This window comes from Peromyscus eremicus, chromosome 18 (genome assembly GCF_949786415.1).
Source record: "Peromyscus eremicus chromosome 18, PerEre_H2_v1, whole genome shotgun sequence".
In the NCBI taxonomy this organism is placed as follows: domain Eukaryota; kingdom Metazoa; phylum Chordata; class Mammalia; order Rodentia; family Cricetidae; genus Peromyscus; species Peromyscus eremicus.
In genome coordinates, this window is record NC_081434.1 from 24,742,759 (window position 1) to 25,031,116 (window position 288,358).

The 288,358-nt window shown below is 35.9% G+C and overlaps 2 protein-coding genes across 2 annotated transcripts; both read left to right on the forward strand.

Moving 5' to 3' along the window:
• Nucleotides 1-10,662: 10,662 nt before the first annotated feature.
• Nucleotides 10,663-175,141, forward strand: Lrriq1 (leucine rich repeats and IQ motif containing 1). Its single transcript, XM_059245811.1, is given in 26 exon segments — nucleotides 10,663-10,797; nucleotides 16,444-16,555; nucleotides 18,662-18,753; nucleotides 19,817-19,934; nucleotides 21,752-21,975; nucleotides 29,103-29,177; nucleotides 30,339-30,986; nucleotides 31,686-32,693; nucleotides 38,238-38,390; nucleotides 39,565-39,715; nucleotides 55,716-55,909; nucleotides 58,099-58,226; nucleotides 63,950-64,023; nucleotides 64,463-64,556; nucleotides 71,666-71,845; nucleotides 73,954-74,370; nucleotides 77,489-77,690; nucleotides 80,631-80,750; nucleotides 94,075-94,164; nucleotides 94,816-94,937; nucleotides 95,464-95,559; nucleotides 95,810-95,892; nucleotides 103,851-103,957; nucleotides 163,100-163,260; nucleotides 165,220-165,280; nucleotides 174,825-175,141. Coding segments are annotated over 26 exon segments (4,998 nt in total). The 3' UTR covers nucleotides 174,978-175,141.
• Nucleotides 175,142-209,496: 34,355 nt separating this feature from the next.
• Alx1 (ALX homeobox 1) lies at nucleotides 209,497-231,092 on the forward strand. Its single transcript, XM_059245611.1, has 4 exons — nucleotides 209,497-209,722; nucleotides 212,630-212,934; nucleotides 215,914-216,042; nucleotides 230,560-231,092. The coding sequence occupies exons 1-4, from the start codon at nucleotides 209,497-209,499 to the stop codon at nucleotides 230,878-230,880; spliced, it is 981 nt and encodes a 326-aa protein (XP_059101594.1). The 3' UTR covers nucleotides 230,881-231,092.
• Nucleotides 231,093-288,358: the final 57,266 nt, after the last annotated feature.

Below are 288,358 nucleotides of genomic sequence, written 5' to 3' on the forward strand. Positions count from 1 at the left end.
CTCACATGTAAAATAATTAAATTAGGCCCATATCTATCACCTTGTGCAAAGATCAATTACAAATGGATCAATGCACTAAATGAGAAACTGAAACCACTAGAAGAAAAACAGGAAATAACTTGCATGACACAGATGTAGGAAAGGGTGTCATGAACAGGACTTCAATGAAATTAGACCAATAATTGACAAGCATGACCTCATAAAACTAAAAAGCTTCCTTATAGATAATGAAAGAATCAACTGAGTGAAAAAGATGCCCCAGAGTAGAAGAACATGTTTGCTTGCTGTACATATGACAGAGGAACAAAGTAAAGCAAAACAAAACAAAATCATCCAAAAAGTAAGTGATGAATATACACAAAGAGCTCTCAAAAGAAGAAATAAAAATAGACAAGAAATATACCTCAGGAATGTTCATCATCCTTAGTCATTATGGAAAGGCAAATCAAACAACCTTGCCATTTCATCTTACCCTAGTCGGATGTCTAAGAACAACAGATCAACTGACAACAAAGACTGGAGAGGATGTGGGGAAAGGGACCACTGCCTCACTGTGGATGAGATTTCAAAATCTCGCAACCACTATGGGAATTAGTGTAGAGAATCTTCCAAAAGGTAAAACTAAATCTACTATATAAATCATCTATCCCATTCATTGGTATATGCCCAAAGTACTCTACATCTTTCTCCACAGATACTCTCACAGCTGTGTTCACTGTCATTATAGTAACAATAGATAGGAAATAGAAACAAAGTACATGACCTTCAATTGACAAATAGATAATGAAAATGTGGTACATATACATAATGGAATACTATTCATCTGTAAAGAAACATAAAATAATGAGGCCAGACTCAGAAAGATAAATGCCACAAATTCTCTCTCATCTGTGGTTCTTAGCTACAATTCTTCAGATGTAAGTATATGACGCATACATCCTAGAATAACTACAGAAACCAGAAGAGTAGAAATGTATCACAGCAATGGGAGGGGATAGAGAGAGGAATAGCAAGGTACACAGGGTATGGGAGGGAAATGAAAGGAACATGAGACCTTTAATTGGGGAGAGAAGAAGGAGGTCCATAAGAGCCTGAGGACCAGGAAGTCTCCTAGAAATAACAGAGAGCCATGAGACCTCAATAACATGGCTGCCTAAACAAGACGTGAACAATGGTAACACCAATAGGAATGCTAACATGGACAGTGCTAACATGGAGTCTCAAAGCCTCATCCCTAGACAAAGAACTACTAAGGAACGCAGAGAGTGGGATAATTACCTTTCCCCAGGGATGAGTTGAGCCCTTTAGTTGGTTTTTCTTTACCAAACTGTCAGCCGTGAAATCATACACATTCAAGCAACACTAAATGGACTTAGTCAGGCTGTATTTATAGATTTATGCATATGTGTATGTAACAATAACAGTTAAAGAAAAAGAGGCCCTGAATTTGAGAGGGAATGAGGAGTGGAGAACTGGGAAGTAGGAGATAGAAAAGGGAAGAACATAGTCTGTGTAATTACATTTTAATTGAACAACAACAAAACAAAAAAGTCGCAAAAGTTAAAAACAAAGCGAAAGGCATAAACTACTGTTGATGAAGTTTCTAAGCTTTGGTGCCATTATCTGTAGAGGAGGACTGAAATAGTGTTCCTCTTGAAAGGATGTTTCAAAAATTAAATGAGATTATGTGTACAAAGAACTCAGTCCAATGCCAACAAAGAGGTTTTTGTTTGTTTGTTTTTGTTTTTCGAGATAGGGTTTCTCTGTGTAGCTTTGTGCCTTTCCTGGAACTCACTCTGTAACCCAGGCGGGCCTAGAACTCACAGAGATCCTCCTGCCTCTGCCTCCCTAGTGCTGGGGTTAAAGACGTGCACCACCACCGCCCGGCTGGTTACCTCTTATCTTATCACACCACATTCTAAAATGGCAAATGGTGGGTATCCAGTGAAAGTTTGCATAGTGGTTGGTTAGAGCAATGGGAATTGAGGATAATCGATGAGCCATTCTATTCATGGCAAGTATGTGATCATGGTAGCTGCAAGAAAAGTCAGAAAAAGACCTTTAATATGAAGCCATATTTCAGGGGAAGAGAACACATGGGTTTAAGAGCCCAATGATATAGTGGGTAGCCATTCCAGCTTTGATCTGGAAGTTCCAACCCCCATTGAGGCTTTGGTAACTGTCATGCCTACAAGACGGGGCCGACAGAAGATGCTGAATACCCGAGATCCTGATGGACCAGCTCTCTTGGTTCCTGGACCCAGGACGCTGAAGGTAGACCAAGCAGAGTTCTCCAGAGAACACTGCCGGACTGCGTTACACCTTTCCCAGACCCTGCAACCTATTCCTTCACTTGTAAGTTACCCCACAAAATAAACCTCCCTTTTAACTACGTGGAGTGGCCTTAATAATTTCACCAATACAACACTATAGAGGATATGTTGAAACTCCAATCACTCCAGCCTGTGAGATAACTCAGTGGGTAGAGGCTCTTGCATACAGGTCTCATGACCCAAGTTGGATCTCTGGGTCCCATGAACTACAGGAAAAGAAGATACTCCTAAGAGTTGTCCATTGATCCCCTCACACATGTGGTGGCATGAGCGTATCTTCCTGCATCCATGCAGATGCACACACAAACAATATATTTTTAAAAAAATGAACACAGAAATGTCTTCTTATGAAAATATTTTAGTGCAGGAATGTGTTACAACTAATTGAATTGTTGGCCAAAGGGGCACCATGGAAACCCCCAAACAACTCAGCCTATTGCCTTGGCTATTGGTTGCTCTCTTTAAATTGATGGGAAGGCCCTATTACTGAAAGACAACACTTCCATATCTCATCAAACACAGAGAAGTCGAGCTGGTGCCCAATTAGAGCCTTTGATACTCATGACTATTGTTTATGGTACTGGAAGGGTCTCTGCATGCTGCCAGATGAGAAAGGTAAACACCAACCCTACTACAAACCTTTTGATCTACAAAGGTAATCTGACCTCACAATATACTGGTGCAATGGCAGCACAAAATTGGTGGGAGTTATCAACCAATGACTGACTGGACTTAAGGCCCACTCTGTGAGACAGAACCCATGCCTAACCCTGCTTGAGGGCCAAGAACTGAGACTAGGTAGACAACAGACCTAAGGAAAAACCAGATACTGTTATTTTGCTAAAAGAACATAGCCATAAAATGACTCCTAATGTCAATCTGCTATACCCATATATCTTTTTCTGGCTTAGCCATCATCAGATAATCTTCCCTTTGTAGGAGATGGGAACTAAAACAGATACCCAGGACTGGACAATGTGCAGAGAGTGAGAGACATTGGAATAGTCAGTCCTAAGCCTTCATCAAACCCCTCCACTCTGGGCTCAGGGATCTACGCAGAAGAGGAGGCAGAAAGAGTTTAAGAGCCAGAGAGGATGGAAGACACTAAGGAAACAAGACCTTACAGGCACAACAGGACTGATGTGCATATGAATTCATGTTGTCTGCGGCAGCATGCGTAGGATCTGCATAGGTCCAAACCAGAAAGGGTCCTAATGCTGAGAGGGCAAAGCACATCATCTCCCATCACTAGCCAAAAAAATCTATCTCCAACTGACAACCATTTGTAAAAGAAAAACTGGTTTTCTCCAATGGAGTCTCACTGAGTATTCAAACCACACTTAAGGCTAGGCACCATGTCTAGCAGTAGAGAGCCAACATAACAAAAACTTGATGATATTCCTGTAGATTTTCCATCTCACATCACTTTGGACATTTTTTTTTATCTTACTTGTCTTTTGCTTGTATGTTATGGCTTCTGATTTTGTGTTTCTATGGGTTTAATGTGTGTGTCTGTGTCTCTAGTGTGTTTTCACTGCTTTATGTAATACTTTTTAAAAATACTGATTTGTTTGTCATTTTTATTTGCCTACTTGTTTTCTTAAAAGAGAATGGAAGAAAGCATGGAGTTTGAAGAGTGAGGATGCGGGGAGGATCTGGGATGAGATGAGGGAGGTGAAATTGTGACGAGAATATATTGTAAAAGAAAAAAAATGTTTTCAATAAAAAAGTGAATTTACCCCCCAAAATATATTACTCATAGGTACTCTACAAAAAAATCAAACCAGTGTGATTTCTGGGCAGCTATTTTAGCACTAAATTGCTCTTTATATCAATTGCATATACAGGGATTATAGCTATCCCAAATACTATTAAGTAAAAATAGTTTCGTTCTTCAATTAACCATTTTAAGGAAATATTATTCCTATTGGTTACCAAGCAGTTATTTCTCATCTTTTCATTCTCTTAATAAATAAATGTCTATTACATGTTCTCTAAAGGAAATATGCTGTAGTGGGCTGTTAGCATTTCCATCAGTCACACTTGGGAATGATTCTTAACATTTACACGAAGTAGTGTTTTCTATTCAACTTAAAAAAAATACCCATTCAAGGTAAAATGGTTATGGATAAGCTAAACCAGCTGTTACCAACATTCCTAATGCTGTGACCCCTTAATACAGCTCTTTATGTTGTGGTGAACTGAATCATTTAATTGCTAGGTCATAACTGTAATTTTTCTATTGTTATGAATTGTAATGTAAATATTTTTGGAGATAGAGGTTTGCCAAAGGGGTTGCAAACCCCAGGTTGAGAACCACTGAGCTAAACTAACATACTCAAACTGAGGCTATGTTTCCTAGGAAGATTTTTCAGCTAATTGTGTTTCTACAAAAAGCAACAAAATATACTGCTTCTAACCTGTAACTATCTTAGATATTTGTTGCAGTTTGTATCTATTTGGTTGATAATGTTCTAGTTTAATTACCATTAATACTTAGAGTTAACAATTTTCTTCTAAAGTAATCCTAAGAAAAATATGACTGTAAAAATCTCAATACTTTATCAGATGTCAGACAAAGGATAACCAGACTACAATCCATAGTCTCAGAGAAGCTAGGTAACAAGAGAGATACATATGCATCGCCCAAGAAAGGAGAAATAGATAAGACATCCTGGGTAAACTGGGGGAGGGAGGCGGTAGGGAGGGGATGGGAGATGAGAACATAAAGGAACAAGATGGTGGAGTTGGGGGAGCGAAGGCGAGGGAGATCTATGAAAGAGATATCTTGATAGAGGGAAACATTATGGGGCTAGGGAGAAACCAGGGGCTAGGGAAATTCTCAAGAATCCACAAGGACGACCCCAGCTAAGACTCCTAGCAGTAGTGGAGAGGGGACCTTAACTGGCCATCTCCTGTAATCAGATTGGTAACTACCCTAATGGTCATCACAGAACCTTCATCCAGTAACTGATGGGAGCAGATGCAGAAGTCCACAGCCAAGCACTGGGCTGAGCTCCTGGAGTACAGTTGAAGAGAGGGAGGAGGGATTATAGGAACAAGGGGGGGTCAAGATCATGATGGGGAAACTCACAGACACCTGACCCTAGCTAGTGGGAGCTCAGGACTCTGGACTGACACTAGGGAGCCTGCATGGGACCAAACTAGGCCCTCTGAATGTGGGTGACAGTTGGGTGGCTTGATCTGTTTGAGGAGCCCCTGGCAGTGGGACTAGAATTTATCCCGGGTACATGAACTGGCTTTTGGAGACCATTCTCCATGGTGGCATACCTTGCTCATCCTTGATGCAAAGGGGAGTGGCTTGGTCCTGCCTCAACTTGATAAGCCAGAAGTTGTTTACTCCCCATGGGAGGCCTTTCCCTCCAGAGAATTGGATGGGGGGTGGGGAGGGGGAGGTGGAGGGAGCAGCGGGAGGAAGGGAGGGATGGGAACTGTGGTTAGTATGTAAAATGAAAAAAAAAAACAAAACAAAAAAAACCTCAGTCCTTGGGGTGGGGAGATGGTTCAGTGAATAAAAGCATTTGTTTCACAAACAACCCAGGTTCAGTTCCCAGTACCACATGGAGGTTCATACCTGTAACTCTAGTTCCAGGGAATTGGATGCCCTCTTCTCTCCTCCTCAGACATCAAGCATGTACAGAGTTCAAAGACATACACGCAGACAAAACATCCATATGCATAAAGTGATAACACATCCTTAAAATTCCAATCATCATGGATTATCTTCAGAAAGGCTTTCTATGTATCTTATATGAATGTTCTTGACAAATTCATTTGGACATTTTCAAAATCAGCACTTTCTAAGATTAGCTATTTAAAAGTAAGCTTCAATTAGAGTGAATATTTTTATGAAAAAGTCACTGGTTTGATAATTAGAAACAAAATTAATCTTAAAATGTTTTTAACATATGAAGCCCAATATGCTAACCCAAGCATTTAAAATAAATAGTTATAATAGTTTATAAATTAGTAATTAAACTGAAATAAATGGATGCTGAGCATGGCCTTTGATAAAGAAAATACTTTAAAGTTTATTATATCTTTTTTTCTTTTCTTTTCTTTTTTTTTTTTTTTTTGTTTTTTTTGAGAAAGGGTTTCTCTGTGTAGCTTTGCACCTTTCCTGGAACTCGCTTTGGAGACCAGGCTGGCCTCGAACTCACAGAGATCCTCCTGCTTCTGCCTCCCGAGTGCTGGGATTAAAGGCGTGCGCCGTTTATTATATCTTAAGCCAGATATTGTCAAGTTATTTTCTTTCTCGTAAAGTACAAATGTGGTTTTTCAGTACAGAATAGCTGCCACTTTCTCAGCGTATTTTGTTGGTTTAATTAAATATCATTGTTACTAGACTTACTCTCTGTTTGTTTTCTTTCAAAGGCTTCATAACATGTTTGTTTGTGTTTAATCATGACTTCTTAGAATATAATAGCTTGTTTGTAAACTTTAAAAAATTAAACCACTAATTATTAAAATAATAAATTTTTATAAATGCTTATAGTTGCTCTGCAAAAGACACTAAGATATTATTTTAAAGAATACATTGGGCTTTGGGGTTTGTATCCAATGGTTTCTGTCAGTATTTTACAGTAAATTTTTTATGATAAAATAACTTCAAATTTGCTACCCCACACATACTTAGGATTAAAGACTTGATAAAGCATTAATTGACAACTGAGAATTCTTTCATTCTTCAAAAAAACTATTGTGGCATCAAACTATTTATTGGTTTCTTCTCCACACCTCAGCCTCACAAGTCACTTTTTAAAAGAGTGTTGTAAGAGCCAGGCGGATCTCTGTGAGTTTGAGGCCAGCCTGGTCTACAGAGTGAGTTCCAGGAAAGGCGCAAAGCTACACAGAGAAACCCTGTCTTGAAAAACCAAAAAAAAAAAAAAAAAAAAAAGAGTGTTGTAGAAGAAATAGTATTTACATAGATATCTAGTAGTTGATTGCTGTTTCCTCTACTTGAATAATTATAACAAAATGCCATATCGTCGTTGAGTCATTTCCCAAATTATATAAATATCAATAATTACCTCGAAAGAAAAATGATTTCCTCTTCCTAACGCAGTGACTATTCTAATTTAGAATCAAAGTTGTTTGTCCTGTCGGGGCACCTGTAAAGAAAGGCTGCCCCGCCGTCCCTGGATTGGCTGTTGCCATGGTTACGATTTGTTGAGCGGCTGTGGGCGCTGGCTCCCAGGAAGCCCAGATCGCTCTGGTGAGTGAGAAGGGTGAGTGTGAGCCGGTCAGGTCCGCAGTGGTCACAGAGGTGCGTCCAATCTGGTGGGCAGGGCACCAAACGGCCCTATCTGCAGGCCAAACTCCAGGACGGGGTGCCCGGGAACTGCACGGTACGCAGGACTCCAGCCCCTTCCTTTCAGGATTTTCCTAGCTCTCTCAAAACTTGCAATTCCTTCGGGCCAGCTTGAGAGCTTGCCATACTCCTCTCGACCCCACCCGACCTCAACTGTCAGTTCTTTACTTCCCATCGACCCTCCCCTTTGCACAGGACCCATAGGTAATGATTTTGTTGTTGTTACTTTCTGCAGAACGTTTGGCTGTTCTGTGCCATGGCTGACGAGGAGAGCTCCTTAATCCTTTTCCACTTTAGACAGTTAGAGAGCCCAGGTGATTCATTGTCAACTGGAGATAGTCTTAGGGCGGCTTACTGACACTAGGATCCTATATATATATATATATATATATATATATATATATATATATATATATATATATATATATATACACAGATGTCTTGGTGTAAATTTAAGTTCTCATTTCTCAGTGAACACAGAAAATGGTCATGAAATCCCTAGTGGGGAGGAAAGCTACGTGATGTCCATAGTTACAGGAGAGGCAAGCACAGGCAAATTTTATTTTCCCTCTCTTAGCTTTGGAGATCCGATACGAGTCCATGTTTATGTGGAGAGCCATCCAGAGAAGTAACATGTACGATGAGGCCGTATGGAAAAGGATTACTGAGTGGGACACAATTCTGTAGGTGACAAAGTCTGATTTAGGGTATTGGAAGAATGTTTATAGTAAGAAGAGCCACTCCCTTTAGTGACCCTATTCCTGGGGAGAGCTGAGCAAATGCCTACTCGCCCCACACGGGAAACCTATGACAAACCAAAGTTAAGGGTACCGCCAAAATCCAACTCGGTGAACAGGCGAGTTTTATTGGGATTATTTACAGGGATATGTTTGAGGAGGTATTTCAGAAATGACTGAATCACCATAAAGCTGGGTCACCAAAAGCCCACTCCAGCAGGGCTGGGAGCTCACAGATGCTGGAAACGTGAAAGACACTGTAGAGTCTGAAGGAAGCCCAAGCTGACTCCTAGGCTGCTGAGCTGTTTGTCTCTGTTTCTTCCAGGTGGCCGGTCTGAGCCTCTTCTAGGCAGTCCCTAGTGCTGGTAAGTAAGATGCGTGAGGAGGGAGCGGCCTAGTGAATATGCTGGGGTACAGGACTTTTGGGAAGCCTTCTAATAGTTTGCCTACTGAGTTTAATGAGCTTCCCTGCAGGGTGGAATGTTTCCCTTCCCCTTTAGAACATTCTGTGTCTTAAGAAGTTTCCTATCAGGGTGGAATGTTTTACCTTCCTTTATATTCTGTGTCATGAGGAACTTCCCCACAAGATGGACAGTTTTATGTTGGAGGAAAATTGCTTCATAGCAGGTCCTCTCCCAACAGGATGCATTAAAAAAAGTGACCTAAAAAGCCCTAAACAAGTGTTTCATTTCATTTTCTGTGATAATTAGACTTTAAAGACTAAGAACACATTGGATGGTGGTGGTGCAAGCCTTTAATCCCAGCACTTGGGAGGCAGAGCCAGGTGGATCTCTGTGAGTTCGAGGCCAGCCTGGTCTACAGAGTGAGATCCAGGACAGGCACCGAAATTACATAGAGAAACTCTGTCTCAGAAAAAAAAAAGAGAGAGAGAGAGAGAGACTAAGAACACTGAGTTATTCTGTTCAGTCAATAGTAAATGAAGCACATGGCATGGCTTTGATTAAATGTTGATCCAAGTTAAATGAGAAAAAGAAGGAAAGGGAAGAAAAAACAAGAACATCTAAGGACTTGAGGAATAGGAAATGTTTGGGGAAATGCTGTAGGGGAAAAGGTGAGATCTGACCAGTTCGTTTTCAAACCCTCCTCCGCCCCAGGACTTACAATAAAGCGAAAATAGTATGCAAACATGCAATGTGTTACAACTCATGCACATGTGCATGAACATGTAAATACGTAGAGCAAAACCAAAAATTGTTACAGATTTTTTTTATCTTTAGTATATATGGTGCAGCCATATTTTGATTTCTGCATCATCCTAACTTTTCCTATTCTATCTTGTTGTTAAAACATGTTGATCCAATGCAACAGATTAACTTTTTGATAGTTTATTTATGACATACAGTTTTCAACACTATCAGGAAAGGTGTTATACAGAGGGTTTCCTGGGGAGATGAGCTTGTCTGGAAGGCTCTTTAGTAGTAAGATGACTGACTTTGGACTCAGTATCTCTGAATCACCATCTTATCTCTTTTTTATTAGCATAATGGCTTGAAATGGTTAATTAGCCTCTTCAGACATTAGTGTTCTTATGTAAACAATTATGATATAATCTTTTGTCTGTTAATTTCTTGTGAAGATCATCAATTATCTATTTAACCTCTAGCACTTGGCCTACCACAGTCCTGAGTATCTGGGACACCATTATGGTGGTGGTGATGATGAGGATGTAAAGACTTAGTACTATGTGATCAGTATCCATTTCAAGCATTAATGATTTAAACACAAATTTTATATTAATATTCTGTACATGATCTGTCACTGGGTGCCACATTAGCAAGAACATGTGGCTGTGTAAGGCAGAATTACTAGACTTTGGACTCAATGCATACAAAGTAGCCATAGATTTCTTCCAGAAATAGATTTGAGTTTTTCTAGGTGTGTCTTAATCTCTAGATAGTCAAACTGTTCATCTTTTTAAACAAACTGTGTTTGCAAAGACAAGATTACCTTGGAATTTCTTAATTGTGGGAGATAGGCCAGTTAATTCAATTTTTTTTCTTGAAATGAAAGAATAGTAATAGTTTTGGCCATCTTGTGGTCAAATACTTTAAAACCTGAGTGAATCAATAGGCAAAGCCATGTTCCTTATCATATAGAGCTAGTCTAATATGGTGCCATAGAAGTTTCTTTAAATTAGATGTCTATGTGCATATTGGATTGTGTGACAAATTACAGAACCCATCACTTTTTAGAGACATTAGATTCTTTTTGAAGTTCTATTTTTTGATCGTTAAGAATTATGGAGGACAATGATGACAGTGATGCAGAGCTCAGAGAAGAAATAGAAGCTGAATTGGAGAAAATCAGCATTTCTTCCTTGGAGAACGATGAGGTTGAAAAGGAGTCAGAAACTCAGAGTGACAGTAGTGACACTGTAAGTGTTCCACATTTGTTCATTTGTCATTAGTTCATTGAGAATTTCATATAGTGTATTTTGTTTTTCATTTACTTCTTATATTTTTATTTAAGCTTACATTTACAAATTCTTATTTAAACTTACATTTACAACTAGCATCTTTACTTCTTTTCTTTTTTTAATTTTATAATTAATTTAACTTTACATATCAGCACAGATTCCCCTATCCTCCCTCCTCCCGTGCCCCCACCCCAATCCATCCCCCATTCCCATCTCCTCCAAGGCAAGGACTCCCCTGGGGATTCAGCTCAGCCTGGTACATTCAGTTGAGGCAGGTCCAGTCCCCTCTTCCCTGCACCTAGGCTGAGCAAAGTGTCCCAGCATAGGCCCTAGGTTCCAAAAAGCCAGCTCATGCACTAAGGACAGGTCCCAGTCCCACTGCCTGGGTTCATATTCGTACTATTCCCCAAATCTTCCTCCAAAACCTACCTCATCTTCCCTTCCCACTCACCTATATGTCCTTTTGTTTTAAACTCAAAATGAAAAATCGGTGCTGCCCATAAACTCTTGGATGTGTTGCCTTCTGCTGGATGGAATGTGGTCCACCTAAGAAGGGTCATGCTCTTAAAGACAGTCATCTCTTATATTTTTGGTTATGTGTAGCCCGGGCTGGCTCAAACTCGTGATCCTCCTGCCTCCGCCTCCTTCAGCAAATCCTACCGGCACATGCCTTTAATCCCAGCACTCGGGAGGCAGAGCCAGGCAGATCTCTGTGAGTTCGAGGCCAGCCTGGGCTACCGAGTGAGTTCCAGGAAAGGTGCAAAGCTACATAGAGAGACCCTGTATCGAAAAACAAAAACAAAAACAAAAAAAAGAAAGAAAGAAAGAAAGAAAGAAAGAAAGAAAGAAAGAAAGAAAGAAAGAAAGTCATCTCTCCCTTTCCCAGTAGCTCTTAGTTCCTAGTAGCTCCTTAGCTAGGGGAGAGACTTCATGACCACTTCTCTTCATGCTGGCATATGGTTTGGATTGTGCTTGCACAGAACTTGTGCATACTGTCACAACTACTGTGAGCTCATATGAAACTTCCTGATGTGTCTGAATTAATACACGGCTTAATTGTCGTCGTCCTGTACCTCTGGCTCTTAAATTTGGTTTTCTCTGCAATGATCCCTGAGCCTTTACTTTAAGCCTTTTTTTTTTCATGATTTAAGATACGTTTTTTGATACAATGCATTCTGATTATGATTTCCTTTCACCTAATTTCTCCAAGATCCTCCCCATTTGGGCTCCTAGATAAATTCACTCCCAGTCTGTCTCTCCTTTGAAAATAAAGATACATCTAAATAATAATAAAATTAAAAAAAAACAAGCAGAAGAAAATATGCCAAAGAAAAAGCACATGAAACGTGTACACACACACATTTGCATACACAATAAAAGCAAAAGACCTGTGAGGAGATATATATATATATATATATATTTTTTTTTTTTTTCCGATAAATCATTATGAGACAAAGAACTTCCAAAGATGCTATTTGAGTATCTTTTTTACTGGCCATCTACCCCAGGGCATGGAGCCTGCCCTTAAGAGTAATTTGTATCCCCCAGTGAGATTACATTAGAGAGAACTCATTTTTCATTTGAGAGTGGTTATTAATTATAGTTTCTGGGTTAGGGATCGGCTTTTATCCACTTCTCTCTCAGTGCTGGGACCCCATCAGGTACAGACCCCTGCAGGCCCTGTGCATGCTGCCAGTCCCTGTGAGTTCATATGTGCATGATCCTGCTGTGTCTAGGTCTTGTTTCCTTGGTGTTATCCATCCCTCTGGCTTTTACAGTCTTTCCAAATTCTCCTCTATAGTGTTCCCTGATCCCTGAGTGGAGTGCTTTAATGGAGACATCCCATTTAGAACTGAGTGTTCCAAGATCTCTGACTCTCTGCATAATTTTTGGCTGTCACTTTCTGTACTCATTCACATCGACTGCAACATCTCTGATGGAGGCTAGGAAAGGCACTGATCTATAAGTATAGCAGAATATCTGAGGAGTAATTTAGCAGAAAGGTAGTATTAGTTTTCCCCCTAGTTATCTAGTCTCAGGTTCTTGGCTACCCAGTGTTGGGAACGGATTGAACATTAAATCTATCAGACACAGGTTGGTTACTCCCATAATCTTTGTGCCACTACAGCACTAACATATCTTGTAAGCAGGTCATCATTATATATCAGACAGTTTGGTGTTTGTCTTTCTCCTTTGGTAATATGTAGAGTACATTTTAGTACTGTGAATATTAGTTCATAGAAGTGAGAGCTATAGGCAGGCACCAGCTTGAGTTCTCCATATTCAGTGAGTTATGTAGGTTTCTTTCTTCAGCCTCGCCATCAGTTTGTGGAGAACCACCAAAAGCCTCTGTGGAGGTCTTTGATCCATCTGGAGTTGAGTTTTGTGCTGGGTAATAAGTATGGATCTAGTTGCATTCTTTTGCATGCGGCCATTCAGTTTGACCAGCATCAGTTGTGGAAGACGCTGTCCTTTTCCAGTGTCTATTTCTGCCTCCTTTTTTAAAAACTAAAAATCATGTGTCCATAATTGTGTACTTTTATGTCTGAGTCTTCAATTTGATTCCATTAATTAGTGTGTCTGTTTTGTACCATTACTATGCTGTTTTTTTTAAATTACTGTTTATAGTACAACTTGAAATTGGGGATAGTGACACCTACAACATTTCTTTTATCATTCAGAATTGTTTTAGCTATCCTGATTTTGTATGTTTCTATATGATGCTAAAGTTGGCCTTTCAAGATCTATGAACAATTGTATTGAAATATTGATTGGGATTGCATTGAATCTGTAAATTCCTTTTGTCATGATGGTCATTTTAACTCTGTTAATCCTACTGATCCATAATCATAGGAGCTCTTTCTATCTTGTGATATTGTCTTTTTCTTTCTTCGATGTCTTAGAGTTTTATCATTCAAGTCTTTCACTGATTGGTTAGAGTTACCCCAAGATATTTTATACTTAAGACTATTGTGAAAGGTGTTATTTCCCTGTTATCTTTCTTAGTTCACTTGTTATTTGTATAGAGGAAGGGTACTTATTGTTTTTATGTGTGTATATTAATTTTGTATCCACTTACTTTGCTGAAACTATAGGAGTTTCCTGATGGAACTTTTACAGTCACTTATATATAGTATTGTATCATCTTCGAATAATGATAATTTGATTTCTTTCCTTCCTGTTTGTATCTACAAGTAGATACAATAAAAACAGTTCTAAGAGGGTAGTTCATAGCACTGAGTGTCTACATAAAAAATGGAAAGACCTGATTTTAGGAACTTAATGGCATACCTGAAACCTCTAGAACAAAATAGAAGAAATAACATTCCAAAGGAATAGATGGCAAGAAATACTCAAACTTGGAGCTTAAGCCAATAAAATAGCAACAAATAAAAATTTCAAAGCATCAATCAAACTTTTAAGTCTTTATTGAAAGGTTTTTTTTTTTTTAAAGAATTTTACTTCTGTGTGTTTTTCTTTTTTTTTTCTGGAGCTGGGGATCAAATCCAGGGCCTTGCTCTTGCTAGACAAGCACTCTACCACTGAGCTAAATCCCCAAACCCCTGTGTGTTTTTCATGTGCATCTCTATGGCTTTAGATAAGTTATAAGTAATGTCCCTTGGTAGATACTTATATGCAAAAAACATTTTAAGTAAAGAGTAGCTGTGATTCCTTTTTTGCTTCACGCTTTATGTTAACAGAAGACTTTGTGAAGTTCAAGTATAGTTCTGCCTCCCTACTCCATGCCCGTACTTGGTCTTGAACTCATGGCTTTCCTTATAATAGGCCACTGTGCTACCAGTATGCTTCTTCTCACTATTTATAATTATTCTTCACTTATGTATTATTTTAAACATCAATTTTACAATATCTTGTTGCTTTTGCAATTATTAAATGAGAGAAAATGCTAGAATATTAAATACAAAAAAGGATAGGTTTTATATTTTTATTGCTTCATACATAAAGAAATAATAGATCTTTCAGACTCTGGCTTAAGATACCATCAAATTATTTGTAGAAATCAAATATCTCTTATTATAAGGAAAATAAATTGTAGTATTAACTCAAGATGAAAGATTCAAGGATTGGAGATTGTCTTTTACAGAATGTATAACAATCACTACTGTTTATTTGTGTTCAAAACTCTTAACCAGGAAGTAGCAATCTCAATAAAGGACAGAGAACAAAAAAGGAGAGTGTGTACTTCTGTCAAGACAAGTTTAATACGATGTCATAGATTTTTGTTTGGTTTTCTGTAGTGGTAAGGGGGAAAGTTAACTGCATAAACTGGTTGTTGTTAATTGTTAAAACTAACAATGTATTTCATTAGGTATAATAAAGGCAAAGTGCTGTTTTCTTAACTCATGGAAACCCGATATGACAGAAAGCTTTGTTTGGTTCTTGATATTAAGCCTGTGATGTTCTTCTGTATCAAGAATATATGTATAGATTCAGTCACTCAGTCACACGGTGGTTTATCTTCCTCAAGGAAAGTTTCTACTCATGTAGATATTTATTGATAGCTTTGGGACTGTTATTAAAATATATTTAAATGTTTGAAATATTTCATAAATAGTATGTTTTGCATTATACTTTCTAATAATAATTGATATTTACATAGGAATAAACTTCATTTGTACAAGTAGTATAAAAATACCAATCTATTTAGGTATTTAGCAAATTTGAAAATTTATTTACATAGGTTTTGGTGATAGACATTCTGTAATGTTACATAAATTCAATAGTATTTGATAATTACATATTAAGTAATTACATAAGGTATTTAGGTAATATTGTATTTTGGAAAATATTTCCAAGGTTAATTTCTATTTCATAATAAATATTCATAATATATCAACAAAATATCAAGAAATTATGAAGGCATTGGAAACATAATACCTATAATAAAAATGAAAATGATAACTAGATAACCTTCTTTTGTAAGTGGAGTTTCTCTCGCTTGCCCCGTCTGGCAGCTGTTTCTAAATAATCACTCAGAGGCTTATATTAATTATAAATGTGTGGCTGATGGCTCAGGCTTATTATTAAACTAGTTCTTACATTTAAATTAACCTAGTTCCATTAATCTATTTATTGCCACATGGTTCTTGGCTTATTGGTTCTCTGGCATTTTGTTTCTTTGGTGGCTCCTTGTATCTACTGACTCTGCCCCTCTTCCTCTGAGTCCTAGTTTGATTATTACTCCTGACCTTGTCCTGTCTTGCCATAGGCCAAAACAACTTTATTAACACCCAATGAGAGAAACATATTCATAGCATACAGAAGGTTCATTCATAGCATTTCCCCATTTCTGTCTCCTGTCAGGAGTGGACTATTACCTGTTAAGAAATACTGACTTAATCTTACACTTCACTCCCTCATTATTCTTTACTTGCTGTCCTAGAATTTTCTAGGAAGACATAACTGCCTGAAAATAGAATGAAAAATCAAAGCAAATATGATTGTCTGAAATAGGCCCATTATATGGAGGCACTTTTATCTATTTACATAGTTTGTTCAAAATTTTGGTGGGAAATGAGTAATGCAATATTTGACATGTAATTTATGGTAGCCCTTCTCATACTTTTGTTATTCAAATTTTAGGATCTAATTGAATTGCCAGAGTCAGTTCTTCACTGTATCAACGTCATAAAGAACAAGAGTAAAACCGCTGAAGAACTCTTTCTTCAGGACGTAGAAGACACTGATGTCTTCAGTGAGTACACAGAATGTATTGTTAGAGGGAGTTGTTGTTTTGAAGAACCCTCTTTGAGGGCCAGCTACCACAATCAGTAGCATAATTCTTGATAAGACTGAGAAGACAGACTGTAGGATGAAAACCCAAGGTTAACTTCGCCCCTTGCAGAACTGCACTGCTGTGGAACTGTTGTCTGCTATAATTAGGAAGTGCAGAGTCAATGCCAGCACACACACACACACACACACACACACACACACACACACACACACTACAGAAACACTCATCTTCTCTTGTAGAGGCTTATTTCTATGCCATAGCTCTTTTAATACAACCTGTGTCAATAAATGGAAACATCACCTGCTTCTTATACATAACAGTTTTATGAAAACAAAATTTGACTTAAATCACTCACAGAAAGTCAATGGTAAAAGAATTTGGTTGATGATATTATTTTCTTTCAACTTCTTACATTTTAATGCAGGCCAGAAAGATAGTGAATAAACATTGAAGAAGAAAAAGATCACATCTGATAAAGTGAATGGGAAGAGTTTATCTTTGGAGTAGTCCTCTGTAAAGGTGGTTTTCTATTAGAAAACACAGACAAAATATAACACACTAATTGAATAATGAAAAGGGATGTAATTACATTTGAACGAACAATGAGAAGAAAATAAAATTCAATTAAATCTCATAATATAAAATTAATACCATTCATCAGGATAATTTTAATCTTTAAATTAATATGTGTAGTAAAATATTTTCATTATATTGGGCAAGATTCTAGCTAATAGAATATTAGCTTTGATATACTTCTGGTCAAGGTGTCATTGTATGTTATGTTTGTATGAAATTTCCTTTGAAATAAAACAGTTCATTTTAGAGGTAAGCTCCTCAAGACTCACTGTGTTCTAAAGTGAGGTAAAAATTCCATCTTTCAGGAAGTTCAGTGAGGCTCAGGATATCTAAAAGTAGGCTCTTAAGACTCAGGAAGTAACCAGCCCCTAAACCTTAGAAATTCATGAAACTGACCAGACACACTAGATTCCTCACTCCTCAGGCTTATACTAAAGACTGCTGAGAGACATTCTGTGGCAAACCTACCTGCCTAGAAGAGTCTCAGACCAGGATAACTACCCAGAAAATACTTAGGCTATCATAGCTGCCTGGGAGAGGGAGAGACCAGCTGTGTGCTGTTTTAAAGAGGTTGAGACCAACTGAGTTGCTTTCAGAGATAGTCTCCAACCATTTGAGCCCTTTGCAAATTGTAGAGTGAGATTCAGGATTCCAGCTCTCTTAACCTATTAGTGATGCTGGTGTGAACTGTGTTGGTGGTCAGTGATGGTGGTGTGAACTGTGTTGGTGGTCAGTGATGGTGGTGTGAACTGTGTTGGTGGTCAGTGATTGTCTTGTGAACTGTGTTGGTGGTCAGTGATGGTGGTGTGAGCTGTGTTGGTGGTCAGTGATGGTGGTGTGAACTCTGTTGGTGGTCAGTGATGGTGGTGTGAACTGTGTTGGTGGTCAGTGATGGTGGTGTGAACTTTGTTGGTGGTTAGTGATGGTGGTGTGAACTGTGTTGGTGGTCAGTGATGCTGGTGTGAACTGTGTTGGTGGTCAGTGATGGGGTGTGAACTATGTTGATGGAGCTGTCTTTGCATCGATCTTCTTCCTGTATGAAACCCCTTACTCATATTCATACAAGTAAACCCAATTATCTTTTACCAAGTTTAACAAGCTTACCAAGTTCAACTTTGGTAGATTCTTTTTGGTGTATGGTCAGTTCCCTATCTGGGGTGAGTAGAAATTTGCTCATTCTTATCTCTTCAGGAATTGAGTCACACAGTATTGTATTACCAAGCAAAAATTATTCTATATGCATAAAAAATTAAACTCATTCTAGGATATGAAAATTGATAACTAGATAGCGTGCTTTAGAAGTTTACTTTTATTTTATAAATAATGATAATTTTCTTGCAACATTTTAATACTTATTTTCTGTTCTATAAAGTTACTGTTACTGATCGAGTATGTTGGTAGAAATTAAGATAAAATGGTAATGAAAAGGGTTGAGGTTTTGACATATACTCTAATATTTGAAATTACAGTTACTTTCCCTTTTTCTAGGTTGTAGTTATGGTACAGTTTCTAACAATCATATGCATTTGAGGACTGGATCAGCAGCCGAATCAAAAGCAAATTCTGAGCAGTTAATGAAGGTATACATTGAACATCTGAATGAAAGTACTCACATTGCAGTTAGGGAATTTGTTCTTTTTTTGTACATAGGAAGTTAGCTTATCAACTTCAGTTTGATGATTTTAAGCAAATTGTATTTGGTTTCCTGGTATCTTCTGGCATATTATATAAAACTACACAAATTTCAGTCATTAAAATAGTGATTTGAACCATAAGTATTTGGGAATTAAATGTTCATGTACACAGAACAGTAAAATAATTTTGCATTTTGTATTTCTTGGAGCAAAAATGAATATATTACAGTGCTTATTGTTTTTCTTATGAAAGAAGTGCTTTCACAGGAGTACTCTAAATACTTTAGAGAATCTTCAAGAGTAGAAGATTTTGTATTACTTTTGGAAAATAACACAGGAGAAAATTCCTGGAAAAAAATCACAGTAAAGTCTAGCATTTTAGAGGCTGAAACCTCCTGTGTATTTTGAAGAATGTCTTTGAAAGATTTCTTAGGTTCAGTTACAATAATGATCTATTTTATCTAGTTCTGTTCCTACTTTGTAAGAGTCAGAGCATAGCTTTAAAAATATTTTGTTTCGTTTTTATCCTTTTTTATTAACATTCAGATTTGAAATACTAATTTTGAATTTTGGTACTTTATTGAAGATGTCATGTATATTTTAAACTACATTGAATATATAGTTATGTAATACTTTGTCAAAGCTATGTGCGTAATTCAGGTTTAAGAAGATAATAGTTAGCTTTGTATTATACTGACTATATTAATGACCTATGTACATGAACAATCACTATAAATAATATAGAAATTCATCAGGAAGCAAGGTAGACATATTTTGAAGTGATTATTAAGCATATATCTTACTATTATAGATTAATATTGATGACTTAGTTTGTAAAACTTTAAGAGAACAGAATACATTTATAAAGAAAATAATTAATGTATTTGAAAGGGTTTACAGTAAATCAAATTCTCAGTATGTTTATTTAGACATTATTAAAACCATAGTTTTATCCTATTTGGGGTTTCTTTAATAATGAAATACTGAAGATACTATTTTGACCTCCAAGATATTATCTGTAATAGAAAAGGAAGAATTTATGAGAAGTCTAACTCATTCTGCCAGATCTGATTCTGTTCCTGAGCCTGTTATTTCTGACACACCCATGGATGAATGTATTTTATCAGGTGGGCGATATTCCCAGTTATATGTTTGAAAATTTTTATATTACATCATAGTGCATTTTATATTATATCAAAATGCATTGAAAATTTTTCTTTGTGGCACTTGTAAATACGCAATTACAAAAATTTTAAAAACTTAAAGTCATTATTCCTCAATAACATTCTTGTACACTGAATTCAGGAACACACCAAAAAGACATGAAGTGAGATGGGAGGGGATGGAAGTGATATACAATTTTTAGTTAGTTTTTAAGACATTCACCAACATGTTGGCTTTATTCCGGGGAGGCAGCAATGGTTCAACACATGTAAATCAATATACATAATTCAGTATAAAGTGAAAAGGACAGAAATCCCATCATCTTTTCCATCGATGCTGAAAGGATCTTTGAAAAACTCCAACATCCCTTCATAATAAATACTCTATTGAGACTAGGGATAGAAGGAATTTGTCTGAATATAATAAAGGCTGCTATGACAAAGTGATAGCCATCATCATGTTAAGTGGAGACAAATTTGAGACATTCCCATTAAGATCATAACAAGTCAAAGTATCACTGGTCATTACCCATTTTCAATGGAGTTCTCAAAGTCCTAGCTAGATCAATAAAACAAATGAAGAAAATAAAAGGAACATAAGTGAGAAAGGAATAAGTCAATATATCTCTTCTTGCAGAATACATGATTCTATACATGAGAGGCCCCAAAGACTACACCAGAAATCTTCTAGAGATGACAAACATATTCAGCAAAGTGTCAGGTTATGAATTAACATACTCAAGTCAACATCCTTCCCAGATACTAAGACAGATAGACTAAGCAAGAAATGAGGGAAGCAATCCCATTCACCATATGTCTTAGTTAAGGTTCCTATTGTTATGATAAAACACCATGACCACAAACAAGTTGGGCAGGAAAGGGTTTATTTGGCTCATGCTTCCTAATTACTGTTCATCACTAAAAGAAGTCAAGACAGGAACTCGGACCGGGCAGGAGGCTGGAGCTGAAGCAGAGGCTACAGAGCTATGCTGCTTACTGGCTTACTTTTCCATGCCTTCCTCAGCATGCTTTCTTAAGAACCCAGAACTACCAGCTAAAAGGGTGGCCTCACTCAAAATGGGATGGACCCCCCATATCCATCACTAATCTAAAAATGCCCTACAGCCTTGCCCACAGCCTGATCTTATGGGGGTATTTTCTCAATATTTCCTCCTCTCAGATGACTTTAGCCAGCATATCATACAAAGACAAGTTTAAATACATGTATTAAATCCTAAAAATAAAATAAAATAAAACACTGAAGAAAGAAATTGAAGAAGACACCAAAAAAATAGAAAGATCTCGCATGTATATAGTAGGTAATATTAATATTATGAAAATGGCCATAATCAATCAACAGATTCATTGTAATCCCCATCAAAATTTCAATATTTTTCTCCAAAGAAACTTAAAAAAAATCTTAACATTCATATGGAAACACGAAAGACCAGTAAACAAAACAACACTGAACAATATCTCTTAACTGTGTCACTTACCTCCAAATGCACAGATGCACGTCCATGCAGTATTATTTTAAATTTTAGGGAATATTTTGAGGAAAGTTATTTGAGTTCCTTATTGACAGTAATGGGATTTCCATGTATAATGACTCGAGATTGCGCATGTCCAAAGGTGTGTGGCTGATGACATCCATTTACATTTGAAAATGTATATCCTTTTGCTTCGGTAATATGCTTTTGTAGTATGTTTATGTAGTAAAATAGATCAGTATGATAGATTTATCTCAAGCATAATACTTTTGTTCCTCTGAATGAATACAGATGATGCGGATTTGAGTTTTGGATACTTTGAAGTAGAAGAAAGATGTAGAAAGTCTTTTGAAGCTTGGCAGGACAAGCAAAAAGAACTGGAAGATGAAGATAAAGAAACTCTGGAAGCTCAGAGTGATCTAGAAAAACAGAAATTTCAAGAAGATGACGAGAAGAGACATTGCTGGATAAAACAGTTTGAAGCTGAGAAGGAAAAATTAGAAAACCTTCAGAAGGTATGGAATTTTTCTACTCTTCCTAAGAGTGTAGCTATATCTGAAAGGTGCTGATGTCTGGACTGGGATATAAATGGAGGAACTTACTCTGTGGCTTTTAATCACTTTTGATGAGAAAATGCCTGATCTTAGGATGAGTGTTTAATGCACTGATTAGCTTGCATGAATTCCATTAAAATTTCAGATGTGAACTTTTGATCTTGGAGGCCTCTGGGGTTTATAGAATTTCAAGGAATATCCCACATAATCTGAAATTTGCATCATAATATGACTTTTTCATGCCTTTTGAATCATAGGAAAAGACTGTTCCTTTGATTATATAATGTATTCTTTGTAATGTCTGACATATGACACATTATATAAGATATATTAACTTAAAGTAGTTCAGAAATGTAGATGGCATTCTCTGTTCTGCCCCTAATTTAAGGTAAGTTTATTCACTGTGGATTATTCAGGTTGCTTTTTAATTGTTGGGTGTGTTGAGATCTGTACAGTCAAAACATAGTAACAGCTTATCGGTAAATTTACAGACTTTGGGATTTGGATTGCATGCCTGTAAAGAGGCAAGATCAAATTTTATCTTTCACTAAGTATGGTTTCTGTATTATCCAGAATTCAGGGGTTTTGAATGCTCTACATAGAGCTAATTGGAGAAATGTTTACTGGCTTATGCTGAATAACTTCATTAACTTGAGTAGTGGTGTTTTCATTTTTAAGGGATACTTGATTATCAAATCCTATTAAGCTTTTTGTTCTTTTTCTTACCACTGGAAGATCAAATAGTCAGGTACATGTTTAAGTGATACTAGTCTCTGTTGTCCATGATTGTAATTAATTTTTAAAACTGAGACTTATTTTTTCACAAAATTTCAAGAAAATAAGTCATTCGTAGAGCTAATGAATTCCTAAATGTGCACTTTACTATTCGTTGGAGATTGGAAGCTTTTGGGCTGGACTTTTCAACATTATTATAATGGATTCGAAATACAGAATTTACTGTTTTCCCAGTAGTACTTTGTTGCATCCTTTGTTAGATTTCTTTTTCTAATTTTTAAAAATGCTTTTTTTCATTTTACATACCAATCTCAGTTCGTCCTCCCTCCACTTCTCCTACCACTTCACCTCCTGCAATTTCACCCCTAATCCACTCCTCAGAGAGGATAAGGCCTCCCTTGGGGAGTCAACAAAGTCTGGCATACTAAATTGAGGCAGGACCAAGCCCCTCCCCTCTGTGTCAAGGCTGAGCAAGGTATCCCACTCAAGGGAATGTGTTCCAAAAATCCATTTTGTGCATCCAAGGTAAGTCCTGGTTCCACTGCCAGGGGCTCCCCAAACAGATCTAGCCACATAACTGTCATCCACATTCATAGGGCCTAGTTCAGTCCCATGCATGTTCCCCAGCTGACAGGCCAGAGTCCATGAGCTCCCACCAGCTTAGGTCAGATGTCTCTGTGGTTTTCCCCATCATGATCTTGACCTCACTTGCTCCTGTGATTCCTCCTCCATCTCTTCAACTATGAAGGAGCTATCTTGGTAGAGGGAATCATTGGGGGTTAGAGAGAAATCTGGTGCTAGGGAAATCCCCAGGAATCCACAAGTGTGACACCAGCTAAGACTCCTAGAAATAACGGAGAGGGCATCTGAACTAACCTTTCCATATAATCAAATTAGTGACTACTCTGTCATCATAGAACCTACATCCAGTAACTGATTGAAGCAGATGCAATGATCCACAACCAAGCACTGGGCTGAACTTTGTTAGATATCTTGTCCTTCGCTAGACACATCTGTCATTGATCTTTCAGGGACTCTGCTCAGCACCTGCAACCTCATTATTAGCAACTGTTCCCATTGTTTTACATCAATTACAAATTTTATCTGTTTTCTCATACCATATCCCCCAGTGTCTGCACTTATCCTTTTTTGCCTTACCTCTCCTCTTTGCAGTAGGAAAGACTTTCCATTCTGCCAGATGTTCACTCCCCATTTCGCTTTGTTCTTAGTTACTTTGCCCAGGTTTTTTTCTAAACGCTGAAATACACTGATTATTTGCTTTTGTCATAGTTACAATGAAATACTTGATGAAAGCAACTTAGAGAAGGAAGGGGGGTTATTCTGGATACAGTTTGTTGAGTATAGTCCAGCATGGTCAGAAACCCGTGGCTTTAGGAACAGAAGACAGCTAGTCTCATTGAGTCCTCTTTCACCAGAGAGATGAATGCTACTGTGTAGATTAATATTTTTGTACACTGTGAACATGTTTCTCTGCTTAACCTCCCTCACTTAAGGCACCTTCTGATTGGTTTATTATGTATATAGTGTTTTGCCTGCGTGTACACCTTTATACCAGAAGAGGGCATCAATCCTACTATAGATGGTTGTGAGCCACCATGTGGTTGCTGGGAGTTGAACTCAGGACCTCTGCAAGAACAGCCAGTGCTCTTAATCTCTGAGCCACCTCTCAGTCTGATTGATTTAATAAATAATTGAATGGCTAATAGTGAGGCAGGAGAAGATAGGCAGGACATCTTGGGAGAGAGAGGAAATCAGGGAAAGAATTTGAGACAGGAGATTTTCCACAGGACCTCAGGGGAAGAATCTAGAGGCAGGGGATTCACCAGAGAGATGCAGAGAAAGTCAGACATATTGTACTGAGAAGAAGTAACAAGCCAGATGGTAGGACATAATATAATATAATAATATAAATGGGTTGATTTAAGTTTTAAGAGCTAGTTGGGAACAAGCCTAAACTAAGGCCAAGCTTTCATAATTAATAAAAAGTCTATGTGTCATTATTTGGGAGCTGGTGGTCCAAAAAAAAAAGATTAGTTACATGCTGCTGCTAGGCTGGCTTTGTACCTTTTACTCAATCTAGGACCCAATTCTGTGGAATGGCACTGCTCACATTTAGCATATGAGTCCACCTCAGTTAACCCAATCTTGAAATTCTCTCACTAACGTAATAACTCAGACGTTTGTCTCCTACAGGACTCTAGATCTTGTCAGGCTAACAATATCAACCAGCATGCCCCATTAAATTTCCTTTTATAATTTTTATCATTATGTTCACTTTTCTCTAATCCTAAAAACAAAACAAAAGCTATGTACTTACCTTCATTGTGTCATACGTTTTTACATTTTGAACTCTGCATAAAGTAGATGAGGTTCACAAAGAATTAGTTTTTAGCATCTCTACTTCCTCATCTCTCATATGGCCCTTACCCTGGCATGTTTCCTTCATGATGATCCCTTCAAGTAAAACTATCTTGAAAGAGATAATCCGTGATCTCTAAATATTAAATTCATACTTTCATTTTTGCTTCTTATTGGGCCTCTGAGCCATTTTATACCAGTAGAATGCTGAGTTGTCTTTGGATTGTGTGCTTTTTCTTACTTTTGCATCACACTGTTTTAATTCTCTTCCCACAGGTTTAGCAACTCTTCATTCATGGCTACTTAGATTTATGTCTGCCGTTACAGGGCACTCTGCCAAACTTCTGTTCTTTCCTCCTTTATCACATCTTATACTTTATTATTTGACATCACCCATAGCTACCACTGATCAGTAACAGACTGTATAAGAACATAAAGCTGAGTTTATAACTCTCCTATTGATACCCCATACTACACAAATGCATCAAAAGCTGTATGCATTGTGTTTTTCCTGCATTGGGGTCCTCCAGTATTCCCAATTAAATGAACTAAAAGCTGATGTGAAACAGATTTTACTCTTTCCTCTTTTTCTGCTTACCATCTTTTTATAATTATATTGTCCACCTTTGTGTTCATATTTCTTATTGCCACTTTGAAATAATCAAGCTTTGCTAGTGATTGAGAATATTTGCTATTATTTCTAATTGATCTTTTACCTTCTCTCTACTTAGTCTTCCAATTCATCTACCCAGTTGCCTCAAGTTTACATCCTGTGGAAAGAACTAATGGCTAATATAATGTTCAAAAACATTCTCAGTTTTATTTATTTTATTGAAAATAGATTTTTTTTTCTGTACAATGTCTTCTGATTATGATTGCCTCTTCTCCAACTCCTCCAAGTTCCTCTCCACCTGTCTTCCTATCTGGCTCCATCCCTTTCTGATTTTCATTAGAAAATAAGAAGATATATAAAACGAATAATAAAGTAAAATTAGATAAAACAAAATCAAACAAATTATAGTAAGAAAACAAACAAGCAATAAAAAGAGACAAGGAAAAGGCACAAGAAACACATAGTGACTCACACATGATCACATACACACAGGAATCCCCAAAACTGGAAGCCATAATACATATACAAAGGAAGATTATTATTAGTAGTAGTATTAGTAGTAGTATCTTTGTACAGTTATTAAATATATGATAAAAGCCCTGACTTAAGGCCAAGAACCTCCAAAGATGCATTTGTGTTCATATTGTGCTGGCCATCTACTACTTGGGATGGGACCTGCCCTTAAGAGTTATTTGTTTCCTCCATGAGACTCCCTTGGAGAAAACTGATTTTTATTTGCAAGTAGCTATTAACTAGAGATAGCTCCTGGGTTAGCAATGGGGGCTTGTGTCCACCTCTTTGGCCCGGGACCCTGTACTGATATATTATGTACCCTAATAAAGTTATCTGGGAATCAGAGGACAGAGCCAGCCACTAGATTATACAGAGGCCAGACACTGGTGACACACACCCTTAATTCTGTCATTTGGGAGGCAGAGATCTGTCTGGATCTCTGTGAGTTCAAGGCCACACTGGGAACAGTCAGGCAGTGGTGGCACATGCCTTTAATGCCTTTAATCCCAGGAAGTGACATGGCTGGGTAGAGAATGATATATAAGGCATGAGGAGCCAGGAACTAAGCAGTTCAACTGAGACCCTCAGGGGTGAGGACTCATAGTTTTTCAGTCTGAGGATTCATGGAAACAGGAACTCTTTCTCTTTAGACTGAGGATTTTGTAGAGGTAAGAAGTAGTGGCTGGCTGTTCTGTTTCTCTGATCTTTCAGCCTTCACCTCAATATCTGGTTCTGGGTTTTTTATTATAAGACCTTTTAAGATTCATGTTACAGGACCCCCATGTGTGCAGACCCTCTGTATGCTGCCACAGTTCCTGTGAGTTCATACGTTCTTAGAGGGCCTTAATTTCTTGGTGTTCTTCATTCCCTCTTTCTCTTATAATCATTCTTCCTTTTTTGCAGAGCTTTTTGGCCCTGGGTGGGGAGGTGGGGTGGGCATATGTGATGAAGATATCCATTGTAGTATTCCAAAGTCCCTCACTCTGAATTTGATAAGACTGCCCATATTCTTCAGGAGTAGGCTTTTCTGGTGATGGATGAGCAAGGCACAGATCAATTGAGCATAGCAGAATGTGGTTAGGAGTCATCTTATTACTAAGTTCCTTTAGCATAACAGTATTGTTTGGTTTCTTTTAGGTCACTGGCATATCTAGATTCAGATTTTTGTCCTCCCAAGCAGCATCAGGTATGGGTTCTATCTAATTACCATACCACCTCTCAAATGGCCCAAATTTTATACATCTCTCTTCATATTTCCTCTCTCATCTCTTCCTCCTCCTGTTAGATCCTCCATTAAAGTCTCCAGCCTTGTCCATCAGTAATTATCTATTCTATTTCCCCTTCTTAGAGAGATCCATCCCTGCCCCCAAGCCCCTTTCTATGTTCCTAATCTATGTGGTTCTGCAGTCTGTAGGCTGATTTTTGAACATTTGACAACTAACATCCACACAGAAGCAAACACATAGCATATGTCTTTCTGGGTCTAGGGTATCATCTCACTCATGATGATTTTATCTAGCTCCATCTATTTACCTGTGAATTTCATGATTTAATTTTCATAACAGGTGATTAATACTCCATTGTGTAAATGAATCACATTTTTTAATCTATTCAACCATTTACATATATCTAAGCTGTTTTCAATTTCTGACTCTTATGTATGGGGAAGCAATGAACATGGTTGAGCAATTGAGCAAGTGTGTCTCTGTAGTATGATGAAGTGTCCTTGAGGTATGTGCCCAAAAGTGGTATAACTGGATATTGAGGTAGTTCAACTCCTAGCTTCCCAAGAAATCACCACACTGATTTTCATAGTGGCTGTACAAGTTTGCACTCTGAAAAGTGATGAATGAGTGTTCCTCTAACTCCACATTCTTCCAGCATGGGCTGTCATTTCTTTTATTGATATGGCCATTCTGACTGTTCTTAAGATGAAATCTCAAAGTAGTTTTGATTCACATTTTCCTGATGACTATGAATGTTGAACATTTCTTTAAATGCTTCTCAGCCATTTTAATTTCCTCTTTTGGGCATTTTCTCTTTAGATATGTTCCCAATTTTTTAACTGGGTTATTTTCTTGATGTAGTTTTTGAGATCTTTTACATATTTTAGACATTAGCTCTCTACCAGATGAATAGTTGTTAAAAATCTTTTCCCACCTGTATCCTGCTTCTTCATCTGAATGACAACATACATTGCCTTACAGAATCTTTACAGTTTCATGAGGTCCCATTTATTAACTGTTGTTCTTAGTTCCTGTGCTGTCTTCTGTTCAGAAAGTCTTTTCCTGTGCCAATGACTTCAAGACCTTCCTCACTTTCTCTTCTGTTATATTCAATATATTTGACATTATGTTGAGGTCTTTCATCCATTTGGAGTGGAGTTTTGTACAGGGTGGTAAGTATGGATTTATTTACATTCTTCCACATGCAGCCATCCAGTTTCAATGAAATGTTGAAAATGCTGTCTTTTTTTCCAGTATGTATTTCTGGCTTTTTTTTTTAAATCAAAAATCAAGTATCTATAGGTGTGTACATTTGTGTTCTGGTCTTCAATTTGATTCCATTGGTCAACATGCTGGATTTTGTGCCATTACCATTCTGTTTTTATTACTATAGCTCTGTAGTCTGTAGTACAATTATGATCATGATTAGTGATACCTTCACCAGTTCTTTTTATCATTTAGGGGTATTTTAGCTATCTTGGGTTTTCATTACTAATAACTGAGCATGCATGGAGATTTTCATATTTAATCATTGTTTATAAATGTGTTGACAGAATCTGACATAATGAATATGTCTTTTGATATTTGAATATAATAATATTATGATGTTATTCTACATCCAGCAAGACCAGGACAAAATGAATGATGAACTTCATAAAGAAGAGAAAATATGGAAAGAGAAATATAGAGAGCATGAGGTATATGTTTGTTGTTTTGTATTCATACATTTTTTCTCCATTTGAACTAAATTATTTATTATGCTTTTTAAAATGATGAGCATAATAATGTTGCATATATGGTATGGAATTTAACTCATTTCAACCTTAGAAATTTGTTAACCTTAGAAACGCTCACTGAAAGAGAATATCCTAAAAATAAAAAGTTAATTAACTTTGCTGTTTTTCCTATGGCTGTTTTTGTATTAGTATATAAAAATTTGTATATTTGTATTTGTATACAAAAAATAATTTATATTAATTTTGGCCCTTTAGTTTTTCTCAGATCTTTATTCTTGGATGCCAACTGGTCATATATAAGCATTTTTGTGTTTACCAATCTTATTCTTGATATATATTTCATATCTTTTTTTTTTTTTTTTTCAAGACAGGGTTTCTCTGTGTAGCTTTGCACCTTTCCTGGAACTCGCTTTGGAGACCAGGCTGGCCTGGAACTCACAGAGATCTGCCTGGCTCTGCCTCCCAAGTGCTGGGATTAAAGGCATGCGCCACCACCACCCAACTCATATCTTTTTTTGAAAAAAAAAAAAAAAAAAACTTAAAAAAAAATTTTCCTTAGGCCATCATCCACCCAACCATTCCTTTTTCCCCCTGATTTTTTTAATGGAAAATCATTCTAATATATATTTATATATATTTTTTTCATAAAAGTTATCTCCATGTTGAAGATTTAACCCAGTTTGTAAATATTTATTCTTCCTACTTGTTTATTTGCCCTACTTACAAAATTTTCTTTTAAAATTTGATGAATTATTTTGTCTGTTTACTTACGTTTTGGTCTCCAATATTACAGCATCCATGTCAGGAATTTGAGACCCGTATATTTTGGCCTCTCTTTTTTCCCTTTGTGTTTCTGGTGTCATTTTGATTTCAAATGCTTTCTACCTGCAGATAATTCCTTAATTGTTAAGTTATTGGCTTATAACTTAAAAGAGTATTATCAACTTCCAATTATGACCCAAATCTATGTATTTTAAAAAATAATTTCTATGAAATAAGTGACCCGTTTTTCTCAGTGAGCCTTATAGCAATTTGACTCTATATTTAGGTTTTGTGTTACTTTTAATCTACTTATAAAATCATCCATTTTAGTTGATTACTACTTATTTCACTTTATTTTAGGAACGTATCAGAAACTTGCATTTACAAATGGAAGAGGAAAGAACAAGATTAAGAGAGCTGCAGGAGAAAGAAAAAACACGTTTGCTAAATTTGCAGCATAATGCAGCTGTCAAAATTCAAGCTATATATAGAGGATTTATAACTTACAGAAAATATAGCCCGATCATAAGAGAGCAAATAGAAAATAAGAAAAGGAAAGCGCAGGAGCGGAAAGAGAAGGAAGCTAAGATCCGACAAAAGGAGGAAGAACGAAGAAGAAGAATTGAAGAGGAGCAGAGGATTCAGGAGGAGAGAAAGAAGAAGATGCTGGAGGAGAGGAGGAGGCGGGAAAGGGAATACGAGGAGAAGAAGAGCATCCTGAGACAAGAAAGAGAAGAACAACGAAACAGGGAAAAAATGAGACCCAGAGAAGATGCCTGCCAACCGCTGATCATCAGCTGCGCTTTAAGGACGGGGGAAGGTCACGCCAAGCAGCTATCTGTGACAAACATGTCGAAGAATAAGGTTGCTAAAGCTGAAGAATTAGAGGACACCAAATCAAAGAAGCAAGAAGCTGTTTGTCTAGTTCAGCAATCAAACAAGAGAGAAAATGTGCGTAAACAGCTTGCATCGACGGAACCAGTAGGAGTAAAATTAAAACCAAGCCAGGCAATGTTGGTAGAATCAAAAATGAATGCAAAAAATGAAAACTTACCAAAATTAAAAATGAATGAAAATGTACCAAAACTGAAAATGAATGAAAAAAGTGAGAATTTACCAAATAAACAATATTCACAAAAATTGGTTAACCAAGAAATTAACTTGGAAAATATAGACCAAAAATATGAATTGAAAAACTCAGACCTAAAGGAAAATGTCGATACTCAGTGCCAGGGGCAAGAACGGAAGTCCCAAACTCAAAAGGAGGAAAATGTGGATCACGGCACAAAGGCGAAAGTGGGACAAGAAACCCAAATAATGTTTGGGTTTGCAGCGACAGAATCGATAGGAGTAGAATTAAAAACAAGTCAGGCGATTTTGACGGCAATAAAAATGAATGTGAAAAATGAAAACTTACCAAAATTAAAAATGAATGAAAAAAGTGAGAACTTACCCAAGAAACAGTGTTCAGAAAAAGTGGTTAACCAAGATATTAACTTTGAAAGTATAGACCAAAAATATGAATTCAAAAACTCAGACCTAAATGAAAATGTCGATACACAGTGCCAGGGGCAAGAAAGAAAGACCCAAACTCAAAAGGAGAAAAACGTAGAGCAAGCCACAAAGGAGAATGTGGGACAAGAAACCCAAATAATGTTTGGGTTTGCAGCGACAGAATCAATAGGAGTAGAATTAAAACCATGCCAGGGGATTTTGGCAGAATTAAAAATGAATGAGAAAAATGAAAACTTACCAAAATTAAAAATGAATGAAAAAAGTGAGAACTTACCAAAGAAACAATGTTCACAAAAATTAGTTAACCAAGAACTTAACTTAGAAAATATAGACCAAACAAATGAATCGAAAAACTCAGACCTAAAGGAAAATGTTCATACCCAGTGCCAGGGGCAAGAAAGAAAGACCCAAACTCAAAAGGAGGAAAATGTAGAGCAAGCCACAAAGGAGAATGTGGGACAAGAAACCCAAATAATGTTTGGACACAAACAAGAAATGAGTGAAGAGGACAATACTGGAGCACAAGAAATCATCAATAATAATCAAGAGAGATTGACTGAAAAGGCAGAAAAAAGAGACCTAACAGAGCAAAATAGATCATTGTATGAAGAGAATTATTCCTCAACTATTTCCATGCAAAAAGACCCACTGTCACTAATATTTGAAAATCCTGCACCTGTAGAAAGAAACGTAATGCTGGAAGACAAAGAGATTGATTTAAAATCAAAAAGAATTGAGGAAATCCCGAAGGACAATGTGCTGACCTGCGATGCTGTGATCATGAACTCATATGCCTTGGTGCCTACAGAAGGCAACACAAATCAGCAGGGGTCTGTCTCAGGCAAACTGACTCCCAGTGAAGAGGCTGGCAGGCACAGTGCTAATAGCCCCTTGGTCACTGAAGAAGGGGACTCTCCTAAATCGGAGATTAAAGACATTCCAGAACAATGGAAGCAAACTAAGGCTGAAATGAACAGTGGCCTGGCCTGCTCTCTTTCACAGGTAACAGTTTTATCTTCAGTTGAGGAAAGGAGAGTGGCTTGGATAAAATCATTTAAACCTTGGCCTGAAATCTTTGAGCAAAATCAACTCAAGAAAATCATTAAAAAAAAGAGACTTGTGAAGTGTCCAGCAAATACAATGCCTCCTTTGGATACATCAGCCATCCTCCGGCACGGCCCTTGGAATACGTTACAGCAGGTATTTATAATTTGGCAATACTATTTTTATATTGAATGAAAAATTAATGTTCTGTAATGTAATTTTGACTTTCAATGGTCTTATGTGTAAGATTTCTACCTCTTAGTAGATGAAGTCACTAATGATATACTGTCTTGTTTCAGGGAGCTTATATTTTTAAGATCTCAAGTAAAAATTTTCAGGACTTTACCCATGAAAGTCTAAAGAGCTTTGATTTACACTTTTCAGTGTCTTGAGCCCTGATTCAAGGCCCTGTGGTGGTATTGTGTTCCCCGAAATATTGTGCACCCTAATAAACTTATCTGGGGTCAGAGACAGAACAGCCACAATATTAAACATAGAGGTTAGGCAGTGGTAGGACACGCCTTTAATCCTAGCATTCCAGAGGCAGAAATCCATGTGTTCAAGGACGGTGACTCACGCCTTTAATCCCAGAAAGCGAGCCTTTAATCCCAGGGAGTGGTGGTAGAAAGCAGAAAGATATATAAGGCATGAGGACCAGAAACTAGAAGCTTTTAGCTGGTTAAGCTTCAGGCTTTCAAGCAGCAGTTCAGCTGAGAGCCATTGGGATGAGGAGGACACAGAAGCTTCCAGTCTGAGGAAACAGGATCAGCTGAGGTATTGGCCAGGTGAGGTGGCTGTGGCTTGTTCTGTCTCTCTGATCATCCAGCATTCAACCCAATAACTGACCTCAGGTTTGATTTTATTAATAAGACCTCTTAGATTCATGCTACAAGGCACTGTAGGAACATCTGGAAATTATGGTTGGAATTATATAAGGACACTTAGTTCTCTTGGGGCAAACACTCTGCCTCCATTCCCATGAAAACGCCTGCTGCAGTGAAAGCCGCACTGACAGGATGGAAGAGCCTAGAATTCCTGTATGCAAATGTTATTTAGCCTGTATGCAAATGTTATGTATGCCATGCAGTTGCAGTATACAAATACTGGAAACACAGCATAGTTTTCATTAAGTGCGACTAATTTTGTGTTATAAAGAGTATAACATCAAATAAACTTGACATAGAAACCTGTGTATAAGGAACTTTGATTGTATAATGCTTCAAACAAGTTACAATTTTTATTTACCCATGGTTTGTAAGTCAATTATATTAGTATAATGTATTCCCGAGGCATGAAAATAACATTTTAAAATATCTCAGTTTTAAGCAGTATAGTCTTGAGCTGACATGGCTGCCCTCTATCGCTTGATTAAATGATCATTAAGGTAGATTGTACATGGTGATACCCAGCCATCATTGAAGCTAAAAAAAACTTTAGGTAACTAATATTAGATAGAACCAGGATAGATATTTAAGATCATAAGAACCCTGGTTTTCCAGAGGCCTTCGGAATTTTATTTTTGTGCTACAGAATGTCTAAGGACACTGGGTCATAAGATAACTTATCACACATGCAAACTGTGATATGTGACTATTTGGCAGAAGAGAGATAACAGTCCCATCTGTCAATGTGGAGGCAAGCTCCAACACATGTCAGGATCAGGCTCCAAATCAAAGTCCTTTTGAGGCTCAGTTGGAGTAGGAGACCGGCTTCTGGCACCATGTCCTCAAGATGGAATGGAAGGAAAAAAAAACTACCCATGATCTGTTGTGTGTCACCAGCTCCTCACCCTGAGACAGGAGGAAATGTCGATACACAGTGCCAGGGGCACTTAATCTCTATGGGCGACCAGGACTCTGAGGATTAACTTCATTAGGGGACACTGGTTCCTCCATCATGAGGGTGGGTGAAGAGTGCCCTCTTACATGGCAGAACAGGACTCCAGACAGTGAGCTATTCACAAGTGACCCCCAGATCTTCTACAGGTCTTTTTCATTAAAATATTTTTATGACTTCTTAACATTTTATGTCTTCATATTTTGTTGCCCCTATTTAAAAAGAAAATTGATAGGGTCTTGCCATGGGGCACACACTGGCCTTAAACTCATGATACTCCTACCTCGTATCCCATGTGCTGGGATGACAGGCATATACTACCATAGGGGCTAGTCCTTTTTATTGCTTTAGGTCAGGGCCTTGTGTATGCCACTCAAGTGTTCTCCCACCAAGTTACCCCCTAGACTATATTCCATTTATTATATGGACAGGTGCCTAGACAAATCAAAATACTAATAAATAATACAGTATTTTATTCACTTGGAAGTTTTTCATTAGTCTAATATATTTGACTGATAATTATTGGTGAGCTGAACAGAAAATGCAGCCTTTGTCCCTATGGAACATAAGCAAAGAAATGCTCCATAAATTTTGACTTCTGTAAATAGGATTCCTGTGTATTCTGTGAAAGGAAAATAAATTAATTGGGTTTGTTGATTTACTTCCTTTGTGTATTCAGGATAGAACTATGCTAGCAAGAGCCCTACAACTTAACTATATCCCTTGCCCTTTGGTAAGAAAAAATATTTTGAGACAGGGTCTCATGGAATTTCCCAGGCTAGCTTCAAGTTCACTATACAGCCTTGGTGGGCTGAAATCTTCATGCTCCTACTTCAACCCTCTGATTACTTGGAGTTGCCAGTCTGTACCACCATTTCTGGATGGTGATGGGGTTTAGAAGAGACATCTTGGTTGGAGAAAAACAATATAAGGAACAAGAGCTAGAACTTACGCAGTAAAATGTCATCCATTTCCTAGTCAGTGTTTGGCCATGGCTGCCAGCTCTCTGCAGCTATATATAAATCCTTTCTGTGGGTCTTCACTGGTTTTTACTTGGATGATGCTGTTTCTTGGGCCATTCCTTCTGTAGTCTCCTTTCCCTTAAGTTTTTTTCAGGCTTTTCAATATGATAGCAATAGCCATTACTTGCAAAAACTACCCTCATGTACGTATCTTAAAGCTAGTTCAGGTGACAGTTCTAGGCCTACAGTGTAGCCTACTTGGAAAGTAAAACTTATTGTTCCTTGTTACTAGTTGATCTCTGCCCTATCAGTGAGGAGAGTACGAACCTTTCTCCTGATGTTTCTTCTATTCATGCCCTCTTCTTTCTTGAGAACTCCTGTCATTTTTTACAAAACGGGAATTAGCTGTTGTTTGTTTATGCTTTTTCTGGGGAGCCCACCACCCAGCTACCAAATCCATCCCACACAGAGGAGTATTCTTAATTATAAATGTTCAGCCTTAGCTTGGCTTGTTTATTGTCAGCTCTTATTAACTTTAACCCATCTGTCTTTTGCCTCTGGGCTTTTAGCTTTCTCTATTTCTTTACACTTTTCTTTCTTACTCCGTTGCTGGTTGTGTAGCTGGGTGACTAGCCTCTGATGTCTTCCTCACCTTGTTCTTGCTCTTAGCTCTCTCCTCTCCCAGATTTCTCCTTCTATTAATTCTTTCTGCTAGTCAACCCTGCCTAACCTTTCTTCTGCCTCGCTATTGGCCGTTCAGCTCTTTATTAGACCATTAGGTGTTTCAGACAGGCACAGTAACACAGCTTCACAGAGTTAAACAAATGCAACATAGACAGAGTGACACATCTTAAAATAATATTCCCCAATAAAATAGCTCTCTTTACTTCTTTTAGAGTAATGCTTAATCATCCGAGGGTCTCCTAAAATGCCAACCAGGTCTTGTGGTTAATGTGTTGAACAAACATTGCCTATTATTCAAGTCTCTGGAGTGATGCGGTTAGCAATGGCTGGTTTGATACTTTCAATGTCACTAAAGCAACTGACGCAAGCTACATTTTTCTTGGAAGTTTCAAATATTTTTTATAAAAGTGAAAAATATGTCTTAATATGTCAAGAAAATACTGAAATACTATAAATTTTTTTTGTTGTTTCCAGAAAGTTCCTGTAATTTTTCTGTTTGACAGGTAGTTTACCATAGTGTTTTATTCAACCACTGTAACTTTCCTACTTTCTCTTGTCATTTAGCTTCACATCTCTGGGTTTATCTTGACTGCTAGCACCATCTTTGGAAGATTTTTTTAAAGGTGGTGGTGGTGGGGGGAGTATACTTCTCCTTAGGTTAAACTTAAGAATAATTCATAAATCTCTGAAAGATTATAGCAATATATATATATATATATGTGTGTGTGTGTGTGTGTGTGTGTGTGTGTATGTGTGTGTGTGTGTATTTGAGTATTTGAGAAAACCTGTATGAGTAAATGAAAAATAGTAATAATTATGAAGATAATCAATTAATCATAGGTTCCATAGATGGAACAGTTCATTCTCAAACCGCAAGAGCTTGAGATACAAATTTTCAAATATGTTTTTATATTGTCCTTAACAGGAAAATAAAGTATGACTACTGTAAACATATTTGAGTTTTGCTACAAGTTGAAACAATTCATTTTTTTTTTACAATTTATTGTTTTTTAATTTTGGAAACATTTAGTCAAACTCCTTTATGCCCCAACTGATATTTTTCAAGCTGAACAAAGTGTTGGACACATATGATTACTAATTTTATATTTACCCGAATTTAAGTGATATAAAGCAATTTAAAACATGTGATTGCTATAATACAGGTGTCAAACAATGAATATGAACACTTATTTTGATGTCATGTGTTTAGAAAACTTTAGGATAGGGTATAGGATGCATTCCTATATCACAGGAATTTGTAAATGTTCAAACAAATGGAAGGAATACTGTGAAACTCCTCATATGCAGTTGAAGGAAGATGCCTCTAATAAGGTGCTAACACGACCCTCATTCATGAATTGTAATAAAATGAAATGACAGAAATTATAGAGATTGCTCCCTAATAAGTAACTAAAATTAGATTGTGAATGTATAGTTGGCTGAAAAAGGCATGCTGTTAAATAAGGCCGGATAATGCATTTCACTGCCAGTCTACCTTTATTATTACACTTGCTGTAATTGTCAAATGTTGAACTATGCAATTCTTAGTCTAAATGTTTTCATTTTCTAGTGTATGGCCACCTTTCTAATTACAGAATTTATCTGTTTGCATTCAAACTCAATAAGAAGTGCATTGACATTGTCATTTAAGTGGATGATACATTTTCATTCCTAAAAAATTGAAAGATAATTTGTTGCATGGATTGCTTTAGGTAGTGAATACTTGAAACACTCTGAGATGATTATGAAAGTAGAACCTTTATTTACCTAATGTTTAAGAAATACTACTTTTGTTGGTTAAGCAAGAAATGGGCCAAATGTTGTCTGTCTATCTCCATCAACGTGTGTCCCTGTCAGAGATCCAGGAATCTCAATGCTACTGTTAGACACATAGCTTTATGCTATGTTATATACAGAAAAGTATTTCAAACCTGAAAACAACAAAAATTTGTTAAAACTGAGGGAGAAACTTAATAAGGGATTGTTATATTGCTTCCATGTACTTTACCTTTGATCTTGAATTGATTATGAAAGATTGCATTGACTTTCCTTGCTATATTGCAAGAAAAAGAGATGAGATAGACTGAGTTCTTAATAAAGATAGGCTTCCACATATACAATTACTTAATTGAATTTCTTAACTCCTTTGCAAGTCTAATATCATCTATATTGTGCTGTTCAATAGTGTTATTCATCACAGTCTCCTTGAAATTTCTAGGTTACAGCCATTACATTTCAGGACTTGCCTGGCTGTAGTCTTTCTACACTAGCAGAGTGCACAAATCTTCAGCTTCTGTCCCTCCGACGCTGTGGGTTAACTTCTTTGCATGGCCTGAACCACTGCAAAAAACTTAAGTACATCGATGCACAAGTAAGTTGTTTGCTTTTATTATTTACCATACAATAAATATGAAATGAATGCATGTTTAGATTTCAGACATGATCATTTTGAAGAAGCAGTAAAATAACTTCATCCATGAGGTTCAAAGCAATCGTTGCAGTCCTAAATTCCTAGGGACTGAGTGGGTATGCTGTGGATATTCAGAGCCAGAAATTAATGATTTTGTTTCATAAATGGTGTGGTCACTGTAACAAATAACAACATTCTTTAAAATAGTATTATAAAAACAATCATGTGATTTCTCGTGATTCTGCAGCCAGACTGGACTGTACATTTTATACCGTGTTGACTTGGTCTCTTTTTTAATTGTGACATATTGGTTGGATTGAGATTTTCCAAAATTTTTTTCGGTTGCCTATATAGGGATGTCTCAAAGGTTAGACTGTTAGGGATTCTTTGTTTCCGAGACTGGGAGTTTGTCCAAACATGTGCCAGTATGCAAGTGCATATCAAACATCTGTCTGCGTCATGTCACCCAGTGTTTCATTGGCTGAGCTCTGAGTTCATGTGGGAGGGAACCAGATATGTGCCAATATTGGGTTTTCAAGTTTCTAACAGACCACCAAACTAATGTTCCTTCACAATCTACCACCCAGTGTCTTTTTAATGATCCACATGTAGAAAATAGGCTCATGTCCCAAAGACCACAAAATCTCATCAGTTTGAGCCATCAGTTCATGAACTTTGCATCTACAACAGATCCTGGTGGAGGAGCAGCTTCTCAGTGCCCTTTCTCAGCTACACTTGTGAAAGCATGGTCCTTACAAGTCAGAGAGATGCACAGTAAAATGGAAAGTTATCCCTCCTCATCCTCTTAGGAATAATGTTGAGAACGGACTCAGTTAACCACCACACCCTTTCCCACCTGAAAGCACAAACAATACAACCAACACATATTCCACTGTGCTCTTTTGGGTTGTTCAAGACACTTTGTTATATTATTCTCTATATTTTTTAAAGAATATTAAGCAAATATAAAAATAGCCAACTCTTTGTGGATTAATTTCTCTTCTCCATAGTATAGCTATTTGCATGATTATTCTAGAAATTAGAAACTTATGTGTTGATTTAGACATCATATCTCAACTTTGATACTTTTGAAAGGATTAATAAAATGGTTGTACTTGTTCTTTCTTTGCTTTAGGAAAACCACATTGAGACTATCAATTGTGAAAATTTGGAAAATCTCTGTGTTGTTCTTCTTAATAAAAACCTGCTGACTTCTATTCATGGCTTGGATGGATGCACTAATATCCAGAACCTTGAACTTTCACATAACAAAATTACTCGAATAAGTAAGGTCAATTTTACTATTTAAACATTTATTTTACATAATTGTATTTTGTTTCATTCACTCATTTTAGAAGTAGTCTTTCCGAGTGCTAGGGAGATATCTCGGTAAAGTACTGACTTGTAAGCGTGAACACCTTAGTCTGGTGTAAGAAACCCTGGGGAGATATGAGGGAGATGCTCAGTGGTTAATATTCTTGCAGTTCAAGCTTGAGGACATGAGTTTGGATCAGAGAATCCGTGTCAATGCTGCTTGGGTTTGGGACCTACCTATAATCCCAGTCACTGAAGGAGGGGACAAGGGATCCTCAGTACAAGCTGGCTTGTGAAATTAGATTTATCAATGACCTCTGGCTTTATTGAGAGATTCTCTATCAATGAATGAGGTGGGAGAGCAATGCAGGATGATTCCTTCAACGTCAATCTTAGGCTTTCACAAGCACATGGATCCACAGTGTGCCATACATGTATTTGAACATGCATACAACATGCATACTACATACACATATGTGCATACACATATATACACATGAGAAATGAGAAACAGGTCAGGCTTGAGAGCATGTATTTGTAATCTCAGTGGTAAAGAGGGGAAGACACTCAGATTCTTGAGCTAACCTAGCCTCAGTAGTGAGATAGTGAATTCCAATTTAATGAAGATGCATTTCATAATCACACACACCACACAACACACACACACACACACACACACACACACACACACACACACACACACACACACAGTATGCCCCTATTCCTGATTTACGTATTTTACCATTTTAATACCTACTTAATCTGTATTGGAAACATATCATTATTTTAATGTATATTAAAACAATACAACCATGAGTACTAATGAGTAGCTGTTAGTCATCATTGAAGTTTGCACATTCCTTTCTTTGTTCTGTTTCCTACAGAGGTGAATTAAACTCCACTGGGGAATTTAAAACTCAGTTCTCTGGCCTATTTTATTGATCCTATACTTGCTACACTTTTTGGCATTTGTAGTAATATTTTCCTATTTACTTGCTGTTTGTTACTAAATAGATCACTTGAACGACCCCTCCCTCTTTCACTGAGGCTCCTAACATCGGATAGTGTATTGGTGTGAATTTCTCTTTGTCCTCCCAGTACCTCATAATTAAATGTGCAGAGCTGTGTAGCTGCAACTATGGATTTTATACTTCTAAAAAATTAACATCAGATACTCAAGGACTCTGGTAGGGACTGAACACTTAATAAACAATCAAGGGTTGCTAAAAGGTTGGGAACTTGAAAAAGGATTGACTCTGGTAGCTCTACAAATAGCTTGCACTTTTGCTTCACCCCCCCCCATGGGTATCATCTTCCCTTCCTCTTCTACCCTAGTCACGAGTAAATCTGACTGCCATAGAAATATCTGGTGGGCGTGGAGTATGTCGACGAGAGAAGTCAGCCCTCTGTCCATGTAGGTCAGGTTTTATTTAGATTCCTTGACATTCCTTCTATGTGTTTGCTTATATTTGCTTTTTCTTTCTTTGATGTGGGAAAACTTAAAACATTTGTGAAAATAGACTAATACAACAGAAAATCCATACACCCCTTATATATGTTCAGTGTTTACTTGAGCTTTACTTCTTTTTTAATTTTTAAAAGAAACCTTAAATGTAATTCTATCTCTTCATGTTTGAAGAAACAGTTTCTGAGAATGCGATGCCTCTTTTTTTTTTGTTTTGTTTTTTTTTAGCTAACCGCAGGATATTATTACACCTAGAAAGCGTAGTAATGATTCCTTGCATGAACCAATAATACATAATCCTATATTCTTATCTCTATTTCAAAAACATCACGTTTGTTTGAATAATAGCATGAATAATAAACACTTTTCATTTATCAAGATCTTGAAGTCCTATATCTGTAGCAACTCTAGTACTTGTTACACTCATGTGTTTGTTTGTGGCAAAACCTGTGTATGGCATAATTCTTCTGGCTTGGGCATGTACTTCCTTTCAGTGTCATTAAAATTGTTTCCCTAAGTGTGATATAACAGTTTGATCAAATTTGATTTCATCTGCATTGGCAAGACTTCATTATAAATACTGTTCTGTGTTCTACCTAGTCCTGGAGCAATGTCTTCTCTTGCTATGATGTCAACCTACCAGGAGTTACATTTTCAATAAACATTGAGTCTGCCTTCCACAGTAGCTATCCAATGTCAGTGACTCCTCAGCTAGTTCTGGAATTTCACGCCCACCTTCCCACATCTATGTGTGATTTTTGTCTTGTTTGACCTTGTGCAGGTCTGGTGCATACTGTTGCAATCACTAGGAGTTTGTAAGTGCAGCTAGCTGCCCTGTTGTTTTTGGAAAATACTGTTTCCTCAACGTTATTTCAAACCCATGGCTCTTACGGTCTTTCCGCCTCTTTCTCAATGATCTCTGAGCTTCTGAGGAAGAAGTATGATACGTATGTCCTACTTAGGGCTGAGAATTCTACAGCCTCCTATTCTCTATGAGTCTTGTTCAGTTGTTAATCAGTTTTAGCCACCACATTCTCTCTCTCTCTCTCTCTCTCTCTCTCTCTCTCTGTATATATATGTGTGTGTGTGTGTGTGTGTGTGTGTGTGTTCGCTAAATACAGCACATTTTAAGTGATTTTTTTTAATTCTTTAAAATTTTCACTTGTTATGGAGTTTATAACAGTCCTTTTCCATGACTGCATATTGTCTTTTCATTGTGAATTATTGACCGATGTAAGGTCAGTTAATTTGCTGTGATTTATATTGCAGGCCAAGGAGTACCTGTAATTTAGAAAAGTCAGTGTTGTACACCTTTAATATGTATAGAGTTATTTTGCATGTCTGATATTGAATATCAGTTTCTTTTTTGTCTATTATACCGGTCATTTGTATTCTCAAACATTTCATTCAAATATTGTGTATGTATTGCCATAAATACTTAAATCTTCACACATTCCTTTCTGCGGGTTCTGATATGTATTTTAATTGGCTCTGTAGTTATTGGTTACCCTTTTTCTAAAGATTTAAATTTCTTTGTAAGAATGTTTCTTATTATTCTTTCTCATTTCTCTTTTCCTTCTCATTTTCTCATAGCCACAGAAAAAACCTTGCATTTCTACTATTTAGAATATTACATGACTTTCTTGTTAGTCCTATATGATGTTAATTTTAATATATGTTTTATATGCCTTGAAAAGGAAGCTAACTTATGTTTTTCATTGGGAGACAATTTTCTTCTATAAGACGTATCTCAGTTATTTCATTTAAACTTTCTATCTATTTGATTGGTTTTAGACTGGTAGTGTTGTGTTATTTTAAATGTCAGTTAATAATAATAATGTTAATAATAATATTATTAGAAATATATTGCTTCATATAGCCTTGGATTTGTGCTCTGAGACTGAATTTCTACTGTTTCAAAGAAGCCTCTATTTAATTGTTTATTTATTTATTTATTTATTTGTTTGATTTTTTTGTTTTTTGAGACACGGTTTCTCAGTGTAGTTTTGGTGCCTATCCTGGATCTCGCTTTGTAGACCAGGCTGGCCTGGAACTCACAGAGATTTGCCTGGCTCTGCCTCCCGAGTGCTGGGATTAAAGGCGTGCACCACCACCACCTGGATGACTTATTTATTTTTATTGTGAATTTTAGCTTTAAATATTATTCTTCCGTATTTTTATCTCTAATGTCCTTGAAACTAAATCCCATTTTTCTTGCATGGCTCTTTTGTTTGCTTGATCTTGCCTATTAACCATCTTCTACTTTAAAACATTTTAAGTATCAGTGATTTAAATATTTATGTTCATAATGCACAGATTTGGAGTTACCTTTTTGATCCATGTTTAAAGTTTTCTGTCACACAGGCCATTGTCATCTGTAGTGACCAAACAACTTTTTGTTATGTTTGAGCTCTATCATCTTACTTCACAGGGTGTTCTCTCTTGCCAGAGGAAGCCTTGAAAAGTCACAGGTTGTCCACCAAGCAATTGCCTCCTCTTAGTTCCCACAAGATTGCCTTCAAATGTTGGTTCAGACTGGATTATGTCAAAATTGTAACTCATTCCCTCTTGTATTAAAGTATCAGGTTTGGAACTTTTTCGTGTGTTTCTTTTCAATAGTTTTCTGCATGCAAGGGGACAGTTGTGTTTAGGTAGCATCCATCAGCCAATCCGCTTCTGTTTTGTGTTGGGAAAGACAAATGTCTTTGTTTTTCAAAGCCATCTTTTTTTTTTTTTTCAATCATCTTAAAGGGTATACTTTAAAAATATGATTCCCTCATATTCTGTTCTAATGTTCATCTACCACATACTCTGAGACCACCTATGATTATTTCCCAAATAGAAAAATACTAAAATTGTTGATACATTTTTTGGTTTTGTTTTGAAATTCTAGTGTAAATACATATAGGAATAATGACTTTTTTTCAATGAAGGCAAGAGCCATGGTAATGTATTATTATGTGGGCACACACTAGAGTACTAGAGCAAAGCTAAAAACAAAAACAAAAAACAAGAATGAAAACAAAAACAACAAAAATACCCAGACGCCCTTTTTAAGAAGAATTGGTAGAGTCGCCATTTTTATTGGCAGTAGTGAGGTAGTAATGCTATGTGGGAATTTGTGTAAGCAATGGATTTCCTGAGACAGGGTATCTATAAGATTTATGTGAAAACTGCCACAGCTTTAATTGATGTGCCTGAGGTATCTCTGTAGTACAGAGAAAACAAGGCTAAGATGTCTTTGCTGTCTGTTGGGTGTAGCGAGACTGCTGTATTTATTGAGTGCGAGAAGAGTGTACATTTGCAAGTGCTTTCCTGAAGACCAGTGGAGTCTGTTTTTCATCTTTAGGAACAGCTTAGAAACTCCGGTCAAGCTAAGTGAAAAGATAGATTTTGTCATTTGGATGATAGATTGTTCTTAAGAACTCTCACGAACGAGCACAAAGATGGATTAGTATTTATAAGTCAGCAAGTTAGAGTTCCATTGTATAATATTTCTTAAGTAGGTGAAGTAAAATTGGCAGGGATACAACTTTGTATTTTTAGTTTCAAATTTAACTGGTTGCCAATGCTTTGCTAAACCCCCTGTCTTTGATGTAGCAATAAGCAATGCTCACTCTAACTAATGTTTATATTTTCTAATATTAGAAAATATTATAATTTTTATCTGACTGTGTTTCTTTAGATTTAAGTGGACAAGAATAGTGATTTTACCATTGATCTCTTTAAAGCAATTCACTTGAAATTAAAATCAATCACCACAAATTAAACAATGCATTATTGTAAATAGAGATAATATGAAATAATTTCAAAATAAGCTGTACTGTTAACAAAAGTAATGGTAAGTATAAGTTACGAAACTGAATTTTTATTATAAAATTTGATATTGAAATATATTGACGTGCAGTATCTATGGGTACATACAATTTTCACTATTACTCTTGAGATATACATTCAAATATAAATTGAATGACAGTACTAAGATTTCAACTTAACAAAGTACGTCTTATTTTAGTCAGTGAAGTTAAGTGATAATAAGCAGCTTTTTGGGTGAATGCATTTTTGTACAAATTGTGTAGTAATATAAAGTGCACTGTTTATGTTTTTAATTTATTGATTGATTCTTTGGGAGTTTCACATCATGTACTGCAACTCCACTCACCTCCATATCCTCCCCTCACCCCTGCAGGACCCCTCCACCCCAAAGAAAACAATAGGAAGCAAGTAAACAAGCAAATAAAAACAAGAACAAACCAAACCAAAAACAAGTTTTGAAATTGCCATGAACTCTTGGCACTGTTTGGAAAGACATTTCCATTGAAGAAGAATTTAACATGATCTGGAGTCCTTTCTGAGTGAGCACACAAATGCTTACTGCTCAAGTCATCTTTAGTGAATTCACTTTTATCAGACTAGACATTATGTTTTCTTTTTCTTGAATTTTCCATTCATAGTTTAGTTTGGTTGGACTGCAGTTAAATGGGGTGTTTGGGTCTGATTTCTATCATTGGTGTCTTCTCCTGCTTAAAATTGGGAAGACATTTGTTTTCAATTTGTGAGATGGAGAAACAATTTTGGAACGGGAGTTGGACATTGATGGTTAATGTTTCTAAAAGTGACTTACAGAGGATCTTAAGATTTTACATTTTCTTGAAGTGGGTTTCTTTTAAAAATAGGAGATGCAATAAAAAACAGGTAATTTATAATCAGGTGTCTAATCAAATATTCTTTAGTTCTTTCATTTTCATGTTCTTAATAAGTTCAACAAAACATTAAATTTATATGGTTTTTTGAAAATAACTCCATGTTCTATGAAAATAAAGCTTTGTAAGTATCATTTGCAGAAAAAATATATTTTAATGTAACAGAAATAAGCAACCTTCCTCTAAATAATTTAGTCATGTACTTCACTTTTCACATAGATACTATGTGGTAGGCACAGATGAATCTTCTTTTCCTCCACATACTTAAGAAAACCAATACCCATATACTGAGGTAATTCAGTTGAAGTTACACTGCTAGTAAATGATGTAGACAGGATTTCAGGTTTAGAATTCACTCTATTGCCTTATTATTTTTAAATGTTGGTTTAGTTTTTAAGATTACAATATAATTACATCATACATCTGCAAGACAACTCTTGAACTTAAGACTCACAGTCATTGTGCAAGACATGTCAGAAATACACCAAGATTAGCTCTTCTCCAAAATTTGTGTTTGAGTCATTGAGGGATAAGTAAAGTAAAAATTCTAGACATTTTGCTTGTAGAAATGTTTTCAGTATTGTACCATAAACTTTTGTGTCCACTAGATGGCACTAGATCACCTTTTGAAATGTGCAATGCCTTAGTGTACTGTAAAAAGTTATTGCTCAGGATTGCAAATAGAGAAAAAGCTGACCATGGGTTTTCATCTAACTCGTGACAAAATGATGGTGAGAATCTATAGTTTGGACAAGTGCCCTCACTCCTGCTTCAGTGTTCTTGTTTCTCTACATCATTTATAAGCCTTGGGAATTTTCACTGAAATTAAAACTTTGAAGCTCAGCTGAGCCTATGTGTGGGTATTCATTCATGAAAAAATTTTGCGCAGAAACACTTTTGAGGAGCTGAGAGAGCTCAGACTTCAGCGTTGTATTTACTGAAAGCTGTGTGGTTGCTTTCACATCTTTAGCTTTGCTATTTATTTCCAGTGACTGGACTGTGTTATTGGACATTGGCTCATTTATGTAAGAATGCTTTGCATTAGATATTTAAAACAGGTAGGAACACACATCAGTTATACTGTGGACTGTGGACCCTTGAGCAATAGACACACTTGGCTTAAGTTCAAGCATATTTTCCAGGACTTGGGGGCTTTAAAGAGCCTTTTAAAGAATTTCCTTATGCAATAAAGTTAGGTCTGTTTTAGGAACCCTGTATATTTATTATTGTTTCGGTCTTTTGAAAGGGATTTTTGAGTACTTTTGTGGCTGTTTGTTTTGGTTTTGATAGGGAAGAAGATCTGTCTGCTATATTGACTAGGAAAGAATACTTTTGTTAGGAGTGTGGAGCTGTTGTCTTAGCTCCATTTTTCTTTTCCTGTCTATGGGAAATCAACAACACTTTGACAAAAGCACATTTTAAGGTAAAAGGCTTATTTGGCTCATCCTTTCACCATTGCAAGGCAGTGAAGGCAGCAAGAACTTGAAGCAGCTGCTGCTCACGTTATATCTGCAGCCAAGAGGTAGAGAACACTGAGTACGTTAGGCCTGTTAAATGTGCTTTCTCTACACTTACACACTGCACAAGTCCCTGCCTAGAGCATCGTACCACCCACGATAGACAGGTCTTCTCATACAAATTACTATAATCTGGGCAATACCTGCAGATTTTCCCACAGGCCAACTTGATTGGACAATATCTCACTGAGGCTTTTCTGAGATAAATCTAGATTGTATTAACAATTAAAAGCAATCTTCGTATATGTTTTTGTTTTAGTCTCATCCATGGTTTTTTAATCAAAATTGTATGAGATAAAAGAAGAAAGGTACAAATGAACTCTAACCTCCTTCCCATCTCTATGTATCCCTTATTTGATCTGAGTATATTTACTGAATCAAGTTACTGTGTAATCAGTTATAGAAACCATTTTTTAATTTTATTAATATACTTTTCCTTAAAAATATGATCTTCCTGAAGATAACATTCAATTTCTACAGATTTATAGTTATTTAATTTCTTGTTTTATTGCATATATTTCATTAATGTCATACTTATCCTTTGGAAGTTCTCTTCTGCATACTTTAAAATACTATTTTTAATAACCTTAAAAATACAAATAATACTCCTCAATAAATAAAAGAAGCAAGCACCAGTGAAACAAAACTCTTGTCTACAGGGACTGTAGAACTCAGATGGTTCTTTTCTTGTGCTATGCTGCCGATCCATGGGATGTGGTGCTGAAAATTTTAGCATAGTAGTGCATAGAAAATTAAGGCAGTAATTCATGATAATCTCTCTCTGTCTCTGTGTGTTTGTGTGTGTGTGTGTGTGTGTGTGTGTGTATGTGTGTGTGTGCATGTGTGTGTTCATATGGAAACATATATGTCACTACTCAGGTGCTTTCAAGCATTGTTTGCTTGTTTGGTTGGTAGGTTTTTGAGAAATGGATTCTTATTTTCCTGAGACTCTCCGACAAGCTTGATTAGGCTACCCATGTAGCCGCAGTAAACGTGGGCATCTTCAGTCCTGGTATGACAAGTGTGTACGACCACAACTGACTTTCACTATATGGGATTAAACTAAATTATATATATATATATGAATTAAACTCAGGTCCTCAGGCTTACAAAGCAAGCATTTTATGAAATAAGTGATCTCCCCAGCCCTACATCAAATCTCTCAAGTTTTTTATTTTATTTTTGAGATTATAATATAATTACTAATTACTCTCTTCCCTTTTCTCCTTACAGACATCCTCATGTATCCCCTCCTTGCTCTCTTTCAAATTCATATTCATAGCCTCTTTTTAAAAATTGTTGCCACATGCATATATATTCCTAAATATAGCCTGCTCAGTCTCAATAATGTTACTTGTATGTATGTTTTCAGGACTTACCATTTGGTATTGGAAAAACAATTGGTGTGTTCTTCCTGAATACTGTTTCTCCCACTTTCAGCATTGCTTAGTTGCCTGTAGATCTTTGAACAGATGGTTGAGGCCTCATAGACTTTCCTCTGTCTGCTTTGGCATGTCTATTGTTGTCCTTGTTCAGCTCATGTCTAGGTGGTCATACGACTGAAATGTCTAGATGATCATATGAGTGAGACTGTGGATGTAGCATTTGACATTAGTAGGAGACACAGTCTCCCAGCAAACTCCCCAATCCTCTGGCTCTTGCAGTATGTCTTCCTTCTCTTCTGCCATGTTCCCCAAGCATTAAGTGTGTGATTGTTTTGTAGATGTATCTATTGGGCCTGGGCTCTACAAATCTGCATTTTGATTGCTTCTAGTTTTTTTTTTTAATAGTGCACATCTGTTGTAAGAAGTTTTGTTCATGAGAAGTGAAACTACACTTATCTGTATATACAAGGACAAGTGTTTAGAATGTAGTTAGGGGTTTTGCTGGTTTAAAATAGAGGTGGTTGTATATTCTCCTCCAAGACCCATGACTTCACTTGCCCTGCAATTTGGCTAGGTTTCTAACCAGGCATGGTTTCCCTCTTGTTGATCAAGTCTTAGGGCCAATTAGAGCACTGTTGGTTAGCACCAAGGTTTCTCTGTCACTATTACACCCTTAGTATTATTGTCCCATGCTGGTCCTGGTTGTGACTCACAGGCATTATACCTGGGTAGGACAGCTGGTTGCTTACCTCCTTTGGAAGATTGCATTGCACCTCCAGGTACCATGAAAGCTAGTCTTCAAGGAGAAGCCATTTAGGTCAGCTCTAGTCAGGGACTTCTGAGCCCTGTGTCTGAAATCCATGGTGTCTTCAGCAATAGGGACTTACTTACCTCTTGTTGGCAACCTCTTGTAGGCAACCAAGGGCAATAGCAATTGACTGTTTTCGGGAGTCTGTTAGATACCCCCTAATCAACAACTCTATAAAGAAAGCTTTTCATGCCTGGTATTGGGATGTTCTTTGGTGGTTATTGGATCTAGAAGGGAGCATTGTCAGCACAAATAGGAAAAATTTCTTTCATATATGTGTATATGTGTGTGTATGAAATTATATATATATATAATTTACATGTTATGTAGAGTTTTTAATAAATAATTAATAGAATGATTCATTTTGATTTTCAAAAATTCTTACTGTTATTTTACTATCATCCATCCTTCAGCATTTATCTACCTCCCCCTTCCCTAAAGACCCCCTTTTCCCATTTTCTTGATCAGATCCCTTGTACCCATCTATTCCCTTCTCTATTCTTTTGATGCCTATTATCTTTTATTCGACTTTAAATAGTTTTGACAACATATTTTATTCATATAAATTTATAAATAACTTTTGTTAATTAGACAAAGTTTATCACTTTTAAATATTCCTTTTCATCTCTAGTTTTCTATCTTAGTCATTGCCTCTGGCATATTCAAATCAGCTTTCTTTTGGATAGAGGGGACCATTGTACACTCTGAAACAAATACTGAATACTTGTCACAAATAGTTTTATTTTGCTGGTTATATATTAATATTGAGAGTGTGAAAAAAGAAGACATTTCATTTACTTACCTAAAATGTTAGTAAGAAAGATTTGGAAGTTATAAAATTTCTATGTGTTAGCTGTGTTTTCTAAACAAATGATATGGTGAAATGAGAGCCATTGTTTGCATATTTTTAGCTCCTAATTTCTGAGTTAACTGAAGGCACCTTTATTATTTTCCTAAGATATCAGACCTCTGAAGGTGCTCAACAATGATGGAAATTTAATCATGTACATAGTGTGCAGTGATCACTCATAATGTTTGATACTCTGTCTTCTTAAGCATTTATCATTTACCTCAGTTTGGAGCCTTTGAGCTCCTTGGTTATTACCAAAATACCCAATTAGATATTTATGGATTAATATATTTTAATGAGCATTATTTTCCTATATAACATAACCAAAATTTACCAAAAAGCATGAAATTCACAGGAAATAAAATATATAAGTAAAAATGAGTTAACATTTTAGTTTTGTGGTCTACATTTGAATGTTGCTTTTCCCACTTCATCAGAATTCCCGTCAGATGGGAACAACTTATCAGGGACTTGTTTTTATTTTGTGCTGTGAGGTATTTGCTGTGTTGCCTTCTCTTTGTTCCTCCAAACCCTCTCTTTTTATGGCAACCATGATACCAGCATCTCCTAAATCTCTGCCCTGCTTCACTATAAATGGACAGGAATTTATTTCTTTATTGAAGGAGAAGAAAATGTTTTGAAACTAATTTATGGGGATTATGGAGAAAAATATGCTCAGCATACAATATGTACTGAAAATGTCCTCATCATATAATCACCATGTGAAATGATTAATAAAAAGAAGACTTTAAAATAGTATAAAAACCAATTTATCATGATGGATTTACCCAACCATGTTTTAAACACTAATGTCTTACTATTGTGCTTTAGCACTGTATGATTACATGCATATTGGTACCCATTAGTCATCCAGCCTTTATACTGATTCCTTTGACTTCTGGCAATCACTACCCTGATTTTTCTTCTATGAAAGCAACATGTTTAGTGTCCACATATGAGTGTTAACATGGTATGTGTCATGCTATGTCTGCTTACTTCACCTTATCTAACCTCCTCCAATTGCATCAAATTTTGAATTTTATAGTTTTTGTGGATGAATAATAATCCTGTTGTTTATTGTGATGGCACCCTTTGCTTCCTTTGTCCTTTCATCCACCCACCAACATCTTGATTGATTCTCTTGCCTAACTAAGTAAACACAATAGTATAGGTATGTCTTACAAATATTTTTTTCATGTGTTGGCCTCATTTCCAGCACATATACATCTAGAAATGGATTAGTTGAGTCATGTGATTGTACTACATATAATCTTTTGAGAGCTTTCTGTATTATCCTCCATATGACTGTACTAATTTACATTCCTAACAACACTGTATCTGAGTTTCTTTTCTCCTTATGCTCACCTGCCCTTTAATATTTTTTAACTTTTTAGCGGTGATTTTATCTTGGATTAAATGCTACCTTACTGTGATTTTTGGTGTGTCTTTCCCTAATGCCTAGTGATACCGAGGATTTCTTTTTCACATAGATGTTCACTAATTGGATATTTTCTTTTGATAAATTATTATTTATAACATGCAAACCTTTTCCTCTGCTTTCTTTCCCTTTTAGTTTATCTGATTTACTCATTACATAGTTTTGGTCCAAACTTTTCATTTCATTTTATAAATTCTCTTTTAGACTTTATCCTTTATATCTGAATTATTGTCTAATTTGATTGATTGAACTTTCTGTGTACAATACATCCTTTCACATTGAGTTTTCATAGAATCATTGTGTTTTAATTTTCTGGGGGGAATTTTATTAATTTTGGGGGGCTCCGTTGATAGACAGTTATTCTTCTCCTTTGGTGGTATCATACTGTCTTCCCCCTTCATGCTTCTCAGTTTTGTGTGTTGATAGTTTGCTTCTTGTAGATGCATTGTCTTCACCTTTATTTTTTTGTAACAATTTTACCTGCCTGCAGGTATATCTTAGGGTACTGGTCTGTTAGGTTTGCGTTGCCTTGGTTCCAGATGGGCACATGGTGTCATTTCTATTAAGTTCCAGTGATACTCATGGCTTTATGCTGGGTACATGCAGCAGGGCTGTGGGGAAGGTCATACATAATGACAGGTGAGTTTAGTCTCACATGGGGATTATTATGAAAAGACCTTTCTGGGTTCAAATTAAATTGGACTGTGATGCTGAGTTGGTTTCTTCTCTTCAGAAGGCTATCCGGAACAGTCTATTCCACATCTGTTTCAATGGCACTGTCCCTCAGTAGTCGTCCCCAAATCGTCTCTGAACAGCAGCTATTTAGTCTAGTTGTTTTTAAAGATTTATTTTTAGTTGTGTGTTGGTGGGGGTGCAATTGCATGCACATGTGTGCACACACGCACCAGTGGCAGCCGAAAGAAGGTGTCAGTTCCCATGGAGCTGGACATCAGGTTGTGAGCCACCAGATTAGTTGATGCTGGAACAGAATTCTGATCTTCCTCAGGAGATGTAAATGCTCTTAACTGCTGGCCTTTGTCCATTGTGTCTCCAGTCCCTATTAATCTTTAGTTTTGATCTTTTTTGTTCTTGTAGGGAAGCATGACTGTTCTAGTTCTAGTTCTAGTGAGCGATTGTATTAGAAGTCTTCATCTGTGTCTACCGTTACTTAGTTATGATCATGGGAACTGAAAATCACGTGATATATCAATCACCATGTGCAACCTAAGCACAGGGATCTTGACTCATATTGATTCTGAAAACATGGGGTTACACTGAGGTACACCCTGGTTTCTTTGTCTATCCTACTAAATACAGTTTAAGTCACATTTTGAGATTTCTGTCACCTCTTCTGAAACTTTGTTACTTTTGCTCTTCCCCCCCACCCATATGTTAGGTTAGCTAAAAAATTTAGATTTAAAGGTTCATTCCTAATAATTAAGTATCATTAATAATTATAGTCCTATACATTTGAGTTTAAAACTACTGTTATATTCGATTTGACATACCTGTTCTTCTTTGCTCCATTCTTTTGCTTTTGCTTGGATTGATGTCTTAAGTTTATTTTCTTCTTTGTTACACATTGTGTATTATTTCACACTCCATTTACTTACTATAGATGCCACATCTAGAGTAAGATAGGCCCAGTGGACTTTTACTATTATGATTTAGTAGTATTAGTATTTAGTAATATCTTACACATGCACAACTCCTGTTACTTTATTTTTTCTCATTGTTCTTTCTACCTAAAAAATATGAATTAGTATTTCATTTAATGTAGGAATGTTTATGATCAATTGTTTGGTTTAATGTATCTAACACATATATGCATTCATAGATATCTATATATTTTAAGTATAGACATACCAGTTAGCATGTAATCCCCAGTACCACATATAACCTGACATGGATATGTATTCTCATCATTACAGCACCTGAGTGGAAGCAAGAGAATTAAGTAATTCATTTCACCCTCAGCTGTATACAGAGTTCAAGGTCAGCCTGGGCATTATGATACCTGCTCTTTCAAACATACACACACACACACATGCACATGCAGACACACACTAGATTTAGATTTGTTCAATGACTAAAACATTGTGTAGATTTACATACATTAATATATCATTGTTGTCCTTCTGTATAGCACTACTATATGAAGACAATTATGCATATTCATTTTACAGTGTCCTATGACACTTAACTGTTCACTATCCATTTAACTTACCTTCATTTTTCTACTTAAAATATCAGTGACCATTTGTATTTATACGCTTATCATTGTAAGTATAGAATGGGTTCTTAGAAATAGGAAATTGCCTTAGTTACTTTCACATTGCTGCTACAAGACACAGTGACTAGGGCAACTTAAAGAAGACAGCATTTATTGCAGATTACAGTTTCAGAACGTGAGTCCATCGTGGCAGGGAGAATGGCAGCAGCAGGCAGGCAGGCATGCACTGGAGCAGTAGCTGAGAACTACATCTGATTCACAATCACAAGGCAAAAAAAATGAACTGGGAATAAATAGTGTGGACTTCTGAAACCTCAAAATCTCAACATAGGGACACACTTCCACCAGGTCACACCATTCCAAATCAGTTCTACCAGCTGGGGACCAAGTATTCAAATGCATAAGCCTGTGGAGGCTGTTCTCATTTGAACCACCACAAAAGCTAGGTCAAAGACATTTCAGTCTTGTGAGGCTTGAAATGATCTTGCTTCCACTAAATTGAAATCTTTTGACAGTTTTTAAAGCATATTAAAAATACTTGTTTGATGGGGGTTATGATTAGGGTATGTTTTAAAATTTGATATTTGCTGGTGAACCTAACTGCTCTTACACTGACAGGATGTGAATCATGGGTCACACATCTGAGACAGAGCTTGTTGGCTAGCTTTGGATATGTTGAGAGAAGGGGACACCATGAGACAGTGTGTTCAGAAAGATAATGAAAGTCTAATTGCATAGAGTCGTCTGGAGAAACTTTTCTCCATTGCTAAAAATCCACAAGTAGTTATTCCTGTTTTCTACCTTCTGCTTTTATCTTGATAATGCTGTTAACATCTCTATAATGCAAGTTTCCAGTGATTTCTTTGCTGCCAAAGAAATGACCTTTTCTCACATTTTTTTGGTAACTATGCCTGGCATTATGCATGGCATGCAATTTATTATAAATAAAAATACCCTTTATAATTTAAAGACATATGCCATTATTATTTTTCTGTGTTTGTTGCACATTTCTAATTACCTTTTCCTCTTTGCTTCTCCCAACTCTTTGATTGTCTTGTCTACTGTTTCATTTCAGCTTCTTTTGTCAAAAGAAGCTTATTCCTGCAACTTTATGTTTCATTCCTTTACCTGTCTTGAATGATGCTTAAAAAAAGTTTTTAAAAAATGTTATTTGCCACTGAGAGTTCAAATACAATTCTTGTTGAGACTGGCAATTTTCCTTGTTTTATTGTTTGAAAATTCTCATTTCCCAACCTATGCTTTAATTATTTCCTTCAGTTTTTAATTAATATATAACTACACAATTAGCCACTATATTTTCAAGACTAGGCACAGTGTTGCCTGTCTGTAGTCCTAGCAATTGGGAGGGTAAAAATGGGACATTCAAGAGATCAATGCTAACATGAACTATGTCACAAATTTCAGGCCAGCCTGGCTTTACAAGAAAACACTGTATTAAAAAATACAAGTATGGATGTACATGTGAATTTATCCCCAAATACCAGTTTGCATGATATTATGTCTCAGGAAGAGTGTATAATACAAGTGTGATATTAGCAAACTTATCTTTCAGGTGGTTTAGAATCTTTGAAATACCTTCAACAACTAACTGTGGACCACAATCAGTTAATTAGTACTAAAGGTCTTTGTGAAGCACCCACCATCATATACCTGGATTGTTCACATAATCATCTTACTGATATTGAAGGCATTGGAAATTGTGGATTGCTCCAAATAGTAAAGTTGCAGGGAAATTACCTAAGAGAGGTAAATTGTTAAAAGTAACTGATGTCTGTAACTAATGCAGTATCTTTCTTCTAATTGAAATATCTACCATACATTTTGAAAGCTGTTTGAATGTTATCTCTTTATTTTAATTAATCAACTGTATGTTATTTCTAAGTTACCCTTTTTATTATTTAGTTTTTGGTGCCTGTATTAATTATACATAATAATGGGTTTCATTATGATATTTCCATACATGTGCACAATATATTTTGCACCAGTTATTTCTTTTTGGAACTGGATGCCCTCTTGTATCATTTTTTTTGTATGTGTTGGGGGGATAGGGACGGAGAGAGAGGGAGAGAAAAGGAAGAGAGGAAAAGAGAGGAGAGAGAGAAAACTCCCTGAGTTTCATTTAGGGCTGTGAACAGGAGTATGACTAGGGAATATTGTTTTTCCTGGAGCGTATAAACACCACTATTTACTGCATAGAAATTTTCAGAGAAGGGTAGGGCTCCATGGGACATTTCCCGTTCCATGACTAGGTATTGACAAGCCTAACTTTCAGATCTTTTGCATGTTATCAGAGCTGCTATTCATTCAAGAATGTAATAGCCATGTCATGCCCAGAAGATAGTGTTCCAAATGCTTGACCTCATTCCCTCCAGTCCCAACATTCTTTTGTTCATTTTGAGATGTTTTGTGAGCTTTGGAAGGGATATCATAGCTATCCCATTTATGGATCAGCATTCTTCTTATATTGATCAGTTATGAGTCCCTACAGGCACCACTGTAAAACCACGTTTCTCTGAAACTGATGGCAGTAATAGTCTATGATAATAAGCTTAGTTATTGAGAAGACATTTTTGAAAGGCACCTCATGCTTAGTTGACAAAGTAACAGCATCATCTTCCCCATTAGAACTGAGGAACTTGTCGTTCATGGGGTTTATACCAGGTTTACCATACCATGCAGGAATTTCTCCTGTAGAGGAGATTTCAAATACAACCAGAAAGCAGTTGTTTACTCCCACAACAGAGTTGCCACTGTTGCACTACTGGGTTCAAACCACTTGTGAGTGTTGTTGAACACAGGTGCACACTGAGTACAAGGGCTGATGACAGTTCTCTCCAGGATGTCTGTAGAGTATTTTGCTACAGTCTGGAGGCTAGATAGACAGCAAAGAAGGTTCCAGCCCAGTTCCAGTTTTATTTCTTTATGTCATGCAACCAAGGCAGATGGAGTCTTCATCAATAGGTCCTTAACCAGATAGTTCTGGTGGGCAATCAAGAACAGTGGCAATTGCCCATATTGTTTAGGGGCTAAAAACATGTAGAAGAGAGCCTCCTGGAAACAGGATTTTCATTTAATAACATTTAGCTTCTGGGAACAACTTTATCTACCTACATAGGTATCATCAATAAAAACTCATTTCTGGTTTTTATTATATTTCCTTATGATTTTTCCATGCATTTTTACTTTTATCTGACCCTCTACTTGATGCAGTCCCCTAGCCCATTCCCTTGCCTCTGTCCTGCTTCTGGTTTAAACCTTTCTAACCCCAGCATCTCACCTTTCATGCTTGTATCCTTACATTCTATTATCCTCTCTTAAATATTTTCTCTGCTCATTGGCCCCTTTGCATTATTTTGTGTTTTTATACATTTAGGAAAAAACCCAAATGCTTATATTGTCTAGTGAATATAGTTTAAGATAAGACTGGAAAGATGGCTCAGAGATTAAGAGCACTGACTGTTCTTCCAAGGGGTCCTGAATTCAGTTCTGAGCAACCACATGGTGGCCCACAAACATCTATAATGAGATCTGGTGCCCTCTTCTGTATGCATAATAAATAAATAAATCTTTAAAAAAAACTACTGCTCATGGATTTTTGAAAAAAAAAAGAGTTTTTAAGAATACTAAACTATAGCATAGCATAATATTTCTGTTTCACTTAGGTACAAAAGTTGGACCACATTTATCTATCATTGAGATTAAACTGCACTTTGTCATGAAACTTCTTTTATAAAAACTATCAAAAATAGTAAAGTTAATTAGTAGGCATTTTATGCATTTTATCCATAGTGAAAGACTCACAATATTATACTTTGAATTATGGTTTGTTGCTTATCAGAATGTATTTCTTACAAGCTTTGGTAGAATCTGTACTTTTCAATTTGGTTACAGAATATTTTGCCTGTTATCAAGTAACGAAATACATTTCATTGTAGCCTCCATCCTTAAAGAACCATGTTCTGCTTAGAGAACTGCATCTGGACGACAACAGCATCTTGAACGTGGAAGGACTTTCTTCTTGTTGGCTGCCTTTATTGCAAGATCTGAGTATCTCTCAAAACAGGTGAAAATACATTTTATTTTAGGAATAGTTCTTTAAAATTGCTGTGTGATGTACATAACCTTGAACAATTGGAATTCCTGCAATTAAATTGGGGTGCATCAAAATCAATCAGCACACAAGATACAAATATAACTATCTAGACTTTTAAAATAAAGTGGCTGACTTACCTGAGGCTGTCACTAAAATTTTATAAGTTTATTCTTCTCATTTTGTTTTCTCTCAAAAATATACTTGTAGAAACATCTCAGGGCAGATTTGTTTATGTTTATAGAGAATGAGTCTTTGGAAAATACACAATGTAGGAAATTCAATTCAGAGGGATGCCTCACTCTCTCAAATGGTATTTATTAAGTCAGAAAACAATGGTTTTTAGTCTTCGCTCAATTTGCTTGTCATTTGTACTTGTTAAAATGGGCTTCCTTTTGAATTCCAAAAGTATATAAAATAGTAACACTTAAAATATCTTGACATTAAATAAAAGTACCTGCACCCAAGGACACATTAGAGACAATTAAACATCTGGATCATTGAACAGAATTATTGTGTAAAGTCAAAATATAACTACAATATGTGTTATTCCATCTTTCTATACTTAATATTTCACTGAAACTTGTTCACTCTAATATTATTACTTTATTAATCAAAGATATATGGAGTAAGGTGGTTGGACCACCAATATCAAGAAATTACCTCTTTGAGTTACAAGATGTTTACAAGACATGGGAGAAAGGACAAATGAATGCATGTTTATAAACAATACAAAACTAATCTCTCAGTCTTTGCCAAGTAGTGCTCATATTTTGAGCATGTTTGTATCAAATGATTTAACACAGAGGTTTTAATCTTTGAAAATTAAAAATTGAATACACATCTTAAAGTCCCATTAGAGTGTTGTTATCATATCTAAATTATGAAGGCTGATTTGCATTTAACTGGACATTATTTGTATTTGAAATAAATTCCTTCACGTGAAACAACATATATACTTTGGACCTACATGAATGCATAGGATCATTATGACAAATCCAATCTCAAAGTGAAGTGATCAGTTGTGCCTTGGACACATGGAGTAAACCATATATGAGTGGACACAACACACACACAGTAGTACTTCTCCAACTGTATTTCTAATACTAGAAAACATTTAAATTAAGAAATCATAAAAGAACATCCTTAGTTCTTTGACTACTTTAAGCCACAATAAAATATTCTTTTCTCCCAAAGTTAAAATGATCACAGGTAATAAGCTTTGGCTTTGCCATTCTCAGATGAGAGTTACATATCAATCTGTTGACAGAGAATTATTCAACTCGACCAATTCGGTTCTTGGAATTGATAATGATCATTGGAATAATTACTCCCAATGATTATTATTTGTAATTCTGTCTATGTAGATATCACATTTGATTACTGAAGTTGGGCTTGTTATTTTGAGAGCTTTAACATATGTTATAACCTTTAAAAACTTCTTAGAGATAGAAAAATTTAACCTTTGTAGCTTGTCTGTACAAAATATCATTCAGACTAAAAAAGCCAAATAACATTTGTGACTCCTCGATCTTATAAAAAACAAACAAACACTATGCATATATTTATAGCATAGGGGTAGAGAAAAAACTGTTTAGGGATGAAGGGGGCAGGTAGGTATGTGGGTGTGGAGGTAGGTGAGGAACACAGTCAATGTACATTGTATATTGTTATGAAAATGTTCTTATGAAACAGAATTATTTACAATGAATATACAGCGATTATATATTATGTAGAATTATTATTACATGCACCAGATTGAATTTTTATAATACCATCACGTATTTAAATATATTTTTATACTATCAAATCCTTTGCATATGTCAGCACATGCTGTTACTAAAGCAGAAGATATGAAGGCACCCAAAGAAAGGAAATTATTTCCTAATGGAATAATATATAAATAATCTCAAGGCTTAGTTTTTTATCCACAGCAGATTTATTTCTTTAGCTATGATCCATGTTACAGTGTTCTGTCTGTGCACTGTGTGCAGAGCCACATAGCGGATGTTAAAATTCAGATAGGCCAGTTCAGGTTTGTGGTTTGAATCTGTGAAAAAACAGTCATTTGGCCTTAAGCAGGTCTTTTCATTGACTGAGACTTAGCTTCTTCTCAAGTGCCAAAAAGCAGCTATTGCCTCCCTTCCGATACAAAATTCTAGCTGTCATCCACATAGGAAATGCATGTGAGTCCATTTCAGAAATCTCTGAATTTAAAATGCGTACGTTAAAATGCACTTATACAGACATCATTGGGATTTGTAATTAGGATACTTTTACAACGTATATATTTTCTTTGATTTTTTTTTTGGTAACTTTCCATCACAAGGAAGAGATTATACACCCACATATTTTCTTTCCGAGCAAATGGAATACATATAAAGAGTGGTACTTACTGAATATTGTTTGGAATACTTGTTTCATCCAGTCTTCTGTTTTAAATTTTCATTAGGACATGTGACTGGTTTAAGTTTGACTCAGAAGAGTTCTAACTAGAAGACTCTCTGCCTATATAAACTGTTCTCCTTCCAGAGAGACCCTAAGTGGGGGCAGAGTGGAAACTTACCCATTGGGTGCTCAATGTACAAATCTTTGCATTTTTGTCGTCTTTGAAATTTATATCTTTTAATGCCCAGGGCTAATGTGACAAGGTCAAGTCGTATTAGGTTTTCACTAATGTCCCTTTGTCTTTCTGGTTTGAATTTTCTTGGAAAAAAATATTCATGAAATGTCAGTAAAGGGAAAAACTATAAACGTTTGGGAAAAAGGAACCTATGATCAAATTTCTACCATCACAATGAATAGTCATGAAGATTCATGAATAGCCAGTTTTCTTGATTAAAATTTAAAAAAAGGACAATTTACAAATCATGATTTTAAAAGAATGGCTATATGAAGAGATAAAAATATTATATTACAGAGATATTTGACCATAGCAGATATTTATTTAAATAGATTTTTTTAAAGAAAGTCATATTGTTTTTAAATGTCATTGATTGTTTGCTCTTGATGTTTTCAAATATATGTCGCCATGTAGCATTGAGAAGTACACAAAATATTCTGAAGAAAAGAAAGTACCGTATCATGAAGAGTGAATTAATTCATTAGCTATTGAAAAATTTTATTAGAAATACAAAGATTTAATATTAAGATGTAGCAAAGTTACAAACATAATTTTTGTTAAGTGTTTTCGTGCTATAACTTGAAGAATCAACATTTCATATCTTCAAAATTCTCAAGTACACATTCAGGATGGAAACACAATAAGATGAAGACTTAAATCCAATAATTACCTACCCACGATGTTTCAATTCTGCCTGTCTCCCTCCTCCTTTCCTCCAACCACCCCCCTTCTTCTCTGTCTCTCATTTGTTTATCCTGTCTTCTTCCTTTGCTTTCTGTCACATCCATGGGACATTTAAGTCAATTTTATTCTTATGTGGTACAGAGAAGGGTTTGTAGTTCCCGTGTTTTTTTTCTTATTTTCTTTTAGTATTTTTTATTCTACATTCTGTCACCTTTGAGACTCTCTTAGAGAACTGGTAGTGTACAGGATCAGAATGAATGGATATATTGTGCTTAGGAGCGAGGACAGTGAGAGGCATTTTCTTGTAGCCTCATTATTTCGTGGGGGTTTCATCAGCAGTATCTTCTTTCCCTCTACTAATGCAGAACAGGGTAGAACAAGGGAGGAGTCAAGGTGCACACAAGGGTGAGTCTGTGCCAGAACCATGAGGCTTTCAGCCACAGTGCTGCTGTGTGGCCTCTGACCTTAGAATAATAGTCATAATAGTTTTAAACACATACGCACACGAGAGAGAGAGAAATAGAAATAGAGAAATGACAGAGAGTTAATAGTATTAGACTCAACTCTTCTTTAGCTGAATGTTATGATGAACAATTATAGAATTCCCATATTAATAGGGAGAATTAATTACAAAGGTGTTTCAGGTTTCCTAATATGAGTTCATGCAAATAAGTTTTTGCATTACTTAAAGATTCAGGCAAACTGGTGTGATTTTAATTTGCAAAAAGCTATGTTTGTGCATTATTATGCAACAAATATTTGACTTATCTCCATTAGAAATGTCAATCAAGATAAAATTAGTTTGCCTTTCACAGCTTTTACATTATATATATATATATACACATATATGTTAAGTATCATTTATTTCTTGCTTGAAAGTGAGTTCTTAATGACCATTATAATATGGAAAATGAATAAAAGAAACTTTGTAAGCATCAATAATTTCACTATTACATTTTAATATAAATTAATTATGAAAATATGTATTTTAAATATTTTATTTCCGGCAAGCTTAAATCCATTCTATTAATATAAAATTTTATAGTATTATTCCTGTTGGATATTGTACTTGTGTGTTAAGCATATTTCCAAATCTGAACTAAGCACAATACAATGTTGGGTATTTATATTGGTGATAACTTAATCTAGTCTAAAATATTTTTTATTAAAACAATAATGAGTCTAATTAGTTATTCTATTAAAAGTGATTTTTAAAAAGGTTTTTATGTGTACACACACACACACACACATATATACATACATATATATATATATATATATATATATATATATATATATATATACACAACTTGTTGAGTTTGGTTTTGTTGTTTTGTGTAGTATATAGTTTCAAGGTTGACAGTCTGTGTTGGACAATGAATAAGGGGACTATACTCTGGGAGAAGCTAATTCTCCTCCCAGCAGTCATTAATTTTGTTTAGGAGTGGAACCCTGAAAGGGTTTCCATTTCCATGTTAAAATGGCCATTGAGTTTACCATGTTCCAATCTTGTTTGTGTGACTATTAATAGGAGAAACTGTTTCATAGCCTATTCTAGTTATTATAATATTTCTGAAGCCTTTTTAGGATGTTCCCTGAGCCATAGATTCTATAGAGGTGATGTAGATATATCCTTTGGAGCTGGACTCCTCATGGCTTATTTATCTCTGCACTGTGACCAGTTGTGATTTACACACACACACACACACACACACACACACACACACACACTTCTGCATATGTGTGTGTAGGTAACAACAATAATAAAAGAAAAATAGGCCGTCAACTTGCAAGGGGACATTGGAGATGTTTGAGCTAGGGTAGCAGGGAGGGCCTAGAGTAATAAAATGAGGGGTGATGTCATTTTATTTACATTAAAACATTTAAAATATCAGAGCAACCCCTGAAGAAAGATTGTACCTTAAAGATGTAGGCTATGTGTTTACATTAAGGAAGGAAAAACAGATAATGTAATTTCTGTATAACTAGCTTTATAAATATATAAAAAAATAATAAGCAGATAGCTACCCATTTTAAACTGAACAGCAAATATACATCAAAGCCCATGGTATTTGTGACTGAAATTAGCAATTCCATGGTAATTTCTGTTTTAAATGAATCAAAATCTTCCATTATTGTAATGTTCCACGGTAAATTCTTTTTAAAATGAACTTTGATTTTCCATAATAGGATTACTTACATTCTTAGGCTTATTACATTTTTAATAAATATTGTTACTCAATGTTTTAATTGTTCTGCATTGTATTGTACAATTATAGATAATTGTATATAATTATATAATTGCATTAGGTAAATGAGTTGTACTTCAAAGAATATAACAAGAATATGCTTGTTAATTTTCTCAGTAGTTTTTATATTTTGTTTTCAGTTTAACAACAATTGTACCACTTTTTCATTTTGTGTCTTTGGAAAAACTAGATGTCAGCAACAATTGTCTTTCTGGTAAGTTTGGAATTCTATTATTTCTTTCTTTTAAATAATAGACTTTTAATTTCTGTTTCAAATAAAGTGAAGAGTTGTTCTGAATACATATGCATTTGTATATATGAAGACGAGCAAAAAGATCACTGCTAGCTTTTCTATTCCTGCCTTTCACCCATTAAAAGTTCATTATGGCATTACGAATTGAACAAATCCTCCTAAAATGTTTTCCTCATTTACTCTCCCAGTCAGTTCCCTCCAAGTAGCAGCCACAATGTCATGTTTCCACTATAAGCTATAAAAACAATATATATTCTCCTGGAATTTAGTTGGATCTCTGAGATGATTGACCAGGTCTCATGATGTTGGGTTTGATATCCTCATGTCATTCATAAAACTGTTGTGTAAGTTTTAACATTAGGTTAGCAAATTCTTTTCTTTACTTTTTTTTTATTTTTAGATCTGACAAGTGTCATGTGTTGGTTCAATGCATGCTACTCTCTCCGTGAGCTTTGTCTCACTGGAAACCCAGTACTTCAGGAAATAAACTGGAGGTAAGGAAGTAGTTTTTAATCCATGAGTATCCTATTTATCATTTCTAGTGACAAAATATGATACCAATTTTCCTACAAAAATTATTAAAGTTACTTGAATAGTTTAACTTATCTTTGTATGTTCTAAAAGTAGCCCTAAATATCATTAGCCTATAATATTTTCTCACATATAGATGAGTTAATGAAAATTTAATAATATGATTATGATGTAAGCAGCGATGAAAAGTCAACTTATTGTGATATTAACTTGGATTTTGCTTTGATAGAAGAAACATTTTCTGTCAACTTCTTGTGAGCCCATTTAATTATTTAACTTACTGCTTCAATGTTTTCCTTATGAAAGTTGGACCAATAAAATAAAACTGGACCGGCATATTCCTTACTTGACAATTGAGCCTGTCAAATTTCGGTTAGCTCAATTGTTCTAACATACATTCCATTATCTATAAGAAGAGATTCATTTATCCAGAGGGCTTAAAATCAAGCAGTCTATAAAATATGGATTTGTTAATGAAAGGACTAAGGCAACTTTGATACAGTTTGTTTCAGTGAACTTTACATAACCCCATGGTACCACAAAGGGATTAGTTATAGATTTTCCCAATTGGTTTCTTACTTTCATGTCAAGCCAGTGATAACATGCAAAAACTGATGTACTGAAAAAAAAACCTCTCTTTTAAGACATAATCCACAGGCAACATTTGAAATCTCCTTTGAGAATTTGTTTCATTGACTGATGATTAATGGAGCTTGTTAAGTGGCAGAATATGCACCAGGAAGTTTTCACTGGATGAAATATTGATTTGGCTCTTGAGTAGGAGGAGCCCAGCTGGAAAAACTAATCTTGAAATCTCACTGTGTTCTTATACTTCATTCCCTACATTAATCAGCTTTCCCATATATTCCTCTTCAGCTCACATGGCTGACTGGTGAACTTAAGGACAATCCACACACTGTTGTCTTTTGCTGTTCCCTTCAAAAGTTAAGGAAAACACTATATTTAAAAAAAATAAATTCAATTTGAATCTTGATTATATGTCTCTCAGATTTTAAAATATTGTTACTATCTTGAATAGCCATACAAATTTTTACATCGAGTAGAATTTCAAAAAATTCTGATTAAAGTGAACTGCTTGGGAACTTTTGTGTGTCGAAATGAGGAAGACAACACCAAAATAAGGCTACAACAAAAATCCAAGCCCAGCTCAGTCTTACTTAAATTATACTCCCTAGCTAAAATAATTTATATAATGATATTTATATCATTAGCCACATGGAAAGTTTCTGGTGATAGAAATACTCTTTTGTCCCTTTCTTATCTGGGACTGCCAAATAGTGCCAACTGCAATATTTGGAACACATCTGACATCCAGTGCTGTCCTTAAACTTACTTGATCTTACTTTCTAAAAGAAGAAAAAATATGTTTTTATTCTTTGATAATTTCATACAAAGTATTTTGATTATATTTTCCCTCAGTGCCTCCCATATTGCACCCTCACCTTCCTACCCACCTGTCTTTTAGTCTCTACCTCCTGCTCCTCCTCTTCCTTCTCCTCAGTGTGTGTGTGTGTGTGTGTGTGTGTGTGTGTGTGTGTGTCTGTGTTTTGACCATAATATTTTTGTTTGTTTGTTTGTTTGTTTTTTCGAGACAGGGTTTCTTTGTGTAGTTTTGGTCCTTGTCCTGGATCTCTCTCTATAGACCAGCCTGGCCTCAAATTCATAGAGATCCACCTGGCTCTCCCTCCCGAGTGCTGGGATTAAAGACTTGCACCATCACCGCCCTGCCCAACTATTTTTTGTTTGTTTGTTTGTTTAGAAGGATTTTTATTACAACGAAATTTCTCTGTTTAATACAATAGTGCCAGATATGCATCGCTATATAGTTGCTGGATCACACAAAACCAAGGGTGAACTCATAGACTTGGCTGATAATTAAGTGTACACTCATGAATACTTGCAAATGTATCAAATTTCTTTTATGACGATGTTGAAAACAGGAAAGCTACACATGTGAGGAAATGAGATATAGGGAAGTCTCTCTACTTCTGTGAATATAAATCAAGTTAAATTAAGTCCCTTAATCACCCTTTTCCCATGTTCCCACCGTTTCCCACCTTTTCTTCATGTTGATAGTAGGGCCTGCTCCGTAGTGTGGCTGACCTACCATGGGTCACATCATTAGAAAGAACTCTCTCTCTGTCTCAGTAGCTATCAGATGCTAACAGCTCCTTGGCTGCAGTATGATTTTCTGCCTCCCTTCACCATTCAGGGATTTTATCTGGCTTGGGTTTATGCCTGCTTTGTGCACGCTGTCACAATCCTTGTGAGTTCCTATGAACAACTAAACCTGTTGTGTCCAGTAAACACCATCCTGGTAGTAATCCACCAACTTTGGCTCTTACAATCTTCCCACTCCCTCTTCCTCAAAGATCCCTGTACCTTTTCCAGAGGGGATTTACCCTTTCTTAATGTCTTGATAAGAATTCCAAGCTTAAAGTAATTTGAGAAAGTAGAATTGGTAATACAATAATTTTCATACAATTATTTAATCATCTATTTTTTCACTAATAAAATTAAATTTTTACCACTAAATTTTAATGCCATGAAAGAAGAGAACCATGCATCTTATTAGTTTATATCTTTTTATAGTCTTCTTCCAATTCAATTAATTGTGTACACTGAGCAAACGTGAACTATATATTACATATATATTGTTTTCCATTTTATTGAAAATAGATTCTTTTTCTTATACAATATATCTTGACTACAGTTTCCACTCCCTCTATGCCTTTCAGCTCCACCCTTCATCCTATCACATCCCGATCTACTCTCTTTCTGTCAGTCATTGGAAAAGAACAGTTATTTTTTAAAAAAAAAAAATTCTTTGTTTAGAATTTCGTACATTAGTGCTGTATTTTCATAACTTCTGCCTCACACTCTCCTCCCTCCAAATCCTCCCAACCCCCTATTCCCTCTCAACTTCATGAACTCTTCCTTTTATGTATATACATATATTTAAATGTATGTATTTAAAATCTTTAATACATATATACACAATGACTTAATCCATTTAGTATTCCTCATATGTATATCCACATATGTTTAGGACAATCACTTTTGAATTGGATGATCTAAAGAAAATTGAATAACCCTCTCTCAGCAGCCATTGGTTGCCTTGGGAAATTTAGAGAATGTCTAAAGCTAAGAATGAATATATTAGATATATGGCTATTATAATAGCAGCCCAAGTATTGTTTCCTTTTGTTATTTTCTCCTCATTTGGCCAAAATGAGACCTGAGAGATGGTTGCTCAAGTAGGCATTTTTAGTTTTGTTTCATCAGTCCAATCAAACGGAGTCCAGCATCATTTTTTTTCCTGGCGAAAATTCTGTTCAATGACTTGGTATTATTTTGTTCATTGAGAAATTATTGTACTCTGGAAGGTACAAACTTTTTAAACCAGGTCTTAAGTGATAAGGTATAATAGGAAAATTGATTTAGTTGATATATATTTTCCCACTGACAACATGCCATGACACACTTCATTCCTTCAACCACTCAAGTCACTCTGCAGAATAAGCTATCACACAAAAACAGACTTGGTTCTAAAAACAGAAAAAATCATTGGTTATGTTCTAAGGGCATTTCCGTCCGGCTCTTGAAGCTTTAGGGTTGCTGACCCACAGTTTAAGAATTGTCTCTCAACCAACAGTATGAGTCACAGAATCAGAGCATTTTCTCTTTTACGCAGGATGATACAGATTTATCCTTTTTTTTTTTTGCCTTTTATTATATGTCCATACCTTAGATTTATAATTGTAATTAGACATTAGTTTGGCATTATCATGTCCTGTAGGAATCATGACCAAGTGCTTCTATGGAGGCAGAACAATATGCTACTTAATTAATCATGATAAAATGTTTGTGAGGGAAGAATGTGGAAAATGGATAACTCCCTTGTGTTTTGATTGTTAGCAGCTTTAATTTTTAAATTTTATAAACTTTATTATAAAAAAACCTTGCAAGTAAATAAAAGCATCACACATGAAAATTAACCAGATTAAATGTCCATACTACCCAGTGAACTTCTATACAGGTAGAACGGGCATTTGGAACAGAAGCTGTGGTGTCCCTCATTAACTTTCATACTTTCAGTATAAAATATAAACAATAATATATACATATATATGTAAACATCTCTACATGTGGATACAGTCTAAGATCTAGAGAAGAGAACAAAAAGGTCTAAGAGAATGAGAAAGGAATGGATGCAGGTCATGCATAAGCTAAAACATTATTTTTCTAGTTCTAAGTCTGCCATGACTTTCTATTTTGTGTGGTGGATAAATGCATAAATTATATTCAATAGCAGCATTATTTTAGAAAGTAAGCTTTTTTTTATTTTGTGATAACCTAATCAAATGTTTACACTTTCAATATTTTATTTCAATAGCTATGAACTGTTATCATTCCTATGATAACTGTTATCTCAACATTGCATTCTTCAAATTAATACAAATAAACAGAATACTTCCACTTCCTTCTGAATCTGTGCTCCTCCAATCCTATGACAGTCAGTGATCTTTCTAATCTCTTTCTAGAGTTCCAAATTTCCAAGAGGGTCCTATACTGAGAGTCAAACAGGAAGCACCCTTTGTTTTGACTTCTTTTTATTAATATGAATTTTGTTGTCATCACGTCCCGTCTTCATGGGTCACTTCTTTACTCAGCATTTTCCTCTTGGCTCTCTGGACCAGCTAACCCTCACCCCCAAATGACAACTTGCTTGCTTCCAAGTTTAGACACTTATGAATGAATAAAGTGGCTGTCAGCACCTTTACAGAGGTTTAGTGTGGACTTTGATTCTTAATCCATTTGGGTATATCCTGAGTTATTTCTCCGTTATCTAGAATAGCATATTTAGTTGTTGTTGTTGTTGTTGTTGTTTTATCAGATTTGTGAAAATGTGACATACTGTGGTTCACAGCAGAAATGTAAGGGAATTCTGTTGCTCTGGATTGTTCATTTGTTTTGATTGTCATCAGTGTTTTGGATTTTGACCATTATGAAAGATGTGCATGGTAGTTCATTATTATTTTCAATAATTTTTAACAATTTGCAGGTCCCTAGTGAATTTGAAAATGCACATTCTTAATATACTTGTATGCTGTAAACCTTCCTTAGTGAGTATCTTAGTCAGTGTTCTATTGCTGCGAATAGACACCACGACCATGGCAAATATTATTTTAAAAAAGCATTTAATTATGGCTTGCTTACAGTTTCAGAGGTTTAGTCCATTATTATCACAGTGGCAAGCAGGCAGATTAGCTGAGAGTTCTATATCTGGACCCACAGACATCAGGAATAAAGAGATACAGGGAACATTCAAAGCCTACTCCCACTTCCTCCAATAAAGGCCACACCTACTCCAAGGCACTACCTCCTAATCCTTTAACCAGTACCACTCCTTGTTAACTAAGCATTCAAATATATGGCCCTATGGGTCCATTCTTATTCAAATCGCCACAGTAAGGTGTCTGTTTCATTCTCTTGCCTATTTTTTAAATTAGTTTTATGACTTATTTTAATTTTTATTTGTATATTTTCAATAAGTCTTTTATTAGATTTATATTTTCAAATATTTTCTCCTTGTCCTTGTGGGTTGTTCTTTTTTCACGTTTTTTTTTCATAGAGTAGAAGTTTGAATTTTAATTGTATTCAGCTTTTCAATTTTTTTCCCTCTTCATGATTTTTTGTTTGTTTGTTTGATCTAGAAGGTTATCAATGCACTAAACTTTTTCCTCTTGTGTTATCTTCTATATACTTTAATTTTACAATTATGTCCATGGTGCACTTTTTACTTAATATTTGTGAATATTTGTGAAAGGTGTGAATTTCTCTACATTCCCATTTTTTTTATTTAAATGTCTCCACCTTTTCTCCATTTGATTGTGTTTACTCTTTTTTTTTTTTTTTTTTTTTTTTTAGCTGAGGATTGGACCCAGGGCCTTGTGCTTGCTAGGCAAGCACTCTACCACTGAGCTAAATCCTCAACCCGTGTTTACTCTTTTGACATTTGGCTTTCATTTCTGTTCTGCTGATAAATGTGCCTTTTGGTTTTTGTTTGTTTCTACCTAATCCATACTGTCTTACTTACCATAGCTCCAAATTTAATCTAGAAGTAAGATGTTTTCTTGAATGACATTCCTGGATCTTCCATCTCTATCTATAAATTTTTTAATTCATTTATTAACATTAATTAAATACCTTCATGGATTCTAGCTGAGACTGAATTGAATCTCTAAATTAATTTGGGAAGAATTGTTGCCTTGATAATATTGAGTTCTTCTATCCACAATCATGTCATGTCTCTTTCTATTTTTTTTTTTTTGTTATTGGTATTGGTCATCAGTGTCTTAGGTTTTCTCTCGTAATTTCTTTTATTTCTTTGAGAAGACTAGTTTTCTCATGTGATCATTGTGAAACAGAGTTAACTATATTGTGAAACACACTTACATTTTCCTCTTGAAAGGCTTGGGCAGATACTTTCAAATGGCTAAGTTTGATCTACAGATCTTGCTATCTGTCCTGTTCTCATGCCTTCTTCATATTGTAAACTGATTTAGTCTTTTGATCATATCTCAAAAGGTCTATTATTATATTCTTTGGCAAAATTAAGGAGAAAATATAATTCCAGATGTCTTTGATCATATAAGACCAGAATCCTTTCCACCCCCTGTTTTAACACCACTTGCTATATTTTAATGAGACTCGATAAAAATTTGTCTTAATTCTAAGGTAAACAACAATTTTCAAAGGTATTGTCATTATACAGTTTCTTCAGATTATTATTTTTATGAGTGACAATTTTGTATTGTAAATTTTCACCCAAGTTTCCAACATTGATTCTCTCATTAGCAATTTGAGGTTATTATTCGTTGTAAAATAAAGCTATAGGATGTGTAAAACTCATCTTACATATGATAGAAAATTAATGTTTTTAAGTAAATTTAACTATTTTCTGAGATAAGCATTCTATGCTTACTATGTGATATTTTATGGTAATTTTAAAACATAAGTCCTTTTGAGATTATTAACTTCTTCCTAGGCATTCTATACTTAAAATATTACCTGCTCTAAGAATCCTCAATGGTGACATCCTAAAACCACACTCTGATGTCCATATTGAAGAACACTATCACCAAGACCTAGGATGTTTATTGGCACTTTGTCAGTATCAACTTCAAGAGTTCAACTTATTAACTGACAAGTACATCACACAGAAGGGGTAAGATTCTGATTTTCCTCCTGTTGTATTTAAAATAAATAATGTAATGGAAACACATGATTAGATATGTTATGATTACACTAGTTTGATTAGAAGTGGTGTATCAGGGGCATTTTCTACCTTTAGCATTATCTAGTAGTTATAAATTTGTTCAAGTATTTTTCACAAGATTTCTTGTCCTTCAAGAATTCATAGTTACAAGGGAATAAAGTAAGTTTGAAAACATACAAAGTATATATAGAGTGTCATATTACACATATGTAATAGTTATATATTACCCTACTATGTCATCACAGTAGACAAAGGCTGTCAATGTTTCTATATGTTCAGAGGACAAAAGCTAGGAGTTATCCTAATCCAGTATTGAAAACTGAGAGCTTCCTTTTCCTGACCTTGAATTATGAATGCATTATAATGAATGAATTAAACTGGGCTTTCCATAACAGAATTTAATTTTTTCATTGCTCCAGAAATTACAAGAGCATTAATATTTCTGAGTGTATCACCTATAGTTGTCCCATTATAAAGAGAAAAAAGAGTATGTGTTTCCTAATGTTTAATGAAATTACTAAGCCATATCTTTATTGTTTACTTAATACATTTTTACTTTTGAGATTATAATATAATTATACCATTTTCTATTCTCTTTCCTCCCTTCAAATCTTCCTATGTACCCCCTTGAATGGGGACGGTCTGGAGCCAGAGTCAATCAGGTTCTCAGACATATCTGTTGAATCTGCCTTATAATTGCTATCCAAGAAAGACAGAAAGACCTCTTCTAATTGCAAATGGACTCCTTTTTTCTTTTCTTGTTGTTACAAATATTTATGAGTAACATAATATGTGTAACACACACACACACACACACACACACACACACACACACACACACACACAAGACCTAAGTACTTAAATAACTTAAATACAAGTCCATACAATGGTACTTATGTATATATTTTCAGGGTTGATCATTGGTATTAGATAACCGTCTGGTATGGTCAGTGTGCTCTAAGGGTGTCTAGAAACTAAGTCATAATTTAATTATTACTATTAATAATTAATTTTGAGGTACATATTTCCATCAGTTCATTTTTATTTTAAAATTTTGTGACTATATGGGTAATTCATATTAAAATTTTCACCTGCTTAAAATAGTTTTAATGGAATAAAAACATTCAAACAAATTATTACTACTTATTAACTATCCATAAAATAGTTGTCAAAGTGTAATTTATTTATTTATTTGTTTATTATGGCATGTGGTAGAATAGAGTGCCTTGTGTATACTTTTATACTTTAGTGCTATAAACTGAGCTGCACACTCAAGAGTAAGCAGGAATAATGAAAGTTGAAAGTATGACTAATGAGTAAGTATAGAATTTTAATCAATTACATAAGATTAAACCCTAAAATATAGAAATCCAATAATTGTTCAAGAGGACATTAATCATTTATCTTTGAGTTATTTTTGCCATGGTTAACAGTTGTCCATAGAAAAACAAAATTGAAAAGTTTTCCATAATTTAAGTTCTTTGACTATCCAATATTTTGTGTAACAAGAATCTGTGTTGAAAATACTTTTGTTCATGAAAAACTTCTCCAAATTGAGGTAGTCATTATTTCTCATGTTTGTGATAGTAGAATGTTTTTTTTTTGTTTTTTTTTTTGTTTTTTTTTGGTTTTTCGAGACAGGGTTTCTCTGTGTAGCTTTGCGCCTTTCCTGGAACTCACTTGGTAGCCCAGGATGGCCTCGATCTCACAGAGATCCACCTGCCTCTGCCTCCCGAGTGCTGGGATTAAAGGCATGCACCACCACCGCCCAGCTTGATTTTTTTTTTAAACTAAAAATACCCTGAATTAAATTGGACCTAAAAGTTTAAAATCTTTTGTCTTGTTTGACGTAGATCTTAAAAAACTAATGTTTTGAGTTTTGTTCAAAATCATATAAAATTGTCTATAAGTGATTAGAAATAAATTATAGTGAAGTATGTTGCCAATTTTAAGTCCATCTTTGGCCATATAGTAAATTTTATTTTTAAAACCTACACGTTTTTGTGTCCATTGGTGTAGTTCTACTTATTTAATGTTCTCGTCTTTTATTTGTTCAGGGACATTCTTACTTTGCATGCTGGAGACAAACTCTGTCACTACTATGAGAACTTAATGAAACTCAGTGATGAGTGCAGACGTGCACATGAACATGGGGATATAAATATCATCAAGAGGACTGAACCAGACACCAAGAAAAAACATCCAGCATTTTCAAACACCAACAGCACACTCGAAAACGAGGTCTTCCGTTCTTGGACTGATTCACCAGATACTTCTGAAAACCTGATGGACCCTGGCTCCAGACCTTCCCCAATAAACTGGGAGGAACCAGAAGGAAGAAGTCAGGAGAAAAACATAGTACAAAAAAATGAACACAGTAGGATAGGCAGTCCCTCCACCAGAAGAGCCTCATTCCGAGAAATGAAGATGGCAAATTCTGATAATCATCAAAGTACTGAACACAGTGAAACAAGGTAAGACCTTTTCCTTTTATAGATGTTATATTTCCTGTTTGTATGTGTGTCTTAGAAGAGGCTTTGGACTTTTAATAGTAGTGAGATTTAAAGACTATGGGGACTTTGACATTAGACTAAATACATTTTCATTATGATATGTCCTGTAGGGGTAGGGAAATGGAATGTGGTGGTTTCAGTGAGGTACTCCTGTCTCAGGCGCTTGAATACTGGGTTCCTAGATGGTAGGGACCTTTGGATAGTTTTAGGAGATATGGCTGACAGGTTATAATAGATCCTTGGCCCCTGGAATCACTTTGTGGAAGGTTTTGGTTGTTGTTCCTTTCTTGGAGCAGAAAATCCCTTAGGAATTTTGCTTTCAGACTTTAGAAGCTTGGTTAGGTGGTCTTACCTTCAGGGTACCCTTCCCTTTGTTCCAAAGCAGATCAAGTCTTTCCTGAATTTGCTGATTTCTCTCAGTAAGGAGCATTGACTGCAACATTGTTCTCTTTCTCTTCGAACTCTACATTGCTTTCTGCCCACTTGCTCTTCTTTGTACAACTGCACAATAGTGATTATTAGTCACCAAAGGACAGTATCAATATTAAATCTTTTGAAGTCTCCTCCAGCAATTAGTCCATTAGATTTTAGATGTAGCCTCAGGAAAGTGCTTAGGACAAGGGCAGAACTCAAACACATTTTTTTTTTTACCAAAATGTAACAATATTCTCAGTTGTTATAATATTGTTCCCCTTGGAAACCCATTGACTTGGTTCTCCATGGTCCAAATTGCTCTCAGTATTACTCGCTTCTAAGCTCCTCTAAAATGGCTCATTAATCTCTCTTTACAGCATTCAGTAGCTTTTCTGGTCAAAATTCCCAAAGTAACTGCATTCCCACAAAAACAACATGTACAGATTCTTCAATTTAGGGTCCTGGAGAAGTTCCACAAAAGAAACTGAGGCCTAGTTCTTGTTTTGTTTTATTTTTCTTTTTTTCGGAGCTGAGGACCGAACCCAAGGCCTTGTGCTTGCTAGGATTGCTCTACCACTGAGCTAAATCCCCAGCTCCGAGGCCTAGTTCTTAACTTCATTATTAGGAGCCTGTTATGATATTTCTCAGGCCTTCTCATTCACAAAATAAACCACTCCCTGGTACCAACTTCCCTGTAAGTTACTTTTCTATTGATGTGATAATACACCTAATCTAGGCAATTTGTAGAAGGGGTTTATCTGAGGGTAAAGTTCCAAAGAGATAAGAATCCATCACCATTAGAGCAAGGCAGCAAGGTAGCAGGAAGGCATGGTGTCTGGAGCCACAGCTCATAGTGCACATGAAAAACCTCCAGACCAAATACTTAAATGTTCAAGATTATGGATTTACATCTCATTCAATCCACCAAATCAAGCGTAAACTTATTGAAAACTCTGTCAAGGGAATTTTGAGGAATGAAATCTGTTCTCCAAATTTTTAAATCAAATTCAGGAATTCCACAAGAAATTAAGATAGAATTTTGATTACACCTCTAGCTTGATAATATTCCTTCAATGATCTGTATGAGAAAAAAAAAGCAAATCCTAACTCAGGAGAGCTACTCAGTATCTAAAATTGACAAATAGCTGTTCCCTATGACATGTTAGAATGTGGTGATATTTTATCTGTGTACCCCAATAAAGCTTATCTGAAGATCAGAGGAAAAAGCCAGCCACTACAGTAAACATAGAAGTCAGGCAATGGTAGCATACGCCTTTAATCCTAACATTAAGGAGGCAGAGATCCGTCTGGATCTCTGTGAGTTCAAGTTCTCACTGGGAACAGAGCCAGGCATGGTGGCACACGCCTTTAATCCCAGCACTAACCATAGAGGTCTGTACAGAGAGACAGGAAGTGACGTAGCTGAGCAGAGAAAGGAAGTGAAATGGCAGAACAGAAAGGCATATAGGTGTGGGAATACAGGAAATAAGTCTCTCTGGAGGCTAATGAGTCAGTGGAATGAGATTGTCTGTTGCTTGTCCTCTTCCTCTGATCTCTCAGTTTTCACCCCAATATCTGGCTCTGGGTTTTCAATTAATAAGACCTTTTAAGATTCTTGTTAAATTAGAATTTCCTAATGGACATATAAGTGAATATAGTATTTTCAAGGGGCCAAGAAGTAAAGAAAAGCTGGTAAAACCTCTTAGGGTCCTTCCTCTTACCATGGAGAATGCTATCAATGTCATTTCCTTGTCCTGTCTAAGGCAACCCATAGTGATAAGCATCTAACCCTTCCTGCCAAGTCCATATTGCTCTATACTTTTAGAACCCCTCTTCTGTACACTCTCCCCACTTTAACAATGTTCTCATTATTTAGAAGAATCTCTAATACCTTTCATCTTTAAGGAATTAAAACAAAGCAAAATTTAAGTCTCTCTTAAACTAAATAAATCCCTTTTTGAACTCTTGATTCATTTTTTTTCTTTCAGATTGGATGTCTATAGTAATTTACATTTATGACAATAATTAAACAAAAAAGGGGTTTTGTTTTCAAATGACATTTTATATTCTCTCTATTCATGTACAGGTCACAAAGACCTCTTTTCTATTTTTTGAGAATTTCTTTTGAGTGCTGTATTTACATAATTTTCACCTTTCCTCTCCCCCTCCAATTTCTGTGTTTCTTTTACTCATTCTCAAATTTATAACTTTTTCTTAATTATTTGTTACACACACACACATACACACATACACACACACATATATACATACATATATATGCACATATTTATTTATAAATACAACTTGACTTACCCATTTAATGTTGTTCATATGTATTTAGGGATAACCATGTGGGACAGGATAACCTATCAGGAGCTCAGTCCTGAATAACACCGATTTTCCCTTTCTCAGCAGGCATTTATCATCTGTAGCTCATCATCTAAGTGTGGGGCTTTGTAGGATTATCCTCATCCACAACACCATACCAATTGGTGTTGCCTTGTGGTGACCCTGCACAGGCACCCATGTTGTTGAGAGTCCATGGGTGCACTTTCCCTGTCATATATATAAGACATAGTTTGCAGCAGCTTATGAAGACCTCTAACTACCTTCTGTGTGTTCATGCATACTAAAATAATTTTCTTCTTTTTTTTTCTCCTTTTAGTAAGGAAGCTGTGTTCATTCAAGCCCAATGGCGTAGTTACGTTGCACGCAGACAGATCAATTTCTCTGCAAAAATAGATCCTACCACAACAGAACTGCTGCATAATCCCTTCACTAATAACCAAACTACTTCAAATGAAGAAAGAAGAAAAAATATTATGAATATCCAAGAACTGAGGGAGAAGGCTGCTCTTCATATTCAGGTTAATTTCAAACTCAGTAATTCTGTATTTTAAAAAGGTTCAGTGCTTTAAAGTTACTTGAATTTATTCTACACTTGTATAGATTTGCAAGCTGTAGGCTAGCAGGTAGCTGTGGTTCTGCTGACTATTAAAACTGTAGATAATAAGCCTTATATCTGAAATATTATGAGCATGAATGTGGTTCAAGCTGAACCACATAATGTTATTTAAAACTTCTCTTCATTGTAGAAATCCTTTACTTACTTGATTTGATTTGTTTCAAGATATTTTATGAGGCTATTATAAATTGATTTGTTTCCTGCTTTCTTTCTCAGTGTGTATGTAGTTGGTATATAGGAAGGCCACTGATGTTTTATACCTTTCCATTTATTATTATCTGCTTTAGTTTCTTTTTATCGAGAATTTGATATGCACATATAATGAATTTTGAATCAATACACCTCACCCCATTTGCTTCTCAAGTTCATGTGCTCTTTTTAAAGATCCACTGAGTTCACTTAGTATTGTTCCTATAGCTAATAATAATATTCAGCAAAGTAGCAGAATATAAAATTAATCTGAAAGTCAGTAGCCTAAGATGATCATGTGGTTTCTGTCCTTGAGTCTAAGTGATTTATTATGTTAAACAGTTCATGCATCTCTGGAATGCAATGCAATGGCTTGATTGTGAATGATCTTGTTTATGTGTTCTTGAATTTAGATTGCAAGTATTTTATTGAGAATTTTTAAATTTATACTAATCAGGGATATTGGCTTATCAATCTCTTTTTTGTTGTTATTGGATCTTTATTTGGTTTGGGTATTAGAGTGATAAAAACGTTCATGAAAAGAATCTGTAACTTTCCCTTCCTTTTTTTTTTTTTTTTTGTTTTGTTTTGTTTTCTGAGACAGGGTTTCTCTGTGTAGCTTTGCACCCTTTCCTGGACCTCGCTCTGTAGGCCCAGGCTGGCCTCGAACTCACAAAGATCTGCCTACCACTGTTAGAATAGAAAATTCATTTATGTAGGTTTGACTGCATGTTTTAAGATCTACCATCTGTACATAGCATGTGAGAGACATTTAATAAATTTGAAAACCAATGATCCTTATTTACTGTCCCATATTTATATATGATGGGTCACATGATAGAATAGTGATCCTTTTACATTGTTCAGTTATTTTAAAATTACATTTGACACCTTAAATTTTTTCATTTATTCCACTCAGTATGTGTGTCTATTATCTTCTTTAGAAAATCGGGTCCCAATGGCATATTTAATTCACCTTTTCCCTTTCTCTCTCTCTCATTCTTCACCTGTGTGGTGTGTGTATAGCCAGGTCAGGGGTTTTTATACACAAATAATGGAAAATTGGAAGACGCTCACACAGTGGGCCTTCACACAGGTGCCTTATTCAGAATGTCCTGTAGGAACCACAATCCCAGTGGCTGAATGATGGAGAAGAGTATGTAGGTGTTTTCTAGTGAAGGAAATGGAAAGCTTTGACTGGTGACTGCTGCTATGGAAAGGTGGTGAGGAGGAGCCTAGGGTTGAAGCAAGCTATCGGATTAGTTTGCAAAGCATATATAGCATTCTTCAGTGAATCTTCCATAGGGTTACAAGCAGGGAGGTTATCCATCCACTGACAGCTCTCGATGGTACTTGGACAGTTCCCAGGGTTCTGATTCAGCTTCCTAGACTCTTCTCTGTGCTCTGACTTCTGAGACTGGCTGTTGCAGATGTGGGCGATGTCCATTGATAAATATAGTCTGGCCACTTTGTATATTATGATTCTTAGAGTAGCAAAAATATTAATAATATTGCTATAAAAAAATCTGATTACTTGAAACTGTTCTAAAATACCTCTCACAGTCCAATTTGCATCTGAGGTGTATTTTTTTAGGTTATAATCAATAAAACCATTTAAAAAATCACTTTAAAGATCTTGTATAACTATACACAGAGGATCAATCATATTTTTTATTATCTAGTTCTTTCCTATTCATATAATTTAGTTTTTAACAATTATTTGAGCATGCACATGGTTTCAAATTCATATTCAAAGGCTGATTGGTTAGAGAGTTAAAGCTTTTTATTCTTAATTTTTGAGACAGGGCTTGGAACTCACTGTTAAAAACTGCGTCAACCTTGGGCCTCACCTAGATCTATGGTCTCTACCTCCCAAGTGGTGGGAAATTCAAGCTTCTGTTGATGTATCAATACATGTTGATTCATATATCACCATGTGAAAAATTAATTTCATAATTTAGTATTTAATTCTTAAATGTAAGCAATCATACATACATTTGTACTTCAATAGCAATCATACCTTCATATGTACTTCAACATACTCAGTACCTCAATGTTGGTTTTAGACTTCCTGCATCCTAAAGCTCACTCTCTGGAGTTTTACTGTACTTGGGGACATAGGCTGGAGAGCTTCTCTACTCCAGGATTGTTAAGGAACAGGGCTATTTTTAGTTGCATTATTCTGTGTTAACTTAATTTTTGTCCTGAAATTAATTTATTTTGGACCATAATACTACCTCCTTAATATGGTCACTTAAATACACTGGGGTTTCTCTAAATGAGCTTTGTCTTATTTTAAACATAATGATTTGGAAATGAGCAAAATTGACCTTTTAAAAATGTCTTTCTTCTTGGTTCAGAATGGGTCCTGGAGGAATTGTCAGATAATTGATTGGCTGACCTATATGTGCAGTAGAGGGGAGTGTTAAAGACACTTCTCTGCTTACCACAAAGGACGTCTCTAGAGATGCAGACACATGTGGTCGTTTAATTTATCTTGCAGTTTTACATGTCACATAAAGTTCAAGAAACAGATTATTGAGCCATTAAACTAAGTTTTAGGATGTTTTATCTTCCTAATGGGATAACACAGAGAATCTGGTTTAGGGTTTGATCTGTAACCCTGCATAACATACTTCACATTTTTGTTCAGGCAGTTTGGAAGGGCTTTATTTTACGAAAGAAACTGGCCATGGCCCTGGAGGCTCTCAGGAATGAAGAATCTGGAGAAGAATACGAAGAAATAGATTTAGAGGATTTTGAGTATGATGAGGTAAGTGCCAACCACAACAAGCAAATACTGTTCCTAAAAGATTGTTCTAGATGGTTTCAAGGCTGACTCCTCAGCTGGTTGCTGCAGATGTTGCAGGTAGTCACCGTCATTATAGGCTGGGCATTTTGTGAATTCTGAGACACTTTCTAAGGCAGTTAGTACCATTATAAGATAAGTGTTACTGCTACTTTCTATGCTTTTCTTAATCTGTCCTCCTGGTTTGTACAGTGTATAAAGTGGCAACGGAATGGCTACAAGTCATTTTGTCCTCTTGGATCAGATTCTCTGGAGGCTAATACCATGTTTAATGACAATGAAAAATTGGGGAAAACATTAGGATGAACATTAGGATGTATTTGACCTTATCTAAATTTTCAGCTGTCCTACTAATGTCCATCCAACTTTTAGTCTGAGTAGTAGTAAGCCAGGATTGTAGGTGGCAAGTACTTGGCATCTTTCCCTCTTTCCCTTCATCTCCTTTGAATGGAACAATTCCTCAACTCTGTCTTTGTATTTCATGACTGTGATACGCTTAGTTAATATAAAACTCCCCTTCTGTTCGTGCTATGAAAATATTGAATGGGAAACTCAAAATGATCAACTGTGCATAGTCCTGAGTATTGTGATGATATCTCCCACCATTGGTCCCCATCTTGTCCAGGAAATGAGTTATCTGCTTTGTCTTTGTGCTATCTACAGCATGCACCCTACCTGCTCCCAAGCTACTTCTTGGATGTCTTTGTTGTCTTCTTGGATGTCTTTGGCCAAATGTTGTATAATCGTAATGTTTGTGTTTATATTAAGATTATTTTACTCTTGTACTTGGAAGCAAAAATTGTTTGTGCTGATAATTTTATGACAGTATATTAAAACACCTGCCCTGTTTTATTATTCAACATTGTTTTGAAACACTTATAAATATTTAATAAACTGTATCATAGAAATGTGTGTATATGTAGGAGAAAATAGTGAATATAGGACTTGATTTAACCTGTGGTTTCATGTACCCAGTGAGGTTCTTAGATCCTATCTCTGCTCAATAACTCCATCAGTTAATTTCAATTGCATTTGAATATAGTGACACGTCAGTGAGAATTTGTTATTTATCATTGGAAAAAAATGGTATTATTTTTCTAATAATAAATCTCCAGTTACTTTGAAAATAAGTTAACAGCTTTTCAAAGACAATAATAGCTTAATTGTAATATCATTCTAGTTTAGCTACCATGGTAAATTTATCTCTGTTGTCAAAAGTAATTTATCTAATTTTTGGAGATATGATATGAGTGAATCAGAACCTATGTTCTTCATTGAACAAATGTACTAACAATATATTCAAAACAGAAAATACTGCCTCCAGTGTCCAGTATCCAGGAACCAAGAGAGCTGGCACATCCAGATCTCTGGTCTTCATGGCTCCAGTCTCAGCCCCGCCTTGTAGGCATGACAGTTACTGAAGCCTCAATGGGGGTGGTACTTCCAGGTCAAAGCCTGAATAGCCGCCCACTGCAGTGCTGGGACTGGAACACTCCTGTCTACATCCATGCACATGTATGTATTTATGAGATGCTGAGTTCTGCTCTCTTATTATAATGCCAACAGAAAAATACAAATTTTTGAGGTATCTACATTAAAGTAGATACATGTAAAGCTTTCTGTTACAGCTCTCAGGCAGTTTGGTTACATTTATTTCTAGGTATTTGGTGTGTTTGCATATTAAATTCAGTTCTGTAAACAGGATTCCTTTTCACATCTTTTAGCAATTTGCTGAAATTACTCCCAATTTTAGTGGGTAGTCTCTCAAAATTTCTAAATACCCTATTGCTGTGGAATAATCCTCTTGTACACTGTAAAGATTTGTCACTCAAATTAGTTTAATAAAACACAGATTGGCCAATATCCAGACAGGAAGTATAGGTGGGGCAACCAAACTAAGAATAATGGGAAGGAGAAGGGCAGAGTCAGGAGTTGCCAGCAGATACAGAGGGAACAGGAGATAAATATGCCATGGTAAATAAGGTACTGCAACTTGGCAGAGTGTAAATAAGGAATATGGGTTAACTTAAAATATAAGGGCTAGATAGTAATAAGCCTGGGCTATTGACCGTGCGTTTATAACTAATATAAGCCTTTGTGTGGTAATTTGGAAAGTGGCTACCAGGTACTTAGGTAAAGGAAGGCAAGAAAGAAACATATGATTACACCCTATATGTACAGTTATGTCGTCTACAAATAACAAGAAGCTTTCTTCTTTTTCTGTTTTTTATTCTTATATGTTTTAGCATTTCTTTCTTTTTTCTTTTGATTTCTATGTCCAGTGCTATTTGAATCATAGTAATCCCAGCAAACATCTTTCCATTTCTTAGTTTCAAGATGGAAACATTTAATAGGTAGACTTTAAGTAACATGGCTCCTATTTGTCTTCTGTAGAATCTTCATGCATTAGGAAGGTGTTACCTTTCCTACCATTTACAGGTTATAGTCATGGTGCTAATGATGATTATGTATGTTCTTTTAATTTTATCCAATAGTTTTCACACATCAATCATTAACTTCCTAATATAAAACTTTGCATTTCTTGAGTAAATCAATTTAGTATAGTTCATATTACTCATTTTGACATATAACATTTTGTCTCGTTTTTTTTTAACTTGTTTTTAAAAAGCTCTTGAGCCTGTAAATTGTCTTTCTTCTCTAGATTTTTTCAGGTTTTGGTCTAAAGGCTGTTTTGGTCTCATATATTTGGTTTTCATTTATTTTCTGTCTTTCTATTTTCAGAAAGACTTTGTTTTAGGATTGGTAACTGGTTATAAAAGTCTGGAGACATACTCCATGTCACATAAAAGAAATTGGGGAGATGGTACAGTGGTTCAGACCTAATATTGTTCTAGAAAATCCACATTGGGTTCCCAAGGACTCACAACCACAACCACTAAACAAGCTCCAGAGAATCTGACCTGACTCCCTCTGTTGGCCTCCAAGAACATTGTATTCATATGGGTGCACAAAACCAAACCCAAACACAGATACATACATACATATATATATACATATACATATATATATATATACATACATACATATAGTTTCAAAAAAGAAAAAGAAATGCATCCTCTTTAAGCAATAAGTAAATTGCTACTTTTTTTTCATGTGTGTATATGTGGTTGTGGGCACATGTAGAGGACAGAAGATATACTATGCCTGCCATCATGTATATCTCTCCAAATGAGTTTTTTGAGACAGTGATGTGACTGAGCCTGGAACTCACCTGTGGGAAAGGATGGCTAAAAATCCCTGGGGATCATCTGTCACCCTGACTAGCAGTCAGATTGCAGGAATGTGCCACAGCCATAGTTTTCCTTATAGTATTAAGACAACTCCACTTAGTCAAAAGGGAGGTTTATTTTGTAGGGTAACTTACAAGTGAAGGGATAGGTTACAGGGTCTGGGAAAGGTTTAGCACAGTCCAGCAGTGTTCTCTGGAGAACTCTGCTCCGTCTGCCTCCAGTGTCCAGTATCCAGGAACCAAGAGAGCTGGCACATCCAGATCTCTGGTCTTCATGGCTCCAGTCTCAGCCCCGCCTTGTAGGCATGACAGTTACTGAAGCCTCAATGGGGGTGGTACTTCCAGGTCAAAGCCTGAATAGCCGCCCACTGCAGTGCTGGGACTGGAACACTCCTGTCTTCATCCATGCACAGCCAGCACTTTACTTCCATCTTCCATCTTCCAGCACAGATCGTTATGAAAATCTTGATCTCTTATAATAACTGTCTTCTGCTTTAAAGTAATCTTCGATCCTCCTAGTGATCTGTGAGTTACTGAGGAGATAATAATAAAATCTTTTATGGTTATGGGCTTTTTAAGACAGCTTTTAGTTTCTGTATGGCAGTGCAAGCCTATTTTGAGGCTTTGGTTACAATGTACATATTTACAATAATTAAATCATTGTATCACAGAGCCATCCCTAATACAGTTCCCCCTTTTACTCTAGTTTCTCTGCAGAACTAGTTGTTTTAAGTGTATTTGCTCTGTGTTTATGCCTATACAGATTTCTTTGGCTAGTGCTTCTCTATTATTTGTTTTTCCATTTGTCCTCTCTGTCCTGTGTTTAGTTTTTAAGTTTTCCTGTAACCCTTCCTTTTGCATTAATCAAATACTTCTGCTTTTCTTCTTGTCCCTCTTTTATTAGTTTTTTTTTTATTTGATCTTTGGCCTTGTCCGTTCCCTTTATTTCTTCCTGAATAACCACATGTCTAATATTTTTCTTTGACTGACAGGGTCTCCCTAACATGTATTCTACTTTTGGTGACACTTGAAAGATTGTCAATTTCTTTTAAGTTTGTTTTCTGTTTCTGTTGTTGTTGTTGCCTTACCTGAGCATAATTATCTTTGAATTTTGCCTCCTTGGGTTGAGAGAGGTCAAGGTTTCTTGAATCTGTGGTTCATGCCTCTCAACAGCTTTGGAAAATACTTGTGCACGTTTGCTTCAATTGCTTTTTCTCTTTTTTTGTTGAAAAGTTGCTCCAGAAATACAAATGATAGAGATCTAAACATTTCACACAGTTTTACATTCTTTAATATTCTTTTCAGAATTTCTTCCATCCATAAAATCCATGTATTTCATGTTTATTTTTTAAGTGGCCAATAAAGCTTATTTATTTATTATTTGTAACATGATGTTTTAAAATATGTATATGTATATAGTGACATAATGAAGTCTAACTAATTAATGTATGCACTACTGAAATAAATTTTCATTTTTAAGGGGTAATCTCTTTTTTATCTGCTTAGAATTTTTTTGAGAAAGCAATATGTTGTTAAATAATAATCACAATGTATGATAATGAGCTGAATTTTTTATAAACCAATTGATTGCTTATGCATGTTTGTGTCATATGTGTATGCATGTTCACATTGTGGGAGTGAACTTTGCACATGTGTGAAGGCTCCAGGTTGACATCAGGTACTGTCACAGTCACTCTCCATCATGTGTATCGAGGCAGGGTTTCTTGTTTAACTGTGAGCTTGCCATTTTGGCTATTCTAGTTAGAAAGCTTGCTCCAAATATCCTGGTGTTCCCTTTCTGCATGCTGAGGTCACAGACAAACCATAAAGCACAGCATTTTGATGAGCTCTGAGGTTCTGAACACCAATCCTCATACTTGCATAGCAAGCACATTATTTCCTAAACTACCACTCAAGCTTCTAAACTAAAATGTGGGTCCATTAACCAGCATCTCTTCTCTCCTCTCTAGCTGTCCTTACCCATAAGGATCAACATTCTAGTCTAACTCTATGTGTCAGTTCATTTAGATTCCACATAGATCAGTACAATCACAAGTGCGTTTTGTCCCAGTGCCCTCCAGGTTCTTCTGTCTTGTTGCAAGTGACATTCTATCAGTTACTTTGGTTGAATACCATCTCACTCTATATAGGGACAGTGCATTTTTCTTTGCTTACTCACTGATGGGTATTTAAGTTGATTTCATACCATAACTATTTTTACCTATTTCTTAATGAACATGGGGCACATGTACTTTTCTTTAGAGTGTTGTTTTCATTTCTTTGGGGTACATACCAAGTAGAGGAATTGTTGGGTCAGATGATCTATTTTGAGTTTCATAGGGATTTCTATGCTGTTTCCTTATATGGATTACAGTAATGTGCTTTCCCTCCAATAATGTGAAAGAACTCATTCTTCTTCATATCCTGTTGCATTCTTGTTACTGTTTGCCTTTGTAGTAGTGGCCATCTTTCCTGTATGCAATGTCATGTCATTGTGTTTTTAATGTGTATTCTCCTGAATATACTCATCTTGATCATTTGTGTATGTTCTCTTGAAGTGTATCTGCTCAGACCCTTTGTTCATCTTCTTTTAAATTGAGGTGTATGTTTTTCACAGTGTAGGTTTTAGGTTTTTTCTTTTGTATCAGACTCTGCACTTTAAAGATATATCATAATATAATCACATAAAATCTATTCAAACTTACCCTCTTCTAAGAAGCCATTCCTTGATGCTTATAACATGATACACACCATGCTTGGTGCCAGGATAGCTACATAAAACAACACGGCCACAAGTTCAGGGCATTTTGGAAATGCACTTGAATATTTTTATTGCAATTATCCAAAGGAAAAAAATATAGAACTAGCTTGACAAATTTCCTGGCATTAGACAGCTACTTCAGTATGCTATGATTTTGTTCCTTAAATGTCATGCTGTGTAGCAAGTGGTTGTCCAAAGACACTAACAACCAACAGCTATTTTTTGTTTTCTTAAATATAGTTAACCAAACTTATTAAGTGCCAAGAACTTTGTGGTATGTGATGTTTTACCCTACATTCTATATAACAATTTGTGCAAGCACACATTCTGGATGCTTTTAGAAGAATTAAGACTTCCAGATGAAAGTAAACTTTACTGTAGGCAGCAAGAACTTCATGTTGGTTAACAGTTTCTGTACATAGAACTTCAGTATGGGATACCTGAACTAACCCTGACCTAGAGAACACTGTATTTTTTATGCTTTAGATTATATTGTTATTTTATTATGTTGTACAGCAAACACATTGCTTTCTCCTCAAAGAAACAGCACCATTTATTCTCTTGTTTGTTAGCTTATGAACATCTCTGCAAGAAAAGCATATAATAGAAGCTACCATAGAATATGTAGAGATGAATAATTATCCACCAAGAATATCAATCCCTTAGCTCTATAAGGCAGGTTTTTTTCTCACAATAGACTCCAGTGGCCACTTGTAGTGTTGTGAGTGACTGGATTGGGGCAGAATTAATATAATTTGTCTTGCAGTGTATTTAATTGAGGTTATAGTTATTAGCCTAGGCTTTGTGCTTCAATTTCTAGATTGACCTTCCAATAGGTTTAAGAACTTAATCCAGGTGGAGCTGTTATAGACTCCTTGCCCCACAATAAGGATGTATAAGTTAATATTTTTATTCAGAATAGTCTAATTGAGTGATGTGTAGGTAGACTAGTACATTCTCAGGGCACAGTGTGCTGGGACGATAACACCTTCTTCAAAAGATTTGTCCACCCAGTAAAATGGTTGCGAATGACAGAGGGAAAATCTCGCAGAGGAGCATAATGAGAAATGTGACATGACTCATGGGATGATTTCTGCACTTTTGCTTCTGTCTTGATAGATTTCTTAGTGAGTTTAGGGGAAGTCAGAGCGGGAGGACCCTGGTAGGGCTGGAAGATCCAGCAGAAAGTTAAATGTTAGGTGCTTTTCACCAGTTTAGTAGATTCCCATGGGAGAATTTTCTTAAAAAGTACAGGGCAGTTTGAGAAACAAGGGTCACTGCTCCTTCTCCCTTCTATCTCTCCCAGGACATACAGTGTTGCTTTCAAAGGCAGTAAATTGTTATATTCAATTCACCTACTCAAATTCATTATATCTCTCTTCAGTAACTACCAATTTACTTTTTCAGTTTATTATTTATTTATACTTGAATTTTTCATTCACGCAGTCCATGTACAAAGCCCAAGAGCATATTTATAAAACTTTATCAGGGTTAATTTAAACATCTAGGAAGTCACTGGTACTTCCTGTACCTTGTAGATAAGTCAGTCATGCTGACCTGTATCTATTTTGTTTTGTTTTATTTATTCTCCTCCCCTCTTCCCCTCACCCCCAGATCCACAGTTCCTCCATTTCCCTTCAGAAAAGAGCAGGCCTCCCTGGGATAGCAACTGAACACAGCATAATAAGTTACAATAAGACTAGACACAGACCCTCCTATCAAGGCTGTCTGAGGCAACCCAGAAGGAGGAAAAGAGTCCCAAGAGCAGGCAAAAGAGTCAGATACACCACCAGTCTCATTGTTAGGAGTACCACAAAGAATGCAAAGTTAAACAACCATAACATGTATGTAGAGGATCTAGCTCAGACCCATGCAGACTCCATGGTTGTTGTTTCAGTCTCTGTGAGCCCCTATGAGCCAAAGATTTTATGAGCCATGTCATTCTCCTTCTTCTACAGGGTTCCTCAAGCTCCACCTAATGTTTGGTTATGGGTCTCTGCATTTGCTCCCACCAGCTGCTGGAGGAAGCCTCTTTGATGGCAATTGATATATGCACCGATCTATGACTATAGCAGAATATTGTTTGGAATCATTTCATTGACTTTTTTCAGTTGTGTTAGGTTCCACCCTAGGTGTCTGCACCATCCAGAATCCAGATCGTGGCCATCCAGGCAGTGTCCAGGATGGGCTCCTTCAAGTTAAAACAGACATTGATTGACCATTTCCACAAGCTCTGAGCAACATTTTCCCAGCACATCTTGGAGGCAGGACAGGTTGTAGGTCGAGGATTTTGTGACTTGGTTGGTGTCCCAGTTCTGCCACTGGTAGCCTTGCCTAGTTACAGAAGATGGTTTGGTTCAGGCTCTGTATCCTTTATTACTAGGAGTCCTCACTAGGATCATCCTCATAGGTTCTAGGAAGTTTCCACTGTACTAGGATTCCAACCCCTTCCCAAAATGTGCCCCAATTCCAGTCTTCTCTCCAAAAACTCTCTCCCTCCATTCCTTCCTCCCCCACTTGATCCCTCCTGTTTATATCTCTACCCACTCCTAGTCCATTCTATTCTATTTCCCCTTCCCAAGGAGATCCATGCACACACCACCACCCCCACCGAGCTCTCCTTGTTACTTAGCCTCCCTGGGTCTGGATTGTGGCATTATCGTCCTTTACTTAACAGCTAATATCCACTTATAAGTGAGTACATATCATGTTTGTCTTTCTGGCTCTGGGAAATGGATGGAATTAGAAAACAAATCATCCTGCATTTGTTTTTAAGAAAAAGAAATACTCATCTTTCCCAGGAACAATTGTGGCAGAACACTGTTTAAAATTGAAGTGTGATATTTATGATTCAAAGTGATTACCTGTCAGACTTAAATGATCTAGAACCTGAAATATTATGCAGACCTCATTCTATTAGCACATTAATATGCTAATATCAGCTGATTGTTGTGGTGAAAAATAGCAATGGTGGTACAGAATTGAAATTATGATGCAGTCAATATTTAGAAGCAAACATCCTAATGGCCCATTAGATGAGGTTTCATCTACTGCAAGACAAATGTGTAAGTTTTCAATTTCACAAGTCTAGCATACACTGAAAACACAGACCCAATCAGTGAATCAGCTCCCCTAGAGAACAGGTTCTTACTGTTAAGCATCCTTATGAGTAATCCAGGAAGTTCTGTAAGTTACTGTGGTTTGGTAGGGCAAGTCAGAGGCAGAGAAAGTTTAATTTTGTTAGATGATGCTTTCTCTGTTCAAATAAAAATATTTTTAAGTCTGATCAAACTTTCAAGCTAATTTTCAAAATTAAGGAACTTAATTTTCAATATTAAGGATAGCAGTCATAAAGGAAGAGGAATTGTGAAGCCCTCCACAATGTCAGCTGTAAGTTAAAGGGTTTTGGGACAAGATATTTTAAACCAATACCTAAACTTCCTGTAAGTATTCAATGATAGACATAATATATTAATATACATTTTCCACAGTAGAGGTATGTTTATAACCCTTGGCAAATCTCTTCTGACACATTGCAATTTTATTTTCTCCAATGTACTACGTGATAACCAATACATTTGATATTAATAAGCTTTTATTTATATATAGTACTCTTGGTAACATTTCTGCTTGTATTTAAATAACTATAACCATCTTTATCACTTTATGATAATTTTTCGAAGGTGGTGGTGCTTAAAATGGTTCTAGAACTCTGTGTAATTTTGTATATATTTACAGGCAAAGAAAAGTATTTCCAAAGGTTTCTATATAATTAAATATTAATTTAAAATGTGTTGGGGTCTGGAGAGCTGGATGGGTAGCTAAGAGCACTGCATGCACTTATAGAGGATCCAATTCAGTTCCCAGCTCAAGCATCTTGTGGCTCACAACCACCTGAAACACAACCTCCAGGAGATCTGATGCCCTCCTCTGGCATCTATCGGTACTGCACTTATTGAGAAGCAGCCACAAACTTCCCCCACTCCCAACATATACACATAATTGAAGAAAATAAAAATCAAAGTCTGAGAAAGAGAGCGCTATTTCTAGATTCTGTGACGTATTTCAGGGGAAAAACACTCATTCTACATTTATGTAATAAGGCAACGAATGCTGCGCTAAAGAGTGTTGATCTAGAGATAACTGCTCTTATAGGGTACTGCTCTAGAGGGAAATGTTCTAGAGATTATTGTTACGGAGAGTATAGCTATAGAGAGTACTGCTCTAGAAATTACTGCTATTGGAGTACTGCCATAGAGGATAAAGAGAGTACTGCTAAAGAGTCCTGCTTATGGGGTACTGTTCTGGAGAGAATTGCTATAGAGAGCACTGCTCCAGAGAGTTCTGCTATAGAGAGTACTGCTATTGGAATACTGCTATAGTTAGTACTGCTACTGAAGTACTGCTATCAGAGTACTGCTCTAGAGGCAACTGCTATGAAAAGTTTCTGCACCCTGATAGGCCTCTCCACTGACACAGCAATCCAAATTAGACCAAATCAAACCGAAATAAGAAAAATCTGGGCGATGGTGGTGCATGCCTTTAATCCCAGCACTCGGGAGGCAGAGGCAGGCAGATCTCTGTGAGTTTAAGGCCAGCCTGGTCTACAGAGCGAGATCCAGGACAGGCACCAAAACTACACAGAAAAACCCTGTCTCGAAAACCAAAAAAAAAAAAAAAAAAAAAAAAAGAAAAGAAAAAGAAAAAGAAAGAAAGAAAGAAAGAAAGAAAGAAAGAAAGAAAGAAAGAAAGAAAGAAAGAAAGAAAGACCCCGGTTTAATAGATAAAACCCTCCTGGGTGATTTTTCCAGCCCCCATAGAGGAGAGAGGGAAGAGAGACTAGAAAACCATGTGTCTGTTTTTTGAGATGCAGCTTAAATATCCTGTGGGGGTGGTCTTGAGCATCTCTGGAGGAGGAGCAGTGTTTGAAGTGATTGAGACAGGGCAGGGTTTGGGGAGAGGGCTGGGGGAGGGGAGTTGAAGTGAAGCTTCCACCAGAACATGCTATAAAGAATGCTATTGTAGAAAGTACTACTATTGGAGTATTGTTATAGACGACTTCTGTGGAGAGTACTGCTGTTGGAGTACTGCTGTACATAGAACTTCTGTGGAGAGTACTGCTGTACATAGAACTTCTGTGGGGAGTACTGCTAGTGCAGTACTTCTAGGATGGAACGAATGAGATGTTTGGACAGATGGTTTAAAGCACAGGTTATTTTCTTTTTAGTTACCAGAAGATTAGTATAAAGTCATGCCAGGCCTGGCAGCACCAGTGGTCTCCCATAGCAACTAGTCAGCTGGCCTGGTGTCTTTTGCTGGTTGTCATCTTTCCATGTGAACCATTTCCTTTACAGTAGAATCACTAATTTCATGATAGCTGGTGTGCAGCAACCTGTGATCTTTCCTTGAATAAGTCTACATTGCCACTCAGAAAATAATTTAAAAATTGGAGCCTACATCCTCTCAAGAGTTTATGTTGAACTGTAGTTCTTTTTTTTTAAGGGCAGTCATCAAATTTTTTTTATCATCTGTCATGAACCAGACAAACCATTCTGAATGTAGAAGTCAAAGGGAGTTTACTGAGTTTCTGACATGATTTAACAAGTGATTAATATTAGCAGCTTATGTTGCAAACATTTGCAATATCTTATTTTCATAACTTTTCCAGAAATATCAAAGCAAATGCCCTTCGTGTCAACTCTTTCAAAGTCTGAAGAATAAACTCTTGTTTCCTCTCGTTGTGTGCACAGAACAACAGCATTGTTTCTGAGCTGCCATTTTCTTATCTTATCATTCTAAGATATGAGAAAGAAGAACATTGAAGGTGTCAGTGAGAGTTCTCTCTCATGCCCCCTTTCTGTCTCTCTCCAATAATGCTTTATTGGAGAATATACACATTTGGATAGTTTATTTGAAAAATAAAATTTGTATGTTTAGTATTTGCAATATAATACTTTAAAACATGTCTTCCAGGTGGAAATATTATTTTTATTGTAAAATACACTAACCAGTATATTTATTATTTTGTCATGAGAATAGTTAAAATTCTCTTGGAGATGTTTAGTAGACTGTTACTTGCTATAACCACAATAAATTAAACTTAACTCCTCACTGCCCAATTGTAACTATTAAACTCAATATAATGGTAAGATAGATATTTGTATGTTAATAATACATAATAGGAACTTCCATAAGATAGTAAACTGGGTATTGTTCTCCTTACATGGTATCAGAATACCATGAACTTGGTTTGTTTCCTAAGACTAAGGCCCAAGTAACAGTGTGTTGTTACCTAGTCAACCAATAATCACTATGTCTTAGTCCTACATTTTCAGCAGTAAATCAAAAACCAAGGCAGATTGAATTTGTGTGAATGGAAAACTCTGTTAATATCCCCTTAGAATATAATCCTACTAATTTTTAAAATGTTTGGCTATTTTACAGCTTTCTAAATGCTAATCAGTATTTTGGTGACCTTGTTCATAAGATAAACAGAAGTTTATTCTAAGATATATCTGATAAGATAACCCAATTAAATAAAATTCAGATAATTTTATCTTAAATGTACAGCACTTATATAATTAATATAACTTTATTGAATAAAGAACAAACTTGGGAATTGTATAAATGGAACAAGTATGATTCAGGATGAAGAGAAAGGAGTTACAAAGCAGAAATTTTACACTTGAAGCATAAACTAACCATTTTTTTCCTATTTGAAGAGTTGTGTTGGAGAATAATTACATGAGAAATTATATACTACTCATTTTTATTCATTCTTAAAATTTTCTCTTTTATTTCCACGCAAAATACTTCTGAAATTTGAAAAAAAATAAGACAAACCTTAGCTTATGTGTAGTACTAGGAAAACTGATTCTAATGTGTTAAAATATTGTAGTTTAAATAACAATGTTTAGTAGAAAATGCAATTCGCATGGCAGTGAGCTAAAAAACTGATGCCTCTTAGTTATTTCTAGACTTAGCTGAAAGTCAGTAATGAATAAATATGCAGAACAATATTTACCTCAATTTTAGAGCAATTAAATATCAGTTCTTTCCTTAGCATCCAATGGGTTGATGAAAACCCCCATCAATGTTTCATAATGTGTGACTTAACAGAGAGAGGCACAGCCTTTTGCAAGATTAAGTCAAACTTTCTTATAAACAAAAATCCTCATGGATTTATGAATATTTCTGATACACTGTACAATTTCAAGGAAACCTGATAAAGGTTTGCCAGTTACACTTTGTCCATTCTGATGCCGTTTCTTGTGCAGGATGCCTTGGAGAAAGAGTGGCCAGTTTTAGATTCCACCGGCTTCCCTTCCCAAACACTGCCTTCCTCCAACCAGCTGCCCTGGCCAAAGGTAAAATGTCATGGACACTTCTGACTGCTCGATCTTTGCTGGCTTCTGAAGGTTCTTCTACACTGTGGTGATTAATAATGCAATTTATTGACCTGAAAAACATAATTACTTTTAGAAGCCTTTGACTTCCTCCTCATCCCCAGATGTAATTTTTCATGTAGCTTTTCTTTCATTTGCTCTTTATTTTTTTCTTTACTTTGGATTTCTTTCAACACTTTATTTAACAGTAGCCAGAAAAAAAAAATGATGTGCCTCAGCTGCGTGTTTGGCAGTAGACTAAAATTACTCGTTGACGGCACTTTAAAAATGCAGAAATACGCACCGAGAGGCGGCAGCTGAGGATCCTCAACCAGAGGTCAAGGGACTGCAATATCTGTTATTTATTTGATAATCTTTGAAGTTTTTGTTTTCTGAGATTTTTTGAAGCTTTGCAATTAATCACTTTTTATACGTGAGCTGTACTAAAAAGCATATTCTTCACCATGTAATAAAAGAATATTTAAGCATGTTCCAGAATTTCAATTTATTATCATTTGAATTTTGTAATAAATGTCCCTTTTGAGACTGCTCAGGTTTATACATGTTCGGTAACAACACAAATGCTGGAATTGTTCGATTTACTTTACATTTATTTACATTTTTGAGAATAAGAACTCTCAGGCTCTGAAACATGATGAAACTTCACTTCCTGTACCAACTCGTCCAGCTCAGGCATGGCTATGGAATGAGAAAGAAAATTTGTTTTCATCAGAACAGACACAGTTAAGTAGCAGGTAAGCTAACTGACTCTTTTAAGCAGGGACCAACTTATGAATAGCAAAGACAGAAGTTGCACATCCCTTACAAAAGTAGGACATCTATAAAAACAGATGTGAATTGACTGAATTAGAAGATGAAACACATGGAATGTTAAATATGGAAATTCTAATTTTCAAATTGTGTGTAGAAGAAGCATTAAAGCAAGGACCCGACTTACATTTTGGTGAAATAATGCAGTCATTGTGTAAAGGGATCTTCATGGCTTGACAGGTAGAGAGAAGGACTAGAATAAAAATCCTAGAGCCACGGTCCTTTCAGCAAAAGAATTGAAATATGCCCCATGTAATTGAAATGTAAACATTTTAAATTAATGGAAGACTTTTATGACTTTTCAAGATAAAGCTCCTCTGTGGCTTAAATAGATTTTATTTCCAAGTTTGAGACAACATAAACAGCTTGTAGTTTTTAAGAGAGCTGCTGTACTTGTGTGGATTCTGTTAAAAAAAGAAAAAAAGCAAAAACATGCATTTCTGTTAGCAGATCAGAAAACAGAACTTTATCCCGGACACCTGAGTCAAACACCAGTAGGAAGAGTTTACTGCAATCTGAAAAAGAAGAAAAAATTTCAGAAGAATGGTAAGTCCTCTATTTTATACTAAAGAAAATAAGAAATTGAAGGACTGCTGGATATCTAAGGCAGATTTTTTTTTGTGGGGAGGGCATTTAAGAAGTCATTAATCTTTAAGAAACTAACCTTTGCAGTAAGTTAGGCTTTCTTAAGTGGGATTCCAAATTTGTTGAATGTGATCGAACTGAAACGTGTACATTTACATATATGTCTATGTCTAAATATGCCTTAGGGATTTTAAATTTATCTTTTCAACAGGGGCTTTAAGGATATATCTACAGCCCAGCAGATGCTAAAGAGAGCACAGAAAATGAAATCAAAAAAATTAAGGAAAAAATTAGGTAAGTAATGGCTTTTGAGCGGTAGCTGTATGTGATAGTGACAATTTTTTGAATTAAGTTTTCTATGTTATATTTAATGTGAACAAAATTAATGCATAGATAACTACATCTAAGATAGTAACTACAAAATCCTTGGTTTCCAAAGAAAATTATGTTTTCACATTTAATGATCTATTTTGCCCTTTTATTTTAAACGATTCCCTGTTTCATGTACATTGGTATTGACTTTTCTGTGTGCTGTGCACTGTGGCAATTAAGCTGTAATTTGTCTCTGAGCTGGTAATTCATGGAATGTTGATTCAAAAACCATCCGCTTCATGTACTCGTTCCTTTGAGAGCTCCCAAGTTGCTTGGTTAGTCAGTAAACTAAATACATCAGTTTGGTAGATTTTATCTATAGAGATTTCACATATGATCCCTGGAAGAGAAATGCAATTTATTTTTTTATGGTTTTGGAAGAATTTGGTAAAAATTGGGAGGCATCTTTTTTACTTTCTTTTTCCTATCCACTTTTGAAACTATTCTATAAATCACTCTGATTCTTTTTGATATACAGGCTAAATATAAAAACATCAGGCAAGAAATAGCAAATGGCTATGGTTTTATATCTTTTCTTAAAACTATATAAAATAATAATTTTAAATTATCTACATAGTGCGTTTAACTTCTTTCTTTATAGTGTCATGAATTTAAATCTCATGGTTTTAATAATGTGTACTAATGACTTGTCTAATGTGTACTTTTGTTATAAGTAGCTAAGAAGAAAATCTATTCTTGTAGCTCAGAAATTACCTGTTTGTTTTTATATTTATTGAATTCTGAGTTATGTATATTCATGTATATGTTTAAAAATCTAAATTAAAATAGCAAAAATAATTTCTTATTTCTAATAAATCAAATACCTGTCATATCAGTCACTAGCCATTGATAAATTCATGGTAACTCATTTTTGGGTTTTAAATGTGTATTTTTTCTGTCTTAGTATGTGATTAGTTATTTTTATATCTATGTTCTAATCTTTTGATATAAATATAATTTTGTACCCTGTTTGTCAGATACAAAACATTAAACATTTAAACATTTTCAAATGAGTTTAAGTAAGTGCTGTGCTTTTGCTTTGTCTATTCCTGCTGTACACTCATTTTGTAAACCCCCATGAAGTTTATCTGCTGTGAAGCGAACCATGTTATGGCTACTTCAGTGAAATAGTAACCCCAAACCCAGAGAGTTTTGATGCTCAGTCTGGGCATGTGGGATACAATACAGCAGATAAGGTAGTTCAATAAACATCTTTATTGCTTTGATCTGTTTTTCTGTCCCTCCACAAGAATTTCAAAAGGAGCTGTTTTAAGAATAATATAAAAATATAGAAACTCTTGAGCCAAGGTCAAAAGCAAATTGAGTTGAGAACTGACCCAATCAACATTCAACAAGTAACTGCTTATTTCTGTCCAAGAAATTTTGCTTGAGTAGAAGTAACACCATGCTTGCCATCCCCTCTCGTAGAGAGAGCTGAGAAAAAGTTTATGTCACCAGAACTTTTATCATTCTGCCGCTGGAAATGTTTTGCTTCCTGTGGTGATCATCAAAACCTTATTTGTGTTGGATGAGGAAGATTTGATAAGTCAACATATTAAATCCATTTCAGCAAATGATCCAGCAAGCAATACCTGCATAGATGTCCCTTTTTCTTTCTTCCTATTTTACTTACTGATTTTAAATTTGTGGTCACAACTATCTATAATTAAACAAAAGGGAAATTTCTTTTTGTCAGTCACAAGGGGGCATGATAGGGTCAAGAATGAAAAGGGAAAACCCACAGTCAAACTTTGTAACTCCATTTTTAACTTAATGTTATGGCAGTGGTGAATAGTCATGATGTGTCAGGTAAAGGCTGTCATCTACAATTGTGACTTTTTAAGTGAAAATCATCAACTAATTACAAAATCCCAATAGACTCTTTACCACTGAGTGAATAATTTAAATCTCTGTGGTCCGTAGTTGTTGCTATTTTTACATCAACATATATTAATGACTTTAAAATCTGAATCTCTAAATACAGAACTTAATGATGAGTCTCTCATGGTTCTCATGACTTTCCTCTACTCTCTCCTCACCATAAACATACTTGTTGGAATAAGGGTTAAAAATAAGAAAGAAAGAAAGAAAGAAAGAAAGAAAGAAAGAAAGAAAGAAAGAAAGAAAACCAGAGGGACCCTCTTGACTGCTCACATTTTACTTACCTTCTACTAAGTCCATGGCATAGCATTTACACCATTTTCATTTCTGAAGTAAATTATTTAGGACTCTGTACATGGGTTTTCTTTTAGAGATTAAAACTTAGATCAAAATCCTGTTGCCTTTCCAGTTTTTATTAATTCAACTGTTGACGTGCCATTAATTTACTTGAATTTGACCATCATTTAAACTTTTAGCCATTAAAAGCAATACTCAAATCTAAATTCTGCTAAAACTGTAAGTTTCCTAGAAAAAAAAATATTAATGGAGATATTCAGCACATCTTATGTGGAAAACTTGCCAATGAGAAAATTTGAAGCCATGAGAGGGCAGCATTGTCCACAAAAGTGCTGTAAACTCACTAGTTCTGCTGGCTAAGGAGAGCAAAGAGTGTGTGTGTGTGTGTGTGTGTGTGTGTGTGTGTGTGTGTGTGTGTGAGACAGAGACAGAGACAGAGACAGAGAGACAGAGACAGAGAGACAGAGACAGAGAGAGACAGAGACAGAGACAGAGAGGAGAGAGAGAAAGAAAAGGAGAGGAGAGAGAAAGAGATAGAGGAGAGAGGAGAGAGGGGAGGTCTATTAATCACATGGAGTCAACAGTATTCTCTGTTCTAACACAGCAGTGATCCTCAAGGAAGCCATGTATACACATAGAGTACAGAAGCATTAAATACCATTCATGAAAAATAGAAAATACCTGGTCCGGAGAAAGCACTTAATATTTCCTGTTTGTATCTTTTACATACTTTTATTAGCCAAGGAATATGAATCAACAGTTTTCATTTAATGTGAAAATGCAAACACAGCAAGCGCAGACAGGCCGGGGATTTGAGAAGGTAGCGGTTAATGAAATCAATTGCCGATAGAGGAAGAAAACTGCTGAGGGAACTGATTAATCACGAAACACAGCTGAGCAAGAGTGCGGACAGCTCTGAGGGAAGCCCCAGTGCTGATGAAATCTGCTGACATAAACAAAGCCATCTGCTCCAAGGAGTGGTGGGACCCAGTGTCGGTGATAGCTGAGTTTACAGGCCTTGCACCCAGGTCCGGTTTGTTTCATCTTACCTCTTTGATACAGAGTATCCTTTGCATAGGAAAAAATAAAGAGAAGCCGACGAGAGAAGAATGGAAGATTATGGCTAAATGGCTTGGCAGTCTCCAGAGGAAGCTTAAAGTTGTGTGACGTTGTCATTATCACGGTTTACTCAGTTTATGTTTGGATTATGGTTGTTGTTGTTTGTCTTAGTAATTGTTTTTTCCTTCATGATTGACATCAGCTAGAAACAATAGGGACTAGTCCTGTTTTGCTCAGTGTCTGTTTGTTTGTTCTGCTGACCCACTGAAGGAGGCACAAAAGTAATTTCAGAATTTGGCGATCGGATTTGGAGTTATCAGACACTGAGGGGAAGTTTAAGATTCAGCACTGCGATGAAGAACATCATATGTAAAGTGAGAGTTCCTGGTCTATTGAAAACATGCAGGGTCAATAACCCCAGGGTAGTGAGCATATTTGGGAGTAAGACTAGACAAGTGGGCTGAGGAAAAGGAGTAGGTGGCTGGTTTTGATGCCTAGCACTGTTAGAAGCTCCAAGTAGAAGGAGTTGGGTGCATAGAGGCTGGCCAAGTATAAGGGTAGGAAATGTAGAATGCAGACAAAATATATTTTTCTCTGTAGTTATCAAATTTATGCATGTTGAATTTAAGCTTTTGTAATTAAAGAAAAGGAAAAAACACGATGAAACAAAACAGGTTAACTTATTTTTGAAAGAAGGGTGACAGAGAAGGATAAAGATGATTCATCAGCTCTTTTAACACCTACTAGTGTCTAGCATATGATTCTCGGGCAGTAGGTATTTGTTGGTTTTATTTCCATGAGAAATAGCTTAAGCCAATTCATATCATTAAATCATATCCAAGAATTAAGTAATGTAGAAAATTTAGACAGGCTCATTTTGTGCATTTTGAGCTGTTCATAGGTTGTGGGAAAGGAGTTTCCAAAATAATAATATAGCTAAGGAACTTTTCAGTGAGAGGGATCAAGAGTGACCAATATTGACCAAAGTTCAGCAAAATGAGATTTCCTTAAGATTTATTTTGTTTACCTCAAAGAGTTCTAGAAAGAATCAATAAGAATTTTAGTCAAACACTAATTTGTTGTGCTTTCAAAAGCAATAATAGTATTCATTTTGAATGGTAAGAAGTCCAATCTCTACTTTGCATTACATTCCCAGAGTCTACTAGTCTGTCTGGCACCTGACTTGACAATAAATTACATTAAAGTTATTGATAAACAGTTAGAAGGACATACTTGTGGCTCTGTGAGTCTTTAATAAATTATGGATTTATATATGGGAAATTAAATTTAAATTAGTATATAATACACATGTATATGCAAACAAAATTGGTGCTAATGTGGTTCAAGAGGGCCAAAGTCCATCCCAAGTCAAACTTAGCAGTGTTTTCCGTGTGGTGCTGGCTTTAGTCATGATCGATGCAAGAGTAAAGGAAGTGTAGATGCTCACTTCATGTTTTCTGAGAGCTGATAAGAGCACGCAGCATGTGACAGAGGATTTCCTGTGTGAAGGGCCAGAGAGGGCAAAAGCCCACTGTGTGAGTGTATGCATGAAACCTAGACTTCAGTGAATACCCAAGATGTGAGCTGTGGGATATCTGCCAAGGAGTGCTGTATATAGGGAACAGAGCCAGCCAGAGAGAGATGCATGTTGTAGGAAGGAAATCTTGGGGGAAAGAGCACCTAGCTCTTAGAAATTAAAGTAGTAGACATGAGATATGGAGCTACAGGATTTGGTCTTTGCCTAGCTGGGTTCTAGTTTTGCTTTACTCCAGTATTTCCTTGATATGTCCTCACTCCCCTATTTTGGAATGGTAATATATATTCTGTGCTATGGTATGATGCAAGTATGTAATTTGCAGTTTTATTTTACAAGAGGTGACAACTAAGGGATTGCCTTGAGTTAATAGAAGAGACTTTAGATTTTTCAGACAGTGCTAAGACTGTAAAAGACTGTGAAAACATTGGAAGTTGAGTTTATGAAATTCACATTATGTTATGGCCATAAGACTAGAGCCAGGAGGTTGAATGTAGTGCTTCAAATCAGAACTGTCCCCCATAGTCTCAAGCATTTGAACACTCGGTCCCTAGTTGGTAACACACTGTTTGGGGGAGGTTTAGGAGGTAGAGGAAGCACGTGGGGCAGAGTGTGATTTAAAAACCTTTCTGCTTTCAGTTTGCTCGGGCTGCTTTGTGCTTTTGGTTCAAGATGTGAGCTCTCAGCTTCCTGTTCTTCTGGCCATGGCTGCTATTTGTTGCTAAGACTCTGCTCAGCCATCATGGACTCTTATCCCTCAGCAACCATGAGCTAAAATAAACTCTCTTTTAAATGTTGGTTTGGGGGTCTAGGTGTTTTATTACAGAAATAGAGAAGTAACTAATACAGTCGTTCAGTTTGGATAATGTTGTCATCATACTGCAAGCCCTGGTTTCAGCTTACAAAAGTTGGTCATGGTGGTGCATGGTTGAAATCCCCTCAGAAGGTAGAGGCAGGGAGGTGGAAGTTAAAGGCTATGCTAAAAGTTTGAGACCAGCCTACCTAGGCTGTTTGAGACCCTGTTTTTCAAAAAAAAATCACAGTAAGTACATTTTATGATAATTTGTGTAAGAGGAATGGCATTGTGGTAATAAATCAAAACTGAGACTACAGAAACAGAAGACGGATTGTGTAGGTGATAGATACTGTCATAGAAACTTTATGAATTAACTCAGATTATTTTACCTTAATGAGATAATGGTTACAAAGCATCATGCATGGAGCCAAATGTATAAATGAATTTGGTTCTCATACTGAAGATCTCTTTAGATGTGTTTAAAAGTATGTTTAATTTTTTACACTGGCAAGGCATACTAGGAGAGAGAAAGAACTTTTTAAAGTAACAATAATCACAGACGAGTATACTTAATGAGAAAACCAGACTTTAAAATTGAACAATGTTGGATCCATCTATCTATTCTCTGGACAATCTACCTTATTCTATGATTAAAGGCATTTTCCAGTAATTTAATAATTTAGAAATGTTGCTATTATTTGTGCTGACTTACATTTGCTTGTGGCATTTATTGAGTGCCTATACTTATGTGAGCATGTAGTTTGGACATTACACATACACTGTGTCAACTATCATAGTCAAAATCAATGTTGGAAACATTGGACAGAGTACAAGATCAGTTTGCTCATGTCTCTGCAACTAGTAAAAGGTAGACCTGGGGTCTGGCCCACTGTACAACGTATACAAAATGATCCATAAGCTGTTCTCTTTATAGTATCCCTGTTACGTGGTTTCCCTACTTGACTATGTATTTCCTAAGCCTTAAAATGCTTTTTATTCACTGTGTTATTTCTAGGGACTATTAGTATCCATTTATTTTTCTCCTGTTAAATCACCATATTTCTTTCTCCTTATCATTATCCTTTTGCAATTTAAATGAACTTTTGAATCAATTTAAGGGGGTGCAATGAAAGTGTTCTGAAACTAAAAAGGATATTTATAATGTAGTAGTGCTCTGCATATGCTTGTGAGAAATAAAATTATTTTTATGAGTAAATTTTGTCAGACATGCATTCTGTAGACATGGTCAATATAGTGTTTGTGAGACACAAAAAAATGAGCCTAAATGGGGCTCATTTACTGCTAGAAGACTACTGGAGTTCCAGGTTACTCATCACAGAGCATGCTCCACAGATGCATTTCTTTCACTCAGTGTACAGTCCGGAACTTACTATTTTAGCATTAAACTATAAATGTGCGTAAGTATCTTTGATGTGTAAATTCTTGACTTTTCTCTTTGATATTTTTAATTCTGTTACCCTAGACAATAACCAAGCTTCTTACTCTCCTAAACGTTTTTCCAAATAATAGAAGATAGTTAAAAAAGAAAAAGTGTCACCCCGAAAAGGTGATTTTTATGTAACCATACCAAAAGTACTAACTTTCCCACTAACTTTCATCCCCTAGTGCTGACGTCACTGCCTTCTCAGTCTTTAGGCAAAACTTCTAAATGCTGCAGGGCCAAATCCCATTTCACATTCTATAAAATCATTTGTTGTTAATAAGAAATTGCATTCATAAGAAAAGGCCCTACATTCACAGTGACTCACTCTGTAATATGATAGATTAATACTATTTCTAACTTTAAAATATAGAAAAATTCATATAACTTTTTGTTCTGGAAGTACATTAGTATAGAAGGGACACCACTTTTTCATGTGAAGTCAACATTTTCTAGTAATCTGTTTTCTTTCTGTCTTGCTTCCATCTCAAACATGTGTTCTCTGTATAGTTTAGTGAGAATATAGTGAGTATATTATCTTCCCTGTTAATCAACAGCTTTTTCTAATTTGAGGGAAAACATTAGAAAAGAAACTAAAATATTGGTAGCATTACTCCCAAATAAAAAGATGATGCCAACTGGCAAAAGTATGTCTGTTCAAATTTTCATAATATTAACATTTCTGATATTATACTAAAGGTGGGCGATATGTTTGATCATATGTCTAAGAATATACAAATGCTGGACCCTTTTCTTTTACATTATCTGGTTTAAGAAGGCATCAGCAATTTCAGAGACCCAAAGGAAACACATGATCGTGTTAGAAAAGGAGTAACCAAGAGCTGGTCTTTCTTCTTATCTTTCTTCTCTAGACCCTTCTGTGCGACTAGCATTATTCAAAAAAAACAATAATGAAGTTTCTGTTACAAAACCATCAAAGAAGACACTGCTCAGGAGAGATGGTTACTTTGAAGGTAAGGTTTAATGAAAGATACAGAAAGATTAAAAAGGTCTGTAAGGATAGAAAAAAGTTATTAAAATGATTTCAGTCCTCATAAAACCTAAAGTGCATATATGAAATATACATACATATTTATATATGTGTGTGTAGAATAGCCTTGAAGAAGAATTAAATATAATTATTAAAATAAAAACCCTATTTACATTGTTGATGTATTAGTATATTTTTTCATTTATATTAGTGTTTATCTGGATTATAAATGCCTTCCATTTTTTTGTATAAATAACCATGTAATATTACATCATCAGTTTTAATATAGAAATAAATTTTAACAGGTGGAAATTATATTAGTTTCAATTAGTGATACTGATCACATACTATAATATACTTATAGTTAGTATGTTCAAATTTCATTAATCAGTGCAAGCTATACTCTGTTATTTAAAATATTTTCAATAGTGAAAATTTTCTCAGTTACTTTCAGAATTGAAGGTTTTCTAGTTGACAGGTTACATTTCTGATTCCATCATACCAAAGAATTATAGACTTGTATTATTAAACAGAGCCACAATGTGACTTACCAGTTTCATACCTATTTGTAGTACTAACATTTTTATAATTTATTCTACCCATACTTCCCAATAATCATTTATAGCAGAGGAAAAAAAGGCATATTTGTGAATGGAAAGTAACTATTGTCTTCTGCATGTTTTATGTAATAAATCTTAAAATGCATACATCATTAATATCCTGATTAGGAATGGGTTTATTGTAATTTGCATTTCATTGTGATTTAGAAGTCACTAAATTATTTTGAAATAGAGAGACATATTAAAGTGTGTATGATCAGAAGGCATAGTATCTGGAGTTTTCTCCAAAGTCCATAACAACAGACACATATTTAAAAAGATATGTAAAGCAGGTGTGGCAGTTCATTGAGTTTATTGCATGAATAGAATATGTCATGTATGTATTTTTATGGTATGTGTGTTCATTCTATTGTCTTAATATTTTCAATTTTTTGTGGTAAGACAATTTCAAAACGTAGTGTCCATTAAGGGTATAACTCAGTACTGAGGCTGGAGAGATGGCTCATTAATTAAAAGCAGTGGCTACTCTTTAATAGGACCGGGATTCAAGTCCAAGAATCTACTTGGAGACTTACAAGTACACAGACCACATGCAATCAAAAATATCCATACACATAAAATTAAAAATAAAAGCCTCAATAGTTTAGAGAATATTTTAATATATAATTAAATTATATTTCCAAAAATAAAATAAACGTGGACTTTCAAACAGCATTCTTTTTCTTGTTATACTGTTAACTAGTAGTTCACTATTTTATAAATAATAATAGCAATTGTGATATGATTAGTATTAACTCCAAAGATAACCTTCCCTGTTAAATTGAGACATCCTTCCTATGGAAGGGAAATACCTAGAAGAAAGAGGCATTTAATTTAGATGACTTGGACATTTAGAAAGAAGAGCTCTATCCTAAAATGTTCCAGTGTTTTCTCACTTCCTTACCATGAGATTACATGTGAACAGCATGTTTTTCTAACTATGCTAATATAATGTATTATATTAGTAATATATAGGCTAAGAAAAGTTCACAATAGATACAGAAAACGTTCTGTAGAGCACAGTGTTTGAACATAAGCTGTATCAGCAAAATTGTTTTTAGTTTTCTTTCCCCCATGTGAAGTGTATTTGTTTTGTTGTTTTATGTATTGTTTTGCAATCCCCCTAAATATTTGGAACTCCCTTTATTATATTGAATGAGTATTATGTAGATAGATAGATAGATAATAGATAGATAGATAGATACATAGATAGATTTCCTAACTAGTAGGTAATAGTTTTTGTGGTTGTTTTAAGGGGTTTGATTTTAAGGAATGGACTTGACAATAATGGTTCTACATGAAAGAAAATTTCCAATGGAAATGTTAACATGTTTCTTTTTATAAAGAAGTGTTAAAGATGAAAGACTTGTTTTCCTGGTTGAGCCCCATATTGTCTTAAGTGCTGCTCTGAACTCAACCTGAACCTAGACATATGTTCAGTTATGCAGAGAAAAGGTTAATATCATAGGCTGAACAACTGCAACTGCCCAGTCGTTGGGGCATTTTGAAAAATACAATTTGCATGTTATACACTATACTTTTAAGACAAAAATTCAATTAATCTTACTGTTAATGTAACCATCATTACCTTTTAGTTTTACAAGGTTAGAACTTATTTTCCCTTAAGAAAAAAATGAAATAAAATTAATAGTGGGAATTTGAACCCCCACTCAATGAGGGAAATCAAAATTAAATTTGCTATACGTTTAGATTAAATAACTCCATGTGGAATAGTATCTCAGAACTAAGGTATGCCAGCATTGTTTTATAATTTTTTGAGTTTCCTCAAATTAGATCATAGTATTATTTGAATATTGATTCTATAATTCTAATTTATTTTATAGTAACATTGTATGAGTTATAGAAAAACATTCTTTTTCAATTTTGCAGTCATGACCATGTGAAATGTCATGCGTCTTACAAATTATATTAAATGCTTTGATTATTACTATGGCCTTTTTTTCTGGATGTCAATAGACAAATGAAGATGTCCACATGAAAAATATGGTTACACCTGAGGAATATTTGGTATGGAATTAATTATAATAAATAGCACAGTATAAAAACCTTAACATTCATTAGTCCATTTTCATAAAATACCTATTTATATATAGTTTGCTATGTTTGTGAAATATAGAAATTTTTTTAACCTAAACCTAATCAAGGCTAGGTTTTGACCTCATCTGTATGCAGGGTAACCAAAAGTATGCCATGCGTCAGATACTATTTGTTTCTTCCTATAGGACTGAGGGCCTAACAATTATAGAGATCTATTATGGGTTTGCTTGCTTGCTTGATTGATTATTAGGTACCTATTTTTCACCTCTCTTATCACATATAATTCTCACTTGGGTCTAAATATCTAATCTTGCCTTGAAAATCAAAACTCTATATTACCTTGAAAGTCTCTGAAAAAGTTTTTGGTTTTGTTTTATTTTAAGTGATGTTAAGAATCCTGAAATCGCCGGGCGGTGGTGGCGCACGCCTTTAATCCCAGCACTCGGGAGGCAGAGCCAGGCGGATCTCTGTGAGTTCGAGGCCAGCCTGGGCTACCAAGTGAGTCCCAGGAAAGGCACAAAGCTACACAGAGAAACCCTGTCTCGAAAAACCAAAAAAAAAAAAAAAAAAAAAAAAAGAATCCTGAAATCACTCTTCAATATTTGTCACTGGGACTGGCTTTAGCTCAGCGGTTACTTCGACAATGCATCAGTTCGCTACTTTGCCGCTCGTGGTTGAGTTCGAGCACCATCAACCAATATTTGTCACTGACCTAAGAGGAAACAGAATTGCAGTGTTACAAGTGTGTATGCTACAATTTGTCCAACACGGCTTAAATCTTTTTAAAAAATAGCTGTTTCAACTATATGCTTTAATTACTTAAACCTTTAAATAAACAGCAAGTTAAAACATGTATATTTAGTTATTTATAGTATGGCATTCATTAAACTGTTTTATAAAAGAGATTTTCAGGTTTAGTCAGTAGAAAATAGTATATGGATGCTCATGTCACTATCCTGGATTGTTTCTATTGTAAGTTATTTTATTCCTTTTAATATTATATTCATTGGTAAATCATGATTATATGAAATTATAAGGAACAATGTGGTATTTTATATAAGAATATCACATAATTAATATGGCATAATTAAATTTAGCTAAGTAACATGCATATTACTTCAACTACCTATAATTTTTATGGTGAACCATTTACATTGTACCATTAGCTATTCTGAAGCAGACAAGGTATCATTATCTTCCATAGTATCTTTGATGTATGGTGGAACTCAACACCTATTTTTCTTGTCCAGATCTTGATCAGCAGCTCCTCATTCCCTTTACTCTCCCTACCTTCAGTTCTGGTAATGGTTATCCTACTCTCTATGTTTATAAGTTCAACATTTCTAGATTCCACATATATGATACATGATGTGCCATTTGTCTTTTTTATACTGTATTATGCTACTTACACTAATTTTCTTCTAATTCATCCATGTTGTCACAATAATGGGATTCCCTTCACCATCCTGAAGACTGAACAATATTTCTTTGTATATGTATACTATATTTTCTTTACCCGTGCATGTTTTAATAAATACTGCATTTATTTACACATTTTGATGACTACAAATAATGAAATAAACACAGAATTACAGATATCTCTAATATACTGTCTCCATCCCCTTTGAATAATTGTCCAGTGGTGAGATTACTAGATCAAAGGGTACTTCTATATTGAGTTCTCTGAGGAATTTCCATAGTGTTTTTAAATAATAGCTTGTACTAATTTATATTGCTTTAACCATGTATATCTGTTCCATTTTCTCCACATGATGGCTTTTTGTCTTCTGTGTTTGTAACAATATCTATCTAACTAAAATACATAATATTTCATTATGTTTTTCATTGTCCTTGTGTTAGTGATTCTGAATTGATCATTTGTATGTCCTTTTTTTAGATAGATGAGTGGGTAGGTAGATAGATGATAAATGGATATAGATAGACAAATGATAGATAGATGATAGAAAGATAGATACATAGATACACAGAAAGAGAGAGAGAGAGAGAGAGAGAGAGACAGAGAGAGAGACAGAGACAGAGAGAGAGAGAGAGAGAGAGAGAGAGAGAGAGAGAGAGAGAGAGAGAGAGAGAGATGACAGATAGAATTATAGTATGTATTTTAAACCACTGCCTGGGTCATTGTCTTCGAGGTCCCTCCCTATTTTTTTGTAGTGGTCGTTTCAATTTATAGAAGACATTATTCATTCCACATTGTATATTCTTGAGACTTATGTGCAGAAATGAGACTAACCATAAATGTGGGTGTGGGTTTGCTTCTGAGTTTTCCACTGGCTCATGTGTCTGTCTCCATGTCCGAATTATGCCGTTTGCTGACAGTTATTTTCTAATAAGTTTTGAAATCAGGGAATTTGGTGCCTTAAGTTTTGCTTTCTAAGCTCATGATGGTTTTAGCTCTTTTGTGGTTCCATGCAAATTTAATAATTTTATTCCATTTATGTGAATAATAACCTTGGAATTTTGATACAATTACATTGAATCTGTTGAAAAGTCTTGTATGAAGATGTAAGCAAAAAGTAACTTACAGCCCTTCAGACTGGGTTGGCTTTTCATTTCCTAAATTTTTCTTCAGTAGCCAGTTTGTTTCTTGTGTGTTTGGTATTATTCAAGATCAAGTTCTTTTTTCCTTCTTCAATTAAATTTGAATACAAGGATTTTATTGTTGTTGCCTTTGTCATTAAGTTGTTGGTTGAATTTCATTTTTGAGTTTTATAAATACATACATTTTATAAATATATAAAAAAATTACTCATGTTTTGTATTTTGTTGCTCTACTGAATTCACTGATCAAATACACCAGGATTTTTGTGGTAATAGACTAGGTAAGACTATCATGTCAACAAATAGAGACAGTTTTACTTTCTCACATATTAGAATGCCTTTTATATCTTTGTTTTGCCTAATTCTTCCAGATAAAACTACCAGTACTCTACAGTTAGATTATTCATCTTTTTATTCTGTTATCTTAGGGGAAAAGTTTTCAAATTTTCACTACTAAGAATAAATTTACTTGATTTTGTTGACATGGTGTATCATATTTATTGAGATTCATGTGTCACAATAATTGTGAATCACAGAGATAAATACCATTTTCATAACTGTTTGAATCCCAACTTTCCTAGCTATTCTCTGTATGCTCTTCAGGAGGCTAACTTCTCCTAATTTACCATTTTGTGTTAATTTGTATCAAAATTTAGTTTTATTTTTAATTATTTTTTAGCTTTTAAGGCTTATTTTTTACTATTTTTTAAATTGTTTGTGTGTGTGTGTGTGTGTGTGTGTGTGTGTGTGTGTGTGTGCAAGTGCCCACAGAGTTAAGGAGGTACATTCTGGAGGTGGAGTTGGAAGGAAGCTGAACCAGTCCTTTGTAAGATATGCTTAATTGCTGAGTCATTAATTTGTATTCATAAATCTGGTTAATTATACATACTTTTGTGAGTGGTGACAGTACAACCTGAGATCTTATCATAAAGTACATAAATACACCTCATACTTACATAGTACATGGTCAAAACCTGAAATTATTGGCAGTATTAATCAACTCTAAATTAATAGCTTTTTATTGCTTAAAATTTGCATTTATTATTAAGGACTATGAGCTTAATCTCTTTCAGAGACTCTGATATATGTGTGATAACTATTCACATCTTAGAAGTGAAGAATTCATGATTTTGAGGATTTGATCAATAACTTGTCCAAAGTCATAGAAAGAGCAAGAGCCTGAAAAAGGAGCTGATTTCTTAATAAAACAAAAGCTAGGAAAGTCAAAACACAACGCACATTTTGAAGAACAAGATTTCAGGGTAACTCTGGAATGTGCACACTTTAGAGTTAAAATACTGAGTAAAAATAAACACTACTATAGTAGGTTATGCAAAACTCAAGGAAACTGATGGTGAATTTTATTTTTAATTCCTGTATCCTTGTTGGCACCAATATAAATGAAGTTGGGTTTTTTTTTTTTGCTATCATTGAAATGAATATTTGATGTTTATGCTGAAGTTAGCTAATAATATTGACATTATGATAATATTACCTTATTGAGAACCAAATCTATTTGACTGTGGTTTCATGATAATGAATGGCAATATTTTACTTCACATCTGTTCATTTTCAGATATTTAGGAACCTTCATACACAGCTGCAAAATGAACAATGTATTCTTGCTTCATGTATGCTCATCTATATTTATACATAAATGAAATTCCTTTCCTACCCTCATCTACTGAACTTCCAAATTTGCTACTTCTAAAGCAAAAGCAAATTTAGAATTCTGGGATTAGCCAGAGGGAAAAAAATCAAGCTGGAAAAAATTGGGTCTAGCCTGACAACTTTCTCAGGAAGACAGTTTTAAGTCTTATTTCTTCATTCCCTGGAACAATTTTACTTGATTTTTAAAGTCAAGTTTTCTTAAATCCCAGTATGGCGCTGTCATCACAAACATGAATCCTGTTTGTCCTCTTGTAAAATAGAAGATTTACAGATACCATATGTTCCTATATGTCATAAATGCTTAAATATTTTGTATTAAATTTTCAAGTAATGAAGACATTTGAAAAACCTTAATGTCTATAATTTTTACTTCAGAGCATTCTAATCAAACCATCTTCTTTTGTGGTATTTTTTGCTTTATGATTACAAGCATTTTCCTCTGCTTTCTCCATCTTAATGACAGGTTAGAGCACAAAATCATATTATGCAGATTGTTTTAGACCAGGTCTTGTGTTTCCAAAGCTGTATATAAAATACTTGCTAATAGTGTGTGGTGTTTATGTATTAAGAGTTAACAGAGATTTGCCAACATTTAGATTGACCATCATTTAACCACAGGGAATGTGGAAGCAAAGAAATCCTGAAAGCATCCTGCTAAGAGATGCTGGGAGTCTTATTTTGTGGAGTAAAATACAATATTAATCAGACTAGACATGGATACAAAGATTTAGCAAATGTGGTTTGTTTGTCAGTAGCTTGGTTTCCTATAATTCCTATAATTTGAATTACTATATTCTTACCACATTGTGAATATCTTATATCATCTCTGGTGTCCCCTGCTGGTATTTGTAGGGCTGTAGACCGTAAAGTCATGAAGAAACATGTACCATTGACCAAGTTTGACCTGACTTCTTGTGTGTATAAAAGACAAGAATAAGTTCACATGCAACATGACATGACCATACTAAATTTGTGCCTTTAAAATACTTTATTTTTAAATTTATGATGAGAAAATAAAATAGCTTTCATCATTAAAAAGTAAATCTTCAGCAAATAGTTTTCTGAGTAAGTAAAAACAAAGAATTCTGACCCTAAATATAGATTAGGTTAAAAGATGCTCACACATGTGTTTGAACGTGTGGTTTGTTTTGTCACATTGCATAGTTGTCCCTGTGCAACCCAGAAAATCCTTTCACATAGCTTCCTCTTGTTCTCTCAGAAATCAATCATTTAGGAACACTTTTATCTACCTTGGGACACAATTCACTATTTCCATCATTGTGGGAGCCTGTTTTCGAATTCCTCATGGCTTTACCCACCAGGTCCGCATAGAGGATGATTAGGGCCATGGGCCTGAGTGCAGGTGTCTGAGATGATCTGCACTTGGCTGTGCTGGCGGGAAGTCTTTTGCTCCACCCCTTGGCGTCTCTATAAAAACACTGGGTCAGAGACAATCGGGGTCCCTTGGAAAAGGTTCCAGGCCCTCTCAAGGCTACCCTTTATTTTCTATCTGTTTATCTCCACAATATAAATCCTTCTATCTAATATTTCCTGCTGCTCACACTCAAGAAAACTCTGGGGAGCTGTGGTGTTGGTGGGTAAACACCCCACACATCATATTCTGAATAATATTTTGTCTATAATGCATTATAATAATATAATAAATATATAATACTCTCTTTGTTCTTTACTGTCATTTACAGCTTGTATAATGTTTTGTACCAAGTGTTTTATCTTGATAACTACTAGAATTTTCATGATAAACTTTTATATTCCAAGAAATGAAAAATCTTCATTATTTTTAGAAAAGATTATAAAAGCCAAAATCTGCTTGTATTTGCATGGGATTAAAAATGAAGTAGCACTAGAATTTTCATTTACAAACCATTTTTTTACCTAACTGTTAGGGAAGAAAAGATCTGAAAAAGGGATTATCATCTAAAATAAAATTTACATTGAGTTTCAGACTCTTGGATATGGAACTATATTTTAACTTTTTGCTTATTTTTTTGACTTTGGAAATCATAAAGATAAATCATTTTTTAATTATTAAAATCCATGAAAAGAATACAGAAAGAAAATAGAAGAAAATTCTTCTCTAATACAGAAAGAAAATGTTTAGATTACCAGTGACATTCTCACAACCCCAAAAAGTTTAGAAATAAGTTTTGTTTTTATTTTTTTATTTTTATTTTGCAATACAATTCAGTTCTACATATCAGTCACGGATTCCCTGTTCTTCCCCCCTCCCACCCCCCTCACCTTCTCCCCAGCCCACCCACCATTCCCACCTCCTCCAGGGCAAAGCCTCCCCCACAGACTGAGATCAACCTGGTAGACTCAGTCCAGGTAGGTCCAGTCCCCTCCTCCCAGTCCGAGCCAAGCGATCCTGCATAGGCCCCAGGTTTCAAACAGCCAACTCATGCAATGAGCACAGGACCCAGTCCCACTGCCTGGATGCCTCCCAAACAGATCAAGCCAATCAACTGTCTCACCCATTCAGAGGGCCTGATCCAGTTGGTGACCCCTCAGCCATTGGTTCACAGTTCATGTGTTTCCATTCGTTTGGCTATTTGTCCCTGTGCTTTTATCCAACCTTGGTCTCAACAATTCTCACTCATATAAACCCTCCTCATTCTCGCTAATTGGACTCCCAGAGATCCACTCTGGGCCTAGCCATGGATCTCTGCATCCAGATCCCTCAGTAGTTGGATGAGGTTTCTAGCACGACAGTTAGGGTGTTTGGCCATCCCATCACCAGAGTAGGTCAGTTCAGGCTGTCTCTCGACCATTGCCAGCAGTCTGTTGTGGGGGTATCTTTGTGGATTTCTGTGGGCCTCTCTAGCACTTTGCTTCTTCCTATTCTCATGTGATCTTCATTTACCATGGTCTCCTATTCCTTGTTCTCCCTCTCTGTTGTTGATCCAGCTGGGATCTCCTGCTCCCCCAAGCTCTCTTTCCCTCGACCCACGCCCTTCACTACCCCCACTCATGTCCAGGCTGTTCATGTAGATCTCATTCCATTTCTCTGTCATTGGGCGATCCCCGTGTCTTTCTTGGGGTCCTGTTTTCCAGGTAGCCTCCCTGGTGATGTGAGTAGCAGTCCAGTCATCCTTGTTCCACATCTAGTATCCTCCTATGAGTGAGTACATACCATGTTTGTCTTTCTGAGTCTGGGTTACCTCACTCAGGATGATTTTTTTCTAGATCCATCCATTTGTCTGCAAACCTCATGATGTCATTGTTTTTCTCTGCTGAGTAGTATTCCATTGTGTATATGTACCACATTTTGTTTATCCATTCTTCAGTTGAAGGGCATCTAGGTTGTTTCCATGTTCTGGCTATTTAATTATGAGTAAACAAAGTGTTTGAACTCAAGAACACCAAGCTTTGTTGAAACTCTTGTCACTTTGGTAACACTTAGTGGAAATGTAGACATGCCCACTGAATATCAAGATACAGGGTGCTTATGAGCGTATTGGCATAAACCAAGTGTCTTATCAGCACTTGATTTTTCATAATTCTATATACTGGAAGTCCAAGATCAAGGTTCTATTGAATTCAGTTTTTGGCAATGGTTGTCTCTCTGTTTTGCCTTTTGGAAAAGGGAGAAAGGAGAGCGGCAGAGGGAGAGGAAGAAAGATAAAGAGGGAGGGGTATGTGATGGGATGGGGGGGAGGGGAAGGGAGGGTGAGAGGGGAGGGGAGGGGAGGGGAGAGGAGGAAAGGGGAAATAAAGGGAGAGGAAGGGAGGGAGACTAAATGAGACCAATTAAGGACCCTGCTTATTTGACTGGGGTTGTTTGAATTGTGACCCATAGGCTCATATATCCAAACACTTGTTTTCCAGTTGGTAGCACTCTTTGGGGAGGCTGGAGAATCTTTGGAAGGTAGATTCTTGCTGGAGCATTTCACTGAGAGTGGGCTTTGAGGATTTATAGTCTCACACCATTTAATGTTTGCTATCTCTAGATCATGATTACATTTGATGATGTGAGCTCTTAGCTTCCTGAACCTGCCAACATGCGTTCTGCTTGCTCCTGTACATCCTACCATGATGGACTCTTATTGCTTTAGAACCATAGGCAAATAAACTCTTATGTTGCTTTGAATTGTGGTGTTTCATCACAGCAACAGAATACTAACTAATACAACGATCTAATCCAACACAAATTACATCCCCAGAGAGCACGCTCTAAACACCCTTATATTCACAATTAAGGCTTCAATGGAAAGAATTTTATGTGTATAGAAATTGAGCTCATGACACCTTATTGTTATTAACCAGAAAAGAGAATATAATAGAATTCTTAGAGATTTTTATCTGTACATGTGAAGCATTCTTACTATTAATTAACATCAGGAATTTCCAGGTGGGTCATCTTAAATTGAAGCTCTCTAATAATAGTCCTCCCTTTTTTTGTTTTGTATGTGTATGTGTGTTTTACTGACAATTTTCAAATGCCAAAACTTACAGCATGATTACAGAGAAAAAATAAATTAATAATCAACTACTATGCTACTGCAAAAAACTTTTAAAAATACCATGAATATTTTCATAGATATAAAATAAGATTAGATCCAACAAATGAAAATGAGATGCCTCAATCACAAAGAGGGAATTCAGACAAAGAAAATATATCTCTCAAGATAAAAAAAAGAAATATCCTAAAAGAATTGTACAGAAAATAAAGTTATAGAAGTTTATATTTAAGATATTTCTCAGAAAGCATCATGAATACAAAGTGAAATGAAATCAGAGAAAATATATAGAGCAGTAGCTTAGTTTAGGAGGTTCCAGCTTGATAAATTATCAAAAATCAAGAAGCATCAACGGTGATAAGAAGAAATTGAAGAAACATGATAGTCAGCAGTGAACTACAGACAGATGTGTAACAATGAATATATAAACTTACAAAAGCTGCACCATTCTAAGGGAGGATTTGGAGAATTGCTGTTCAAAGAAAACAATGTGAAAATCATGCTAAGTCAATATGAGAAAATAATAACATATGCAAAAGAAAAGTATATGCAACATGCATAATCATTCTGAACAATATAATCCAGACCACAAAAGAAAAACCGTGCATGTTTGCCCTTATATATGAATACTAGGTTAGAAATTTAGGACATGTATGTTTTATTTGGAGTAAAAATAGAAGTCAGAAAACTAGTAATGTCCATTTGTGCCATATTTCAACAGAAGGGGGACGAAACCCATTTTTGTACCAGCTTATGTATTAGTTACTTTTGTATTGCTTTGATGAAACACCATGACCAAGGCAACTTTTAAAAGAGTGTTTAATTGGGCTTATGATTCTAGAGGGTTAGACTCCATGATGATGGGGGTGAAGGCATGGTAGCAAAAACAGCTAAGAGCTCACATCTCCAATCAAAACCAGGAGTCAGATAACACAGTAGAAGCAGCCTTATTCTTTCAAAACCTCCATGACAAACCCCAGTGACAAAACTCCTCCAATAATGCCAAACTTCCTAATCCTTTTCAAACAGTTCCATCAACTGGGGATGAAGTATTAAAACATATGAGCCTACGGGGTCTATTCTCATTCAAACCATCACCTCCCACTCCCTGACCACCATAAGTTCCTGGCTGTATCATACAAAGTGCATTTCATCCAACTTCAAAAGTCCCCATAAGTATTTCAGTCTCAACACTGAAAGTCTAAAGTTCAATATATTTTCTAAAACTCAAGGCAATTTCTTACTGTAACCTCTGTAAAAATCAAAAAGCAAATTACATACCTTTGACATACAATAGCACAGTATATACATTACCATTCCAAAATGGAGGTCTCTGGGAGTTGTGAGGAACTGGACTGAAGCAACACATAAACCTAGCAGAGCAAACTCCAAATCCTATAGCGCATGTCTGATGGGAGAAGGCAATGATTCCATTCTTCTGGCTCTGCTGCCTGTAATATGCATCTCTCTCTTGGGCTGGTTTCCACTTTTGCAGCTCTCCTTGGCAGATGTTTCAGGGATCTGACATCTCCAACATTTTGCAATTTTTAGTACATTCTAAGCTTCACTTCCACAGATCCATGCAACAGCCTCTTAAGACATCTTGCTGTCAGAGCCTTTATGCAGCGACTACCCTGCCACATATTGCCTGTCCTGGGTGATTCTCCTTAAAAAGGGGAAGATTCCACAACCCCATTATTCATATATCCCAATGACTCTAAAGCCAAACAGTATGGATGACACTGTCCAGTCCAGCTGCTTGCTTGGATGGAACCTGGCCCATTGGAATCACATTTACATCAGCTTTCATTCGTTGTTGTTTTAGGAGCAGAAAACTCCTTAGTCTAAAGCTCAACCAGGTCTGGTCTTGCCCTGAGGACATGCTTCCCTTTATTCTGTTGTAGATCTAGATCAGACCTCTCCTTAATTTTCTTATCTCTTTCATAATCATTCTTGGCTCTGTCATTAAATTTTCTGGGACTCTTTTTCCCTTTAAACTGTACATGCATTTCATATTTTTTCTTTACCTCACTTGCTCTTTTTCATTGTAGACCAGCATAGGATTGATTAATATTTACCACACAACAGAGCAATATTATGATTGAAATTACCTCAGCCAAAGAAATTAGTCCATTTCTTTCTGATTTAGTCTCTGGGAAATTCTTAGGACAAGAGCAGAAAGCAATCACATATTTTTTGCCAAAATATCATAAGAATGGTCTGTAGACAAGTTGCTAAAATTTACTTACAAAACCTTCAACTGGGCCTTTACAGTCCTCATAGAGCTCATCACTACTGTCTTGCAAGCTTCTATTAGGATGTCCCATTAAGCTCCACTTACAACATTGAAATGCTAACTTAATCCAAAAATCCCAAAGTTATCTACATTCATCCAAAAAAAACAGCTTGTCACAGTTATTGCTCAATTCCTGGTACCAACTTCTGCATTAGTTACTTCCCTATAGCTGTGATAAAACAGTATGGCAAGGAAAACTTAAAGAAGAAAGCATTTAGTTGGGCCTAAGGGTCCAGAGGTTTAGAGACCATGATGGTAGAGTGAAGACATGGCAGCAGAACGGCTAAGAACTTACATCTCAAACCACTAAAAGGAAGCAGAGTGGAAGATTAAGGTCTAACGAAGATTTACAGGGTAGAGAAGGCTACAGTAAGAGGAAAGATAATTAACACTAAAGACCTTTGAAAATTACCTATGGAGACCTACTACTATCCAATCTTCATAAAATACTTGTGTACACATATATCAAGGAGAATGAATGGAGTTACCCTATAATTGGTGGGAGTGGGGGGAGTGATGATGATTGTGCCTCTCCTAGACACCATTGGCTGTCTAATAAAATTCCCTGTGCCAAGTATGGGTTACCACTTTCAAGTTGTTGATTACTGAGGTTCTACAAAGTTCCATCCTCAAGTATTCGATACTGTTGTCATTGCTCTTAATTACCCTTCAGTACTTAATGGTAAGGCACTAAGACAACAAACATTTGAGTCATAGGATATGGAGAAATCAAGGTGGTGCTAACTTAGCAGCTTCATCACTGCTACTTGCTTTCATGGTACTAGAGAAGAATTCAACAGTCTTACTCGAGTATGAACCATATGGCCAACCTGGCAGGATATATCCACTGGTGCAATAGTGATACAAATATTATGGGAGAATCCAACCATTTCCTGCTTGAATTTATTAATTAATATTTACTAATTAATATACAAGTAAGAATTCATGCCTGACACTATAAACTGTGCCAGAAAAACATGGCTAATTAGGCTTTCTAGGAGAGCCTAAAACTATTATTCTGTTAAATTGACTCCCATGTTCTTATTTTATACTCATTTGTTAATTCATGTTTCACCAAATTAAAGAAGCTGCTTCTTGGTTTTATTTTAAATTAAAATATAATTACATCACTTGCCCCCTTCTCTTTTCCTCCATCCAACACATCCCAAATTACCTGTCTTTCAACCTCACCATATCTTTTACTCTCGCTCAGGTTTATGACCTCATTTTCTGTGATTATTTCTATACACACATACACACACACACACACACACACACACACACACACACACTACTACCATATATATCATAGAAACTTCTTTTGGGGGTAGGTAGTAATTAATGCAGAAAACCACAACTGGCCAACATACAGAAAATAGGAGACCCTGGGACATACAGCTCTAAATGGGATACACAACCCCTGCTCCTAAGGCACTGGGATCATTATGTAAGAGGATACCAAAAGATAAAACTTAGCTTTAAAAATGGGCCAAGGAGAAGTAACTGCAGATTTGTAGTCTATATTAAAGAATAATGATCCACCTTAGTCAGATTTTGTGAATGAAATAAAGGTCTATTTGATAAATAATGAAAATACTAAAATTATTGAATATGATAGGTTTTTAAGAGTTTAAATTCAGGGTCAAGGAGGTGGAAAGTGGGAGAGGGGCAATGACTTCCCTTTTTAAATCCCTATACAGCCTTAATTAGGTATAATTTCAAATTACATATATAGTTTACCAATTATTGATATAAAATATGAATTTAGACTTTACAATTTTACATACTAATTATCTACAAAGAGTTAAAGTATAAAGGAAAGTATACATACATTATATGCAAATATTTTATCTTTTTATATGATGGGAAATATGTGTACCCTAGATTGTGGAAGTGAGATAAATTATAGAGTTTTCATGAACCATTCCACTTACAAATTTACATATGAAAGACTTCACTTTGTTTTCTTAATTGTGAATCAAATTTCTTGTCATGTCCCAGACATATTTTCATTTTGTTTTGATGGAGTTTTACACTACTTTTATCTTTTTATATCTCTACTCTAGTTGTTGAGAATAAAAAAAATGTCAATAGCATAGAGTTGAGTACTTGTAATAGCTTACATATTTTTGACTAATTTATTTAACTTTTAAAAACTTTGTTTTAACAATATATTTTAAAACAAATAATATGCACTGCATAAAGTCATCAAAAGCATTTTTAAAACAGAATGATAAGCCTTTAAAACTTAGGGACTGGGCATAAATTTACCTATTTATTCCGTTAACACATTCATTGACAATCCATCTTGACATTGCTATCATGCAAAAGAATTAGGATAGAGTATAATAAAATGAAGTAAACACAAATCATGGGTAATGGAGTTGGCTATTTGGCAGAAGAGAAACACATGACAGGGAGTGTTGCATTTATAACTATTATCTAAGTGTACAGAAACAAAACTAAATAGTATTCTATGGAAGAAATATAAGGAAAACCCAATGTGAATCTAGCCCAGAAGATTAGGAAAGAAATGATCATTTGAGCAGAATTTAAAGTTTGGGTGAAAATAGGAGAAAAACAAGAATTGAGTAATCCAAATAAAGACATGACCTTAAAAGTGGATGTTGATGAGGCCATTCAAGAAACTAAGATAACACTGATGTGAGCAGGACAAATCTTGGCATGCAACTGGAGAACACGGCAGCGGCAAGACAATGTTCAACCAACCTTTGTAGTCTACCTTGATATTTGGCTTTCTATATTCCAAAAACAAAAGTGATTATAAGATGAGAAAAATCAAGTTGGCTATTAAAGTGGTGTTTTGAGGACATGTGTTGATAACAAATCAAGGCAGAACACGGTAAAATCAGCTACAAGGTAATGACCTTTGGAGATGTTACCCTAGAACTGATGAGAAGGAAGAGGAAGTATGGAGATTGAACAGGTCTGTTCACTTTGCATGCACATTTGGAGAAAACTGCAACATATCGCTCTCACAGTACATGTATGGTGTTAGGTCATCACTTATCATAGTATGTAATAATCAGTATGGACAGAAGTTATTATGTAAATTTCATTATCATCCCCAAATTTTCTATAACTTTATTGGCTCCTCACTTAATAATCGACACATATATTAGTTGTTAAAAATTTGTCTTTGATTTAGATAATTTCAGAACTATAGTACTATAACAAATTACCTAAAACTAGCCGGGTGGTGGTGGTGCATGCCTTTTAATCATAGCAGTTAGGAGGAGGTAGAGGCAGAGGCAGGTGGATCTCAGTGAGTTCAAGGCCAGCCAAGGACTGTTGCACAGAGAAACTCTGTCTCAAAAAAAAAAATCTAAAACTAGGAACATACAAAGCAAAGTGGTATATTCAAGTCAAAATTTTGGAGCCTGAAAGACTGATGTGTTCTCCTCTGTTCAGCTTCCACCAAGATCCTTCTGACAAATGATATCATGGAATAGTCAGAGGTATATGAAGAAGAGATAATAATGGAGACAGAGAAAGTAAAAAAAAAACAAAAAACAAAAAAAAAAAACCACAGAAATGGCCAATCCTACTTTTTTCTAACAACCAAGTCCTGTAGAAAATAGTTCCCAAGGAAAGCATTAATTTTTCCATGTATCGTTTCAAAAGAGAGCATCTCGGTGATATCCAACTTCCTGCTGCATCGCTTCTAAAGATTCCACCACCAGTTATCTTGTGATACTAGGGACCTGACTCTCAAAAGATTTCATATCTGCCATGAAATCACATACAATATCATAAGCAAAGAAGTCTTAGTATAAAGATTATATGTGGGGATCCTTATAGACAGGTGATTCTCTCCCAGGACTTGTGGTCATAGATTATCATAACCAAACATCTTGTATTCATCGTTATCCCTTTAATATTTTGTACGTTTTTCAAGCCTGACATATCCACTATGAAGTGTCTTTCTACACTCTATGCCTACTTGATTCTTTGTATTACATCTTTGTTAAAAGTATTGTTAATCATCCATTTACATTTTTCTCAGTATTAAATCATTCATTTTATTTAAGTCTCATATCTTAAATGTAAGTACTGCCTCCATATATCGGATTGCCTCAAAATACCCTGCCCTCATTCTGAAATCTGCACATCTGTCCTGCATAAGCTATTATCTACATTTCTATTGCTCTGTCCTTCTAAACCATAATTCTTGTTTAATTTTCTATCTTGTCATTTTTTGTTTGTTTTAAGACAGAGTGTCACTATGTAACCTAGTATTGTTTCACAAAATCTCCCTGCCTCAGCCTCCCAAATGCTGGGATAAAATGCAAGTCTAACATACCTACCCTACTAAACTATAACCTTGCCTACAGCTGACCATCAGTGAAAATTGTTTAAAGCCCATTCCCTCTAGTGAAAACTCCAGGTTTCCTGTTTCCAAACTACTTTTCCATTTTGACTTTGTAACATTCTTCTCCATTCCCAAAATAGATCCTGAGAATATTTTACTTCAGTATTTCTTCAAATATTAATAAACTATTTGTTCTTTTCAAAATAAGTTCTCATCCTCATACTTTTACATTTATCAGCAATGCCCTTCCACAATTTCCTGTTTCAGTCGTCCTTACTCTTCATAATTCAGATAAATATCATTTCATCTCTCAGTCATTCCTAATGCAGCCAAGCCTCACAATTTTTCCACACTCCCCTGTGTTATTATCAGTCTTCTCCAGATTTTTAATCTTTTCAAGTTCAGAGATCAAATCTTGGTCATAGGTCTGATTCCTGCTGCCCTAAAACCCACTAACTGTATTGGATCCGTTTATACTAGGTACTCAAGGACTGTTTGATGAATTAATATACATTTATGACTTCAAAAAAAACCTTTGATTCCTTAGAAAATTCTTCCTGCCCATTGCTATTCCCCAAACTCATATGCTGACCTCCTCCCAATTTCAATTTCTGACATGTTCATGTTCACATTCAAGCTGTAAGTTCTACTCCCAGCCACCTCGATATCTATTTAGCAAACATCATAATTCATTCAACAATACACTCATGGACCCTAACCAGTGGTGAGGCTGTTGATTTTAAGAACCTTAGTACAAATATCATTCCTTAATTTTCAGTGTTTCATCAATTTGCAAACATCTGAAAGAATGAAATTAAACATACAGTCAATATATGTCTTATGTGTCAGAAAAAGCTAAATGATTGATGTTTTTCTATAAAGATTTCACAATGCTTTGGGAAAACTTTGAGATCCTATGTTTTATCCTAAAGCTTCACTACCATCTATAAACTATTTTAACATTGCTGTTTTATTTTAAGAAATAAAAATACAACAGCCAAAAGAGTTCCAAAGTTGGATTGTGGTCTCGGGTCTCTTAGATTTAAATCTAACCTCTGCTCCTTAGCATTTCTGTGTCTGTTTTCTAGTTCTAAAATAGGTAAACATTAGAGAAATAATGTATAATTCAGAGCTCAGCAAATGAATTAGTACACATAAAACACTGGAACCACTTTTAGCTCTTGCCAATATCAAAAACAGTAGCCATTTTCAATAAAATTATATTTAAATTTTAATTCCATTATAGTAACTGGATACATTTTGATATATTTCATATTGATGTAGTTTGCATAAGTAGGTGGTGTGTGGTAAGACAATTATTATTCTGCTTAGTGAATTATTTTTGCACGCAAAGGAATTTTCCAGGTTCTGGCAAATGGGTAAGATGCTGAATCTACTCAGTGATCCATTCTACTTAAAAATTTACCTGGATAAATTTAATAAAGTACCTTAATCCAGATTTTCAAGGTGATGTCAATCAATCAATCAGTCACACTTCTGACATTAACCTACCACCCGGTTTATATGTTGTCCCTGGCCATTTCTTCTCTTTGCCCTGTGCAAGGTCCTGAACTTAGGTAGCCCACTGAAGCATGAACAAAAGAAGAAACTGATATCTCCAAACATTCCAGTAATAAATCTAATTACAAAAATTAACTTAGTTTTTATCCTTCACTTAACGATAAAATATTTTGATTCAGATATTGATATATGTTTTATAAAGATAAAATTTGCATTGCCATTTTATTCAGGTACAGAGAAAACTTAACACTTCTAGAATTCCTCAGCACATACAATTAATTGATTTCCTGTAATTCTTATGATTCTAGTACTTAAAATTTTAAAACATTTTTCAGGTATTTATAAATATGAAAAATAATCACTTGAAGTTTCCTAAAAATACATGCTGTGGGTTTTGAATCTATGACCATAAACTATATATGAAATTTCTTTCTCTTTTCTGGGAAAAGGTTATGTGAAATACTCTTTGGAAATGTATTAAATGGAGTTCTATCATAAGGAAGAATTAAATTTGCTTTTAAGAAACTAAACTATATTTACTAAATGGTTAACATTTTATCATAATGCAGATGCTAAATCAAAGTTGCAAGTTTTTTTAAACAATATGAATAAATGTATGTCATGATTATGTCCAAATGAACTTGTGTTTGTGGTGGTGTGCTAACTTAAACTGCTCTCCAACTCCTATTGTGTCCATTCCCACTTTACCTCCACAGATACACATCTGCACATATTTCTATCTGATGAAACACATTTCATTCTTGGTATATAATGCCAAATTGGAATTTACACCCTTTAACATAATTTTCCCATATCAGGTTCTATAAGGAAACTAAGCTCTTATATTTAAAAGCCTTTATTTTTTGTTTTTCCTATGATACAGTTCTGTTAGTATAAAAACATGTAGTATGTTACTAAATATGATATTATGTTGCTATATGTTGGCAGTTAATACATTTGCAATAATGTAATGTATAAAATTTCTTTAAACAATTCATATTTTATGATTATAATTCTATTTTTATCAGAATACTGGGTCCTAATATGTTCTCAAAATACTACAATGACCTCACCTTTTGTAATGCTTTTTTTAAAGAAACTCTTGTTTTAAAACACTACAGCCACATTCAAAAATTCACAAAGCCATCTTGAAGTTTAAAAGTCCCACTTCAACTATGACATCAAGCACCTGACATATTCATCTCACTGATAAGAAGAAAACCTGAAGAATAAAAGCAATGACTGGGGTTGATTGGTATAGCACAAAGAGAATAGACCTTTTATAGATTTTTATTTGACTATTAACTGAAATTGTGTGTGCCAAGACATAGGTTAGTTGAAACCCTCTAAAAACTGAGCTTACGGAAACAGAAACTGATCCTTCTAACATTTTTTTCATTTTTTTCATACATCACAAGAATGCATTTCCCCAAAAAGTGTAAGATCTGTATCTTGAGATGTGATGAAATGTTTTTTTTTTAAATTCTATAGTAGAGGAGAAGCATCTTTCTTAAAATTCAAAATCATGTAGCTAATGTGAGCCCATACAATAAAGCCCCGCACATTGAAATATTTTCTCATTTTTAAGGGAATTAATGGCTCCCCATCAGCCCTTTAACATGTAAAATGAGTAAGTTACTTGTGTCCAGTACATCCAAAAAAGAGCCAGGATAAAATAAACATAAGGGGTTGGATATCTTGGAAAAAATCTGTCATGGGTTTGGGTTAATCATCTCCAGAAGAAATTCAACTTGATGCCTGAAATGTAAGACTTCTTGGAGAAAGCAGAAAGGCCCGAGGCAGTGTTGATCTGAAAGAGTGCTCTCCATGGGTCAGGTCTGCTCCGCTGGCAGAGTGCAAACCCAGTTCACAAGGAGGGCCTCTGAAAAGCTGTAAAAGACTGCAGGGGCCTTCCAGTGCACGCACTCCAGCTTTGGTTACATAGTTTTAGTGGCCTGGTTTCTTATTATAAAATAAAACTTAAAAATAAAAGCTGTGCTTAATTTTCCAACCTTCTGTCTATCAGTGATAGAGCTGCCGGTCTCCAATTGTGTGGAGTAAAGCATCTTGCATAATTCTCAATTTCAGTAGTGGTAGGCAGTTAAATGTATTTGTGACTATGTCACAAGTTTATTTCATGCAGTGTTCAGGTTCCTAAGTACTACTCCTAGGCTTTTGGACATTTAGAAATGAGTGGTTTTTGTCAACACGTTGGCTTTATTGTCATCCTTCTCTGACCATGTAGGTCTAAAATGCCTTTTCAGTCCACAAGATTTTATTGTATCAAATTTGATTACTGACTTAAAAAGTGATCGTTTTTATTATTAATAATGATTTGAACTTCAGGAAAAATTGTCTAGTATGGAGTAATTCTTTTAAAATATTTACTCTCCATTCCCCCAACTTCCTCTTGTTTTCCCTTTTTCATCATCAGAAATAGATTATATTTACTTGGAATAGTATCAGGCAGATATAAAAACAGAAGAGAACTTATCTTGTGCATGAACTTAACCATAGGAGTACAGGAACAATCATGTGATCTTATCCTGTATGATAATAAAATAAGTTGCTAAATTACCTCAATGTTTGAAAGCTGTTTAGAAGAAAAATAACATAAAGAAATGTTAGTTCCTCTTGTTTTTACACCTCAATTTTATTATTCATATCTACCAAAAGAGTTCAACTTAAGTATTGTTAATTAAAATAACCACGCCTGTTCCAAAGTTCATTGCTTTTGTTGACCTGTGAGACTTTTGCTGACACTAGATTTTTCTAAATTTTGCAATAATCACATAGGTGTTGGCAGTCTCGATCTAGTAAAGAAATTCCAATCTTTTCAGTGTCGAAGTCAATCATTTGAATGAATAGAACCCACTTAGGACTATTTGAAATGTTGGAGCATTTCAAATCCTTTTCCATCTGACCACTGGATGACCTGATAACTATTTCCTGTCCCTCAATAAGGTTGTGACCCAGGTCTAAGAGTGCGAAACCCGGATAATTTTAGAAACAAATCAAATGCCATAGTATTAGAGAAGGGAGTTTCACTAAATTCTTTCTTTCAAAGGGAAATTATGTATCTTAAATACAAAGGTATAAAAATAAACTGGGTTACCTCTTTGTACTGACCATACTTAAAATTGTTAAGGCACTGATTCTCTTGTCCATGAGGATTAAAAATCAGCAGGTATTTCTGGACCACAAACTTATAGTCCAATTTCTCATTTCCCTTCTACTAAAATAATCTAGGCTATTTTAAAAATATCCTCAATGTAACAATACCGCTATTATAATAATTCACCGGTAAACTCACAAACAAGTTAGATTAAAATAAGCTGAATTGTATAGCTATAGACACATGCATGTGTGCAGCCTTATTTCTCTATTAGCATTTATACCTATGGAAAGACAGAAGAACAACAGAGAAAACCTTGCCTCTGTCCCACAGCAGGCAGGAATGTGTCTAACCGCCTTCTGATCTGTTAAAATAGCTCAGACAATTGAATTAAGGGAAGGAAGACTTTTACAAGTGCATTTTGCTGATCTGAAAATGTAATTGACCATAGTTTGCTTTGATAATTTTTTTTTTTTGCTTTTTCATAGCTTGGATGTGAAATATAGTGTTATGAAATGTTAATTGTTTTAATGAGGTCAAGAAGTGTTTCCTTAAAATAACAGTTTCATGTTTAACATACGGTTGATATTTTCCTCCTTCTATAGATAATGAAGTCATAGATTGCACATACATTAGAATTTAATTTTTAAAGTTTGATTTGAAAAATGTATATATTGAGAAATCACTATAATTGACATTTACCCTAAGTTGTGTTAGCTGAAATTTACACTTTTAACAAGGATGGCATAATTTATCAGACAACATATTCTCAGGTTTCTCTAGCACACTCTAAAGAATGCTTTAAAAATAGACAACTACTCATTATAAAGATGACTAATGTATTTTAGAGTGTAACATGGCATATCACTCCCAAGGTACACACTTCTTCCTTGGTAACACACTAACTGAAAAGTCATTAAAAAATAGTGAATTTCAGTGTACTCAATTGAATGTTGATTCACTGCTAGTGAGTTTAGGATATCATTTTTTTTTTCAGCTTCATTGGAACTGCATGGAATTGTCTGTATTTACGTTCAGTTTAAATGTTAAATTTAAGGACATTCAAGAGCAAGATAGAAATCATTATCAAACTTAGTTAATCATCATATGACTTTGATTTTCTTGGTTTTTGAACAAATGAAATTCCCTAGAAAATAATCTTTCTCAAGTATTATCTTTAGAAACTATGTATAAAAATAAGAATATATATTCAAATTAATGAATATAAACTTTAGTTGTTGAAATTATATTCATAATCAAAACTGTAGCATAATGTGGATAGTTTAAACATTTGCTACTAAATTAACAAATGTTATCTAGGGGTTCAAGAAACTAATATTAATAATTCATAAAATTCAGGTTGCTTTTAGGAGATTATAAACAGATATTATGCAAATAATAAGTCTCATGTAAGTTTGAAGGGAAGCACATTAGATATTGTATTTTTAATTTAATTTAACATTTAATTTAAATAATACTTAAGATACAAAAATATAAATATCTTTTCTACATACTACATACTATTAATACATTTTATAGTTTTTCCTAAAATATACTTTTTTGAAATTTAATTGCTTATTAGTAAAACATATGCAATAACGCATGAATTTTGAACTATTTAATTTAGACATACAATTATTTTCTTATTATTTTAAGTATAATGTAATTAAGTGTAATGCACTAAATTATTAGGTTTAAATTATTTATATTGTCACTGTGACGGGAATTTTAACAACATTTCAGAACAAATAACATTGACACAATTAAATGTCAGATGCAGACATTGAAATGAAATGTTTTGCTGGTTATGAGAGTTCAAGTTGGACAACAGAAATTCTTGATGCATCTACTTGGTCAAAACAAAGTTTCAATTGTAAGATAAAAAACTGTGAGGGATTAAGACCAGAAAGTAAATCTTAAGTACCAGGGAAAGAACTCAGATGTAACCTATAGATGACCTGGACCTGTTTGTTCAGATGACAATTCTAAAAGTATACAGGGAATACTCCCATTTAACACAATTACTTGCTGCAAGCCTTGACCTCAATGACTGTCATGAGCCTGATCTGAATTGGCCCATTCTGTGATATGGTGACATTGCTTCTGTTGCCTCGATTGTGACCTCTGATTGCACGGTACCCTTGAGAGTTCCCCATAACAAGCGTAACTCCTAGTTCTTAGCCAGGAAGGCTGCTCAGCCTGCCTAGATTTGTGTAAATTTCATATGCTACCTCTCCTGACATGGCATACTATTGTTATTTTTGTATGCATCTGTTTGAAAACTTTCATAGCAATGCTTCACTCTGAATGAATTATGCAATGATTAATTTTTCTAATAAGTCTTTGCTCTTTATTCTTTCTTAGAGAAAATACTCATTTTCTAAGACATTTATTGGTTCTATCATATTTAAAAAATCGTATTTTTAAACAATTTCTTACCTGTTTTTTTTTCTGAATCAAAGAAATAGGCCCTACATCCCCTCGCCCATTTCCTTAATCAGATCAGATCTAGAGTTGGTGTCAAGAGGTAGGATGATATTAGTTTATGAGAATGACTAGATAAAACAAATACAGAGCTAGCTTTCAGCCTCATCACTGTCCACAAGGGCAAATTACTCTACCTTTGGCCTCCATTTTAAAACTAAAAATGAAAAGTACCATTTAAAATTTTTGTTAGAATTAAATGAAATGAATACAATGTAGGTAATATGTTACAGCTTTCTACAATAAGTTTCCTTTGTTGGTGGCATTGTTACTTTTTCTTTTAGAGACTCTATGCATGAGTACTATGTTTATATCATTCCTATTCCTCCATTTCCCCTCCAATTCCTCCTGTGTTTTCCAGCTCCCTCTCAAATTCATGACCTCCTGTTCTTTAAATAGTGTTGTCAGACACTTACACACCTATACACACACACACACACACACACACACACACACACACACACATCCCTACATAAATACAGTATACTAAGTGCATTTATTGATACTTAGATATGTATGCACTTAGGGCTGACCACTTGGTGTTAGACAACCAACCAATTAGGAATCTTGACCTTGAGGAAGACATATTCTCCCTTTCTCCACAGCCGTTAATTACCTGCAGCTCTTCATCTAGTAGGGCTCTATGAGATTTTCTTCCATCTATATTGGAGTGTCAACTGATGGTGTCGCTGTATGGTTCTTGTTTAGGTGACCATATTGTTAGGATTCCACCAGTATGGTTTTCCTGACATATATAGAAAATACTATCTTACAGCAGATTTCATTGTCTTCTGGAGTTTACAACCTTTCTGTCCCATTTTCAACAATGTCCCCGGGGTATTAGTGTAGCAGCTGTGTTGTAGGTGTATTAATTAGTGCTGGATGCACTAGTTATTTTTTTTCTCCCATTTTTGACCAGTTGTGGCTTTCTGTAATGACATCTGTTTGTTGCCAAATGAAGCTTCTTTAATGATGGTTTTCTGCTACACTTATCTGCAGAAGGTTAAGTTTTTGGAATGCAGTTAGAAAATATACTGGTTTCAGAAAGTGACAGTCATAGGGTCTCCTCTCAGGTCTATGACCTCACCATGGTAGTTGGCTAGGCTTATAGTACCAGACATGAAATCCCTCCTCCTGAGAGGACATGAAGCCCAATCAAACAACTGTTGGTTGCCCCCAAGATGTATGTGCCACTGTTGTGCAGTCAGGACATCTTGTTCTGCTGGTTACTGTTGTTGTTCATAAAGCTTACAGCTGGACGAGACTATCAGTTGTGTTTCTTTCTTGACAGCTTGGGTCCTATAGAGCTCATCCTCAGATCCTGAAGAGCTCTTCCAGTTCTGTATCCAAACGATGCACATATCACATTTTATTATTGTTGTGAATGTGTTTGTTTGGTTTCATTTTATGTGCCTCTCAATGAGGAAAAAATATCTGTAACCTGCACATCATTGGATATAAGATCATTCTCAAATTTCTCTAATGTGAACTTGGATAAAGATTACTTCATCCTTAACAACCTGAACAGAATAATGAATATAATTTTATTTATAACTTAACTGAAAATTGTGATCAGGATCATTTGGATTCATCAGTCTGTAAGTTATGTGTTTAATGTGTTTACATATGGTTTAGCTATGTGAATTCAAAGTATAAATGGGCATTGATTGGAATACTTATTAAATATGTCCATGTTAAGGTTTAGTGATTATCCACCTGGTTAATGGTTTTCAAAATTTATATTTTAGCAGAAAGCCTCTCTTTTTTTCCACATAAAATATTTTCAAAAATTCAAGGTAGTATAAAGCAGCAATGGTCTAGGAAGTAGATCTGACCACTCAGTTACTTTCTATACTAGTCACTAGGCTTCACTTGCAAAACTTCCTGTGGCTTCACAGAGCACAATTAACTATCAGTGTGATTTGACAAAGAGCCTCTCTTCTATATCCTTCCATCCATTACTCTTAGAACTAACGTATCTTTAGGGCTTTAGGGCTTATCATGTGCTAAATTTTTGTGTAGCATCTATTAAGTATTTTTTTTTCCATATGCTGCTTAAAGTTTAGGACTCTGCTGTCTCATAGCTAGGTCATTGTTGCATAGAAAAATTCCCAGCAAATAAACAGTAGGTGCTCAATAAAAGCTAAGCAGTTCATATAAAATGCACTGAAATCATAATGATCAAAATTCAAAGATTATAATTTTTTGAGGTAATTTGATTTACTGATGATAGTTTTGGATAATTATACTCTCTGTTGCAAAAATAGTATGTTAAAGAAAATATTTGGATTTAGACGCTGATTGCAATATAAGCATTTTTTTATGGTGTAACTTATTTTTACGTTAGTAATTGAATTTTTTCATGCAATATACTCTATTTATAGCTTTCCCTCCCTCCACTCCTCCCAGACCCTTCTCACATGCCCAACCCCCAAAATCCACATTCTTCATTCTCTCATCTGTGTCCTCTGCCAATTAAGCCCCAGGTGAGGCCAGCGGCTCCTGGTTGATTGTGACCCCCCCAGACCAAAAAGTCTGGGAGAGCTCCATCTGTGCCCAAGCCCCATCTGTGTCCAGTGCTCCCCAGTCTTTGTGATCTGGGGGTCCACAATTACCCAGCAGCACACCCAGCACCAAAGGCTCCAAGCGATCAGGCACCATCATATCAAGTCCTGCCTGAGGTCTCTAGGCCTGGGCATCGGGGAGGAGAAAGACACCAGCTCTGCCATTCCTTGTAGACAGGGAGGGTTGTGCTCAACCAAGTGCCACCTGTGATCCAACCGAGGGTCGTGGAGAACAGGCTGACATGAATGGCCAGCTGGTCACCCCCGCCCAGCGAGCTGCCTGGGCCTGGGGTATGACCAAGGGTCAGGTCTTAGTTCCAGACCCTGGAGCAGCCTGGGGGTCAGGTGTTTGTGTTGATGTCTGTGGCTCTTGTCTCTGCTGGGGGCTGCACAAGGGCCTGTGGTCTGGGTGGCCATCCGGGACCATGTTGGTGTCTGAGGGCTGCACAGCCAAGGGGGCCATGCCAATTTGGGCGGCCTGCACAGCCACCTGGGGCCATGGTGACAATGTGGCTTCAGCTGCTGCTGAGGACCATATTTGGGTCCGTGGTTCTGCCTTTGCCGGGGTCTCTGTTGGTGTCTCTGACCCATGTTGGCACTTGGAGCCATGAGGTATGTGAAGGTTGTGTTCTGGGCCAAAAACTGTGACCAGGTTGGTGTCCGAAGACTGTGTCACTGCCTCACTGCCTCCAGGCCGAGTTGGGTGGCCAGAGCTTTCAACTGAGACCATGGTAGCATGTGGACTAGGGCAGCAGGTGAGAACAATGTCTGGGTCCGGGGTTCTACCTACAGCCAGGGTCTGTGTTGATGTCTGTGGCTCCTGAGACCATCAAAGACCAACTGTGCCAATGACTGGTGGTGGTGGGGGGGGGGGTCTGGGCTGCCACCTGGGGCCATGTTAGTGTCTGATGGCCAAGCTGCTATGGGGGGCCATGCTGGTCTGGGGGGCCTGGTGTGCTTCCTATTATCGATATCATTCACACCCCAAAACTGTATCATTTTGAGCCTACAGAATACTTAAGAAAACTATAATGGTTAGATTCAATATTTAAAAATGTTGAAGTGCCTAGTATACCTGGGCAATGACATCCTTAGGCCAGTGTTCTTAGACTGTATAAGAAAGCAAACTGAGCAAGCCATAGAGAACAAGCCAGCTATTAAGCATTGACCATCCATGGCTTTTGCATCCAGGTTCCTTTCTGGAGATGCTGCCCCAGCTCACTCGGTGATGGAGTGTGACCCAAAAGCTGTAACATGAAATGAACCCCTTTTCTCACCAAATAGTTTTTGGTAATAGTGTTCTATCACAGCAATGGAAACCCCCAACTACAACAATATATATATATATATATACATATATATGTATATATATTAAATATTAAGCATATTATATGTGTATACTACTGACTAAATAAACTGTGAAATAATACTCCCAACTTTACCCTTAAAATTAGGTATTAATATAAAAGATAATTGTACTCTTTGCCCGGCAAGAAGATCAATAAGTTTTATTGTACAGTTAATGTGCTATAAGAGCTTCAAACTAATTTTAAATTAATAGTTCTACAATGTACTATACAATTCATTTGTAAGTTCTCTGAGATGAATGTATGTATCTTAAATGGCAAAATAACATGGATTTGCAGCTTTTACTAGGAAAGACAGTGCAATTGTGAAGAAGGCCGCTGGGTAATTAGTACCTTCCTGGATAACTGCAACCCTTACTGATGTTGGAATCTTTTCTCTACTTCCAAATCTGCCCTCCTGGCATAGCAGACAAGAAGGCTTACAAAAATTTCTCATGTGTGTCCCTGAAGAACTGACACTCTGCTTCATCAGTAAATGTTATAGATGTGCATTCCTGACAATGTGCTTTATGAAAGACACTTGTGGGTGTGGCTTCTGACATTTTTAGGAGACACAGTCTCACAGCAAGTGCCCTGACCTGATCCTCTGCCTCCTAAATTCTCCTCCCCCACACCTCTTATGCAATGTTCCTTGGGCTGTAGGTATAAGAGTTGTTTTGGAGATGTATCCACTGGGACTGGGCTTCCCAGCTCTGCATTGGATCAGTTGTGGTTTTCTGTAATGGTCTCCATCTGTGTGAAAGAAAAAAGTTTCTTTGATGAAGGACAAGGACTACACTCATTTGTGGGTACAAGGATAGATGTTGTAGTTATGGGTTATGTTGGTTTAGTAAAGTGCAGATGTTGGTTTTCCTCCAAGATCCATGACTTCAGTAGTTCTGACTATGTTTCCAATGTTGGGCATTATTTGCCTCTTATTGAGTGGGTCTTAAGTCTAACTGGAGAGCTGTTGGTCACCAAGTTACATATGCCACTGATATACCCTTAGGATTATCGTGCTTTGCTGGCTGTTGTGGTTCACAGCACTGTAGCTGGGTAGAATTGTGGGTTGCTTCCTTCTTTTGGAAGCTTGCATGGCGTCTCTGGTACCATGAAAGCCAGTTGTCAGTGAGGAGGTTTTCAAATCAACTTCAGCTTGGGGAGCGGGGAGGGGAGGACTTTGGACTGAATTCAGCAGCAGGAACTTAACTTGCCCAACTGGGGAGCATCCAAAGGCAGTAGTAATGGCATGTAATGTTTGGGGAGTCTCTGTGACACCCCTGACCAACAACTCAAAAGGAGGATTCTCATGCCTGGTGTTGAGGGATTTTGTTAGATGGTCTTTGGCTTTTGGAGGAAACATTGTCAGCTCAGATGGGAAATTTTAATTTAAACTACATATGTATATTTATACTAGACTCTCATTATTATAGGTGATGTTTTATGTAGATCACTAATAGTGTAAGCTTTTCAGATATCCTTTGTAACATGAATCTTAAAAGGTCTTATTAATGAAAAACCTGGAGCCAGATATTGGGGTTAAAAACTGAGAGATCAGAGAGTAAGCCAGCCATGTCTTACCTCTAGGAAATCCTCAGCCAAAGAGAGCTACTTCCTGTATACTCATGCCTATATACCTGTCTGTGCCCTGTCATCTTACTTCCTCTCTCTGCCCAGCTACATCAATTTCTCTTTCCACCCAGCTCTATCACTTCCTGTTTGTCTGTACAGACCTCCAGACCTCTATGGTTAACTAGTGCTGGGATTAAAGGCATGTGTCACCACGCCTGGCTCTGTTCCCAGTGTGGCCTTGAACTCACAGAGATCCGGATGGATCTCTGCCTCCTGAATGCTAGGATTAAAGGTGTGTGCTACCACTGCCTGACTTCTATGTTTAATATAGTGGCTGGCTTTTTCCTCAGATCCCCAGATAAGCTTTATTGGGGTGCACAAATAAAATATCACCACAATCCTTACTGTTATTTTACCCTTCTTTCTCTTTCTTCTGTATTTGTCTACCTTCCCTTTCAGTAACTAGACACCAGCCCACTTCCCCATCAACTCATTTGTATCCTACTATTCCTCTGTCTATCCTCCAATCCCAAGCCTGGCAATGGCTCACTTTTATTTTCCTGATTTCTGCAGTTACTCCAGATATGTAGTCACATCTGAATATTTAGAGCTAGAACCCTCAGAAAGAGGTCATGGGACATTTTTTTTTTCCAGGTTTGGCTTGTGTCACTCCATGTGGTCCTTTTTAAATCCAACCATTGGCCTGAAAAGTTCATGTTTCTTTAGAAATAGAGTCTATTTTTCGGTCATTTAATTCTACAGAGAAACTGAGTGGAGAGTACATATTTTCTGTACATTCTGCACATGTAGTTTTCTTAACCATACACACTTCATTTATTTTTATTTACAGTACCCTTCTTTTTCATTATATTAAGAATGGATTCTTTTCTCACTTAATATATCCTGATAACAGTTTCTACTCCCTCTACTCCTCCCAGTTCTTCCTCAACTCCTCTCCCATCCAAATTCACTCCCTTTCTGTCTCATTAGAAAATGGAACTCCTAACAGCAAGAGTAGGGGAGGGGTGTCTTTGACGTTATTGCCTGCTCCTTGAACCCTTTTCTTCCTTCTCTGTTGCCTTGTCCAACCTTGATATGAGGATGTGTGCCTGGTCTTATTGTAACTTGTTAGGCCATGTTCAGTTGATATCCCTGGGAGGCCTGCTCTTTTCTGAAGGGAAATGGAGAAGCAGTAGATCTGGGGGAGAGGAGAGATGTAGGGGTAACTGAGAGGAGTGGAGGGAGCAGATGCTGTGGTCGAGATGTATTGTAAGAGAGAAGAAAAAAAGAAAAAAGAAAAAGAAAAGAAAAAAACAGGCTCCTAAGAAACAGTAATAAAATATAACAACATAAAATATAGTAAGATAAAGCAAACTATAACATCAAAGTTGGATAAAACTAACAGAAGGAAAAGAACCCAAGAGAAGGCACAAGAATCAAAGTCTTTCTCATTCAAACACTCACCCATAGAAACATTAAACTGATAGACATAATATACATGCAGAGGTCCTGGTGCAGACCTGTGCAGGCCCTGTGCATGCTGTTTCAGTCTCTTGTGTGTAGCTGGAGTTTTTCTCTCTGGGTCCCGCCAAGCCCCAGCAGTCCCGTAGCCCACTTATAAAATAAACATACAGATGCTTATATTATTTAAACTGCTTGGCCATTAGCTCAGGCCTACCATTGTCTCGCTCTTACTCTTATACTCAGCCCATTTCTGTTAATCTATATGTTGCCACGTGTTCTGTGGCTTTACCTGCTGCCTTAACATGATACTCCCTGGGTGGCAGGCTGGTGTCTCCTCCAGACTTCCACCTCTCAGCCTCTCATCTCTGTTTGTCCTGCCTGTCTCATACTTCTTGCCTGGCTACTGGCCAATCAGCATTTTATTTATTCACAACATACAAGACATCCCACAGCACTTGTGAGTTCATATGGACTGTGATCCTTTTGATTTAAAGGACCTTTTTGGTGTCCTCCATCCCTTCTGGTCTTATACCCTTTCTGCCCCCTAGTCCATGGGGTTATCCTAAAGTCTGAGGGGAGGAATTTTATGAAGACATTCCTCTTATGGCTGAGTGGTCCAAGGTCTCTCTGTCACTATACATCTCTGTATTTGCTACCATCTGCTGTAGGAGGAAGTTTCTCTGATGATGGTTAAGCAAGGCACTGACCTATGAGTATAGCAGAATATCAATAGGAGTCATTTTACCTCTACCAGAATGGTAGAGGCTATACTAACACATCATCAATATTTAAAATTCAGAGTTTTTTTAGGTTTGTCGTGATAGTACCTTGTACCTTGTTTTCCTTTCTCCCAAATCTTATTTTCCCTTTTAAACCAACCAGTGTTTTTTTTTAACACTCTCTGTAATTGTGCCTTTTTAAGAGCATCATATGGTTGGATTTATATAGCATACAGACTTTCAAGATTGTCTTCTTTCACTTACTGATGTGTATTTAATATTCATTTATATCTATGACTTTATAGCTACTTTTTTCCAGCATAATATTTTTATTGATTATTTGGGAATTTCACACAATGCACCCTGACCACACTTGCTGTCCATTCCTCTCATCCTGTGCTTTTCCCACTGCCCCAAAAGAAAAAAATGCAACAAGTTCAATTTGTGTTGCCCAAATACCCACTAGAGCACAGCCAAACTCCCAGTGGCCAGCACCTTAAAGCCCTGAGTCCTTACTCACTCCCCCAACCTTGCCAGAACCCATCAACTCTGAAGAGCCACATACACTTCATCATCTATCACAATTTTTAGGGTTCTTTTCAATGGCTTCATGTCTGCACTGTTTATTTTTCAGGGAGAGGGAGAGAGGTTGTCACGGAATCCTTCAATGTCTCTCATTCTCAATTATGAGTCCACAGTCACCAGTACCCCTGCAAAAGAAGCTTCCTTGCCCATAACACCCAGTAGCAGCACAGGTGGTATATACTTTCTTATAACAGGACATCACTTTGTAGCTTCAGATAAGCTGGAATGTCGTGAGAGTAGTTGGCTTCTGACACACTCTTGCTGCCACAGTCTCCTGAGTTCTAGGAGTATAATTGAGGACCACTGTGTCCAGCCCATTTTGATGGTGGTGGTATAGTTTTCTTTGTTTAGCTCACAAATAGTCCACGATTGGTTGGACCTCAGTCCAATCACCCGTCTACTGAATTTCTGGCAATTATAAAGAAAGCTGTGGGGTATATTATGCGTCTGTATGCTTTTAGATCATTTAGGGGTAAAAATCCACTGTGTGATTACTGGATTATATGCTTAGAGCATGTTTAATCTCTAATCAGCTGCCAGGCAGTTTTCTACAGTGCCTGTCCATGTCCAATTTGTGGATTCCCTGTTGGTCCACATCTTCTTCATTGCTTGATGTTTTAGTGTTTTGGATTCTCTACTTTCTGGTAGGGATGTAGTAGTGTCACATTATTGTTGGAATTCCTAACTGGTATGAGAAATTGAACATCTTTTTTTATTAAGAAATTTTTTATTCATTCCACATACCTACCACAGATCCCCACCCTCATTCTTCCTCCCACTTCTCTCCAGCCTTCCCCCTCATCCCCTCCTCCAAAAAGGTGTGACCTACCATTGGGAGTCAGCAAATCCTGGCACATTCAGCTGAGGCAGGTCCAAGCCCACAGCCTTGATGCAGGGGGAGGGGCTTGGAAATTGAACATCTTTATCCACACTGATTTGCTGTTTGTGTTTTTAGTGTTGTGTATCTAGGTTTTTTTGCCCATCTTTTATTTAGTGGTCCACTTCTTTTAGTTTTAACAATTTTTTTGTTCTTTGAATAACACTTAATTGTTATACATGCTTTCCTGCGGAGATGATTCTTCCTGTATTTTAGCCCTATATCTCAAAAATGTATTCAAAATCGTTCTGGAACTCCGTTGAACATGGAAAGCAATCATCTATGATATTAACAGTTCTATGGACATGAGTCCACAGAAGATCCTTTACTTGCCACACAAAAGCAAATCCCTTATAAAATATCTCTAGTGAGTAGCTGTATCTAACAAATTTATACATAAGCTGTAGTCTTAATATTTTTGAGGTAGGGGCCACAGGAGAGAAAAAAGCATAGGATGCTATTTGTTGAGGAAACAATTATTATACAGATAATTACTTCTTGATAATAGCCTTAAGAGAAAAACAACTTTTTTAATGAAACTTTAGTTTTATAACTTTGCAAATGACACACTGGAATTTCAACCTCTATCTCTATGACCCTAAAGTCCACATAATACTTCCACTTAACTAAAATTCTGTATTTTCCCACAGAACTCCCTTTACAATGTTTGTGAATATGCAAATAAATGAGCATTTACTATGTTATTAATATACCAGCTGCAAAAAAACCCACATAATTTGGTTTTCTCTTGTGAATAGCTTTTGGAAAAAATAAGGAAAAAATTTAAAATACAATTTCCCCATATTTGGTCTCAGAGGAATTTGTAAGTTTCTTTTAAATTCATTCTGATATTAAATTCTGAGTACGGCAGAGCGCAGTAAACATTCTAGCCATAGGGATTATGGATGAGCTGGTCAAAACCCACATATCCCATAATGCTGCACTCCTTCTATGGTAATTGCTTTCTGGGGAAAAAAAAAAAACAGCTTTTTCTCACATTTTGGAAAACAAGTGCAACTGTTACTACTACATCTTTCTATGCTGAAAAACTATTAAAAACTCAATATTTTTTAGCTATGAATAGCACTGATTTCCTTGAGGGGAGCAAAGAGGTTGTTTTTCCTTTTTAAATATATGGGTAAACACTTTGGTCTACAATGTAATTTGCTTTATATATTAAGAAAACAAATTCATTAGTTACAACACAAACCTACCTTGTGTGGTATTCACATCTCTTTCACCTTATCTTTATGAAATTGAGAGATAAAGTGGACCAATAAATATTTACTTACATTCATGCTTATTACTTTATGGATAAAGCCACTTTTTCTAACTTAGACATTTGTCATTTTATTTATCTATATGAATATGTGTCTCTATGTGTAGTGCATCAGATATCCACCTCTATCATGTTTCACCAATTCCTTTGAGGTACAGAATCTGAATCTGGAGCCCATATTTTAGAGCCAGGCTAGAAGACAGCAAGCCTCTGGAATCCTCATGTCTCTGTCTTCATCAAACTTGGGGTAATAAGTGGGCATGGGTACCTGGATTGTCCTGTGGTGCTTTTGTCTGAACCCCAGTCCTCATGATTATACAGAAAGAACTCTTAACTGCTTAACCATGTAGCTAGAGTTTTCCTGCCTGGCCCACAGTCAGGACAAATCTCTCTCACCTGCCAGTCCCACAGCCACTCAGACCTGACCAAGTAAACACAAAGACTTATATTGGTTACAAACTGTATGGCCGTGGCAGGCTTCTTGCTAACTGTTCTTACAACTTAAATTAATCTATTTCTATAAATCTATACCTTGCCACGTGGCTTGTGGCTTACCGGCATCTTCACATGCTGCTTGTCCTGGTGGCAACTGGCAGTGTCTCTGACTCAGCCTTCCACTTCCCAGCTTTATTCTCCTCCTTGTCCCGCCTATACTTCCTGCCTGGCCACTGGCCAATCAGTGATTTATTTATTGACCGATCAGCAACACACTTGACAAACAGAACATCCCACAGCACTTCCCCTTTTGGCTATATATATTGTATATACTTATTGGATAGTTTTTCTTGTATTAGTTATAAGCCTTTTTTAATTTTAGACAAAAAGAGAGGAAATGTGGTGGTATTGTGTTCCCCAAAATATTGTGTACCTTAATAAACTTATCTGGGGTCAGAGAACAGACAGCCACTAGATACAGAGGCTAGAAAATTGTGGCACTCACGCCTTTAATCCTAGAATTCCAGAGACAGAAATCCCTCTGGATCTCTGTGAGTTCAAGGCCGCATTGGAAACAGCCAGGCATGGTGACTCATGCCTTTAATCCCAGAAAGCAGCCTTTAATCCCAGGGAGTGGTGGTAGAAAGCAGAAAGGTTTATAAGGCGTGAGGACCAGAAACTAGAAGCATTTGCCTGGTTAAGCTTTCAGGCTTCTAGCAGCAATTCAGCTGAGACCCATTCTGGATGAGGACTCCAGTCTGAGGAGACAAGACCAGCTGAGGATCCGGCGAGGTGAGGTAGCTGTGGCTTGTTCTGTTTCTCTCATCTACCAGCATTCACCCCAATAACTGGCCTTGGGTTTGATTTTATTAATAAGACTCTTTAAGATTCATGCTACATAACCATTTATTTCTACATTTATTTGTTTCCATGTTTTGATTAATTCATTTTATGGACTCCTTTGGCAAGAATTGGAGTAAAATTACCACTTCTTGGCATATAGTCATTTTCATAAACATGAATTTACAGTATTTTGTGACTATAACAATTTTAATTTATCTGCCTTTGTCTATGATTTAAATATATGCATTTTATGGATTAGTGAAACTTTGTTCCAGGAAGACTGCCATTTTCTATAGCAAGGAGAAACTCTTGAAATTAAACAAAACTTGGCGAAGTAAATGGAACTGACTTTCTCTACTTTTGCATCCACTCAGTAAGATATAATAAAATATTAGTCTTTTTTAATTTTTTTATAATTTATATAAATATTTTAAAATATGAAGTTTTTTTGCAAGATTATTCAATTTTATCCAAATAGAAACACTCTAACAAGAACGGACAAGAAAGTGACATTGCTAAAACCTCTAGTATGAAAAATTTGGAGGGCAGTGATACACACACATACAAACCCATGAATATAATAATACAGTATAATAATGTTCATAAAAATATAATGGCTTTAATACAATGAAGGCCTGCAATATAAAAATACTGTTCATAAAAAGGATACAAGTATAAAAGGAATTTGCAAATTTGTAAGAAACCATATCCAAAATCCAGTGCCAAGGGAAGTCAAAGAGATAAAAATATAAAGAGGAATATAGAGGTGATCTAATCAATGGTTCCCAACCTATGGGTCATAACCCCTTTGGGGATCAAATGACCCTTTCACAGAGGTCACCTAAGACCATTGGGAAAACACTCATGTTTACATTACAATTAACAAAATTAACAAAATTACAATTATGAAGTAGTAGTGAAAATAATTTTATGGTTGGGGGGTCACCACAAATGAGGAACTGTATTAAAGGGTCACAGCATTTGGAAGGTTGAGAACCACTGCTTTAAATTTGGCTCATTAGATTCCAGGTAAAGAAGAAGCTATTTAAAATGTGACACAGTAACAACTCAAAATTATCCTGAATGCTTGAAAAAAAATCCATAATACTGAATCCTAAATATGACGTGTTTGAAAAGAAATCCATAGCTGCTCATCAATCATACTTCAATAGAGTAGGGCATTTAAAAAATAAATTTTATAGCCTGAATTATCACAGTAAGAATTCAAGATGTGTGTTTCCTGTTTCATAATTGATGAAGTTGTACTTGAAGTGCTAATAGATTTTCTGCTGCACAGATGAGATCACCTTTAAATAAGATGAAGTGGAACTGCAAGCTGATGTTTTAAAATCAATAGGAGAAAATAAAGTGGAAAGTTACCAGAGAATTGATGTAGGAAATGTAGCTACCAAGATGTATCATTGAAATATTTTTCCACAGTTAGGAACTTTCAGATAAAACATCCTGAATTCCCTAGCTGATTCTTGTTAAATAAAAATACTTTAAAATAGGTGAGTTGAGGATGTTGTTTTTGTTTTTGTTTTGTTGTTGTTGTTGTTGGTGGTGGTGGTGGTCCTAGTGATGGTGACAGTGGTGATTTTTTTTGTTTTGTTTTGGTGTTTGTTTATCTGTTTGTGCAAGAAAAAAGAAAAAAAAAGCCCCAGAGAGTGTGCAGATATCACATTAAGACATAAAACCAAAGTAACCTCCTCTTGAATTAATATATGATGAAGAGTGAGTCTGAATTTGAATTCTCTGCTTCTCCTCTGGTGTCTTCCATCTGTGTGTATTGTGTGGTTTCTGCACTCTGTAATCTGTTAAGTGTGTACCTGATCAGTTTGTCTCTATAGCCTGTGTGTTCTGACTGTTATGCCTCTCCCTAACAAAGGACTTTCTTCTGTATTTTTTGAACAGCACAGAAAACATTGTTTGGAAAAACAATGAATGAGAGGTTATTTACATAAAAACAGAATTTTACAAGCTTTTCTGACACCAACTGACTTTGAATAGCACTCACCCTGTAAACAGATACTATCGAGCAATATCCATGTGTTGTTTGAAGCATTTATGGTGGGTATTTGTTGTATAATGTTGGTATAATTAAGCATAAATTAATAATTTGGATAACAACATCATGAAATTAAGTTAATGTAAAGTACAAAGAGAAATGTTAATATGCAGTCAGCTGGAGGTAAATTCCCTTACATTCTCTAAGAAAAGGGAAAATTAGGGCTGAGCTTGCTAGCAGGGAGCTTTGACCCAGAACTCAAGGGCACAGACAGGATGATCTCTGAGTGCCAGGCCAGCTGAGTGTCCACACCAAGTTTCAATGGTGAGGGCTGCATAGTAGGGTGCTGTTTTAAAGCAGTAAAATAATTTTTAATTGGTTAATTATATATTTCATTAAGTCTAGTAAGTGCATTGTGATTTCTAGGGTTAAAAACCAAATGAATAGATACAACTAATATAATCTCTACACTAGTCAGGAAAAAGACAAAGAAGAAACAGTCAGTATAATTAATTGGCTAAGCAAAAGGATATGGTTCAGACAGGAATAGAAATCACAAAATGTTGGATAAATTCACATCTATCAGTTATGTTGATCAGTTCTTTATTGCTTTGACAAAATACTTGAGAATGTCAACTTAAAGGAAGAAAATTTCACTCACAATATCTGTGTTTCCAGTCAATGGTTCCTGGGGGTCTGTTTGTGCAGCGTTAGGAAAGTCAGTGTTCATGATGGGTGTGAATGAGACATGAATTTTGAAGGCAGAAAAGCTAGGAGTAGTTCTGGATTCAATACTCCCTAATGATTTAACTCCTTTTAATTGCTGCCTTTTAAGGACGCCACCAGCATCCACAGTAGTGGGAGCTGGGCAAGAGTCTTTCAGCAGCTAAAAATGTGGGGACATTTCAAACAATAACACCAGTTTCTTGGGAGATCCAGCATAGTTGCAAATGATTTACTTAGGGTTAAGGTTAGGTTAAGTAATCTAAAACACTAGGAAATTATTTTTGTTAGTACAACATTTTTATATTCCACACACACACAAAAAAAAAAAAAACACTGAAGAAATTTGGTAAAATAGATTCTAGTTGAGAAAAAGATAGGATTTGTTAGAATGTGAATTTTTCCCTGTAGCTCTAACATTGAAAGCTGCTCATATTATTTGGGAAGGCTATGTGTTTTTTAGGGGTTGGGTCAAGTAGAAGCAGGGATATGCCTTGAAGATTATGCGTGGATGAACCCCACTAGGGTTCTTCCTTTCTTTCTGTTTCTTATTCTCAATGAACCAGAACCACACTTGCAAAGGTTTCTGCAGTCATGAATTTTGCCCAAGCATGTGGGCATGTGATTAAATTCAACTCTTGAAGTAAAAAACAAATTTTGCTGTCTTTCATTATTTATGTTAGAAACTTTGTCAGGGCAAAAAGGAAAGTAACTAATATGGAAAATACATTACTAGAATGGGGTCAATGCCATGACTAAGTATGACTGTGTGCTTTTTAAATGCTTGGGACTGATTTGTGATGGGGATTTGAAGAATCTTGGAGACACAGGGAATAAAACTCAAGAATTCTGCAAGCTCAGCTGATTTTTTTAATTCTACTAGTAGTTCCAGACACCAGAATGCAAAGAAGAATTCAGCCAGCAAACACTGTGGTCATGAGACTACATATGGGAATAAATCTCATATTTAGAAATTTACTAAAAGCCATTCATGATATATGATATTAGAAAAAATGTGTCTACATCTTGTTCATGTCATGAGAAATTGGAAAAGACTTAATTTTAAGTGATGAGCTACCTTGTCAGAGGAAATTTCATTCTTCATGCTGTGGCATACTTAGTACCATTTTTAGGATGGTTTGAGGTAAGAATTGTAGGTAAAAATAGCAAGAAGACTGAAAATTTGGAGGGTGCTAATTAAAGTCCATTAGGCTAAAGAATGCATGGCTGACAAAGAGAAAAGCATCATAAAGATGTCAAGTAAGAGAGAGAACATCAGAGAAAGGAACTGGTAGGGGTGGAGTAGGGTCATTGGAGAGGAAGATGAATTATGACAAAGAGTATGTATGAAAATTTTATATTAAAACCCATCACTTTGCATGGTAACCTGTGGACTGGAGGGATTTTTAAAGATGACGTAGTATTTAATTGAAAAAGTAAGACTATAAAGAAAAATATTTCTTGAAGACATCTCGTGAATTTACAAGACACTCATCTGAAGCTTCAGAATATGAAAAAATAAATTTATTTAATAGTTTTACCTTTGAAAAGAGATAGTCTCTGAGGCACATTGCTGATACGGAACCACAAAGACATTTGCATGTTTCCACTGAATTCCTTTCACTGTCTTCAACTCTATAGGCATTCAGAGGCTGATGCATCCATGGTCCAAATAGCTTGGTTAAGGCTTGATCATATAGCACACCTTGATGTTACCTCCACAACTTAAATACAAACAAATATTGTAAATGCAAAAATATAAGCAGTATAAGTTTATGGATACTTGGGCAAAAATTTCTCATGGAAACCTAGGTCCTCTGCAATGTGCCCCAGGCCAGTGATATTCTATCCAAACATACAAAGACAAGTGACCATGGACCAAAATAAATCATCCTTCCTTTGTGGTGTGATGTCATGTATTTGTCAAGATGAGGGGGAAAATAACTAACACATTTCTAATGCACTGAATTTTGTATGAAGTAGTATAACATACAATGGTAATATAAGTAAAAAATTAAAGTTGTAGCAAGAAGAAATTTCAACAATTATATCAGGAAGTTTTAACGACATTTCCTTCAGTAACTTAAAGAATATTCAAGAGAATCACTAAGGATATGATTTGATAAACATAATAAATTATAGTTGAAGGTCTTATATGGAACATTTATTGACTGAAAAGTATGTTATCCTGAAGCACAAAATGATATTAACCAAGCCTGAAGGCTTATTGCCTTTAAATAAGAACTGAAAGTTGGTAAGAATGAAACAGTTGTATAGTGCATTTCCTGAATGTAATGCTGTTAAGTTGTAAGTAAATAACACTAAGCAAACTAAAATGAAACTCAACTGGTTATAAATTTAAAAGTTTCTGGAAATTACAAGTATAAAAAAATATAATGATCTTTTTAAAAAGTAATTATACAATGTCAGAACATTACATTTCATAGGATCATTACTTAATAAAATAGAAAAAAATACACTATTTTGTACCAGTAAAGCTAAATTTAGCAAAGCCAAAAACATTAATAAATTGGATGTATATTGGCAAGTTTTCTTCATGAGAAAATTACATAGCCTTGTAGATGGAAAAATGGGTGGAATAACAGATGTTATAATTACTTTATGTCAATGTATGTGAAAAAATTATTGGAAGGAAAAAACAAACACTCAGAAAATCTTAACCAAACTGACCCAAATCCAATTTATGACAAAGTGAGAGAACTTACCATATCAGTACACAATTTATTAAACAGTTGCAAAAATTAGGACTATAAATATAGAGAAGTGTGGGACAATGGGTATTGTACAGTGGCTAGGAATAGTAAGCCAAGTTAGGGACCCATACATTTATGCTTAGTTGACTTTTTAATGGGGGTGGGGTGCAATCTAAACCAGTGGTGCATAGGCAGCACTATTTTCAAACTTGGTATTTCTAGAAGTATGTTTATGAAATAAGACTTTAAATTTTAAATATTTTAAGACAATAGTTTACTATTAGAGAATTTCATACAATGCACTTTGAACCTAGTCTCTCCTACCCTCAGCTCCTCACATTACCACCATCTCCACCCTTCCCTCTCTGCCTACCCAACTATGAGTTTTCCTTTTCTCTCCAGCCCTCATCATGTGTTGCCCAAGTAGTCTCTTGAGTTGGGCTTCACATGTGGTATATGGCAGACCTGTGCAAGGATTACATCATTGAAGAAAACTTATTCTTCCTCTCCCAGGAACCATCAAATGCCAATAGATCCTCAGTTAGTGGTGGGGTGGGATTTCATTCCCACCTACTTCTTGTGTGCTGGAGTTTTGTCTGGCATATGCTTGCACAAATCTTTTACATGCTGTCACAGTCACTGTGTGTTCACATGTGCGACTTCCCTGTTGTGTCTGAAAAATACAATTTTCTTGATGTTATCCAACACCCCAGCCCTTACAAACTTTCTACCCCTATTCTTAAAACTTCTCTGAGCCTCAAGGGAAAGGGATATATGTATATGTCAAATTTAAGTCTGTGAACTCTGCTGACACTTATTCTCTCTGGGCTGACCAGTTGAAGGTCTCTATGCTAACTTCCATCCACTACAAGAAGGTTCTCTGATAAGGGTTTAGAGATGCTCTGATCTATGCTTACATATAGGCCATTAAAGGTAGTTTTAATATTTTATCTACTAATAGTATTCTCGAGGGCCTATCTAGCCACAGATTTTCATCCCATTAACCCTATGTATGGGTTTCACCCTCATGGAGTGTACCTCAATCCAATCAGAACATGGTTGGTTACTTCTGTAACATTAGTGCCACTGTTACACCAATAGGGATACCTTTGTCAGGCTAATCATTGCTGTATTTTGTAGAATTCACAACTCAGTGTGGTTGATGACTAATTGTCTCCTATGGTGGTGTGCATAGCACTTTCCAGAAAAATGAGAGATAGCCAGTAGGGATGAAGCTTCCACTGAGTGCTAGATTGATTTCTCAATTATACAATGTCCTCTGCAACAGTATCTTATTATCAAGTTCTGGAGGGTAGACAACAGTACTACTGTAGATGCTAATGCTTGGGAGTCTGTGGGAACTCATTGACCAACAGCTTAAAAATGTAACCTGTTCTTGGTACTGTTTTTACTTGCTAGCATGAGATAACCAATTAGGGTATTAATTTTCCAAAATTGACTTAAAGATGAGGGACAATCTCAATTAAATTCTGGTAGATTTTTTCAAACTCTAAACTTGTCAAATAGAGTCTATATTTTGAGTAGAAACTTGAGTACACAAGTAATGAAAATACACTCTGAAGAGATAAGTTCTTGTCATATATGTAACCTGACATCTATCACAACTCATAGAACTTACAGAACTTTCTATTTGTCAAACAAGAGTGGTATGAATAAACTGTAGCAAATCCATTGAATGAAATACAGTGCAATAATTAAAATATAATGTAGTAGAACTATATTATGCCCCATACACAGTAACTCTCAAATAATATTGAACAAAAACTAACACTTGCTATGAGTCATTCTTCTGACCAATGAACTCTACAAGTAAAGATAAATGGCCTAAAGCATAAACTGTGTTACCCACCAGGCCACACTACAGCTTCCAAGATGAGATGCTTCACTTTTTTTTTTTTTTTTTGAGGGTGAGGTTGCAAAGGCAGAGGGCAGAAGCAAGGGGACAGGGAGATAGGTGGGATCTGGATGCATGATGTAAGATCCACAAAGAATGATAAAAATTGAGGGAAAAAGTGGACATGGCATGCTCTTAGTAAGTAAGTAATTATATTTACATTTTTAGTGACCAGTATTCACTGAGTCTCTGGCTGACATATCCTGTTATCAACTAAGGAAACAACTCAAGGGAATATAAAGACCTTGATCAACATGATAGTTGATTCAGCTCATAAGCACTTATAATTCTACTGCCAGAGGATCTGATGCCCTCTTCTGGCTTCTGTGGGCACCTGCATAGGCAAATACATATAGTTTTAAAAATTAATCTTTTAAGATTACCAAAAACTATGCTGCTCAAATACATAGGAGTTAAGCAATAAAAAGTAAATCAAGAAAGTTAATATTATATCATTTAGTATAGTCATTATACTTTACTATATACATTATACTACTAAATTTCTTTAGTAGGGCTTCTATTTGCAGATTTTTCTACTTTTGAAATTACCAGAGATCTCATGGGATATTCTATTTTAATTTATATAATTATAATGTATTTTTTTATATTTTACTCTGAGGCTTAATGTCTCATACATATGTTATGTTGAAGTTTTGTGTGTTCTGTAATTGTTTGAAGCTAAGAGTGACTTTTGTGGTAGGTGTAAACCTACTGCATGGGCTTCTTCTGCCAGCATAAAAATCCATCAGGAGTCTTGAACTTGTCTCTAATAAAGTGATATCCATCAAAATGACATAATCTGGGTATAATAAAGTTTTGCTACATTAAATAATAATTCATCTTTTTAGTGATAATGGAATAAGAATAAAATGTCTTCTTGAAGTTTCATCTGCAGAAAAAATATCTCTTCATATTCTTCAGGCTGTGTCTATTCAGCTATTCAGTGCGTGAAATAAAACACTTTGTATTTATTGTTGTTTATAATGCAAGCAATATTTAGATATATTTAGTATTTCCTATGAACTTTTTCCATAACAGAAGAATATCTGTTTTGAATTTAAAAACATAAAAATCACTGCTCTATAACAATATAAAGAAACAACTAAATTATTATAATAGGCACAATGAGAAGTTAATTATGAGTGTGTAGACACATGTGCTAGAGGAATATTCTGTTATATTGTTACGTAATATTATATGATTACAAAGACATCAAGAAAATTTCAATAGTTTATTTAGAGCTCCTAGCCTGAATGAATCATTATAGTACCACTTAATGTTTTCTATTAAAATAGAACAGGTAAAGGAAATTATGTCATAAGCTTGGATATCAATTAATAAGTACATATATGTATGATTATAATTATAGATGTCTTTTCACCAAGGAGCAAAAATCCGTGTACATATTTATATCAAAATCAGAACAATAAACTATAAAAATAAGTGGCAATAGTACTTATTTGGTCAATATAACTGCATTATTCTGAAAACCATCCTAATTACATCATTATTCTTGATTATTCTTTTGGGTGGGCCCTAGTTTGGATGACCTACCATATTAACACTCCCTGAGGGAATCTAGGTTAGACAGAGGAATATTTTCCAAGGATAATTAAATTAAAAGAGTGAAACAGGAGAGAATCATGTCAATGGAACCTCCTTCATGGTTATTACTAAGCAATTGCTAAAAATTATTTGAAATAACTTAAAATCAATTAGGACCATACACCCTTCTTATCTCTTGGAAATTGATTTTTCTCTATAAAAGACACATGAGAACCCTTACATATTATGAAAGAAAATATATTTAAAAAAAAATATCTGTTGAAGATTTAGAATTTTTCTAAGGAGCACTTCCTGGAGTAACCTCCAGAAAACTGTTCTCCTTCCCATTGTGATTAACTGAAATCTTCTCTTCATTTCAGTAGACCCCTGGAACTTTAACTCATACATTTACTTTCCCTGCAAGATAGGATAGGACTGGCCTGTGCTAAGTGAGGCAATGTTAAGGCTATACAAAATGGAATCCATTTTCTTTGAAAATTATAGCAATGTGGATACAATTACAAAATACCTGTATATTAAGGGTAGTATTCATTTTATATTATTAGTACATTCACTGTAAGAAGGATTAAAAAAAAGTAGAGCAATGATAAGTCAATTGTGTGTCACTACACGGCCTGTAAGTGAAAAGCCAGCTTATTCTGTGCAAGTTACTTTCTTACAGATACAAAGACAGATGAAATATAACTACAAACACATCACTTAAATTAGTTATTTTCAAAATTAATTCATTATATGTCACAACCAGCTCCTCTGTTCATGGATAATGAAGTGCTGTGCCAGATTTATATGAAACTATAGAAAAAATGTAAGCCCTATGACTGCTTGGTAGTTTTAAAAATGATGTCATGTTGATGCTTTTGATATTATTACTTAGAAATAAACACACACCAAGGAGGAGGCAGGATCAGTATGACTTTTGCCCCAAGGCATCAAGTGTTTCAGCAGAAAGCTGTTACTGAATCTGAACAGTTGATCATAAATTCTTGTCATTAATGTTTATTAAGAAATATAACAGTAAACTATTTATTTTGATAACTGAGGATCTTTGCACTCCCTTCAATTTTTTTTTTTGTGTGTGTGCCAGGAAAATGTCTCTCTTGTCTTCCTTACTTTAACCAAGTCCCAGGCAGGGTTACAGGTGTTCATGTATATGTTATCTATGCCACCTAGGTTTTTTTTTCCAATTTTTGTGACTGTCAGGGAGGAAACTATAGAAGTACCTTCAAGAATACACTATACCCACATGAGCAAAGAGGCACAGCTCACTTGAGAACATAATGTCAAAAATATGTTATATTTTGGAAGAACTAGATAGTCTGATTTTTTTATAATTGGATAATAAACACTTTATTAAAGGATTTATTCTGTTATTTCACAAGTATTCAATGCACCAAGCAATTCTGTGTTTAAAAGATCTTTAAAATATCAACTACTTTAGATATAGAACTTCTTAAGTATTTTTTATTTGTTTGTTATTTATTTATTTTTGCATTCATAAGTCATTTATGCTCCTTGTGTGCCTCCTAACAGCCCAGTTTTAAGAGTTAATTCAAATGTCAGAAACTCACAAGTATCTTTCATTCTATTTTTTAAAAATCTGTTTGGCCATAAAAATTGAATGAACTGAGTAAAGGAATGATTAATGCTGTAGTTAGCCTTTGACCTTACATATATAGTTTTGGCTACCCTCCCAAAGTTTCTGTTTTTAATCCTTTTACCAACAATCCTCGTCTTTATTCATGAAGTCATTTTTTTCCCTTAGTGATCCAGCGCATGTATACTTAAATATGTCTTTAAAGAATAGTGATGTTGCTGTCACACTCAAATGGCTCCGAGAGAGTTACTGGTTTCCTGCCAATACTGTAGGCTTTCCAGCCACAGATGGCTTGGTTAAGGAAGAAGCCGTAAACAGCCTATCAACAAGTATTTATATAGATGCTAATGAAACTCAAGTTCTCTTAGTGTATTTATGCCAAATTCCACTCTCAATTGTCCTTTATTTGCGAGGTATGAGGTAATAATTTCTTTACTAAACACATCCAAACCACTTATGCTTTATAAAGCAGTTTTTTAGTATTTCCAGCCTGAGCTACGTAGAGTCACCCATTTATCAAAATGACTTAAAATATTTCACAGCACGAGAAGAAGCATTTTGTGTAGCCACAACAATGTCCCCCAAAAGCGTTTGGTAAACAGATGAACTCATCTCTGTTCATGAAACCAAGACTATTTCAAAATTATATTACTGAGAAAAGCCATTAGTGCAAAAGGAAACAGCCATGGGAAAGTTACCATGTGAATTAAAAATATAACTACTTAGTTTATTTCTCTGTGCCCTAAATGATAATTGAATCTTAATTTCCCTCCATATAGGATATTATGCAGAAAATTTAGAAATTTGATTTATTTGAAGCATATGGATTTAATGAGTACCTTTTATTGCCTTTTATGAAGAAAAGAATAATATTTCCATGAATTTTTAAATTACTTCATTTCTTTTGATGAACCTCTCAAGTAAAACCTCTCTCCTCTAGGATTATGTATGCTGTGGAACTATGAAGAGGTTATCTCTTTGGTTCCATGTTTGGATTTGCTAGTTTTAGTTGTCTTTTTTATTATTATTATTCTAATGTAATTCTGACTTTCAGAGTTAATGTTCCTTCCTACTCTAGTAATTAAGTTAATCATGTTTAGACATATGCTATTTTCCATAACACTTAGGCTTGTCTATGCATTAAAAGCCTTTGCATTATAACTCTGTACCTTTTTTTCTAACTATTTATTATTTGAGAATTTCACATCATGCATCCCAATCCCATCCATCTCCTCATCCCCTCACTCCCACCCTCTACCCTTGCAACCTTCCTCCACAAACCAAATGTAAAAGTAAAATAAAAAACAAACAAATCTTGGTGTAGAAGCTGTAGTGTGGCCCAGTGAGTCACACGGTATACTCTTTAGTCCATACATCTTTACCTGTAAGTGTTCATTGCAATGAGTCATTGGTCTGGTTGGAGGATTCTGGCTTCTGCTACACTATTGATAATAGGCTCTCCTGAGACTACTCTTGGATATCCTGTTGTTGTCCTGTGTCATGGAGATCATGTAGCTTTGAATCTGCAGGTCCGCCCCCCTCCCTCCATACTCCAGCAGTTCGTAGATGAAGTGGATGTTGGGGTGGGCTAACTCGTAGCCCTAGTTCTGGGCCTGGGTCGTAGCTGGGTTAATCAGCCCACCATCTTTCCTTCATCATCACCACTCAGGTGAGCTCTCCAACACTCCCCCAGCTAGCTCTCCCGATGCAGCATGCAGCAAGGAGCTGGGCCAGTTCCGCTCTTACGCCCTTAAGTCCAGCTTGCCCACTCTTGTACTCACAACCACCAGGGCCAGCTCTATTGTTTTGCCCAGGCAAGGAGCAAGGCTCACCACTCCAGATTGCTGCAGTTAGTGATGGGCAGGGCCAGCTCTTTCATTCTCATGCCCCTGAGGCCTACCACTGGTGATAAAGGGTGGGGTGGGAGGGCATATTTCCCTCACCTATGCCACCACTTAGCATACAAGCTTACACAGGCACAGATCATTTCCCACCCTGCAAACATGCCTGAGAGATCTGGCCCCACCCCTCATCTGCTATATGGTAGAGTGAGCTAAGGAGAGAAGACCTTCCCCCCCTCCCCTGCTTCTTGCTGCCTGTGGCAATGGGAGAGCTGGTCCTGAGGTCATGAGAGTGGGAGAATTGACACTCCCCCTACCATCAGCAGCACTTGGGAAAGCGGGCCCTGCACCTCCCCAGAGCAGCACAGCAGAGCTGACCCTCTTGGTGGGGGTGCAGCTAAGCTAGCCCAGAGGGCATGAGAGCAGGAGAGCTGACTCTGCCCGGCCTCCTCTGCCATACAGTGGCATGGGTGAGGGAAAGATGCCCTCACCACCCCCACTCCTTGACACAGGTGGGAGAGCTGGCCCCAGGGTCACAAGAACGGGAGAGCTGGCCCTGCCCCTCACCGGCTGCGGCACATGGAGAGTGGGTCCTATACCTCTACTGGGGAGCATACTAGAGCTGACCCTGTAGTCAGGGGAAAATGTGAGCCTGTCCAATGGATTTAAGAGGAGAGCTTTGCTCTTTTTAAATGCAGAAAGAACAATATGGCAAATGCTCCTTTTTCACTGATGTTTCCTGAGTGATGTCATATTATGCATTAATATTATCAAGAGCTTATATTGAGGCAAAACACACATTAAAAAATAAGAAATTATAGCCGGGCGGTGGTGATGCACGCCTTTAATCCCAGCACTCGGGAGGCAGAGGCAGGCGGATCTCTATGAGTTCGAGGCCAGCCTGGTCTATAGAGCGAGCTCCAGGAAAGGCACAAAGCTACAAAGAGAAACGCTGTCTCGGGGAAAAAAAAAAAAAAAAAAGAAAGAAAGAAAGAAAAGAAAATTATATGATATAAAGGAAGGTGTCCTAGAATTCTTACAGGATCCCTTGAAAAGAGCATTCTTTTACTAGTTCCATCTCTAGTTGTTTTGACATAATACCTAATGGAGCAAGGTACAGAGGAAAGATTTGTTTTGGTCTATGGCTTCAATCATCATGGCAGGGAAAATGTAGCACAGTTGATGTCTGTAGCAACGTGTTGGGAATGGATGTGCTTGTGAGATTTTTGTCAGCTTGACACAGCTACAATCATAAGGGAAGAGGCAACCTCAGTTGAGAAAATGCAGCCATCACACAGGCCTGTATACACTTTGTTAGTAAATGGTTAATGTGGGCGGGCCTTGCCCATTCTGAGTGCTGCCACCCTTGGGCCAATGGCCCTAGGTCCTGTAACAATGCAATCTCAGCAAGCCATGTGAAGCAAGCCAGTAAGCATCACTCCTCCATGGTCTCTGATTCAGTTTCTACCTCCAGGTCCCTGCCCAGCTTGAGTTCCTGCCTTGACTTTCTGCTATGATGGACAGTGATTAGGATGTGTAAACCAAATAAATACTTTCCTCCCCAGACTGGTTTTGCTCGGTGTTTTATCACAGTAACGGGAGCCAAACTAGGACAAATTGATGCCACAGAGGGAGATATTACTGAGATTGGCTTGACCATGGATTTTCAAGAGAGGATTATAGAAGGATTTTGGAGTTTGCAGCTGGAAAGGCCATTGAGTGCTCAGAGTTTAATAAGCTGTTGCAGGAACTTGGAAGATAATACTGACAGAGATCCAGATGATGGAGGTTTGGCTTATGAAGTCTCAGAAGGAAGCAAAGACTATCAGGGCTATTCATGTGATATATTAGAATTAACAGCCTGTGGTTTCTGGTCACTTGGGGCTGAAGAATCAGCTGTGATGAAGAGACAAGAACCACTGAAGTGAAACTTGAATTTCCTGGGACAATTGATGCTGGTTAGATAGGACTGAGATATTAGCCCTGATTAAGAAAGAACAGCATCATTGAGGTGAAACCTTTGGGGGAGAATTGGTTCAGGGTCAGCACATAGGAGCTCTGGTCCAGAAGCCGGGAAGTGAAGGAGGCTGTATCATATGCCGGCAGCCAAGCTTGATAACATGTAAGAGACTCCCACATGTTACTGATTTTGACAGCATGGAGGAATCACCGAGAGGCAGCTACAGTTTGGCACTGTGCATCAGGGTTGGAGTCCCTGAAGAGCGGTCATTGGTGAAAGTGGAACCGTAGTTGCAATTGAGAACCCCAGAATGTTGGAGATGCCAGGACAGTAGGGGGATCACCTATAAAAGCAGCAGGTGTAGAGCAAGCATGAACCTAAAAGACAAATTGTATGTTATGAGAATAGAACACACATAGAGCCGCCCAAGGCTTTTAGAACCCAGAAGATCATGAGTGAGTTCCAGACATTGGACACTGAACTATTCGCACTGTTTGAATTTTATTTTGCTTTGGTATAATTGTAGCTTTGTCCCAGTTGTGCCGTCCTGGAAAAAGAGTTATATAACTCACTATTTTTATTTTCTATTTCTCAGGACCCACAGTTGTGAGATATTGAACTTTTTGTTTTTGTTTTTCCAGAGAGGGTTTCTCGGTGTAATAGACTTGGCTGTCCTGGAACCTACTTTGTAGACTAGGCTGACTTCAAACTCACTGAGATCCTCCTGCCTCTGCCTCCCAAGCGCTGGGATGAATGGCATACATCACCACACCCAACTGAGATACTGGAGTTTTTAAAAAGATGTTGATTATTTTTAAGTACTTTTAACATGTTTGAAATTTTTAAAGGCTATGGGACTTTTAAAGTTATGTTATGTTTTATCTTATGACACTGAAAATTAAATTAATAGTGAGTTTTATGTGTAAAGTTGACAAGATGTAAATTGTGCTAGTTAGTGGGGTTTTTTTGTTTTGTTTTTTAGTTTTTTTTTTTTTTTTTTTTTTTGTTTTGCCAATTTCACATAAGTTAGAGTCGTCTGGGAAAAAGTAAGGAACCACAACTAAGAAAATACCTCAATCAAATTGGCAAATCCTAGGTCATTTTCATGATAAATGATTGATAAGTGAAGGCCCTGGCCACTGTAGACAGTGCCACGCATACATGAGCAGATAGATGGTCCAACCTCCATGGCCTCTGATTCAGTTTCTGCTTCCAGATTTCTGTTTTGGTTGAGTGCCTGTCTTGGCTGCCCTCAATAATGGACAATGGTCAGGATATATAAGCCAAATAAATTCTTTCCTGCCCAAGTTGATTTGGTTCATATTGTATTACAAGAGTAATATAACCAGGACAAGGTGTGTCTTTGTCTTGGTAAATCAGTAAGTAGAAAGCTAAACTTGAACCAGAATCTGGACTGTACCATCAAAGGCCCACCTCTAATGACATAAGTCCACCTGACCATATTCTAATGCCTTCACAGACTCCCTAAATAACACTGCCAACTGGGGACCAAATATTCAAATCATATTCAAATATATCCAACCTATTAAAACCATACCAATAACTACTCTAAGTTAAGTATAAAATACATTGTTGAAAGTCAGATAGTTTACTCTGAAGAATAGTTTTTATAAACTGATACTTGAAGACTTGAAGCAGAAATATCATTATTGAAGAAAAAGCTTGCAGGTACAAGAAGCTGGGTAACTATGGTATGTCTGGTGGATTAGGGTAGGAATTTAAAAGATGCCTCTCAAGATCTAAAGCAAGGCTTGACTACTATTAAAAAAAAAACTTTGTATATTATCCAGAGACGGTTGAGGAACAAGAATTTCAATTGGGGGTTTGAAGAGGTAAGATGGGTTATCTGAAAGAGGCATATTAAGTTTTCATCACTGTGACAGACAATTCAGCAAAAAAAAAAAGGGAAAGGCTCATTTTGGCTCACAGTATCAGAGCTTGCAGTCTATGGAGTTTGTTGTCTGAGGCTAAAGGAAAGGCAAAGCATCACTTTGGAGATGATATGTGAGAACAAAACTGCTCACCTCATGGCAGCTGAGAAGCAGAGAGAGGGAGGGAGGGAGGGAAGGGAGGGAGGGAGAGAGAGAGAGAGAGAGAGAGAGAGAGAGAGAGAGAGAGAGAGAGAGATCAGTGACAAGAAATACTTTTCAAAGTCTCATCTTTTAGTGACCTGTCCAGCTAGGCTTACCTTCTAGAGTTTCTGCTACCTCTATTGTCCATCCAACCATTGCACTACCCAGGGATTTATGCATTGGTGAAGTCTGTGCCCAAGTGCCCACTCCATTCTCAAGGCTGCTGCATTGGAGAACACTTTAACCTCTGGGAGCAGTACAGATTCAAACCATAACAAAAGCATTTTTTTCTCACAAGGGGATAAAAATAGTGATTGAAGAATTTAAATGGAAGTCATGATGCAAGACAGTATAACTAAGAGTAAGACAGTACAGAGACAGTACTTCTGGAGAAGAATATACTCTGACATCCAAAGGGCTGGCCAGAATTGAGCCCTCAAAGGAGATGGTGGTGCGTGGTTACAAGAGTAGAAGAAGACAGGCAAGTGTAAGGAGACAAAATGTAGAGGAAACAAGACTTTTGAGGAGTAATGACAGTGACGTCTAAAGTCTTCCTTACTTCTGTACTGCAAAGATAAGACAGTATGACCAAGAAAGCTTCTAAATGAAGACATTTATTGGGACTAATGGTTGCAGAGGGCTAGAGTCCATGATCATCATGGTGATAAGCATGGTCCTAGCAAGCATGGCATTTAAGCAGTAGCTGAGTGTTACTTCCTGATCCACAAGAACCAGAGGTGGGGGAGAGGCAGGGGTTGGGGTAGTGGGAATGGCATGGGCTTTTGAAACCTTACAGTCCACCTGCATTGATATACCTCCTCCACCCAGGCCATACCTCCTAATCCTTCCCAAACAGTTCTATCAAACAGGGACAAAGCATGCAAATATAGGAACATGTGGGGGCTATTCTCATTCAAACCATGAGTAAGTTCAAAATTCTCCATAATTTAGCAGTATGTTAATTTATTGTATAAGCCCAATGAATTGATATCAAGAATAAACTATTTTGCTGAAGCATTTAGCAGTTCAAGATACCACATTAAGAAAGGAAGAGAAGTAGAAGAATAACTTGAAGAAACTGTACAATGCTGTTTTGATGGTTACCTACACAAGGCCTGTTAATATATCTATCTATCTGTCTGTCTGCTTAGACAGATAGACAGACAGATAGATAGGATGTATATATACATATGTATATGTATGTATATATATTAGGTCTACAATATTTCATCAGGGAAGAGGCTACAGAGTCCCCACCCCTAACTGAGGTTCTAATGACAATTAATAGTTGTTGGCAAATAGTAATGTTGCCATGGAAAAGTAGTCTGTGCTCCAATAAACAACCTATCTGTGCTCTTGCTGGATGATAATCAATCTCAGTGAATCACATACAATAAAATACTTGAAAGTGGAGGTGGTGGTGCTTGCTGGAAGAAAGGGTTTCAGCATGGAAGATAATGGGGGATAAAAGATAGCATGTTCACTCCTTTGCAAAATGGTTCAAGCATGGAAAATAGGGACCATAATAATGATATATCATGGAGGTATACTTACTCTACTTTGTGTTTAGATATTAGTGCTATGTAAAGAATAACCAGGCATCATTACAGACTATCCAGTCTGGGTGACTTGAAGGTTCAAAAGCAAAATCAAACTTGAGGATGATGATGATGATGATGATGATGATGATGATGATGATGAAGAAGAAGAAGAATCCAAGTAAAGCTTCTGAAATGAAGCTGACAATATAAGATATTTCCAGGAGTAAGATGGAAGTTATTCATTCCTAGCCCTCTAATTTGCTAGCCCTATGAGATAGAAAACTCTGTCTATTCAGTCATTATCATAAGCCAGCACATTGTGATGCATATAAGAGGTTCAACTATGTAGACCCCACCAAACCAACATCTAAAAAAATACATGAAATAACCTGAAGGGAAGCAATAAAAATGTGGTTTATATGTTATTTGAGAGAAGAAATTGGCCTGTGTAATTTAATTTAGCAGAGAATGAATGACAGTAATGAATGAATGTATTTGAAAGATAAGGAAATTTAAAGTCTTGTATTTGCTTGGAGTTGGTTGAGTCACTTACTCTTAAGATCAGGCTAGCTTTAAATTCACACCAATCCCCTTACTGTAATCTCTAGGATGATGGGAATATAAGGGTGAGCCAACACACCTATCTTAGGTTCAGGATATAACAGGTTGCAGTAAATTACAAAAGAACAGAAAGTGACAAATAAGGACAAAGAATAAATTGAAGAATGTTGTTGTAGAAGAAAAATCACCCTCGAAAATGTATAGAATTTCTTCCTGGAGTGCTACACTACATGCAGTGTATTGAATTTAGAGATGCAAGCCATGAGAGGAAAATGGCATATACTCTGGAAGATATTTAAGACACACACAAATATGCATGCCTAGAAAGATGATCTTTTTGAAAAGAGAATAGAAATTGAAATCAACAATGAGTAAGAAAAATATTTTTGGCATTAATAATAGAGAAAGGCCCTATGCTTTGTTAAATCATAAAGGAAGTTGCTATGTGATTTAGGTAGTTTCTAATTTGAAAGTATGAGAAGCATTTTTCACAGAATATAATATAAAATTAGTAAATAACTATATGAGCTAATGTTGTTTACCTAGCAGTAACGAAGTAAATCACAGCCATAATTAGACAATATTGTCCAATTATCAATAACTTTTAAAGTATTTAACATGCCAACATGAAGCAAGAATTCAATAAGCAATATTTGTGAAAAATGTCTAGGACACTATATGCAAATACCAAGTTTCCCAAAATATTTATAATTTTAGACATTTTTTTGCTAAAATCACCTGAAAATAAGTTAAATGGTATGATAAAAACCTCATCATCAGGAGGCTAGAGAGATAGCTCTGAGGTTAAGGACATTTGCTGCTCTTGTAGAGGACTGGAATTCAATTCCCAACATTCACACAACAACTCCAATTATTTGGAACTCATTTCCAGGATTGTTGTCACTCTGTATTGGCTTCCAAGGGCATTGCATGCATATGATGCACACATTTGCATGCAAACAAAACACACACAATTAAAATAAATTTGAAAAAAAAAATCTGATCACCAGACAACTTGGTATTTTATATTAATCAACACAAACTTTATTTAAGATGAGAATTCTGTTGCATATAATGTTTGTGTTGCAACCAACTTGAAACAGAATATAAAGAATCCATATTCTAATGTAAATTGAAGTGAAAACAAATGATTTTATGGGAAAAAAACAACTTACCTTAAAGTGCTACAAAGTAGCTGCCTTTGCAAAGTGGAATTTGTTTTTCAGGTTTTCTTTTCTTGTCTATAGTAATGACATAGCAGTTTATTATTGAGTCCAACAATTGTTTTAATTAAAATTACTCAAAGCTCTGGTTTAAAGTCACCAGAGGTTAGATAGTAGCAAATGAAGTCGTCTTTCTGAGGTTCAGAGAACAGGTAAACAGGTAAAGCATGATGCAAAGTAAAGGGCAGTGGGTCCTGGATTCAGCCTTCTGCAGACAGAATGATGCTTGCTTTAACACTGAACGGAGAGGCTTATGAAACAACATGACCAGAGACCTGTAAAGTAATCTAAGCCTCTGTGATTTTTCCAAACAAAGATGCTGAAGAGGGCCTTCTGTATGATTCAGAGTGAATTTTACTTTGAGTGTTCTTCTCAGTGACAGGATAATCTTGGGGTGGTTGAGCTGGGATGGAACCACATCCTTCTATTTTAAACTACTTTTGGGTCAGAGTCAGCCAAGTTCACGTTGTATTTGGTCTGTTTCTTACGCTGAGCTTCAGCCCATATACCAGTCTGTGGTTTAATGATGGTCTGTATGCGTTGCTCCCTTACAGTGACAGATCTGCTCTTCACACCAGAATTGTGTAGAGCTTTGCCTGAGTTGTGCCGTGAAACCAGTTAGTGTTATGAAGAACTGGAGATATTTGCCAAGAGTGCATTGATAAGTAAATTTACTATGCCAGTAAATGTCAGTATTAAAGAAACAGAAGGCCACAGATAGTACTAAGCTAGATACACTTATTATAACATTTCCTACATGTTAAGGATAGGTAAGCATTGAGCCTTTGCTCAGCTGACCGTCAGACTCACTGAAGTCTTACTGTTTCACATCACTGAACTGTACCTGGTGTGGTCAATCACGAACGGTAGTTCAGAACCCAGGATCTGCAGAGGAGACATTTCACTTTGTAGAGTAACTGTGACTACACATCTTCCTTTTGTGCCAGTCTGCTTTACGCTTTCGGTATGTATCAAATGCTTCTCTGCCCATGAATCCATTGGCCAGCCCGGGCATGTGAGGAAATTCTTCCTCCAGTTGTAACTAATGAAGGGTAGCCTGGAGATTGCTTGGCAGGAGCTGTGGACATTTTAGAATTATGTGACAGCATCAGAAGCAACAGTTACTCAAACATAAGAGAAACAAGCACCTTTCCTTTAGACTTTCCTAAATATTGGCTCTAACATCTTCTTGAATTGAAAACCAGAGTCGTTTCTCAGACCTTTACAGGAAAAAAGATGGAAGATGTTCATTCTCATTTTATTCAACATTAAGCATGTTAAAGTTTGTGTGTATACAGAAGTGTATTATACCCCTTTAGTAAGAGTTTGAAGACATGCTTCATTTTCCAAAAGGCATAAAAACATTCTGATTCTGTGTCAAGCAATGAGATGTCTCAAATTAATAAGTTAACATTCAATTTCCTTTGACTTATTTACTCCCTTTTATTTAAATGCCTCCTCAATATATTTCTCTGGCTTGCCTGATGATTTTCATGTGGTCCAGATGAACCTTGAACTTGCAATTTGAGTCAGCACTTCTAAATGCTGTAATTACTGCTGCACCTGGAAAAAATGGCATTTTTAACCATCAGATTTTATAGTTTTATATATTTGTGAGCTTAGTTACCATGAATTGACATTAGAAACACACAATCTATCAAGCTTACAATACGCCAGCAAGCCCTGGTCAATCATGAGCACCCCACAAAAGCAGCAATATAATAGAGCAAGCCCACAGTGCTAAACAATTCTACAAAGTAAAGATGGAATGAATACTGAAATGTGGAACACTGACATAGTAGCAATGTCTGCAGGGTTTTCTAAACACACACACATGCACACATGCATACACACATACACATACATACACACACACACACACATGCATATACACACGCACACGCACACACACACACACATACACATACACACACCTACATACACACGCACATGCTGAGAGAGAAACAGAGACAGAGAGATTCTTGCAAATTAACATAAAGATTTCATTTAGCACGTTCTATACTTGTACACTTACTTTGGATGTGCGCTGAATGTGAGCTCTCCTGTGCCACAGCATGTGGTATGTGTAGGTCATTGGACAACTTTTGAGAATCAGTTCCTTCCTCTACCATGTATGCAAATATCACAGTGAAATTTATTGTTTTGAATAACTATTGTGAACTATTAATAACTGAAAATAATACTAGCTTATACAAAGCTCAATTCTGTAAAATCAAAAATCTGTTTTAAATGCCTTGGTTGTAATCTGTAAGTTCTATTGTATATATTAATTGTCTAAGGACAATTAGATCTTAAAATAAGCTGAAAAGCAAGCCTGTTAATACAAGAAAATCATTGTCTCAACAAAACAACCGAGTTTTCTAATTGATACTATTTTTAAACAATGGTAGCTGCATTAGAAATTTTCTTTTATTCTTCAAAGTAGATGTGATTGAAACTGCAATAGAGGAGATACTTAGTTTTTAACAACTGACATTATTTAGTCACCATGCATTAGTCAATATTTCTTTTATTATGATGAAATTCTTGACATCATGTGAGCTACCTGCCCTGGTTTGAATTCTTTGAGTGACGAATGTTACACATTTCTTCCCAAGATGAGGAGGAAGATGCCCTCTCCAAGCTGACCACTGTGAATGAAAAGTCAGAAAGGAGTCATGAATACACCCACCAGTGGCTTCATACACAAGTTGGCGTTCTAGAAGCAACTAGTTCCAGAACCCTGAAATGGTGAGGTCATTTTCTTTAAATTAGATTTTTGTATCGTAAACATATCTTGAAAAGTGAAACCTGAGTTAATTGTGCTAAAACAAATACAACTTCATAGCCAAAAGCCAATACATCACATTGCCAGAGGCTTTCATACAGCGTGGATTTAATTGTTCTTTATAGTTTTCACCATAAAGTGTTTAGGAAGAACTCTATTCTGTTATGCCTAAGACTAACACACAAACCATGCAGCCTTCTTGACTTCATAAAAAAAAAGTGTGGTATCCAGTGTTTGTGGCTGTGTCAATATATATATTTGTTTTAAAATTGTTTTTTTATAAAATTGACAGCTAAAATTCTGGGTTAAAGGTTCATGATGATAAATGTGACTTAAATTTTCACATATGAGGACCTTAGCCCATTTAACTTCTTACAAAATGTGGCCATCATATAAAAACAAAACTGAAAATGGGAGCCATTTGTTATTTGACATATTTATTATGAACAAAGAAAGAAAGAAAGCCATCAAAAGTTCTCGTTTTATTTTGAAGTATTCTGATTAACGCAAACATAAATTTATTTTGTGTTCACATTATTCAGGTTGACTGAATTCATAGGAATATCATCCTTAGAATTATAGCAAATACAAGAAAATCTATTATTTGTCACTATTAACTAGACATGAGACATCTTGGTCAGGAGTTAAAGTGTTAATATAGATGTGGTACAGTGGAAAATATAAACAATATTTAAGGTGAGTTTTAGATGTTTAAACAGTTAATATTATCACTTACTAGTAAGTAAAATCTGTATCTAGTAGAAGAAACAAACAGTTCTTCAGAATTTCTATTTTATATTTACTGTGTATAAAAGATTTTTGTAATATATTAAAAAGTCACTTTTAAATATAAAAAAATCTGTGTGTGTGTGCACACGCGCGTGTGCGTGCACGCGTGCATCTGCATTTTGGGGAGGTTCACATATATGTGTGCAAATGCACATGTGTGTGTGTGTGTTATGTTGAAGTCAGAAATCATCTTTTGATGTCATTCTTCAGGAACCCTCTGCCTTATTTTTTCTAGTAGTTCTTTAATAATTTTATATAGTGTGTTTTAATCATAATCACTTCCTTCCCCAACTCTTCCCACATCCACCACCCCTTCTCTAACCACACAATTTTTGTCTTTTTATTTTTTTTAACACAGTGTTGTTTGAGAAGTGGTCACTTGTTAGTCTGGGAATCACTGGTTTAGGCTAGGTTGGCTGCCTGGCAAAGTCTATGGATCTATTTATCAAAACCCACCCAGGCCACACAGCTCTTTGATTCTAAGCACAGACCACCATTATCTCTATAGCTCACAAAGACAAAAATCTTTCCAAAGAAAATTATCAATATTCGGGTAAAATTAAACTTCTCTGTAAATATTAGTATGGTGCATTAGACATAGTAGAGCAATAAACAAGAAAACTTAGCCTATCTCAAATAAAAGATTAAGGCTGTAAAAGCTACAAGTGATGATGTAGGCCTGTAATCTCAGAACTTGGAGGGGAGACAAAGGAACCAGGAGTTCAGGCTTGCCTTTACTACATGGTGAGTTTGAGTCCAGCCTGGGCTGCATGAGACACTGTCTCAAAGAGCCGAAGGAAAATGGGGAAAAGAATAAGTAAATGTCATTAAAATACATTTAGATTTTCTATAATTTATTAACTATCACTGTTAGTACTTTAAGGTTTTTGCTCATTAATGTTTATTTTTTAAGAAGACAGGTAGTATTGAAGTGTTATATAGAAAATAATTTTTGTGAAACTTAATTTATAAATAATAGTGGAAATATATGTATATGTAATATGTGCATTTATTATATATAACATAAATTTAAACTGTCATCTCTATTTTATGAATAAAGATATTTGGCATTTTTTAGTATTCTTACTCTGTATTTATAAGATACCTTGTTTTCCTTTTGTGTCACCATGAAGCAATCACTTCTTGCCTGAGTTAGATCCAGATGTACTTAATGGTGGAAGAGTTCAACTTGTGGTAAGAAATATGTTTAAAGTTACAGAAAAAATGTTATAGACACACATACTCAATAAATAACACTTTAAAATATGTTCATAATATGTGTAAGCTATGAAATATCACAACTGTATCTATTTTGGGGTGACCTCAAGTGCCATATGCTAAAATAATAACATATTTTCTAGACTTGCAATATAATGTTACAATATGACATTGTTTAAAATAATAATTTTATTTGACAGATGTAAAAATATTAACCTGTTACCATTTTTAAACAAAATTACTCTGAATGGGAAATTGCTTAATGAGATTATTTTCTTCAAAATTTTAAGAGCTGAATTTGTAGATTACACTGGAAAGCAACAGCAATATGAGTTCCCAGCTTGGAAAATCAAACCATATTAAAAGTAACAAGTGATTAGCAGCTTAACCCCTCTGAGTTTTATGGAGTTCAGTCATACTCTGGTATTACTTGAGCTTTAAGGCCACATTCTAAGCATAGTAATAAAAGTGTAGTCTGGAAAATGGAAGGCATATGCTTGTTAAATTCACTGTTCTGTAAGCTGCTTGAAGAAAGACTTTGTAAATAGAGGAATGTGGCCAACATGGGATCTAGAAAAGTAAATCTCATAAAAGGGAAAAATTTCAGTGTTGTTTCAGATATTTTGAAAGAGGGCATCATGACTGGTGAGTTTATGGTTCTGCTGTAGTTGATGAAAGTGGATAACACCTCCCATTCATGAAAACTAAGAAATATTCCTTGCTCAGATTCTACATTGACCAAGAAAATGGATTAATATTTTGTTTTTCATGGAGAATTTCATTTCCAAAGATAATTTTCTTTGTGATTAAAAAATAATATTATGGCTGTCAGAGCACTTACATAGTGTTTTCGTGAACAATTTTGAAAGACTTCCCTGAATTTGAACAATAATTGCTAAATATATGTCTAATATATACATATATATATATGTGTATGATATATATGTATAGATATAGATATATATATGTAAAGAGAGAGACAGAAAGGAAGGAAGGGAAAAATTCTGTGTTTCTATTCAAAATTATCATTCATTAAATATTTTCTTGTATTTTAGTAAAATTCCTCTGTGATAGTGTCATGCATATTACATTAGAAATATTAGTACATCAGACTGTTACTATTACATATATACATATTTGTACATAATTATATAATAAATACATATATACATAATTATATATATATATATGTGTGTGTGTAATGAGCTATATTTTTGCACAAATTCATTAATGGCCACTTTTAAGAAGGAGGAAAATCATTAAAAGGCAACAAATTATTAATAATGGAGATAAAAATTATTATGTATACTCATCAAACTTCAATATTATAGCATAAAGCATAATCAAAGTCAATTTCTGCATGTAAAGGAGCTAGAAAATAATATCTCTGCCTAAATAAGGCCAAAGCATGTTACACAACTGAAAGAAATTAGAAAATATCATTTTATAATATTGTAAAATGTATGAGAAAATATAGAAAAGTATGTTGGTAATTGAATTAAATTGATAAATGAATCACATTCTTGGGTTTTCCAGAGAACAGTCATATTTCACATTATTCTAGAAATAGATTCAGATTTTAAAATTTGGGGATATGATGTCTATTGAATTACCCCTTCCATGTTAACATATCTACTGGTATTATAATTGTTCAAGAATTGCTAGGTAACCATACTGTTAAGATATTATGTGTAAGTTCTCTGTTGTTTCTAGGACACACCACCATAGAGAAGACATCCTGTTCCTCTGCTGTTATAATCTTTCTTTTTTATATATAATTTAAAAAAAAATATTTTCTTTCCTTTTACTTATCAACCCTTGTTCCCCCTCTCTCCTCTTCTCCTGCTCTCCCCACCTACTCCCATCCCACCCTCACCCCCTCCTCATAGAGAGTAAGGCCTCCCTTGAGTAGTCAACACAGGCTGTTATACCATGATGGGGCCAGACCTGGCCCCTCCCTCCTGCATCAAGGCTGACTAAGGCATTGCATATTAGGGAATGGGATCTAAAAAGCCAGTTTGTATATGATTTTCCCTGAGGCTTAGGTATAGTAGTTATACTGTAGATGGCATCCATTCAGGCTGAGCACACCATGATCGCTGAATTATGATCAGTTGTGATTTTTCTGTAATGGTCTGTTTGCTGCAAAGTGAAGGTTTTGTCTTGTTTGTCTTGATTCAGTGTGGGAACCACACTTGTCTGTGGGTATAAGGATAAGTTTTAGATTATAGTTAGGGATTATGCTAATGTAGTAAAGTAATAGTAGTACTATATGATCCATGATCTTACTTGTCCCAAGAAGTTCACTAGGTTTCCAGTACCAGATATGATTTTCCTCCTGTTGAATGTGCCTTAAGTCTAATTGGACAGCTCTTGGTTACCACCACGTTGTGAATGCCACTCTTAAACCTGTAGGGATATCTTGGCATGCTGGTCATGTTGTGGGTCATGCTGACAGAGAAGAGGGAAACCTCACAGAACGCCCAACCCTAAGCAAATACAGACAACTAATGACTACTGGTAGAGGGAGGATCAATCTTTCCCAGCGTTGATCCCACTAATAGTTTTTCCAATAATAACTGATAAGCCCTAAAATCAAATACACACAATCAACATTAACAAACTCAGCAGGCTGTATTTATATATTTACATGTAAATGTATCCAACAATATAATAATGTCATATAGGTAACAATAAAAAAGATCAATTTGAAATTTTAAATTTTGCAAAAAAGACCATCAATTTGAAGAGGGAATAATGAAGGGTTGTATCGGAGTGGTTGTAAAGAGAAAAGTGTAGAGGAGGATATGGTGTAATTATATTTTAATTATTTTTTAATTAAAGAAGTTTAATGAAGAAAATTTAGGAACGTACGTGCAATAGATGAGCTACTGCACATTTTTTCCCAAAGAAATGAACATTCATTAAAAAAATAGTACAAAGATGGCTGAATATGACCAAAATAGGTTCTCAAAATTTAAAATTCTCAAAGAGCAAGTGTCCTTGGGGTGTATGCCCAAGAGTGGTATAGTTGTGTCTTGAGGAAGACTTAGGATGCCCCTCAGCTGAAGAATGGATAAAAAAAAAAATGTGGTCCATTTACACAATGGAGTATTACTCAGCTGCCAAAAACAATGACATCATGAAATTTTCAGGCAAATGGATGAAACTAGAAAAAATCTTCCTGAGTGAGGTAATCCGGACCCAGAAAGACAAACATGGTATGTACTCACTCATGAGTGGATACTATGTGTAAAGCAAAGAATAACCAGACTACAACCCACAGCTCTAGAGAAGCTAGGTAACAAGGAGGATCCTAAGAGGGATGCATGGATCTCCCTGGGAAGGGGAAATAGATGAGATCTCCTGAGTAAACTGAGGGTGGGGAGAGGGGGTAGAGAGAGAAAGGGGATGAGAACATGAGGAAATAGGATGATCATGATTGACATGGGGAAGGGACCGAGGGTGAAAGCAATGGAAGAGATACCTTGATAGAGAGAACCATTATGGGGATAGAGAGAAACCTGGTGCTAGGGAAATTCCCAGGAATCCACAAGGATTTTGAGGGAGAGGGAGAGGGTGTCTGAACTAGCCTTTCCCTGTAATCAGATTGGTGAATACCCCTCCCCCTCTCCCTCCCCCTCCCCTTCTCTCTGTCATCAGCCTTTATCCAGTAACTGATGTAAGCAGATGCAGAGATCCGCAGCCAAGCACCAGGCCAAGCTCTGAAAGTCCAGTCGAAGAAAGGGAGGAGGGATTATATGAGTACGGGTGGGTCAAGATCATGGTGGGAAAATCTACAGACAGAACCAAGCTCCTGGGAACTCACGAACTCTGGACCCACAGCTGTGGAGGCTACATGGGACCAAACTATGCCCTCTGCATGTGGAAGACAGTTGTGTAGCTTGGTCTGTTTGAGGGGCCCATGGCAGTGGAATCAGGATCTATCCCTGGTGCATGAGCTGGCGTTTTGGAGCTCATTTCCTATGGTGTGATGCCTTGTTCAGCCTTGTTGCAGTCGGGAGGGGCTTGGTTCTGCCTCAACTGAATGTACCAGGCTTTGTTATGGGAGGTCTTCCCCTTTTGGTAGAGTAGATGGGGTGTGGAGGGATTAACAGGAGGAGGGATGGGAGGGGGAACTGGTTGGTATGTAAAATGAAAAAAATTAAATAAATTTAAAAAAGAATACCAAAAAATACAAAATAAAATAAAATTCTCAACGAATTTTAAAACATATTCATTTTAAATACAGCACATTTTTGTAGTAGTTTTGTGCATAATAGCTGCAAAATTTAACACAACCAAAGTCCACTCAGTGTGTGAAAATATAACAGTGGACACAGGTTAAATAGATGTAAAATGAAGTGATTGCATGGCAACAAGCAAGGAAACATTAACATGCACACACAACACCATGTTAAAGAGTCTACCTCAGACTGTTGTGTAGTATAACACTCTACGATCTCACTCATATAACATACTGAACATCACAGTGCTAAATAGAGACCATATCAACAGTTGCTCATTAGCCTGAGGGTGACCAAGAGTAAAGGGTGTTCTTTGGAACAATGAAACAGTTTATTCACTTGATTGTAATGGAAGTTATAATGATATAAACATATAATGAAGAGTAATAGAACTACAACCCAAACAAGTATTACTTGTAAGATCTACTCAAGACATAACAGGGAATGTAGCTAGGAGTTTCGCATCCCACATGCCAATTTCATGGCTTGTAAGAGGCAAAGGTAATTCTATTTTTGTCATAAACAAATTAATGGGCAAACTAGGTGTAGATTACCAAGGATATGTTTGGTATTGTTTTGAGCAACTTCCTAGCAAGTTCTAACTGAAAACTTTAAAAACATGAATCTTGAACATTGAATTTTATTTAAAGTCTATGTATTTCATTGCATGTAAATTATATAGAGAGCTATCTAAAACATGTAAAGTAACTTACCCACTGCCATCTAAGATGGTTTCCTACTAATGCTGCATTATTAATAAGAAAAGGAATCTCTGCAATGATTATCACCTACTATGAAAAAGAGTATCTTCATAATTCAGCTCTGCATAAGTAAAAGTGACATTTTTAAGTAAAATTGATGGAATATTTGAATTATATATAATGATTTTGCAAAATCTGCAGATTATTGAAACACTTAAAAGGAGTAGAATAAGTTTAGACCTTACAGATACAATATACAGTGAAAAAAACAACTTAGAGGAAATGGTTGAAATTCATATTAGTTGAGAAAATAGTAGATAACAGGGACACTTACTGAGAAGAATATCATCATTTTAATTGATTTTGTTATGTGAACCTCATATAGTATAGTTCTCTATATAATTTACATGCAATGAAATACATAGACTTTAAATAAAATTCAATGTTCAAGATTCATGTTTTTAAAGTTTTCAATTAGAACTTGCAAAGAAGTTGCACAAAACAATACCAAACATTTCCTTGGTTACTCAAACCTAGATAGCATAGATCCTTTTCCTGATCTGACTTCTTCTTACAAGTTACAGATATAGTATATGAAATATGTACTAAACCATTCTTGTGTAGTGCATACTGCTTATGCATATAATCAACCTTTATTTTTATAAATAGAACTATGCTCTGAAACAGTGATAAAAATTACATTAGCCAATAGATCTAAAGTCTTTTATTATCACTGTCAATTATTATGTACTGTACAAAATTATATTGCTATGGTTTTATTTGATTGGCTGTGTGGGCAGTTTTTTTATACTAGCATTACAATGGTTATGATGTTGTTAGACAGCATGAATTTTCACCTCCATTATAACCTTAGAGACTAATATTGAGTGTGAAATACATTGTTAAATCCAGGTAATAAGCAGACAGGTATTTGTTTTTGAAGTATGATACTAAGGGACTAGAACATGGCTCAGTGTTTAAGATCATGCAGAGGATCTGGGTTCAATTCCCAGAACCCACCTAGAGTCTCACCCTGTCTGTAGCTTCAGTTCCAGGGGAACCAACACCCTCTTCTGCCTCATCCTATGTCAGCATGCAAGCAATACACAGACATAAATGCAGGCAAAACATACGCATTGAAAAATACATAAAAAAATTTTGAAGTATAATATTATTGTGCCTTCACTTAAGAAGTACAATGCATGTAAATGTTTCTTTACATCATATTGATTAGACAATTATCCCTGTCCCTTACTAAATACTGTAAAACTTTACTGTTGATTATGTTGTGTCAGTTGTAGGTAGATCTGACTCTAAATATTTATATAGTTCTATTTCAAATTTGCATCCTTTTGGTGAGATGCAGGGGGGCTTCAGAACTGCACATGTGGACTGGAAAAGAAAGTAGCCCCAGGTGGATCTCTGGGAGTCCAATTAACGAGAATGAGGAGGGTTTATATGAGCGAGAATTGTTGAGACCAAGGTCGGATAAAGCACAGAGACAAATAGCCAAACAAACGGAAACACATGAAATATGAACCAATGGCTGAGGGGTCACCAACTGGATCAGGCCCTCTGAGTGGGTGAGACAGTTGATTGGCCTGATCTGTTTGGGAGGCATCCAGGCAGTGGGACCGGGTCCTGTGCTCACTGCATGAGTCGGCTGTTTGAAACCTGGGGCCTATGCAGGGTCCCTTGGCTCGGCCTGGGAGGAGGGGACTGGACCTACCTGGACTGAGTCCACCAGGTTGATCTCAGTCTGTGGGGAAGGCTTTGCCCTGGAGGAGGTGGGAATGGGGGGCGGGCTGGGGGGAAGGTGAGGGGGGGGAGGGGGGAGAACAAGGGAATCTGTGGCTGATATGTAGAACTGAATTGTATTGCAAAATAAAAATTTAAAAAAAAAAGAAAAGAAAAAACAAAAAAAAAAAAAAAGAAAGTGCCCAGAAAACAAAACTTAAAAAAATTCTTTTCAGAGTTACTCTTTAGTAAACAATTGGTATTGAACTCCATTTAGAATATTCTTACCTGAATTGAGACAGGTTATTCCATCATTTAACATGATGTTTAACATATCTCCATAACATAAATATTCCATTTGTGGTTAGTTATATTTTTTTAAAACAGTTATCCTTTTGTATTCACTGGACTCATATTGATTGACTTAAAATATAAGAATGAGATATGTCGGAAAATACCCTGTGTGGCAAACCTTTAAACACTCCCTTCTTACTGTCTTCTATGCAATGCACTAGAACATCGACCCACGTAGATTTTATATTGTGTTAGTTGTTAGTAGTAATGGATAGATGATTTAAGCTGTAGCGATGGATTCTCTAAGTTACATGTAAACACTGCATCATTTGACATATATGACTACTCATCCTCAGTAGTCACCACAGTCCTGGAGCCCATGGAGTCAAAGAAAATACTGAATAAGTTTTTTTTTTTTCATGTTCAGTCTGTTTTTCAGTCACTATGGAAAATACATGAAAAAAAAACTTGATGAAGGAAAGATTCTTTTGCCTCACTTTTACAGAGGCTTAAGTCCATAGTCACTAGAGTCTGTGTTTCTGGAACTATGGTAATAGCAGCTGAAAGACAGAGAGACACAGGAAGGATCCCAGGATAAGATATAGTGACATACTTATTTTAACTCGGCCCTACCTCCAATTTTTGCACCATCTCCCAATTATAGGAATAGATTTTTAGTCTCTCAATAGATTAATCTAAAGATTCTGTGAGGCCTCATGATCCAATCACTGCAGACTGGATCTACCAGCTCAGACCAAACCTTCAGAATATAAGCCTTTTGGGGAGATACTTCATATCCCAATGATAACAAGCATACAGCAGGAAAGACATACTTTTCTTTTACAGTTTTTCTGTTAGCTGATAGACTAGTACTAAAACCAATGTGTCAGATATAGAATTTAAACATTAATAATCCATGAGCTATACCAGACTCACCGACAGTCGTGGTTTGAGCCTGTGTGTAAAATTCTAGTTTTCTGTAGAAGGCTGCCAGGATCCCACCATTTTGTCTTCCCATGAAGTAAAACAAAAATGTTTACACATTTAAATTTAAGCTGTTAGATGACACTTATGTGAAGTCATATGTTCCTGTTGAATTGCACTTTAAAATTTGATTTTCTGTTTCATGGTTTGAATTTCAGATATGGCCCACAGGTTTGTTTACGGAAGGCTTGAAAAGTTTGCTCATTAATTCATAGGTCAATAGTTTTTGGGGACTATTCCATAGTGTACACAAATTTTAAATGTGTTATACAACATAAATATGCACAAATTTTGTAACTTTAAAATTATGTTTATTTGAGAAAAAACACACAAATATTTTCATTCATTTGTGAGTGAGAATGAGAAGATGAGAAAAGAAAGGAAATGAAAATGGCAAACCAGATTTGGTGTATGCTTGTAATTTTACCACTACAGAGTTGCAGGGCAGCCAGGAAAGAGCAGAGTTCAAAGAAGAAAGGGGAGGGAGAGGAGGAGGAGAAAGAGGGATAAAGGAGGAGGAAAGGGAGACAGAGGAAGATGGAGAAGTGTAAGAAGGGAGAGGAGGGGGAGGGAAGTGGAGGAGATGGAAAATGAGGGAGGGGAGGAGGTGGTGGTATGGTTCCTTGAGTCTGTGTAACTCGTTACACAGAGATAGCTTTTAACCACAGTCGTGGTTTCTTGTCTTTATTTCACTGTGTTTAAATTTTCCTCCCATCAAACATTTAGGACAATACTCTCTCATAGGAATCCAATTATGCAGTGGTTTGGGTAGATCCCATCCACTTAGACGCTGTTTTGTTTTTTATAACAGCATATTCCCCACTTAACAGCTCAGTCTTGATAAATTCCTAATGATACAAGACATTCTGTAGGAGAACATCCTATAGGTAACAAGCAATTCTTTTGATGCTAAGTATCACTATAAGATAGTAATAAGAGTACAACTATAATTTCAGATGACTGAATAATCCTTTGGGTGCATAAAATATTCCTTGAAATTACTATATATTTAACATTACCTCAAAATTAGACCATTTAAAGTGCAATATTTTACACTGACAATGGTTATAATAAAAGAGTAGATATAGTCTGTGATGCAGTGATACACTAATATGGAAAATTCATGTCAAGGATTGTTGATAGAAAATAATGCTATACCTGGTATAAATACAAATACTGTAAAAGTAATATAATATGACATCTCTAATGTTTAATTATGTATTAAATAATATACTTGGTCAGTAAGTGAGGTTAAGCTGTTTGTAATTTCACCCACTGCTTCTAAGATTGATTTTCATGAAAATTACTGTACTAAAATGTTTTCTTTTGTTGTACAGACTCAAATAGCGAACCTCAATTTGAAAATCGGCTCTTATTTGCAAAAAATGCTTTGACATAGTGCATTTGTTCTGGCTGGGCAGCAATAAAGGATTGTGGTATCATTTGAAGGAGGTTGTTTGACAGAGCCTGTTTGTTTATTTGGGGTAATGTGAGCTGCATTCAGAAAATGCCATATTTTGTTTCATGATTGTATACATTCTCTCCCGTTGCTCCCAGGCAAGACTTGTAAGCAGAGAAGACACGGATTTAGACCTTTTTTCCATGACCAGTGGAAGTGCTTTGTCTGTGAACAGAGAAAAAAAAAGCCAGGCACGCAGATACTCATCGGGATCCTCAAGTAAGCTATGGTTTCCTTCAGAATTAATTTAGGAATCGCAGATGAATTGACCAAAGCTAATGCCAGCATGCATTCTTTCACAGATAGGAGCTAGGGTGCCCGCCACCAGTGCTACCCACAAACGTGCCTTTGCCCTCTCTCCTTCCTTTACATGTCTTCTTTGATATGAACCAAATTAAATTATTTCTAAAACTCACGGCATCAGTACTTCTTTAATTAGATTATGTAAATCAAGGCTCCTCACTCATCCACTCTCTTGATCATGTTGGATACTTTGATCTTTTTTTTTTTTCTAAAGATGTTAAGGATAACCTTTAAAAGTTGAATTTGTATATTAAACCAGAGCATTTGGGCCTTGGTCATTATTAAATGGTTTGAAGAAAGTTATGTCTTAAAGAAAACATTTTCAAATGTAGCAGAATTTTACATGATAAAGTATTAGATGAACGTGATTTTAAAAAGTACTTTAATTTGAAAGATGTCATTTTGGTTATGTTTGTCACAGATGACTTTATAGTCACGCCTACCAAATATGTTTATTATCTCTCAATTTTAATTTAGGAATGGTTTACAGATATAAAAAATTATATGAACAAAAATATATAGCAGGTTTAAACTCTCAAAAAAGTAAACATAAAAAATATGCATCTTGAGGTGTTTTATATTAATAAATCCTGTTTTTCTAAGTTTTCATTTAATTTGTATCATAGACCATTTGAAATGATCTGTAATATGTAAAAATTGTTTCACTTCATATTATATTTGTTAATTTTCCAAAACACAAGTGAAATTCAAGTCTACACATAAATTCATATAGCATTATCCTTATTTGTTTTGAAAGCTTCAATACTCTTTGATCTTATATTTATACAAAATTCATATTCTATTGAATGTGAAAAAATCAATAATACAGTTAGCGCTTTCCAGATAAAAACAAACCTGAAAATGTTTCTGGAGCCCTTACTTTTCGTCCAGATACTTGGGCTTCAGTAGATTATAAGAACTGAAATCCCTTTACGCATGCAACTTAACTGTGATAAATGTTGGTTTACTTTTATAATAATTACTTTAATATCTCTAATTTGCACATATTCCTAGGTTTATAAGATTTTACAGTTCTGGCATTTTTATTACTTTACAGAATCTGGTTATTTTCTCTGTATGATTTAACAATATTTTATGTTTACTGATATAAAGAAAAACTCATATAAATTTCTGGGTTCTTGCTAGAATATGCTGGTTACATAGATTTCAGCTGTGGCATACATATATATGAATCATTCAGTCCATGTTATGCATTGGAATCAATTTCAATCACTATAGGTAAAAAATGAACAATATAAAATGAAATACAAAAGCACAATAATGTTTTCTCATTGTATCAGAACTTTTCTTCAGGACTTGTGTTTAGTTTATTGGTAGAGAGCTTGCTTAGCAAGCACAGCCTAAGTCTGATCCCCAGCACTGAAAAAAAAAATAAAAAGGAAGAAATAAATAACACTAACAAGAAACTTTGTTGATCATATGCCATCAGATAGTTAAAACTTAAATTGCTCAATAAATCAGCAACTATGCTGTAACATACAGCTTTGTGTTTCATATGCATGACATTGAACCATAGGTTATAGAATATATAAGATCATTAAATAAAATTCATGAATTCCTTTCAATTATAATCCTTTAGATTATTTCTACTTCCCTTGTATTATTTAAAATTTTTTAATGATGTGGTATAAATGTGTTGTGAACATACCTGAGTACCCCTACTTTCTTTTATCCTTCCCAATGCCTGCAGACTCCCTCCTCAACCTAATACCATCTGTAACACAATAAAATAATACTATTCCCACAGAATGAAATTCCAATTAGTTGATGATAGATGACTGCACTGAAAACACTAACAGTCTTTAAATAAGCTTAGCAAGTGAAATTTTAAAATAAGTCATTTTGGAAAAGGATTATATTAAATATCCAAATGATTGAGTAAAACACTTAGTCATTGTAATTATTCATCTACTGCTACATCCGTACAATATAATTGTAAACACTGTGAGCGCTGACGTCAAACATAACCTAGTCCCTCCAAAAGGGACTATAGTACTACTTTTCTGTAGAATTGCCGTTAGAGTCAAATAGAATGCATTTAGAATAATAACAGGTCAAAATAAGTGATGAGTAAGTGTTTTTATAATCACAACCTAGGCATGGCAGCTGATATCTCAAGTGCAAAGGTAAATAGGCTAATTGGTTCTTCATGTATAAGGACTTTACTCTTAGTAACTTGACCAAAAATAATTGGTTTAGTCTTTTAGTCTGTAGAGATCCTTTAACCTTCAAAGATTTTACACACTGCACTTTCATGGCCCTGGGCCAACTGCTTATAGCTTTGAAAGCTCTTTTTCCTTGAGCTTTCTCTCCCTCTCAAAACTTGTCACCCTGTTAAAGCTAAAGCATTTCTTTTTACTTTGAAAGCCAAATCTAGAGAGCAGTTTATGAGCCACAGCTGTGAAATTCTCTGGGAGCCTTTGGATTCTTCTAAATACTATCCTCCACTGTCTCCATAGTAGTGTAACATGTCTCCTCCATAATTAGATAGATACTGGCTTATTATCTCAGGTCTACTATCAGAGACAAGTCATATGACTGTGGATAAATTAACTTCTAAGAGTAAGTTTAGTATCTGTAAAATGGGACAAGAATGTTTCTCTCACAGGGTGTTATGAATAAATCAGTAAAATGTGTAAATCGGGTGACGTATTACTTAGCATATTGTAAAGGAAACAACAGGTTCTGCTGTTTTATTCGTTTGTTGTATCTTTTGTGTCTTATTGCAAATTTTAAAATGAACCAACAGCAGAACTGCCTTTCTCTTGTGTGTCCTTTTACTATGCCAGCTGTCACAAGCAATTGTATCTTCGCACAGAGAATTTCTTAATTTTTGTTCCTTTTCCCTCGTCTTTACTTTTCACTAAAAGAGGCCAAGATTACCATCACTATCTAGATTTCTGAACCATCATAAAATCTGCAAAGAAAGAATGGAGGTTTCTTTGTTATTCAAAACTTGTATGTCAAGTGAGTTTCTTATTTAAATAATGTTTATGCAAAATATTTTGTTAGTTATTTTGGCTTTGTCTGTTTTTCTCATTTAATGTCTGTTATCTACTATGCATTACAATAATTATCTTACTGTAAAAGCAACTTATAGCTTTGAAAATTACTTTTATTGCTGGGTGTAGTGGCACACAGCTTTAATCCCAGCACTCGGGAGGAAGAGGCAGGCAGATCTCTGTTAGTCTGAGGCCAGCCTGGTCTACAGAGTGAGTGCCAGGAAAGTCAAGGTTACACAGAGAAACTCTCTTAAAAAAGAAACAAAAGAAAACAATTACTTTTATTATCTTTATACTTCATGATAATTTTTCTTTGACAGCTAATATAAATAAAATTGAAGAATTTGGCAAATGAGATTCCATCCCCACAGAAAAGAAAAAGCCGCTACTTGAATCCTCCAATTCATAACTTAGCTGATAAAGAGTAGAGCATAGGGCCAGGCGGTGGTGGGGCACGCCTTTAATCCCAGCACTCGGGAGGCAGAACCAGGCGGATCTTTGTGAGTTCGAGACCAGCCTGGGCTACCAAGTGAGTCCCAGGAAAGGTGCAAAGCTACGCAGAGAAACCCTGTCTCGAAAAACCAAAAAAAAAAAAAAAAAAAAAAAAAGAGTAGAGCATAAAAATTTTCAAGCCATTTATTGAATGCTTATTGTCTCTTCATACTTAACATGGCAACTTCTGATTATCACTGTGCTTTCTTGATAGCCTTCCTTTTTTCAATTAGCAAAGAATTGGATATCCACAATGGCTCAGTAATAGTGAATAATAAACCCCAAGTCATGCCCTCATTTGGATACATAGAAACTTCTCATGACATGTTAACCCTTTTGTTGAATATGGAAGTATGTATTGTTCAGAAGTGACTCAATTAATGTAGTGTTGAGAGCAGAACACCTCTTGTAAGCAGTGTACTACACTTGTACTGAGTGACATTTGGGAAATAGGTAGGAAAGAGAGAGAGTGTATGACTTTTTCTTCTTCCTTCGCTGGAGGCAGGGTATGCTGATTAAGGAAGCTAAAAGCTTTGGTAAAAATTCAACGGGAAACTTTCTAGTGTCTAAGAGACATTGCCGTGCTCAAATTCTCACATTTATAAGCATTCATAAGGACAGTCTGTCAGTATATGAAGGATTTCATTTCAGGTGAGTTTTTCAAATAACCCTATCATGAGACACAAATTTCCATAGTTTCAACTTATATTGAAGTCAGTCTATTAATTGTCCATTCAAAAGGGAATGTAGAGTTCACTTTGGTGTTCAGTATATCACACAAGAAAGAGTTCAGGGCAAGACCACACTGTCTATCCATCATGGAGTTTTTGATGTATAGAAATATTTGCTGTGGATTTGGGCTCCTAATTTGGTCCTGTAAGTCATAACTCAGGGAAGTTAATCACAGGGCACACTCTACTAACATTCTGGTCAGGAACTCCAAAGCCTCATCCTCCTGCAATGCCTCTCTATAAACCTTTTCATGAGTAAGCTGAGTATGGATTTCATTTCAAAAGAGAAATGCTTTCGAGAAACATCCTTATTACAAATCATATTGTGAGGATGCATTTGTTGGTAACTGGCAATAACTTGATAATGAACATGTTCATAAATTCATGTGTTAAATTACTACTTTCTGAATAGAATAATAAAAATTTTTCATTATAACAGTATATACAAAGAACATTTGTATAAAGAGTAAATTAGGCACAGTTTTCCCTTTACAAAAGACTACAGCTTGGGCTATATTAAGTATTAATATTTTATTCATGGTACTTTAGAAATGAAATTGAAGAAAAGCTATATCACTAAACAAACATGTATTGATCAAGTATACATCAGTGACTATTATGTGTGATAAATATAATTTCACATTAAATTAAATACCAAAATTGTGATATTTTAAAAACATTAGGCTTCATGATCATATATATCTACCACAGTGGATACTATGATTTTGAAATAGAGACTACAGCTCCAGTTTGTTTTCAAAACTAAGAAAAATCTCAATGGAATTTCAAAATAGCATTATTTGTTGGGTGAAATACGTTTTTTTTTTCTCTCTGATAGCATCGATAATAAATCTCATCTGATGCAAAGATGTGGTAATGTTCCCAGGTGTTCATTTATTATGGTTCAAGGAGTGACACATGCAGCTTTTGGCTAGCTCTTCCACAGTGAGGGTGCTCAGTTAGGTGAGGGTGTTTGTTTTTCAAAAGACTCCACCCAGCATAGCAGTCTTTCTCTCCGAGCAATATTCCTCGATGTCTTATTTTCATAAGATATCATCTGAGTAGATGTAGTGATTATCACTAAGAGTATTCTGAAGGGACTACTCGTATAGAGGGCACCTGGTTCCTTCAAACTTAAAGGGGGCCTTGACACCTAAATATGACTGCCATTATAGAAAAGCACCTGTTTTAAAATCACCTAAGAACCTTTTTGAATTGAGAAAATGTATAGCAGGTCGTACTTGATTGTATCCCACCAGCCAAAATAATAACACACCTCATCTTGCTGTTAAAGATGAGGAAAATCAGTCACTTGATATTTTATTTTATATTCCTGGTTAATTAATTAGCTAAATGTATAATTTTACATTTTATAATGTCAATAGATCAGTAATAGATAGATAGATAATAGATGATACATGCATACATGAATCATTCATATATATATATATACTTACATAGGATAAGATAGATGATAGCACTCACAAAGATATGTGGAAGGGAAGTTCCCCTCCGAATTCTTGTTACATAACTAATTTATAACTATAAGTTGATTTCTAAACTTTTCAAATACTATGGTTTCTTTGGTGGACTTACCTGCCCATTTTGTCATCTTATTTTCAAATCTTATTTTCCTGTCCCTAATATACATATATCTATATCTATATCTATATATAGATATATATACATATACATATATATCCTTTAAAAATATGCTACTATCAAAGTTTCAAGATCTCCAACTAGCATTTGACTGTATCGACAGTTATTCTATTTTCTATAGGTCCCTCACATTCTATAACTTATATTTACAAATAGTTTCTTCAATAAATATTATAAACTTCTTACACTTAGGTTAATTAGCTGTTACTTTTTGATGTCCAAACATATTTTAATTATATTTAATCATGTCGAGCTTGCATATTTTCATATAGACTGAAACTATATTTTTAAAAGAATAAATTGATTTTCTTTAGTTGTCCCCTAAATGATTAGAATTTTACTTACGTTTGGAACTTATAAAAAGTAAATATAAGCCAGGCGGTGGTGGTGCACGCCTTTAATCCCAGCACTCGGGAGGCAGAGCCAGGCGGATCTCTGTGAGTTCGAGGCCAGCCTGGGCTACCAAGTGAGTTCCAGGAGAGGCACAAAGCTACACAGAGAAACCCTGTCTCCAAAAACAAAACAAAACAAAAAAAAACCAAAAACAAAAAAAAATAAATGTAAAGAAATTAATGAAGGAAATAATTAAAAAAGAAAACCTATAAAGTTACATAATTCTAGACTGATTTCTTCAGAGATTATTAAGGATTATGTCATGAAGGAATCTCTTTTTTGTGTCTATTTTTAAAAGGTTCCCAGGAGATACTATTCTTAATGTTATTTAAGTATATGTTTATGCTTGTATGGCCATAACCACAAATATATCTTAGGATTCTGTGACCAACATTAAAAGTTTTGGTAACATAAATCTTTCAAGACTTTGAGCAGTAAATGGGAAGTCAGTGCAATAAACATAAAAATATAGAAGTCTAAAACCATCATTCAATGAAATGATTCTGAATTTTAAAAATTATGTTGAAGGTATAAGATAGGAAGATGATAGGTAGATGATAGATAGATACATACATACATACATACATACATACAAAGTGTTTTACTGTGTTCACACATTGATAACTTTTCTTCATTTTTACTTTTCTATGCCTGGTTTTTAGATAAGGGGTGAATCTTTCCCTTCCGTGCTTTTACAAGCAGATATGTACCTCACAATTATATTTTATGATTATTTTTTCTGTATTGCTATTGTGTTAAAGCCATGCTTAATGAATATAAAGCATGATGTCTTCTTTAAGATAAACTCTAGCCAGCTGGGTAACAGTGGCACATGCCTTTAATCCCAATACTCAGGGAGGAGAGGCAGGTTTAAGGCCAGCCTTGCCTATAGAGTAAGGTCCAAGACAGCCAGGGCTACACAGAGAAACATTGCCTTGGAAAGAACAAAAAACAAAAAAAGAGAAAAAAAGGGAAGGAAGGGAGGGAGGGAGGGAAGGAGGGAGGGAGGGAGGGAGGGAGGAAGGAAGGAAGGAAGGAAGGAAGGAAGGAAGGAAGGAAGGAAGGAAGGAAGGAAGGAAAAAGAAAGAAAACTAGTCATACAAAGCTAAATTTTGATTCTGTTACTATCATTGTACTTTGGGCAATCAATACCTTACTACATTGCCTATGTTTTCTAATTTGCAACTGAGAGTGTTGATCTATATTTTGCAGAGATGTAATAGTGGGAGCTTCAAGTAATAGCTTGAGATGGTAGATTTCTGCTCCTTGCTATTCCTTCATCATGATGTTTATAGATAGTAACAGCATGAGGGAATTTGACTTGACAAACTAAAGAGCAAATGGATGATGAAAGCATATGGAAAAACATGAAATAGTCTTTTAGCAGATTGAAAATAAAATGTTATTTTAATAGTAAATTCCACCTTAATATAAATTATATATGTGTATATATATTTTTAGTATTATATATAATATAATAAAATTATATGTAATATGTGTAATATATAATAACATATATTAGTGCTTTTAATAAATGGCAAAAGTATCACTGACTATGTTCTGCCTACAAATCTACTAAAACAATTAGTGATGTTCACAATTTGTGGAAACAGTAAAACGTCACTATAGAACATGCTCAGTTGACTTTCATACTGTCCGTGAATAACATTTGAATTAAATCCCTCCTAGAAAAAGTATTTTCCCCATATTTAAACATAAGCTCAGGGATTATAAATATTTGTGACCACTGTTGGTGAGATGGTTCAATAGGTAAAGACACTTGCCACCAAGACTGAGTAACTGAGTTTAAGACTCACAACTACAAGGTAGAGGAGAGAACCAAATTCTTCAGGTTGTCTTCAGACCTCCACATGAGTGCTGTTACAGGTACATGAACCCGTTCCCCATAAGAAATAAATAAATAAGTGTAAGCACATTTTTTTTTTTTTTTTGGTTTTTCGAGACAGGGTTTCTCTGTGTAGCTTTGCGCCTTTTCCTGGAACTCACTTGGTAGCTCAGGCTGGCCTCGAACTCACAGAGATCCGCCTGGCTCTGCCTCCCGAGTGCTGGGATTAAAGGCGTGTGCCACCACCGCCCGGCATGTGTAAGCACATTTTAAAAATGTTTTTGACTGAAAATTTAAACTTCTCTTCTGTATAATAAAATCTGAGATCTTTATTCCTGTTTTTATTTTATTATAATAATATAAGGATATTAAAAATGCTATTTTTTGTGATACCACAAAGAACTATTACTGTTATGTTTTGATCTCTGCCAATGTAAATCCTTTAACTTTAAGGCTTATTTTTATTATATTTGTATGCACACACACGTGTGTGTGCGGGTACACACGCATGCAGTACACAGTGTTCTTGTAGAGATCAAAAGATAACTTGTGAGAGTTGATTCTTGTCTTCCACCATGTGGGTCTGGAGGAACTCAGGTCAGTACACTTGAAAGCAAATAGCTTTACCTACCTCCACCAACTGACCCATGTTACTAGTCCAAGGCTCCTTCATATTCTTGTTTTAAAAGGCGTGGGTGGGGGTATTGGAGAGGTCAATTTTTGTTGTTATTTTTTGTTTGTTTTGTTTTTGTTTTCTGTCTTAAGTTATTGAGCAGGTACATTAAAATGTACAAACTTATTAAATCTTGATATTCTATCTCTGAAGTACTTGACAATTAATTGAACAAACATTGACATTGATGTTTCAGCTCTTAGAGTAGTCCAGTAACCAAAATTGTAAATTAAAATGAATTGTTACCACACCAAGGCCATGCTTATAATGGTTAGTAGACTGCTCTAATAAAAATAATATTTAAAGTTGTCTTATTGAGAAAGGAGACACAGAACAAAGTGCTGTTGCCTTAATATCTTTGAAGCAGTTGATAGTATCCAAGATCTGAGATAGTTTAAGGAAACAGTGAGCAATGATTACAAGCACAGTTAAATATAACAGTTATTAGTAACCCCAGATTAACATTTTCAAATCTGAAGCTGTAGCTAGTTTAAACATAGATTGACACAATCCCAAAAAGGCAAATTTCATCTGTCCTTACGTGAGATAAATAGTTGAATGTGTCAGCTACATTTATTCCTTGTAGATAAAAAAAAATTTTTTTGAGGGCAAGATCCATGCATGCTCTATTGATAATAGATTAAAGCATAATGTTTCTAACTATAATATTTTATTTCTTACTCATTTATTTCATGACAGCTTTCTTCTTAAATAAATTATTTTACTCTATTTTTTTTCTTTTCTATTATTATTGTTGCTTTCAAACCAATTTCTTACACTAGTTAATGTGGTACAAAAATAAATGAGTATGGTCAAATGTGAAATGCATTTGTCAAATGAATGAAACTGAAGTGCAATAATATAATAAATCCTCAGGCTAGCCATGTTTATTGTTGCCAAATGTCTCTCTGCTAAGAACTAATAAGCATGAAAAGGGATAATGAAAGTTTCCATGAAAAGTTTTTGGGAAACCTCTCCACAAGTCTTCACTATCTGAGAATGTGGAAATAAGTATTTGTTTTATACAAGTTCCATATGAGGATACTAAAGATGAAATTTGGAGAATAGAGTCGCATGGGAAAGCTCCACAGTATAACAGCTCCTGATATTACTTGGTTCACAGAAGGAAACTGACAAGGCATTTCACTTGAATAACAGTAATAGGACAGTGTCTACCACAAGAGGCATAAACACACACACATGATGAATGAATGTGTGCACTAAAGAAGTGTTTGAAATTGAAGCTAGTGAGGACAGCAAGTGATCTTGAAAATCCAATTGATTTTTAAAAGTTCACATTTTAAAGGATGCAACAAGCATTTTTGGGATTACTTAAAATGCATAATTTTGCTACAAATTTGCTTTGACAAAGTTAGCATGAGGCAGAGAAGAGAGAAGATAATTTAATGTTTTAATATAGTGTTATACCTGAGCTAGATAGCATCAAGTGAATACATATGTCAAACTAAGATAAAAATATACATTTAGTTATTTACCTTGTCTAAGACACAGTTTCTTAGTTACAGATACTTGTGGTTGCTTCGATGTTAATGTATGAAACAGAATATAATTCTGAAAAAAATATTTTTTGAAAGTGATTGGAGAGTTTTATAAATAGACTTATCCCAAATCAGCATAAAAATTTGTGACATGCATGGTCTGACTTATAAAATTCCATTAAGAACAACAATATGTAGGAGATCGTAAGTAATAGAAGTTGCTTGTTGTTTATTAAATCTCACTCTTTGAATAATGAGATGCACTTTTGATTACGTGGTTAATATATTAGTTTAAAAATCCAATAATTATCTAATATGAAATTGAGAAATCATAAAACCACAATAATCAGGGTTATGCAAAATAATTGCTGTTGGAAAGAAGGTTTTTGGGGTGACTTGGAGCCACGTAAGAGAGTGGTAATCTATTTCTGAGGCAAATCCTATAGCATTTTATTGCCCAAATCAAATCGCCAAAGATAAAATCCTCCAGGAGGAAAAAGGTCAGTATTGAGCAGTAATAACCACAAGATATATGTAGAAGCAAGACAAGACGTTAGCTCTCCATAGTTGCTGCATGTGCTAGCCATCCTTGTGTGTCCAGAAGACAGCTGCAAGGAATGATGTAATTCCACAGCCACATGCTAAAAGCGGTAAAACCTGGAAAACAGTGCATACTGTAAGGCAGGCTACAAGATTCTAAGTCGAATATACATGACAGTTATTCTAGTAGTTCTAACTGGTTAAACGACAAGATATTCTATCCAATTAACTCCCCTCTTTGATTCATTTTAACTTTTAGGTGTATTTTTTCCAAATCAATATGCTTTGTCAATGCTAAATATTTGTATTATACATGTTGGCATTTAAAAAACTCACCTCCAAAAATAAAAAGTAAGAAGCAAATATAGACATCTTATTTATCCTAATGCTGATAACAAACACTGTGGATATTTTAGTGATTATCAAGGATACCCAACCTATCATTTTTATTTGTCTCTTAAATAGTAAGAGAATAAATATAAATCAGACATGGAGCTGCATGCTTTTAAGGCCAGCACTCAGGAGGCAGAGGCAGGTGGATCTCTAGGAGTTCCAGGCTTGCCTTGTCTACATAATGAGTTTCCCAGGCCAGTCAAGGCTACATAATTAGACTCTTTCTTAAAAGGAAAATAAAAAGAATAAACATAATTTTCACTCTTTAATTGCAATTTTGAGCATCAGAAAAGTTCTGTTAATAATTTATAACCTATAGAAAACTTTTGTTCTGTAAACAAAATTTCAAATCTCAGGAACAAGCAAAATAGCATTGAGGAACTCTGCACATGGTGCAAATAACCTGTGCATCATCTGTGTATATTCTTCCTGTTTGATTTTAAAATTGATCTACCTGCACTTCACTCAGCATCAAACACGGCAGACATGTTTAAGAGTGCTGTTATTTGAAGTCTGTCCTACCCACCCTGCTTCGAACTTGACCAATGTAACTAATTCATCACACTTAAATTGATGTAAATGCTTTGCTGCTAAAAATTTGTTCTGGTCACTTTCACTAAAATTTTTTTTCTCCATGCTTTACTTATGCTGTATCTGCTGTTAAGTAATACAATATGGGAAGGCCTTTGCAAGGTTTTTATATCCAGACTCATAGTGTTGGGTGTATTGATGAAAATCCAATGACGTATTACTATACATCATGAGATTTCTATTTTGACCCGTTTAACAGGTTTTTTATACATACCAGGAGAGTCATTCAAAGCATTTTACATATTAAATTACTTATCAAAACACTGTATATATAGACCTTGGCATTAGTTAGGAACCAAGGATTAAATCTTTTTAAAAAAAAAAAATTTTAAGACCAGAACAAATCTTGAGGAAAACATAGATCTTGTAGGAAAGAAGTGGCTTGGTAGGAAATATAGCACACTCATGAGGACACATTTCCAGCACAAATGTGAGAGGCCAGTTGACTGATTTCTATAATCGCCTGCAAATACACAGCAGATTATTGTCAAAAAAAATAATAAAACCCATAACAATAATGCTTCAGAAAAGTACTGTTAAAATCTCTTTGGTCATATTTTTTTTTCTGTTCCTGGAGCTCTCTTCAGTAAGGTATGTCGAACTCCACTATCAATGTTTTGAAGCAAGAACCTTTTTCTCTTTTATTTTCATGTGGGTAAGTAATTTTCAAACAATTATACATTGACCGTATTAAATTGCTTTTTATTTCTGTGTTTCATTCTTAGTGTAATCACGGGATGAAGTAATGACTTTGTTATGAGCGCCAATATGTGATTCCTTCACGGATGCATTTTTACTCTTCAATTTGTTTTCAATGTGTCTAGTGATTTGAGAGTTTATATGAGATAACAAAGACTCTCACTAATGCAATGAGAAAATAAGCCATATAGATTACTGCTTAAACTGTTGATTTACACATAGCAAGATAATAAACTCAGGCACTTAATCACACCTAAACTATTGTCTTAGAAAAAATTCTGGGTTCATTACAGTATTGCTTATTTTCAAGATTAATTCCCTAGTTGTCAATTCACTAACAGCATACTTCAAAAATTGCTGTGAAGTCGTCCCATAATGTTTTTAAAATTGTAGTTATTATTTCCTGAATGAACTACACTAGATAAGGGAAAATTTATAAACAGGCTTTATAAATATAGGAGCAGAGTGAGGATAAGTACAAGAAGATTTGAAGACTCGTCAGCAGATCCAAAACAATGGCAACAGAGCAGAATTAGTTAAACACACAGACCACATGGTAAATGTTTAGTAGGAGAATCCTCCAGATTGGAGAACACTTGTAATTAGAGCTTTTTAATTAATTTTGATCTAATGTTAAAATAATTGTTCTAGAAGTATGTAAAATTGTCTATAAATATTTCAATAATGTGGACATAAAATGCTTCTCCAATTAGATGCTCCTTGGCATTTTGGTTTAAAAGTTATATTAAGCACAAAGTATTTGAATGATAGGTGTTGTAATTAGATAGCTTCATGAAGAATGCTATTAACCAATAGTGAACCAAGTTATTGACTTCAGTTTTAAAGCTCCTACTTATTTCTACCTACTACTTTGAAGAATGCTTGCAACAACTTAATTTAGCTCTCTGTATTTGAGCAGCACCTTTGGCTAGATGTTAGTGAAAAACCTACTTGTTTCTTATTAGTCTCATATTTTAATATAAATATATTATTTCTCAGATTCCTTGCACTTCCACACCCAGCCTTAGTCATATATGTGTGTGTGTGCGTGTGTATATGTATGTATGCTCATTATATATGTATCTATATATAATCTATATATCTATATCTATATATATCTATATATATCTATATCCTCATAAAAGCCTGCATTTTGTTCAGAGAGTTTTAACTACTAGAGTGTAGTGATTGCTTTCTCTGACTGCTTTTCAAGAAGTGTGAAGTAGACATTCCATTCAGTTACTTGGGGAAAAATTAAATTAGAGCTTTTCTAATATATAATAGTGAGAAAGAGGCTGTGCTGTTGGCATGGTCCCCTGGCACCCTTTAGGCCACTGGTTTATCATCTGGGACATCTCTGCTTCATGTCTGGATCATCCCTGTGGCTTGAATGCGTTCTCCTCTTCTGCCGTCTCCGCCACAGGGATCGATTAAGGCAGGATGAATCTGGCCACATGTGGAAGCTGGCTTCAGCTGTCATTTCCCTCCCTGATTAGTTTCTCTGCTGAGACTGCATGCAAGGAGTGCCAGCTGAGAGGTCTCAACTCCTGAACTGTATTCTCTCTCCAGCAATCTTTGGCACTTAGGTGATAATCTCTATATGTCCCAAACACCCTTTCCTGAAACAATATGTTTTAATTCCTGCACACACACTTTTCAGAAATACTCTTTTTATAGACTATCAGTAAAATATTCTCACTTGCAGACATTCAGTAATGTCTTTGAATTTGTTTCATCACAGTATTAACCCTGGAAACTAAGGTGTAATACTCTAATTATGAGAATATTTTTAAATATGAAATAAGTTTTTGAAGTTCATACTTACTGTTATAACAAATTTAAATCACATAATACTGTTCACAAATGGTCTACCTTTGTGATAATTCTTCTAAAATGTTTTAAAATATATTAAAATTTTCATTAGACTCCATCATCCTAAATTAAAAAAGGAGGTTGGGAGTTTGTTTTGTCTTGTTTAAACTTACTTAAACACGAAAGCGTCACAATGGAGAATCATGTGGTTTGAACCTTTGCCTCAAGCCAGTATTGAGGAAGCCCTGGAATGTGTCTTTCGGCTGCTTTTACAGTGGTTTCCCCACAAACACAGCCCTGTCCCTTAATCCCCAGGAGATTTGAAGCAGATGAGCACAAGTTTCTACTAGTATTCTTGATATGGCCCCTTTGGATCTGGCTGAACAAAACATGCTTTGTCCATTTGCCCATTTCTGTGACCATTTGTTTTCACCGCTAGCTGTTGGCGTTGCTTCTCCATAGGTAATCTATAACTTGATCCAGATAACCAAACCTTCACCCAGCTCCATGTTTATAGAGCCTGGGCACAAAATATCCTCGCAGCTTGCTGTCATTCCAATACAGCTGAGAAGATTCTCCCCACCCAACACAAAAGGCACGCGTAACCTCCTCCACTTGTACAACCCAGGTTGTTGACAACCACTGTGGGGTGTGTGTGTCATCTCTGTGTGTGTTCTGCTAGATTGGATCCTAAGGAGATTCTTAATTTCTGGGTTTAATATACTTTCTATTGTATCAAAAAAGTCTTTGTCATGAAGAAATAATTCAATAACTCAATTTTTAAGGAAAATTTTAGCATATGCTTTATTTTATAAAATAGAAACCACTAACTACTAACTTTTTTGGACGTAGAAATATATAGATTCATTAAAATGTTTCATCTTTGCATAGTGTTGTAACATTGAACCTATGGCTAGAAGAAAACAAAGAAGCCTATGTGGAAAAAAGGAAACAGTGATGTCTATTACCTATGTTACAGTTTTGCTTTTATTTAACCTCAATGCAATTTGTGTCAATTTTTTTCATATATCATTTGCATATATTAATTCAACAAATATATTTTTATATGCTCAGAAATTATGAAGTTTTCAAGTGCATGTTGCTGATTTAGGAATACTACTTATTCTAAAGTATGATTTGATTGGATCATGTTAAGAGAAAGTATGTTTAATATCACCGTCTAGGTTGTTCAAGCAAGAAAATACTTGCACCAATGATAACAAACACAAGACCTTCCATTAAAGAGCGCATATCGTTCCGCGACAATCCTGTTCGACTCAGCGGTGGATGGGGAAGTGGTAAAAAGAAGGCAAAAACCTCCACCTGATCCTTCCAGCTTCCGCATCCCGAACACAAAGCCCATGACTTATTTAAGTCTGTGGATATCTGGTCCTGTTATGAGTTGGAAACAATGTTTTAGAATGATGTATTTAATGTTTCATTACGATATTTCATAAACTTGTTTTCTGGGTCAGTTATCTACTTCTCATTCATTGCTAGAGTTTGCACTTCCTCTTGTGTTCTTATGGAATAGCCTCACCCAAAAAAATTCTCGAGATACTGCAGGGCAATTTGTACATACACTTTCTTGTTGGTTTATATTCTATGACACATATCCTCAAGATTATTCTTTTTACTATTTTAATATAATATATAAAGGAATATACATATATTAATGTTGATTAGAGAAATATTAGTGAATAATTACTACATTATAAGTTTGAATGTACCAAATTGTATTTCTCAGGTATCTCATATGGCAATTCAAAATAGATAGCAAAAATCACCATTTTTATTTTTATTTTGAAGCTTCTTAGAGAATTATGGTAAAATATATATGTATGTTTAAGTTAAAATGAAATACAAATTTAAATAATTATCAACTTATTAATTTGGAAGTTTATGTGTAATGTTTCATTCAAGTGTATTTTATTCTTGTTTATAACAGGTAAATGTGAATTGTGTTCTTTAAGATTATTCAGTTCATTCACACATACTCAGTCACTTTAAACATTTTTAAAATACCTTTAAATTGCCATTTTAAAAGGTTTTTTTCCGAGCTGAAAACCATCATTTTAAAATTTTAGTATATTTTCTTAAATCACAGAAAGGTCTCACTAAGGTCTTACTAGTAGGAGGATAATTTTCTCCTATTATCTTGGCAAATACAGTATGCAAAATGTTGCATTCGGCTCAGGGCTCAGAGGACCTATTAATCTGCATCTGGAATGCCTTTCACGAAGCTAAAGCCAGGGTTCTCCAGTGACTCTCCTTAGCGCACTCTGTGTAATAGGATCCAGTGAACTTCTGCTTTCCCTTTTGTTTTTCCGGCTCTCTGGTGAAATTCTTCATCCCGCGATGACTAACCAGATTTCAAGATGCATTTGTTTAGTTTTTATCCCCCATGTACTTTTGGAGTCCTGTTGCATTTCAAACCTGTAAATCTCTTTTAACCTGATTGGGATAGAAATGTTAATGAGCCTTGGGCTGTCAATCTATAAAGAAAACATGGATTCGTATATTTCGACCTAGAAACTGAGCTCCACATGTCCTTGTTTTTTGAACACTGTTAGGTCATCCCTTTGCTAACAGCATCCACAAATCAGCATAATGTAATGATGGAAAATATTTTATCTCAGCTTATTTTCAACTCAGAGGGAAAAAAACCACATTAAAGCTGACATCGATAGGGTTTTATGGTTCATATACCTACCCAATGAAGTGGAAAGGCTAGTATGAGAAATGAGATGTTTATTATTCAACTGTTTTAGTATGTAAGAGAAACTTCATAGCTTTCTTCTTTTATAAGCTTTTGTGATTTTTCCCCATAATATTAATTGTGAAGATGATTGCTATTGATGTTCTTAAATTTGTAGGTGATAGTTGATAAATGTGAATAAAACTGTTCCTGAATTATAGTGTTTAAATCAGAAGTTCTTTATAGTGTGATTTATTTGTGCCTACTCTGAAACTGATTATCTAAAGAACTTTATATTTCAAACCTGTCATTTTATAGCACTACTAGTATATTTGTGTTTACGCAACTGATATTTTTACAGTTTAATAAAACATCCAAGTATTTGAACAAAGAATTGTTTCCTTCTGTTTTTTTTTTTTTTAGGAGACATTCCTAAAATTTTATTTATTTATGTATTTATTTAATCAGTTGTTATTTATTTATTTGTTTATTTATTTATTTTGTGTGTGTGTGCATGTGCGTGCGCGTGCCTCTTTGTGTGTCTCTGTGTGTGTGTGTGTGTGTGTGTGTGTGGTGTAGAGAGATGGAGAGATGGGGGGGCGGAGGGCTAGTTGTGCCAGGGCACACCTGTGGACCTCCGAGGACTACTCCCAGGAGTCAGTTCTCTTCTGCCACCTTGTGGGATCCAAGACAGACCTGAACTCTTCAGAACTGAGCATAAGTGCCTCTACCTTCCCAGCTACCTTGCTATTTTTAGCAAATATTTACCCTTAGAGTTCAAGAAGGAAAATATGTAAGCCTGTCTTATCACGTAGCTGATTATGAATTTCCATATTGACAGTAATAGACTTAGTCATTGGTGCTATTCACGTGCATTGCTTCAACTGACTGTCTTCCCCGGATACTATGTCTTACTTTTAATACCTTCTGAACTACAGCCTCCCCTTCCTTTCTGTAACCCACTTTCAATGCAGAAGGCTCATTCGTTTTTTGTTTGGTTTGTTTTTTGGTAAGAATGACAAACTGAATCATTATACGCAAAAAAAGCCTGTTAGAAGTGTTAGGTGGGTTATTTAGAGAATCCGGAATGTTTTGATATGAGAAGATCCCTTCTCAGCATCTGGGCCAGCACCACCACCTTCTTGACACAGTAATCAATGATAGATCTTCTTAAGCCTCTCGCAGAACATTCCACTTCATTATGGACTGTGCACCCCTGTTCCTCACTGTCTTCACGAATGAATTGGAGGTATACTAATCTCATTTGAAGGAAATGAAAATAAGAATGTAACAAAAACCAAAATACAGTTGCAGGCATTATAATTTCAAATTATATGCTAAAAGGATAATATACCAACATTCCTGGAAGGTAGAGATTTTTTTTTCCTTTTGACAGAAAGGAGAGAATTTATCTTAAGAAAAATATGCTAGGGACAACAGACAAGTATTAAAGTGTTTCTGATATTTGTAAAAGTAAATAGAAGTATTTTAATGGGTACTTATTTTAAACTTTAATATTAGCACCATGAGCTTTTGTTCTTATATTAACCAACAGTACTGTTTACTTATTAGATTGGTCATTTCCTTGATTTTTTTCTTAGTTTGTAGTTAATTAATGTTTTCTCTGGCGTGATCTAAATTTAGGCTATTGAAATTTAAATTGTAGTTTGAAAATGTTTAACTGACAGTGTAGTCCATACAAAATAACTGAAATAAATAGTTTGGCAAAGAGAAACATCTTTATTAATTAAAGAAGAAAAACATGTCATTGACATAATAGGGATTAGCGAATAAAGACTTCCTTAATACATTATATTCCCTGAATTATCATGCCAAATGGAGTTTTTGATATCTTTCAATATGAGAAAAGTTTACCATATAGATTATTCTTTTCCTGACTATAACAAAGAAAAAGACAATAATTTAATGAATATATTAATTTTGAAAAAAAGTCCTAACATATTCTACAATTGTCATCAAGTTTAATTTCTAAGTAATTACTAACAGGAAATGTAATTCTACTTTTAATTTCAATATTTTATGATACTAACTGCCAAGATATTTTTGTCTGTCTATATGGAACTGCCTTTCCCATCAATGGTTGTGAGGTTCAGATATAGGCATTTTTCAAGCAAGCAGTCTAGACCTATATATTATAGACTCAATTAAAAACAATTTTGGTTTAGATATATGTGTACATTGTCTGTCATATTTCAAAAAGTTAGCATAAAAATGTGGCATTTCTTTATAATTATGTGTTGTGCTCATAAGTGTTATATAGATGGCTAACATTCCATTTATCTATGTTGGTTCTGATCTTGAGACTGCTCTGTGAGATGATTCAGAAAGCCATTGGTAGGATTGGGATAGATAGCGACTACAAAAACTCCACACAGATCTCATATATTAATAAGGAGAACTTTGATTCTGCTAAATACAGTGAATATGATGAAGTGGAGGAGAACTCTGTTGTGGCTCTAGACTTTCAGGTTGCACACTTTGACATGACTGATTCAGTCTCTTCATTTTTGTGCTTATTTGATTTAATTTTTTATCAGAGATCATCTTACAAAATCAAGTTGAAGTCCTTTGTCTTTCTGCCTTAGCACCCACATTCTTAGCCATGATATATCAAACTTTATATCTTCATATGTATGGATTCATATATGTAAAGAGAACAGTTGAATTTCTAAATGAAGTGTGATCTCAATAGATTCTTATAATGTAAGCCATTCTACTGTATGATAAATGAAGTTTTAATTTTTAAAAATTTGTGTGTGGGGCTTTTTTGTCTGCATGTATGTCTGTACACTATGGGCAGGTCTGGTGGCAGTGAGGGTTAACAAGGACATGAGGTTTCCTGGGACTTGTGAGCTGCCATGTGGATGCTGTGAGTGGAACTCTGGTGCTCTAGTAGAGCAGCCAGTGCTCTTAGCCACTGAAGCATGTCTTCAGCCCATAAATGAAGTTTTAATCTAAGTTAAATACACAGAAGGACTAACTGTCACATAAATAAATATAGTTTGTCTTTAACACCTTCTGAATTAGGTTCCCCCCTTCCTCTGTATCTCCCACTTCCAGTGCAGAAGACTCATCAGTTTTTTGTTTATTGTTTTGGTAAGAATGGCAAACTGAATCACTATTCACAAAAGGTCTGCTAGAAGTATTAGGTGGATCATTTTGAAAGTCCAGAATGTTTTGATACGAGAGAGTCCCTACACTGACTTATAACAAGGGTCCCTTCGTAGAGTCTAGGTCAGCACCTCCACCTTCGGGAATATAGTAATCAACAGTGGATCTTCTTCAGCCTGTTGCAGAACATTCCACTTCGTTATGAGCTGTGCATTGTCTTCATGAATGAGTCATGCCTATAAATTCTAAAGAGTGTGTGATCAGCACATGCTTTGGATGATACCTCCTTCCAACCTTCTGCCCTCCCTCCCACATACGCACTTGATCCGCTATTCATAGAAGTCAAGATTTTTCTTAAACCAAAACATAAAGGGAAGCTTTTCATTTGATTTCCTTAGAACCCATATCCTTGTCAGCAGTTTAGGGTGAAGGACAAATAAGTTTCAAGAGTTTTCTAATAGAGGTGGAACAGACCTGTGGGATGAAATCATGAGTTCTCGCTAGTGCTCAATGAGGAAGTTGTCATGAAGCAGCCTGGAACAGTGGGCTGTTTGGTCAAGTCTGGCTTATCACCATGTCTTTCCTCCAGACTAAGTACAAGCTAAAGTGCTATCAGCCGATCCTTTTTATGAAGCTTCATATTTTCTTATCCGGGCTCTTGCTATATAGCCCTGACTGGTCTAGTACTCACTAAACAGCCCAACTTGTCTTTGAACGCATGGCAATCAACTAACCTCAACCTCCATGGGATTTTCAGATATTTATGTCACCTCACCCAGTGAAAAAATTTTAGTTAAATAGGGGGTGGGTTGGGGAGAGTGGGAGGAGGGATGAGAGGGGGATCTGTAGTTGGTATATAAAATGAATAAAAAAATTATTTTTTATTTTTTTTTTTTTTTAGTTTTTTTTTTTTTCGAGACAGGGTTTCTCTGTGCAGCTTTGCGCCTTTTCCTGGAACTCACTTGGTAGCCCAGGCTGGCCTCGAACTCACAGAGATCCACCTGGCTCTGCCTCCCGAGTGCTGGGATTAAAGGCGTGCGCCACCACCGCCCGGCCATAAAAAAAATTCTTAATAAAAAAAGTTAAAAAATAAATAAAATAGAAGAATTCCTCTTCCTCTTCCTGGATTACCTTTACAATTGCTGAGGGATTATCATCTGTATTAGCTTTGCCACACTGTAGGTGTCTTCATTAGCATTTTATATTTGAGAGCTAGAGTTTAGGCACACTGCAAATCTATGCTAGATGTCACCAAGTAAGTAAATGGAAAGTTTTACCCATCATTGAGTACACCAGTGGAATCAATGAAAAGCACAGGCTTGCTATAATGTCTGTTACAGAGACTTTCAGAATTATTTAAGGATCCTACTAGAACTACTCTAATCCATCACTGGGAAATACAATTCCATTATGAGATGCATGTGTAACTTTAAAGTTTCTGACAGTTGCAGTAAACATGCAAAAATAGACCAAGCTTACTTTTGAATATTTTTTAGCCTTTTATATACAATATATAGGTCTTTCCTCAGTATTCACAAGGGATTGGTTTTAAGTCCCTGTGTTGCATAACAAAGTAACATGTTTTAGTCCCTTATATCTGCTCTCTATAAGTACAGGATCAGCATGTGGGTAAGGTTGGCAGAGAGGAACTGGTCTTAGGGTAGAAAGCTTTAACCATGTTATTCCTTAATATTACAAGATAACAAAAGGTATGGATTAAAAGAAATCGTAGATTTGCACATTTATAAATGCATAACTATTAATAAATAAGTCACTAAACATATTCCAAATCAAATACATAAAGACCAAATTTATTATTTTAAACTTTGATGTGGATTTGAGGTTTCTATTGAAAGTTATTGGATACTAGACTTCTCTACTAAATTTTATGTAGCAACAGAAAATTACAAGGAGACATAGTAAGTGTGGGTCTGTTTCTCATCTCTCTACATCACTCTGATTTGGCCTAACCATGGATTTTTCTATGAACTTCAAAATGAAACCAATGTTTAGAATAACTCAATATGATACATAGAACAAAGTAAAGAATCAGCCCAGCAGTTTTACCCTGCTAAGTACATATTTTGGTAGGAAGCATATGGAAGAAAGTGAAAAGAACATGTTTTATATAATCTGACTGGCCCATGTTATACTCATCACTTTGAAAAGTCATCTTGAGCAATTGACAAACTCTCAGAGGCTCTTCTCATACCATTATATTAACAATATAGTATGGAGCTGAAGGATTCTATAAGGTCAAATGACAGAGTATATGAAAAGTCCCAGGCTTAGCATCTCAGTTGTGTGTTGTCAACAGTAAAGAGTAACATGGCACAGTAAACCTTTGCAGGCTAATCTTTCAAAATCAAACCAAAATTCCACTAAGCAGACTAAAGGTGGATCAGTTTTGCACATCTTATCTAGATATTGTTATATAATTATATTTATAGGAAATAAGACTATCAGTCCCTTCTTTAAGCATTTTTTTTTTGGTTTCTCGAGACAGGGTTTCTCTGTGTAGCCCTGGCTCTCCTAGATCTCGCTCTGTAGACCAGGCTGGTCTTGAACTCACGGAGATCCTCCTGGCTCTGCCTCCCAAATGCTGGGATTAAAGGCATGCGCCACTGCCACCTGGCCTGTAGGCAATATTTTATACTACAAAATAAACCAATGAAATGTTTCCATCACCAGAATCCCAAAGGATATGTCACATAATTGTCTAGAATCCACATATTCTTTTTATTCCTTTTCAAATGAAAATAATATTGTTTCATCTCTAGGCACACAAAGCAAAGAACATCTACCCTTTGGTTTGATTCTTAATCTTTACTTGGTGTTTAAGCTTTCAGTTATATTTTATATAGCGGAAAAACCTTTTCTTTTCATATATTAACTTTTTAGTGAGTATCAATCTACTTAATAATAAATAAGGAATTTTAATTTTAATGTGTAAACAAGGGTTTAAAACTGGAGACAAGAATTAGTTTCAAGGGAGGATGGTCAAAGAAAAGACATTTTCATATTCTATTTGAGGGATGAGTTGATGTAGTTAAATCATTTTAGGCATAGGAATATGACCAAAATAAATACCCAAAGACCAATAAATTTGGCACATGCTAAGAATGGAAAGTAGAGCAAACAAGGGAATTGATTATCGTGTAGAAGTAAAGGGGCCTTGTGGGAAATGACAGGAAGTTATTGTTGGAGAGACGTAACTAGCAAGGAGGATAATAAAGTACATTGAGAGCCATACAGCTCTCATGATGTGGCCTTTGTGTTTTGAGATTGTTTTTGAAAACAGAAACAAAATTATATCCCCAGGCAATATGATTAGTAGTAATTATTGGGATATTTCTTAGATAAGCAGATATTATGAAATATTATTAATATAATTAATATTAAATCTTTAGGGTTACATATTAAAGAGTGGGATGATTACTTGTTCTTAGAAGACAAAACTTCAATGATCAATAAGGAACACTATTAGCTTTTGAGCATCTGATGAGAGTTGATCTCGGTATTGGTGATGATTATATCTGAATGAAGTTCCCTGAAGTACAGACATTGGGAGAACCATCATAAAGTTCTCAGGGTGATAGTCACAGAGATGGAAGATTCTGGTCCTAGGAGCTCTGCCCCGTGTATGACTTCTCTAACTCCTTCCAGCAGTCTGTGCTTTCTCTAAACCAAGGATGCCTGGGGATAAAAGCTAGAGTTTCTAACAGTGTTTGCAAACATTGGTAGGGATTTATCTTAAACAGCAAATACCGCAGACTGAAGTGCTGGAACAGCAAACTTGGACGTCTCATAGTTCTGAAAGTTAGAGTTCTGAGAATCGTGGTGCTAGTGCTGCTGGACTCTTGTTTACGCTTTGAAGAAAGCCATTTTCTTGCTGTGTGCTATATACTGTGGGGAAAGATTTTCCCAATCATTCATCCCCATTTGAGGGCAGTAATCTCATCATAAGACTCCACCTAATCTCACTTTGATTTCCTCCAAACACTCCACCTCCAAATACTGCCCATTAATTAAACTCCACCAAAATGTATGTTTTGGGAGAGGGGGAGAGACAACTTCTACAGAGAAACTTCTTAAAGCCGTACATTTTCAAAAAAATTCAATAAAATATTTTTTTCAAATTTTAGAGTGATAGCTTATGGTAGAAACTGAGTCCTTGAATGGTAACTGCATTTGTTTTAGGTTCTAGAGATACTTAACAAAGCTAAGAGTAGAACCCTGGTTCCTTGAGTGACAAAGGTCTTGGAAAATGTATGTTACAGACAACACACTTTTATATCTTAATTGATTATAAGTGGGGCAAGTACACTTATCTTAGTGGGACACATACCTCAGAACCTAACAGCAGGATGGATGCACACACCTCAGGGCCTAACAGTGTTATGAAATTTGTTTTCTATGTATTGTCATTGATCCTTTTCATCTCTTAACTAGTCAAAACTCTATAATTCATTTTCTGTAATGATTGAATTCTGTTGCATTCTTAGTGTACCTTTTTTTTCATTTCATATCACCATTAGTTGATTTCCCAGTGATCCATAGTCATCGAGTGATTTTTCATTCTTAATTTTAAGAATTATGTTAAAAAATTATGACCAAGCACTGTCTACATGGCTAAGCATATTAGCTGTCTTTATATTTACTTCTGACCCGATGATGGAAATTGCCCAAATTTACACTCAGTGATACAGGATCAGAGTGGTTACATCCATTTTCTATCACCCTCAGCAAACAGGTGCTACAAACCTGGATATAAATGCTGTGAGTCTGAATCTAATCTGCAAATTATTATTATTATTATTTTGGCACTATGGGTAAATAGATGTAAATATACATTATGATCAAAGTGTGTATCATCACATATTCAAACATCTGCCAGTAGGAAATCCAAATGCTACTTATTTTGAAATCATTAATGACATAAATAACTTAACCAGACGGTGGTGTCATACACCTTTATTCCCAGCACTTGAGAGACAGAGGTGCTTGGATCTCTGAGTTGAGGCCAGCTTGGCCTACATAGTGAGTTCCAGGACAGCCAAGGCTACACACAAAGGAATCCTATCTCAAAAAAAAAAAAAAAAAGAATAAATTAAAAATTAAAACATAATGGCAGAATAACACCTTTTTTTTCTCTTAAGTTTTCTAGTTTAGAAAACAATAGTACTCTGGTTTCTTGCAAAGGTCATTTCAGAGATGAGAGCTCCTTCAAGAGTTAAGAATATCATTTGGAAGCTTTGACTTCAAATATGTTTGCATGACCCATAGTATCACCAGTAGTATGCAACTGAGAACCAGCCCACTATAGCCATAGGAACATTAATTGTTGACATTTTTTAACACAAAAATTCTCTTTTCTGAATCAATGCTATTCAGCATTTCTGCTTCTGGGTCTAAACTGAATACATTTAATCATCAATTAATATATCTTCTCTTACATAAAAAAATCACCATCTCTCAATCATTCTTATGACTTTTAAATTCCTTTTGGCTCAGTCACAGAGAAAGAAAAAGTTTAAACCTTACTCTCATCTACAAAAACAGTCTTGAAAGCATCAGAGCATGATTTACAGTGTGGATCTGTGCTTTCTGGTTTGACCAATTTCACTTCTGTTCATGAACTGAAATTTGTTCTAGCTTAGCAACTAAGCCAAACAGTAGATTTAAAATATCCTAGGCTCTTCCTTGTTCAAAACCTTACAAGCTTTGTTTCCTCCTATTTTTAACCTTAATTTGCAACTCTGTGTTTCTCTCCACTGATTTAATTCTGTCACTCTTCCTTTTCCAAAGTCCTTTTTTTTTTCAAAATTTTAACTAGCATTAAAAGTAATAGAGTATGGTTCAATTTTTAGTGAAAGTTTTAATTTAATCATCATCGCCAACAGAATACCTGTTGAAAAGTAAGTGATTTTCAGAATCAATTATTACTCCTGGATTTAAGATATTGCATGATGAGATGTAGAGATGTTCTTGCATCCCACACATGGTTTGCTTCAACTTTGACCCAAATGGTTCAACTCAAAGAAAACCACGTAACTTAAAGGAAATACAACCTACTTTATTTCATTTTAAAAAATGAAAAATACTTTAAAGTTTCTTTCCTTAATTCATGTTCCCAAGATTTACATTTCTTTAAAAATGCCGAGACAGTATTCTAAGGTTTACTAACAGAAAGAATGCAAGATTAAAGGGCATTCTTACTCAAAATAGAATAATGAGTTACTTAGATTTGTTCAATTCAGTTCAATTATTGAGCCAATACTAATACAGAGAAAAAAAAATGGCTGTATACTCTTCTCCCCCAAAAGTAGCACATATGAATCAAATACAGTGTGAAAGAAAGAATTCCAAGAACGTCAATCAGAAATGCACACTATTGGAGTTAGGTTTCCTATAACTAATTGCATTAAAGAGATTTTTCTCCAAACAGTTCCTTTTGAAATTAAAATTCTCCTTATTATAGTGAGTTTGATATTGCACAAGTGTCTGAAACCCCACAATGAAATTAAAAAAAAAAAAAAGTCTAAAGGACTTTTTCCTTTCTTTTTAGTATCTTAAAAAATACTCACCTAAGTAGTTACTGAAACAGTAAATATTAGAATTACTTACTATAAACAATCAATTGTGCATTGAAGTTGTGTGCTTTTAGAGAGCATCTATGAAGACAGGAATCATTAATTTTGTTTTGACCTGATAGAAAGGCTGCATTTGTGAGCATCTGATGTTCGAATTTGAAAGATGACATATTTCCCTAAGGTCCTGCCCCGCCCCCCAACCCTCTCTTTTTTTGTAAGACTGGACACCCCCAGTGGCACCCTGGTAAAAGGTAAAGTGTCAGCTTTGTTGAATGAAAAATGACAGAATTTTTTCGATGATATTAAGAAATTTCTCCTTGAGAGCAAAATCTGAGAAGAGATGGATGGGGAGGAGGCCTGGCATTTCACTTCACATCTTGCAGTCACACAGAAAACCTGGCTTTCTGCAATGCCAGAGACTGGATCGCTCTCTGCTGAAAGTGAGGAATCCGTGGTTCCACCCATCCCGCCCACAAACACACCAACACACCACAGGCTGCTCGGCGGGCGGCGGCGGCTACTGTCAAATGTACCTGCCTCCTCCCTTTACCACCTCGAAATCTGCAGCAGTTTGTGATATGGATTAATTCTGATTCCCGATCTGGGAAACAAAACGGCCACTGTCTTTACCAAGGGACGGTTAGATTATCTGTTTGCCAACATCAATATTTGGGTGGAAAGCTTAAAACATGTTGTTTTTCCAAGAGTTAGGCTTTAAAGGGGGGCAAAGCACCGCTGATGAAATATTAGCAGCGAATCGGTTAACCACTAACTTTTTTCTTGTTCAAGCAGCTCTTTCAAGTTTCCATTTGGAAACGAAACTTCTCTGCTTTCGCTCAGAAGAGGCATCCCAACACGCATGCTTCAACAAAGAGTCTTCTCTGGTTGTAGGTCACATTGTGTACTGTGCTGAGGCACCTCGGGATCCTTTTGGAAACCTAGCTTCCACCCTAGATGCTCAATACCGCCATCACTCATTGCTTCCTGGGCCCGGTATTCTATCCTGGGCCATGAGTCTCACTCAGGTGAGCACCAGGTTTCTATCCACCTTTGTGAGGCAACAAGCTCAAGGGCTGTGTGAGGAACTATAACCAGATGGACCTGGCAAGCAGTCGGGCTGAGGTGGCCACTGGTGAGGGATTGGGCTAGCGAGCAAGTTCTCCCTGTTGGGAGGGACCTTGCTGGTAGTCCCACGAAGCGCTATTTTCATTCTATTTAAGAGACTGAGATTTTCCTCTTGTCTGCATTCTTTCTCTGGAATGTCCCTGATCAGACTCCCGCAGACTTGGAGACCTTTATTTACTAGAAAACTCTCCTTAGGACACGTTGCAAGTTAAATCTCCCTTGTTCAAACTCACGCCAGGACCGCTGCTGCTGTGAGGGGCGGGGCAGTTTGGAAAGAAGAGAGTGCCTATTGAGCTTCGCTTTTCTCCAGTTCTTTATTGATTTTCTAAAGGAGGTGGTGCACTCACCTTTTTCTCTTCCTCTAGAAATAAATCCTGGTGTGAGAATCATATTCTCCTTGTTGGGTTTACGAAGCAGGGAGTACCATGGTTTAAAAAAAAAAAGTTGCTAGAGTCCCTGTAAATGCCACATCTAGCAAACAGGACTACACTCACCATCTAAGCTTCCAAACCCTGTCCTCTTGTGCTGTGGAGTCAAAGGGTACTGAGATGGTGGTGAGCTATTTAGACAGGAGGATGTTCTCTCTCTTTGAACTTGCCTTGGTTTTACCTATCTGGCTTGCCCTGGTGGACTTGTTTTAATGACCATGGACTTTACACTTAACATAGTTTAATTCTAGTGCAAAGGAGAAACATCTGTCACTTGAGCTCAAAATCTATACTGTGATTTCTTAAAAAAAAAAAAAAAGTCTTCCACATGAAAGGATAAAAAGCTTGTGGGATAAGCACACATAACTTCATGAAGACAAGCATTATCTGTCTTTAAGATATACCTCAGAAATCAGTAAGGAAAATAAACTCAAAATATACTGAATAGAAGTTTAAACACCTTATTTATCAAATATAATATTAGGAAGTGTGTTTTAAATGGTTAATAATTTATTAGTGCAATCAGGATCTGGGAATTGTGTTCAGCTGAGTTTATTCATCATTTAAAGGTATAGGTAATGTAAAAACTCCAGCAGTCCTTTGTTACATTCAGAACTTTTTAGACAATGAACACAATTTTAATGAGAAATGAAGTTATCTCTATTATCCTTATCATAGCTATTATATTTTATAAATAAAAATAATATATCATGATTTTAGCTACTATTTATATATTTATATTAAAGCACACTTTTTAGTGAATATAAACAATGCCTCTAATATTACCAGTTGCTAAATAAGCCAAAACATTTGTATTAAGGGCAAATTATCACCTGAGATTTTTACACTTATCTTGGATCCTGTAGAATCAGAGAACTGAACTCAACCCCATCCTTTCTCTTTTGAAGAAAAGTGATCTATGTGGAAAAATTATTACTGAAACCAGTTGAAACTCAGGAACAAATATAGCTTTGTGAAAACTCATGAGTTGCTTTAGGATACCAAATAATATTGCCACTGAAATCAAGATAAACATAGTGTCAGAGGGCTTTGTAACAGCACAGTTGAAAGACTTCAAGATTCATTTTTCTTTCAAGTCATTGTTTTACAAGACTTAACTGACAAATATGACAAGCTCCACCCTTGTCTATAAGTCCTAGGCAAGTTTTTCCGGGAATGTTATAACTTGAGACATATATTTTAAATCTCTCTCTCTCTCTCTCTCTCTCTCTCTCTCTCTCTCTCTCTCTCTCTCTCTCTCTCTCTCTCTCTCTGCGTGTGTGTGTGTGTGTGTGTGTGTGTGTGTGTGTGTGTGTGTGAAAACTACCAAGCTGCTTTGATGCAATATATGTTTCTGCATCAATTATGTCTGCAGAACTGTGGGAAGGCAGAAGATGAAGCCAAGGAAGGAGCCATGCAGCAAAGCATACACAAACAGGAGGCCACTTGGCTTCCTGCCATGATACATGACATTCAATTATTTTAGTCCTTTTTCATGGGAGTCTCTCTCTCACCAGCTCCTCCCCCGCTCTACAGGCCATTGCTTTTCTACATTTGGCATACTTCTCCTGATTCAGCATACATGAAGGTCCTGAAAACCCAAGCTTTACTATAAGCCCCGAACTCTCTCTGAAATAAGAAAGTGCTAAAACTAAAAATTTTGGAGTCTTCTCTTGACATGCCCACTATTAATAAACAAACACGATGTTTCATTTAATGAGTTGAGAAAGAAACTAGAGTGGTCCACATGTTGCCTTTTCTACGGCTTTGATGTAAATAAAAATATCTTTCCTTTCCCAAAATGCATTGGCATAGGGAAGAACATCACTCAAAGCAGCTTTTATTCTGTGAAATGGTATAAAATGAATGAAACTGCCCTATAAGGTCAATCACTCATCGGAACATTCTAATTAGGTGCTCCCTAAGGGGAGCGTAAAATAACCATATCAATGGAATTTTCGAATATTTTTAGCTCATATATTTATTCTGATTTTGATTCCTCAAAAGGAAACCAAGTACAGAAAACTTCATAAATAACCAAACTGTATTTCTATATAGGAGGCTGCCAGCTTGAAAAAAGCAACAATAAGCTCTACAGGAATAATGTTAGCTGTGACTTCAGAAAAAAGTAGCAGTCATCTTCACAGAAGACCCTCTCCATGTTTTTACCATCATATGGTGCCAGAGGAAGGGTCTCCTTTACTCCAACACATCTTAATGACTGGAGGAGAGAACAGCCAAGATTTTCACCCCAAATAGTCTTCTTAACCCCCTTCACCTCTTTGCTTTCTTTCCTTTTTACATTCCACCTTGAAGTCCTCCATGGGTGCTGAGGCTTCATCCAAGGCTCTGAAACTTCCAGGGATCTAAAAGTGCTGGAATCCTGGGGTGTCCAGGATATTCCCAGGCTTAAAAAGAAAAACAATGGTCCCCCATCTCTTGTTGATATCCTACCCTCAAAACTCAAACGTGAAGGAAGCAGATGAGAGAAAGAAGAAGCACAGCAACCTATTTCTGATTGACTTCTTGGGTGAAGTGAAAAGAAGCAAGGTGTATCCTGAGTTCCGAGCACAAGTTGTGCATGTGCAAAGAAGTGTGAGGAAATGCAAAAGTGAAATAGGAACCTGGAAATGACAGCCTGGGGCTGAAGAGGAATTAAAAAAAAGTAAATAAATAAATAAATAAAGCCACCTAAATCCTGACTTAACTAACTGGTTCCTCCTTCCCAGTCATCACTGACGTTGGGTGGTTTGAATCAGGGAGAGATGGCATGGGGCAAAGACTAGAATAAGGCAACTTTGAAAGCGAGTTAGCACCCCGTGCTGGATCTCATTTGATAAGTGAGAGCATTTACCAAAGGCTTTCAATCTGTTTCCAACATTATCTCCCCAAACATCAGGCAGAGACGTAGCCCAGGTGAAATGACCTCCCCTTTTATTTCGCCTTCTTGTGACTTCCAGAAACCACCCAGTTATCATTGCTTTAATTAGTATTTGAAATTCAATGTTAATGCCCTAATGGCTACGGCTGTGTCACTTCTGTAAACTCTATCTCAACCTCTCAAGATCTAGTTAATGCAGCTCTTGGCAACCAAAGACTCAGCTCCTTCCTTGCCAAAAACTGCAGATTACACATTCGTTATGGGAGTTTGCCATTTAACTGTTCCCCCTGTTACGGGGGGCATGTGTGGTTGCATGTCACAAAACACAAGAGGTTCCGTGTAATAGATTTGAATTTCCAAGAGGTTTCGGGGATCTGGTGTGGGTGGGTGACACCTTTACCCCACCCCTTCAACCACTTCAATCAAGAGTGGGTTTGGGGAATGGCGTGGAAAAGGCTTCCTAGGCACCGGTGACCTGGCCTACCCGGCAGCTTTCTCCTATTCGGACCTCTATTGGTACACAAGTCCTGGAGAGACTTGTATCATATGTCTTTGATTTAAAAGACACCGAATGTTTTTCAGGGAATTTGGAGCTCCTAAAACGCATATTTATAAACAGACTGACATAGCTCTCCGATAGAGCTAAGTTTACAACTAGGAATTCTCGGCATAGTTCTTCATCCGTCACAGGACCGCTGGCTGCTGTGACAATTTCAAAGACCCATCAAACGTCGTCTATCGTCTTTCCCGAGTTTATTGGGGGTAAAGCGTACTTTCAAAATACGTAGAGGTAAGATAGATTAAACAGGTGAGACCTTGCAAAATTACCAAGCCAACAGAGAGTGAGAGGCTAACACAATCTACCTCCCCCACTGATTGAGGGTCAGTCCGGAAGAATACAGCATCTCTATTTGTAAGCAAGACCTCCCGCACGCGTTTCCGGGGGGGGGGGCCTTCCCTCCCCCACTTCCACCCCTCTCCTGCTAAGGTGAAGCAAGCTTGGCCTCACACTGGGGAGAGTGCCTAGCTTGGAACCCTGACTCCCTTTCCTCTGAAGCGCTGTACCCTTCGGTGCTTTTTTTCCCCCCCTGGCCACTTCTGGAGATTTGTCACTTGGCCTCCTCTGCACTGCTCGCAGAGAACAATTGAGAACATAATAGAACCAGTTAAAAGGCAGCGTCAACTCGTGGGAGCATGAGCCGCTTCTTGGGATGACTGTCTGTGGTGGACGGCGAACAGGAACGTGGCTGCTGCTCCTGACCCTCCTGCTCTGGTCCTGTCGATGGAATCTGCGTTTTCCTTGCCAGCCACGCCTTGGCGACCGTTCTGGTGTGCTCTGCACTTGGAATCTTTCTTCCCAAGCTTGGCCAGGTTGGGCATCCAAGAGGGTCTCACCTGTGAGGCGTGAGTCAGAGGGACCCCCGAAGAACTTGGAAATGTCCGAACCCTGCTGACAGACAGTCGTCTGAATTGGGCGAGGCCACCCGCTGCGACAGGGATACCCGAAGTGTCTAAGGCTCTGGTGTAATTGCCAACGCAACCCGGAGAAAAGTGACAGCCGCTGGGAAGGCCTGGGATGAGAAAGGCTACGTCAGGACCGGTGAACAGAGACCTCCCTCGTCCACAATTTGTAGGGGAGTTTGACCAGATTTGCAAACCTGGGTGATCTCTTGCAAAGGGCTGCTTGGATGTGCCCAAGGCAATGAACTCTTTTTTCCTCGGACGCCTCTGGGCTCCTCAGAACCTGAAGTCGGGAACAAGGCCAAACAGAATGGTTTTCAGCTCTAAAAGCGCTGTTTTTACCCGCCCTAGCATCTCCTTCAGCTGGACTAAAGGTTCTAGGCCCGCAAAGGCAACCATTGAGTTCAACACCCACCACTCCCGGGGAACCCGCCAGCTTCTCCATCACCCTTTACAAAGGCGCCGCCCCAACTCTGGAAAACTGCAAGTACTAATGCTTTTCTTAAAACACTCCGAAGGCCTTCATTCACCCCCTCCACCCCCCACCCCCAACACACACTACCACCACCACCACCACTACCACCACACACACTATTTTGTGTGATGAGCCTTCCTCTGATCTCCAGCAAGAACCGGCTTTGGGGAGGCACTGTCTGTATGAATTTTCTAAAGACATCATGTTGCTCTCATGATGAACGCGAGGACCAAGGGCAGAAGTGGTTGGTATTGGTAAAAATAGACCTTTTCAAGGACGCTTGCTCAACCCCCCATTCCCATCCAGCTACATGCCACCACCGCTACATCCACAGGCCACTGCATCCCACAGCCAAAGCGAAGAAGACCCAGGGCCTGGGCGAGCGAGCGCTGAGGCCGCCCGCCCGCCGCGACGCCAGCCTTTTAGGTTAGAAGCAACCTCGGCCCCTCTGCCACCCACCAGCCACCCAGTTAACAGCTGCCGCTGTATCCGGCGTCCTGGGCTCAGATTAATGTGGATCTTCCACGTAAACGATTTACGGATGAAATAAAAGCTCTTTAGAGCAATACTTCCTTTCAAGTTCTTAAGATGCCTCTAAATCTTCTGGGAGTGAGTGGCTGGCGTGGGGGCGGGGTGGACAGCGGGTGTTGGGGGTGGGTGGGTGGGGTGGGGGGAGGTGGGGAAGGGGGGGGGTGGATGGCCCAGCAGGGCGCTGGGAGTGGAGGGTTAACCACTTTGCGTTCTCACCAAAGGCTCCTCCGCCAGGCCATGCCAGTCCACAGTGGAGACGGTTACGTTTTCTGGGTTGTCCGGGGGGTGGGTGGTGGTGGAGGGGAGCCTTGTCTCGCTTGGCATTTGTCTGAAATGGAACTGTCTGTCTGAACTAGGCCCGGGGCGCGCCCTGCCCTGGGTGGGTGAGTAGGGAAGATGGGGGTGGGGTGGAGTGGGGTGGAGGAGGAGGAGAGCGGGGCAGAGGGGTGGGTAGGGGGGGTGGAGAACCTGGGGTGGAGTTAGTCCCTGCCCATTTTCATATTCATTAGGACTGGGAGGTTGCCGGAGGAGCCCAGCTGAGTTTCAAGATATAAAAGCAAACTTCGGGCACCCCCTTCTGCAGCCGGGACGTATTAAGAGGCAGGGAGCTAGCTGGGCAGCTCCGGGAGTCGTCGTGGTCGTCTCGGGACGGACTGGCTTCCCATTCCCTCCTCTCTGACCCTCCCTCCTCCCGCCCACTGGTCCCTCCTCCCTCCAGCCTCCTCCATCCAGCGCCCCGGGAGCTCGGCGGCGGCGGCGGCGGCGGCGGCGGGACAGCCTTCCAGGATTATGGAGTTTCTGAGTGAGAAGTTTGCCCTCAAGAGCCCGCCAAGCAAGAACAGCGACTTCTACATGGGCACGGGAGGCGCCTTGGAGCACGTTATGGAGACGCTGGACAATGAGTCCTTTTACGGCAAAGCCCCGGCTGGCAAATGCGTGCAGGCCTTCGGGCCGCTGCCGCGGGCCGAGCATCACGTGCGCCTAGACAGGACCTCGCCCTGTCAGGACGGCAGCGGTAAGTCACCAGGACCCAGGCCCGGCTCCAGCCCCAACCCCATCCTCATCCTTATTTCCCGACGGCCCGGACCGGGCTCTCACCTTAGCCCCAGCCAGCCTCGGTTGTCCCCTTCCCCGAAGTGAGGTGCGGTGCGGGTCAGAGTGAAGAGATGTGGGAACCGGGATCCAGACTCTAGGGGAGACCGAGGGAGGCAGCCTGGGCCCCCCCAGCACTTACTTTCTCCTGCTTTGGGAACTCCTGCAACCCACCGGGGGTCCAGAGCTCAAATCTTGCGTGATGCTGTTTTGCTCTCCCGGAGAATCCACAACTGGACAGCACCAGGACCCCAGTATAGGCTAATAGGGCGCTAAATAGATCCTAATTGAGTCAAGATAGCGCGCCTCGGTTGTGAACCCGCCCCCGCCGGGATGCCAGGGCGCACGGACGAGAAATCCATCACTGGATGTTAACAGTGATCAGGGAACCCAAAAATCTTTCGAGTTCCTTTGGGGGTGGGGGGCAATAACAAAACTGTTTTTGTTGTCCAAGTCGTGACGATGTTTACATTGTAAAGACGGTGCGTTTCTGTTGTTCTATATTAGCTTGTGTGAATTTGTGATTTCTGCGGATTTTATTTACTTACTTATTGTGTTTGCAAGCGGCAAACATAAGTTCTTGTTAAACATCAAATCGCATTGGCTTTGTGCAAAGCATTCCCGATAAAATCACTCACTTTCGGATTCCGCGTTGTCTACTTTTATCTTAACGCCACATAAAAATGCCACCTAAAGAGGCTTTCGGAATGCTTCTGGACAGACTCTTCAACTGTGAATGCCAGCGTATCTCCAAGTCAAAATGTTATCAAAACAAACCATCTATCTTTTTCGATCTCGTAGCCCAAGCACAAACCTATCATTTCACATCCCCACAGCTAAAGCAGGTTTATGATTCCAAGAGGACTTTTCCTTATCATAGTGTATACGCCACCCTTAAGCTGTAAGGAGCGGGCTGCGTTAAAACAACAAACGAATTAAGTGTGAAATATTTACAACAAGCCTCCGCCCCCTATTTTAATGGAAGTTCAGATTTTTCAAATGGAAGTTTACTCTTTCGCGAGCTCATTTGCTCGATATTGCGTACATAGATTTTAAATGAAGCTCATATTCTACTAATTTTATTCAGTGCGGAGGGTGACTTTTAATTTGTTCGGTCACAACAAAAAAATGCACATGGTAGAGGAAATTATTATTTAAGTGGTTCAATCGTTTATTTGGAAAGACTGGAACAGCTAATTTTTGCATGCAAGAAACTTTTGGCTTCCTGGCTGCATTTCGGCGGCCGCATCCGTGTTTTCGGCCTTCTCAGATGCATGCACGAAGTTATTTGAACTGACAGGATTTTTCCAAATGGTTCTGTAGTGGCCTGCGCGGACTGCTAGATAAACTCCACCGTGTTTTTAATTGTCGGGGAAAGGGGAGAGAGAAGTGGTGATTGATTTGGAGTGCTTCATTAACTTTTAAGCGATCATCTCACTGTTGGGGAGAATTTTAACGGAGACGTATTGAATAGAATGAACACGGATGGCAGCCGGGCTACATTTGAGAAAAAGTCCGTCTTTCTCCAGACCTGCCCCCAGCGTCTTTGCGGCTTCCCCTCCCCCACCCCTAATTGCCGCAGTTCCCGGTTTAACTCTTGTCTGCTAAGACAAAACCGTATTGTTCATCAGTCATAGCCCCCTTCATAGTTAATTTTACATCCCATCTTCCCTTTGCATAAGACCAATGTGCAATTGAAATTATACAGACAGTAAAATTCAGTACATTTGTAGCACACATGAAAGGGTTCTTCAAACCACCCCCCCACCTAACCCTCACCCCCTTTTAAAGAAACAAATGGAAAAAAGTAGGCTGATCCGTTGGGAAGTAGTGTTCTGGTTGGACTGCCTTTGTTGTCCTTACAAGACCACCACAACAACACAAACCCCGAATCACTCCTGCTTCCTTACGGCCACTGTAAATTTTAATGATACAGTTAGTTTCTTGCTATAGTGCAAACTTGAACTCCGATCTCAAGAACATCCTGGAGACTAAAAAAAAAAAAACTCCTGACAGAATGCAAAACACCGTTTTCCTTTATTTGTTTCTGTGATTTTCATTTCTGAGCGTTCCTAGAGAAAACAGAAAAACTTTCTGACCTACGCAGACACGAGTGAAGGGAAGTATGAAGTATTCAGGGGATGCAAGACATTTTTAGTGTAAAGAAGTTCACTTCAATCTTATACCTTTCTATTAAAAAGCAATTCCAGAACTTGGTAAGAATTTTTTAAAAAATTAGTCGATCGCTTTCTGAAGGAAGTTTAAATTCAGACAGGAGCTCAAATATGTGAAATGTAATGGTAATCATATCCCATTGAAATCTCTGCTCAGTATCAATTCGTGGAGGGTGGGAGATAGATTTAATATTGTTAGATAGGTACTATTTAAATTTGAAATGGCACGTTTTTGAAAACCAGAAGTAGTTTAATTTTGTCTTATGTACAAAATAAAAGTATATGCTATATGAATTTTGTACATATTTCAAAAGTCATGGTTATTTAGATTTTTTTTTTTAGTCTGGAGCAAATTTTCACTTGACTATTTTAATTTGATTATAAATCATATGCATAAACAGTACATTTGCCATATAAAACAAATCTGTGGACTTGAGCAAATCATGAGTCCATGCACACATTTTTTAAAACCGTTTTTTAAGCCTGGTCAACATTGAATTAATAATTATGCACTGCACATCATGTGATGATGGAATACTGGTAGAATAAATTATTAGCAGACCTATTTCCTGATGCTCTAAATTACTTCACATTAGTTATTTCATTGAAGTATGCTTCACCATCCTGAGTACTGCTCTTTTCCCCTCTGAGTGCAGTGAACTATGGAATCACCAAAGTGGAAGGACAGCCCCTTCACACCGAGCTCAACCGAGCAATGGACAGCTGCAACAATCTCAGGATGTCTCCTGTGAAAGGGATGCCAGAGAAGGGTGAACTGGACGAACTTGGGGACAAATGTGACAGCAATGTGTCCAGCAGCAAAAAAAGGAGACACAGAACAACGTTCACCAGTTTGCAGCTGGAGGAACTAGAAAAGGTCTTCCAAAAAACCCATTACCCGGATGTATATGTCAGAGAGCAGCTTGCACTGAGAACAGAGCTCACTGAGGCCAGGGTCCAGGTAGGTTCCGAAAGGTGGCCTTTCAAGGAGCGATAATATTAGAATAAGCGAATGCTTGAATACTTGTGATTTGTCAAAAAAAGAAGAAATGTTTTCGGCTATGAAATCTTACTTGTATCAAAGTAACGTGGGAGCAAATTGGCCCATTAAAATTTCTTTTTACTTGTAATAATTTTGCCCACTCACTAAGCTTGGGAAAAAGAGTGATTTCAGAAACTTAATAATGAAAGTCATTAAAAAGAACAGAGTATAATAGCATATATCTGATTAAAAAAAAAATCTTAAAGGGTGAAAAACAAATTTCATAGTTACTTCTAGTTAATAAATAAATATATTTAATTTATCTCTTTGGTATATTTTCAACTATTATGGTTTTAATTTTAGATTATATGAATTATTTGCAAATTATTTATATACTAGCTCATAAATATATAGCTTTATTTAGGGTGGAATTATTGTAATGGAAAAAATGAGATAATAATGCTCTTAATAGCTATGTATACCATAAGATATTTTCCCTAGTAAAATTTAAGAAACATAGAATGGCTCATTTAGAATTCCCCAACCGCCGGGCGGTGGTGGCGCACGCCTTTAGTCCCAGCACTCGGGAGGCAGAGCCAGGCGGATCTCTGTGAGTTCAAGGCCAGCTTGGGCTACCAAGTGAGTTCTAGGAGAGGCGCAAAGCTACACAGAGAAACCCTGTCTCGAAAAACCAAAAAAAAAAAAAAAAAAAAAAAAAAAGAATTCCCCAACCATTTTCAATACATATCATTTCATTTTACATTTTAAGGTCTCGATAACAGTACAAATTTTTTCAGTGTAATTATTAAACAATGCAATTTAAATCATTTTATGTACTTGATTGTATTTATAAACTGTTTAGTCAAATGACTAAACCAGAAGGTTCAGTGAATCTAATTTCTTGTAAAAAAAAAAAAAAAAGAAAAAGAAAGAAAGAAAGAAAGAAAGAAAAGAATTATACTAGATAAAATGCTACCTGCTTTCTCAGCAGTATTTTTATTATGGCTAGAGTTGATATTTTTAAATGACACTTTACTAGTTGTCAAGTAATAAGTACAAATTTGAAAGGCAGCAATAATTCAAAGGACCTTTTTTTCTTTTTGTATACTTTTACCGCATGATTGGATTCCCTCTCTCATAAATTACTGTAATAGAAAGATGAATAAATTTTGCCTTTTTTTTTTTTCTTTTGTTAATGGAGTTAGTTTTGCTTGTATGGTCCATTTGTCATGACTGACCACATGTGGTGATTCAGGGATGACAGGCAGCAGGTTGTGCTCCACATTCTCGAAGCAAATGGTAACTCTACCATAGTTCAGCCAAAGAATACATAGGGAGTTTGTGCTAATGAAGAACGTTAGAATTGCCTCGTATTAACACCAGCCCTGCATGTGTTTTTTGTCCCCGTGACTGTTATTTAAATTAGTTATACTTGTTACCATAGAAAAATATGTTTACATGCAGACTGATCAGCTGTTCACCGCATGTTTCCTTTCAGCCCAGATTCCTATCTGTTTGAGGACATGCAGAGAGAGCCAACCTGACCCGTATTAACTCAGGTTGTTCTCTTTCATGCATTTTTACAGCAGTGTGGAAATCGATACCCATTTTAAAGAGACCGTCGCAGAATAGGGGGAGAAGACAGAAAGCATTTATGACATGCAATGTATTCTTTGTGCTTCTCTCTGCTGAGTACAGGAAAATGCTGTTTAAAGATTTGCTGTGATTTCAGAAAACTCTTCCAAGTGTAATATTAAATATGCAACATATATGTAGGTCTTGAACTGAATATTGATAGGCAGCAAAAGTTGTGATGGTATAAAACATACAAAATTAGAATTTAGTATTTAAAAATTATACACCAATTTCGAGTAATATTTAGTGAGAAGGTTTTTGCAATTTATATTTATTTATACTTGATTTCCAATTTCTTTCTAATCCATTTAGAGTGTCCATATAGTTATGTAAAGAAGATCGGCCGATTCCTGAACACTGCCTAGATGGTGTTTACTCAAAAATATCAAAAGCTTTCATTTAAAATATAATTTTTCTGTTTCTCTTTTGAAAATACCACAATATTAGAATTTTAAAAATTCTAAGACCCAGAAATGAGAATTCAGGGTCCCTCTCAGGGATACAGTTGTTTGGATGAGGATTTCTAAGATACAATTAGAGAGCTCGTGAAAGGCAGTTTAACAACCTAGGAGAAGCAGACTGACTTACAGGCATTCATGGCGTCTGGTTCCATCTGCCTCGCTTATTTTGCTATCTATAAGTGTTTTTGATTGGATATAATGAGTACATTTATGTATTTTCAGATCACAGTTTTAATTTCAGGTGATTGCACTTGACCTATCAGCCTTATGATGCTCAACAGAAAATGTCATCTTATTTTCCTATTTCTAAATAATCAAGGTATTACTGCTACCAGCCATTTTAGATAAAATATCAATTTTTAACTTCCATAAGATCATTTAAGTATAACTTCATCACAGAAGAGTCTTCAGTTTAGGACACATTTTCAAGATAATTTGTCGATAGACAAAGATGATAACTGGGTTATGAATTGGCTGGAGGGAAGAAGAGTATGAGATATTGTCTCTCAGGATCACTAAGTCTACTTAGAGGATAATGACCCACCTCAACAAGAATGATCATATGTACAGATTGCTTTTTTTGTTTTTCACAACTGAAAACACAGACACCTGTACATAAATGAACTTGTCTAAAATCCCGTTCTTTCTGATAAGTGATGTTACCTCATGGACATACCATGCCTCATGTCAGAGTAGAAGAGAAAGTCAAACATGTGGGTCCAGTTCTGACGTAAAGAAATTCCTTTGCTGTTACTTTTTACTGACTTGATTTTCCTTTCTAGCATGAAAATTTTAACGTCAAATTTGCTTTGTGTAATGTTCCTCAGCTAAAATTGTACTCTTTAAAAAAAAAACACACTAGGTTTGGTTTCAAAATCGAAGGGCCAAGTGGAGGAAAAGAGAACGATATGGCCAAATACAGCAAGCTAAAACCCATTTTGCTGCTGCCTATGACATCTCAGTTTTACCAAGGACTGACAGCTACCCACAGGTATGGTCAATGACACGGAGTGCTTTTCAAGGGCAGTGGGCATGGCTTGATTCAGAGGGCGACCTTAGGGTGTCCTGGATCAAGAGTGAAAGTTTAAACTCCAGAAAACTTATTCCATGTTTAACAAATTTTTAATTTACTAAATGATATTTGTTTATTTTTTATTATTTTCTTTCACAGTGATTCACTGAAAAAATATCCCATGGTCTGTAACTTTCGGGTTTGTTATATATTGAAAAAAATAAGAAAAAATAGCATTTAATATGTCTTAATTTTACCATGCATTTTAATTATTCAGGCTATTTTTCTTTATTAGATTTTAAAAAAATGTGTTGCCTATCATAAAATCTCTGTGGCCACAATTTTGTGCAACGTACAAAATGCTGCTGTTAAATGTGACCTTTTAGTTCTCAACTCTATTTAAAAACCTCATTCTTTGACCAACCTATTTTTGTCAGATTTGATATTGCATGTTGTTTCGAGAGCACGTTCAATACTTTATAATCTGTAGACCTATTTTTAAAAAGTAATCCTACATGAGATTTTTTTTTTTATAATGGGAGGTCTCTAATCACATTTCAAAAAGCATTCATATTTCCTTTCCTCATTATTTTTTTCATTTTGATCAATAATGTTTTCTTCTTTTTCACACTTTGTGATATGTGTGTATGTGTTTTTTCATCTTAATGTCTATCCTATTATACCTTAATATAGAATAATGATATTCTGTACTGCTTTGTTGATGCCTGATAAGGGACGTGGGGATTGTCTGGAGCAGGCTGTGTGTTGTTTCATACCTTGTTTCTTGTTGATACATGCTTTGAGAGGCACTGCTATGGAAACACATATGAAATGTATTCTGGATAACTACTTCGGTATTTCAGCAAATAGATCATTTTAGCTCCAAATGTGAGAATAGCCATTGTGCTCCATGGTAAATTCTCACCCTCCATGTGAATTCAGCCCTCTGGTGTAGTTCTTTTCTGGTATTCTTTTGTCTTTAAAATTCCTTGAAAAGAGGTTTTGGGAACTTCTGTCTTGCATATAGTTTTTTTTTTTTTAAATTTAATGTGCAATTTTATACATTTAAAAAAGAATGTCAGAGAGTACCAAGTTCAGCTCCCTCACTGTAAAACTTAGGAAAAACAAGTCTAGTTATGTTAAGGAATTGGCCCACGAACACATCAATGGTTTCTTGCAGGGCAGGCATGAGTAACTGCCATGGTTCAGTCTTTCTCCCTCAGGTTTCAAGAGGCCAGAATTATGAAACGATTTGAATCATTGCCACATTCTTCCATTAGTATATCCTGTATCCTTTCAAACTTATCTGAAATCAGTTACCATACACCTACCTTGTTAGAAGCATGGATATCTTGTGCTTACTTATGGCCACAGAACTAGTGAAATTTCATTAAACTCTTATTTTTTGGGGGTGACAGTTACATTTTTAACAAAACATTATGAAGATACTTCCCCTCTGGATTGTAAACTCCATGGGAAGAGACATCACCATTCCAAATAGTTTTTTTTTTTTTTTAATCACTTCAGGACCCCTATGTACTGTCCAGGCCAAGTCCTAAACAGGTAGCATAGGAACTTATTTAACCAAAATAACAGCCATCTATAATGGGTATAAATTTTCTCCATTTTGCTCATGGGGAAAACGAGGCACAGAAATAGGAGTTATACATTTACTTTCACTTGTGATAAAACTCAGATTTGACCAGAGTCAGGTTTGGCTCAGTTGCACAAGATCTTTCTGGAAACATACTATTTAAATATTTTATTAAAATTTCAAACATGAATACTATATTCATATCACTTCACCCCTAACTCCCCCTCCATTTTCCCTGTTACCTATTTACTCTCAAATTCTTCTTTAGTAATTATTGTTGCATTTATTCTCTCACACACACACACACACACACACACACACACACACACACACACACAGTCTGCTGGGACCATTAATTTTGCTCATGTCTATAGTGGTTTAAAGCTAATCTTATCTCATACGACAGACTGTCTTTCCAGGTGAATACATTTAAGTCTTTGAATTACCAGCAACATAATTCTAAAAATCCATGAGTTCCACTGTTAGCATCTGCAGTTTACTTCAGAGAGGCAGGGAATGTACCCTAAGCCAGTGAAATAATAAATGACTGTGACAGTGTATAATTTATAATTTTGAAACTACTAACTTCAGATTTTAGAAGAGGAAGATACCATCTGTTGAACTATTTTCAAGTAGAATTTAAACAATTGTAAAATTTCTACACAATTTTTGACTGACATCCTTAATTTTAAATACTGCTTTTTGTCTTCTTCCCTTTGCCTTTGAACACTATTCACATTTTCTATTTGTGTTCCTGGCTGATGGTTACTTTGTGATTGGCTCATCTTTCTTATTTGCTGTTTCATAAAACATTTGGCATAGGGTCTGGCACCAATTAAAATATTTGTGAGGGCCTAAAGCACTGACTAGCCATCCTTTTTACTGGCATTATTTTGCCATTGGCTTCCTGCACCTTACAGCTTTGGACATCAGTTAACAGAACACAGAAGCCTCTTATGTAAAACAGGAAGAAGATAAGGTATATCTAGGTAGACATTGGATAGTTTTTTTTTTCACTTCCACAAATCATGGGAATTTTATTCTTAATCTCCTTGAAACTTGGGTGTCATGTGAATAAATTGGTTATACTAAAGTATGGGAATAGAGAAGAATTGTGTTGAATTTATTTTGACAGTGAAATTGATAAATGCCTATAAAATGAACATTGTAACAACCTCTCATACTATTCTATGTTACTGGTAAATCATTTAACTTTTTTTTTTGGTCAGGAATTCTTGAATCAAGCATATGTCACAGTAAATGCTGGCAAAAGCCAGGGGAGAATGCTCCTTCAACATGAAGTGTGGAGCAGACTTATTTTAGTTTCTTTGAAAAAAAAAATTATGTCAAGATTAGGTCTCCCAAGCTTCAGCCTAAAGGAAATGTTTTCTATCATGCAGCTTGAAAATAGAAACACATAACAGGAGAAATAGGCACTGAAATAGAATCCAACAACTTAGTGCAATAAGACATTGAACTTGGTACTGTTACTAATTACAGGGAAAAAAACTATAAACTATAAAAAAAAGCTGAAAACTGGAAACTGTTGGAGGCAGGGCAGAAATAAAGAATTAACAATTTGGCAGGAAAGCAAAAGCATACACAGAAATACAGGAAAAACAGAGAGGGTTTGAAATACAGTCTTTTGAAGTATGGAAAATCACTACCTAGCAGAAAGATGTCTACATAGGACATAATTAACTCTTGCGACATGCTTTAAAAACTTTGTTTCCAACTGGTTTTCATTACTTTGTAGTAACAATATCATTCTAGAAATATCAGTAAAAATGAACCACTCAGGTGTGATTTTAACCCAGTCACTTTGCGTCCTTCTGATCATCATAGACTTACTTGAGTCCGTATCATCTGAGGTCAGGCATGAAGGCCTACTTCAGCAATCTTCTCTTTTAAATTCATCACATCATGAAATAGTTAATTTTGTCACTAAGATGTGCCTTCTTTTCTGCAAAGCAAAATAGGCTCTCATCTTAAAATTTATAGAGGAATGATGTAAAAATATTTTAAAAGTGTTGAATCCTTTTAGACTGTGATAAGGATTTTTTTTTTTAAAAAAATCTGCTTATCTTTTGTTGCAAATGAGCAAGATGGGCTGTATGATGTCTAGAATCACATACATTAGGGTAACATATTTTTTTTTAATGTGCTGAAAACAGTTTAAACAAAGCATGATGCTCATACCTATAATCCCACTTTTAGCAGCATTTGGAAGCAAAATGAGTAAGAGTTCAAGGCCATCTTTAGTTGGGAGTTTGAGGTCAGCCTGGATTACAAGAAACCCTGTTCCAACTAACCAGCCAACCAACCAACCACTCCACATACATTATAGCCTGGCATTCTGCCCACACATCTAATCTTCAGGAGCAGAGAGCATAGGATCTCTGTGAGTTCAAGGCTGGAGAACTGGCTTGGTGAGAGCCTGAGGTTGATTCCCAAGCATGCAAATCCGAGAACTCACAGCTGCCCGTGGTTTGGGCACCTGTACTCACATGCACGTGCCTACACACAGGGGTACACACAGAGTTAAAAAGAAAACAAAAGGTATAGGTGTATCTGTCTATCTCTCTATCTATCTCTATTATCTGTCTGTCTGTCTGTCTGTCTGTCTGTCTGTCTGTCTGTCTATACACATATACTTTGCTTTTGCCTATAATATCAGTAGCCATTTGGCAATACTGTGATCAAGCTAAATTATCTGATGCTCAGGACATGACTGTTTTAATAACAGTCTCATTGTTTGTGTGGATTCTGTTTCTCTATGAGAATTCCCTTCCCCACTCATGCAATATTTCCTCCTTGACCTTCTTAAATCCTCCCTCTATTAGAACCTGCTTAGAGACAGTGAAGTATGTGGTAGGTATGCAAGGTCTTCCTACTGTTTGCCATGTAGTCTTTTAAAAATACAATCAAGCACCTCTGTATCACTGTAATAGCAAACAAATTATTAACTAGTCAGTAGATGTAAATGCAAATATTCATTTGATTTACTTCAACATTTTTTCATTATAAAACTAAAAATAATGATCAGTGTACAGATGGCTTCTGCAGTCTCTATCAGAAGCAGCACTGGTAGGTTTAAGCAATTAGCTTTTTCCTGCTTTCCTTCTTTAATAGACTAGAGAGATCTTCAGACCCCATCTCATCATAATAATTCCCCCCAATATTTTTTAAATTTTTTCAACATATACATGTTAGTTGCTGGTTAAGGAGTGGAAGATATGTGAATGGTTAAGTCAAAATCCTCTGCTCTATAGGTAAATTACAAGCTAGGTAATGTTTATACTAAGTCACTCATTTCTGCATAGAAACTAGGCCCAACTAACTAGAGACTTAAATGGTTTTAGCCCTGGATTTAAAAAGCGAGAATCTATCAACATTCAATGCTCATTTATTTATAATTAACAAAATAAAATAATAACAATAACAATAATTTTGAAGAAGGCGCTGTTTTCTGTTGAGGGTTAAATATTTTCTGTCAACCTTTGACCCTACAAGGATTGATATCTCCATGCTGTTAGGCTTCATTTGGGTCACAGGAACATTTACTTTATTAGGTATTTATTATGTAGCTAGATGATTTTGAGTAATTCCTTGGCTTCCTTTTGAGTCTTTAATCTGTAAATTTAGAAGTATTTCTGAGGCTAGTGCAGGCAGTGTTGGTACCAGGACTGATGATGGTTCCTCCTTTATCCTGAGAGTTAAATTGATTTCCGAATAATAATAATAATAATAATAATAATAATAATAATAATAATAATAATAATAACAACAACAGAAAAGTCCTTGCTTACTTGCTTTCTTTGGCCCTGAATCCTGGGATGTGAGGAGATCTTAGGGTTAACATAATAGTTTGCATTCAAACCCTGACTTTGCCGCTTAATCACTTTCAGACTTTTGGCAAATGAATTAACTTCTAGGAACATTTCTCCTCACTTAGAGTAGGAGGATGAAAATTCACAGGGCGTTTGTGAGTGCAGAACAAAACGGTTTACGCAAAGACAGTGTCTTGCACGCACAAACCCTCAATAAAACGGCAGTGCTTCTTATAGCCACTAGTTGTCAATTTTTATTTTCTAAGTACCTACCTGCTCTCTTAAAACTGTAGTATTTAATCTCATCCCATCAGAGTAAAATCACTTTTTAAGGACTTAGGGGAAAAACACATTTACTTAACTACAATCAAACAGAGTAACTTTAGAAGTTTGGATACATGTGATTTCAAATCCCTGAAATAATTTTCTCATGAAGAAAATGTTTCCACAGAAAGTTTCAGCTAAAGGTTTGAAGTCATTATTTTGTCTTATTTTAAAAAAAACTGAGATATGAATGAAGTTTTATATAATATGTGGTGAACTATCACTAATTCCATTTTACCAAATGCATATAGAATCTCATTTTATCACTTATTTTATTCATATCCAGAGTTTTTAAAGTAAATGAACCATTATCTCCTAAAATAATTAATCACAAAGTTGTGTTTGGTATATTGGATAATGAATGTTCTTAATCTGTGAAATAACTATGGGATAGTCAGTCATGAAAAGATACAGCAACCAAAGATATAGAAACTATACCATCATTAGGCCAACAAATCATATTGATAGTTCAGAATTTTCACTAACTGCATTATTTAAAATCAGAAAAATACAGGATAGTCTGTATTATCCAAATAAGCATTGCTTTATAATGGGTAAAGCTACTATTTTAATTTAATGTATAAATATATAAGCTTTCATAAATGTACATGAGGAATATTTCATATATGTATATATATGCTAAAAATAAGTTTCATTAAATATTTTATCAATATCCACTGCCTCAAAGTTAGTTATACAGAGTTATTATTTAAAAGTTTTTCATGTAAGTGAAACATATAATTTTTAACTTAAAAATTTATTTAATTATGTTAAAACATTAAAAATTTGAAGTTATAAAGAATAACACTCAAAGAAGTAATTCACACTACTTAGACTGTGAAAATTCACATTTATTTATTTTTCCAATGTCAAATCATAATTGAAGATGACTTTATGGCTTTTATTCATTGCTTAAAATAAGTTATAATATTGTTATAATATTGGACTTAGATAATTTTTTTCAGCACTCTTTTATATTTTAAGAAAAAAATACAGTTAAGTAGTTTACAAGAATACATGATTACAGCATGATAGGAAATATTAGCATTCATATACACACAAATATATAGACCTTTGAATACACACACACATATATATTATTCAAATGAACAGAGAACAATCCTGTAGGAAATAAAGCTTGGTCAGTCTACTAGAACATATGTGTGGGTTAAAATCTGCATTTTACCTTCATTTCTGTGAGAACTTTGTTTTGCTTGTGACTTACAGTTTTACCTATATCATATTTAATTTAGTCAGTGTGTCTCCTTTTGACATGGTGTCTCATTACTCTGCCCTGGCTGGTCTAATGTTATATTTAATTCCTTGTGTTTTTATAGATTTTGAAAAATAAAAATCATAGTTTTAAATAAAATTGTATAAAAATTCAAGTTAGTTAATAAAAAGTCACAAGAATAGAATTCTATTTTTGTGTTGAATACAGGTAAAATGCATGTGGGTAAGCACAACAACAATTAGAGAAACAGAGCAATGAATTGGAAAGAAATCAAAGACTGGTACATAGAAAGTGTTGGAGGATGGAAAGGGAATAAAGAAACATGATGTATTTTACTTTAATCTAAGAAATATTTAAAAATAATAAAATAAAATAAAAGCACTCATGACGCAGGGCAGATGGATCTCTGTGGATTGGAGGCGAGCTTGAGTCTACATAGGAAAGCTCCAGGCCGGCCAAGGCTGCATAGTTGGATCCTGTCTTAAAAAACAAAACAATAAAAAGAATAGAATTGATAAATTTGCGCAAAGTTAATATATGGCTCCAGAGTGGAGTAGATAAGATTAAAAACATTCTGTAAACATCAAGGCCTTTGCCTATTTGTTCATATTATAGATTTTATGTGTACAAAATAAACTTTCTGAACAGATGATCATTTTAGCTTTTCCCCGTAGTTGTGAATTTAATAAAATAATTGTTAATAAAAATAAATTAAGTACTGTTGGATCAGGATGACTCATGTACACATTGAAATCTGTGAAGAAACAATCAAAGAAATGTCTGGAAAACGTACTATATGAACACAGTTGCTTCATAAGAATAAAATAGGGAAGATTAAATAATATTATTTACTCCTTCACACTTGAAATCATTTGGACATGGAGAGATTTCCTATAAATAATCCTTTTCAGTTACCACAATTCCTATAAAATTAAGAATGTGTTCAACATTATAGGCAAAGAATGAAATGTTATGTCTTTGATTCAGAGAATTTATTAGAATAGTAATTTAAACACATTTATGTGATGCTACTTTGAAAATTTCTAGGCATTCAATTTCTTATGTTTTCAGTGACATGACAGTTTGTTGGGCAGCTTTTTCCTATGCTGTCAGTATCATACTGTTACATATAATAGTGCTTTTAAAATGGAAATAACACACGTACTTCTTCCAAATCCCTGCCTTCATTTCCACGATGGAATTTTACTTAAAATGAAAAATGGGAAACTATTTTAATAGAGGATCTTCTAAAGGATATATAATTTATATGACTTCAAGTTTATCACATTGCACAGCTAATAAGTGTATTTTAGGAATTAAAAATGTAAATTGATTAAAAAAATCCTTGTATTTGATACATCATTTTCAATATTTCAAAATTAAAATTGGAGCTAGTAAGTAGGAACTGAAGCTGTGCCCTCATTTCTATCTGAATTGGACTTTTCATTGCCCAACTAACTCAGGTTGGACCCTTTCAGCCACTGGAAGCAAAGACATTCTTTAGAAATATCGTCCTTTTTCTTGCCACTGACTTATCGATATAGTGACCAGAAAAACTATTGAATGATACAGCCAGTCAGTAGTTACTGAGAATGTGACTATTAGTATTTTTCAGCTAAACTTTACAGTAGGAGAAACGCTAGCGAAGCATGCATGCAATAGCTTCTAGGAAATTAAACTGCATTTGTAGAAATGAATAATTTTATTTTGAAGACATCATATAAAAATCTGTCAAACTCCATAGTGATAATGTGATAATAAATGTTCATAGTAAGAACAGAAAATGGATAGAACAATCAATAAATGTAAATAGTTGTCTAAGGGGAAAGATCCAAATCAATTTTTGGATTTTAGTGAAAAGAAAACATTGCTCTAACATCACTAAAAGTACTTCTTGTGAGTTCCCACTCTATTTATTTTCAAACAGTGTTTAATTTAGCTCCTACAAGGAATGTGTACATATGTGATATAAGGGTAATGTGAGTATATAAAAGGTGTGTGTGTGTGTGTGTGTGTGTGTGTGTGTGTGTGTATGAATACTACAAATGTTGGTGACAGGAGGTAGGAAAATGTTCGGTTTGATGATGTGAGGCAGGGTAAATGCAATTTATTTTAGGAGAAAAATATTATTAATTGCTTTAAAACTACTTCAAAATGAAAAGAAATGTGTTACACATGTTCATGTTGTTAATACAGAAGTAGAGCACTTCTAAATGGTCTACATTAGCACAGAGAGGCTACAATGCTATCCAGAAACTATTTTATATGAAGCTTTTTTACTAAGATAAAGACAAAGACAGAATTTCTCTTTAAAATCTATAAAAAAAAACTATTACAAGTTACAAAGAAACCTACACTGTAAATATGCACCATGTTTAAGATACTAAAATGTGCTTTAAAGCTTGATTTCAAGGAATGAATCCACACGGAGATGGAGTTTCCAAGATAAAGGAACTATATAATTTCATTGTATGATTTGTCATACATACGATTTCAAATCACTATCTGTATGCATCCAGAGTGAAGCTATCTATAAGCAAACATGCCACCACCCCCAAACTCCCTGCATGCACACACACAGACACACAGACAGACAGACACACACACACACACACACACACACACACACACCCCTCTATCTCTCTTTTCCGATGCTTTCAATGTCTTGAAAAAAAATGAATGTAATTTAGTTTGTGATAATAAAGAATCAAACAAGACATCTTTCTCCATAATTCCAAATACATGAGCTAAGTAAGTGTTAGGTTTCCCATTTGATTAGTAAAACATGGAGCAGTGTGCACTATCTAGAAGTGGAGCTTCCAGTCTTGCTAATGAGAGGCATGGCTAAATTCCTGGACAGTGCTTTGAACATATCCCCAGAGCGAGCCTCTAAAAAATGTCATGAAGCACATTAAAACATGGAATTTTTTTAGAATCTATGTTCCAAATAAAAATAAAATGAACAGGCATCCTTTTCCTGTATTGCATAGGAAATACACACAAGGGAGTTTTGTGGTTGTGCAGCATGTGAATATTAGGTACTTTAGAGATCCCTAAACAATTCAGATAACAATTTGGTACAAGGTATGGCCATTGTCGTCTCTGTGAAATATTTCAAAAAGAAACTTGCCCCATGTAAAAGTAAAATTACTATAGCATTTTTTTTAGTAGAGCAGAAGGATGGGATCTTTCTTAGGCTTGCCATTCACAAAGAAGCAATGCACAATTTTAGATTATGCAATTTGTAGATTCAAGTAGAGACTTTAAGGGAATTGGCATAGGCATAGGTTGTCTGGATTCCAGCAAATTCAGCTGTTTTATCGTGTATTGCCTTCAAGCATTAACTTATTAAAAATAGGTGATTTCCAGCAAAGATTACAGTTGCAAGTCTCCTCTGCTGTAGTTAGATCACACCTGTTCTATAATAAACCCATTGTAGATGCGCCATGATAATTAGAGTGAAGGTGATTGGCAACTCAGACATATCTACAGGAACGTGATCAATGGACAATCTTGAATCATGACAGTTGAGAAGTGGTTGAGAGGACGAGAGATTAAATCCTGGAGGAAAAAAAAAGACATGAGAACTTTGTCACAGTTGCCTAACAACAGCTGAAGCTTTTCATAAGTAAGAGAAATAATGCTTAGTCAGTGTCCTTTTATGGAACGTAAGTAGAAGAATGAAATTCTTACGAAGTAGTAGACCTTGTGGCTGCAGGAAATGAATAAAGTTAAAGCTGTTGAGAGGATAATTGCATTTGGAAGTTGGACTCCAGTAGTGCCTCCTAATTTTGGTGATATTTTTAAAAGAGCAATGTGTATTTTATCACTACTGTCATTTTAATATAGATTCTATGATCTGATACTATATATGTAATGAGCAAGTACCTTTTAAATGGATCTGTGATGGAAAATAAGTTTTGATAACTAAAACCCTGTATGTAGATATAGACAGCAAAGTAGAAGAATCTGAATATGATTTGTGATTATACTCGTGGTGATTTAGATTTCCAACCATAAATATACATTAACTATATTAATCCAAATAGTTCCTAAATTTTTATCATACCTGCAGAAACTGATCTGTGTAAATTTCACATTCTTAGAAACTTTGCATTCATTCAATACATTTTTGAAGGGTTTATTATTTATTTTTATAGGCCAAGATAAGTAAAATAATTAAGATCGGTCATCATTGGATTTGCTACCATACAGTAGAGCCTTGGAATCACAAAATTGGAAGTATGCACAAATAAATAAGCAATTATAACTTATAAAAATAGTCACATTATTTTAGTGTCTTTAGATTTCTTTGGGTCAGATTTGGCCTTGTTGGTTATTCAGTCTCAGTTCTCTGTGTTTTTTTTTTTTTTTTTGCTTTGCTTTTGACTCACGTTCTACAAAGAACAGATAGTAAAACACCCATGTACTTGTGTTCAAATAAAAGCTTTTGTAGTTTATGCCACACATGGTATTTAACTAATGTCCCTTAGTTGTCAAGCACTAGATACTAGCCATCCTCATTAAATCTATAAACACTCAGAAGGAATAGTTTAGAGAAAGTAAAGTCACATTTTTTGTGCTATAGTTTGCACCTGAAGTTCTTCCACAGAAACTTATTAGACCCCAAAGTTATATTTTTAAAATAAAAGACATATTTGGGATGGGAGTAAAAAGTGCTAGAGAAACAGCACAGAGAAATAATGTATTAGGAAAAGTTTCTGAGAGTTTATTATGCAGAGGAGGAAACAAAATTCTTAAAAAATGTTTGTATATCCAAACTAAAGTATCGCTATAAGTAATGTACTCTATCAATTTGATCTGATCTGAAAATATACCTTACAAGTTAGCAACTTTTTCTATCACAAATAGTACATTGACATGCTTGATCAGATCCAGATAAGTTAATGATAAAATAAAATCATTTACCCTTTAATTTTCCATTAAAATAAATTCCAGATATTTTTAGATTTACAAGTAGATTAATGTTAATTCTTTTCAGAATAAATGTTTTATTGATTTAAGTTTGTGGAGTGTTTCTTTGTCTTTACCCACTTCTGTTCACTGTGTCATGGGGTTGGAAACATATTTCTATGCCTGTGGAACATAATATATGAGAATAATAAATTTCAGGGACATTATAAATTAAGAAACACTTTAATAAGGAGAGGCAAGTAAATGTTCCCTATCACCATTCATTTTCAAATAAGTAAACAAGTTTAGATTCCTTTCTGAACACTTTTTCAGTCATGTGACTGTGGGTTTTGCGATGTTTGCAATGTTTGAGTGGTGAGAAAAGCATCCAGGTTACAATTAGAAGAGCTAGTTTGATGGAGTAATGACATTAACAGCCCTCTTGTTGGTTTGAGATACATAGCCCAGGCATCATTTTGGCTTATGTAAACTGTATATAGAGAAGTAAGCCAACAGTAAAACAACACAGTCCATGGTGACTTAAGGATTAATCAAATATTCAAATAATTATATACATCTATATGTAGGTACACTGGTCAACTCTGTATTTATATTCATAGTTACATAAAGACACAAGTTTAAAACAGATTTTTAAATATAGTCATATAAGGAACTCACTTTTGAACAACACAGAAGTATTTTGCTATTCAGTAAGTATTTTTGTGAGATACACCACGGAAGTGTTAAAATCATTTGTATACATTTTCTTCCATGTTTTGGAAACAAATGTACCATCTTGTTTTGAATCTCAGAGTATCTTCTCTATCGGTGTGTGCTAGATTTATGAATACGTTTGTTTTTTTTTTTTTTTTTTTTTTGGTTTTTCGAGACAGAGTTTCTTTGTGTAGCTTTGCACCTTTCCTGGGACTCACTTGGTAGCCCAGGCTGGCCTCGAACTCACAGAGATCCGCCTGGCTCTGCCTCCCAAGTGCTGGGATTAAAGGCGTGCGCCACCACCGCCCGGCATGAATACGTTTTTCTATTATTAACAGAACATGGGCTGTCATAGAGTGCTATTCAACTTGGGTTTTGTAAGAATATATCAGAGGCTGTATGTAAAAGCCTGGAATATGCAAATTACAAGACATCCATATGTGTCAAAATCATTGATGATTCCATTTTTTATCATGACTTAAAAAAAATAGAAGAAAGCCAGATATAGTGACAACACATACTGGTGCCATGTTTAGTTTAAATGTGTTGTGAACAGGTTGTTAGGAGCAACATGCCCGGAGTAATGCACGTTCCTGGAATCCTGTACTTAGGTGGCTGACACAGGAGGACTGGGAGCTCCAGCCTTACCTGGGCTACATGGCAAGTTCTAGGCATATCTAGACTACACAGCCAGTCTCTATTTCAGAAAGCAAAACAAAAGAGCATAAGCAAAAAAAAAAAAAAAAAAAAAAAAGAAAAGAAAAGAAAAACTGAGCACAAAGCACATACATTTGACATCTCCCAAGGCTGCATCTCTTTGCCTTGCTATACCATGTGACAGTCTCAACTCTTCCTTTTCCCCATTTCCACTTTTTGTGATTTTTCTATGTGTCTCCCAGTCTGTTATTTTTTGTTGTTTAATTACCTTGCCTAGAATGATTGAGATACTTTTTATTTTAAAATTCTACTTAGTGCTCCTTTTATCTGCTACTAACTTTGAAAAATTTGTGCATGATGGTTTTATTTTACTTAATTATTTTTTTAGATATTTAATAATATGAATGTTGAATTGGTTGGGTACAAATCATACCTCTTTCTTTGCATATGTTATGTTTGGAGTGCTTTAATTATACTCACATGACATCTTAACATTTGCAGTTTTTCACCTGTACTTCCATTATTTGGTAATGGTTAATGTTTTGGAATTATAAGTTTGTTTTACATGTCACATGTCTGTTTTGAATTCCCCATGTCATATATAAATAGTAGAATGTTTCAAATATGCGTATTTCAGGTTCACAGAGGAATTTATTGAAGGAGAGATATAAGAGACAAGAAGCAATGAAAGTGAAAATACTTTCTGAATGAATACAATTAAAAAAATCACTTCAAACAAAATTGCATTAAAGTCAGCCATGGTTTCCAACAAAAACCGCTGTGCTAAGAGTCCAGCTTCAGAACCGGAAAAAAACACAGCTGTGTCACTGTGTTGAGAAAGATGAATATTATCTTTAAATTTAAGACCATGTTTTAAGCTCCTTCCCTAAACCATGATTGGGGATAGAAGACATAATTCATGACTAAATATCTCCTATGCATCTTAAAGTTGTGACTAAAACAAGAATATCAAGACATTTTCATTTTCTGAGAGTATTTTCTATGGTTAAGTATGTGAGCTTTGATGACCTATTATAGTAAACAAACTAAGAATTTTTCAATGACTTTTTTCCCCACTCAGTGTTTTGTGTATATGTTTTGAATGAAATTACAGATCTCCTAATAGGGCCAAATACTGAATAAGTAGCCCAACTTTGTAAACCTAAGGAAAGTAAGAGTGTACGAGTGAGAATGTGTGAATGTAATATTTGCTGTTTTATACATTCCAGATCCAGAACAATTTGTGGGCAGGAAATACAAGTGGTGGTTCTGTGGTTACTTCGTGCATGCTACCACGTGATGCGTCCTCCTGCATGACACCTTATTCTCACTCGCCTCGGACAGACTCCGGTTACGCGGGGTTTTCAAACCACCAGAATCAGTTCAGCCATGTGCCCCTCAACAATTTTTTCACTGACTCTCTTCTCACTGGGGCTACCAACGGACATGCCTTTGAAACAAAGCCAGAGTTTGAAAGGAGGTCTTCCAGTATCGCCGTTCTGAGAATGAAAGCCAAGGAGCACACCGCCAATATTTCATGGGCCATGTAACATACAGTCCTCTTTTATTTTTCTTTTCATAGCAAAGTAAAACATTCTTATTTCTCATATTTAAAGGATACCACAATAAGCTGCTGTGTGTGGAAGGGCTAAAGGTCAAGATATACAGCGAGACCAGCTTACATGAATAGTTGTTATTATTTAACGTTAAAAATCTAAGAATGGACCCCTGAAAGGACTAAATAGGTTTACCATGCACCAGCCTCCACAAACTCTGTTTTAGTAGTAAGTTTTTTTTCCTATTGTACAAGTCAATGAAATATGGTCATGCAACTTCTTAAAGGAATAAATGTATTAAACAAATCCTTCTGTGATAGATTGATTTATGCTAGTTGTGGATAACAAGAAATCTCTTGTAAAATGATACCTGATAAACGAGGAAACACTCCGGGGGGGAAAAAGGCAATATTGAACCAGGGAGCTTTGAGAGCTAACTCCATTTCCCCTTCTTTGGCTCCAAGACACAAAGATCATATACTCTGTTGCTCAGAATTTATTTTCAGGTCTCAAGATTTTTTTTTTTAACCTTTCAATGTTTTAGTGAATTTCTACTCAGTGGGGGTGGGGAGATACTTTCTGAATGGATCAGTATTTGCATGAAATATCTGGGCACAGTTTCTTGCAACCATGTGGCAGAAGGCGACAAGTGAAATATTCTGGTGTGATTTAAAGTCCAGTCAACTGGACAGGTTTTATAAATGCAACTTTTAGGTGAAGAGGCCAGCATGAAGACTGAGGCTTAGTGGTTAAAACCAAGAAACATTAGCCAATGTGCTGTTGCTTTTATGCTAAAATCGCGTTGATTGAATCGCATACCCAGATATCTAGCCAATTCAGGAAAACTTTACAATCAAGGAGCAACAGCTTGGAATTTATGTTTGTTTTGTGGGTGTGTGCATGCTCAAATGCATGCCTGTCTGGTTCTTGGTGCTCTGTGCCTTAAGCATTTTTGCTACTGTGTTTCGCATGGAGCATTGAGATGTCAGGAGGCTCTCCAAAATTTCTAGTCTAAAAAAAAAAAAAGGAAGAAGAAAAATACATTGCATCTGGAAAATTGCTCACTTCTTTGATTTACTTCTCCTCCCTTTCCCCTGTCACATTCCAAGCTCTTTCGTATGAGTGAAATGTCAGCCCCCCTTGAAAGATTCTTAAGTTCATAAAGGCAAAGTCAATTAATTGAAGGGAAGATGACTTCCATGGCTCAGATCAGAGCAACATCTACTCTTTGTACTCTGTTAGGAACTTCATGTGGTTGCTGTGGACTTTAGCAATCTTCTGCAAAGCCCTAATTTGGGTAAAGAATAGGAATACATGAATTTTTTAAAAAATTAAATTTGATGAAAAGTGCTTTTATCCACGAAGTGTCTTTTGTTGGTGGGAAAATATTTACAGCAATTAGGCAGTTTTTGTAATAAAAGCTTAAATCAGGCAGATGATGGAGATGAGTGATGTCCTAAACAAACATTCCTTGACTTCCTCATGACTCCATTCTTTATTGCTTGTGTGCCTTCTCTTTTTAGTTTTGCTCCCAAGAAAAACTTGTTCAACTTTGGCCCTGAGAATTATGCTCAAAAGCAGGAGCTTTGTTAAAGGATTGCTAGAAACAGCTGTGAAACATCTTTCATACTTCAGAAGAAAATTACTTACTTTAATATTCATGTGGCTCATTTGAATTTGTGAACTAATTCAACTAAATATAACTAAAATTATATTGTGTACATAAAATTTAAAGCTAGAAACTAAAAAAATTGTTGTTAAAAGTTTCATAAATGAGATAGTGATCATTTCATTTTCTTCTTTCATAATTTAGATTTTAGAGCTTCTTGGCTAATATCTATATATATAAATGATACTTTGCTTTTCATATATGTATAGATCATGTATTTGACTATATATCATATATATATACACATATACCATACACGCACACATACACACACATACACACACACACACACACACACACACACACACACACGAAAAGCAAAAGGCGTGAAGTATGAGTTTGAGTAACTGGATTGAAATTTTGGGAGCTCTGCTTTTTTTTTAATTCAAAACACCTTTATAATTGATGTTTTATATTTGGTACGCTATATAAATTTAATAGCAAATGCTCACAAATACAGGATCTGAAGTACTATTTGGCATAATGAAGTATATAGTAGAATGATGGTTTCTGCCCTTCATGAATTCAGAGTCTTCCTAGACAAGTGCCTAATGCATAAGACATCAACCAAGATGCACATTGTATGAGAGGATTAAGACACATGCATCATCTGATGCTAATAAACTGACATAACTTCCCTTTTGGCAGAAAGTTTCTTATATATTTTAGTTGCTACAATATACAAAAGTGAATTTTGGAAGTAATAGGTGAGAAAAAAACTAAATACAAAACATGTAAGAAACAAAATACCTTCCCTGGATTTTTTCCCTCCCTCCTTCCCTCCCCTTTCTTTCCTTCCTTTGTTTCTTTTTTCTGAACTGAAATTCAAGCTTCATTTATTAGACTTGATATTATATAGGTAAATGTTGAGCTTATGTACTTAAAAGGTGAAAGAGGAAGATTTGGGATCATTATTGACAGTATGGGTGATTGTTTCAGTTCATCAAGTGTTTTTATTTCTTGGGTATTGGTTCCTGCCACGTAAATCTTTACTTCTACATATTTTTTTCCCCTCATGAGTGGCCTAAAAGATATTTCTTACATTCTTTTTCCTTCACAGTGCAGCGGGGCTTGAACACCATGACAAGAAATGTATTTCTAGGGAGCTTATACAAGGGTCATATTCTTAAGTATAAAATAAAATGAAATTTCAGAAAAATGTTCTGTTCATTTTAAAGACATCTCATTTATCATGAATGTGAACCAGTACGTTCTTTTATATAATGACTTAAAAGAGTGGAAAAATAAATCTCCTACCAATGTTTGTCTTTAGTTTCAACAACATATCTCAAGAGAATAATAGAGTAGCCTAGCCTATGTAATGTCAAGGAAACTCGAAATTGGGTATATAAATTACATCGATGCATTCTTTTCATTGTTTTATCTGCTTCTGATCCTTTTGACTTAGAGTGGAAGGGCATTGCACCTGGTGCAGTGTTTACAAAGATGGTTTCCTTTTCTGTCTTCACAGCCTCAAGTCTGCAAATACTGGGTCCTTGTTTTGACCCCCATAGCACAGATAACACTGGGACCCTGTGTTCATGTAGTGCTGCTTTATGAGTCTGTGTGTGGATGTGCAGATTTCGTGTATTGGCACTTACAGAATGCCTCAGAGAAAATGAGTGAAAAGCTAAGTTATACTGTGTGCATAAACTGCTTAGACTTTCAATTTTCTAAATTTATCAATGACCCTGACATTGGTCTTTCAACCTTTAAGTAGCATTTTATATGACAAATAATTTTGTTGTATACAGCTTTATTAAAAATAACTATCCCTTATGTTCCTTAATAATTTAGTAGAAAGATGGGACTGATCTTAATTTATTAACTACCAGTTAGGCTGCATTCTTATTTTTCTGATTAAAATAGGAAATACACATTTACTACTTAAAATGTAATTTTTCTTTAATCCATTTTTAGTTTGAGAAAATAGACATTGAAACTATGTGTTTTTATTTTCTTATAACTATTCAACTTTTACATGGAATAATCTAACCAATTTGCAACAGAATCAGTTTAATAAAAATGGAATATTAAATAATCTTTTTGTTCTTAGTCTCTAAGTTCTTTATATATATTCTATAAAAGGCAGGTGGTAGCCTCACTGATGATGATAAAGACAGAACTGAAATACTGTGCACTAGAGCCCCTTTTATGTGACAAAATTAAAAAAAAAAAAAACTGATTAAATGTGATATTTTCAGAATATAGTGAGTACAAAAACAGAATTTATTTATAGTTTTAAAATTTTACAATTTTGTGTGTGTGTGCGTGCGTGTGTTTGTGTGTGTGTGTGTGTGTGTGCGCGTGTGTGTGTGTGTGTGTGTGTGTGTGTGTGATATTTGTGAACATGTGTGGAAGTCAGGATACAAATTTTTGGAGTTTTTTTTCCTTCCAACTAGGAATTGAACTGAGGTCACCAAGCTCATGTGACAATCTCATCGGCCCCATGAAATTTAACAAGTTATTGATAATTCACCTTTGAAATTAAACACATTGCCATTATTCATCTTGGAAATATGTTGTAAAAAATGGTTAGCAAAATTAGAAAATAAGACCTTATCAATTCCTCTGTTATACTGAGAAAATAATAGAGGATTGAAGGAAGCTTTCTTAATCACCTCAGCCTTGAAACAATATCTTCAATAAAATAAGTAAAAAAAGAACAGTTATAGTGTTTACATAACCATTTAAAATCTTTAATTTTCTTTTTTCCATTGTACAATTTTGGCTTTTTTTTTGTCAAAAATCAGATGTTCATAGGTGTGTGGATTAATGTCAGAGTCTTCAATTCAATTCCATTGATCCACATGTCTGTTGTCATGCCAATACCACGTTGTTTTTATTACTGTAGTTTTATAATAGAGCTTAAAATCAGGGATGGTGATGCCTCTGGAAGTTCCTTTATTATACAGGATTGTTTTGACTAACCACAGAGATAGCTGACCTGAGCTAGTGGGAGCTCACGGACTGTGGACTAACAGCTGGGGAACCTGCATGGAACCTAACTAGGCTCTCTGAATGTGGGTGACAGTTGTGTGGCTTGATCTGTTTGTAGGGCCCCTGACATTGGGACCAGGAATTATCCCAAGTGCATGAATTAACTTTTCGGAGCCCATTCTTTATGGTGGGATATCTTGCTCAGCATTGATGGGGGGAGGCAGGGGGTGGTGGTGGTGGAGTGCTAGATCCTTCCTCAACTTGGTATGCCAGTCTTAGCTGACTACCCAAAGGAGGCCTTACCCCCTCTGAGAAATGGATGTGGGATGGGATGTGGGGGAGATGGTGGGTGGGAGAAGGGAAAGGAGGGGGTTGGTATGTAAAACGGAAAAATCAATTTTTTTCTTAAATAAAAAAAATCTTTAAATTTCTAAGTTAATTGTACATCTGAATTTTCTAACTTTAAATTACAAACAAATGATGTCACTCGAATCTTCGGCCACAGCGCTGCTTTTGGATTGCTCCTGATTCTAGAGGAACAGAAATAGTATATGTGCATCTTTCTTATATTTTCTCTTTCTTATTTACTTTGATACCTGCTTTAAAAATTTACTAGAACAATACAGAACAGTTACCAGCACTGTTAAGACCTAGCAGGTTTCCTTCCAGCAGAAGGCAAAAGGAGGCCCTCTACGGCTGTTTATACAGTGTAAGTTGGTAAACACTGGACTCATGCTCAAAGGCTCCCCATGAGAGGAGGGAGGCGGCATGTTTCTACATGGAATTTAGAGCTTACTAAATAGCTGGACAATCAGAGCTGCCTACCATCAGCTCTTAATCACTGAGTCACTTTTCCTGACCCCAAATACTGTTCCGTTTTATAATGAGAACTAAGCATCTTTTTTTTTTTTAATTTTAAAACATATAAGAAAGAATTCAAAGGCTTTACCAGACTCATCTAAGGTCCATAGCATTAAGAGCCATATCATGGCAATGTCCTTAGTTTAAATAAAATTTTCACTACAAAGGTGTCTCATGCTATGAAAGTGTAAACTAATCATCTGTCAGACCATCTCTGCCTAGCAGAATGTATGCATTAAAGACAATAGCACATTTTGAATCAGGCAGTTCCAACGTATACATATGAGTGAATGAAAGAGAGGTCAAAATGCAGTAGGTGAGAACAGACATTCAGGGAGAACAATGGATTATTGAATATCTTCCTGGGAGTGAGGCCTAAAGTATCCCCCCCACTTCCAGCATGATAAAGACTTAGATGAGTCATTCACTTCACTGGGGAAGTCTCTCACCAATAATTGAAAAGTATCATGAACTTTCATCTGAATCCAGTTTTTTTTCATATTTATTTTGTTGTCTCACCTTCATGATTTTGTGACATAGCATTTAATAAATAGAAACAAATGCTCAGTCAATATAAAGTTTGTAAATCTAAGCACTCTCTGGTGTTTTATCTTATAGGCTCTTTTTTTAAAGCAACAAAAGAAAAATTATCTAAATACATGTCTGAAAAATACTTCATGGAAGTCTGTGAAATGCTCAAAGAAATATTATCAGTTCCAATTTTCCTGCTGTTCGTTTAAGATTAGCTGTTTTCCCTATCATCCCTTCTATTTGTAAATCTTTTTTTTAAAAAAAAATTCAGTTTTATTTAACCTATTGCAATTTTATTGAAAAATTTATATTCTCCCTCTTTTGCTAAGAACTCACAGACACCAATCTACTGGACAGAGGGAAAGAACTAGCAAAAGGAATCACTACACCATAACCAGGAAGTGCCTAAAGCCAAATGCCCTGAAACTAACAGGGCAGCTAATAAACTAATAACTTTATAGTCCACTGATGGCCATAGAGAAGAGACAGGTCTAAGTAATGTAAGATGTGCAAGAATAGCTGTCTTATGTTCCTCTTTCAAAGAGAGACCTAGCAAATTTTCAAATGCTATGTTGACTAAAGTACTTATGATTCTTTGTTTCTTTATCTACATCATGCCAATACAACTATCAACTATTTTTAATTTTTTTCAATTATTACATTTATCAACTAGATGAGAATTTACAAATTCAAAAGAGGAAAAAAAAACCAATTGTTTTCTTCAAAGTTTTTCGAAATTTCCATTATCAAATAATGCAGCGAATATGTGCTGAGTTCATGAATTAAAGTGTTTGGCACTACTAAAAGTAATTATAATAAATTCAAGCACTGGAGGCTGTATTCAAGAAATAGTTATTCTATTTGGACAGTTGAAATATGGAAACTTTTATAGTAGAAAAGATAACATATTTTACTATGACCTAAATATAAAAGAAGACAGTAACAAATAAAAATACAGCTACAAAATAGACATCTAAAGAAAGCTGATGGAAAAGTTCAATAAGAAGCATTCACCCTGGTGTACCCCTTGATCTCTGACCAAGAAAAAGACTGCTAGAAGATTCTGAGGTTAATGTGGGGAAAATACTCCCAACTCCAGCGAAGAGAGAAAAAAAAGGAAGCAGTTATGAATTATCGGCTCTGGGTCTTTAATTTAACTCACTGTTTGCCTCTGTTCAGTGAGCATTTGTCTCACTTTATCAAACACTGTTGCCTGAAATTTGTAAATAGAAGTTTAATGGATGAATCTCTGTCTTATCTCCACCTTTCTCTTTCCAGCTGTGAAACTGATTAATGGCTTTAAAATTCCAAGGGCTTCCTCTAGTGGATATATTTTCTGGTTCAAGGGAAGGAGGAAAACAAAGAAGAGAGGAAGAAAGGAAGAAAAGAAAGAAAGAGAAAAAGAAAGAAAGGAAGGAAGGAAGAAAGAGAGGGAAAGAGAGAGAAAGAGGAAGAAAGAAAGGAGGGAAGAAAAGATTGATTGCCAGAGAGAAATACCTAATGCAGATTTTGAAGACCTAGTAAGAGATCTAAACATGAAAAGGGAAAACAAATTAAAATAAATGCCAAGAAAAGCTGGTAGCTGGTGATCACGTGCCTTAGCTTAGCAACAGCGGTTGTGTGATGATCTGAAATTCTTCATATTGTGTCTCTCTTGACTGAGGTTGAGATCAGTTACAGTTTGGAAAGACAGTCAAGGTTCTGATCCCAGACCATTCCCATCTCACCTCTCAGTCCTCAGGGTCCATTTCAATGCAGCAACTATTTATTGAGTACCCATAGCTGCTGACTTTTCTAAGTCAGAGAAAAAGAATGAGATGTTAGTAAAAAGTGACACGACTCCGGGAAACCATATGTGGTTAAAGAGAATTATCAGTAGCATCATTACCAGCTACAACCAGAAGTTAATTTTAATTTCATTCATAGTGCCAATAATGTACACTGCTTTGAGCTGCAATGATTTCCACACTGAATTCTGATTTTTATCGACAGAAGTTGTCAGATACAAATTGCAGTCTCCAAGCCCTGACTTACAGGTAGAGAACAGCACCCCACAGCCCAGCATCACTTAGGCACATCCCTAATAGCTCAGCTGAGAAGCAGCATTAAGCCATTACATAAACTAATTGGGTTAATTCAGCTCTGGAATTTAGGCAAATAATGTAACTGAGATAAACACAGGGTCACTTACGCTTCTACTTGTACACATTTATCTACACTTCTTATTTATACTGCTAAATTCTTAAAACAACACGAGACTATAAATTTGCCTTTTCTTTCTGATTCTCTTGGCAGGGTTTCTTACATGCTTAACTTTTAAAGAGTGGAATTTGGGCTCCTCTCAAATAAATAAGAAAGACATGGAGCGAAAAGGCTGCCCCTCTACAAAGTAGTTCTAACCCATTAAACGCAGATGGCTCACAGGGGGCTTAATCATCAGGAGCAAACACACAGAATGCTGAAATATAGAGCTGTTTTCTATCACTTGTTACCGTTTGAATGTCTGTCTCAGGAAAGTGAAATCCATCTATCTTCCTGGCCATCAGATGCCCTTTGAATGCTCTGCTCTCTGATGTAGTAAGGTTTCTCTTCAGAACTTACAGAGATGAATGATCTCTTGCCACACATAGGAGTGAAAGAAAACATTTCTTTCTCTGCCAGAACAGATGAGATTCTTCAGTAGGAGAATGGATTTGACCTTGTAAAGTGGACCAAAGTGATTAACAAACAAACCCATCTCAGGCAGATTGCCTTTATCCCGACGCTCCAACAGAAACTGCTCTGTGTTTTGTTTGATTTTACATGCAAGTTCCTGTGTTATAAAGCATTGGAGCTAATCACCTGAAAGAAATCCAAACATTGCGCTAAACATGCCTCTTCAGTTTCAATCTTTTTATAGAAGGTAATTAGAAAACATTAAAAAATGGTATGTGTGGATGCCTAGCTATCATACTGACAACCTAAATTAGTTCACAAACTATTAAAAGCGATCCATGAAACTAATTTCATGGGCAAAACTAGAGATCAGAATTAAAACCTGTTATCAGGGGATTATTTCTTCTAAACCAAGATAAATTTTGATTCATCCTCATGTTCATTATGAACCTCTTTAAATGCATTTATCTTCTACTTCGGGATTTAGTTTCCGTAGTGTCTTTCACTCCCTGATTAGGACATATTTACTTGTTTTAAAAATCTATTCTCCCTTCTTGGAGACTGTACTAAGCTTAAGCCAACTCTTCATGTCTAAGTCTTCGGCAACATTCATGAAGTCCCTCGCTGGCTGAACACAGTAACACCAAGTGAGTGTTCTTTGTTTTTTTGTTTGTTTGTTTGTTTGTTTTTTCTAGCATACACATTTAGCTCATGCTTTTAGAGTGGCATGGTCTTGAATAAACGCAGCTGATAAGCCATGTAAAGGCTGTTCATCTACCAACAACCTGTGCTATTTGAGTCTCACTATTTCATTTGTCTTCCTGACTGAGTTTGTAAATAATTCAACAGTGTGAACATTTAGAGTCAGAATAAGGGTGATTATTTTTTTAACGCCTAAAATAATCTAATCACTTCAAGACATTCACGGAAAGGCACACCTTTTGTTCAAATGTCTGTAGATGTTTTTAATCTGTTTTGTTTTCACTTTTGCAAAGTCTATAGTTTTCAAAATTAAATAGAAAATTGATGAAAGAGACTGGTAAAAAAATGGAAATCTAATGCATTGAAAATACATAAGCTGAAGAATGTATTGTTGAGGACTATTAAACCTACTTATTATTTGTTTTATTATTTTTAGCCAGTAGATGGCACTGCATAGGTATGGGAATTACTTATATCCACGTGACTTGGAGGGCAAGAGAAATATAAGCTGTGCTGGTATGTGTGACATTCCCTCCATTAAAGCTAGATTTTCCAATTAAATTGTACCTCAGAGTCCCAACAGTTCTATGTGACAGAACATACCTTCATGACCACTCATTTGATTTCCGAAACTAGGTGCTTATCTGTGGTGGATACATAGATCACTTTTATTCTTCTATCCAGGTGAGAAAAACTGAAGCAGAGAGGTTGGTTCCCTGACATTGCACAACAAGCAAGGGAAGATTTGGTATAATGCATGCCCTCTCAATCCAATTCACTAATGTGAATTTCATTCATTGAATCAACATTTTAAGAGGGTCTGAAGCACTGCCACTAGAGAATCAGAGATGTTCTAGGAGGTGATTACGATGAGTGAAACAGTATCCTGAAGGGGAAGAGTTGAGGGCAGGAGGAGAAAAAAGCAAGCCAGCAGTAACAAGCAAAAACAGGAAGGGCCATGCACCATGCACGCAGATCTACAGGCCCCAGGTTTCCCTTTGTATAAAGCTATTTTTAGTTTCAAACACACACACTTCAAATTGTCCATGTATGTTTGATTGTCTTCCCAGTTTAGGGAAAGCTTGCAAACAGCATTCATATACATGACATGTTCAGTACCTGGGGCACTGGACCTCGTGACTGTTGCCTCACCTGTACTTCAGGTATCTACCATCCTATCATACTGGAAGCTCCCATCCTTTGCTGGACCCCTGTGCTACCCAAGAGTTTTGACTTGGTTTCCTCAGCATGGCCCATTATGTAATCCCGTCACGATTTCCAGTTCCTTGACCTCTGACCTCTGCGTGCTTTCTCTGACACGGCTTTCTAACTTCACTTCCTCTCCTGTTCAGCTTTGACATCACAGTCCGTTCTTTATTCTCAGGCCGGTATCTCCGCATTCCTGCTGGTTTTCTTTTATCACACCCTCTTCCACCTGGGCTAATGAATATCGCTACAAAGAAATCAGAAAAGTATGTGGTTTAGTTCCATACGGAGCATGTATTCCAACTTCACTAAAAATGTGGGTCATCAGCCCCGAAGGGACCCACTGCATGCTTGAACTCACTTGTCATTTTTCTCTTCGGCTCTCAAACCATAAACGTCACAGTTTGGTCATTCCTTAAATCTCTTGCTTCAGTGCTTATCCATTTTATTGCAGCTACACACAAAACAATGAGATATATATTTTTATAAGATCTTTTCCAACTTCTGCCACTGTAACAATGAATGCCACTGTAGCCAATACATTTATATTCATTCGTGGCTTTCTTTTAATGTGTATTGGGAAAAATTTCTGTTCTCTTTCTAATTTGAATCTGATTCCTGTGTTGCATCCTTTCCAATCTCTTTATGGTTTTCATGGCATTTATTTATGCTTAAATGTATCTTTACAGCCATTTATGCAATATTATTTGTTGAAAGTATCAATGATATATATATATATATATTATATATATACATATATATATATATAATAGAAAATCTCCCTGTCCAACCATTACTTCTAGATTTCATTACTTCTAGATTTGCCCTTGACCATCCCCAAATTTGTATCTATGTTCCTGTCTTTAAGTTTTTTGTTTTTTTTTTTTTTGGTTTTTCGAGACAGGGTTTCTCTGTGTAGCTTTGCGCCTTTTCCTGGAACTCACTTGGTAGCCCGGGCTGGCCTCGAACTCACAGAGATCCACCTGGCTCTGCCTCCCGAGTGCTGGGATTAAAGGCGTGTGCCACCACCGCCCGGCTCCTGTCTTTAAGTTTTCTTCATGTGCACTAGTTAAACTTCTACAATTGGGCTTTGAGAACTGATATTCATAATCACTACCCTTAATATTTGTTTTCAAGGTCACCAATTTAAATATAATGGTCATATTCTGGTTTTGTATTTAATCAACTTTTTAACTGAGTCAAATTGTGTTCTCCCAAAAGACATCCTCAAGTCAACTTCCAGTACCTGTGAATGTGTTCTTATTTAGAAATAGGGTCTTTGCAGATAATCAAGTTAGGATAAGGTTATATTAGATTAAGATTGACCCTAATCCAATTATTGATTTCCTTACAAGAACAGAGAAATTGGAATGTGGATAAGGGAAGACTGTCACGTGATAAAGGCATAGAGATTGGGGAACTGAGTCTCCAAGCTAAGGCAAACCAAGAACTTTTGGCAAACACGAAAAAGTAGATGACAGCTGTGGAGCAAATTTCTCTTCAGAAGGTCTAGAGCCACTGTTTCTATGAAGGAATGCCTTGAACTTCTAGCTTCTGTAAGACAATATGTTCTTATTCTCATTCATCCAACCGGTGGCACATCCATCGTCCCTGTGGACTTGGTAATGAATGCAGTAAAATTCTAAAACTCAGTCGGTGGCACACTGATATAGACCCTCCCTCAAGTGAAAGGCAGATTAAGGGCTGCCTGTTTTCCTGTCATTCTTATTCTCCTCTGTCTTTCACAGTGTGCTCTCCTCTTTGCTCAAGCATTGATGATTCTCAGAGCTTTCGGTGTTGTCTTCCCTCCCACCCCCAATTCTGTTTGCAGGTATCTTTGCTGTAGTACCTGTCTCCATGTCCCAACCCAAGTCATCCTTCTGAACGTATCCAATCACTTAAAATGGGAACATGAAACTCTTCTGATGTTTTGTAACCTTGCATAATTAATAGGCTACTAATTAGTAGCCTGCTCTTTGGGAGTAGTTTGGGGGTCTTTATTTTCAAGTTTCAATAGTGTTGTGTGTATTCAATAAAAGGTATTTGTCAGGTATATGTCTTGCAATTTTCCATTTTCTGTAACTTGTCTTGTTTTATTTTCTTGACGGTATCTTTCAGAACACAGACTCTTAATCTTAGTGATTACAGTCCAGTTTTTGTTTGAAAGATCAAATTGACAATATCAAGCTATTGAACACCAGTGCTTAGATTTTCTTTTGTGTGGGGTTCCTAGAATTTTTTTTTATAGGTTTTTGGTTTACATTTAAGTCTGTGACACAATTTTAGTTGATGTTCATGGATTGTGTAAGCTTTATATCCTGGGCTCTTTCCTACCATGTGTGGATATCTAGTTGTTCAGAACTGCTTACTAGGAAAGTAATCTTTTCACCCCGGAATCACCTTTTCTCTCCTGTCACAACAGTTGGCAACTGGACATAGTGGCACATGTCTATAACCCTGGCACCCAGGGGGTGGAAGCAGGAAGGTCAGGTGTTCAAAATCATTCTCAGTTACATTGTAAGTTAGTCTAACCTGGACGACGAGAGACCTTGTGAAAATGTTTGTTACCTCTATTTTATTTTAAATTTTTTTATTCTTCTTATTTTTCACTCTGTGTAGCTGTGTGTGTCTATAGGTGAGTATGCACATGTGAGCTCAGGCTCAGTGGACACCCTACTGCTTGAGTTACAGACAGTCATGAGCTGTCTGTCCTGGGTGCTGGGAAACAAACTAAGAAACTCTGGAAGATCAGCAAGTGCTCTTAGCTGCTGAGTCATCTCCCCAGCCCCCCTTCCCCTGTGCTGACTATATTTTATGTTTCTGTTTTTCTGGACAACTCTGGCCTTTCATGATTATATTATTCTACTTTCTGTAATAGACATATAGTACCAGTTTCTGCACCCATTCAGTCATCCTCACATGTCTCACATGCTATACATTTCTTATGTGTTATTTATTTTAATATTGAGAAAATCCTGTTTATTTCTGAGCCTGTGGAGGAATTCTTGTAGAAATAGACCAAAGTAGATTTATTCTTAAATTTTGTGATGTCTATTCGCTGAATCTGAACTTTCAAGCATATGTAGTTATTTAAAGCATTATAGCAGTAGATAATGGAGTCGTTAATATCTTACTATTGTCATTGACAACATTTTAATCTGAGCTACCCTTATCGCACAGGAAGATTACTGGCATTTAAGGTACTCCTTGTATTCAGTCAGGCTTTAGTTGGCTTCATTTTAAAACACAAATCTGAAATCTCCGAACATAAAACCATCTCACGGTCCCATTCCTTAGAAGAAAGTAGACTCCGAAATACGTTTATGACATATTTTTCTGTCAAAGTCCTTACTCCTGCTATGGTGGCCTGCTTTCCCTGCTCTGTAGGAAATATCTGTGCTTAAGTCTATATCATACCTGTGGGTTTCTTTTACTTCCTTTAGTCTCCTATGTCTTTATTTGGTTTTTCCTTTTTATTTACAATAAAATTTACCTTTAAAAATTATGTCCCACTAGGTGTGTGATACTTAACCAAAGGAAAATGCGATTTCAAATACCAAATGGTGATTCACTGTCGGTGTGAAATTGTCCTGGGGAGACGTCTCTGAAGGAGCCTTGTCCCCAAAGGGACACAGTGCCCCTCTGTTTAGCTAAGTGTCCCTCTGATCCTCCATAGTACTCACATTTTCAATATCATTCATGCACTTACACTCTGTTGTACATCAGCCCCTGCCATTATCCTTAAGGGCAAAGAGGCAACTTTTCTAGCAGTGTACTTTAGTAATCTAGACATCCAATACTTGATATCAGTAAGCATTTATTATCTATTGTTAAATAACTCAGTGAAACATCTTTGAGTCCAAGCTTTTGCTGCTATGAGTTACTACACGTTATATTATTTAGATATGCTTTACCTTTCACTTTGGTGTTTTAGCACTAACTCTTTTTGTATGAGCTATAATGTTCTTTGTTTATAATTTTAAAAAACCGTATAATTCATCAAGTAGTTCTTAACCACTATTCTGTCTTAGTCTGTTTTGATGGCTGTATCAATATAGCACAAACTGGATGGCTTATAAACAGCAGAAATTTTCTTAGAGTGCATAAGAATCTGAAAATTCTAAGATGAAGGGATAGATGGGGCAGACTCAGCGTTGGCTGGAAGTAGTCTCAGTTCACAGATGGTCCATTGTCACCATTTTGGAGGAGAGAAACTCCAGTTTCTTCATTGTCTTTTAAGGACGCCAATCCCATTCATCTCATCCTGATCACCACCCAGAGGCCTCTCTACCAACTGCCATCTCATTGAATATTAGGCTTCAGTATTTGTACTGATCCTTGACTTTCCAAAAAAAAAAAAAAAAGACAAAAGTATATACAATTTAATTGCAGCTTCCTACATATGTAAATTGTCTAGACTGTAACAAAATAGTGAGTTTTTTTGGTGTCCAGGGCCTGTGACAGCTGAAACAGTAAGTTTTATCACTCTAAATAACAGAGATAATAATTGTTTTCTATATTGGACAGCTAGATCAGTATTTTCCTCCACAGACACTCAAAATGACGGTCAGCTGTTATCTGATTTCTCCTGCAATATAACTATGTTCTTCTTCCAAACTAGAATCTGGTAAATTCTAAAACAGTCAGACAGAGGTCTGGAGAGATGGCTCTGTGGTTGGGAGTTCTTGTTACTGTCTTGGAGGACATGGATTCTGATGCCAGCAACAATTTGTGGCTCGAGGTCCAGGGGATCCAGTGCCCTCTTCCATCTTCTGATGGTGCTAATCACACTTACGGTGCACATACATATATGAGAAAAAACACACAAACACATAAACATAAAATAACTAAATCTAAAAATTATTTTGCTCTTCAATATATTTTGAAGAATACTAATTCCTCTGGCAGATAATGGGCATTTGTTAAAGAAAACAAATTGTAAGCTTGTTTATCAGCTAGGAAAAACAATTTTAAAGGTTTCTGTTTTCTAGGAATCTCGAAAATTCTTAATAGGTTAATGTGCATATAAACTTCTGAGGCAATATAGAAAAAGGGTGATTTTTATAACGTAATTAACCAAAAAAAATCTTTTCATTAGGAAACAGCTAATTTGGGGAATACTGATATAAATTTTGATGCTCTCCTCAGGGTAAATGTGTGTGTCAACCGGATTTTTGTTGTTAAATATGGACCCTTTGGAATGTCTGGCTCAGAAATGTGATTACATAATTTATCTAATAGACCTAGCTTTCTCCAGTCATGTCCATCTGTTTTGAACTACAGTACCAGAAAGTTTCCAAAATAAATGTCCTTGGGATTTGGTATATGTAAAATAAAGTTTGTATTTGACACAGAAAATGGCAAGCCCATGAGGAGTTATGTAAAAATTCTTGAGCAGTTATATATAATTCGGCTTGCCGAACATTTAGTATTGTGGGGTTTTAAAACAAGAACTTCAAAGGTAAAATACAATTCTCACTAATGAATAGCACATGTGCTATGGTTGAAGCCCCTGTAGGCAATAGTCAGGGCCAGACTGATGTGTGATCAGAGAACACGGCCACCTGTGAGCTGCAGTTTGAGGCCCCTGAACCACCTATCTGCTTTCCAAAGCATACTTACTCCATCCTTTGAATGACAGGGTATTGCCAGAATTATTAGCATAAACACTGTTGACTGCAAAAGGTGACGGTCCCATTTAATAGTTCCATGCCGTATTGCCATTTAACAATAGCTGCTACCAATTCAACCCCATAATTCATCTGCTGATTGTTAAGTAGTAATTGCCTTCCATGACTGACCCTCTTTTAATGTCTTTTAGCTGTCTAGAATGCTACATTTTTGCTTGTATTATTCATTTGATTATCTTAAAAGCCTTTTAAAAACTCATCTCCTTTTACACCCATTTTACATACTGAAAAATTAAAGCTTAGAACTCAATACCTTTTACTCAGAAAGTATAGGAAGTAACTGAGTTGGCGTTGAAATGATCTCTGTTTGACGGGAGCCTGAATTATGAAAATCTAGTTAGGATGACCTTAAGAATGACACTGTGGTGGGCATCCTTGACAAGTTTTGTGAAAGGAAACCACCAAGACTCAGAAAGCCTACTTAATTTACTAATTGTTTGGTGGGAATGGATGGATAAGTTTAACTGGAAGAAAATACAGCCATTAATTCTATGAAACTGACAAAGTCAGCAGGAGCATTAAGTGTGAGTTTTGGGACGACATGAACATACAGTTTAACTTTATGAAGAGGATATAACGGCAGAACCAAAAATGAGTGCCAATGAACAAATATTCCTGCAAAATAATTATTTATTCATTTATATTTTTAGGTGTGTATGACATGTACATATACTGTGTATTGCCATTTATGCTCACATGTGTGTTCTTCCTTATGGATGCCCTACGTCGATGTCCAGGACTCTTCGTAGATAATGCTTCTGTCCTATTCTTTGAGCAAAGTCTAGCAATAAAACCCAGAGCTGGCTGATGGCCAGCTTGTCTTCGTGAAATGTGTAGGTGAAGCTGGAATTACAAGTGAGCCGTAAAGCTTACTGGGCCTGGTATTTCATATAATTTCTGAAAACTAAACTCTGGTCCTCTTGCGATCATGGCAACCACTTGGACCTCTGAGCCATCTCTGCAGCTTTAACCAATAATCCTGATCAAGACTCTAAGATTTTAAAGAAAACTCTTGGCCACCTTAAATGGTGTTTATTAATTTATAAGCTATCTATATAATAAAATAGGTTTTAGTAGAAACTGAGGTTTTTACTGCTAAATACATTAAGAAATAGGACATCTGAGATGAGGGTATCATCAAGAAGTTTTTCCAATACTAAAATGAAGCATATTACATACTCTTCCTAAGTGTTTAGTGCTGTCTTGACTTGAGGCTGGACAAAGGAAAGGGGTCTCTTGGGAACTTTGAAAGCACAGAAAGCTACAAAGAAGTCTATTCAGCGTCTCCTTACTCAAAAAGAAGCCAACGTAAAAAATATTCTATCTACTGAAAGCAAAATAGTTTTACCATCAGAAATGAGTTTTCAAAAAAATGAGTTTGGATAGCAGTTAGTTATATATTTAGTATTTCATCTTCTTTGTTTTCTATAATCAGTTATTTATGTTTTCTCTATCATTTTTTTTTCATGCTAGGATAATACTTTTAACATCTCATACTTCTTTCTGTAACATCCTGTTGAGTGACTATGTAATGTCAGTTGACACCAATAAAACTTGACATTTAGTTACATCAGTCACTGCTCTTAAGATGATTTGGAGTACAGAAACCAGGAATTTTTCATGGTGGTTGTTGGACTTCAAACATTTCCTTTCAACCAAACTTCCCCAGGATCAAATGCTAATTTCATCATTCATAGTAAAACTGGAAGTGAACTTCTTAATGACTGTTGATGAATAGCAAAAGGTAACATAGGAAAATTTTTACCCTAATAAACACTTTAAAAATTGGTTTTAAAAAGTACTTTGGAAAATATACCCCATTACTGTTCTAGTGTACAGATGAGGAAACAGGCTGAGAAACTGCAATCACTTCATTGAAGTCACCTGGCTTGGGTAGTAGGTATCAGGCTCAACTAGCAAGCCCTGCAGCCCATGTCTGAAACTCTTCCCCTAGGAACCATCTGCTGGAAAAAGCATAGCTGGAACCCAGTTCTGACTCAGGTATGAACTTCACTTCTTAATGTCTTGAATCCCCCACTCTGTAAAAGAAAGGACCATTCTAGCCAGCCCCCATAAGAAGTATAATATTTTATGCATTTCTTTAATTGTTATAGCAAAGTTTTACATATATGACCAGTTAGTTGTGCAGTATCCAAAATAAATTATAAGTGGAAAAAAACTAGAGAGAATGAACGGTGATTTATGAAAGGGGAAGTAAAAAAAATCATACATATTAATAACTTCTGCCATATACTGGGTTCATTTAGCGATCCCTGGAAATAGAAAAAAAAAAATTGCTTTTGCAGATTCAGTCTTTGGCAATCATATACTAGACTATAGAACTAAAAACCTAAAAATGTTTTTGTTTGTTGTTTATTATTTGTTTTGCTTTTGGTATTTAAATTCAGATGGTTTATACGGAATACTTGCTTTCTTAGCTCTATTCGTAATGAATAGTAAATTAGAAAAATTTTGCCAAGGGCTCTCTAACTTCTCATTTCTAGACTATCTGCATCTGACTGTTTTGGGTGTGACCAAAAGACTTCAGTCTGTTTTCAAGTGAACTTTTCCTCTTTGTAACTCCATCTTCCATTTTTATTAACCAGTCAAGCATGTTTTACTTTACACTGAGATAAGGGGATCAGAAACAGCTCCCCACATCTAAGGCGATCTTAATCAGTTGCAAGGGATACATGAGTGGCATATTGTGGAAGCTTCCTGCCTCAAGGAGGAAGAGACCTTCTCGGGATTATTACTTTTGATTCTGTTGATAGAGGGAGAAAATTAGGTAACCTTGAGAACAAGGTACTTTCTTTTTCTTTCTTTCTTTCTTTCTTTTTTTTTTTTTTTTTTTTTTTTTTTTTTTTTTTTTTTTTGCCTGTGAACTTTTTGAAAGGACATGAGTTAAGTTGTCACCACCCCCCCCTTGACCTTCCACTAACCTTTCACTTTTCACATATGTTTTGAAGTGCTGGCCATGTTGATTTCCATGGCTGTTTGGGTACAAGTTTCCAAGAAATGTGCTGCCTCGAAGTCTTTAATCACTGTTTAGAACTTTGAATATAAACACTAAGAATGCTCTCCTGGTTCACAGAAGACAGTATGATGAGTATGGATGCAGAAGTTGCTAGTGAGGTGTGATGATCAGCCTCTCCACCAAGCGGACAACTACAAGGTCTTATCACTTGCCTGAGGAAAAGTTGGACAAGATTAGTGCACACTTGGTGATGCAGAGAAGATTGTGTGTGGAAACACACCACATATGCAGAGCTTGTCCTGTGGCCCAAACCCAGAAAGGTCACTAGGTTTCGGGGCACTTACTTCACTGTGGCTTGACCTATTGAGTGAAAATATTTGTCAAGATCACAAAGAATGAGAGATGGAAGAATAAATGTATAATTAATGTTATGGGGGACTCATATAGCAAACCAACCAACCAATAAATAAATAAATAGAAAGATAGACAGACAGACAGAAAACAAGCAAGAAAGAAAGAAAGAAAGAAAGAAAGAAAGAAAGAAAGAAAGAAAGAAAGAAAGAAAGCCGAATGGCAAATATTTGTTCCTAGTTGTCTCTTTCACTGAGGACCAATCTAAAAATGTCAATGTGCAATTAATCACAAGCACCCATGCTGCAGGCCTCCAAGGAAAAGAGACTGAGTGCTATACATTGATTTCTCTCAACTCCCCCTTTAGCACGTGGTAAATAACTGCGGTTCTTTCTGCTTTTGTTTTTCCTAACAATGTTTCACCTCTGAGAAGGTCACTACATTTTTTTAAGAAATAAGGTTCCACGAATGGAATGAAAATCAAGTCCCACTAACATCCAGGGAAAACGCTGGCAGCCTTCCAGAAATGCTCCTCTACAAGACCGGCTTCACATTTTCAGTTTTCATTAAGAAGAAGGAAGGGAAAGTGGGGATTTAGGAATGCTGAAGACCTTTGGGGATTAGCACCTGATCAGACACCTCATGATAGAGCTTTGGAGGCAGAGATCATGGAAAGCCTCCTGCAGAAGAACTCAGGAAAAGTGGGAGTCAGCAGAGGAGAACTTAGAGGAGAAAAGAAACGGCTTCCATGTGTGATATTAGTGGCATCGACTTCCAGTCTCAGTGCCACCTCAAAACACCTCCTGGGAATGGACATGTGAATTCTAATGAAACGATCAATCTAATCATGTTGATTAAGTGTGGTGCTACAGAAAACATGCAATTATTTTCTATGAACTTCAAATGGACATTTCCTGCTGAATGGCAGATAGGAAATATTCAATAAAAATTGGAATTATCACAATAATCATTTTGCATGTATACATTTATGATACACATATACATTTATACATTTAGATGCATATGAGTATACTTGTTCATGGACACGTGTGTGTGTGTGTGTGTGTGTGTGTGTGTGTGTGTATACATGTAAAGATGGTGAGTGAGGCTGACAATGAGTGTTTTCCTCTATCATTCTACACGTTATTTATCCAGTCAGAGTACCTTGCTGAACATGGAGTTTTCTATCTAGCCCTCTTGCCCTGGCAATCTCCCATCTTTGCCTCTAACGTGCTGAGATTATAGGAGGTCACTATATCAGGTTTTTATATGAGTTCTGGAGATTCAAATTGCAGTCCTCACGTTTGGACAGCAAGCACTTTATCCACTGAAACCATCCTCTCAGCGTCAACTGAATTAATTTAGGTGAAAGAAATCTTTGCTCAAAATTCTTCCATATTTTCATGTGTGTTGGATAAGTTATCTTTTTGCAGCACGCTTAATGAGGTCTTCCATGACCGGGTACATGCTACCATCTTTAAACCTGATGCATTAGCCTGGGGTCAATTGTTCTTTTCTTTGACATACCATATCCTCCAAATCCTACTTTGGTTTTGAATTTTTAATCTATTATCTTTGATAAGAAAACCAATATTTTCTCACTCTCTCTAATGGTCTTCCTATCTATCAAGTTCAACTTGAAATTCAATTGTTTCATGAACTCTGTGTTCACACTGACTTCTGTTATTATGCCCAGTACCTGCTTAGTATATTTTTGTGTCTCTGGTAATAATGATTATCATAATTTATTATAGTTGGGACTATAAGGATGTCTAATATTATAGTATAATCACCAAAGAACATAGGGAAGATGTTTATTTTGTTCAAAGAATATGGAATAGAGAAAAAATGTAATGTTTTGTCTTTCCTTCTTTCATTCATTCATATTGACAAGCACAGGGTACCACAAACTCTGGTTTTCAATTTAAGAATAAGAAATATTCCTATATGCTGATCCTCTCTAGAATGACTCTAGAGCATTGGTTATTAGCCTATTATTGAGGATTTTGACAAATAATATAGCTCACTTCAGCTCACATCATTTTATGTTGTTCAATAGTTGGACAGACAGTAAGCTCAGGTTAGTATCCTTCAATATTAAAGGATACTAAGAGTGAGACAAAGAGATTCTTTGAGACATCTACAGTGTAAAAAGAAGAATTTTACAGCAGACACATGTGGTTTGACAGAGTGTGTCTCTGTCCAATCCCTTATCACTGGGGAGACTGTTCCACAAATGGACTGACTGCCCCCAAAAGGACTTATGGCTAAGTGCTTACCATTGGCAAATTAACTTTCATTGACACATATTAAATTTTAGCTATTTCGCCAAATGAAAGAAACTTAACATTACAAGTATTTATTTCACTGAGAAATTTTCAACTATAGTAATCTTTTCACAGGAATTCTACTTAAGAGAGAAGACCTTTGCACACTTTAAAGAGAATTAAAATGAAAGAAAGCAACTAATTTTTGCCACCAGAACCACCCAGCTGGAGAATGGGTGGGCTGATATAACTCCTATCAGGTCTGAAACTCGAGCTGTATTATGAACTACTATGCATCTTTTGAATACTACCTCAAGTGACAGACACTGTCAATTTGTACTTGGCCATCAAATAGATCAGCTCATAAAGTAAAAATTAATCATTGGAAATCATTTTGTATTATAATTTAGCCAACATATCAGAAAATAAAATTTTATACAAAATGTTAAATAACAAAATCAAGGAAGTTTCTGACACTCAGCAATGCTCAGGGGGGACGGCTTAATGGACAAATAGAAATGATAAGGTCAACAGGCCTGAAATAGACTCAGTAAATACTACCACCTACTCACCTGCATAAATTAGCTGCTTTGCTCTTTTAAACATTATATAAAGAAAAAAACCAGGAGCTTAGTTTGAAATAGCTTCCTTCACATTCATGCTGCTGGCACTTCTATTTGGTTCATTTTTGTTCAAGGTATGCATGCGCTTCTTAGTGGATGAATGCAACCAGGTTTTAGAGACATTTAATGCGGAGAACCACGCCTAACAGATGGGCAAGCATAACTCAGTCTTTTCCGGGATGCAGGAAATCAAAGAAAGCATTTTAGTGATTCCAGGGTCTAAGTCATGGTACTGTGACCTAAGCTGCCAGCTTCTCCCTCCACACAACCAGAACAGCAATTGCTTTGCCTCCTCCTCCTCCTCTTCCTCCTCCTCCTCCTCCTTCTCCTCCTCCTCCTTCTTCTTCTTTCTGAGGTAGTTTTTCTTTTCCTCCAGTGACTTATACTCACTTTCATGCTCCCTTCTCTGAACACTTCCTCTCCTCCTTGCTCACACCCTGCCCACTATCTGTCCCACTAACATTTTGTCAAACTTCATTCTATTTATACTCTTGAACCCTCCAGCTCTCCACTATCCATCCCCTGCCACCTCTCCTAAATTCCCTTCTTTCTACTTACTCTAGCAGGATGCATTTTTCCCCCTCCGTTTTCTCCAGAATTCTTGTGGAGTAGAGTAAAGAATGTGGTCACTAAATCATGGCCGTACTCACGCCTATCTCTTCTGAGTGCTTTGCCCTCGCCTCATGAGATGCACATACACCTGCACAATAGTTCCTTGTGCGTACAAATGGATGTGACTGCTTTGTGTTTCCTATTCACATAAATTACAAAAAAAAAAAAAAGCCCTTGATTTTTTTTCTGACCTGACTAAGTCAGTCAAAGTGTCAAAGTGGTAAGTGACTCAATGACATAATTCGTTTGTCTTGTTCGCTAAAACCAGCAATGGGTTTCCTGACATTTGAGATCAATTTCAAGTTACATTTTCTTTGAAATCTGCTGCTACTCTTTAAGAAAGATATCTGTGAAGTCTCCAGGTTTCACCCTGCTCCCCCACATGAGTCGGAACTTGCCAGCCTCTCTAGAATGTTTCCACTATACTTTGATCATACCCCAATTACTTCAATGCAGTACAGTCAAATGAATACACAAATGTTTTCCCTGTTAGAATGTACATTCTTTATAAAGCAGTTTTTGTGTTTCTTTAGGATGTCATTGAGTTCCTTTTATTTAGTAAATGCTAATGAAAATAGTCTGTACATGGTAAATGCTTCCCTCGAAATTGTAAAAAAAAAAAAAAAAAAAAAAAGAACGAAATGCATGTTGAATTATCACTATGCAAAATACACTATGACTAAGAAATGGCAGCAAGAAATATGATACCTGATTTCAAACAAAAACATCCTTTGTGTTGTGAGTCTTTGATTAGATTATACTAAAAGTTGGAAATAGGTCATCTTTGCTTATTCCTATTCATGACTTTATAGATTTGCAGGAAAAAAATACAGAAGAATTCTTAGGCTTATTTATAGAAAGTGTATTTTTTCATTGAATTTAAACTAATGTATGTTGTTCAGAAGCCAACATGCTTTGAAGCTTTTACTCAGCTCTAAGCTTATGTAACTTTTAATTGGTAGCATATGTTCTGTGGATGTCCATGTAGATGACTTGTACAAAGTAGACTTCTGAATAAAGGTATAGAAATTGATAAAGCTGCTTTTTTAATCTGTTTATATTATTTTAGTTTATAACATGTAAAATTTACGGAACCCATATAATTACTATACTGCTCGAAAAATGAAAACCTCCTGTAAAAATTTATCTGTGCATATGTCTACGTGGATACACTTGCAGAGAGGAGAAATAAAAGAACAAGGAGAAAAGAGAGGAGAGAAGTGTGTTTGTGACCAGAGGCATTTGTGATGTCACATATCTATGCCTGTGTCTCCTGAAGTGACTCTGAATATGTTAGAATAGATGTAAATACATGTATATCTTCACACCTCACTTCATATCTCTTTTATGACAGTTAAATGACATTTGTAAAAATAGTGCTTTTGTTCATGTCTTTTTTTTGGTAAATGAGTCTATTTATGCCACCCAAAATAGAAATTATTAAAACCACAATGCCAATATTCATGCTGAAAGTATGTAAGATTTAAGGTTTTGAGTTTTAGTAACAAAAGTACAGATATATTAACCAAAATGTTAGTATTAGGAGCTTTTACTATTGCTAATGAATATTAAAAAAAGCCACAATGCTCTTGCTATCTATAACATGGGGGTGAGGTATATTATTTGGATAATCACTCATTTAATTTTGGCATCTGAGTTTTCTTCTTAGAGCCAATAGTTCGGTATTTTATGTAACTTAAACTGAATTAGTAGCTTAAAACTTGGAAATTTTTTTTTACTTTTATTATTGGTAATTACTTTTGTGTGAGATGATCTCATGCTTTATGTGAAAATAATAACCTTGAATAACATTTGGAATGCGTAACAGTGAAACTCATTCACACCAACATCAAAATAGGTGAAATTTCAAAATAATAAATTATTTGTAAAATAGTTTATTCTAATTTTTGATTCTTTTTTTAATTAAGAAATTTTTTTCATTCATTTTACACACCAATCAAAGATCCCCCTCTCCCCTCCTCCTGCCCCTAATTTTTTATTCTTAACAAACCTCTTTCTCTTGCTAGTCACCCCAACTTGAATTTGCTCATGGAGAATGTCACTTAAATCTCAACGCTCATCTGGCTATATGAAGAAGTTGTGATTCTTACAGGCATGTGAGAAAACAGAAAAATATTTGTTTCTGTACCTATTCTAGCATAAATGATTTATTGATAATATAAATATGGATATTCCAGTTTCTGTAAATTAAATAGAAGCTGCCAGCCTTGGGGAGAGTATAAGGACAGCCTTTGTTGAAAAGAACATAGAAAAAAGGATGTCTATTCAAACTGCACTAGGTAGCCATCAGTCTAAAACAGATTCATTGCTTCAGGTTTTATTCTGATAGCATTTAATGGATGTGAAATACTACATGTCATAAAAAATAAATAATGCCATGTTAGTTTTCTGAGAGTTTTAGTTTAAGACTCGAGAAAGCAATGTTTGACTTAGCTTCATATTGGTGAATGAATTTCTTTTAGCTTTTTACAAACAAACAAACAAACAAATAACACATTTTCAAAAGGTTTAGGCAAATAATGTCCTTAATAAACAGAGTTTCTGATGAGTTTATTTTTTTATGATTTGATAACCTTCAAGTTTTTATGTCAGGATATGACTATATGTAATTGTAGGAAAAATACTCATAAACCATGTCCTGTATTACCTGTAAGCTAAGTATATACCAGCTTTTCTGAGTTTAATGTTCATAGTTTTATTGTTGATTGTAATCGTACTGTTTCTTTTGCATTATTTAAATATACAAGTACATTCATTTTATTGTAGAGTCAGAAGACCTAAAGGGAGTTGAAATCTGTATTTATTTATTCCTTTCTTTCTTCCTTCCTTCCTTCTTCTTCTTCTTTTTTTTTTTTTTAGTATTTCTGGTGAGCAAAAACACAAGAAAATAAAGCTTTCCTTCATTAAAATAAGGATTTGAAATTTTAAAAATATTTAAAAATCTTAAAATGTCAACTAGCTAATGTCGTTTACCCCATACACACACACACACACACACACACACACACACACACACACACACATATATATATATATATATATATATATATATATATATATATATATAATTTTTACCTGCATGGATTATACATGTGTATGGTTCTCATGTCAAAATCCCTCATTTTCAGAAGGGTCATTTCCTTCTCTGACGTCCACTGCCTTCCTCACTTCTATAGATCCCTCTTCTCTTCTCCTCTCCTCTCCTCCTCTCCTCCCCTCCCCACCCCTCCTGAATCTTCCCTTCCTTCCTTTTCCATTTCTACCCTACTTTCTTCTATCAAGGACGACACAGATAAAATAAGAATGGTGGTAAAAACAGAACGAAAGTTGGAAAGTAAAGGATGACAGGAAAAGATATGGTCTTTGGAAATGAACTACATGGACAATTATGTGGGACTGAAAATACTGTATACTTTTGTTGCATGTTTTTTTTAACCATTGCTTTCTTTCTTGAAGATTGTCTGAAGTGGGAAAACACGGATTATCTGTGAGTAGAGAACTCAGTATCTGGAAGCTTAAAAAAAAAAACCATGAAAGCTGAGGCATTGCAATAACTTACCATCTAATAAATTATCCCTCCTGGTGATTAGTATATGTGATTCCTTTTCTATGTCTCAATTGTGAACACACGTGATTTATCTCAGTTGCTGTTGCTGATACATCAATGCATTTAGTTAACGGTTTCCCACTGGATGTAAACACTATACTCTCGAAAGGTCTTCGGTACTAAAACATCTCCACAATTTACTTGATTGGAACCAGTAGATCATTCTTTTTTTTTTTTTCCCAAAAGGAAACAATGTTGAAAATGGTGGCTAAGACTTTGAGATAATTCTCAAACTCTCCTTTAGTTTAACTCTACCACCCAGGTACATCCCCTGTATGTGTTAACAGACACAGGACAAGAAAGAAATTCCACATTTTAAGATCACTTTCTCCTCCTCTTTCCTTTCTCACTGCTTGCTACTCCCTCTGTCTTTTAAGATCACAGTTGTGGCCATAGACCTCCCGGCACACGAAGATGATCTTCTCACCTTGGAAAGTACACAATGTTCCTTAATATATGCCAATTTCATTGGAAAGAGGCTATTTTTCTATAAATACATAAAATGGTAGAAAAGAGCTAAGACTACTTCATTGTATAAATGACAGATTTGTAATGCATGGTAAGAACTTTTCTTTCTCCTTGGATTTCCTCAGCAGCTACGTGTCCTTGTATGTGTTGTGTCTAACAAGAGAGCACATAGATTGAATCTGGCTCCACAGAAGGCTATTTTACTGTGTGCATGCTACTAAGAATTCAAGGAACATACATACTGCAATCACTCAAAGCTCTGTACATTCATGGAGAAGTGGACCATAAATAATTATTCTTAGAGGGTTATTTTTGAAGGGGGAACATTCTAAACCTGCAGAAATTTTTATTCTCTCTTCTGATGCACTTTGTAATTCTTGCATGGCAATGATGATCTGTTTTATGTCTTTAAATTTTAGTCAGTTGTATCCTCAATTTAGGTTTGGATACAGTCAGCATGCATTTAATATCACATCTCTCGATCTAGTCAAGGTTTTTTTCCCCCAAAAAAACTTAAAGGAAATAGTTGAAAGGAAAAACCCAGAATAAAATATCTTAGGAAGATTTAGACTTGGTCTGGCTATGTTTAGATTTCTTCCAAATTTGGCTCAGTTTTAAGCTTTATTGGCAGTCTCATTTAGAACTGTGGCTTTATCCTATTTTTTTCATTTGGCTAATATGATTTGTTAAAACATTCTCTGTTTATTTCTTCTTGCTTAACATTTTTCCACACAGCGGGCATAATGAATTTTTGTTTATGATGGGCAGTGCTGCCTGAATTATGGTATGGAATCTGGGTTTGGTTTCTTTGCAAAGGTATTTTATTGCTCTTTTAGGGAATTTATGCTGCCTCTGGTATTCTATCGCATAAGTTTTTCTGAAGTTGGTTGCTAAGGAGGAGTTATTACTAAGGAAAACCGGGCTGTATCTGGTAGTAAATAACCACCACAATTTATTAAAATTAGATTTACCAGATTTCTTGGTATAAGTGTTATCATATTTCCTTCTAACATATTTTTGCATTTGAATTATGCACAATTCAACAAACACTGTGCATCTTTTAAAGTTAAGATCCTTAAAGCTCTTTAAAATGCCATATGCGTGGGGGCTATTGATGCTGATCCACAGCAGAAAACACATATTAAGATATATTCTCCCTCAAGAACTGAAGAGATCATGTTTCTTTCTACAAAGAATACCACTGTGGGCTATATTCAGAAATGAAAGTAGCTGAAGAAATGACTATACCTCTTTGAGATGCTTCACTGTCAACTTAAATTGCATAAACTAATGTCTAAAGAAACCAAACCACAATTTCCGGGTTAATGTGAAAATTTACCACCATCTTATGTAAACTGACTTGGCAGGTTGGAGCTGTTGCTAGAGCAGAAGATTCATAAATTCTCTTACATATTCACTCAGTGTTGAACCACACATTGTATTTTTACCAATGGATTTTTAAAATGCAATGGTTTAGTGTCATTTATTGCACTATTTTTCTTGAGATATAAAAATCGTTGAAAGAAATCTCATTTACTAAATGATTTTAAGTTTACTGACTAGCGACAGGACCATTCCAGTGCCTGCTGTGCCATATAATACAGAACACAGAAATCAAAGCAAGGCTGACCTCATTTGGAAAAACCAGTTTTACTTCTAAGTTGCTAACTCTCTGCTGAATCTTGATTTTCTCATCTGTGAAATAAAATTAAGAATGTGCAGTTGAATGGTTGCTGGACAGAGTATGTGACATGAGAACAAAATGGGTAGACTTACAATATTATGTATTTGATACATGATGGCTGGCTCTACTTTTTTATTACTATACGTGAATGGTTAAGATTAAATTAAAACAGCAAAATTTAAAAAGATGGGAAATTATTAAGTATTTCTATAAATGCATATGTTATATTTAATAGTTGACAGACAAAATAAGGACCAGCAATTCAGAACTGGTATTTTAAAAGGCATTGATTGGATAATGGTGAGGTTCCTCTTAAATTTTGGAACCAGTTGCTCATTATCAAAGGCCCTGATGAGAATTTTCATGGAGGAACAGAAAGTGATAGAAATGAGAAAAAGAAAAACCCAAGGTAAGTGAAATACAAATAATGTTACCGTGTAATTTTGTTTCCTCGGGTCTAGGATTGTCATTTTAGAACATCCTTCCTATTGTAGTAATTAAGAGCGTATCTTCCAGACATGACTCATATTCACTATTGGAATCTCATAGAAGTTTCATCTGTTTCCTTCATTTCCTTGCCTTGTGTGATCCAACTAGCCTTATTGTAATGCCAGATAAAGTGCGTCCACTGTTTTATGTTAACACAGAAGGTGTGTTGAGAATAGTGCCTACGCATATTACGTAGCCAGTTAGCCTAGCTAATACATCATGTCAAGAGAAGAGCTAAGTTTGTATTTCTTCTTGATTACACAAACACAAGACAGGGCTGTAAGAAATTTTCCTTATGGAAATGAAACTTCTTCATCATACATAAGTATGGTGTTTTCTGCATCTTGTAGTGGTGATGAGAAAAAAACTAAATGATATATTAATGTCAGTATATTCATACTCATGTTTTCTTATTAATTTTAAGATACGTCCAGAATAAAAGACAAAACAAATTTTCTTTCCCTGTATTCAAGATGATTCCTCTTTACCTTAAATCAGCTTTTATTTCAAGTTTTCTGTTTCTGGAAACACTTTATTGCTTTAAGTTTGATATATTTGCTCACTTTAACAACTCAAAAATCCATATCTAAAAATTTAAAGAATGTTTCACAACTAACATGGTAGTAAAGCCCGAAGTTGCCAAATTAAAGATATTACAACACTGATATGAGATAATATAAGTGTAGTGTTTTTGTATTCTTACTATACCTGCTTGTATATATTTGTATGTCAGCATGCATTAGGCTCTGATGCAATGAAAAAAATGTTCCCAAGTCTAGTAGGATAATAATAAGTCTAGTATGTTTGTATAAACAGTCAAGAAAGTAGGTTGTTAGCACATCATTCACTTCAAATACTGATGGCTCTTATGCCAGGGAGGTATAGAGCCTTCTGAAGAATTTTGCATTCAAAATGAGTAATTAGGGGGCTGAAAAGATGGCTAAGAACATTTCCTGGTCTTGCAGAGGACCCAAGTTTGGTTCCCAGGACCCATGTTGGGCAGCTCACAATTTTCTGATATTCATCCCCAGAGAATCTCTGGCCACTTGAGGTACCTGTGTTCACACACACACACACACACACACACACACACACACACACACACACTCAAACACAATAAAGTAAATAATATTTAAATTGATAACAATACCACTAGCCATGAGAACTGCTCCCATGCCTTCCTCCAAACCACAAGCAGCATAATCCTCCTGTGTGCTTGATGGGAGACAGAACTGGAAATATTTGGTAAATGATTACCACATTATGAGTCACTGTAGAAATACTATTATGGTAATTACAGGATTCAGTCTCAGAAAACTGTCTATGCCCTTTGCATGACATATCAGATGTACTATGTTGTTTTTCTATATTCTAAAATAATTTTGGATGGCAGTAAGTCAATTAAGAATTAGTAGTATGGTGAATGCTAGTTTCTGAAGAATAATGAGATACGGTTCCTATTTTTATAGCTCATACTCCAAGACAGGAATAATAGCCAAAGATTTTTCAGTGCATATTCCACGTATTCCATTGGTAATTTGATGAGTGTGACTGTAACACAGATGAAAATGGATAGCTATGCCACGACTAAATATGTTGGTTTCAGGTAGAGATAACATCAATGATGGAAAATTACACATGGTTATAGGCATTGAAATTATGATATACATTTCTGATCATCTTAAAGCAGTGTTGGCTACATAAATCTGTTCTGATCATACATTCTATGCACCATTATTTTTCTTCAAAACCAGAATACTTTTAGAATTGTTGCAGTTGTTTACTGTTTAAGACTTTCATACATGCATATAATGTGTTTGGACCAAATTTGGTACCCCATCCCCCTTCCATTCCTTCTCTATTCTCCATACCACTTTTCCCTCTTAATTCCACGTATCCTTGTTTTAACTGAGTCTGCTCAGTGCTGTTTGTATATGCAAGGATGTAGGACCAACTACTGGAACATCTGTATCATCTTATTGGACTCATTTTTGAAATGAATGGATTCCTTATTCCCCAGTGGCCATCATTTGCCAAAAGCTCATCAATTAGGCATAGGATTTCATGAGCTGCTCCCTCACTCACGCTGATGTTTTTGCTGGCTTGATCTTTTGCAGGTCTTGTGTATGCATCCCCAGATGCTGGGTGTTATTATGTACAATGAATGGCCCTGCCATGTCTGACATGGTGGTATGTGAATGTATGGGACACAGTTAACTTGTGTCTGGCTGTGTCATAGAGAATAAGCAAAACCTGAGTCTGACAATAAAAACTCCATGCTACATTGGGATGTGTTTTCAGAAGATGTAGTAAAGCAGTTTAAATGATATCCCCTGGACAAGAATGGCAGTTACTTGTTTTCGAAGGTGGCATGAACCAGTCAGTCTATGTTTAGAAGTATTAAGAAATATTGCATATATTTTATTTAATTTTCTCATACAATAAATAAAAAATATATTTAAAAACCCAAAACAATCTTTCTAAGGTCCGGAGAAAGTTCAGTCAGTTAAGTGTTGGCTTGGTTCAAAAGCATGAGGACCCAAGTAAAATGCTGCATATGGTAGCAAGCTTAGAATCTTAGTACTGATACTGGGTAGACAGAGACAGGAAGCTGACTGCCTGGCAGCACAACCGACTTTGTAAGTTCCAGGCCAAATGATAGCTCTTTCCAATAAACAAGGTAGCTATCGTCTGGCGAATGACATTCAAGCAATTACACCCTACATTGTCATCTGACCTTCACATGTACTGCACACACTGGCACATACACAAACACATTCAATATATATATATTTCCACACACTCATGCACACATACACAAAATCCATTCTGAAACAGAGAAGGGGAGATAGGAATGTCAAGCTCATCAGAGAGAATTTATAAACAGTAAATAAAACTCTTCTGGTTTTGCATTTGTCCTTTGTAGTAATGTATTTTCAATACTGAGTTTATAATCAATATTAAGTCTAGTTGGGAATGCTGATATTACACATCTTTGTGCTTGTCTGAGTAAATGGTTACACAGAACTGTTATTCATGTTTGTGCTGAGGTTTAGTTGACTTCAACTTTTCCTTATGTACATTGCAAATCTGTAGTCTAATTTGACACTATATGCATTTTATCAGCATTGTTGCACATCATGATTCTTGGGAAATATGAGTGGAATATGATGGATGAACTTTGCACACAAAGTTGTATAAACACCTCCTTAGAACAACAGCTGCACTTGCACCAACACTTGCAAAACTGTAGGACAATCTGTTAGATGGGAAAAACATGAAAAAAAAATGAAACCACTTGCATCTGCAGAGGAAGCACTTCATTAAGAAAAAGATGTGGAATACTTAAAAATATTGAAGTCTGTTTTAAAATTATATTTCGCACATTTTATGCAATTGTAGAATTTAAGACATATATTTTCCAGCAGAATTACATATTTCTAAATTGTTTAACCTGCTTTAAAGTATGAGTCAACTTTCTTATTGTTGGTAATACAGAAAGTATAAAACACTTTTCTACAGTTATTTTCCTATATATACTTTTTTTGGAATAAAGAAATACACGCCTCTGCATTAGTTTCCCTTATGACTGCTGTAAAAGTCATAAACATAGTGGTTTATAGTGAAAATTAATATCATACCATTGTGGAGGTAACAAGCCAAAATAGCTTTCATTGAGCGGAAGTCAAAATTTTTAAAAAGCTTGGTTCCTTCTCAAGATTGTAGCACAGAATTTACTTCTTTACTTCCCCAACTTCTGCTGCTAGCCCTTCGTTCTTGCTCTCCCACGTGATCAGTACCCTGTCTTTCTCTGTCTCTAATGCTCCTGCTACACTCTCCAAGAAGGACCTTGGCAATTGCATCAAGACTGCCTGAAACTACAAGATAATCCTCCCACCTCAATGTCTAATCTTACCTGCAAAGCTTCTCACTACTGAGGACAGTGTGAGGGATCTTCCTACCACATCACTCAACATTGTGGTTGACATTAACAATGTCTCATAGGCATTTCATATTTATGTCAAAATAATAACTCACTAATGATCTTGTTCCTCAGGATAAACGTTCCTTTTTTTGTTGTTCTACCCTTTAGCTGGTAGTAAACCAATTTCTTTATTCACTGAAGTCAGAAATGTAGGTGTTACCAGTGACTTTTCCTCTATCAGTCGTATATTGTGAAATGGGACTGCCCACCTTTCATCTTTGATTTGCATCCTTCTAACATTGCCCTATTCAAGTTTAAACTTCCTTTTGGGCCATCTGTCTCACCATGGTTCTTCCCATCTAACAATAAAAAATATTTCTTTTCTTTCTGTCCAAAAGACATAATGTACACATAGAATATATGTGACCACTTTACTGTATCCTAGACAACTGCAAGGGAAGTCAATTAGGTCAAGAAGTGGTTAGGAAAACCTCTCACAAGCAAACAGCCATGTTCTCCCCTTCTACCAGGCCTCCTGCTGAAAATCTTGGACTCTGTGAAAGCCTCATTGATGATGTAACAGATATAAAAATGAAGATATCTTGGTTTCAAGAGGAAATTTCATGAAATCAAAATTATTGATAAAGAGTATGAGTAAAATTCACTTCCAGAATATGTGAGCCAATGATTATTTGGGAGTTTCTTTGCTCTAACAGGTATTACGACTTTGACCGGTAAAAATATCCTACAGAATCAGAACTCTGACTGTTCTTTCAGCTTCTTTTGCCTGAAGAGAACTTTTACTCCTATGTCATCCTTAATTATTTAGTACAGATATACCACCTCCAAAAAATGTCATTGGGACCGATAATTGTGGGTGAATGCTTCTTGATTCCTTAGAAATTAGGCTTGACTCTGTCAGTATGTGTCAACATTAAAATGAAATTATATTAAATTATCTGCAACTAGATTTTTGACTTCATATAGGGTAGACAACAATGATACTATACCTTTAACTGGGGACATTTTGCCAACCTTGCCAATACAAATTTATTGCAAAAAATTATTGCTTCAAAATTGCAAAAAATGTGGGTTGGACGGACCTCAAAACAATTTCCTTACCTATAAAAATAGTGCTATAAGTCAGCCACCATATGGTTGCTATGATGATTAAGTGATGCAGTATACACACAGCACCTGGTGCATAGCAGGGATTAAAAGGTGCTTGAGGAATTTCTCATTTCTTAGCAACTTTGATTCCTCGTTTCTTCTTTTAATCCTAATTGTCTCCATCCAGGATCTCAATTTGTCTCCAAACTCAATGATAATGATTTTATGTGTGAATTAGTTTTCTCTTCCTATTCAAGGTTCAAACTTCTAGAAAATGCTACTCTGTGTCCTCCTTGTTGGCCTCATTGCCTTTGGACAGAGAAGGTGTTCAATATACATGTTGTAAAATGGTTGAGTACTCTCTATATGTGTTCTATTATGTTCCATTAGAGTCACCTCTAAGCTGAGGTCTCCATGGAAGAAAAGAGAAAAAAAAAACTTTGGCCAATAAATAAGCCAGTGCATAAAACATAATGTCAACTTGGCTTTAATACTAACCCATATAGCTACGTCTCTTTTTACGGAGTAGAATATTATAAAATGCCAATGCCATTTAAGTGTGTACGTTGTGGAGGCAAAGCAAGCGATGTGTATGTAAAGAACTTCTGTAAAATTGCTGAATTCATTGGCTATCATTAACACAAGCACACACACACACACACACACACACACACACACACACACACACACAGAGGAACCCAAAAATTAGCTACTGTTTAACGTGGTATTATTCTACTTTTCATGTTCTATGTGTCTCCAAGAATTCACTTTCTCTTAAAATAATCCTTTATTGCAACACTAGTTTGCATCAATTCAACTAACATGTGGCACTAGAGTTCAAATAGTAGAGAAATTCTGGAAAGTAGTTCAATAGATGGAGACTGATGGAAAGAGTGCATATACAGAGTTGAGATGGTCATTTCAGGAGAACTGTGCCATGGATGAAAAGATGGACCATGGAATTAAGCCACTGAAGTTGATGTGTGGTATTCCTCCTTACCGTGTGAGACAACATTGCCTGGGTTTGTTTAACAACTATAACCTGGTCATTAATTCCCTAACTCATTCCAATCTCTTCATTAGATGCTCAGGAAAGAGTAGTCAATATTATAGAGAAGCATTGTGCCATAGTTCTTACATCCTAAGGGAAGACCACTGTGAACAACAATAGCAAGATGTGTACAATGTTATAGAGTGAAATTCTCTAAGGAAAAATGTAGAAAAAGAGTAGGAAGATGGATAAAAGATAACATGAGTAAATGGGATTGGCTCTTCATTGGGGGTGTCCTGAAAGCCCTCAATGAGAAAATGGTATTTGAGAGTGATTCTGAAGAAAGAGGATTCTACAGAGATGGGAGAAACTCTCTAAGAGGAGACTAACAGGTGTGAGCATTTTTGGAGGGTACAGAAAGAGCTAGGGTTTATAGGCCTCTTTAGCATTTCTAGGAGTTTTCATTTTACTCTGAGTGATTTGCAAAGCATTGAAAATGTTTTGAGCAGAACAGTAGGCTTTTGCAATTTATGTGTTCACCATACTGTTCTGTTTGAAAGGAGAAGTGGAGAGAACAGAAACAGAAGTGTAGTTAGGGCTTTACTGAAATAAAATAGTCCAGTTTAATTAATATGGGGAATGGCTAGTTTGTAGTAATTATAACAATAATAATGTCAATATTTATGGAAAAAGCCAATAAATGTTGTGTTTGAAGCACTGTGGCAAACAGGAAGATACAGTCAAGGATAACTCAATGACCTATAGCTTGATTAGTGATTAGTTTGATTAGTCACTATTAAACTGCAGACAAAATCCTGTAGAGCAAAATCTTATTAAAAGAGCATAGGAAATATTTTTCTAAGTTTAAAAAACATTCTATACCCCAAGTAATTAGGTAGATGCAGAAACAAAAGGTCAAACCAGAGCACTCCAAAATAACACTAGTTCAGTATCTCGACAGCCCTTAAATCCATCAGATTAGATGAGATCAGCAGCTGGGTATGTGGAGGTAGAAAATTTCAGATCTTGAAAAGTGTATGTAGTGGGAAGATTGAGCTTAATCATTCATACACAACAGTAAGCAAGTTGTATGTGTAACCTTCTTAGGACACTGTCAGATACATGGCAACATTTCAGAGAATATTACACATGAAGAGTTTGCTATAAACATGATAGACTGAGATAGTCTTGCTCAAATATTATGTACCCAAATAATGTTGTTAAATGAAGATATCATTTGATATGAAAACAAATATTTTTCTATGGTTCTATCATATAATGAAGCTAGTTGTGTAACATTGGGATTAAAATTGAGGACTGACTTTATTTGTCCTAATTTCATCCATCAGATTCCAGTGTTTGTATATTGTATTTGTTCTTTTTTTATGCATGCTAACTTGTTACACATCCTTAATCTTGTTTATCCCCATAAATTATGGTTTGTATGTATGTTTTGCTCAACAGACTATAAAAGCCTTTATATTTTCAGACTTAAAGCAAAGAGTGCCTCAAAACTAAAAACTAATAAAATATGTGTTGAATAACTGAAAAGATGAGTGAATATCAAACTTTACTAGGCACACCACTAAGTTGTCTATGCAAATTCATCTTCTAGCAAAGTCTAGTTAGATTAAAATTAGTAATTCTATTAAAAAAATGAAAAGTTTATATACAGAGGTTAATAGATTGTATAAGAGTAAATAAGTAGTGTACTACAGTTATTTTAATACATCCCAGAAACTCTTTAAAACTTACATGTTCCAGGGCAAAGCCTTCCCCACAGACTGAGATTAACCTGGTGGACTCAGTCCAGGTAGGTCCAGTCCCCTTCTCCCAGGCCGAGCCAAGGGACCCTGCATAGGCCCCAGGTTTCAAACAGCCGACTCATGCAATGAGCACAGGACCCGGTGCCACTGGAGGAGATTGGAATGGGGAGTGGGCTGGGGCGAAGGTGAGGGGGGCGGGAGGGGGGAGAACAAGGGAATCTGTGCCTGTATGTAGAACTTAATTGTATTGCAAAATAAAAATTAAAAAAAAAACTTACATGTTACTTGTTCTTTCTTCTTGTCCTTTTTTAAATTGTTGCTGCCTTTTAAGCCACAGCTGTCTGAATCAGCAACTGCAACTCCGCTGCTACCAGCAGAGGTTAGGCTGGCAAGGGCAGTAGCCAGAGGGAACAGATTTTCCCCTGGTGCCAACTCTTACAAAGCTACCAAGGGAACTTAACTAAACCTCTGTCCCTCTAAAGGACTCAAGATTCAAAGGTTAAGGTGGAATTCTGCTCTTCAGAGAGGCTGAATAGCAAGTAGCTCACCTCCTCCTCTTGCTTGTGCCCTTGTGGTATGAAAGCTAGATCCTAGAATGGGTGCTTTCGAGTTATATTCAACTTAAATCTCTTGAGTCATATGTCAAAAACATATAGCATATTCAGTAATAGGGACTCTTACTATCAGTTTCAAGGAAAATGGCAATGGCCTATATTATTATAAGAGTCTATTGGATGCCCCTGAGTAGCAACTCAGAAGGCACTTTCTCATGCTTGGTATTGAGAGCTTTGTTAGATAAACCATGATTCTTGGAGGAGCATTGTGAGCCAACTGCCATAATATCATTTAAACTCTCTCTCTCTCTCTCTCTCTCTCTCTCTCTCTCTATATATATATATATATATATATATATATATATATATATATATATATATACACACACACACACCACAGACACACACACACACACACACACACACACACACCACACACACACACACACACACACACACACACACACACACACACATACTCTCTACTCATATGGGTCCCGAGTATCATACTCAGGTTATCAAGCTTGGCAGCAAGCATCTTGACACACTGAGCCATCTGGCTGGCCTGTAAGGGATATTTTAAAAAATAAAAAAGATAAAATGTGTATTACATTTACAACATATTTCCATATACCATAGGAACATTTTCTTTATTCTTGCTATGTATCTTTTAGTCAGTAATGTTTATAAGTCAGAAGCCCTTGATGAAATAAAATGCCTGGTGATGGACAGAGAACCAGAGTACACGGATATTCTTTCTTTTTTTGCAGAATTTTCTACAGAGATAGATAAAAACAGCTTTAGAGCTGAAATAAAAGGCCAAAACAATATAGCATCAAGCTATTTCCCATTGCAAAAGTTGGTCTATGGTTTCAATTGTTTCCCGAAGAGTCTCTAAACAACAGAGACTATGCCTCCCCTTGGCAATTGCCTTTCTCTGACTGTTACCCACTAACAGTTCTACATATGTGGCACAAAACAGAAAGGAAAAAGCACATAATCAGCATTGCAGCCACTGAAATGTTGAAGAACGTTTGCCTGGTGTTTGATGGCCTCATTTCTATTACTTAAGCATCTCTGTCATCTTCATTCTACACAATCTGTGTCTTCCTAATCCTGCACATAGTTTAAGATGGAAAGCACTTATATGCTCATATTTAAATTTGATAATATGTGAATTATGTGAATGAAGATTAATTCTAGGTAGAATATGGGTACATCTTGCATCTTATTACACATTCAGAAACACTAAGCATTGCACATGCATGTACCTTAAAGCCTATGGTCTACTATCTGCAGGGACACAGTCCAACACAGTTTTACTTTTATTATGTAAGTAAAACACTATATTTCACTTTCTATTTTTCTATATGGATAATAATTACTTTAAAGAAAAAACATATTAAGTGGGCAGTGGCGGTACACGCCTTTAATCCTAGCACTTGGGAAGCAGAGCCAGGCGGGTCTCTGTGAGTTCGAGGCCAGCCTGGTCTACAGAGCGAGCTCAAGGACAGGCACCAAAACTACACAGAGAAACCCTGTCTCAAAAAAAACAAAAAACAAAAAGAAAGAAAGAACATATTTAATTTTAAGTGTGATGTTGCATACTAAACATTTTCATTAAAAGAAAATATTTTAATCTGAAACAAATTCCCAGGTTTAGATACTGGAAGGAAAACTGAGAAGATTCTAGAACACTGAAGAAATTTCAATGAATTTTCAACCCATGAATCCTGTTGAGATGGGCTTATTGTTTAATTTGAAACGTTGGTCTTAGCAAAAATAAATGTTGTCCATTCCACTATCATAGAAGTTCAGCATGATACTTTGGACCATAGTTAGGAAAAACTGTAAAACTATATCCAAATATCACAAAACTTCATGAGGATCTAGTGAGTACCTTAATTATTTAAAGTAAAATCTCTTTAGGAAAACCCAGTGGAATGACCTAATAGCTTCCTCTAAACCAGAAAGAGGCTCATGCAATTATAAGAAACACTGGTCATTGCTTTAAGTTATGAGTTGGTTCATGGGTTTTTGTTTTTTTTTTTTTTTAAAAAATGAGACTGAAAAGTATTTATGTGAATCTAGGTTTGTATAACCAGAACATAGTAAATACCCATGATACTGTGTCACAATTGGTATAAAATATACATAAGAAGTTGTAACCATTTTGGTTCAGACTTTAAAATATATGTATATTACATGTATTATTTAAAGTTGTATTTATTTTTATTTTATGTGCATAAGTGTTTTTGCCTGTAGGTAATATATGCACCACATGTGGGGCCTGGTACCTGTGGAAGTAAGAAATGAGATCCCCTGGAACTGGTGTTATGGATGGTTTGAGTCACCATATGGTTTCTTAAATCGAACCTGGGTCCTCGGCAAGTGCTCTCTTCTCCCGTTATGTGTATTACTTTTATGGGATAGTTTTAACTGACTCAAAGTAAATGATCTAGATTTTACAGCTGGCATCATAGAATTGCAGGTCATTGCATACTGTTTTGTAAAGCTTTAGACTAACAAATTAGAAAATACAGAAGAAATGAATTAATTTATGGGTCCATATAATCTACCAACTTGAGCCAAAGAAGACATTTAAAAAATTTTTGAATAAAATAAACAAATTATGAGATTGTTTCAGTAATAAAATATCTCCACACAAAGATAAACACAGAATGGTATAGTAGATTGACTGTTATATGTTAACAAACTTTTAAAGAAAAACTAACAGCAATGCTTCTCAAACTCTGCCATAGAATTGAAAGGATGGACTCCTTCTAAACTGATTCTGTGAGAACAGCATTACCCTGCTGTGCTAACCTGGCATGTATGGACATACATGCAGAGATCCATAATACAATACAAGCAAATTGTGCTGAACACAACAGAAAAATCACACACCATGACGGAGTTGGTTTTACTCCAGGAATACAGATTGGTTCAATATATGCAGTTCAACAACTATTATCCATCATGTAGGCAGAATGAAGTATAAAAAAATCATACAATCATGTAAGTAGTCATACATACATAAAGAGAATTTCATAAAATTCAGCATCTAGGAGTCTTATAATTTAAGTTCTGTCCACATGTATAATGAGGATAACTGACTCAAACAGGTCATCCTCTGACCTCCCCATGTACACTGTGACATGCATGTGTACATGCACCCACATAGAATGTAATTAAAATGTAAAAATTCAACAACTGCTCATGATAAATGTTATGAAAAAATAGGTAGAGAAGGACTATCCCTTAACATCATGATGAATTAGAAAAAAAAAGAGAGAAATAATTTCGTCTAAGGTCAGGAATAAGATGAGAACATCCTCGGGGCCGTGGTGGTGCATGCCTTCAATCCCAGCACTTGGGAGGCAGAGGCAGGCGGATCTTTGTGAGTTCAAGGCCACCCTGGTCTACAGAGCGAGATCCAGGAAAGGTGCAAAGCTACACAGAGAAACCCTGTCTCGAAAAAACAAAAATAAATAAATAAAGAAAGAAATAAAAAAAATCCACAAATGGACAATACATTAATGGACAATAAACATGAAAAATGTTCAAATTCACCAGCCATCAGGGAAATGTAAATCAAAATTATGTTGAGATTCCATCTTCTCCAGTCAGAATGAAAATCATTAAAAAAAACAAGTACCAACAATTGCTGGTGAGAATGTGCATAAGAGATAAACCCTATACATTGCCAGTGGGGAAGTACTCAAGCCAATATGGAATTGGCTTCTCAGAACACTAGAAATAAATTTTTCATTATTTACAGGTGTACAAGTCCTGGAAATTTACTTTAAAGACTCTAAGTCATCCTCTCACAAACAGGTTTGTACAGTGTTGTTCATGATACATAAATTATCAGACCAAACTAGGTATCCAACATCAGAGCAATGGATAAGAAAAATATAGCATGTATATGCAGACATATGTCTTTATATGTCTGTATATAAATATGTGTGTGTGAGTTTATAAATGCAACCTGCTAAGATCACACACACACATATGCACACACACACTATATATGCACATACACAAGTAAAATAAAGTACAGAAATAAAAGACATCAATAATAAAAGTTATAAAACATCAATGAGAGAAATTAAAGACACTAAAAGACAGAAATCCTTACCAAATTCATGAATTAGAGGAATTCGTATTCCCCAAATGGCATAGCATTCAGAACAATATATAGATTCAGTGCGATCCCCATCAAAATACAAATGACAATCTTCATAGAATTCTCATTGACAAATGTTGTAGTTCTCAGAATTCTTTCTTTTTAGATTATTTTTAACATTTTAGTAAGTAGTTATAACATGGATTTATTAATAAAGATATAATCATGCATTTACCTGTTTGAAAATATAACTATCCAATTTTATGTGTAAAATGGGAAATTAATCCTGAGAGACATGTACAATCTGATCTTCTCACAATCCTCCTCTCACGCCAGGGGCTCATGCATTAGTGAGAGCATGGTAGTCAAATATTGGTTTCAAATTCCCCTTTAAATAAATTTTTGTTTCAAAATTTCTTTGTTGTTTTCTTGTACTTTATTATTTCACTATAATTTTTAGATGATATAATTCAATTATCTTATTTTTGACAATTATGATTGAGTGTCTTGATTCTTTTCTGAAGTCGTTGACCCCTAGGTAGAACAACATCCTTAACCTGTGTATAATGGTTTCACAGATGTATATTTCCACCTACTTTCTGTTGAGATTATTCAGATTTGGCAGTGGAAGTGATATCTTTTTAAGTCTCATAAATAAAAATAATATTTTTTTTCTGGCTAGAAAGTGGAAGGTATAATAACAGCCACTGTGTCAGTACATAATCAGTCCAGATTATGAGACCTAAGGCCGAAATATAACAAGAGTTTTGAAACAGCAACAACAACAATATGTTTAATTTTGAAACCCGGGTTATTCTGACTATTTTTTTTTCCTACTGATGAATTATCCATCATGAGTAATATCTGGAATTCTAATTCCAGTCATGAAGAGAAATGCGAAGCGATTGTGGACGTCTGATTAAGTAAATTTAGTTCCAACTAATTTGAAAAACATTGAAAGCGATTTCAAATGCCACGGACTTTAAGTCCGGTAAGAATTTTAAAATGCCAGCTCTGCCATGTGTCCCCTGCCGACCCCCAGCCCCCATGCTCTGCTTTCTTTTTGTCCTCTGATGAAATGCATTATGGGGGAGCCCAGGAACCTTTGCTAGGCTCAGTTCAGGATTAGGGTCTGATAGCAGGAAGAAATACTTGACAATTCGCACCTAAAGTAATCCTCACAAGGTCCCCAGCAGTTGTGAGGAAGTAACTGTTTGACTTCCCTGTGAAAACGACTAATTTAAAAAAAAAAAAAATCAAGTCCATTTTTGGGTTACTAACTACAGTCTCGGAAATAAAAAAGAAGGATCGGGTTTTTTTTTTTTTTATGCCCAAGTCAATAGGGAACAATTTCTTTGAATAGATTCAAGCTACAACCCTATTTCTCGTGGCTTCCACTTCAGTCGATTGGTTTAAAAAACTCATTTAGCCAATGGATTATCTATAATGCAGTAACTTCTCTTCGGAGTTTTAATACATCTCACATGTAAAACCACTTCAGTGAGGCCTCAGGGAGCATAATAGTTGTAATCAGAAATCTAAAATGGTCATTTTCTATAAAAATGATGTCGAGAAATCAATAATACAGGTTTTTATACATGGGGCATTTTTTTCTGACATGTTATTTTATTTAAAATGTGTTTTTCAAATAATTGCTCTGTTATAATCTTGCTAAAAAAATCCCAAGTACATTGAATAATATAGAAAAAAACACACCAAAGTAAAATATAGAGATTTATATTTAACACATGTAATTTGACATATAATTTTAATAATAGATTATACATACATATATAATTTGATAATACATTTATAAAATATAGATACTTAAATCTCTGGTATCCTCTTTCTCCAGGTCTCAGAATATCTATTATTTGTTTTGTATTTGCTACCAATCTCTAACCATTGTGACTGAAATTCATTTCATAGAGGAATGTAAACATCAGAATATGGATTTCTTCTCTATTTTTCTATTTCTTAACTAACTGTGAATTTTTCCTATGAACAATATGTATATTTATTGCCTCATATCTAGCAGGCATCCAATGACAGGGATGGACTAAAATGAGACATTTGATTAGGATAAATTACAAGCATGTAATATTGTTATTTTTGAAATCTCAAAACTAGTTGACGTTTTCAGATGAAAACAATTTTCCTAGGTCCTTCAAGAAGTATTGCTGGATATCACTAATGTCCTGAAAAGTTTGTGATTTCCTGCCGAACTCACGGCTCAACCCCTATATACACTAATATGTGTAGATTGCACTTTGAGAAATGAGTAATTAACATCAGAGTTGTCCATATTAATCCTGGGGTCTATCTTGCTTTCTTTGCACAGAGATAGGATGACCAATTTCAAACAAGAAAAATACGACATGTTCCTAATTCTTTACCTAATAAGATTTCTCTACTATAAACCTAGTATCTAATTTATACACCTTCCCTCAATGTTCATATTTTTGCAGCTTACCAGAGAAATATATAATGGTATATAATAAATTTGAACATATGAACAGTGTGTCTGAATTTATACTAAATATCTACAATTCTGTCTGTACATTTTTGTCCTGTGGGAGAAGCTGAAGTGGAGGAAAGTGTCAGACTACCTGCTGGACATCACTAGTTTGTGAGCTTCTGACTCGTTTCTTAAATACCTAATGTTGTGATGTTCTAACTACCCAAGTGCATGGGGAATTGAGATTTCAGAAGCCATTGAACAGGTGGAAACTGTGAGACAATATTACAAATCAATAGAGCAGGGCTCATGTGTGTTAAGGGCAACTAGAGTCTACATAGTAAATTCTAAGACCATGGGATACTTAATGAAACCCTGTCTCATAAATAACAATACATTTAAGACATTAACTGCCTAGAGATACTTCTCAGTGCTAGAGTACTTGCTTAACATGGGCCGGTGCCTGGGTTCAGTACCCAATGCTGATAAAATAACAAGTTAATTTATTTAGGTCTTCTGTTTCTTGTGTTAATGAATTTTTTGTTAGATGATCAAATTCAGGATTATTATTGAAAAGAATTGTGAAATATTTCTAAATTTAATTTTTTATTTCTACACTCTCAACTGATACTTTGTTGGGAAATGTTAGAGGAATCATTGATTGATGTTTATACTGAGATATTTTGAAAACAACATTGTGCATAGAGGGAACTCAATATTAATTCAAAGTGCATTATGCTGTTTATAGTTCTCACAGATAGCTTTGGGTGACTTATTTTCCTAGATCATTCAATTTGCTATTGTTTTATAGAAGGGATGACAGAATGTCATTCATTCACTATTCAATATGAATTAAAGTCATGGAATTTTACAGTAGGATCTTATATCTAGCATTTATGCTGATCAGAATTTTTTTAAGTTTATTCAAAATGTATGTACTTTCAACATTAGTAAAAATAAAATTAAAACATCATTTAAAACAGCAAAAAGCAATGAGTAAACATGTGGTATTTTACCTTCAAAGACCACCTAATGGCGAAAAGATTGTAAGAGCCAAAGGGGATGGATGATATCAAGGAAACAGTGACTTCCAGATGCAGCAGAACTAACACATATGAAGTCACAGATACTTTGTAACCTGAACAGGTTCAAGCCAGATCCTAGCCCTGAGATGTAGAAATGGCCATGAGCTCATTCCCACCTCTAACTATGACGCTATCTCCAATTGACAGTAATTTGCAAGGGAAAAGTTAGTTTCAGTGGGAGTATAGACCACACTTAAGGGTAAGCCCCATGCTCAGCAGTAGATGGCCAGCACAAAAGGAACTCAAGTGTATTTTTGTAAACGTTTTTGGTTTCACATTGATTTGCTTGGGCATTTTCTATAGACTAATACTTGGCTTGTATATTGTGGTTTGTATTAGGGTTTTTATTTATTTATTTTTTTTAATGTGTGTGCTTGTGTTTCTTGTACGTTTTTCTGCTTTAATTTCATTCTGGTTTGTTTGTTTTTTGTTTGCCTATTTGTTTGCTAAAAACAGAGGAAAAAAAAAAGAAAAAGAATGGGTTTGGAGTAGGATGGGTAGGGAGTTGATGGGGATCTGGGAGCTGGGTGAGGGGGACTGTGACCAGAAAATATTGTATGAAAATTTTTTTCAATAAAATTATATGTTAATAAACAAAGACTTCCTAAACATTTTAAATACCAATAAACTTTGGGTTATCTGTCATTTACATACTTATTTTTTATGTCATAACATCAAAGCCTATTTTCCTACATGCTACGTATCTTAATATGTAAAACAACTTGATATAATGATTTCCAAGTGATATTTCTCATGATTGTGAGAATAATAACTTAAGCAAGTTTTCTGAGTTTCGTGTCTACACACACTGAATATTACTTCATCACAGATTTTTCTCTGTGGTCTTACACGTGGTTGAAAATAATGACGAAAATCTGTAGATAGATTTATTTTAATGATCTCAGCACATTGAATTTATTGCAGATGATTTGGTAAGGTGGCTGACACTGGTAATTTTAGGTAATGTAAAATAAAGAAATATTTCTGTGATATGGAGTTGAACTGAATAAAATATAAATGGAGATTTTACTACTCCTCAGTGAGAATGGCAAGTATGAGTTTTACCCTATTGTGTTATAATCTTTTTATGCTCTTCTTAATTTTTCCCAAATCTTTACAAACCTGTGTTGTTCATAAAAAGCATGAAATTTGTATTTAAAAAGCAAAACTTCACAATTCAGTTCCAGTGAATGTCCTTTGATTTTAGGCATTATAGGATGTTCCCAGATCCAGTGATTGTGGGGTGAACATATTTCTTGCAAAATGTTCCCTGGAAGAGGGCAAGTTATTTTTTTTTCAAGCTATATTATCTTATGCCAAGTTTCCCATTGTGACTTTTAAGTTCCATGCCAGCCTTTCTGCAGTCCCCTTGGTGTGTTCGAACACAAGGCAAACAGCATGGCACTGGTGTTCACACTCAGTCAGACAACATGTAGATGAGCCTGTCTTGTTTAAACTCATGTTAAGCATGCAGAGATAGCTGTGAGAAAAAAAATTATTTATTTATATATCTAATGAGAGACTAGATACAAGGAATTCTAGCATCTCCCAGATAAGCCTGCCAATTAGAAATTAAAGATGGTCTCTATGAAACCTAGTGTCTGATACAATGTGGACATGGACCAATGAACAAGGGATGATAGCAGAACAGTCTACTGTGAAAGATGAAGTTAGGGAGTTGTTGAAGTGCTGAGTTGTAGCTGAAGTTTTCCTGTGTCCCACCCAGTCCGCAGCTGCTCAGACCCAAGTAAACACACAGAGGCTTATATTAATTAAAACTGCTCAGCTGTTAGCTCGGGCCTACCACTGACTAGCTCTTACATTTAAACTCAGCCCATTTGTGTTCATCTATATGTCACCATGTTTTCCGTGGCTTTACCTGTGTGCCATTACATGCTGCTCCCTGGATGGTGGGCTGGCATCTCCTGACTCAGCCTTCCACTTCTCAGAATTCTCCTGGTCTGTTTATCCTGCCTATACTTCCTGCCTGGCTACTGGCCAATCAGCCTTTTATTTATGAACCAATAAGAGCAACACACATTCACAGCATACAGAACATCCCACAGTATCGACTATAGGGGTTTGTTCTTTGAACCCTACTCACTTTTCATAGTATCATTTGTTACTCCCTTTCACAGACAATTTCATGTTATATTTGTTGCTTCTACTCTTCTCTAATATTCTGTCTAATGTTACTTTGGGAAATATTATTGTCATTTTATATTACACATTCCAATTTAATATGTCACAGAGTAGATAACAAGTATATCAACCGAATATAAAGTTTAATACAACTAATGAAATAACCAATTGCAGTAGTGTGAATGTAGTTATTCCCCATAATCTCAAAAAGAGTGGCACTATTAGAAGGTGTGGATTTGTTGGAATTAGTATGTCCTTGTTGGAGGAAGTGTGTCACTGTGGGGGCAGGCTTTAAGGTTTGCTATGCTCAAGATACCACCAATGTCTCAATCAACTTCCTGTTGCCTGTAAAATGTAGGACTCTCAGCTACTTCTCCAGCAGGCTGCCATGCTCCCCACCAAGAAGGTAATGGACTGAACCTCTGAAAATGTAAGCCAGCCACCCAAATTAAATGTTTTCTTTGTAAGAGTTGCCTTAGTTATGTTGTCTCTTCACAGCAATAGAAACCCAAATTAAGACATCAATATATTGAAAATTCTCCATAAGCCATTTGATTTGGGCAGGAAATGATAAGAATACTATAATAGTTTAAGAGAGAACAAACAGGGAGACAAGCAGTTTAACTTCAGAAATCCAACTTGTAAAAGCATAAAGATGGACACACAAGAATTAAGGGCTGGAAGTTACTCTTGATAAAGACAAGAAAGCAAGGTGGGCTCTGGGAAAATAGGAAGAAAAGTAGAAAACATGGACAAACTTGGTGAATGAAATGTGATGGAATTAAAGGGCAGTATTGTCACACATTCTGACTGTAGAAAACAATAATTGTTAAACTACCAAATGTTCTTTTTCAGGGGTATCAAATACCTCAAAAGTCATACTGGTTAAGGACTTATAATAACTAAGAGGCAATTTTGTCACTTGTTCCTTCTCTGAAAATAGGGACAATGAATTTCTAGAGACAGAAGTCGTAGTTTATTTTATTTACTATTTATTTATTTATTATTTTGTTTCTGAGACAGAGTTTCCCTTTGAAGCCCTGGCTGTCCTGGAACTCATTCTATAGCCTAGGCTGGTCTTGAACTCAGAGATTCACCTGCCTCTGACTCCCCTGTGCTTGGATTAAAGGCGAGTGCCAACACTTCCCAGCTAGAAGCTGTATTTTAGAATAATGAAGAGCAGATGAGATAGAGAGTCTGTGCTGATTATAATCTCTGTCACAAGAAGTTTGCTGGAAACCGAATAGTTCAAGACACAGTTATTGATGAACAATGTCTGGGCTAAGAACTGTCCCAAGAGGTGCAGTAGGCATTTCCTTTGGGTCATCAACCAGCTGCCAAATAAAGACATGGGGACTTTTTATTAATTATGAATGTTCAGCCATCGCTTAGGCTTGTCCCACTAGCTCTTTTAATTTACGTTAACTTGTTTTTATTCCTCTATGTTTTGCCTCAGGATTTTTTACCTTTTTTTTCATGCTGTACATCCTACTTTCCTGCTTCTTCTCTGTCTGTCTGTTTGGCCCCTGGCTTCTCCCTGTTGTCACCCTTTCTTTCTTTCTTTCTTGAGCCTACATTCCTCTTCCTACTTATTCTCCCTGCCCAGCAGCTTCACCTATAACTCCTTCCTCACTGTTAGCCATTCAGTTTTTGTTAGACCAATCAGATGCCTTAGGCAGGCAAGGTAAAATAATAACACATCTTTACATAGTTAAACAAATATTCTGCAACATAAACAGATGCAACACAGTTTTACATAGTTAAAAAAATTTAACTATGTAATTTTTTTTTAACTATGTAATTTAATTTTTGCATAGTTAAAAAAATATTCTGCAATGAAGTGGAGTTTATAATCCAGTGGAGAAAAAGAGCAATGAATCAGATAAGTTGACTTAGCAACTAAGCACATGGTATCATTGGTAATGGAACTCAGTACAGATCAAGAAAGACCTTTCTAGTAAAGACTGTTGTGAGCATGGCAAAGAGGGAAGTTATCCAATCACAGATTGATGAAGGAATGCCAGAAAAAAAAAAGAATGCTCCTATCTGCATAGTTGAAGCTTTAAACTTAATGGGTTGTGTCCATGTGTATGCAATATTTTGCTAAGAGGGTTGAATTTAAGTGTGTTTTTACCAAAATTACAAGAATTAAATAAAAAGTTTAGAAAGGTAATACTGTGGACCAGCAAGATGGCTCAATGAATGAGCAGGGCTTTTTCTTTAAATCAAGCCTAACGATCTGATTTGGTTCCCAGGACCCCCATGGTGAAAGGCAAGAAACAACTTCCTCCTGTTGTCCTCTGATCTCCACATGTGTGCCTTAGCATAATTGCCAACACACATACGTGCAAACATATATACATATACAAAATAGATAAATGTAATAAAATTTAAAGATGTTACTGATTGGGAAATACGAAGTAAGATAGACATAAGAGAGAGCCTCAAAGATTTGCATTGCAATACATCATAAAAACTTGAGATTTAACTTTTACACACTTACCAGTCTATTTTAGAAATAGTTACTAAGGATTTTATACCCTTCTGTGTTCCTTTTGCTGTCATCTTACTTGCACCAATCTAGACACCAAATTCTATGTATAAATTCAATATATCCTTACAAAATACATAGATATAGTGTATACACAGAATGTTTATTTAATATATAACTACTATTATATACATTGTTGATTGCATTGCTTTGTGTTAGTAAGTACATAGCCCTTTAACTTAACATTTTGCTACATTTTTTCAGTTCTTGAATTTTATGTCAATGAGATCATAATATAACTTATGAAATATGTGATTAGCATGATATTTGGAGCCCTAAATGCTAATTTTTATAGATGAGGTAAATTAATTATTGATTTCATTATTGTTATTGTCAATAAGACAAGCTTATTTATGCTGCATTTTGTTATTTTAATCGATAGATTTTCTTAATACTTAAGGACTCGCTTGTGTGTGTTCTATGTTTTACAATACTTAAGTGTTGTGGAATATCAGTTTAAGACGTATTACATTTGTTTGTGCTGTGGAATATTTTTTAATGATTCAAGAATGTGTTGCATTCTTTTATGTTGGAATACTTTGTAAATTACTCTGTAAAGCTGTGTTACTTTGCCTACCTAAAATACTTGATTGGTCTAATAAATAGCTAAATGGTCAATAGTGAGGCAAGAGAGAGAAATAGGCAGGACTAGCAGGCAGAAAGAATAAATAGGAGGAGAAATCTGGACTAAAGAAGATCAAGAAGAGAGAGGAGCAAGAAAAGGAGAGGAGGATGCCAGGGGCCACAGAGTAAGAAGTAAAGAAAGATGTATAAATTAAAGAAAGGTAAAATGCTCAGAGGCAAAACATAGTTAAAAAGAAATGGGTTAATTTAAGTTAGAAAAGCTGACTAGAAACAAGCCAACCTTAGCCAGGCATTCAAAAGTAAGAATAAGTCTCCACGTGTTTATTTGGGAGCTGGGTGGAGAGCTCCCAAAGAGTAAATAAAACAAAAACAAAACAAAACCAACAAACAAAAAATTTCTACACTTAATGTCTATTATTTTGTTACAGAGAAACTTTTTCTTCATAAAATGTTTATGCATGTGTTCTTTTTACATTTAATAATCCTTTATGGATAAACTCAGTGGGCTTGTTTCCTCTTCCAAATCTCTGAAAATCAATTCTAGTGCTTTGTTTTCTGTGACTATTTGAGGTCAAATAAGCCCCAAACCCTGTAGCCTTGACGGCTTTAGTTTTATTGAGAACCCAGGCAGCTAAACATTTAGGAAATATTGTATCATTTATATGGTATGGTATATGATATATGCAGTATCTTTAGCACTCTGCGTGAAAAGTTCCAAATAAAGTCTTTTTTCTCCTACTATATAGTAACACCTTTCTATTTCATATGAAATCATCAAAATCATATGTGCATTTATATCTTTGTAAAGACTTGCATGTGAGTAGCATATTGAAACCCAACATGAATTTTCCATTGTGGCCAGCTCCAAGGTCACAAGAAACTCTGACCTCAGCTAGAGTGATAACACTTTATTTCTTAAGTTCTTTTAAGAGTGAGAGTTTCCATTTCCTTTATAACCCAGGCCACATCAGAAAGGATGTGTGAATACTAGTTGTAAGAGAGCGTTTTAGCTTCCAGCCCAAACTCCTGAAGTTCATATAGATTTTATGTCAGCCTCTCTCCTGTTCTTTGCTTCCCATGGCTTACAAGCAGCCACAATACAACATGAAATAGTATTCTCAAACTTCACTGCCCACTCCAAATCTGTGCTTGGAAAATAAAAATCATATGACAAAAACAGAAGTTGTACAAAACACATCTGTCCAGGTTTCAAATGGAATTTGGAAAGGATCCTGCTATAAACTGAACAGTTATAAATTGGCCTCCCCGAATGCGCTGCTGATAACCTGCCTCGTCTGTCTTATGTCCAAGGGCTAAGCTTCCCTCAGAAATCAGGCAATCTTTCCAACTCAGAAGTCAACATGAGAAGAAACAGTGACAGCATAGGTGGGAGATGATTTATACGCCCTTCGACTCCCCTTACCTTCAGCAGACACGCATGGAAGGTTTTCAGTGATCTTTCTGCCCTTCAAATGCACAGTGCTCTTTAACGGGCTTTTCCTTGTAAATCAGTAGATACCTGACTAAGTGAATCTTATTTACAATAACACGTTAAATCATTTTCAGTGTAGGTCATCCCTCATGCCGTTTAGCTCCTGTACGGCTCTAAATGAACCTGATTAAACATTATTGTCTTATTCTCATACTGAAAAGCCTAAAGCTAAAAGTATTTTTAAATAACCTTATCAAATCACGTGTTTAATCGATACTAGAGTAGAAGTCTAGGTTTCTGACTCTATCTGGTGCTTTTTTTTTTCTGTGTATTTTCTGATACACAGTAGCATAGAAAAGAAACATTGGTTTAATATTCATACTTGGAATCTTGCTCTGACATTCGGTGTTTAATGCCCTTCTTGGTTACAATTATACTTAGATAAGTTTGCTTAAACTTACTTTTCAACTACACAAATGCCTCTATTTGTATTCGTGTAAATCAATTAACTTACCTTACTTTTTGTTGAAGGTTTCAAGTTTCAAATGAACTGTCCGTTAATTTTGACCATGCACCCACTGTATTACAACCACAAACACAAGCATGGCAGAGATGTGCTGACTGACAATAGTCTATGCAATTTTGTTAAGTGTCCTTTTAAAAGGGCCAACGGGAACCAGCCCAGATATTTTTCCACATCAGCAGTTTGGATGCTGAAACAACTCTGATAAGCAACATTTTTCAAAATCTCACTGATCTTTTCAAACAGTTTTCATTAAGTCTACTGATGCTAGAATTTTACCCTTCTGTGTACCAAGTGAGCAGGTATCTCATTCTCACAGGTGTACAATAAGAACATGAGCTCAAACTGAAGTTTCTCAAAGTACCTATGAAATGATTTGTAAAGCTTAGTGGCCCTGAAAAGAAGGGAACCTACTCAGTAAATTTTATTGAACAAAACAGGCCTCTGACTGTTGTATAGCTAAAATGAAAGACTGAGGTGAATTGAGGCACACTGCAGAGTTTTCCTGCTTTAGGAGAAGACATGTTTGATGTTTCATAACTCCTTCCTTCTCTTCCCCCCTCTTCTTCTCTGTCCCTCTCCTCTCCTCTCCTCTCCTCCCCTCATTCTTTCTCATGCCTTTCCTTGACAATGAATAAATTGTTACAGTTTTGTAAAATTCCAATAGCATTATATCAGCCCATAGTTGCTGCATATTCTGTGACTGTGGACCCTAGGCAGACAAAATTTCATAAATTTAGCTGTATTAAGAAATTTCCAGGAGGAAACTAGTGATACATCCAGGTATGTCTATGGTATCATTTCTATGAATGGTTACACCATAAGGTTTCTGACTTAGTCAATAGATTGATCCTTGATGGATTCATAATTGCCTTAATGGGAGATGGAAAAGGTAGGAGATACTGTCCTTGAAGGAAGTAGGCGCCTGGTGCCTCCCTTTGGATCTGAACCTTGTTTGAGCCCTTGTGTGCCAACACCACCTTACCCACTCTCCTTCCTTCCTGTCAAGTAATGAATTAGATCTTCATCACATGTGTCCGTGACCATGAGGATCTGACCAAGAGCTCATGGAATGAAACTCTTGAAACCATAAGTCAAAATAAATCTTCTCTTCTGTTGTTTATGTCAGATACTCTGTCACAGTGGTAAGAAAACAACTCGTGTGGCCAGACAGTATTCAGTTAAAAGCACTGTGGAGGACACATAATGATAGGGATTGTACTTCCACACTCATCCTTGCACACTCACCGTTTGACCAATGCCTAGAATACACAGTATTTGTTCAGTAAATCAATTGTTTGTGAGACTGGAGAGATTGCTTGGTGGTTATAAGCTATTTTTGCTCTTGCAGGGGATGCAATTCAGTTCCCAGCACCCATGTTGGGTGATGCACAAATGCTTGTAATTGGCTCCAAAGGATCTGATGCCCTTGTCTAGCCCTGACAGACCTACCTTACACACACACACATACACACACACACACACACACACACACACACACACACACACACACAAATAAAAATAAAACAAATTACCTAGTTCTGTCATTACATTTCAGTATGAATCAAAACATTTTTTAGAAAGTCAGCTTTCTGGGCATGGTAGTGTATGCCTTTTATCTCAGTACCCAGGAGGCAGAAGCATGTAGAGCTCTGTGAGTTTAAGGCCAGCCTGGTCTACATAAGTGAGTTCCAAGACAGTCAGGGACACACAGAGTAACTCTGTCTCAAAAAAAATCTCAAAAAACAAATCAAACATACAAAAAGCTTGAAGTAGAACACTGAAGTATCTGATGAATGAAGGGATTGAGGGCACAGTTATCAACTATAAGGATAGAACTGGTTAAGTAGACAACATTGTGGCAATCAGAAAACTATGGTTGACAATAGTTAATTACATATCTCAAAAAAATTCAGTTGAAAAATTATGAATGTTTCTAAAACAAATGAAAGCTAAATTGGTGAGATGATGAATATTGCAATTATCTTTATCTGACCATGACACTTTGTTTACATGTAGGCATACACAATGGTATGCATAGCTTCTTTCATGGGTGATGAAAATAGCTCTAACATTTGATAAAAATGATATTTGTAGAATTAGAAGCACATTAAAAAACATTGAATTGCAAACTTTAAATCAATAAATTCTATGATGTGTGAATTATACCCCAAAGGTCTGTTAAAAACAATACAAATACCTGATTATCATTCTCATTTTGTTATGTGTTCAGACTAAATGAGACAAAATTTACAGTCTATCTAAAACAGGATAAACAATGTGAAAGGGAGCTTCTACATACACTATGTACATTTTTCTGTTTACAAAAGTTCATAAAAAGAGGCAATGTGTTATTATTGTCTTAAGACTTATATTTGACATTTGAATTACAGTCATTTCCCACAGAACAGGATTCCTGTGGTATCATTCTGAGTCGCATGACACGTCTTTGTTGAATCAGGAACCAGAAGCAGCCAAATACTTGTGGCAAAGCTACTGAGAAAGAGTGTTTTTCTGTGTACAAGAAACCTGACTCTTTCTTAGCCCCAGGGAAAAAACTGGGTAGTCTTAACCAATCATAATGCCAGCGTCCCACTAATGGAATCATGAAACAAGGACCAATAACCTCATAAGAACAGACACAAAGGAGGCTAGTCTTCTTGTCTTTGAACAACGTCTCAGGAACACAAACTGTGTGGGGAACACAACTCCAAGGCTAGATGACAAAGACATAGCTAGAATTTCTGTAACTCTCAGATCTGGGGAGACATTAACAACACTTTTGAGCAGAACAGTAGTTTCCAAACAATAATGTCTACACAAATCACTTGTAGATGTTAATAAATTTGCAATAATAATTCAGTCCACCAGCTGATAGTCATGCACCTGGCTCATTATCCCTGTTTTTGGTGATAAAAGTTTAGGGTTGTGTTCCTTGTACCCCCAAACATATTATGCATACAAAATCTGCATAAATGTTGAAATTGAGATTTCCCTCTATCTCTATGTGCTAATAAATACAGATTACAAATTGGAGTTCAGTGTATATACGTGTGTGTGTGTGTGTGTGTGTGTGTGTGTGTGTGTGTGTGTGTGTGTATAAATGAATATACATGTGTTTGGAGTCCAGAAGTTGATGTTCAGTATCTTCCTCAAATGCCTTACTTTATTTTTAAAATTTTTATTTTGTGTGTTTTTATTTTGTGTGTATGGATGTTTTGACTGTATGTCTGCCTGTATACCACAGTGCTTCTGGAGGCCAGAAGGTGTCTGACCCAGAGGAACTGGATAGACATACAGATGGTTTTGAGCTGCCTTGTGGATACTAGGAATCTAACTCAGGCCCTACGTAGAAGGGTAGCCTGTGCTCTTAACTGCTGAGCTATCTCCCCAGCCCTATCTTAATTTTGAAGATGACTCTCATTGAGTATATTACTCAACTAGATTGGCCAGCAAATCTCAGAGAACTTCATGTCTCTACTGCCACAGTGTTGGAAATACAGGATGAGCCAAAGCACTCATTTTTTTATATGGGTGCTGGTGATCCAAACTCAAGTCTCTCTGTTTATGCAGTGAGGATTTTATTGAATAAGCCATTGTTCTTGCCCCATAAAGAGTTTGAAACACAGAAATTATCATTGAATTTTACTCTAAGTTCTTTTTCTATGAGAAAGCAATCAAAGAGCTCTATTCTGTAATAACTTTGAAAAACTATATAGAAACAGTAGCTTCCTTCTAACTTTCAGAACTGCCTTTGCAGTTTTTAAAAAACTGATAAGTCCCAGGAGCCAATCGCTGTGAATGCGGAAACACCGATTTACTATTATGTTGGCTCATTTGGAAATTCAGTCAACTAAGAAACAAATGTGTTAAATTTTGGGTGTGTGGGGGGCATCTCAAAAGCAGAACCCATGGTGAGCTTGTGTCAAGACACTGGCTTCAATTTCTAGCACCAAAATTAAAGACAACATGTTTAACTAAATGAACTGTTTGGGTAGATATGTAAATCATTTTTTAATTATTTCTTTGATTTTCAAATTTAATATAATTACCTCATTTTCCTCTTCCTTTTCTTTCCTCCAAACTCTCCCATAAACCACTCCTTCATCCCTTTTCAAATTCATGATCACTTTTTCTATTAGTTGTTATATGCATATACACATATATTCCTAAATATAACCTGCTCGATCTATATATTGTTAGTTGCATGTATGATTTCAGGGCTGAGCATTTGGTGCTGGATAACCAAGGTTTTAGAAGGATGAGGTAGCACATACCTTTCATCTTAGTATTTGATAGGCAGGTCTCTATGAGTTTGAGTTTAACATAGTCTACATAGAAAATTCCAGGCCACCTAGACCTACATAGTGAGACTTTCTCAAAAAAATTTTTAGATATCTCTTAACATAGACTCAGCTATATCAGAGCAGAGACAACACACATAAGTCAGTGAAGAACAAAAGATGCCTCTCTAAAAGCAGACTTGATTTATTTCCATGAGTCTCTATTTCTTAAGAATAATTCTTTAAGAATTTCATACAATATTTTTATCACATTCTTTTCCATACCCCAATTCTGCCCAGGTACTCCCATCTTTCTCCCCACCAAGCTTCATGTTTTTTTTCTCTCTTAGAACAACATAACAACAACAACAACAACGTAAATATAAAAACAAAAACAATGGGGGAGAAAACACCAAAAAAAAAAAAAAAGGTCTAATTTATGCTGATCAGCTACTCCTGAACATGTATGTATAGGGTCTGCCATAAAGTGTGATTGGTTTACCCAATGTCACTCCATTGATGAAAACTGACTTGCCCTATCCTGACAACTATCAATTGGTAACAGTAGTTGTTGGCTAGTTAGGG

Excerpts from the sequence above, each read along its gene's own strand:
- Alx1 (XM_059245611.1), top strand. The coding sequence starts at position 209,497 with ATGGAGTTTCTGAGTGAGAAGTTTGCCCTCAAGAGCCCGCCAAGCAAG. Across the intron at positions 209,723-212,629 it reads GCCCTGTCAGGACGGCAGCG|TGAACTATGGAATCACCAAA; the intron begins GTAAGTCACCAG and ends CTCTGAGTGCAG. Across the intron at positions 212,935-215,913 it reads TCACTGAGGCCAGGGTCCAG|GTTTGGTTTCAAAATCGAAG; the intron begins GTAGGTTCCGAA and ends AAAACACACTAG.